This window comes from Caloenas nicobarica, chromosome 7 (genome assembly GCF_036013445.1).
Source record: "Caloenas nicobarica isolate bCalNic1 chromosome 7, bCalNic1.hap1, whole genome shotgun sequence".
Taxonomy (NCBI): Eukaryota; Metazoa; Chordata; class Aves; order Columbiformes; family Columbidae; genus Caloenas; species Caloenas nicobarica.
In genome coordinates this window covers 32,632,797-32,921,154 of record NC_088251.1, presented here as the reverse complement: position 1 = coordinate 32,921,154, position 288,358 = coordinate 32,632,797, and the positions used below count along the sequence as shown (strand labels likewise).

Genomic DNA, 288,358 nt, shown 5'->3' with positions numbered 1-288,358 from the left:
AATCTCATTTAAGATGCTGGCCATGCAATGGGAGCTCAGCTGCCAGGAGGAATTAAGTAGCCTGTTGGATAAAGTCTGGTCTTCTCACAGGTAGCTGCGTTTGGATATTGGCGTTAAAAGGAAGGATGGGAAAGCCATCCCTACCTTTGTCTGTACAAAAGTGCCCTGTGCCTTGCTTTCAGCCCATTGCTGCAGCGAGAGGTGGGCCTACGTTTGCAAGGGATGGTTGCTCCTACACTACTACTTGGAGTAACTGCCTCTGGAGGACACAGCTGCTCTGGAGTGCTGGGCTGGGGCTGAGACAGTCTTTAGGGTACAGGAACTGCCAGGACTCTGCTCCTTTCTGTGGGCTGCCATCCCAGAGCACCTGGTACTGTGGATGCGCGATGGAGCTCTTCTTCAGGCTCACAGCGATGCAGGTGCTGAACAGCTGGCGGAGTTTTCACCGTGCCCCTGAAATCTGCCCTCCAGCGCAAGTGTGCCCATCCTCCCAGGTAATTTTGGATATCTTGACTAGTTTCATCCAAATTTGACAGGTGGTTGGAAATAGCTTTTTGAGCAAATTCAATGAAATTACATATGTGGAGGTAGGGAAGAACATGCAGATAGGCCCAGGAGAGGAGAGGCTGTGGAGGAAGGCACGTGAGAGACAGATGTCATGACGTCCCAGATACAGGGAAACATCAGCCATGGCTTGTGCCTTCTTCATACCCAGGAGTCCAGCCTTTGGACACAGATGAATAAGGAACCTGGCTGCAGCAGTCTGCTGCTCCTGGACCTATTTGTTTAATTGTCACATATTTCCTAGGAGAATTATGAGCACCTCTGTTCCACCAGCTACTTGAAAAACATTCCCCCGATTCCCCCCAAAAAAGTTGTTTTCTTCAAAGGTGAAGTAATTTGTTTTTCAGATGCCTTCTGAAGAGCTTTTTAGATGCCAAGTACTAACAATTTCAGATCAGCAAAGTCTTTAGTTTTTCTTTTAAATTGGAAGCGGTGACAAAAGTTACCTGGATGTGTTTTTGATGAGTGGTAGTGATAAAGCAGGGAAGGATGGAGCTGTGTGGAGCGTTACTCTCCTGTGCATTAGTTAAGCATCGTAATTACTACAGTTTAGTCTGGACAATTATCTCTTTTATAACACCAGCCTTATGGCTGCTGCCTGGGGGTGGAAATAATCTTCCTCTCTGCTGGGAAACAGCCCGTTCAGATGTAGTGATGGGATATTCAGACTCCTAATTTGTAAGAAATCGTACCAAGAGAAAAACCTCATCAAAGTGACCACTGTCAGTCATGGCACATGCAACTGCTCTTTCTAAGTGATTCACTTAGGCCAGATTTAAATGACAGATGAGGGAAGACTTGTCTGCTACAATAAAGTGATGCTCTGTAGGAGCTGGTGCTGATGGTGGCAGTGGCCGGGCAGGAGAGGCCCATGCTGTAGGCTCACTGGCTCCATCGAGGCTGCTGGCAGCCAACAGTAATTATAGCACTGTTTTCTTTGACACTTCAGTGTGTTACTGCCATTTTTCCCCGGTTTAAGTTTGTGATTATGGGAAACAAATGCACCTAGTAAAAAAGACCACAAACATCATAATTGTATACAACTTAATATGTTCTTCACAAGTAATCCTAGAGGATTTTGAGAGCTGTCCCTTTAGGAGTGTTCAGCTCATTTGCGACTGGAAATGATGGAAGAGTGTTATCAAGTGAGTCCTTTCTTATCCCATTCCACAGAAAGGAATATCAGTTTCTGATTTTCACCCTCCATGGCCTCTTCAGGCTGTCTACTTGAGAACCAGGTGCCCAAGCCACAAATCATTTTCACACCTTGGAAGCCAAGATGCCCGGTTTAAAACCATACCGATTCTTATTGACTCTGTTCTCTAAGTCATGATACCTAATCTCACTGAGAAAGAGAGTGCACAATATGCAAAGCGGTGGCTCAGATGCTATGCAGGATCTCTGGGTGGTATAAATCACTGCAAATTCAAGAAATGCAACAGAGCACTGTCCGTTTACAGTCACTGAAGATCTGCCTTGCACTACTAGCAATTGAGTCTCTTTGGGGCAAAAGAGAACAGGGAGAGGCTTCCGAAAGGCAAGATTGTCTTGTGCCATGTCATTATCAGCTCTTCCTAGCCAGCAATGAGAAGTTAAAGACTCTGAATGCAAATACAGACTGCAGGGAAAATGAGAGGACAAGAGTTTCCAAAGGATTCCTGCATCTTTGGGTAAGGACCTCAGCAGAGGTGGCTCTGAATGGAAACCGTTGTGGCAGGTGCACCATAGTGCTTTTCATGAAGAAGTGAGGACTTCTGTAACAGGGAAAGGCCTCTGAAAGTGGTAATGTTTTCCTTTCTGCTCTCTTTACTATTCAATCTCTGGATAGCATGTGCAGATAAAATGGGGTAGAAATATTTCTCCATGACTTTCTGGCTGCTTAGCAGAGGAGCAGTGGCAGGGTGATAGGATAAAGACTGCTGAGAAGGGGTGTTGTAGATGCCCATGACTCATGCTCTTTACCTGACAGCACCTCTGAGACTTGCAGATACAAAAGGGAGTACTAAGGAGCTTCATGCTTTCATTCTCTGACTCAGGTCTGGAAAAGCTTTGCATGTTGCTTTTCTGGCATTTATCGCCTCCTGAAGGCAGTTGCATTTAGTGTGCTTTTCAACAGACCTGTGTTCCCCTAGCCACAAACCCTAGCCTGTCAGGAATGCTTGGACCTACCAAGGCAATGATCTCCCAGTGTGTGACCTGAGTTTAATATGGAGCTGTCTGGAGAGTTTTCCCTGATGGGAGCGCTTTGGGTGTACCAAGATACCAACTTCTCAGATGCGTGGCTGGGGTTCATAAGTCATCTCACATAGAGAAGCCCATAGGTGTACATGTACTCCAAGGGTATGTCTTTGTGGTGGACTCTGGTTGTGATCAGTGAACTCATGATAAATCATAAATTCCTCTCCTAGAGACAAAGCCTCAGTGGTGCTGAATACCAGCAATTCCCATTAGCTTCAATGGCAGCTGCAGGTGCTGAGTGTCCTGGTTGTATCTGCAAGACTCCGAAATAAAGTTGCCACACTGCTCTAAATCCAGTTTAACAGCAGGAACAAATATTCAGTAAAAACAAACCTTTAATAAAACTTTGTTTATCTTAACTACAAATTTTACCATCCCCTTAAGGTTGTTTAGCTAGGCCAGCTGCTTCACATACCCTCTGTGACTCTTCTGGGTCCCTGAGCAGCTGCCTTCCTTCCCAAGCTCAGTTTTAAATGTAAAGCAAGGCTCAGGCCTTGCCTCCCAACAGCCAGGAAGTGTGTTTAGAAAAGCAGTGCCACTGTAGCTGCTTCTGCTCCTCTTGTTTACGCTTTTCCTGGCTGATACGCTTCAGCTCCAGTGTATGTTACTTGTGAGTTGTTCTAGAGCAGCTCCAAAGCTGTGCCAGGGAGTTTTCCCAGTTTACGGCACCAGCTGTACAAAGAGGTGTTTAACAGCCTGCTTGACTGTGCATTTAGGTGTTGCCATTGATTGCTGAAGTGGCACATACACTTACAAGTAAGACGTGCTTTAAAAATGTCTTGCTTAGTCAGGACTGGAGCCCTTAATCTGCTCTGCGTGCTGCAGTTCACCAGGAATGCTGGATTTGGTTCAGCAGGAGCAAACTCCAGAGTGCTGAAGAGGTGAATGAAAGAGAGAAATTACTGGAAGACTTTGCAGATGAGATCTGATTGCCTCGCTGAAAGTGGGGATTCTTTAGGGATGGGATCTGCGAGAAATCCCTGGCATGATGCTAGTTACATAGAATTGCTATTAAGAGGGAATTATTTTTAGAAGGGAAGCTGACATATTGTACAAGTGTCAAATGATAATGATACGGTAGTTGGTATATGTAATGTGCATTTGCAGCCTGGATTGTTAGGCAGTTCTATGGTTACTAGAAATTTCAGGTACACCATTATTGCAACTTTTAGTGTGGGAAAAATACTCAGTAATACTTAAGTAAATGAATTGGAACAGGAATTACAAATTCAAAAGAAATGTCTGATTTGCTTTATTTCTAGGGACTACACGTGCTGAAAGAGCTTGGTCTGGTTCACGACAGCCAGATGTAAAAATGCTGCCTCCAGCTAACTTCAGCCCCTGCAAACCGCCTCCCGTGAGCACCTTTCCTCCCTGCTGCCCATCTCCTACCAGACCCCTGATCTCTGCCTGGCTGGTGAGTGGCTGCTCATCCTTTCACCTTTACGGACCTTTACCTCTAAGTGCCCACCCCCTCTGTAGCTGAGGCCAATGCCTCCAAGTCTATCTAAACCCATAGCAGTGTTTGCCCGGTGTATACCCATACTGGTGTGGCACGGTTGCATTCTTTGCGTGACTGTACAGAAAGGAGTGTCTGAGTATTTGTGGATCTGGAAAAGACCATTTTTGTGGGTGCACAACTCGTATGTGCGGCATGAGTGAGAACAGTTATGCAGTTTTATAGACTGAGAACAGTATGCTGGGAAGCTCCGTGGTGCCTGTGATATTTTGGCTGAGCTGTTTTGGTCTAGGACTGAGTTTGTCTGAATCGCAGGGATAGCCATTTTGGACAATGCCTTGCTGTAATGTCCTGGAGCTGACTGTAGCAATGGGATAAAAGAACGGATTGTGAGAAGCAAAGGAAATACTGGACTTCAGTGCTTCTAGGAATAATAAAATATCTGTTCTGCAACATGTTTACCAATGCATACAGAAACAAATAATCTGTGGGGCTGTTTAGTGTGTTTCCAAGCTTTCATTAGGATGTTAAAGGTAAAATCTTGGCCATCTTGAAGACAGTGGGAAACTGCCTTTGCCTATCTTGGGTCAGGATTTCTCCCTTAGATCTGTGCCTGCTGTACTCGGCAAATCACCAGAAACCCCACTGCAGCTAACCTGGGAAAGCAGAGAGGACCAAGCACTGGAGCTGTACTTTCTAAACAAATTGGAGTGTCCCCAGGCAGCACTCGGGGGTGGATGTTGTACCTGCCACCCTCAGTCCTCTCCATGCTGAGGGTCTCCTGAGCTAAGAGGTGAGAAGAGCCAACAGGGAACACGGCTGCTTGAAAACAGGGCTCAGAGGTGGCCGGGGAACTCACAACAGAGCTGGGAAGAGACCTCCTTGGTCTGACCACCGCTGACTGTGTAGCTGTCTGCATGTGTAAGGCGTTTAGATAGTATCCCAAGTAAGTAAATTTACATTGCGTTAAATGCATCCCAGAAGAAAGCAACTTCTGCTCCAAAATCCTGACAAACAAACGAACTGAAAAAAAGCCTCTCCATTGCGCAGAAATCTCGCTTATTAATATGCGCTAGTGCATGGGAATTCTCCAAGTTTAAGTGACAAATGTTTAGGGCTGGAGTGTGTGAAATGGTGCCATACCTCATCTCTGAGCAGTGCAAACCCAGACCAGTTTGACCACAGGCACCTCTCCTCTGGTGCCTTACTTCTGAGTAGATAGATTATAACAACTATTCCTACTATAGTATTGCTTTTCCTCTTTTGACCTCTGAACACTTGAAAAAGAGGATACTGCCTCAGCTCAATCCTGGGCTGGGAATTCTTGTGCCAAATTTCAGCCTAAGAGCAGTTGCAGCAACCCAACTTATAAATCTTTCAAAGATCTTAAAACGATACTACTGATCTCCAAATGATAGCCTCTTAGATATTACTAATGAAACTTTCTGGAAGTTGTGCAAACCAGGAGGGAGCAATTAATCCTTGGAGTAACCCCATTTACTCTAGCAGTTTGGCCCTGAGGGAGCAGGAGCAGTTGATGTCTGACAGCAGCCCCAAATGTCAGTATTCCTCCCCTTGTGCATTTGCCTGCTTGCTGTGGAAGATTTCATGCCATTATAAGCTGTTTATGTACAGCCTGATCAAAGTGCTTAATGACAGGGTTAATTTCTACATATAATGAGGAAGTCAAGACAGGAGACAGGTACTGTGTAATCGAATTTTTCATTTTGGAATTTGTTTCTCCTCATGTAGGGCTTAGCTTTGATTTTTATTACCATTAATGTCTGCATTTACTGTTCTTTCTAGTCTGTGAGATGAGCTAAACCTACTGCAGAAATAGCGAAGGCACTGAATTGTTCCAACGGCTTCCATGGAAGCATGATGATAAAGTAAAAAGAGTCTATAACTTCTCTACAACAAGACCTCAGAATATAGTTTGGTTTGGGGGACAGTTCTTAATAAAATTGAACTGCTTAAATAGTCTACCAAGACATCTAATCCTCTTTTTATGACTTGGTATGTGCACAGGCATGGATGCCTAGGTAGGTGTGTACCTAGCCAGAGAAAGAGACAAAGATCGTGTTAAAATCTGGAAATATTACAGTTTAAGAAGTGTATGTCTTTGACAAGACTTTGCAGACATGAATGAATCCCCACAGCATCCCTTTGAAAGAGCTGATGGTGGAAAGAGGCTGACGGTCCTTATTTCTCCAAAGATGGAAATGAGACATGGAGCGTTAGATCTGCGTTTGCCCTGCTTATTTTGGTTTTCATTTTTAGGTGCGCTCAGCACCTAAAATGTTTCTGGACATTCAAAAATCTAGGGGTACAGAAGTGATGGAGGCCTCAGAAAACACAGCTCTCACTGAGGTAGCCAGCTTCAGGAATCGAGCTGGAAGTGGAGATGAAATTACAGCTGGGCATATCCAGCTCACCCTGCGTCCACTGTGTTTCTCTTTTTCTAGCCCTCTGTAAACTTTAGGAAAACAGGGATGTAAAAGTTCATGTGATGCTAAATTCTGTGAACTCCTGTTAGCCAGATTTCCATATAGCTGAGGTAGAAATCTCTCTTTGTGAGGAAAGTGTGCACCTCTATAAGCACCATTGTGCAAGCTGTAGTTTGCAAATACGGTGGGAGGCTTTGCTCATGCTAATTTGGGCTCAGTCATGCACCTTCTTTTCCTCTTTTACATGCAAATAGCAGCTGTGTCAGTCTCTGGGATGCCTGCTTGTTCCTTTAACGGAGAGATTCCAGTTCATACCTTCTACCACTGCATTTGTGCGTGGGCAGAGGTATAGCACAGTGGTACAGTTGCTGACAAGGAAAGAGCTGTGATAGAGGTTGGAACAAGGTATTTTCTCCTCTGTCTTCAGTGTTCACCTCTGCTTTATGGTTGTGGCTACCTTAACCGAGCCACTACGTTACTGTGGCCTCTTGCTCTTCTGAAAGGCCATCCCTGTGCTTGTGTCACAGAAGTCAATGCAAAATGAAATCAGATAAAGTAATTTCAATGGCACCTTGGATGCCACTGAACTTACTGAAGAAAGTCGGCAGTAGTGCCATGGGGCCGTGCAATGTGTTGTACAACAAGGACCTGTTTAAAGGGGTGTTTGATTTAGGGTGTAAGGATCTCCAGGAATTTGAAGTGCAAGGTTTTCCAGGAAGGTCAGCTCAAAGAAATATGATGTCCCTGTGAAGTTCTTGAGTCCATAGGAGGCTTGTCACAAGGGTTTTCGGAAGGTGACACCTCACCTTTCAGAAAGCCCTGGCTGGTGTTCATCTGTTCTCCCCCGAAAAGGCTGCCTTAATGCCAGTGCCACAGCGGGATTCGATGTACGTCTGCTTCTCGGTGTGCCCATGGACATCCTTGGAGGCTGTAATGTAATAACTGTGAAATAGCTGTGCTTCAGCTCCCCTCTGACCCACTTTATAATCTTCTGGAATGCATCCCATCTGTCTGGGTGCAAGTGACGGGGAGTGGGGTAAGGGGAAGATATGTGTGTACGTGCTTTAATCGTACTGATGGAGTGAAAATGATGCCATCTTCCTCTAGGAAATGCCCTTAAACACTTCCCTACCCTCTCCACTAGTCTGTGGGGAAACAAGGCTGTGACCTGTAGAGTTTCCATTGACTTGGGATTTGACCACGCTAAATTAAGTGGATGACGTTGTGATGCCGTCCTGGCCCCAGTAACGGCAGTGGATTTTCATATTGATTTTGAAGGTATTTTAGGATTTCAGCTCTAGAAATCAGTTGCAAACCCCATGATGAAATAATCTAGTTATTCCCTGTCAAACAGAGGCTCCTCAGCAACATAGATATTATAGAACATGCTTTTCAAATGGAAATTTATCCTGTTGCAAAGGAACACCTTGAGCTATTGACCCTGCAAAGTAATACATGCATATAATAAAGTTATTGCCTGTCTATTTAAAACTTCCTTGTAACAATGTGGGTGGATCTGGTTATGCCATTCTCCACCATAACAACAATTTATCCAGAGCAATTTGTTGCCTGGCCCAAATTTTGCAAAAATATCTGGTCTTTAAAACCTTTGAGAAAGTGGGGATATTTGCACCTGACATGTCTACAAGTAACTTAGATCGGGTTATTGATCAGTCCTGTATATGTTGTTTTCCAGTGGGAGGATGAGACAGAGAGGCCAATCCATTACTGCAGCTCTCTACTACTGCAAAGCAATAGTGCTAATGATACAGGCTTTCAATAGCTGATTTATATTATCCTGCAGTCAATAAAACCTCATGATTTTGTCACTGTATTGTTTAAAGCAATGCTCCCAAATGCTGGCACGCCCCAAATCTGACCCTCTGTACCACAGCCGCTGTGTTACAAGCAGGGGAAAGCTTTACAGAGCCCCACCAGTCCCCCATAGTGTGGTCTGGGCAAGCTCTTTGCTTGCTGGGCGGCGGGTCCTGTGAGCCCCGAGCTGGTACGGGGCTGGTTCCAGTGAGTGGTCCCAGTTCAGACTGGTCCACCAGCTGCTCCCCTGCCCCGTGCCACTCGGGGTGGGGAGGATGAAGGAGTTACAGTCCTGTCTCTGGGCAAATATTGCACTTAAAATGTCAGTGACTGACTGCTAATTTGGGGGTGACTAATGAGAAATCTGTGTCAGTGGCTATAAATGAAAGGCAGTGAATGGATCCTGTCTGACCCGCAGGGATGACAAGTGTCTTGTTGGACTTGCACACACCTTGTTTTCATGCAAACATTTCGTGTGGATTTGTAACATGCGATAGCTGCCAAGCATCTTTTACGCAGTCACAGTCTAGTGACTGAAGGATCCACTAATTAAGAAGCCCCTAATTAGGCTTTTAAATGATAAACTGTAATAGCTCTAGTGCAGCTGTTGTAAACTATAGAGTAAATTATACCCAGTTGGAAGAGGCTTTAATTACGTATTTATATAACAGACTTTAAGGACTTCAAAAGCTAAAAGAACTTTTAGTATCCGCAATTAAAAAAACAAAAGAGTAACAATAGAGCTCTTAAACCAATGAAAGCAAGGAAATTCAAAGTTAATCTGAAAAGCTGTGCTCTACTTTCTTTTATGCTCATGGCATTCTAATTTTTGGGGAGTCGTTTTTGTTCTTTTTGTTTTCTTAATGGATCAGATAAAGAATTATTGTCAACCAGGAGTTTATGTCTCCTGCTCTCGATTTACTAGCTTTTATAGGTCCATGTACATTGTTAATGATACTTCGGCAAACTTTCTGTGGTTTCATTTTTGCAGAAATCCTAGCAAGAGGGCCCTTATCAGCCGGCTTTTCTCCTTGCATCCTGATTTACCGAATGCTTAATTGTATAATACATATGCCTTTGTGAAGTCAACAGGAGCTCAAAAATTGGTTGTATTGGGCCGTTGGAGACCACGTTCAGGCCAAATCTAGCCTGCACATTGTTGGTGCAGTTTTGACAGCCATTCACAATACTGTGCTTACCAAGTGGAGAAAATATTTGGATCTATTTGGAGATTGCACTCTGGGCTTCTTTTTCACAGGGCTTAGTCCTGCTCCACTGAAATCAAAGCGAGTTTAGCCCTTGCTCACATCTGGGGCTGGACCAGACTCCAGTCTGCCTGCCCTTTAGACACCAGCACTGCTCCTCTGCCCCAGCTCTGCCTGGCAGCGGCAACCCCACCGGCTCTGTCCCCAAACTTGGATCTGCACTCAGGCTCCCCATGTACCCAGCCCTGCCTGCTGCACTTCCTTGCCACCGATGCACTGCACTGAACAGATGCCTCTTTACAGGGAAAAGGAAAGATGTCTCTGATGTGCTCTCCGTTGCCCGGTGGCTTTGCTCATCTGTTGCCAGTTCTTTTCGCTTCTTAGATTACTCAGGGTTGTGCCTTTTGTGCCTGCGTGCTGCCACCACATCGAGGATACAGACGCTGGGCTGCGATGTGCAGAGTGCTCAGCTCCCTTAGCTGCTCTTCGGGACCGGCCTTCACGGCTGTAGGACGTAGCAGCCCATGGCAGCCAAACAAGGGAGCACTTTTTGTTTATTCCAGCCACATCCAAGTATTTTTATCTGGAAATGTCACAGCAAGGGAAATAAGGAATACAGTTCTCATAGTTAATTTTTATGGCTGATTAATTAGCCCAAAGAGTATTAAATTGTGCTAATGTAGTTTGCCTCTTCGATGCTGTCTTTTGACTTCAATGGAACTAAATACGTGCTTAAAGTTAACTACATGCCTAAGTGCTGTGGTGAATCAGGGCCTAGGGCATTAATTAGAAGTTGGCTCAGATTTACTTTCAAGGCTTCCCCCCCTCTTTTTTTTTAACTCTTCAGTGCTCAGCAGTTTAATTGGTATGCAGATGTTCCCCTTTATTGCTGGCAGAGGCCTCTGTCACTGTTCTGAAGGTACTCAGACATCAAGGCTGGTACAGGGGGCAGGAAGAAACCCCCCCTGAAGGCTTTCAGGCTTTGTGGGCAATAATGATGTATGAGACAGGGATTTCTTTGGAACCTGAAGAGAACATGACAGACAGAATAATATGGGAGGAAAACATTGTCTTCACAATTGAGACTGATGGTCTCATCTTGTCTCCTTGTTATTGTTACCAACCAAGACTGAGATGAGCTTTCTTATGAAGAACTTCATTTTGTGGCAGGTTCTATATGTTGGACACACTGCACTCAGTGGTAGCCTTCCATCCAAGGTACAGATATTGACAGGCTCTGAGGAACCCTTTGGGGTGGTGTTTTAGCTTAAAACCTAAAATTCCTTCCAGCATTGAGATGCATTTTGCCAAGAATGACAGTTGCAATTTGATAATCTTTTACCACTTTGCCTGTCTATCTCAAACAGCTAGCTGGAGGGGAGAAAACCAGAGTTGTTGGGCACAGGAGTGTCAGCTTCATGAATCAGCTTTTCTCACACTTCATTAATTTCACTTTCCAGCGGTTAGTGTAAGAGACAATTGATTTGTACGGATCTGTGGAGGATGGAGCAAAGCTGGAACTAAAGGAGGAGTGAAAGTTGACAGTAATGCAATAGCTCTAATTGACAGATACCAAAGGCACTATTTAAAGCAACTTTTCTTCTGCTGTTTAGGTTAAAAATGGCCCTCAATTTGTCCTCCAATTGCCATGTTCAAAAAGAAGGGTTTTCATGTATATTCATTTCAAATGGATTAGCTGAAATATCAAGTGCTCATTTTCTATACTTACATTTTCAAGTTAGATGATTCAAAATGCTGTTCTGCGAGGTACAGGAAGATGGGTGTTTCTTAACTCCTCCAGAGTAAAAGCTGTCTTTCAGGGGATGCTTTGCACATGTGAGGTTTGTGTTAGTAGTTTTTGGCACCCACGGTTTCATCAGAAATGCATTTCAGCTAATGGGAGGCAGAAAGACTAATACACAGGCTGCATGTTGTAGGTGCAAAAATGCAAATAGAAATTACACCCACCATGGAAAGGACTAGGAAAATGTACCTTCCTGGATGTGAGCAGAGCAGGTTAGGAAACATCATCTTCCTTTTACAATTGGCTGTTACTCTTTACATTTCTGGAGAACTGGGATCTTGCTGTTAATCTTACAAAAATAGATGCTGTGGTGAAGCCTCAGGCATGAATAAAATTGGATGTTAATCTTAAAGCAGATTTTTTTTACAGCTATGCACTCAGAGCCAGTGAATCCAAAATGATTTTGGAAACCCTGTGTTTGTTGCTTATTTAGATCAAAATGCCGTGGGGAAAGAGGTCAGTGGCGCAGGTATGTATTGTAACATTTGGGACTCCTTAAAGTTGAGTAGATAAGCACAGCAAACATTAAACATCTCTGGCTTGACAGAAATAATAGGCAAAGCTGAAAAAAGCCTGCTGACAAGAGGAGTGGGTGTTGGTGGGTGACTTGCTGCAGTTTTAGAGCTGTTAAGTGTAGGTTTTTTAGCATTTTCATTATTTAAAAGTGGAGTGGTAGTTTCTTCACTCCCTCTGAAAAGTTACTAATTTACTCTGAAATACAGGGTAACCCACAATGATTTAACAGATTTGTAATGTGCTTTAGAGTGATTTCAAGTAACAGATGCCCTCCTTCTCTCCAAGCTTCCCACTGTCTCAGCTCTGCCCTCACTGCTTTCTCTGTGTGCATCTGCACCAAAATGCAAAGCGGGGGCTGCCCCACGTGTGGCTTTCATCTGTCTGGCTCCAGTGTCAGCAGGCTGGGTGGCCTTGACCACAGGTGGTCATGCAGGTTTTCGTTATCCCCAGTGTCCAGGAACAGAGGCTGAGTTAGCCACATTTGGATGTTGGGATCATAGAGCATGGAGTCATTCAAAAGCGGCTGCTTTGCAGGTACGTCTTCAGAAAAACCCTGACAGGCAGAGGCTGCCTTTTGCCTACTGCGTGGAAAGTGCCCCATGGAGCACGCCCAAAAACTGTGATTGAGGTCCCCAGGACGCCCCTGGAATACAGGCAATGTTAAATAATCTGCAGTCGTCTGTGTCTGATTCAGAGAAGGCAGCCGAGGTGTTTTCCCCGCGGACTGTCCGACACGACAAGCAGCCTGCGGGGATGGGAGGTGATCAGGGGATTGTCACCAGTTCTCAACCCAAACAGGTCTCAGCTATCTCCTGCTCCAGCCCATTTGTGCCTCCACGTTGCTGTGCTGAATAACCATGTCTACGGCAGGATGCTTAAGCTGGAAGTCCTTTGGATGAATGATATTTAAATTTGATGGAGCCTTGCTGAGGAGGAGCCGGCCTTGCATGTGCTCAGAGAGGTGGTTTGTGGTGAGGAATTGGGACCTGGGGCTGAAGCCACAACTTCCAGGACGAAACCATAGACTTCACACAATGGCCATGGCCTGCCCATTTGCCTTCTCAGCTGAAGGTCTGTCTCACCACACATCTGCTGTTGTCTGCTCTTGTCATTGCTGTTTGAGGGAAGAATCTATTTTGTTCAATAGAGCTGTCTGTCTTAGTTTAATTTTATTAGCTGCTGCTGATGATTTGTTATTCAGTGCATCCATGAGTTTGTTTAGTATCAATAACAAAGGGTAGAAATACTTGCATAGAAGGCTAGGTGGAAATGCTGAGGTTCTGGAGGACTCCAGGGGTTCTTTTGCTCTTCGTTTCCGTGTTCTAGGAGGCCAGGACAACACTTATCCATTCATAACAGAAACTACTCAAGCTGCATGGGCCTGAAAGGACACTGCAAGTTTCTATTGCTCTTCTGGTGTGTGACTGGTATAGATCACGTCTTCTAGCAAACTTGAAGGAGGAAAGCTTTTGTTACAAGGAGAGACAGTGAGTTTGTGCACCCAACCTCTATTTGGAAGAATATTTTTTCGTGAAACCTTTCTTATTCTGGAAGCTTGAGCCAACTGTTTTTGATCTGGGATCTTACAGAGTGGGTAAGCAGGGCTGTATGAGGCACATTAGGTGTCACCCTTGGGATCCACACACATAATGCTCCTTGACTGGAACTGGGGAAGAGCCAGTTCGTTCACTTTCATTTTCTGTCATGGAGAAAAATGAATGCTGTTCTACAGAAGCTATAATTTCTTCCTTTCTTCCCAAATAGATGATGACTAAAGAAGGCCTGAATTGAGTACACATATTCTTATATTTACTTGAAATGAATGTAGCACATAACTCTTATTTTAGCACCAATCTGGAACACTACCGTGAACAGATTTACAATGTCTGTCTGTTCATTACCTTGGCATTCTGGCATTTATGCTCATTCTTTCACCAATATTTGGAAGTTTAATGAAGCCTAATGTCTGAAAGGTGAGTAGGTAAAAGGTAGATACAGACCTATTCCTTTTGTGTGCTACATAATCTTCTTTTAGTTCTTAAATATGGTTTTATTCTTCTGATTCTAAGGGTCTCGGCACTGATTTTTCTTCTGGTCTGTGTGTCATCAGCAGGAGTTATTAGCTGTGTTCTAGTTGCATGGTCCTTTGTTGCTGGATTGAAAAGATCTACTAACTTCAACCGTGTGTTTTTAGACTAGAGGCTTATAGAAAACCTTAGCTCTGTTTCTACAAGAGCAGTTTTAATCTGGAAGACATTGAGAGAAACCAATAAAGTACTTCCTTGATGTGATTTTTGGAGTTACTCTGTGGAACTGAATTGCATGTTTTCAGGTATTGGACAAAAGGGCACTTGAAAGCCTAAAGAAGGTTAAGTGTAGATGATAATGAAAATATTGTTGGTATTTATAGGTTGGCCAATAATGTCAGTATATTAAAGTGATGTGAAATATCTCATTTCCTGGACAGTGCCTTACTGTATATAGTTTACTGTAATAACATGATCCTTGGTATACATTGATGATAAGTTTATCTTTTTATAAAGTTTATTAGTAATCAAATTGCCTTGAAATGCCTTATGAAAAGTATGTTTCTTACAGAACACTTACAGTTGCTACCTGCCTAGTGTTATCTCTGTTATAGTAACCAAAACAAAGAAAACACATTTGGAAAAACATGTGCCAAGCAGAGAGGTTCGTGAGGGGTTTTTTTGTTAGACTTGCTGGAAACATTCATCAACAGTTGGAGATGTGGTCTTTCAACTATATTTCTTTCACACGGATCATATGCAAATTGCAAGATTCTTCAAGCATAAAGTCATATGCCAGGAGTATGATGTTAGTGTTTCTTTCAATAATAGTAATAATAATAATAATAATAATAATTTTGGAACAAGCACCTTGTCTGGTGAATTACCTTCCTTGTCATTCATCACTGTGTACCATCTTTATAGAACTGCAGTAACTGGAAGGAAGGAAGGAAGGAAAATACTGGAAAGTGTTTCTGTAATTGGAGCTGGGTTTGGCAGAGAGTTTTGCCTTCCTGGAAAAAAAATGCTGATTTTGGTTATTCACTTTGCCATCCCCTTTTTGTGCTGTTGTATATTAAAATAAAAGAATAAAAGTGAGCACTAGATGGGCTGTGAATTCCCTTTGGACCAGACTTTGGGAATCTCTGCTCTGACACACTTTTTGGTGTTACTTTTTCGTGGAGGACTTTATTCACAAAATGTCAGAACATATTCTTCCAATAAGATTTTGCATAATTTGATAAATGTTTGGATAAATTTCATGCCATTTTATCAAAGCAGACATAGTAGTTCTTTCTTGAGAAACTGAGCTTAAATGAAATGCTCATTTATGTTGGTGGGATAATAATTAAGACTACAGATCCAAATCAGTGGTTTGTTATTCTGTTGCAGGAGTAGGCTGAATCAAAGCCTCTGTCAACAAGTAGAGCTGAAATACTGAATTAACATACCAAATAACACATCAGGAGTACAGCCTTCTCTTTGGGATAGTGCTGAGATGTACCTTGCTCATAGAAGCTCTGGAAACGTTGTGGGACTTGGACAAACCCAGCACATCCTCGGGCTGCAGGGATGCTGCTGCTCTGAGCACTGCACACTCCGGGTGTGTTCTTGGCTGATGGAAATCTGCCCAGCTTGGGGGGAGCTTTGTGGTATGGGAGACAGTCACAGCTGCTCAGTTAGGATGGCTTAGCACTTGTGGGGCAAGATTCAACCTCTGTTCTCTTTTGCACCTGTGAAACTGGTATAATATTAATTAGACTGTCATCGGGTTTCATTAGTGAAGCCACATAAAAAGAGGATTGGCTCTTTAGTGATGCTAAAACGTGGTATATTGTTTATATTAAGTGGGTGAGCAGAGATCAGTAACCATGAAGACACTGCTTTTCCAGAAATACGAAATATTTACGTAAAATATCTAGGTAAAATCTGAACATAAATTTGATTACCGCCTGCTAAAATGATGATCTCTTCCCTTCTAAACAGGTTTGATTCTCGTCTTGATGAGACCCCTGCACCCTCACCTACCTTCCTCCCCAGGCCGCTGTGGTGAATGGATCTGACCACTGAGCAAATCTGACCCACTGCATTCCTTTTTTTTCTGGGCAGCTGAATGAAAACCGTGTGTCTTTTGAAGAACAGTGACTGAAAGAAATATTGATGACTGCCAGGGCATCTACAGAAAAAGGATAAGAAAATTACTACAACAGGGAAGACAAAAGGGCTTTGTTAACTCTTTCTTGTAGGTTGTATATATTAATAGTAACAACTAAAGTTTTGTATTTTTTCAGAGAAACACACAAGGCTTTGAATTGCTTTGTTTTAATTGCAGCTAACTGAATGAATTAAGTGGAAAATCGCACACAGTACTTTGATTGTCTAACTCTCTGTATGTGAGGCTTTGGGAACAGCTTGTTATTATAAAAGAACAGCACTAACAAGAAATCAGCTAACAAATAATTGCTAGGCTGAGGGGCAGTTTGGGCAAAGCTGATGTTTATTTATAAATTATTAAATAAAAGCACATAATCTGTGGATCATCTCTCACTGCCTCCACACTTCATATATTACTCATCTTCCTAAATTTCATATTCCTCAGGACATTGCTTCTTATATTATAACCAGTGCAGGCATCAAAACCACCCACATCCAGGAAAGCCTGTTCCTTTGTTACAATGGTATTTTTCGTTATGGGACTCATGTGAGAACATGAGCTTTCAGTTCAAGGACAGAACTCTTGAACAGACTTTTAAAGGTTGTTTTATGTGCTTGAAATACACAGGAGCACCTGGGAGTCTGTTCAGGTAGCCTAAACTCTGACCAGTGTTTCCTACTGACTAGTACCTTCGGAAATTTACAGTCATACAATACCCTAATCAGAAAGACTTAAGAGCAATTTAGACATTAAATTTAGCAGAGTTCTCAAAAACATTGTTTATATAATTCTCATCAGTTTTGGTAAGAATGAGGTCACCTCTGATTGTCCCTTATGGTTCTCTCTGCACATTTGGTGCCTTAGTACCTTGGGAAACAGCCACTTTGCAAGACACAGAGAGGAGGTAGGTGGTGGTTAAACTCACCAAGAAGGTGGAAGGTACTTCATCCTCAGTGTTTTTTGCTACCAAATATCTATTCCAGCTCTCCTGGGGGATGGAGCTGCCATTCTTTCCTTCAGCATAGATTTGTGGGCTTTTTTCTATGGAGAGCAGAGAGAACTCCTGTCGTTGGCCCAGCTCTTCACAGCTGTACACCTTTTCCTCTCATTTCTAGGCAAGAGCCAATAAAGTGAAATTATTAGGGGTTAACACCCTGAGCCTTTCTAGCTGTGTGGGAAGAGCATTCTCCTCTCCACCTTTCCCTTGGCAGCTGAGGAGATGATTTCTGGGGCCAGGCACAGCCCAGTTCCTTGCCTTGCTGCTGTTCTCCAGGGGCAGCAGCAGGTGCTGGTGGATGTGGCACCCACAGTCAGGTACGAAAGGCAACCAGTAATAGTCTCTATTTCAGAGGACCCAGTTTCTAACCAGGTGCCCTGATGCGTAAGATACGTGTCCTACAGACCTAGAGGCCCTCGGTGTTCTACAGGAGGGTCTGGGGATGGAAAGTGCCATCACCTGGGCAGCTGGCAGTGCTGGACACATCTTTGGACTCACTGTGCTGCTATATAGAAATGACGTCCATGCTGGACAAACAAATCACAGTATTAAACCACTTAAACAGTGTTTATGCAACTTTAAAATGGTAGAGGCTTTTATGACATCATTTGCAGGCTTGTTAAAAATTCTGTGTCCACACTGAAGTGATGTGAAGATTATGTCGCTACCTACCTGGCTGAAGTGAAACTATGTTGTGTAGAAGGTGCTCAAGAGGTTCAACTGGGCAGAGTTTAGCTTTGCACAGCTCTTGCCAAGGGTTGCTTGGTCAGTGTTTTTTGAAGTCCAAAAATATTTTCCCCCAAATAACCTGGTTTGCTACAAGAGAACACAGCTGCATTGATGAAAGGTCTTGGCTTTTACAGTAAATCTGGTTTGTATAGTTTCCTCTCTATATGTGTGTTGCCTGCATAGTTACCAACAGTCATAATGAAAAACAGTTTTGTTACATGAGCTTTCAACAGTAGTTTTCAGTAATTTAGAAAATATTGGAGCTACTTCTAACAAAGGAAAAAATCAAAACAAAGGAGATTTGAAAATGTTGATATACTTGGGGAAAGAAATCTTAATTTTTAACCCTGTTGTATTATTCTCTCTCTGATGCTAAAACCCATATAAAGCGCTATTGATTTCAGCCAGATCAACAGGAGACAGCTTGGGGCTTCCAGCCGGTGTTGGGGGGGTAAATCTCAGCTGTGTTACCGTGCAGCCTTTGGCTGCGTTTCTTGGGACAGCCCAATTCGATGCTCTGTGAACCACAACAGCTGTCCTCGCCGCGAGAAGTAACTCACCTTCGCTGCACCTCTTTTTCCAGCACGATGTGGGAAAGTTGCTGCATTAAATTCTCCTCAATCATGAGACCTGATGTATTGGAGGCACTCAAACTATACAGCCTTTCAAACCCCTGTGAGTTCACAGTATTTAAAGATAAGAGCACAGTATTGCCAAGAAATGTGGCTTGTTGAGGCCCACGAATAGCTTTATCAAAAGAAAGAATCATATTTTTGCCTGTTGTGGATATCATATTTTTGCCTGCTGCTCAAAGCAGGCTAAAGTTAAAGATAGATATAGCGTCTGGTTCAGATCACGACATGAGGAAAGATTCAGGTTAATTAGTATTTATTCTTAGTTTATAATTATTCTTTTTTGGCTTGAGCTAACAGGCAGGAGTTGGAGCCCCACAAAGTTGCTTCTCCTGGGACAAGAGATGAATGAGGCGGTCTCGGTGACGAAAACGTATTTAGGCATGGGAATGTCACTAAGGAGGTCTGGCTCGGCACAGGCGGAGCAGATCGGGTGTCGGCGGGGACCGAGCAGTCCCAGGTGCCACGGAGAAGGGTTAGTGTCCCAGGTCCCTCCCTGACCAGGTGCCCTCGCACCTCCACGCCCGCATGACCCCCGTCTACCGCCTGTCCCCCTTTCCGGGTGTTCGTGGCCGCGGGGAGCGGTTGCCCAAGCACGGGCCGGCAGCTGGCGGCCCCCAGCCCGCGGGGAGGGCGGCTTTGCAGAGCCCTCCGAGGCTGTCAGTTCCCCTTTCCTGACGCTGCTCACCGCCGTGCCGCGCGGGTCTGCCAGCAACGCCACCGCAGCCGGAGCGCGGCCATTTGTCTGAAATGCCTGGTCTTCGCCGGAGGGGTCCCCGCTGCTGCTGCAGCCAGGAGGGAGCACCTGGCTCTGGACCAGACCTCCACGTTTTCGCAGCTCCCATTTTTCACACTTTTCCCCCACCCCGTCAGTGTTCAGTCAGAGTCGAGCTGTTCCTAGCAGGATCTCCTGCGTATTTGGGCAGAGCACCCTTTTTCCAGTAGCCGCAGGGCCTGTTTTATTCCCTCTGACACTCGCAGAGAAGCTGATTTCTATTTTTGGGGGGAATTTTGTGGCTTTTAGATGCCTGGTTCCAGTTGCCTCCCATGGTGGGCGGGGCCTGGGCCTCCCGCCCCGCAGCCATAGGGCAGCACCTCTCCCTCTCTGTGCCATGATTGGCTGGGTGCTCCCAGCAGGCGGGGCTGTGTGTATAAAATGGCCGCGGGGAGGCCCCTGAGGAGATGGTGGGTGGCAGGAGATGGAGGTGGGCCTGGCCCGGGCTTCTCCTCAGGGCTCACAGCAGGGTGTGGGTGCAGCCACGGCGGGGTAGCCTTCGCCTTGAGGGCACGGCTGGAGGCCACGCAGTGTATGTGGGTTTATGACTGTCCCTGCTTTTCTAGAAATACTTGCTTTAAACTCTCAACAAAATCCAGGTTCTGTTCTCTTAATGTGCTTTGGGCCGTCCTCTTCCCGTGCCTGCCCTGTAGAGGGGCTGAGTAGGGACCTTGATGAGGAGATGCTAGGTTGAGTAGAGCTAAAATAGCACTAACTGTGGTTTTTTTGAATGCAGGGGGGTGGGAAAGGACTCCCAAACTTGCACATAAGCAAACCAGACAGTAATTCTGCTTCTGGAGAGGCTACTGAGGAGCGAGCTCCAGCCTCGGTGTTGTGGTGATGGGTCTTGCAAAACTCTGGCATCGCCAGCTTCTCAATGGGAGCCTTGGTGGACAAGGCTCGTTGCTTTTAGCATGTGAAAATTCTAAGTTTAAACCAAATCATGTATAGCAAACACTAAGACCACCCATTTCAGGGATTCTTGTGCCATTATAAAGAAACTACTGAAAAAAGGAAAGCAGGAATATGCTTTGTAGCTCACTTAATCATGGAAGTTTAATGATGTTCTGCTGTGCTGGTGATAAAGGCCTATTACCAAGGCTAAATCCTAATTAGATCAGGTGTTTGCCATGTCATTGTAGTCTTGAGAGTCAGCTGTTTTAGCAGTGCAACAAAACATTTGGGACAAGCAGCCCAGTTCTTTGAGAATTTGCTTGTGTAGATCCTCTATCGACTTTGGCCACAACTTACTGTCAGCATGGCATCCTTATACTGCTCTTAAGTGGGGACAGATGGGCTTAGAGGTTATTAAGCTGATTTAATTTGCTTTGTTTCCCTTTTTCCTGCTCCCTTTCCCTGGTCTTTAATTAAATGACTGTGTGTTCAATAAATGCTACAAACCTCCTCTGTCTTTTGTTTACCCCCAGAAAGAAGACAACAGCACTCCTACCTGTTGCCTGTGTGATGGAAATGTGAGGACAACTGTGAATCTGCAGCCAACCCCAAGCCATATGGCAGCTACAGGTAAGTTCAGAAATTAAGCTGTTACTATGGAAAGCACAAAGCTTGGAAGCAGTCTGCAGTTGCTCCTTGTGTTGACTACCTGAAAATAGATTCAGGTTTATGCTGTGCCCAGACACAGTCTTTTCCACAGGCTAAGTGTTCTGCAGGTTCACTGGACAGAACCGATTTTGTGTTTTGGAGATGTGATAAGGCTGGATGGGAAGGTATGGTAGATGGTCTTACGTGGATTTGCCACCCTGGACAGTATTTGAGTTGGATTACAGTTGTGAGATGCAAGAGTTGAAAGAAGTTTTCAGTGTGTCTTCCCTTTCTTTATGCCTTGTGCAGGTGGGACTTGAAGTCTAGGGGCTTGGATTATTAATTTCTGCTCTTTGGTGTTCCAAAGTGATGGTGGTCCTCCTCCAGTCTTTGCACTGAGTTGGAAAGCTCTGAGTGAGCCCTGTTCCAGGGCTGAACATGAGTTTAGTTGTCAGTGTTCAAATTGTTATAGCTGGTTTTCAGAGTGAGCCTTTCTTTTAATATGATTTTTGTGCTTCTGTGCTTCTCTGAGCTGTTGTCTCAGGCTTTCTACAGATTCAGGAAGACTATACTGAATGTTGGTGAGTTCATACTAAAGAGGATGTGGTTGAGTTCACATTTTGAAATAGCTTTTCCACCACAAGGATTAGTATCTACTGCCTTTCTTTTAACTGATGGCTTTGATTCTGTGGTATAAATTTGTGTCTGTGTCTCTGGAATATATTTGTAAATGTATTTGTTATAATATATTTGCCAAAGTTATATATTGAGTAATTCTTCTGTTTCCAGCATGTCTCAAATGATCACATACAGAATGTAATTAAAAATGAATATGCTATGGTAATTGCATGTTTCTATCAGCTTTTTAACACCTTACTAGGAAATACTTTTTCCTGTGTTATTACGTCTTTGATTTAAATTTGTAATTGACATGAGGAAAGTAAGCATATGCACTGAGGGAACTGACTAAAACTATTCATCATTATGAAGCATTTTCACACTACAGGCCATTACAAAAATAAAAAAATCCAGTGGCACAGGAAGCCTGTGGTTTTCAAGTATTTGGTATGTGTGGAAGGGAAAGGTTATAAAAGAGGCTTGTGGGAAACAAGTGAGGGGAAAAAAGAGGCTGACTTTTTTGCATGGTTTATTGACTAGTTGACAAGTCAGACCATATATATTTCTCTGTCTTCCCATGGCTAGCCAGGATCAAGCGAAGGATGTCTTGGAAAGGGAAGGGACATGTCTTGGATTCCCAAACATGGTGGATATCCAGTTGGTGATTATCCTACACTCAGTCCTGTAGAGAGCTAAATCTTTGGTTTAGTTTCCCATACAGAGAAATGGAACACAACTGAAGCAGAGATTGACACTGGGATTGCTAGCGTGTTTCACAAAGTCCATGAGCTTCAGCAACGCTCTATACAAACACAGCACAAGTGCCAAAGTGCTCATATTTCTTGAGGTAATGCTTCACAGTGCTGTGTTAATTTCTGAACTTGTGTAATTAGCAAGAGTAAAAAGTACTTGGAAAGAACATATTTTTTTCTCAAAGGTTTTCTGCTGATGGTTTTGGTTGAATCTACCTTACTGTACAGGCATGTGTTTGTTGTGCACTCTGTGTAAGGGGAGCACTCCCTAATCATAAGTTACTGAGCCCTGGGGAGCACCACTTGTAACTGGCCACCAACTGGATTTGACTCCATCCACCACAACTCTTTGGACTGGGCCATCTAGCCAGGTTTTTGCCCAGCAAAGTTTATGCCCATCCAAGCCATGAGCAGCCAGTTTCTCCAGGAGAATGCTGTGGGAAACTGTGTCAAAGGCTTTACTGAAGTCTAAGTACACAATATCCACAGCCTTTCCCTCATCTACTAACTGGGTTAGCTTGTCATAGAAGGAGATCAGGCTGGTCAAGCAGGATCTGCCTTTCATAAACCCATGCTGACCGGGCCTGATCGCTTGGTTGTTGTGTGCCTGGTGTGTGACGGCACTCAGGATGATCTGCTCCATAACCTTTCCCAGCACCAAGGTCAGATTGACAGGCCTGTAATACTTAGGAAATGCATGTAACTTTTACCTGTTTATGGGTTCTGCAGCATTTGTAAGATGACCTTTTCCCACTGCACTGAATGCTTTCTTGTTTTGCATTAATGATGCACACAGTATTGGGTTGTATATATTACTTTACACCAGAAATCAGTTTTATTTCATAAAAGTCGTTGTTTGTAGAGAAAATTTGCAGATTAATGCAACTTAGGCAGATGTGTGACAGAGCAGTAGAATAAGTAAATGCCTTGAAATGTTTCCCTTTCTTTCTATAGCCTTCCTTTTATCTCTGGCTACTAAAATTAGGCTGTCTGCATAGATAACCTGTTTCCCTGTTCGAATTCCAAGTGTGTTCAGAAAACTGCTGAGCTGGATGCATTCAGGAGGGTGGACACAGTGCTGATGTCTTTGCAACCTGAGACAGAATGAAAACCAGTTTTGGACTAGTATGCTCAGTGTTTTGAGGAGGCTCTTGTAGTATGAGGAGTGGGCAGATGCTGGAGCAGGCATGTAGCCTAAGTAATACTCTATGGATCTTCATATAGGTGAGGCATATAGGGTAGGTTGGTGCTACAAGCAGCAGTCCCCTTCAGCACCGTGGAGCCTGCTCTGTTTGGAAGGAGGAAGAAGAGAGGAGATGGAGCATCTGCCATTTACACCCAGGCTTTCCTGTCTTCAGGGGACCAGCAGAGCAGCCCATTGCAATCTGGCATTGCCAGTGCAACATCCTAGAGAAGCAGGTGGGTGTTTCATTTGAAACACGTTACTTTTTCTTTTCAAAGAACCCTCCCCAGGCCTCCTGGATCATATGCTTCTGTCCTCACCGAGGAACTGCAGAAATGCCTAACCATGCAATCGCCCTTTCTCTCTCCATGTTCTTGGGAGAATGATGGACAAACAGTTCCAGTAAAGCTGCTCATGTGCTTAGCTAGTCAGACTCTATCTGTCCAGACATCACTGTGAGATCAAAGAGCCAAATCCACACTGCAATGCTCCTGGGTCTCCTGTGTTTCTCCCTGTGGACCTTTCAGCCTGTAAAACATCCCTGGAAGAGCCCTGCTTTTCCACTTGGAGGCTGTGGTGTACAGAATGGAAAACTATCCAAGCGTTAGAATAGTCGTTCTGTAGACTTTCACAGAGCTGCGAATCCCTCTCCACAAGTCAAGTCACTCTCCCAATTCTTCTCTCTCTCTCCCAATGTAGAACTATTTGCTTCAGTAGATCCCTGACTGCATTGTCTGTGTGACCCCTACTGTAATACCATCCAAACTGTTCAAGATCCTCCATTAATTTTCCTTATGCTATTGACAACGCTTAGAGAAGTGATACTTACACAGGAAACATTAAAGCAACCGAAGAGCAACTGGGGCTGTAGACCACACTGAAGGAGCATTGCCACTGCTGTCCTGGGTCCCCAGATGGGATGTTCTAAAGGCTGCAGCTGCTTTGCCATCTTACCTTGACTCTCCAAACAAGGGTGGAGAGGAAGGGAGAAGAGAAAGATGTTTCCGCAGTGATTGCGACATGCCGTGATATGCAGATTCCCTCTCCCTGCCCTGTGACAAGCATGGTGTAGGCCACAAAGTGCTGCAATCCTTATCGGGGCTTTTTGGGCCGTCTTTTAAAAGAATTCGACCTTTGCTGGCATGTCTTCCTCCCTCACTGGAGTGAGGACTGACTAATTAGCAATGGTTCAGTGGCAGATGCTATTGTGAAAATGGTTTGACGGTGATCTAACTGGGAATAAAGTCCTCTTAAAGATCCAGGGAAATATTTTCTAACCTCTCTGTGGTACGGGTTCTGTTGGCTAGTGCATGAAGCCAGCCTACACAGTCCGCAAAGGATGAACTGTGTTGCTTGCAAATGGCTGCTCCTCTTCTGAGATGATACCCATGGGCCTTATAGTTGTGTCCTGTGCTTGTACTCACTGGTGTATTAAAAACAATAATAGCACTGACTGTTTGGTATACCTAGTAACATTTTTTAATAGTAGAATAAAATGCCAGGGTTGGTGGTAGTTACCTGCGTGACTCCTCCAAACACAGTTAGCATGCAATCAACATTGGTTATTTTCTTCTCAGTTTGAAATCACATTAACATTAGTCATGTAAGAGGCTATACTGTTTTGAAATAAATATTTATCAACATATCCTATTGTGGTTTATTTTTAGTCTGCTGATGTGTTTGACTAGTATCTCATATGACCATGACATTTGTAAACAGAGCAGGGAGGGTGTGTCACTGCCCTTTAGGTTGGTATTTTCCCAGTAATCGTTACCAGATCATGATATTCACGTGTCAGACCCCCAACTCCAACAGTGCAGACAGGAGACCTACAGCTTGATTTCTTGTGGTTACTAGCTTTTCCAGTTACTTTAAATTTGGTTTTCAGAGGAATGATTCAGGTGTGTAAATGCCATTTGAGGTGCCCATGCACGTGGTGCCTGAACTTCAGCTATTGCTGCAGAGGGGTGGTTGCCTCCCAAATGTCCTCTGCCACAGTCTCAGACCTATGCAGGCATTGCAGATGCCCAGAGGTGGCTAAATTGTGTTGGACAAGTTGTCCAGGCAACTGACTCTCATCCCAGATTAGCTGTTTCCCATGGGTGTCACCAGGGAGATACCTTCAGCACGAAACCATCTGGTGACACCTTGCAAGGAGATCCTTGTGCCTCCCACTGAGCAGGCACAGGCTTAGTCCTCTGAGCTACTCCTGAACTACTGCATTGCTTACGGCAAGCTTGGCGATTTGGGCAGCCTACAGGGAGAGATGTACATCCTTCTCCTCCTGGATACTGTTTGGGAAGATTTCCTCACACGTTTGAGAAAATATGGTGGTCTTGCCAGCAGAGGATAGGGAAAAGCCTGAAAACTTTATGTTAAAACTGCCATGCTTTCAGGTGCAACGAATTTGGCTTTTTCTACAAAATTGAAATTTATAGATGTAAGTCAACTGTATCCATCGTTCTGAGGCTCATAGAGCTATCATGCAGGAGATCAGTGAGAAGTTCAGAGGTGCGTGGGCTGCAGCTTGGCTAGCGGTGGTGGGCTGTGGGAGGTCGCTGTGAGACCCAAGAAAGCCATTTGGTCTCTTACATCTCTCATTTCTGATGATGAACTGAAGAGAGAGAAAGTGTCTCTCACATTTATTGTGGTACTTTCTCAGTGCCGTACTGTTTTTCTCCACTGTAATTTCCGCAGCTGTCACAAGAGTGGAACGGGCTTCGAGATGGTGGGGATGTCTCTGTCTGAGATGATGTTTGGGAACTAGCTGGCAGATTTCATGCCCCAGACAAGAGGCTGAGTCCACCAGTGGGGACAACATCCGTGCGGTCATTGCACAGCAACGGTGGGGCATGTCCTACGTGTGGGACTGCTGCCTCCTGCTTGTCCCACTGCTCACAGGTGCTGTGCCTGGCAGGTCCTTCCTTCCAGGCTGTGGAGGGATGTAAAACTGAGGGCCCGCTCCTGTGAATGGCCAGGCTGCCCAGGAAACAAGTTTAACTGACCATGGATGGTATTTTCAGGGCAAATTGAGGGGATCTGTCCCTGCTCATCAGTATTTCCATCCCACCACAGATTGCTGCGCACCTCCTCAGCTTGTCTGAGCGCTCATGGGGGCCACCAGGCTGTGCTGCGTCAGAGTGCTTTCTGTGCCTTGCCTAGCCTAGTTGATTGTGGCAAAAGCCCGCTCAACCACTGCTACAGGGAGATTTGAGTTCCCAAATCCCTTTGGCTGCTTCAAAAAATCATAAACTGCAAAAGCAAAAAAAAAAATCTGGTGGATGGAATTACGAGTTATGCAGTTAAGAATAAAATAATGAAGAAATGCAGGAAATAGAGAGTCAACCAGCTTGTTGCCTAGGAGAGGAGGATTTATGGGATGCTGGAGTTCCTGCTGCCTTAGGAAATGCTGTGATGACAGGCCAGCAAAGGCAAGAGAGAGCACATCACTGTCACATTGATGGCGTGGTGCAGACCTCAGCTGGGATGAGTGGGTGGCATCTATCGCCTTTGCTTGTCAAACTCCTGGCCACCAAATAACGAGTTGCTTGTTAAAACCCTTCAAAATACTTTACAGGGCATGCATTTGCCTGTGTTAATTTAATTTTTTTTAAAGCAGCGGTGCTCAGGCAGTGTCTGTTGTCTCAGGAACAAGTGTCTCCAGCCTCAGTGAAACTGGCGGGCTGTGCAGAGGCACCTGTGCTGGTGGGGAGGTCAGTGATTACTGGGCAGCCCAGTTTCCCTTGCTTCACAGGGCATCCTGACTGACTTTCCGTGCAAACCCGGCCGAGCCGATGGCAGAGTATGGCAGGAGGGTCCTCACTCTGCTCCCCACCTTTGGTTTTATCCTGAGGAATGGAGACTTCAAAATGCATAAAGTCACTGCTTTCCATCAGTGCTGCAAAACTAAAGACAAATGCTAATTGCTGAAGCCTCTCTCAATATGAATGGGCAGACATCAGCTCCTGAAAAATGCACTTGCTATTTTAGTTAAAAATAAACAAATCAATTCTTGGGCTTTTGAGCATTTAAGCTTCCTTAAGTAAGCAATAGATTTTTCAGAAGAAAAAAAATTTTACTAGGAAGCAATCCAGTAAGTCCCATTAAGCAGGAACACTAGGACACCCAGATGCAAATTTTAGTTCTGCCAGCATTTGCCAAGACATTCCTAGAAAATTCAGTTAAATACTTTATAAGACAAGAATTATGTTTGTCTGTTCACAGTGTACTTTTCTGATAAACCCAGGGTGATGACAGGTTTGTTACAGAAGGAATAAAATTCATCTTGCAGATGGGGTAATGCGATAACTAATTAGGTACAATGTTTTTGTAGTGTTTTTGACGCAGCGCAAAGGCAGGTGCTATCAGTTCACTGGTTGTCTGAAATCCCTGATGGGAGCAGCGTGTCTTGAAAGAATCAATTGCTGAAATGATCTTGTAGCTCATTTGCATTGAGTGAAAGGATGGTGCTGTCCTCATGTTCTTAATATTTTTATCTGTCCTCACTGAACTGAGAGTGCTGATGGAGGCACTGGCTGATAAGGACTCCTGCTTAGAGTTGGTTACTACGGGGGCTTCTCCTCCCTGCCAGGATAAACTGGATGCTGGAAGGAAAGAATAGGGAAGGTCCCAAACAGGTGTTTCTTTTAAAACAAACAAAAAATACCCACTGAAGGGTTGTGGTTTTTTTTTTCAGTTTGTGGCACTGAGACAGCCTCAGCGTTTGTTTCATGGAAACCTCTGCAGTTGATCAAGACAGGCAATGAGTAAGATCGTGCTCTGCTCATGAAAGCACCTTCTTCCAGAGACTGCTGCTTGCTCCTGATCTGCTGCTAATTAGTCTCCGCCCTGTGATACTGAGTCATTATATTCTTTGCCCTTTTCCACGGCTGCTTTGGTGTGGAAACTGAGACAAATATTGCTCCCCTGCTGGAAATCATAATCATGTCATCAATTTCATCAGTACCTGTAAGCCCAGGCAAGAAGGGAATATATTTTTTGGCCAGTGATCACTCACGGGAATGTTTTGAAGTTCAGCCATGCTACATGTTATAGTGATGCACTGCATATAGCATCTGGCTAGTTTCTGCAATGTCACAAATTATTTTATTTTTCAAAACAGCAAAGCTATTAAGCAGCCTTTAAAGCTACTCTCAGGAAAAGGTGGAGGAGGGATTCCACACTTGAGGCTCTTCAGTGCTTCTCTCTGTGTTAGTGCTTGCCCACAGCTTGAACAAGATGTATTGCCTCCAGCCCTGACTTCCCAGTTCATTACAGGATTGTGCAGGACGTTGCCCTACAGCTTTCCTATATCCCCTTGTTCCATGCATCGCTGGATTAAATGCCTCCTGCCTGATGTGGCAAGTTCTGTTTTGCTTTGTTTTCTTGGTGGAGGAAGAAGGGAGCAGGTTGCCAGGGTCACCAGCGTCTTTCCCGGTATGACCGACTTCCCTGATTTGGCAGGCATTACTAGCACTGGGCTGTTCTTGAGAACGTGCCCTTCTGCTGAACCGCACTCAGCCGAGGCTGGTTCAGGCTTGGTGCTGTGACTCAGATGAGCTGGATACAGACCTTCAGGACTTACGGAAACAATTAAATTAAGATGACCGAGTTGGAAAGTTGCTTAGTGGGCTGCACAGTGGGTTACTGTAGCAGATGTGTGTGATCATCCCGTTACTCCTTAACCCCTCAAGTGGGACAAGAGCCTCCCAGCAGTGTCTGCTCTGATGGGTGGCTGCAAATGCCCAGGCAGCAAGAGCAAAACTGAAGTGGGTCATTAAAAACTTAAAAACCATTAAAACAGTTGGACACAAGTTCCCCGAGAATCCATGTCTCCTGCTGTATTGTTCACCCCACTGTTATCTCTGAATCCCCAGTGTCTGCTGTTTCCCTTTCTTTCCCAGTACTTTGGGCCTGGGTGGCATCTTACCTTTCCAAGAGGGATTCTCAACTGAAAGGTATAATTTGCCTGGATGGCCAGCGTGTGCCTCTGGGTTGGCAGCTGTGGTGAAGTCAGGAATCAAAAACCCCAAATAATGGCTGAGCCTTTCTGCCTGGGCGGTGCAGGGAGTGTGAGGATGCTCTCCTAGGGGGCTGGGAGGAGGCTTCTGAGCACTGCCACAACAGCAAATTCCTGCTTTTTTTTCTTTGCTGGGTTCCTGTTGGAATTTAGATGGCTGTGCCACACTGGTGGAAATCATTCCACCCATTACACACATATTGCACTGATGAGACTGATGGTGACTGTCTGAAAAGACCACATAGATGGTGACAAGTGTCAGTGATAGAGGGATAAGATGATCATAATAAAATGATTTTTCTGTGGCACAGCAATTTTAAGAGTTGAAGTAGCCCAAGCATCTGATAGCACCCTGAAGAATGGAGGCTTTTTCTGTTCTTTCTCCATGTTTGTCTCTTAATAAGCATCTGTTACAATAAAAACAAAGATCCAGGAAGAGAGTAAGAGAAGAACCATCTGCACTCAGGTGAAATGTTAAAATAAAGGCAGCTTTTTTTTGAACACGCTTGGTGAAATGGTTCTATGGTAACACTGAGAATCCCAAAAGAGACAATTCCTCACCACTGAATATTTTTTCCTTTTGCATCAAGCCTTGGTAAAACTCGAATAGTCTCTGACCTTACAGTACTAGTTTACAGTATCAGTAGTTTCCTGCCATGACTCAGTGGCTGGAACAGTAATATCTGACAGTCGTTTTTTTTCCTTTCTCTTTCCAGATCTCTTTTGAAGATTCTTAGAGTGGGCAGGGAGAGATGAGTGACAGATATAGTCCTGGTTCTTGCCCTTCCTCTTGCCCCCGCCCCCCCTTTTTTTTTTTTAGAGGGAAAAAAAAAAGAAGCCTACTCCTGCTTTTTTTGTTCCTTTCAGTCCTCTTATCCATCCAACTTCCCTTTCACACATGTCCTTGACCAAATCTGACTTTCCTTTTCATTCCTGCTGGTGGTGTCTAGGCCTGCTGATAATGCCTGGGAAATACTGAGCTCATTCTCTCCCTGGCTTTTTCCCCTCACCAGTACTTTTCTACTCTCCAGATCAAACCTCTTTACATCCTCCCTTCCTCTGCAGTTATCTTGCTGAGCCTGCACTGCTATAATAAACTCTGCTACCAGCAGAAATTGACTAAGTTTTGTATAGTCTGGGCTGGAAATGCTGTATGGTTAAGGCTGGAGTAAAAGTTGGCTGTAAGATTGAGGGCAACCTGGTCTTGAAGGCACTGCTTCATCTTTGGGTCATCCATAGCTGGGATAATGAGGGATAATGGAATAAGGCAAAGGCGAATGCCACTTGTGTGGAAATGGTCCTAATTCTGCCCTATGGCCTTGCTGTCACAAGGTCCCCCTGCCCCGAGGCTAAGAAGCAGGAATTGATGTTTATTCCTGTCAGTTGTCACCAAGGCCTGAGATCTTCCCAGGAGCCTAGAGTGAAACCCTCCTGCTTCTGCACCCTCCAGCCTAGAGGTGGCTGAGCCACAGGGTTAGGCCAACTAGGAGCAAGGAACATGTTTCACTACATTCACAGATGTAGCCCTTTGCCCTCCTTGCATAAAGTGTAAAAACCTACATGTAGTCCTGACTATGCCTTCTTGACCCTACTTAGCCTTTCGGTCCGGACAACAGAGCAAAAGGCCCTTCTCACCAAAGTTAAGAAAAATATTTCAGAGTCTCCATGTACCAGTACCAATTTAGCTCTCCCAGATTTTCCAACACGGTGTAGCAATCCTGGCTTTGCAGCTTCTCTTCTGGAGATCTCTAGTCCTGCACTTCTGAACAGCACCCTGGGAGCTTGTTTCAGACCACAGTTAAGAAGTCCTTTGAATTTTCAAGTGGTGGCCCTGAGCCAATCTTCTAGATTGGCAAAATTATTTCATAATTTGAGTTCTGTACTTTTCTGCTGAACTTAACCCTTGTGTAGGCTGTGGATTGGGAGCCCATTTTTACTGGAAAATTTAGCTTCTCGGGTCTTGGAGTAATAATCATGGCTTTGCTGCATGTATTCAGGAGATGTGAATTTGGCAGGCTGACAACAGGTAGGAGTCAATTTCAGGCCAAAATTAAGTGAGAAGTGTTTTAGTCTACCAAAGGCCATCTTCAGGTTCGTATGATCCTTTCAACTTCTGTCTAACCCGAGCAGGTCCACAGGCTGAGAAAGTATCTGTACTCAGTAGAAGCCACTGGTACGTGGAATTGACTTGTTTGTCCAAGGTTACCTCTTCAGGGCATGCAAAGCTTAGGAACAATTTCAGATCTGCAGCTTGTCTGTAACCCACTACAGGGAACCTGAGTAGATGAGGAGTATAGCTGAGGCCAAAATGAAGCACAGGGTGTTTGAATCTGTTGTACTGATAACTGTCAAGTTGATCGTGTCTGTTTCAGCCTCTGTTTCTGGGAACCTTAATACTAATGTAGGCAATGAAGTAGAAATATGTTTCAGGCCAAAAATTTGAGGGAAAGTCTACAGACGCCAGTCTCCCACTTTTCCAGTGGGACATACAAAATTTGGCAATGGTCCTGGTTCTCCTCAACAAAACTCTAGCTCTATCCCTCATCTGTTATCAGCCTAGGAATGTGTCTTGGGCTGGAAAATCAGAAGATGAGTGAGACCGAAGGCACCCAGGCTCTCCTCAGGGGATCTTCAGCACTGTTCAATGCTTTTAGTCCTGCAGCTTCTGTTACGGGGAAAGAAATTAACCTAGATTTTTGAAACAGTTATAAACCTGACCCTGCTCTAGACACCGTACCAGCAATATGTTTCAGGCCAAAGTTACTTGGAAGCCATCACAATGTTTGTTTAGGCTATGGTCTGAAGATGTTTGTTAGAAAAATTTAGAAAGAACTATTGCAGGTTACTGAGATCAGCCCTTGGTTCAGCTATGCAATATTTGCTAATAGGAGGTACAGTCTTGTCTCTGAGACCTACATTCAGGCAAAGCCCTAGTTGCAAAGTAGACAACAGAGCAGAATAAAAAATGCTTTTCATAAAAAATGTTAAGGAGTAATGTTAGTGTATGGGGACCAGACTTCTCTTTAACTTGCAGGACCTTATAAAATCAACTTTTTAGCTATACTCAAGGAAACCTTTGAGTAATTATTTGGTTGAGAGAGGAGGAATGCTTTTGAGAACTATATGAAGTAAAAGCTAGTTGAATTTGCTTTTACGTGAAACAGAAGAGACCAGCCCAATAGAAAAAGCAAATCTTTCATAAAATCTGTAACATGGCTTAGAAATCTCCACTTTCGTGGAGTCTTCCTTGTCTCTGCATGGATGTCCTTGTCAATAGGAGCACCATTTGGGACCCATGTCCCTGACCTGTTGTGGCAGGAGGTGGGGTGTACTGCTGGTGGAGCTGCCTTCTCTGCATCCTCTTGGCTGCAGGGAGAGGCTTTGGGCAGGCAGAGCTGGCAGACAGCTTTCCAGTTATGGGAGAGCACATTAAGCAAAAGAAGAATTTTTTTTTTTTAAGCTGCTTTCAGTGTCTCCAGACTAGATGTAAACAAATGGTGAACTGCCGCGCTTTGAAAATTGCGTTTTTGTCGTCCTTTCCTATACATCTTGGATGTTTACTTAACTCTTTTTTTACAATATGTGCAATTTCCTATGAGAATTTAGCCCTTCAAAGCCCTGCAAGACGTTTGTGTATGTAACTATTTTTTAAAAAAGCAAAGCTGCTTCTCTGACTTCCACTTTCCCACCCCTGGCTGTTTTCACAAGAGCCTTCCTCTCCACCCAAACACACCTTGACTTCGGGCACGTTTCGGGCCGGAAGCAGGCGCGATGCTGCCCAGCGTGCGTCCCGGCGTTCACCCCTCGGCAGGTGCGGCCAGCGGTTCCGCCGGGGCCGCGCTGCCCGCCTGCCCGCCCGGGAGCCCCGCGCCCGGCGCTGCCCGAGCCGCCGGCGCCCTCTCTCGGCTCCGCGCCGACCCCGGCAGCCTTGGTGACCTGGCGGATCCCTAAATATTAAGAGATCTAGTGTGCTAGAAGCAATAGAAACCACCTGAAATTTTAGGTCTCAGTTAAGCTGGTCTGGACAACAGGCCACTGCTGGGAGGTAGGTAGTGGGATTTCCCTTGCAAACGCTTTGCTTGACGGCTCCTTTTCTCCAGTTACTTCCTCAGAACCAAGTTCTGTCAGGGAAGGTCGTTAACTTCAGGCATTGGAACAGGCTGCCCAGGGAAGTGGTGGAGTCACCATCCTTGCAGGTGTTTAAAAGGCATTTAGACGAGGTTCTTAGGGACATGGTTTAGTGCTAGAATTAGGTTAGGTTTCGGTTGGACTTGATCCTGAGGGTCTCTTCTAACTGAAATGATTCTATGATTCTAGTAAGGAGACAACTTATCAACACCCTGAAGGATGTCAGATTCATGTAAAGATAGACCAGTTGAGGGAGAGCCCTAGAGAGCTCTCAGGAGACATCAGATACTGAAAGTCAGCAGACCAGGTCTGGCTGATTAATAACAATAACCAGTGATCTAAATTCTCTACTGCAAAGCACTCTTCTATCTAGCCTGAAATTTTGGGTTTGCTAATTTTTTAAGTAGCATGTGGTTGGGAGTATTATTCATGCTAATTTCAGGAAATCTTTTCCTCATGCTGCTATCTCCAAATTTAATGTCGAATACCAGAATTTGCATGTGCAATCTGTTATGGTCCTGAAGATTATAAGAAGGTGAAACCAAATCCTGCGGTCTCAGCAGTATTTTGTGATAAAAGTAACAGGCCTTTACTTTGTCAAATGCTATCTTGATCATATTAGGCCAAAGCACTGAGGAATTTCAAAGCAGAAGTCAGACATCCCCTTTGGATCTTATTGCAGAGGTATCTGTGCATTTCTATAGCTCTGTGCTGCGGTTACCTGCCTGTCTCACATTTTTTCATGCCTTCTGGTCATCTGGAGTCACAGCCCCATAAGCTGTTCCGAGGAGGATTCTCACAATGTGTTGGGTGCTTGCGCTTGACACTGTACTTACCGTGCTCCAAAAACACTGATCTTGTGAACAGACCATTAGTCTGGCAGCACATAAAGGTAACTCACAGGCACAAAAGGAGGCTTATTAGTGGGTGCTACATCAGCCATGAAACCAGAGAAAAGTACTGCGGTAACGTGCCCTGCTCCAGCATCTCTGTCTGAGCCGAGTGTGGCACTGCTGGGTGAGCAGGGCTGAGGAAAGGACAGAGATCCTGAGCGGCAAGTGATACAGCCAGCAGCCCTGACCTGGGTACAGTCTGGTCTCGTTTGCCGGTATTGTGATGAATTTCAGTATTTGTGGAAGCTTTCAGTCAGCACATGGCTTTTCAAGAGAAGGTGCGGAGGGTTTTGCCCTGTGTAGAACAGCTGTTGCCAGCCTTGCCAGGGGCACGATGCAGGGCTGGGGGGCATTACCTGAGGCACAGGGGCAAGCTCCTGCCTTGCTCTGAGGGAAAGCTCCACAAGCACCTGGGATTTGGTTTATTTTGTCAGCACGCTTTCAGGTTAAAGTGTGAAGTTTTGTCGTAATTGACAATATTTTATGCTTTTATACCGTGCTTTTTATTACAGCTAAGATGGAAGTGAACAGTAAAATCTTCCCCTTTGCTCATTTCTTCTCTTTAATACAGCACATATATTTCTGCTATAGTTGTTGCTATAGATCCCGTGTTCATCCCACTATTCCTGTGCCAGTAAGGGACTGTAAAATTGGTTTAAGAAATCACCTGAGAATTTCTGTAGCGTGGCCCAAGTTCACAGATATCCAGACTGAACTTACTGCCCAGTAAGATCGTCCCATGTCACAGTGGGCTTTTGCTATTGTAGGGGTCCTCTGAGCTTTGCTGAAGCCAGAGCAAGTCGAGCAGCTTTCCGGTGGCCACAGAGTCTGAGATCTCATACTGAAATTCTTCCTCTTACCTGGTTGCATTGAGATGTGAGGGCTAGTGAGAAAGACACCGTGTCTGCAGGACCAAGTGGGAACCATAAACCATGCAGAAGCTTTGCCCCATTATCCCAATGATCTTTTGGTTTTAAGCAGCTTAAATAGCAAGTAAAACCTCTTTCTTCTGCCTGAGAACTGAAGTGCTTAAGCAAAGGACTGTCTCGCATGGAGAATGGAGGTGTTTGTTCTCCGAGTGTTTCCATGCTCCAAAAAGGTATATGAATTGCTGTGAACCAGCTCTTTACTGGGGCATATTAATTTCCTAAATTATTTCCTTGGCTTTTGGGCAAATTTTTGGACTTTGTTTTTGCTGCATGTCCTTCAGTCTATTGTCCTGTCTGCTGGCAGGAGGTAGAAATAATTTTGGAGAAAACACCTTTGCAGTTTTTTTTTTCTTCCATTTCCTACAGAAAAGACTGACAGGGCCAGGAGGTTTCGAGTCCCTAACCTGTTGGTCTTCAGAAGATTTCTCTCTGCGTATGTGTTCTGGAGGCCCTGTTTCTCAGCCATCCGAGAAAGCAGAGGATGGAGGTGGTGGAAGGTGGATTTTTAGCGCAGAGTTTGCTGCACAGACCAATATATCAAAATACAACCCAGTACAGTTTGTCAGGGTTTGGTGTGTCACCTAGTAACAGACTTTGCAATTGGATCTCTCTTGCTCCCACATGTTAAAAAATCCTCCCGACCTTGGAAGGGCTCTGCTGCTGTTGCCTCCCTCAGAATTGCTGCTCTGGGTGGCAGGCACTGAGGGTTTCGTGTTGAGCCCAGTAACACCAGTATTTCAAAGCCGTGGAAATCTGGGGCACGTGTCCTTCCCAAATGGCTGCATTTGGCATCTTCTCCTCCAGCGTCTGTCAGGGATGTGGTACCTGTTTCTAGTGACCTATCCTCCAGTGGGAACGCTCACAAGCTGTGAAGCATAGTAAATTTTGCTTCAGAAACTCTAGTCGCTTTGGGTTGATGGTGGCTTAACATCTGAGCAGCAACCTAAATATTTATATATGTGTTTACACACAGCAAGTCGCCTCGATAGTGGTAAATCACCCCAGTTAATGAATTTTCAATGTGGCTTTAGGTAGCCGTTGTTTTTCTAAACAAATGGTTTTGCTGTGCATGTTTCTCCACAAGGGATGGTTTGAGCAAAGTGCTGCTGACAGTTGTGAGCAAGTAGCGGTGCCACTTCAGATGTTTTGTGTCCCTTTGATGTCATGCGCTTTGTGGCAACACAGCATAGTGGTTGTTAATGAGAAAGCGGGGTGCGCTGGCTCCTGTCATTCCCGCGTGAGAGCTGCCGGCGCTTGCATGTGTCTTTAATTCTGTGTACGAGCACCCTGCTGAATCAGTGGGCAGCTTCAGTGAAACTCTTTCGAGTGATTTGTTTTATATAGCAGCGAACAAGCAGCCTGGCTCAGCACAGCTTCAGAGAATGACATTTTTAATATTTTGATTGACTCGATACAAAAAGGGATGAGACTCCGGCAGTTTCTGTGGTAGGTGTTACCAGTGATTAATGTCTCTTACTTTAAATCCAAACCTCTCAGCTCTTTTCATACATTTTTTGCTAGCAACAGCAGATCCTGTGCCAGTCTCCTAGGTCTGAATTTCTTGAGGTGCAGACACTATTGCCAAATTTGGTTTCTTGGCAATTTTGGGCTTAGGAGTTCAGCTCTGACTATGCATTCAGATCCCTGAGTATTCTGCCTGGAAGTTGTTGATCTGTTGAGCTGATTTATAGAATGTGTTATTCTGCTTGCCTGTGGCATTTTTACTGTATGGAAAACATTTTGTGCTTATTATCACTTGCCACATGCATTTAATCTATTTTTGGTAATTCTTCAGGGCCCATCACCATGGTATCCTAGCACCAGTGAACATAATGCCGATATCCACTCAGTATGAACTGCTGATGCACAACTCCTTCTAATATTAACACAGATTTGCTATGTTACTTATTTTTCATTTTCCAAATACAAGGCATTTGTGCTTTAAAGAAGAAAACAAGGCTTAAAGCTAAGACCACGTGTGCTGTGGATGGAACCATTTCTAAATGGCCGAATGGAATTAATGAACCCAGGGAATGAGACCTGCCTGTAGTAACGCTGGCTACGTGTTATTTTGTTGGTGATACACTTGAGATTATGTGTTTTTTTAAAAAAACTCGAGTGACACAAAGTGGCCCAAAGTGCCGTGGGTAGCTCTGTTTTGTGGCACTATCTAAATATTTTTTTGCTATGTGCTGGATAGTCTTGAGTCTGTAGAGAATGTAACAGTTGCTGATGTGATGAGGGGCAGTGGTGTAACACACAGGAGGAGATGGTTGGTAGACTTGATGCATAGCAGTGGATGTACACCAGTGTGCTTGGTGCACACCAATCAATGGCAGAATAGCAGTTCAGGAATTTCTAATTTTGTCTGAGCTCATACTGTAGGAAAATGAAGTGCTTAACAGACAAAAGTGATGAGTGTGAAGAAGATAATGCTGTAAGAGGTTGTGATTCAGCTCTGCTTCTTTCAACATAACACAGAAGTTTTCTAAGGTAAATGTCTTTGTGCTAGATAATAACATGCGCATGTAACATGTTCAGTATTTTTCTTATTACCGACACTTACCTCTTGCTAAATCATTGTGCAAATGATTCTGAATTAAATGCTTCACAAATATGAATGAAAACAAGGTGGTATTTATTCCCTTGGCAAGTACAAACTCAGGGTGTATTTAAAAAACATCAAAGAATGCTGTGTGGGAAAAACATAAACACCTTTGGATCAAAACCAAACCTGTAACCTTGTGCTGCTGCAAAAAGCTGTGGTGGGAGCTCTCTGGCACCCGCTGGCAGGTGTGCAGGGAGAAGGCAGCTCTGCCAGGTGAGCGGCACGTCCTGGTGAATCTGAGCTGTGTTCTGTTCCTTGTGCGCCTGTCCCACCAAAAGTGAATGGGTGGCTTAATATTTTAAGGCCAAAATCCACAAAAGTCCCAAATGACTTGTGCGCCAACGAAACATCATTCTAAAACCAAGCCTGCTGTTCCTCCTCTAACACCAGCAGATCACCCCTTGCACTTTTTGTGGGCACCTTTGTACTATGTCCCTGTGTCAATGTTAAGGCAAGTGACATTTTATTTACGTGTAGAGCTCTGCGGTGCAGTGGCTTTTTAAAAGTAATACATGCGTGTTTTCATTATGCCTGGAAAATATTTATAGGAGGATGGTTAATCTCTTGGCGGAGGTTACTTTTCAAAGTTTCTACTTTAGCCATAGGTGTCCAGTCTCTGCTAATTGCCCACATTCACAGGGAGGGGGTGGGTATATCTGAGATGTCTCAGGGCTGGACAAGTCATGCTCTGTGTTTCCAGCTACTGCATGTCACTCCATGATTAGCAGGTTCTTACAGGAGATAAGCTGTTGTGATTGAAAATCAAAACAAAACGAGAAACTTCAGCATTCAGTATCTAGGATGGATTTAGATGACAATGAACTGTAAAAAGTAGCTGCTGACCATGCAGGCAAGTACCACCTTTGCCAGTAAAGGCACTATTTCCTTTCCTTAGTTTTAAATTATGCCCTTGATCTATATAATATTATCCTAATGAGACTAAAAGAAAGTTTAGCCTTTCCAGCATGTGCTGGAACTGTTGTTTGCAGAGTTCCAGTTGACTCTGTAATGTCTCTGAGTATTACAGTCCAGAGTGACGTGGCTCACCAGCAGTCAGGAAAGATCATTTCTGTGTAGTCGTGGAGCTGGGAGGACCTCGAAAAGCTCTTTGTCAAAAGCAGGATCAGAATTATCTCCAATTTCTGAAGGATGCTTGCCTATCGTTCCTGGATGCTAGAAGCCTTACAGCTTTCCGATGGCAAGCTGTAGCTTTTCTTTACACCCTTCACCATGAAGAGGGTTTAGCTCATGTCTGAACTGTATCTTCCCAGCTGTGCAATAAACTCATCACGTCCTACTCTCTTCTGTACACTATGCACATTAGAAGGTAGTCTTCCTTTCATCCAAGCCACAGGCTTTTTTTATCCCCAAACTCCTTTCATGAGTTTCCCAGTGTTCATTTCTTTAGATGAAATAATCCTGTCTTCTTCCCTGTCTTCAACATTGGTACTGTTTTCTGGTGTTTTAATTGTTCTTCTTCTTCATGGGATTCTTTTCAGTCATTCCCATATTTTGTCAGGTGCGATGCCCAGCCATCGAAACAGGCGTGGAGAAGACAGGACCTGGGGGCAGGGCTGTGTGCACTGGACAGGCAACTTCATGAGCATTGAAGGCTTCTAGCTCAGTCTGTTCATGTCCATGCTGTGTTCGACCTTCTGCAATACTGTGGCGCAACTGACTCCTGGTCTCCCCTGTGACCCATCCTTCTCTGCAAAGCTGCTGCCTGGACATAGTTGTGAAGCTGATTATTCCTGCCTGGCAGAAGCATCTTTCAGTTTTCCCTGTTGAATTGTCCCCCCGCTTCCCTGAACATTTCTGCAAGCAGTCAAAAAAATTAAGTTCAAACCTACCCTCCAAGATACTGACGGTCCCATCCGTCTTGCCTCCCAGTTCGTGGCGCCTTGAAAGACCATGGTCTCATTTCTTCCACCTGTTCGTATTTTTCTGTCCTTAATGCAAAGCCTGAACGGGAAGCTACAGCCTTAAACTATTTGCTTATGACATTGTCAATGTAAAGTAATATTGATCTGGCTACCATTTATTTTGGCGAGTAATGGCTGGAAATGGTCAGGACTCAGCAGTCTCCCACTTGCCGCATCCAAAAGCTCAAATCTCATGAGCAGCAGGACCTGAACAGTCTAGCACTGGCATGTAAAATCCCAGTATCAATAGTAAAACACCAGACTAATCTACCAAGTGACAAATCAGTTGTCCTTTTCACTAATACTGAAACTAGGTGTGTGTTTTGATTCAAAAAGGCAATCTAGTTTGAATCTGAAACCAGCTTTCACTTGGCAGATGTGTCATGCACTGACATTTATTCTTTTCAATCTATTACATGAAATTAATTTTTAAAAGAAATTGTATTAATCACAGGCTTGCTTTTCCCTCTCTCCCTTGCTCCTGCCGGGCTCAGGGAAAGCCTGCCACGTAGTGCATGCGAGGAATTCACGCTGAACACACAAGTGGGGCTGGAAGGACCTGGTCCAGCGCTCCTGGTCTGTGACACACCGTACATTGCTGACCCACTGCTGTGGGTTTCACACAGTGTCCGCTGGAGTTTGGTGGCAAATAATTCATTGGGAGCAGCTGCAGCTCCAATAAACGCTGGCGGTGACTCAGGCTCCCAAGCGCTCATGATAGTATTTTTCCCTGGCTAAATGAGTGCTTTTTCTGGCTTTTGTGGTTTTGCATTTTGCTTTTTTAGTACTGCTTTGCTGGGGCACTTACTGCTTGCCATTCTGGCAATGTTTTGGTAAGATGTATGTTGTTTTGAGAGAAGATTTTTATTTCTGGGTAATACCGAGCAGTGGTCTGGTGCCTTGTAAAGACTCAGGAGGACATTCTGGAAAACGTAAGGTGACTCCAGCAGGTGTGACCTGTGTGTTACACAGCTCTCTTGCTCATTGCTGTTTTACTAGCTGTGCCGGTCTGCTGGTAACCTCTCAAACAATGTCCTCGAAGGGGAATAACAGTTTACAATGAGCTTCTGTTAGCTGGTGGAGCGCACTGAGCTGTGATCGTGGTCTCTCCTTCTGCCATTTGCAAGCTAGCATCTTTTTCTGAGCAATGCCTGTATTTTATCCTCGTGTTCCAGCTCTCCACATTCTTCCGTTTTCTGTCTTCTTCATTGAGAGTCCAGAAAAAATAACCTCTAATCATTTATTCTGTAACTATATAACTGGAAATGTAAGTGTAAAGGGAAATGTAAAGTCTCTTCCTGTTGCTTATTAGTCAATATAATACATTTTCTAGTCTCAGAGAGATTACAGTAATATTTTATGCCACTTTTTTCTAACCTGCTTTCTCAATTATCAAGTCCCTTGGAGGAAAACTTTTCAATTCAGTCATCAGAACAGTCAGAGTTGCTTTATGTGCTGTTCCCATTTTCATTACTCAAGTCTGTATCAGGAAGGGCAAAGAATAACCCTTGTATGAGTGTCTATTCTCAGCCCATCAAGGAACACAGCAAAATTTAGGCTGCCCAATTGCTGGCTCAGCCAAAGTCCAGGGCTCTTGTACTGTTCAACTCTGCATATTTTTTCAGATTGTGTTTCAGGCTTTCTCTGCATGAGAGTTTAGATCTAAATGTTGCTTAGAAAGTTTGTGAGAGGAGGGAAAGATCTTACAATAAGGCCAAGGAGACTAGAGCATGTCTTCACTGTTGTGGTCCAATCATTCTTTCCGTTAGTCTCAAGGATTATAAATTAATGACTCCACTATTTTTTCATTTTCTCTCACTGAAGCATTGGTTAAGCCCCTAAACCTCATGAGTCTGTAAATATGAAAGGACTTGGCATTTGATGCCTTCTGTCATACCAGTGGGGTTGCTGGTTTCTGTTTTCCTCTTAAAGTTTCTGTTCCTAAAACACCTTGCTGTATACTCCCTGTGCCAGGATTACTTCAAGGTGACAGCAATCCTTTCCGTGTCAGCCCAGGATGCTCTCATGCCAAGGGAATTCGTGACAATATTTTCCTAGCTTTGCACAGCTAGAGTAGTAGAGGAGGGAGAGATCACGGGTAGATACGGCAGCAGAGCACACTATGATTTTGAACCCTTGTTTTACTCTCTTCTGACACTCCCTGGGATATCTATAATGTGAAAATAGAAAACCATTGCATTCAACCCGCTGCACAGAAGAGAGGTGTTTCCTCCTGGTAAGGGAAACTTTCAGATGACAGAGACTGCAAAGCACACCTTTTAAAAGAATTCAATTGGGTACCAATTAGCCATAATGAAATAGGTTTAGCGTGGATGTTTTCATATGGAAGTGAGCGTTAGCTGCTGCAATGTGCAGCGTGGATGGCAGGATCCTGCTTCACAGGGCTTCATCATGAGAGGGTCAGAGGTGTAATTGTTTGCAGCTGTTCCAGACTTGTTTCCACTGTCAGTGTAAATAGTGGGGAGGAGTGCACTGGCCGGCTAGACTTTGGGCTGACCTAGACAGCTTCTGGAAACTCAGGATGTGCCATTCCTAAAAGGCTCTTAGTTTTTCCCATCCCACCCTGATTGAAAACATTCCTCATTCAGCCAAAGTGTGAAGGAGAGAGCAAGAGGGCCAGTTCAGCTCCCGCTGAGAGCAGTGACCCATCTCAGCCAGGGCAGGAGCTGGCTGACAGCGGGTGACAGCAGCCTGCTCATCAAATCAACCTGATTCTGCCATTTAGAAATACAGGATAGTGTCCACTGTTGTGTGTACCACCCTGCACCCCCCAATTTTCTTTGAAGTTCTGGAGTCAGATTCTGTTCTGGTGCTGGTATAGGGGCCTGCCAATTTGCCAACAGTTTCCTTTGCACCATCTGAAGAGCTGGTTCATTGCACAAGCCTGTAATTTTATTTATTTATTTATTTTAAAAAGTCTCTTAGGCAAAGCACTCTATCCACTCCATGGTGAGCACACGTAGGTTATGGGAGCAATAGCCTTTGATTCATTCAAACAGTATTGTAGCTTATTTCCTGTGTAAAGAAAACAAATAAACAAAACCAACCAAACAAAACATTTTAAGAAAGGAACAAAGAATGAAAAGGGTTTTGTTGTAAGGAAAATAGTTTGAAATGAGCCTGGCCATGGCAGCGTCTACCAGGCTGGTGTTTGTTTATTGGAATAGTCACATTTTAGCCACAAATGGGTGACAGAGGAAAAGCCACAATTGATGTAGTTGATTATTTGTGAGGCCGATCACTGGACTTGTTAAGTTCCTGTTATTTTTATAAATTGGTAAATTCTAGCCTTATATGTGTAAACAAGACAGGTTTGTGTTTGACAGGCTGTCTGAAAAGTCACTCATCCAGAGGGAAAACAAACGGGTGAGCCCTTGAGACAGGTTACTGAGAGCAGTGAGATCACCATGGTCACCTCCATTGATTTCAGTGGATCTTTCTAAATCTGTTTGAGCCATTGGATGTCAAGGTTTTAAAAACCTGCCATCCTGGAAATGTCTCCAGGAACCTCTTGGGCACTGTTTCTCACCTAGTTGCTGTGGCTGGGACAGCGGGTCCCAGCTCTGGCAGCCACTTCAGGTGCAGCCTGGGGATATCAGCTGTTAGGAAGCCCTGGGGCTGTGAGCCAGACCTGCTGCTGGGTACAGTCAGCCTGATGCTTCAAGTCGTGGTGACTTTGCCAGCCCTGCCCCTTATTCTAAGGGCTGAACTTGACCTCTAGAGATCATAGTGTGCTTCTGCAAGAGTTAAAATCCATGAGAAATGGCTTTACAGAGCTATTGAACAGTGTGTATTATCCACATTAATACATTACGGCCATAGGACCCAACCTCGGTGAAAAGCGACCTGGTGCATGACAGCTTTTAAACCTGATTTCTGTTCTCTCTGCTGCACTGTACAACAGGCATGAGCGATTATCTATGAACACACCTGCCAGTTAACACCTCTGATATTATTATCCCACTGTGCTAATGAGGAAGCGAATGTAAGGTTTTGTAGCTCGTTTTCACCATGTGCAAGCTTTTATTTTTGTGATGGGAACTCCATTTGAACAATGTGCTTCTGCGCATGCTGCTGCCCCAATGCTTGCAGCTGGCAACTGCTTTGATTCGGGCACAGGCAAATTAGCACTTCTCTTTCTTTGTGAGTTCCTCCTCTCCATTTATTGCCAGTTTATGTGGAAATATGTTCAGTTGGCTGTACTCAGAGTTTTCAATGAAAAGGTAAATTTGTTTCCCGTATTTAAATTATGACTTTGAGGTACGAAAGATCTTGCTGTTTGCTGTGAGGTATTGAATAAGCTTGCTAGCATTTGGGGATGGAGGGAAGCAAGAAATGTTTGTGAGTCTTGTTGCAAGTCAGAGGAGCTTGGCAACACACTCCTACATGGGGAAGGAATTCTTCCCCGCTCATTGCCAGGGTAGCCCTTAAACAAATAAATAAGATGACCAGTCAGGCTCAAAACTTGTTCTCCACCCTGGTGTGGAATCTGCTGGATTTTGAAACTCCTGGTAGGATGATTTGCTGTTAGCCTTTCTTCCCTTTCTGGTCACTGGTGGAAGATCTGTGTCGGGCAGAAACCTCTTAGGCTGATGGTTGGGGTGCAGCTGTAATCCTGGAGAAAGAGGATCATACCTGTTCCTCTGAGGGCAGCCAATGTGAGAGCTTCCAAGCCAGGTAGGAGAGGAGGAGAGGGACAGGCAGGGAACCTCTGTGTTGTACCAGCCTGGGCTGTTGCTGGCATGTAACATAAGGTGGTCTGAAGCCTTCACGCAGTCATGGTGGTTCTCAGCAACTCCATGTGAGTTATCACAAGGCTGTTCAAGATGAAGCAGGTGTGCTCCAGCTGTTCGTCTGTTCCAGCTGTTCATCTTGCTTCAGAAGGGTTTTATAGGGGGTGCTAGTCCAGACCCAGAGCTCCTGCCACCAATGCATGGAGCTGGGCAAGACCGAGGAGCCAAAAACCAAAGGAAAACACTCCAGAAAATCTTAAGAAACACTGGTGCTGTGCAGCACGATCTCACATACTCCTCCAGCCTTTTCTATCACGCCTGGCAGCCCAAACACAAGGAGCAAGCTGATGTTTCTCTGCCTTTTTGTCAGGTGGACATGAATTTCTACTGCTTGGGACAGGTCCACTTATCCCATAGCAGGTGTGTATGATGCAGCCGAGATATTTTTGTTTGTTTTCCACCCTGTGTTTGGGTGTGATTTCAGGGATGTTTGCAAGCACATAAGCGGTGCAAAACGATGTGAATTGCTTGTTCCATTACCAGAATCACAGCATAGATCCTCTTTCTAGTATAATTTAAAACTGAAAATAATTTATATATTGTCCCCCAAAATGGAAGACGTTCCTAGAATCTGAATAGAATATTAGAAAATAAACATATGCATGTATACATGCATGCATTAAAAAAAGCTTTTGCCTCAAAATGTTGAGCCAAAAAGAAAATTGATTTAGCATCTTAAAGTTTCATTATCTCTTGGGTAGAGATGATTTTTTTTCACAATTCTGTGTCATTGGGTAATCAAATTTCATTTTAAGACCACCCTACAGCTTTTTAAAGTTGTAAAATAGAAATTATTGAAATACGCTGGCTTTTCCAAATAAGTATTCTCTGTCAGGATAAAGTAAAAATAAAGGTAACAAAAAAAAGTATATTGGGTTGCTTCTTAATGTGGTCTCTGCTACAACTGACATCCAAACATCTTAGCAATGTTAACCATAAAGAGTTTTAGTGATTTAGTTGCACTCCAAAAATTTTAGATTTTTTTTTTTTTAAACAGTTTTGGTAAAAGACTGTCTTGACATATTAGCAAGAAAGAAAAGGTTACACAGTCAGGTAAGAATTCATTCCTTGATTATTCATTGCTTCGTTCATATTTTTCATAGAAACAGATGAAACTTAAATTCCAGAGCATGATGCTAATGAAAGTGATAGTCTAGTCACAAAAGTTTGGTTTTTTTTTTTCTTCCCTGACTCTGTCTCTTTTTCCAATCGATGTTTATTTGTATTGCTGTCTGAATTGGTTTTGGACACTGACCTTACAATGTTTCCCTAACTTGAGACCTCATGAAATGAAATATGGTTTCCTTAGACCCATGATGGAAACCAATTAGATGGGACCGGTTATTTAGATCACGTTGTGCAACAAAACTGAGGGGAAAAGTCTTTGGCCCAGGTCCAGGCCAGCTGTGGCTGGTCGGATGTAGCTGACTCAGAGGATATCAGACAGTCCGTGCTGGAAGACGCTGAGCACGGTGACGAGGTGGTTTGGAAAAGGCTCCCAGCTTGTTTTTGAGTGGGCAGGGAGAGGAAAAAGAGTGCAAAGCCACGGCACATAGTTCAAAATAACCTTCGTGATAGGGGACCCGCAGGGTGAAATACATAATTATAATGCTGCATGGTAATAGCCTGTGTGTGAGCTGCGCCGGCCAAAGCTTTGAGGGGTCCCGTGTCAGGAGCTGGGCTGTAGAAGCGGCTGTGATTGCTGGAGGCCGCAGTCTGTCGCTCTTCCATCTGGAGCTGCCTGAAGCCGTCCCTAAAAATAGATGCCTGCCTGTGAGTCACAAATTACCAGTCTGAAAAGAAATTAGATTAGTAGACCTCAGCCTTGAGTATGCTAGGAGCCTTCCCCCAGATGTGTTTTGGGGAGGGGGAGCCTGTCCCAGCCACGCACGGGTACCCGCGGGCTTGGCAATGCTGTGTCCTGCGGTCGGTGGTGGCTGGCAGCTGCTGGGTGCCCTGTTTTCTCACAGGTGGGTTCTTCTGTGTGATCGTCACATTGCGTACAAGCTTAATGCCAAAACAGCAAAGTCTGGAGGAGCAGCCAATTCCCCCTTGAGGTCGCTGCCGGCGTACCATCGGCACTCTGCGTCGCTCCATCCCTGCCCAATGGACATGGTAATGGGGATTCGGTGGGAAAATCCTTATAGATGGCTATTGGCATAAACTGTCTACATTCTCCCTTCTCTCCCGTCTTAAGGAGGTGCTTTGGCTGAGAGTTAAAGTGTTTCTTTACTTAGAAAATGGATCTCTTAAAGAAATTCACCTACATCACACCATGGCTTTTTGGCAGAGAACGACACTCCATTTGGGATGCTGGATTTATTGAACTGTTAGGCACAAATAGTATTTGCTCCTAATTTGTTCCACCTCTGTTAAAAAGGACAGTGGAAGGGTTGAGTGGCTTGCTTCTCTCTCAGGAGTGCGATCTGTTCCATGCGGAGCCCCTCTGTTGGCCTTGGCAGGAGCAGTGACTGGAAAGGGGAGGTCTTGGTGCTGGAGTAACTACACTATTTGCTTGGAAAAAGTGTGAAAAATATTTAGCCTGAGCCTCAGAGTTGTGGAAAGAAGCCTGACAGTTTGTTTAGGAAACGGAGTGCTTTCTAAGAACAAACAGAAAACTTTCTACCCCCTTCTCTTCAGATAAATAAAAATATTGGTGACAGTGTTTTTCAGCCTCCCTGCTGGTGTAGTTACTATGAATTCTGCTTGTCCCGTCCTCTGTCTTGCTCGGGGTTGTGTCTTAGCACCTTAGATTGATTTTGTTTGTTTGCTCGTTTCTTTTGTTTGTTTGTAAGACATTCATATTCAGGTATTTATTTTCAAATCTATTGGCACATTTCTGAAATTAGTGTATTCAGAAACAGTTTGTTTAGTTTGGGTACCACAATACATTTGTTTTCCCACCAGTATATCGAGGGTCTAGATAAATACATGATGGATTTGCAAGAATGCAATTCTGTTTCCAGAAGTTGCTCTAAGGATCTTCTGTTTGCCTGCATATGCAAAGCAACGCCATAGCTGGAATTCATATTGAAGGAAATATCCAGCGGCAATAATCTGTTTCACCTCTGCTGCCTCATTTACCATTCTCATTAATAGTGGTTACATATCCGTGGTTCAGTTTTGCAGTTTTCCACATATGTTAAGCATGCAATTTCCTGTTGTATCCTAGCTGGCAAAAATAGAACTGACATTTTTCACACAACTTGGTTTTTATTTGTTAATATCCGTATAAAAAAAACTGGATTTACTGACAGAAAGTTTCAGAAGGACACCCCGCTTCTCCAAACCTGAAGGCTGTAGAAATTTGAAGTGCTGAGGAAAGAGACCGATGTTCCTCTCCTGTGCAGCGACACCTCCGGCACTGTCAATAGAGCTCTGCTGATTGCAGGGTGCTCATTGCCAGCTCGGGCAGATAGCAAGAAGCAGGGCACACCCTCACTTCACCAAGTTCACCCTGGGCAGCACCTCAGAAATGGCCGTGAATACTTTTATCTGAGTAGATCCCCTCCAACCGTCCCACCTTGCAGAAACAAGTTCGCCTCTGGACCTCCGAGGTCATTCTTGCGGATTTTGAAAGAGGATGTGGGAAGCACAGCAATGTTTTTGTCTACTAGACCCTAAGAAGGGGTGTTTCGGGACTTCTAAAAGTCCAGATGCTGTTTTTGAGAGCTGCGAGAGGAGGGAATGAAATTGGGAATGGACAGCAGCTCATGTAGGACTCCCTCGCAAGGGAAAGCGGGACAGGATGGAGAAGGGAGGGACGAGGGACAGCTGAAGCTGCTTCTCACCCTAGTCACAGCACGGCCTTTCTGCCTGCGCCTGGGCTGAGGTTTGGTGTTGCAAGGAAAAATTCCAGACGCATTACTCATTTATGTTAGAGTCTGTTGACCTGATACTGTAAGCTGGGAAAACAGACTTTGAAACAAAGGGGCCAGACATGAGTGAACAGAATGGTAATGACTTTACAGTAAATTGTGCCGTTCTGAAGAGGTTAATAATATGCTCGTATTTTACTGAATGTATTAAAACTCTTAGTTAAATATTGTATGTTACTGGAAGGGAAATAAAATTTTATTTAAGTGGAGCATTTTAATTTTATCACATTTCCTTTGATTTCCTTGAAGTCTCCAAAATTGATTTTACAGGATTTTCAAAGTGGATAGTGTATTTATAGTTTTGCTAGGTTTGCTGCTGAAAACAAAGAAAGCAAGGCTTCAAGATTAACATGGTTAAGAACCAAGCCCTGCCAAAACTTACACATGTGCAATTGAAAGCCTGCAAGTATTCTCTGTGCACTAATTCAAACTACTCACGCGTAAAGTTAAGAGCTTAATTGCATGTAGGTATTGTTTCCTCAAAATTAAGTAATTTGGTTTCTGAGGCTGTGAAGACCTGGTGTTGTGCAGCTCCCATGACCCTTGAAATAAGAAAGCATTGTGAAGACTGCACAAAATGACTTCTTTTGTTAAAATATTACTGAGATGAATGCTCCCCTCCCTGGTCTGATCAATATAATCTGAACGTTACATCATTTCATCTAAAAGAGCTGCAGGTTTATATACTTTTTCTGTGCAGAGCCATATGAAATGAAAACTAATGAGGTTCAAAAGGTTTCTGAACATTTTTTTAAAGTTTCATTTCAGTTTCCCATCTGGAAACTGCCAGAATTGAGGGGGGAAGGGCTCCTTATTTTTCCATAAGATCGTCTTGAGATCTTTTGTTGCTGCGAATTGGCCCTCACCAACCCCCAGAGGGTCTATTCCCAGATGTTTTCCCACCTGCCTTTCGGGACAGACCCCCAGATGTTTTCCCACCCGTGGTCCCTGCCATCGGCACGGGTGAGCACGGGGTGTGAATCCCATCTCGTGGATGGGGCTGAGCGTGGCTGGGTTGGAGCAACAGGATTTTTGGCAGCAGCGGGCAGCGCGTGTCCCTGGCTCCACGCTTGGCTGTCTCAACCTGCCAGTGCCGTTCACCTTCCTTCCCCGGGCTCCAAGTGTCATTGCTATAGATGTGCCCTCCACCCTGCTTGTCATTTGGGTTCATATCCTTTGTAAAACCTCAGTGTGGAGTTGTTTCCTCCAACTCCAGCAGTTTTTTCAGCTGAGCCGACATTTATCTCCTTCCGTTGAAGTGATTTTCACCTGCAAATGGTTTGAGTCCAGTTAGAGATGACCGCCTTTCCTGAGTGATATTATCACCTGTTCTTTAATTCTCATGCATCCTCTCCTGATGAAAAGCATTTTCTTGGACACCTCGTCAGGCTGATGTCCATTCCCTGTTTATGTGACAGGAGTTCTCCGATGACAGGGTTTTCCCATTTCGGACTAAATTAATTACTCCTTTTAACATCTGCTGGCTCCCTGGAGCAGTTAACTTTTAATAACTCTCCCCACTTTCTGTAGGATGGCTGTTTGTGTGCCACAGCCTTGACTCCTGGGAGCCTTTTTTCTTTCAGTTGTGACATCCAGGACTCTCAGACCATTTAAATGGAGGGTGCTTGTGACAGCCCTGACTTCAGCCAAGATCCTTTTCAGTGTATATTTTAAAGGACGATTTTTCATTTTGGGGTAGCTGGTTTTGGCCCCCCAAACTTGAGCTATCTTAAAATTGTTTTGCGTTTTGGAGTTTGGCAGGAGATCATCCTTCAGGGATCCTGGGATTATCCCAGGCCAGAAAAAGCCCTTTCAGTTCTTGAAGCAAACAAAATATTTTCCCTTCCCGCTGCGTACGGATTTCTATGCAGACAGAGGGTGCTGAGGCAGGAGGAGGTGGGGAGGTGACCGAGGTGCAGGGGGATGGTCAGAGTGACACAGGATTTTTCCCAGCCCACCTGTGGCAGTGGGAAGTGCTCTGTTTGCTGCCTTTCTCTGCGCCAAAGAGGAGGGGGAAAGGCCGTTGTTGAAAAACGCATCTCCTCATAGGTACTAGTTAACTCATTTAAATGTCACTTAGCAGACATGTAGACACAGCCCTGCTGTTTAAAACATTCTATCTGCTTATAATCACTGCGGAGGGAGTAAAGGCAGCTGTAATGAGCTTGTGGGATCAATAATTACTCTTAAGAGTCTGTTTCTGCCTGGTTTTAAACACCAGCAAATACAGAGAAATACCCATGTGAGAGAGCTAAATCTTGGCTGCCCACTTTGCCAATGCCGGTGCTGTAGAGAGCCAGAGTAGCAGCTGCCTTGTGAGACGGGATCAGGGTGCGTGTGGCTGTGGCTATGGGTAAGGCAACATACAAACCATCCCAAAATACACCCCTCCTACTCCCTCGGGGGGCAGCAGCAGTACCAGCCAGGCTATGGGGCTCTGAGCCACACAACCTCTTTCCTGAAGCAGCGAAATTCATTTTCCTTGACTTTACATACCCTCCCAGCTCCAGTCAAAAATTGTCCTCTTGAAGCTGGTATATCTGTGAGAGCTGACGGCTGTGACAGCACTCACAGGTGGCCAACCTCCTCCTTTCACTCTGCTCCGGAGAAGTGAGCCTGGCTTATCCGTCCTCTGCGAAGGTCTGCCCCAGGTACACTCGGACATCTTTCCCCCTCCTCCCCATTAAAGCTCATGTCTTATTCTTCTGACGAATTTCTGAGTTGTTGAAATCATCTGCATTTATGGGATATGGCTCCTGCTTTTGACATACGTCTTAGCTCCTTGCTGTCAAATTCACACGTTCCACCAATAAATAACACAGAATAAATAATGTAACTGATAAGCAGGCTGAACAACATTCACTCCAGTGCCGATGCTGGGGGAGCTGAACTGATGCTGCTCCTTGGCCTCCTGCAGCACCCGCTTAATGACTCACTGCTTCCTGGATGCCAACTGGGTTTATATTCACCTTTATTGTATTAATAACTAGACAGTAGTTGCTTGTTTTCTGTGAGCCACCTCTGTGTCAGAGATTTTGTTAAAACCTGACAAATGACTGCTTTTCCACCACAGAAGTCTTCAGATTTACTATCTGTGCTCAGCAACTGCTCAGGCTAAAAAAGAACGATCACTGAAGTAATAGGTCCTAAACACAGAGTTGGTATTTGCTACACAAGTGAAAACTGCAAACAAGAGCCACAGGTGACTCACTAAAGCACTTTGGTGTGATGTGTTTCCAGAGGCTCAGCAGTCAGCAGAGTACTGTAGATGGCTCAATATATGACTGGAAAGGAAAATAAATTAAGCAGCAGGAAAGCCAAGGAGAGGCTTGAAGCAAGATGCTGATACAATTACAGCAGAAATGAAACTCAAGCACTCTCTGAAGAGCTGAGTAACATGTATGGTAGAACTGTTAATGTACCTGGACACAATACCTTTAAAAGCAAAATCCTGTTCATTTCCTCTGGTAGGTTTGTTTCATACTGAACAGGACATGCAGCTGGAACACAATATTTAAGGCAATGCAAGATGTGCTGGCGAGCAGCCAGCAGCCGCCTTTCCTCCTGACTGGCCCGGCGCTGGGGACGGGGAGCTGGTGGCTGGCAGGGCGCTGTGTCCCACCTCACCGCTGCGGGCAGGGGGTCCCCAGGAGGTGTGGTGGCCCCCACCCTGCTTGAGAGCAGCCTGAGCCCCCCAGGCTGGGTGAAGGGCCAGCGGGCCGGTGATGCACCCCTGCACCAGAGCAGCTGTAGGTTGGGACCATGTGGCACATCTGAGTAGTGATTTGGGGAGCAGACATGTTGCTCCCTGGCTTTTCCCTTTGTTGGGCAAAACCTCTCTGCAGCTCCTGAGAGAAACATTAGCTTTTCTTTTTCTTCTCACCTGGTTTCCTCATGGGTTACCATCCCCTTCTCTTGCCCACGGCTCCCCTTTGGGCTGGGTTGCATTTGGCCCCGTGATGCTGTCTGTGTCCCTGTCCTCTGCAGCAGACCTGGTGGTGGTTTCTCCCAGGTCTGGGTGCTGTGCTGCTCTGGGGAGACTTGGGCATCAGCAGAGCAGAAGGATAGTGTGGATCCTTGGGCACCGCTTTCCTCAAGTGTCTCGTATAACAGACCTGGTTTTCCAAGCTGCAGTGTCGCCAGCAGAGCCCTGTCCGTCATTGGGCCATGGTTTCACAAGCTGCAGTTTTACAGTGCAATCATGTTTTAGCACATCATTGCTTTATCTTGTAGTAACAAATCAGGTTGGAAAACTGAGCCCAAATGATAAAATACCTAATAAAGAAAAGCGAGAAATCAGATTCCAATACATATTGGGCTTTATTAACTTAAGGAGCAGCAGTATTAAAGCATCTCTTCTCACTGCTGGTATTTTTTTTTCCAATGAAAGCTGGAAAGGCAGACCACTGGTGCTATTAGAAGCAGGTATTCCAGTCACTGGGGAGAGATAAGGCAAAAAAGCCAGCTGAGCTGTGGACTGTCTGTGTCTGTCCTGAGCTGTGGCTGCAGACAGCAGTGACACAGGAGGAGGTACGTGCCTTCACACGAGGCTGTCGTGCGTGACAGATGTACACCATCAACAGAGGGACAACTGAGTAACAGTAGTATTTTCCAGTGAGGTTGTTTCAGAGAAGTACAAGTAGTTGTACTGATAAAATATTTCCTGGTTATTTTATTCTCGATGCAAACTGTCTTCTCTAGAAGTTGTCGCTCTGAAATTTGATCCTCCATGAGCACCAGTGACTTTTCTTTGTCTTATTTGCTCTAAATAGCATTGTTCTGAGGAGGGGGCTGCTGCTTCTCTAGGAAATTGCATACTTATGTACGGAGTTCTTTTTTGTTTTGAAGGGTAGGCAAATATGAGCATTCATTTTCAATCTTCTGGTTTTATTTTTAGGCATAGGACATTAATGAGACAAAAATGTATGAAAGCACTCTTCGTCTTAAACGATATGCAATGTACTGATATGAAATAATACAATGAAGGAAAACAAATAATTGCAAATAGCTATTCTAATTGGTTCTACGTACATTTGAATATGAGTGGGAATTAAGTGGGAATTTTTAAAGGATGATACTGGTGCTTTCTGATGGTAGGTTTATATTTGTCCATAATGACTTGTTTGTATATTTGGCAAAGCCACATCTAATAGGCCTATGAGTCAGTCCCCTTGGTAGACCTCTGACATTCTTCTTGAAAGCGGGCACACCAGGGACTCTCCGGTGACAGGTTTTCTTAGAAAACAGGCTCCAAAAGGCTAACTTCTTGAAGCAGAAAAAAGTCTCGGGTTAAAATAAAAGGTTCTTCTTGCGTCCTTGGAGGGCAATCCTCATTTTCGAGCCCCGTGCCTCCTGTGTCACAGCCTCTGGCCCACCCCCGTGTGTCCCCAGGCAAGCCACCATCTCTCCATCACCACCCAGGCTGGCTCCAGGGTGCTGCCCACTCTTCCCGGGGGTCATGCCGAGCCCCCTGGCTGTTGCGGTCATCTCCGTCCCCTTTCACGCTCTCTCTCCAAATTGAGGGTGCTCTGAGCTCTCCGAGAAGGGATGACTCCTCTCTCCTCCCTGGAGGCTCCATCGGACTCCAAGTGCAATAGCGAGAGCAAAGCAAATGGGCAGCTCCCCTCCGCGCAGGTGCAGCAGGCTGGGATACGCTGTGCACATGCAGACAGCAAACACATCAAGCAGAGCTGAGCCACCAAACTGGTTATGTGGATTGCTCCCTCTTTTACAGAATTAGTTTGCATTTTTGAAGCTCAATTTTTGGGCCACCCCAAAGAAAGGGCATGGAAAAGAGATGGGACTGAAGATGACATCGTGGTATTGCCTTGGGCAGTTGTGTTGGCTTCACAGCCAGAGATAGTGGCATTTGTATTGCGGAGTAACTACAAATTGCTGTCAATCTAGTCTAGAAACTTGAAACTTCTTGGTAATATCCAGCTGCACAGGGTTGTTTCTTTGCAAGTTTATTTACTTTTGTTTTCTAGTCAGAAGTGTGAGGAAGCGCCTTGTGGAAGGCAACAGGAGCAGCTCTCGATCTGCTGGTACTGGCTGAAATGCCCAGACAGCACAATCACGTTTCTATTTTTTCTCTAAATAATTGAAAGGGGAAAAAAACGTAACATCTTTGTCTGTAAAGACTTTGTTTATATTAAGGAAAGTTTACACAGCTTGTAGAGAATTAATTTGTAGGAAATTAAACCTCTGTATCTTCTCCATCTTATATACATGGTCACCACCTCATTCCAAATGACACAACCTCTTGGGTTGGGACTTAGGGTTATCAGCAAGATTTCAGGTTTCAGAAAGAAATGCTCTTAGTCTTAGAGAAAAATGAACAGAAAGAAGAAATGTAAAATCTTGCTTTATAGCCTTTTCAGGGGCGCTAGGCTCAGTTAACATCCTGATCTAAATCTGAGAGATCCTGGGAGGACGCGATTAGTCCGGTTGCCCTACTCTTTATGTCGTGGGACGCAATTTATGTTGGTGCCACCAGGTGTGGATGAGACTCTGTGTTTTGCTGGCCTTGCTCTGGCAGAGGACACGGCAGCAACGCGAGGTGTGTGAGGGCTGCCGGGGCCTGAGCGTGGTACACAGACACTGCAGGGATGCTCAGCTCCGCGGGGCAGCAGCGGGGAGGCATGGCCGATTCCTGGGCATGGGAACCAGGAGAGCTGTCAGAGTCGCAGGAGAGCAGCATCAAAGTGACGACCCAGGCTCTGAATCCCTCTTCCCAGGAAAAAAACCAAGCTTTCCGGTCAAAGCTGAATGGGAAGCTTACAGTGTTTAGAGTCACTTTAAGAATGTAAAAAAGACAGACTCCTGAATGAACTTCTTATATCCTCTGATCCTCTGCACATCCTGCTCCCGTGGGCAGTGGGAATGACAAAAGCCTGAACTATGCTTGTAATATTTTTAGCCCAGGCTGCAACAAGAGGTGCTGGACATATTATGGGAGAGCACGTTTCCACGGACCTTCAAAAACATTTGTTTTAATCCGTAAGGCTTAGGTAGGAGTCAGCTGCCATCTGAGTCTCTGATGCTGGTGTTTGTCCATCAGTCAGCTGAAACAGGTACGCTTGTGCTTGTGAAAGGCACTTGTCATCAATGAACACGATACTTAAACAAAAACTACACCCAAGGGCACTTGAAATCTTTGACCAGTGAAGATGTTTTGGTGAATGTGGAATCCTTCTCGAGGGACAGAGGAGGAGTGAATGAATCCAAGGGTTCTGGTTTCGGCAGCAGCTGTGTGCGGTCGGTCAGGAGTGGTTCTGCACAGCTTTGGGGAGCTGCTGGGCTGAGACGCTGCAAGACCTTGGTGCCCCATGCTGCTGGCGTTTTGGACTGAGGGTGACCAGCTTGCCGGTAGTCTCCAGCCCTCCCTCTGTGGTGCCACGTGAAACCAACAGTTGGTAGAAACCTTCTTCACATCCAAAAGTAAAACCCTGGTCGGGTTCATCTGAGAAACAGGAAGGAAGCAAAAGTGTCATTTGGGTGTTTTCAGTAGATTTCCCTTGCCTTCCCTGGGGAGTTCAAGTGCTCCCGTGGCCTTCCTTGTTTAGCCTGGCACAGCTTGAAGTTTTCCATTGGACTGTCACCAGGCACTCACGGTAGCATCCACACTCCCCCACGCAGATCCCCAAGTTGTGAAAGTCTCTTAAAACCAAAATGAGAGCAACAATAAATAAATAGTGTGATCCAGGACTCCTTGAGAGACGAGAATGCAGCCTTAGTAATAATTAAGGGTCAAAACATCAAGGAAACACCAGACAGGAAATAATGGGGGCGGTGGGATGGGACGGGACGGGACGGGATGGGACGCAGCAGGGGCTGGATTTGAGTGGGGACACTGAAGTGGCAGCCACGTTGTCAGCTGATGGCTGAAAGAGCTGATGGCTCTCATGGCATGGCCTCTGAGTGGTGGGGCCCTTACGCCAAGAGAAGTCCCTGTTGTGCTGCCGAGCTGGCCAACAGGGCACCCCAAAAGCAGGGCCAAGCGGCACAGGCAGACCCCTGTGGAGACTTGCTCTGCTGCTGACCATGCTGGGGGTCTGCCACAGATGAGCACTAAACACACTGCATTTTTATGAAGAGGAAAAAAAGATTTATTTTCAAGATGGATCATGATGTCTTTTCCCGTTTCCCTTTTCCCTTTTCCCTTTTCCCTTTTCCCTTTTTTTTCTCTCTGTGTCTCCTTCTCTTTCTCTCTCTGTGTCTCCTTCTCTTTCTCTCTCTGTCTCTCTCTTTAAATAAAGACCAGTGCATGGAGGGAGGGACCTCTGCCACACAAAATCGATATCAATTACTACGCTGTAAAAGACGAGGCCACGCATACGTGCTGTGGCAATAACCAAACCGAATCCCCTTTGTGCAGGGAGTACTTAGCTCTTTCATAGCATTTGTGGCTGTAGTGGTAGTTGAGCTATTATAGGAACAATTGATGAGACTAGCTGACGTCAATACTTGAAAAGAACTTCAGCTGTTTTAGAAGCAAAAATAAAAACGGATGTCTGTTAAAAAAAATAATTTAAGGTAATCAGAAAGCCATATAATGAGAGCACATAATTGGTTCTTCTCTCTCATTTAGCATAGCGGTTTGTCTGTATTCGATTTCCTCACATGGTTTGGTTATTGCTTTTGGTTATTACTATCTGTATCTAATGACAAGTAAACTTATGTTCTTTTTTTTGTCATTGCTTTCAAAATGGCCTCGTGTCATTTTGCATTTAAGGGCAAAATACACATGTATCTGGCTGGGCAAAGTCCTAGATAGGTTTTGCCGTCACAGATCGCAACTTCATTCAGGATTCAGGCTGGTTGGCTTTGGTGAGCAGCTGTGTGCGAGCGGAAGGAAAGACGCAGGATTTCGCCTGGGAGATAAAGCTCTTGTACCACACTGGCAGTTCGGTGCTCCAGGGTTAGTGGTTTTCTGTCGAGGTCAGGTTGTGATTCAGCATTTTAGAGGGAGCTCCAGAGCCTCTCCTGCTTCTCCAGCAAGGCAGGCTGACCTTTCTGTTGTCCCATGGCATTCGGCAGGAGAAGCTTTCTTTTACAGTCTCCCTTTGCCAGAGCGCTTTCCCTCCCAGCCCCTCTGCCCCAGCATTAGCTGCTTGTGTTATCGGAGTTTGCCCCCCAGATGATCTGTTAGTTGGGTCTCTGTCCAGGATATATTAATTTGAAAAAGAGGATCATCAAGTTTAACAGCTTTCCTTTCCTGTGCCAGCTGCTGTAATTTTTCCTGGGGATTTTCGCTCAATACTGAGACAAAAGCATACAGAGAAGGCAAGAAAGTCCCTCGTTTAAAATGGGCTCTGTTCAAGGAATGCTCCCCCTCCCCAAGCAACGGCTGAGTACTCGGATGTGTGGAAAGGGCCAGCTGAAATGTGTATGTCTGAGTACCATATTTTGCTGAATGTTTACTCTTATGAGATTTCTGATGAGATTACTAGATGACCTCTTAAAGCCCTTTCCCACCCAATTATTTATGATTCTGGGTTGCTCTAAGTTCTCATAATGGCTCCTTTATGACTCCTTACATAGTTTACTTGCTATTGAAGTTAAATGAATTGCTTAGTAAATTCCAGGATGCCCCTTTTTATAACTCAGTTGAGTGCTGTATTTTGTAGCTCTGAAATCCTCTGGCACCTCATCTGTTCTCCATGAACTTTCAAAAATCACTGCTCAAGGTATCGCACTTCCCTCTATTAGCTCTGTTAGCAATCTCGGATGCTTGTCGTTCAGTTCTGTGGGTATATAAATACTTTCCCAGGAATTCTTTTCATGTTCCCCTTTGATTTACTCATGGCTCAATCAAATCATTGATAGAATTCAAGCCTCAAAGTTCTCTTCCTCCCCCTCCAGTCTTTGATTACAAAAAGGCAGCAGTAATTGCTGAAGAGACCTCAGTTTCTCAATGGAGGAAAAATGCTCTTGGTCAAGGTGGTCAGCTGAGACCCAGAAAGACTAATTCCTGCTGTACATTGAACGGCTTTTCTGTTCATGATTGTGAACAACATGTTGGTCAGAGAGCATGCAAATTATCCTTCTATGAAGGAAAGCTGTTGGTGAACTACAAACAAATATTTGATCTGGATACGAAGACCATCGTTGCTTGAAGAGCTGACTGCTCTGGCCACATCTCATTTAGTCATTTTCCTTCAAAATTTAGGTTCCAGCAGCTCAGTAGCAGATCAGACAGGGAATAACAACGTGGGATTAGACAAATTAATGTAATAATTGGAAGAATACTAATAAAATGCCTGTAATACATTTAATGATCCACTGATTTCAAATACCCTGAATCCCCTTGACAAGAACACTGATCGTGACATATATCTGATAAAATCTTGAGGGAACTAGGCTTAATAAGAAATATGTAGGCAAAAGCTCCTTGAAAGTGTGAACAATCTTCAGTAATTTGGACAAAACTGTAAGAAAATAAATGAAATAATTATTCAGATTAGTTTTACATTACATTAGTTCCCATATGCCGCCAGCTAACCTGTAGTTGAATCTAGAGGAACGCTAATCACCATTATATAAAAGTACATTTAACCAGATTGAGAAACAGGTTTAGCAGCAATTAAAATATTAGATTAAAAAAATAAAACCAATAGCTCCTGGTTATCAGGGGCACATCTGTTGAGGGAATCTCGTATTTCTGGCTACGTGCTGATCTCAAAATACTCCGGACTGCAGCAGAGGCTGTTTGGTTGACTCTGCTCAATATCCGTTGTGCACGTTTGAAGTCAGAAAAAACTTCCAAGTGATCTAGAGGAGAAGGGCACTGAGGTCTTGATTCTACGCACATGCATATGTTTACACCCATGAATTAGAGTGGGAACATTCATGTGCAGAAAGCTTAGCATATGTGTTAATCTTTGCAGGACTGACATGCCCAGTCCTGATACAGATCCTTGATGGAGCTTGTTCTCCTGCCAAGTGTTTATCCTGAGCTCCAAATGGGCCAGTCCTCCCTCTCGGTAGGGTGTGAGCTTCCCCCACAGCAAGATCTGTCTACAGAGAGATTTCCCGCAGCAGCTCCAAAAATACGTCCTTTGGAGAACGCTTTTTCCCACCTTCTGCAAGTCTCAACCCATGTGACATTCAAACTTTTTTCTTCTGTCACATCCCTCCTTCGTAGGAGAGAACAACACTGGCTGCTTTTTCTCTTTCAGGCGTCTCCAGAGACTTGCTCTTTCTATTTCGGTAGCTTTTTGGAATAGTTAATCTCTGCCTATGGATATCAGGCGTAGAGGAGTTCGTTGTCATCCCTCTGTACTTGCAGACCTTGAATTTTGCTCTCAAAGTGGCAAGAGTGGAGAAGGACTTCTATAGAAATAAATAGCACTTATTTAACCAAATAATATTTCAGCTTCTGAACTCCAACAGTTACAAGTGACAAGAACTAGACTATCAGATTTCACCAAATGCGGGCAGTATTTTGATGTGTGGGTGTCTGTTGAAAAATAGACCACAATCTTTAGAAGAGCCCATTGTGTGGTATTTCTGAATAGTCCAAGTCCAAAACACCTTTGAGCTCCGCTCTTGTAGATCACAGCTCTGTATCCTCCCTAACGTGTCCCTTCTGTTTGAATCATGTTGCAAGAAATCCTATCTAGTAACAATATTTTGCTGAGATCTTCAGTAAAGCACTTGTCATCTTCCCTCCTTCTTCCTCCCCCACAGTTTCATTTGTTTTCACACTTGCAAATGTCCCTTCTACAGCTGATCACTTACCTCCTGTTATATAAAAATAATGGAAATGTAGCTGGTACACTTGCCTGAGAGGGACTGCGGATGCTTAAACATAACCATTGCACCCAAAGACCATACTGAATGAGTTATGCACAACTTCACCAACTGGTGTTTACAGATGAAATATTTTCTGTGCATGTGAACCACAACAAACTTCCCATTGCCTATGTAAACAAAATCCTGTACAACAGAAACCGGAGACTATCCATATTCATGAAAGTAATTGAAGATTTTTTTCAGTTAGCCATTTAAATGGTATTTAGTACAGAAACTGAGTTGAAATGCAGGCACAAGGAAATTAAACAGGGTAGTAGTAGAGATTCTTCAATGTCCTGTATCTTATGTCATTTGTATTCCTAGAAGTATCACAATTTTCTAAGCTTCCTAAAAGTGTGAAGTGTATCTCTGTTTCCCACATACATTACTCCACAGACGTAAGTCATCTGTTAAAATAGGCTCTGTAATAGTCTGAGAAATGCCTCTGTATCTCACATGTTTGGTTTGGCATTTGTGCTCCAGGCAGATGCACGGGAGGAGGGGTGACGGGGGTGTCCAAGGGGCCTGTGACACTTGGGGACAAGTAGGGAAAATCAAGACATTTGTGAGGAGAAAGTCCGCTCTTCCAGTACTCTCATCTCTTAGAAAGGCAAGTGGATCGACAAATCTGGGTGATAGGAGTAGACATACTTATGTGCGTGTATGGGCATACAGAGAACTCCAGCCGCACGACCTTTGCTCTGGCACCCCCACAAGCTTCTCTGCCCTTTGGTTAAGCAGCTGAGCAGCATGATTACTTTCACAGTGACTAGAAGCAGGCCCAGGACACACAAAATTGCAACCCTGTCCCCTGGGGGCCACTGGTCCAAACCAAAGAGACGTCCCAGTGCTGGGATAAGGATGCGCAGAAGCACGTCTCTGAGAGCTTTGTTAACAGCTAAAGCCAAACTCCTCCCCAGGGCATGGCAGCAAAGTGGGGATGCCAGGGGGTGCCTGGGGAGCATGCTGCCCAAAACCGGGTATGTGGCTCCTGCCCAGGATCTTGCCCTTGGGGATGTAGGCAATGGTACAGGTAACAGGTCAATGTCACATAGGGATCAAAGAGGAATAATGCTCAGAGTATTGTGTTTTTAATTCAGTCATCCTGTGATTTTTCCATTGAGTAAAATAGCATGTGTCGGATATTCAGTCCTTTACCACTTAGAGGATCTTCCTAGCACATTGGAAACTTCAAAAGATGATGTCTGACCCCCAGACTGGAGCCTGTTACTATTGCAGTGGTTGTAGCTGGACCTGGATTTCCAAGAAATGGATAAGCTGTGAGCTGGAGGCACCAGCTATTGCTGCCAGGAATGGCTCCCTGTAGCTGTACCAGGGGGAGAGCAGCTGGCGCTGTTACCTCCCGATGCGTCGTGCTGTAAGTGAGGCAGTAACCAGCCCTGAGCTTGCTCTGCCCATCAGTTCAGGAAACTTCTAAAAAAAATAAAATCAGTTCTGGTTTGATTCTCTACCTCCACAGACCTAATGAAGCCGTGTATGGAAAGGGCAGTGTTCCTATGTAATTCAGTGAAAAATACCCACAGGTTAAATAACAGGATGCGCTTTGCATGTGTGTTTTCAAAAAAATCCCCTCCCAACAATGGCAGTAGGGACTGTGAAATAAGGTAATAGCTGTGTTTTTCTGTTCCTAGATGGCCTTTAGCTGATTGGCCCTTGAGTGTGCACGGAGAGCAAGGTGCACTCTTTTACCTTTTTCTTTACATTTCGTCCAACTGTGCTTTGTAAGAAGATAGTTACCAGCATCAGTAGGAGTTGGAAGCAGCAGGGAATGGCATAGTTCAGCGTGCTTCTGCTTCAAGAGGGTGCTGTTGAGTCACCGCTTAGCAATCCAGAGGCTCACTGCATCACCAATATTTAACATGTCCAATTACTGCAATCTTTGTATTTTATTATAGGGTATTATTCATTGGTAATGTACCTGAAATCAGAGGGACAACAAAGAAAGCAGTGAAGAGCTCTGTAGCTCTCATTTTTCCTGATGAAAGTGGTTTTCTGTGCATGACAGATTGTACACCTGATAGAAATGGTAACAAACAAAATCCAGATCTGTTGCCTGCAGTAAATCTTTGTCAATAGCCCACATACACCAAGGCACAAATCTTCTTCGTGAAGAGCCCTTGGCGTTAAGAAGCAATTCCTGCAATAATGTTTATTTTTGCCCTGTGATAATCCCACACTCTGACTTATGTAGACGTTCCACACATGAAATTATCTGAAATTGAACAAACGTCTGTGCAAAGTAAACATTCAAAATGTACAGAAAGAGAAAAAATTTAGGAAGTGTCCTTCAGTGTGCAGCAGCCAGCCCTGAAAATAACGAAACAGGGCTTGTAAAACATACCTCAAGTTAATAGTTTCTCAGTTGTAGGCTTCATAGCAGCACAGGCTCTTCTTTTTGAAGGGGCTAAAGAGGAGTCAATTCTCCTTGTGCACCCTCTTATGCAACTTACGCCATTGCATAAGTGCCACCACAAGCTGCACTTGTTCAGCTATTTTACAAGTGGGCCATATTTGCAGAGCGTGCTCGTAAGAAGGTGGCAGTGAGACAATTTCATTCAGCTGTTCATCTCAATGCAGCCACAAGCCCTGCTTTGCTGCACTGGCCAGCCCTTTTTTTGGTGAATGCAGAAAGCAAAATTGACCAGGGAAGTGGGCTGTGGGTTTTTTTTTAACTTTGTGTTCATTTTGGTTACTTTACTCTTCACTTTTTGTCAGCCGTTTTCTTTTTCTTCTCCATGTCTTTCCCCTTGCCCTCCTCACAGCTGCAGGTGACAGAGTGCTGGAGGGAGACGCGCGCTCCGCCGCGGTCCCTTCTTTATACCTTTCCTCATCTATTTCTTTATCCTTGTAGTTTTAGTTAATAATGATATACGTGAGTATAACGCAGTCACGTCAAATGCAAGTGTGCAATTGAGATGGCCACGGGTCCAGCCTGCAATAAGGCTCTCAGTGCCTCTGGAGCAGACGTGCAGGGAGGAAATTGCTGCAGCAGCTTCTGGGAGGTACTCGGCTTTCCCCTGTCTAGGAGTTGACCCACAATGTGCAAAAGCAGTTTCCAAAGTGTCCATGGCTGAAAATATAACCTCAGTTTGGCAGCTCTTGGTAGTCGAAATTCACTTGGCCAAGTTTATCCAAGTTTCTTGGTGGTTCACGTGCTGCTGGCAGAAGAGGAGTTGGGGCCACGTCAGCATGAGACTGATACGAAGCTGGTCCTGCAGTGATCATGGCAGTGCCTTGAGACTCGAGGCATCGCTCCTCCAGGCACACATGGCTCTTTTGATGCTCAATTCTCAGCAACAATTAAGTGAAGAGGGGATGAAATTAAATACCTTGCAGAAGGATTCCTGTGAAATGTTTGGCCAGTGTTTTTGAGAAAGGGCATCATGTGAGTGGGAAGCATTTGTAAGGCACTGGAGATTTTTTTTTTTTTTGCACTACTTGTGGTCTCAGCATCCTCAGTAGGTGTTACTGTGAGTGTTGTGCCAGAGTAGCATGTGAGCACTAGTAGAAAGAGACGTGCATCTTACATCTTGTTCAAAATTGGCTTCTCGTCTTCTACTAGCTTGGCATGAATACACAGACCTGCTAATTTCACTGTAAATACTCAGATACACTAAAACAACCAACCAAGACAGCCATGAACCCATTTAAAGAGCTTAGATATAAAGTGTTTTATGGCAAAGGCTTCAAATGCTCACACCCAGTTGTCCATCAGCCTAGGCAGAGGGTCACTGAGATGTTCCACGTGACTATGAAGAGTAGAAAATATTATAGCATAAATAAAGGCAGTTAAATAAACCTGGATGTCTGAGGAGAGAAAGCCTCTTAAGACTATGTGGGTGCCTTTTTGGTATACTAACCTGTATCCAGGATCCCCAGGGATGTTATATACTTGTGAGATATGAGCAGAGAAATTCAATACTTCGTGTGCAGCTACAAAGTAAAAGTGCCATCTGGACAAAAAGCAAATACATTAAATACCTGACAGATCTGGGAGCCAAGGAGAAATATCCCACTTCACCATTAACCATGTGAGCTGCATTTCAGCAGGATTTATACCAAATCATCCAGCACCAAGGGGGATGAAAGCCAGGCAGACTTGTTTCGGAGGTAGGCACAGTCTCCGACACAGAATACTTTGAGGGAAAGTGGACCATTTTTGCACAAGGCAAGAAAATACTTGGATTTGGGGATGACATTAAGAATTGAGTGCTTTACTGGAGATGTGAGCATTGCCAGGGAGCTGCTGGGCAGTGGCCTCTCCTGCCACTCGATGGTAGGACACGTGTGACGTGGAGTGAAAATCAAAGCTGCCTTTTAGTCATCTTTCCTTTAGCCTTTTTTCTAAGTATCAGGTGCATTATCAGTGCAGTACTGAAGTGTGCAAGGTTTGTGCTGTGGTGATGGTTTGGAAGTTACCGATGAAGTTGTTTCTGCACACGCAAGGCACTGACTCAGCCCATTCACAGTAAAATGCTCCAAGATGAAACAAAGTATTTGTGAAATTTGGGAGGAAAAAGTGCCTCGTGCCCCCCTCCCCCCATCTTTCATCTATCACTGTTTTTAAACCATATGAATGAGTTGTAATGCCAGTCGTTTCAGCAACACAGATGTTTGCAATAAGCGTGCAGTTGGGAAGTGTAAAGTAAAGATGAATGTATCATTATTATGCGTAAGTAAACTTTTGTGGCCCATTTGTCAGATCAAGCTGAATTGCGTCTTGTCTTTCCAGATTACAAATGGCTTGCATTAAAGCAACAGCTTTTTAAGAAGGCTGGGAAAATGTCCTACTCTGACTGCTCATTGTAAATACTTTAGCACAGAAACTTTGCCCAGGCTCTTCTCTCTCAGCTTTGGAAAGAAAAGCTTAGGTAAAAGTGCTATTATTTCCAGTCTGAGACTCTGTTCTGTGAGAGGCTGCCAGATCCTTTCCTATCAAGGAGAGGTCCTAGCAGCTATCAACTACTGCATCTATGACAAGATGCTCAAGTGATCTATAGATGTGTTCCTCCATTTGTTTTTAAGTTGCTCTTAAACACATTTTCTTTGGAGCAATGTTTCAGCCAAACAAGACAGGAAGGTAGATTTTTTTTTTTTTTCTTTTAAACTGGTGAACATTTTTAAAAGCGAGCTATGCTTCAGTGTTTTTTGGCACACGGAATCCATCTTAATGTGGAGTACATGACAAAAAGTGCCATGCTTTCTATAAAGATCTTAAGGAGAATGACTGAGCCCCAGTACCACACTGTAAATTAACTATTGTCCTTTGTCAGCATCGAGTGTGCCCCATCACGTCAAGTAACCGCAGTTGGCATCCTGTCTATGAGCATGGCCCCATTCATTCCATCCACCCAGCAGTGAATAATTCATATAGCAAGTTTTACCCTGGGCAAAATACACTGACATCAAGAGTCACTAAACTATAGTCATTCATGGAACAAAATAGTTATTCATGCTTTCAATGTGAACCATGAAATCTTGCCAGTTAAATTTAAGAATGAATCGAATTAATTCATTTAACATCATCCGAGCTCACAATAACGTTGTTGCATACTTGCTGTGCTTTGCTTTACTTTCCTTCTTTTTTCCCAAACTGTTTATACCTGGAAACTGAAATGCTGTGCCAAGCAGGTTTTAGTAAGCCCTGTAAAGGAGAGACCTCAGGAAAGAAGATAATTCCTAAGTCATGATGTGGCGCCATCAGTTTACAGAGTTTCCTGCGTTACACATCATCAGTTAATAAATGGTAACGTGGTTATCAGTGGCATTTAATGCAGCTAAGCGAGCCGTGATTGCTCCTGAACACCTGTACCTGCCTCCCGCTGTGCACCAGGCTGGTGGAGAGGGACAGTTGAAATGGGAAAGGGGTTACATGAAAAGTCCTGTTACGATCGGCTCAGGCTTCCTATTTGTTGTTTCCTTGCAAGAAGGAAAATGGCTCTTGTGTGCCGGAGGTGGCTCTGTGTGGCAGTCACCACAGAACCCCATTAGAAGGGACGGTGGAGCCCTCGCAGGTGCCCCCGGTGCTGGCGGCCTCTGGCAGGGGGCTGTCACAAAGGCCCGGGGAGGGGTTTGTGGGTGTTCTCTCAAAATGCTGTCACTTACAGGAAAACAATGGTTCCGTTGGAGGTTTATCGCAAGACGGTAAACAGGGGAAGTGAGTTTTCATCTGCCACGACCAAAAGGGCTGATGGATGGGTGGTGGTGGTGCGGTCCCGCTTAGTCATGTGGCGAGGAGATTGCATTGTTAAACCTCCACGTGCGGTGGCTCTGTCCTTTCAAAGCCTGGTGACACCGAGAGGCGGGATGGGAGTGGCACCTAATTAGGAGGTGTTAATAATTTACTCTTTTGTGAGTGACGGATGTGCTAGCAATATTTGCACTGTAGGCTCTCTTCCCTTGCAGCGTAACCACTTTAACCTGTTGTGTGCTGGTCATTTCAGGGGTAATGGGTGTCCATGGCCTAGCAAAAGGAGCATCTTCTGGTTGAGAAGGGGTTGACATCTGTTCTTTGGCTCTGTGGCTGACAGTCTTTTCTCCCCAGCCTGAAGTAGTCCCTGTGAACATGTGCATCCCCTGGCTGTTTCAGCCAGTCTTCAACAGCTGTTTTGTTTATACTACACAAGGTCTCCCTCACGTTTTCTATTTCATTGCTTAGTTTTCTTCCCAAATATGTTTAAGTTGCTTTGTTTGGAAAAAAGCAAGGGAAGGATGCAACCAAAAAGTGTGGTTTACCCCACGCTGGCTGCCAGTGAAGCTGTGTAGAGATGCATCTGAGGCAGGTTGGATCCCTTGCTGCCACCACCCACCATGCCCTATGATCACTGTCAAGCCTAAAATTTGGTCTGAAGTCCTGAGCGTCTTCCAAGCTGACAAGTCCTCTTCAGAGACGATTTCCTTATGGTTTGGTGCAAAATAATTAGCTGAAAAGTATTTACCACATCCTCCTGGAAAAATAGATCATATTCCAAAACACCTGCTTCCCTCTTAGAAATCACAGCTTCTGATCTGTGTAACATAACACCGACAAATCCAGGTTGCTGCTTTTATTGTGATGAGGGTTGTATGTGCAGTGTTGTTTCAGCCTCTGCTCGAAGCCTATTCCCTGTGCGTGGTGGGGAGAGGGTCGGGTTTGGTGCTGAGCACCACGTAGCAGGTCATGCACACACAGGACGCTGCTCCTATAGGCTGCAGTGGCTTCACTGCCTCAGCATGGTACAGCAAAATTGTGCAAAATGAGCCTGGATCAGCGTTTGATCCGCTAGACAGGTTGTCTCACCTTTTGAGAAGTGTGCTCTCAACTGTATGAGCCCTTGTGCCTCGATGTGAGCTACAGCCACATTTACCGCAAGAATTTAATTGTGCGGGTCCAGGTTATCTAATGAGCGTGACTAATCCCTCGCTGTTTACTTTGGATCGCAGTTCACCCGGAAAAGCTCCCCCAGGGGCTGGAGGGAGCCAGGGGATGTGCGTGCCTGGGTCTGAGCTTCCCCATGTTCCCTCCTGCCTCTCGTCCCCCATGGCCAGTGCCTGTCCTCGCAAGGTGACCGTCCTTTGGTGCCACCTCCCTGACGTGATTCAGGCTGAGGAGCTCTCTGGGGGCTTCCCCAGCTCTAGTGGAGACAGCAGCTTCTCACCGGGCACTCACCAAATTTTAATGTGCACAGCCCCCTGGCTACCCATGAAACAAAACAGAAAACAACTCCCTTTCCTCCAGCTGCAAGGGCGGTTATGTTCCTCTATGGGAAGTTCTGAGGGAAGCGCAGTTTTGCGTGGGTTATCCGAGGACATGGGCTGTGCACGGTCTTCTTCTCAGGTACTTTTTTTAAGGATGAGGGGTACGCGAGGTGTGGATTATTATTATTATTTTTTTTTTTAAAAACTATATAAATTTCTTCGGGGGGGGGGGCGCTAATTTGCATTTTAGTAAACTGGCTTTCTGGCCCAGTTTCCTTGAAATTGCTGTGGTGTCCCTCCAAAAAATCATGCTGGTAGAGAGAAGAGCCCTTGCCCTCTCCCATGGCAGGCTCTGCTTCACCCCGTGGGACGCAGAGGCTGAGGGGCTGGCAAAGAAAGGGCCACCTGTGGCACTAGCCACTATATATCTTAGATATCTTATATCTTAATCTTCTGGCAGTTTCAGGACCAAATAATTTATTTCTGATTGTTGGTGACTTTTTTAACGTGGCAGAAGAAGGCACGAGGGAAGTCAGTGAATAAACATTAAAGCTAGACAAAACCAGGCTCAGAAGAAGGTGCACATTTTTCATAGTGGGCATAGTTAACCATCAGAGCAACTTGTGTAGGGATTCAGTGGGTTTTCCATCACTCAAAGGATTTAAATTGAGCCTGCATGTAATATAATATGCCTTAAGCAGAACTTGCAGACTTGATTCAGGGTTGCCTCGGTGAGATTTTTTTTGTCTGTTTTGTCCAGCTGGACAGAGCAGATGGTCAGAAAAGCTATGAAAATAACTCCCCCTAAGAGATCTGTGCTTAAATCAGCAAACAAACAAACCCCTTGAAAATTATATCCACACATACAAATGGATGACAATTACAGGTCCTTAGCAAGACTGGAAAAGGAAATGTTCATATCTGCTGTAACTGACTGGTTTTGGTACTCCAGACACAGGGTAATTTGCAGGAGAGCATGGTAAACTAATAGTTCTGAGGAAGAAAGGGTTAAGATGTGGCACTTTTTTGAGTGGGGGATGACCCTCCTCTCCCCCAACAGCCACCATCTCAAGGCACCAGCCCTCCCGGAGAATGTCAATGAACAGTTGGAGCTCTTCATTAGAGAGAGCCTAATTAGACGTTTATTATTTATGTGATTTTACATTAATGGCCTGGCAACAAGATTTATTTCTCAACTTATTTGTTTCACAATGTGGTTTCTTCAGCAATCAATTGATATTTGGTTAGCTTAATAACTATCTTGTTAAAATTAAATTAAATGCTACTCTGATTTAACTGTATTAAAATAAATGTTGTCATTGTTAATGAAATGCAAATAACTATTTAAATTGTGGCAGTGCTTCACTGAGTTGCCACTTTTGGGTAGAAGGATGTTGAAGAACGCGTGGGTGAGGTGGGGGGTGGCAGGAGGTGCCGAGAGTTGGGACCCCCAGCCAGAACCAGGGAGGTGAACGGGAGCTTTGCTACGTCTCCGGCAGGTCCTGGTCAAGAACTGCAACAGTGTACGAAAGCAAACTTTCGCTGTTTCAGCAGGAAATCTGTCTAACTTTCACTAGGCTAGAAATGAAACTGAGCCTGGCTATGAGCATCTAAGAGCAGAGGTGAGTCCTCTGTGGCTGAATAGATGTTTTACAGACAATGAGTTAAAATGAGGGATCCTCTTTCCTGGCTATGTGGGATAAAGCCTGACAGAAAGATGGGCCCTGTGCCTATTCGTGTCCCAGCACTGTGGGGTCCCAGGCACAGAGGCCTGAGCCCCCACCTCAGCAGAAGCAGACGCAGGCAGGGATGGTGAGGTGACTCCTCTGCAGGTTCCTGCTGTGCAGAAGCCTCTCCCTCCCACCTCCCCATCGCATCCCATTCCTCTGCCAGAGGAACAGCAAGCAGACGAGGAAAAAGTCTTCAGTGAGTTTGGGCTGGAAATAAGCATTCACGAGCAGGCAAGCAGCTCATTTGCTGTAAACTTCTGCTGCTCCTTAGGTCCGAGGAGGATTCCTTGGGTGCAGGTGGTGGGTTACAAAACACCAGCAAACTCGGCATCTTCAGCACATCAGGCAGGGGTAAGGGAGGGCTGTGGATCTCTCCACCTCTGTAGATGGACACAACAATGTCCATACAAAGGCGAAATGCGTTACCAAAGCTTTCTGCTGATGTGGATGCCTACATGAAATTGTGGAGACAACAGCTGGAGTCATCAGGAAGAAAAGTCCTGACGTGTTGCCAAAGCTTTATGCTGAAACTACGTGACCTAAAACGCGTGGCATGTAGGGTTGATGCAGCTTCCTTTGTAGCCAGCACTGATACCCCCTGTGCAATTCCTTGTTTTTGAGGTGCAAGTACTGCGAGAACAGTTGTGTGTATGCAGTGGGAGCTATGCCCACAGAGAAATCCTTGAAACGGCTCGTGGCAAAAGGATCAGGCACGGGGTGAGTTCCCTGTCCTTCTCTCCAAAACCATAAGCACATCCAGGTGTTTAATATTCACACAAGCTGTTAACCACCAGTGGGGCAGCAAAGAACAAACTTCTAACAGAAACCGTGCTGCAGCTTGTAACACTTGTATTTTTGCCTGTGCGTATTACCAGTTATTGACAAAAGCGCGAGGAGCACACGTGCAGGCTGCAGCGAGAAGTTATTCAAGATGAAGTACAGTCCTGGGTCTGCATTCCCTCCATGGTCCAGACACGGGCATTTCATCACGGACGTGGTGGGGGTTTTTTGGTTTTTTTGGGGGGGCATTTCCAGATATAGTGATGCAACAGCTCTGAGCGTGGGTGATATAATAAGATGAGGAATCAGAAAAAAAAGGGAGTGAACTTCATCTCACCGTGAAATGTCTAAAGATTTAAACTTGGTGTGGTTTTTAATAGAGTTAGATGAGCAACATATGCTTTGTGCTATATTTATGTTCCAGCACTTGATGCTCCATGTGATTTTCCAGCAGTTTTCATTTACTGAATTTCCTGCTCAGATTTTTAGTGAAAAGCAAGGAAGATTATGAAACATCCCCTTTTTAATTCTAATTTAATTGCATACAATTAGCTAAATACATCATTTGCTACAACTTCAGTTAATACATTGTTAAATATTATTTTTACAATAGTGTGCCAAATGACATGTTAATAGTATTTTGTGTCATTAGTACTAGATTACAAAAATATTTGCATACTGCTTATTAGGATGTGATATGATGTGTTTCCGCATTGGTTGACTATGTAGGTGACTAAGGATTATGAAATAGTTCTCAACCTGGATCCTGGATTTTAAAACTTCCAGATTTGTTTATCTTTAAAAAGAAGTAAAATCAACTTCCTGACACTGTTTTTGTGGCATTGTTTTCTAGAATAAGTGCATTCAGCCTTATTCCTGGTCAGATTCGCTTTTGTAGTTACCCTTAGCCTGCCCCAATTCCCTGAAGTTTGGTTTCTTTATTCTTCTCTGTTTCTTAGTCTGCTGAGAATGATGAGGAAAAATTCATCCTGCCTTGAGGATGAGGGACCGGAGTGAATGACCTCTGTGGGGTCTTTCCAACCCTATTTTCCTTTGATCCTGTGCAGTCTGGAGCTGTCTTACATCCAGCCAGCTTGCTGTGGAGTCGGAGCAAACCAGTGTCCACGCTTGGCTGCAGCTTCTGTCCTGAGGAAAAAAAAAACAACAGTGCAGCTCCAGCTGTCTCTCGCTGTTTTTCTGACTGTCGTGCTGGTGGGACAGGGGCACGCAGGGCTCCTGGGCTGCAATTGCAGAAAAACTGAAGGTGTTGCCTGACACTGCGCGGCACAGAGAGCCAGCAGCAGCCTGTGCCGAGGTGTGCAGGAAACGTCAGGGTAACGCGAGAGGGACTTGAGGTGCCAGATTTCATCCTGGGTTCAAACTTTGTCTCTCCTAACCCTAGGGACAGCTCGCTCCAGGGCTTTGGTCAGGCCTCAAAAGTGATGACAGGAAGCATTTGCAAACTTGAAATGACATTTGGCTTTCCAGGGCCACCCAGTATTTGGGCTGGCCTTCCAGGGCTACAAGTGCTTCCAGGTGTTTGGGGCAGAGCCACGTGTAAAAACATCGTTTTCAAGAGCAATAGGCTCTGCCACTTGTACTGTCTGCAACACGGAAGCAACAATAAACAGGAAACCTTAGGGATGAGGGTCAGACAGAAATATAGGTTCTAGTGACTAACTGGAAACATTGAAGTTTAGTGATTAATTTGGAAAAGCAAAAGTGAGGTGTTACTTTAGTTGTCATGCCAAGTTCTGGGCTGGCTGGCCTGGAGGCTGGAGCTCCTAGGTGTGCTGAGCAGATATGGCAGCTGCAGCGAAGCAGCAGCATTCCATATTTATGTGATAATCTGAATTTTGTGATTTGCTTTGAAAAGAAATACAAGTAGCTGCAACTCAAAAAATGCACAAGCTCTGCCCCAGAGCTGCCTTTGCTCTTCTCGGGGATCACCTCTGGCAAAAGGAGAGTTTAATCTGGGTTTTCCTGGAGTTCTTGGGCTGGATACCTGTATCTGTACTGGTGGTAACCCCAGGCAGGCTGTGAGACTGCAAAGTCTGTTTGACAGCTATGAGGTGTAATGATGAGCTCATGGAGAAAGAATGGTTGCTTTGGCTTTTATTGTGTCCTTCTGGATTTTTGTTCAAAAGTAAAATTCCAGGATGCTGGTGGAGCATTTCTTTATTTCTTTCCTTCTTTCCTTCTCTTAGCATCTTGAGACAAAAGTGTTTAACAACAGACCTTAATAGAGTGGAAAGTAAGTAACAGCAAAGAGCAATCAGCGAGAGGTGAAGTGAACACGAACTAGCTTCCGCAGCCTTTGACAGCTCATCTGGTGGGAATAATGAGTAATTTACGTAGCATTCCCCACTTCAGATTATCGAGTGGCTAGACTGAAGCTGGGAAACACTCCAGCTCCAAATCAGATACAGCAAAGGGGATATTTGTAGTCCTTTGTGTATTCCTTTATTGTGTTCGTTTTTATTAATTTCCTGATACTGAAAGTATTCGGGGTGGGGAAGACAAGGTTTCACATCCCACACTCTGTCCTTGTGGTAGTCGCTCAGGGTGCCGGGGCCAGCACGTCTGTGGGGCTGCGCTGGCGGCCTCGGGTGGGATCCCCACGTGGGGTGCTCTGCCCAGCCCTGCTGCGTAATCCCTCACGTCCTGGAGTCCACTGCTCATCGGGGAGAAGGGACTGGAGAAAGAAAGTATTTAGGTTTGGTTTACCAGTAGGGAAGGGTGCCTGTGAAGTACCACCAAATCACTTGCTGGTCTACAAGCAAGTCAGTTTGCCGCCTCTTGTCCATTGGACACGCAGCTGGTTCTGGTTTGTCCCAAAAACTGGGCTAGCAGTGGACCTATTCCTCCTCAGCAGGGAGCATGGCGAGAGTGTAACTGCAGCCCCTTTCTCTGCAGTCTCAGCCCGTCCAGCAGCTCCTCGCCAGCGGTGTGTCTGGCAAACAGCCCGACTTTGTAACCTGGTGGCCATACGTTCAGTCCCGGTCTCACCCATACAGTCAGCATGGCATCCTAGGGAAGGATGAAGGTCAGAGAAGTGCTTGGGCAGGGGAAAGGCTTCTCCAGGCTTGTCCAGGGCATGCTGGAGATGAGTTCTCACTTTGGGGCAGTTCAAGGAAAGGCGACTGAAAAAAACCAAAAAAACCCACAAACAACCCAGAAAGATGCTGAGGGAGAGAGTGGTCCAGAAGACTGGAGATGTTGAGCTCGTCAGCTGCTGCCTCTGAGCTGGTGGTCCCAGCCCCATCCTTGCTCCCGGCACAGTTTCTCTGTTTAACAGAGACACTTACATCGGGCAAGATCATGCTTTGTTGGGTGGAACGTACCAGGGGAGCTGGGGTGACCTGCTCCGACACCCAGGAGTCCATCCTGCCTGCCCCCCTCACCTGGCTGGGTTTGGTGGGGCGAAGCGGTGGGACGGGTGTCCTCCTCGCACCTCGGCTTCTTCAGAGTGTGTGAAGAAGAGGGCTCTGCTGATGGAGAGCAGGCCGGCTCAGGGGGCGCTGTGCAGCGCTTACAGCTGCTGCGAGATTTTGGGTTGGTTTTATTTGGTAACATTTGTAATTACTCCACTAATTGTGAGTGTCCTTTTGTGTATTTGCCTGAAGAGAAATGATACATAGTAGACCGGGAGACATCTCCTGTTCTGTAAAAACAAACAAAAAGAATGAACAAAATACAAATAAACCCCAAAAAGGCCTTTTTCTACCGCACCTATTCTACTATAAGGAGTTAGGAGAGCTTTTGTTAGAGGGGGGAAAAGGAATTTCAGCTTGCAATATATTTTGCCTGTTTTGCTGCTAATGAAATTACATGCTAGCCATAACACTTAAGGGCATATTACTTTACAGATTGCAAATAACCTTTTTGGGTAACTATTCAACAAGTGTAAATGTGTCCTAATTACATTTATTCACAGCAGCTAAGATTATTGGAAGTAACGTTACTTTTCCATTGGAAATCTTTATAGCCGATTTAACATTTCCATTTATTTCCAAACACATATGTCCTCAAAAAAAAATACTCCAACAATTTCTCTGAGCATGATGCTCTCCAACTGCAATTCTCTTACACCATTGCATCCATCTTTTGTTGACAACATTGCTTACTTTGGTTTTATACCAGCGTGGCTAGAAATAGAACTAGGTCTTCTTCCTCCAGTTGACATTATTTGGTGTTAATCCTCTTTGGCAGAGGCAGCAGCCAGCTCGCTGCCAGCTGTTGGCAGGTCGCTGCAAAGTGCTGGTGTTGATGTCAGTTTTAGAAGTTGAAAATGCACACGGTGTTTAATGGAGAAGTATCATAAATTTCTTTAAAATGAGTGAGAACACGTAAAGTTTAAGGCAGCTGTTAGGATGGGTCCTCTGTACTCCCTTGAGTATTTGGTAGCTGCTGAGAGAGGAAACTGAAAATGAATCATCTATTTTTTTTCCATTCTTATGCCAATGTACTGTATTAGCACCTCAGTATCTCGGTTTGTCTGTAAAATGGACAAATCGCTCACCGGGACACTCCACCACAGAGCAGTGAGGCTTATCTAATACCCTACAATAGCAATGTTATAATTGTAGCCACCTCCATCAAAAGGATGGAAAGTGCTCGAAGGAGTAATCGTTATTCTAATTTTATAAGTGGGGAAAACAAGGCAGAGAACCACGATGAGCTGTCAGAGGGGGTGAGGGGCAGGAGCTGGGCTTCCCAACACCCCCCGCTTCTCCCTCGGGGCATCAGGTACAAGCTCAGGGCAAGGCAGGAGACTTCACATACATCTTGAGATACTACGGGTTTGTACGTAGAGTACAGCCTTAGGATATTGGCTTCCGTGTGTGCAGGGGAAGCTCCTGCAGAGCCTTCTCAGGAGGTGAGATAAACCTTATTCTCCTTACAAGATCAGGGCTGGTTCATCTGTTGTCATAAGAAGAGAAATATCCATAGTTCTTCCTTCTAAAATTTGATATTAAGAATTTCATAATGCAGTTTCTTATGTACTCTTCCTTGACTTGTTCTTGTATTGATAAAAATCTACATTTTTCTCTCCTTTTAAGCAAAAGGCTAGTATTTCTTTCCATCCCACACAAACTAAACCTAAAATACCTGCAGTTAGCTTAAACACCACTAACAAAACCTCAATGTTTTGCAAAGAGTTGGAGGCAAGATGATGTAAAGTGACTCATGGTTTATATACAAGTATATGAAAGCAAAACTAGCCTTTGGATATCTATGGATAATTCTTTCTGTCCCATAAAAGACTGGTAGTTCATACTGTTTTTCGTATTTTAGTCACTGGGATTTTGTACCGATTATAGTATTTATTTAAAATAACAAGCTATGTGAGTCTGTCCAATTCCCAAGAACCCCATTGCCATCGTTCATTGCGAGCTACGATTAGTGACAGGATTACATTGTTAATGTCTGCAGGTATTCTGAATATTAGACCTGTGTCTTGTGTGCAGTTCTCCCTTCTGGGAGATGTCTGCTTGTATTCCCTCACCTCAGATCTTTACCAACCAGAAATTATACACTTGTAAATCAGGCATGTTATTCTCTTACCATGAATCAATGGCTTTGCCCTCAGTCCTGTTTTTGTGTGTTATTAAAAGTTTTTCTACATACAGCACGACTGCTGTTGCTGATTAAAAGTTTGCGTTAGATTTTCAGTTGAATCCTTGGTACAAGGGCAAAGGTTAAGTTTGCTGACAGCTTGTGGCTCCAGGTTATGTATCTTTTAAGCTGGAGGTGAGAGAGCAGGACATTATGATGGGTCTTAGTATCCATCTAGAAAAGGATCGAGTGACGGACTAGATTTTGATTTCCAGAAGACTGAATCTTATTTGCTAGAACAAGCTAGTGTTGGCTTAGACCATGTTCAGGTGCTCGGTTGAATTTTCAGCCAACTCATGACGTAGATCTACTGTTCTGATTCATCTGTAACATCCCTGGAATGTAACTTAATTTTCCCATTAGCCTGTACTTTCATTAAAAAAAAAAAAAATCATGTACTTAAACAGTGGGTACAGCCAAACTTTCTATCTCCAGTTTCAAATTCTACAAGGAGAAGCCAGCAATAGCCAGATTTGTTGTGGCTGCTGGAAAATGTAGAACAGCCCGTACAACCACACAACGGTCACAAGGGCTTGTTAAACAGAAGGACTTGTGGTCCTAGAGATTTGGTAGGTTAATTCAGATTGGAAATGCTTTGGGATTTTATCTATAAGATGCCATATGCCCTAGCATGGAGTGGTTACCTTTCTCCTTAATGCAGTCTTCAGACATTTGTGCACTGCCCCATACGTAGCTGCACAGTGTGATGAGTAGGACAGTCTCTCGGTGGAGCCCTGTAATACGGATTTTGGAGTATGGTAGCAAGGAGAGCGGCATTCAGTGCACTCGTAGTACAGTAATCGAAGGACAGGGTCGGGCTGTGTCTGTCACCGATATTTACTTCCATGGGAAACCAAACTGCAGATAATCTGAACAGAACACTTGCAGAAGATTTTAGTCCCTGTATTGCTGCAAGAAGAACAAGACAGCCTGAGTTAAAGTGGAAAGAAGCCCTCATTCTGAGCCCCATAACAACATGTTTTTCATGTCTTTCTTTTCAGTTTGACCAAAGTGAAACCAATCTGCCTCAAATTTCATAGTGAAGATTTTGTGCCAAGATTATATATAAAGTGGGTCAGCTATTCAGAGCTGGTAATTTATGTGAATACAGGATTTGTACCAACTTGTTGTTATCTGAAATGAGTAATGTTTCATAAAAACAAATTTCTGCTTGTGGATCGCTCTGAGAGCGGCAAACACGGCGTCTGTACCAGCGTGTCGCTCTCTGATGCCGCTCGTGGGTGAGCAGTCACTCCAGCCACGCAGGCCTGTCCCCCTCCTTGGGCACGGGTGGCCGCGGTGCAGAAAGGCAGGGCAGCCCCTGAAAACACTCCAGGAAAGAGCGGCTGTAATTTCTGGAGTGAAGGAGGAACTATGCCAGCTGGATTAATACATTTCTAGAACATCTGATGTTGTTTGGGAAAAAAAAACCCTAACCTTTTAAATATATATTTGCATCCGTAAAGCCCCTTGAAGCTTTCTCGGGGCAAGAAGCAGCTGAGCATCAGGCTCGTGTGCATGGTGAACTGATCAGTGTGATAATGATGGCTGCAACTGGTACATTGATCTACCTTTAATACATCACCTAGGTGAGAGTTGCCATAGCTTGGGTCATCTAGCACACCCCTGGCATTGGTTTGGACCTGAGCAGGAGCCCACCAGGCAGGAGACCGCAGGGAATGTCTCCCTGCCACAGTTCCCACCCACGTGTGGTCCGTCCTTTCTGCCTCACCCTTCGCCCATGTCTTTCCGCCCCTGTGGAGGGGTCCCCTGTGGCCCCCGTTTTAGCAGTACCCTTGCCAGCTGGGGGGTCTTCAGCAGACTCCAATACACGGGCCGTGGCAGAGCATCAAGAAGCAGATGGGTGCACGCCAAAGCAAAGGGCCATTTGGCGTGTGGTCATTAGCTGTTGCCAAATGCATTAGCCCTCTTACGTCATGCAGAAAGTCATCATTTTATAACAGAAAATTGCCATTTTGTTCCAAGCAGACTTGATTTCTATAATAAGAACAAAACCCGTTGATTAGGGTTAGTAAGAGGTTAGTAAGGTGCTGCGCGTCACCAGCCTGACCAGCACCTCAACCTTCGGCCGCTGTTCCAGAAAACTCTGCTTTTTGTCAGTGGACCGTGGTGGACATTGTACAGATTTGGCTCTGTCAGGAAAAAGAAATTTTATTCATTTATGTTTGGTTTGTGTGATTTTGGGATTGGCTCAGCTACCGATACTATTGCTAGCATCTTGTTGCAAGTGACTACGGGTAGCATGCCATTTGTTGTTCTCTTCGTTCACTATCTCTGGTTAACTAAATGACACTTTCACATAATTTGGTAAAGTCCTGTGGTTAATGTGTCACTGAGGCTGAGGTCAGGCAGAGTGGACTGTCTCTGGGAACAGTACAGTGTGTTTCAGTGCAACATGCACAAGTCCCGAGGGGAACGTGAATGTTGAGGCAAGTGTGAGCTGCTCAGATGTCGTGGGACAGGGGCTGAGAACATGCTGCACCAATTCATTATCAGCCATCACCACCTACTGGCAAAAAGGCTCCGTCTGGATTCTTCTGCCAATTTATGTGTCTCTTTCAAGGCTTTTTTTTTTTTCCTTAGAAACCGGAATATCAGATAGGGTACACATTTGCTAAGCTGATTCTGGGCTCACACTGGCTTTTGTGACAGCGTGAAATTTCCTTCCGTGCAGGGAACCGCTTCTGCTTCGTGCAAACTGACACCTGAACTGACTCGTATGTGTTGCCTCCTTGACAGCTCTGCTGCGTACAGATAAAATGGAGCTGGTTTAGCTTCAGTCCAGGAGGCGAACAGACCTCTTACACCACCCAGATTCACACCCCAATCCTGAAATCCAAGGAGATGGGGATCCGTGATGTAGGTTTTCATCTACATACAACAAAAGGAATAGAAGCCCCTGTCCCTAAAATAAAAATTAATCTGGTTCTTATAAGCCCTTTAATGGTGTACCCTAGAAAACAGGGGTGGGAATAGTATACAGGATTGAGGTGGGACAGGCACCTCCCTTTCCGTGTTAACAAAACTGAGAAGTTACTGAAGCCCGCTGGAAAGGTAGATGGGAATAGAAACTATATTGCCGTCCTGGCCCCTTTTTTAGCAGGTGCAGCGTTAATCTGTTTCAACTGCATCAGTTGCATCTTCCTTTTCATTCTCCCTGCCCACGCTTCTGGAAGCTTAAACTTCTGCCTGTCCCCTGGCAAATGTTCCTCCTGGTTCACTTGGACCCAGGTTTTTGCTTTCTGCGTGTTGCCCCCAGTGGCGCCCCCTTGGAGGGGAGTCTGCCGGTGAAATCCAGATAACATCTGGTAACATTTTCTTCACATAGAGAAAGACTCTACAATAAAACTTATTCCTGACAGTTCAGTATGCTCACTGTGGCAATTAAATCAACTGATAAAGGAGTTACGGCTCCTTGATGAGAGTTGTGATTATGCTTTTAATTTCATGATATGCTAATGGATGAAATGTTCGATGCTCTTAAGAGGACGTCAGCGGGATGTTTGCTGGCAGAACGGGCTCCCTCTGCCCTTTCTCTGAACTAATCAGCTCCCAGCACTGCTGAAATAGTTCCTCTGCTTCCAGGGGACCGGAGAAGGGCAGAAGGAGCTTGTACACGCTCACAAACTGCCCTTTGAGACGGTCCCTCAGTGCCTGTAAACTCTGTTTTCAAAGCTCCTGTATGCGATAGAGTTTTTCAACTTATCCTCATGCCTTCCGTTACCCCAAATCTTTTGTAGGGCTGGTGGGGAGCCCAGGCAGGCTTGGGAACTGTGCAGCCATGCTGGCAGCCGCAGGCGTGCCGAGGAACCAGAGAGCCGTGGCTCTTGGCGCAGAAATGGGTTCAGTTCCTATAAATCCAAATTGCTTTGGCTGCCATCACCAGGCTTTGGGTGATGCCTGATCCGTCCCGTGGAACCCTAGGCTAATCCCCACGAACGGGCTGCCCGGGGGTGGCCCTGGCACAGCTTGGCGTGAGCACCACGGCAGACACTGGTGACATGAAAAACTGGTGACTTTCACGTGCTCCTCCTAAACAGGTGCTTGCTCAAAGCTTCAGAGGGTGGGATAATTAAACCGTGTCATTTTTGGGAGGTCACCTCTATGCCATGACCCTCAGCGCAGTTGGTAGGCCAAGCAGTCTGACACAGAAATAACTAATGGCTCAGTGGTGGGCGAGTTTCTTAGCATAAGCGTCATGGATTTGGGATGATGCCGGTCCATGATAAAGCATTTCAGTTTTTCTGGCTGTTTTTTCTTCCCTGTAAGAAAACATGAAAAAAATCTGAGCCTATTTTCTGAAAAGGGGCTTCAGATTAATATGTTCTGTGATGCTGAAAGTGATTTTCAGTGGAAGGTGTATATACAGTTCCCTGACTGGCACAGTAGTTTTCTTTTGACAAGTTCAGGTTTGGGATTATATACAACAGCGATATGTAATCTTAGTGAAGAGTAAAATCAGAATAAAACCTTTTTTTGGGCATTTTCTTGACCCTCTCCTAGTGTGCACACCAGAGCTGTAGTTTGCATGTATGCGTGTTGTTCAAATACCCAACACTCAACCTTCACTCTCTTACAAAAAAAACGCCCAGCAGTGCTGACTGGTGAGTGATCAGAAATCCCCTGAGGAGCAGAGGTCTGCGATGCCTGCCCAAGCTGTACTTCAGTGAAGGGCAATTACCATATGTATAATATTCCTGTCAAAATACATCTGAAGCGTAGGATGCTTGGCCAAGGCTGCCCTCATTCTCCAGCTGAGGGGCGATGGGCTGCAGATGTCTTCTCAGAAACACACACACCTTCGACCTTTCCTTGTTGGTCCATCATCTCTTTGCAAACAGGCATGAGAAGCATGACTGGCGACAGGCAGGCCTGGCACCGAGCGGTGAGAAGCCTGCGGAACACGTGGGATGCTGTGCTAGGAGCAAAAGAAGGAAGGTTCAGATTGGATATTAGGGAAAATTTATTCACGGAAAGGGTTGTGAAGCAGTGGGACAGGCTGCCCAGGGAAGTGACTGAGCCATCATCCCTGGAGGTGTCTAAAAGGCACGCAGACGAGGTTCTTAGGGACATGGTTTAGTGCCAGAGTTAGGTTATGGTTGGACTCGATCTTGAGGGTCTCTTCCATCCAAAATGATTCTATGAAAACAGTAATTAGCCTTCAAAAGCATGTGTCTACAGTGTGATTTAAGGACGGAATGTGTCAGGCCATATATATGCTGACGTGCTGTATGTTAAAGCCTCTTGGGAAGAGCGGGCAGCAACATGTCCCCCATCCTTTCACTGCCGCCTTACACGTAACTCCGGTGTCCCCTCATCTTGCACCAGTGCACAATAAATCCCTCTGAGCTGTCACGTTTAATCTTTGAAAGTGACTTCTCAGTCAAGTGGAGGATTCTTCCTTCTCTTTTTGTGTCTTGGCTCAGAAGAGCCTCTTCCTCTTTCATAACATTATCACAAACCCAAAATCTGCTGTATCTATTTTTTCCACCATTTTATGAAAAATTCAAGCCAACTTTTACCTGCCTGCAGTATGTAATGCTAGGACAGAGACAGCGAGGGGGGAAAGGCTTGTCGAGCCAGTGACTGCATTTAACCCATGTTGCTTGTTTCTCCCTCTCCTTGGAGAAATGTACAAATGAAAATTCAAGAGACCAGAATAAAAAAAGCATGGCTAGAGAGAAGGTGGCATTAGCAATAAAATGGGAAAGGACATTTTGTTCGTGTCATAACAGGATCTATTTTTAAGAGCTTGTTGTATGTTTCATGTCATAAAATCACTTCTGGGATTATTTTTTCTAAAAAAAATATTTAATAAATAAAATGCCCATGCCTACTGCAGAGAGCACTAAAATAGTCCACTCTAACCACTTCAGACAGGATGTATGGAAACAATCAGCATTAGTCTGAGGCAAGAACAAATAGAGGCAATGATCTGGTGACGCAGAATAAAGAGAGAAGAGCGGGATTTTGCTCAAGTAGATTGAAAGAGCTGGTGGCATTGGAACATTGGAAGGATTATTAGGGATGATAGCAGTGGCAATTTGTTTGACCTAGTAACGGCTCTAATTGATGGCCGTCCCTTTGAATATGAATATTGCATTGAATATTTCCAGTAACTCTCCTGGAAACAAAACAAATGTGTTCAGGTCTCCTCTGGGCAGGGGGAGACGATTTTTACTGCTGAGGCAGAGGGGGAGTCGGATGCCATCAAGTGCTTTAAAAACATGCTCTCTTTTCAACTGGCAGGAGCATCTCGAAATGATTGTGGTTTTTCTATGTACAGCTCTAATTAAAGGTCTTGTTTCAATTAGTCTCTTGTTTTCCTGGCCTCTAATGTTACATGTCAGCCAGAACATTTTGTTTTAAGCAAAAGCTCACCTGGAAGGGTCCAGCTGGTATACATACTGCTCTGAGATGTTTTTAGTTACAGGCAAGGTACGATTTTAAAAATGTGTATGGGAATGAGACATCCAGGTCCTACTGAATTTCACTTTGGTGCGAGCATACAACCCACCTAGATGTCTTCAAAGCACCTCAAAGGGCAAAACTTGGTAACTGTGCTTCAAATTCATTGATGAGTGGTCAACTTTGTCAGAACGCTTTCAGATTTTAAAAAATGTTTTAAAACTGACATTTTCTCTCCTCCCAGAGCTCCCCCAAGCTAACAGCGGTGACGGTCAGGCTCGTGCGCGTACAGATCCTTCTCAAGCGTTCCACCTTTGTTAATGGGACATGAAGTATAGACATGATCCACACTTGCAGCATCAATTTCTGCTGATGGCCAGACATTAACTTCAAAAATGAGCTAGTAGATTGTGTAACCATGATTGGGAAGGAGCCTTTTTTTCCTGACAAACATTATTCAGACTCTCAGGTGTCAGAGGGACCTCATCTCCATGTCCGGTCTTCTACAGCATCTTTCCCATGGGTTATCATCTGGACAGGAACCTGGTCCCCCCAGGGGAAGACCTCTCTTTCCAATGTAACTAGGGAGATACTTGATGAAATGATGATCCAACATTCCCCTACATTCCCCAGGAGCCCCTCTGCCCTTAATTTCCTTTTTCTGACCCTTCCCTCCACTCTTCCACCTCTGCTTCGGGCAGGTTATCTGACCATGTGGGTGATCTCAGGAATTATTTTCAAGCATCATCGAATAGGAGAGGGACAGGTGACGTGCAAGCTCTGTGGGCAAATGCTGTAGCTGTCGTTCAGGTTAATTTGTAATGCTTTGAAAGATCACAGTCAAACTTCACTGACGCGGTGTTTTATCTGAGGAATAAACACAAGCCCAAGCAGGGGCTGCTGTTTCTTTTTCCTCTGTTGTTGGGGAGGCTTTTGTATTATAAGACACATTGTGTTTTCAGAGAGTTAAATGACACAGTAACTGAGAAATATATCTTTATTATTAGAATGTTTATATTCTAAAATCTTTTATCTGGGGTTACAGTACAATCCAATTTCTTTCTAATTAACTAACCTGGCATTTGTTCAGGAAGCAACTCTAACTTAGGATTTGAAAAGTCAGGGAACATGCAACTTCTTTTACTCTCTTTTCCTCCCCCAAAAGAACAATTTATAGTCAAGATTTTGGTGTGATAATAAAATAAACATCTCATTTGTGAGCTAGTAGTTGCACTTAACTTTGGTGATTAACAGTAGATAGGCATTTAAAAATAAAAATATTCTTTCAGTGTCAAGTGGATAAAGGAACAGATTAATATATTTTACTTTACTGTATTTCTAAAGTTCACTTTTATTATCTTCAAAAAGGGTAATTTTGGGGGGTTTGTAAAAGGATATGGGAAGCAATAGAAGAAACCAAAGGATGTTTCTATATTGTGGCTTGCCTAAGAAAGTTGTCGTAACATACGATCTGACCCAAACCCATGCAACACAATTAATAACTCCTTTTCACCACACACAGTGCCCAGCGTAAGGCCAAGTGGGGCCTCGTGAGGCGGTTAAACAAATATTAAAACGTCATTACAACCTAAATACCTGAATTGGTTTTACACTGTGACTTTCTACTGAAACAGTGTCGAGAAAATTTAAACATACATCGGATTGTTTCATATACACTATTTAAAATAAAAGTGAGGAATAACACTCTCTTCTATCTGCTACTTTCTGGGAGCTCTGTACACTGACAAATGTATGACATCTGTAGTTAGCTGATCCTAGCTGACGGATCGGTCATCTTCTGCTTTAAAAATATTGGAACTCAGGGGCTTATTGCAGCAGTAATCATAGTGATACACTGTCTGTTAATACTCATTTCTGCTTACAGTCATAGTTATAAAAGATGAAAAACATTTTTCACAAATCTTTGTACACGTACTGTAAAAATCACCTTCCACAAAAACAATTTACATCTGCTATGAGCATTTAAAAAATAAATTACACGGACTTGTCTCACCTATCCTTTCTTTTTCTTGAGAAAACAAATCTCATCAGTAACAACAACAGGATGTTCATATCTGTAAACATGGCATGAGGATTCATGTTACCAAAATACTGTACACAAAAAAAAAATCATCTCGATAAATACTCTGATAAATAAGGATCCTTTTAATTGGCACAAACCAGTGTAAACACGCGCATTCCAGTCCTGCAATCTTCTCCAATTTCCTTGCTCTTGGGCTTTTACTTCAAATTCAGGGATCTCTCAGCCCCGTAAAGATTTATCGGAGATAAAAATGTGAAGGGTTTCAGATGTGACCGTAGCCGTTTAAGGCCTCTCATGTCTAAAACCACGCAGAGGCACCGATGTGGTGCCACGCGATGGAACACGTCGCTGTGGCCTCTCCCTTGCTGCACCACGGCTGGTGACAACATGCTGCTGGAACTTCTCCTGCTCCACGCGGTCCGTGCTGCTCAGGGCTGCGCTCCCCGCTGCTGGGCTCCTCGCTCAGTGACACCACAGGCTGGTGCTTGTGGAAAAGTCATAAAGCTTACGGAATTCGAAAGCTGTGCCTCACACACCGGTGCAGCCCAAACATGTCCCAGCAGACGACATGGCTGCTGAAAGGATCGAGTGGTTTAATGTATGTAATAAAATCTGGAAATGTGCCCAACTGGGCTTATGTCAGAAAATCCAGACTAGCAATCTACTGCTGTGAACAGCCTTCAGGTAACTCAAGTACATCTTTTGCATCCAAGTATGTCTGTGCAGGTAACAGTTATCATTGATCTTATTTCTACCTAAGCTGAAAGATTGAGTATTTTGGTGCCGATTAAATGGATTCTTCTGAAGTTCAGCAACAGCACAGATGGAAGATAAATTATCAGGCCACATGCTGCCACTAAAATAATTAAACGTACAGCCACAGTACTGCCCAGCAAGGTAACTGCAGTCATTTAAAATAAGCTTAAATAAATAAATAAATAGGAAAAAACCTCCATGTAAACTGAACGTCACTTCTCTTAAAGCGCCCAAAGAGGGAATGGCGTTACTTAATAATATAAATCTTCTATACTGTATATATTTCTATATATTATATCTGATATGTTTTGGCATGGCCAGATGGATAGGAAAAAGTAGAATGACTAATTTAATTCAATATTATTTCTGTTGAAGCCAAGCTCCTGCATTACTGTATATTGCCAACGATTTCTATAGCGGTTTGGCCTTTTTACCCATCTTGGATTTTGCGCTCACTTTCCTGGCAGAGCAAACTGGTTCACCTTTCTTTTGTGCTCTCCATATTTCTCTTGGGCAATCAACAGGTTCATAGAAGCACTTCACGGGCTGCAAGCTGGTTTTTTCATCCTTTGCCTTTTTCAACAAGATTCTTCCTTTTTGAAAGGAATGAGGCTTTGTGTCAGGGATGTTATATGAAGCGTGTTGACTTCCTCGGCTCCTGAAATTAATAACAGTGGTTTTTATAACTGTTATTCTATCTTGCAGAGTGAAGGTCCCCAAAATTTCCCAAACCCATACATTTTTGAAGACAGAAATAGCCTTGTTTTACAGGACCAGGCTGAAAGTTAAAAACAGAGCTGCAAGACGAATTATATTTCTCAATACTCAAAAGCATCCCTCACTATAACAACCCCTAATGTGTTATTGGTGGACTCTTCATGCATGTTCATCTACACTTTCATTCAGACAGCATTCTGCTGATTTTGGAGTGCTGAGACCTATCTGAGGTCTATGCTCTCATAACTTGGTGATCTACAGGGATCTGAAAGATGCGTATGTTCATGGCAACCTTCTGCAAAGAATGAACATCCCATGGGCTTTGGAGGACCACACAGCACGAGTAACAGTAGAAAGCAGGTGCAGGAACTGTAGGAACTTCTTGGTGGGATCTCAGCACTGCCACTAACAGCCCGTAGCTCAGGAAACTCCCCGCCCTGCCTTCATGCTGGCCACCCATCTAGGGAAACTTTAGCTTTGCTGTTAAGCCGTGATTTGAAACAGGAGAAGAGGAAAGGGGAACACAGAAATTGTTGGGGAGAAGGGTACGGAAGCTTAAATGCCAAAGTAAGCTGAATTCTTTGTTCAGCAGCTGAATTCTTTGTTCAGTTCCAGTGTATGATCGCTTCTTGGGCACTGTTACCATCCACTACTTTGTTGTTGTTAAAAGATGTAGTGCTCTGTTTTTCTCAGATGTTGTTAGGGTGAAAAGTTACATCACTTATTCTCAAAGAACATGCAGGTGATGTCAGTCGCTCCTCTGCCGCACTGAGTTATGCTATTACAACCAGAATTGAACGAGTTTAGGGTACAGAAGGTGGACGCCTGTCCGTAATCTGCAGTCAGGGTAAGAGGGCATGTAAGACAAATGAAGAGGCAGGTCATGCACATGAAATGTAATGATGCCAGCTCTAGATGTGGGCAGTGTTTTTTCATTGAAAGCAGCAGCTCCTTGATACATGTGACTGAGAGTTTGAACTTCTACTCAAACATATTCCTAATCTCCCTCATTATGGAGAAAGCTAATGTGACTAAATGCACTCCATTGGCACAGGCACTTAAAAGCAATCCTATTCTTGCTGCATTTCACAAATATCACATATATTTCAAGACAGGTCTCATGATTTCAGGAGACCTAATTCTTAGTTTCTCCACAATGGGAGCCGGCATTTAAAGTTGATTACGCACAGATGCGCAGGCAAGTCTCCTTGCCTTTGAGAAACAGCTGGTGAGCATCAGCAAAGCTCTGCTGTGCCCTCAGGGGGGCATTTCTTGAAAACAGCCAGGAGAAACTGGAGAGAAGGAACTGGGAAGCAAGGTGGAGGCCTTGGAGCAAGAGGGGTTGCAAGACCAGCCATTGATCCCAAACAATGTAAACCATCGGAGGCTCCAAACCCTCTGAGATCATTCGGAATTTTCTGGATGGGTGGTAACACTTCGCATTTTTTTTAGCTGGTACAGATCATTAAAACCTCGTTTTATGTATCTGTCTGAGTTAAAGCTCATAAAAACAGCCGGTGTGGTGAGTGCAAATGCTGGGTTCATCCACAGAATAGGGAAAGTAAAACTTTCCTACCCCTCTGAGCATACTCTCCTCTATCCTCTCTGCTTCATAAGACAAGTTGGGATATTATTAATCTGGTTAACTCCAAATAAAGGCTACTACTAAATTCTAGTTTCGACAGTGTCTTTTCAAAGGAGAAGAATATCAGTAGTTAAACAGAAACCTCTAAACAATTTCATATATGCCTTTGAACTCCCACTATTTGTCAGCAGTTAATGGGTTTTACCAAACTACGTTATATTTAGACCAAAGACTTTTCAGTGGAAGGACTCATCTCACTGAGTCATTGAATTCACTGGCTGTATTTTAATACTATCTTCCTTGATTCCAATCATATTAAGACATCTAGAAGCCTGAAAAGTATATATGTAGTCAACTCAAAGCCTTCTTTTGGACAATCAAGTTTCTTCCAGAATCTCAGGTCAGTAGGGAAAAACAAAACAAAACAACAACAAAAAAAGCCCACACCAAAACAAAAACCCAACAAACTACAAAAGCTATAAAAATAAAAAATAGAAAAAACAAGGCTAAAGCCCCATGCTAATTATTAATGCAAACACTGCTTATCAGCAAAAGGATACTTGGTCAGTTGCTTGCTAGGACTAAAATTTATGAAAACCGAAACCATCACGAAGAGCAAAAAGCTCCAGACCCTGCCCCAACCCACTAGGCTATACATTGCATTTTTAGTTTATTTTCCAGCCCATCCACCCGTTCATGTTCTCTCAGTCTTCCAGTAATTCTTGAACCCACTGGACAAACAAACAAATCTGGCAGGGACGCAGAAGTCCCAGGCCTGCGGTGACGTACCAGGTTTCATGGCAATAGGAAGACCCAAATTTGTGTCCCCACTGAGAAAGGCCAGCCTGAGGGAGGATGCGCAGCCTGGCCGTCACTTGGCCAAGCAGCGCACGTGCTGCCACGAACCAGGCGCTGGGACTCACGACCAAGTCGCAAAGCCACGGGAAGCCAGCCCCAATGAGTTCTGCTGCCCCAGGACAGCTGCTGGGGTAACCTGAGGTGCTGGCAGTGCTCGTGCTTTGTTGGGGCACTTGTTTGCTTACACGTGATTTTTAAGTCGACAGTGTTACTGTCAGTTAGGAAGTGACAACTGTCTCTACCCTACCTACAGAATGTTAAAGATATTTGCAGCTGAAACTTGGCCTGTGTTTGCTGAACAGATTCAACTACTGTAGCTTTGCACAAGGCTGTTATAGTCAGCAGGAAGGAGTCATTAATTTAGCAGATTTTTTTCTTTAAAGAATATCTGATTTTAGCTTCGATTTAGCAGAAATCTGTTTTTCCTCTACTACATGACATAAATATAGATTATACTGAGGTACAGAACCTGATTCAAACCCAACCTGATTCAGGCTTTTGAATAAGGTGAAATGCAAAAGCAGAAATGTAAGCATGTCAAGTTAGTATATTTAAGTAAGAGAAAAATAAAAATATATACATACAGGCATCTGGGTTTCTTATTTAATGAAATGTCTGTAAACTGCAAAGGAAACAGAAACAGGTTATTAACATTACTATTACATTATCAAGTAATTAAAGTACAGGGATAAAATATATTCAGTCTTCAAAATCATATTTCCATTCTCACCTGCTATTAAAACTATAACAATATTCAAGACAGAAAGCGAAAAAAAAACTTTTAAAGAATATATACTTTTAAAGAATATATACTTTTAAAGAATATATACCAATACTACTCAATATATTCATCAATGACTTGGATGAGGGAATTGAGTGTACTATCAGCAAGTTTGCTGATGACACCAAGCTGGGAGGAGTGGCTGACACGCCAGAGGGCTGTGCTGCCATCCAGCGAGATCTGGACAGGCTAGAGAGTTGGGCGGAGAAAAATTTAATGAAATATAACAAGGGAAAATGTAGAGTCTTACATCTGGGCAGGAACAACCCCAGGTTCCAGTATAGGTTGGGGAATGACCTATTAGAGAGCAGTGTAGGGGAAAGGGACCTGGGGGTCCTGGTGGACAGCAGGATGACCATGAGCCAGCATTGTGCCCTTGTGGCCAAGAAGGCCAATGGCATCCTGGGGTGTATAAGAAGCGGGGTGGTTAGTAGGTCGAGAGAGGTTCTCCTTCCCCTCTACTCTGCCCTGGTGAGACCTCATCTGGAATATTGTGTCCAGTTCTGGGCCCCTCAGTTCAAGAAGGACAGGGAACTGCTGGAGAGAGTCCAGCGCAGGGCCACAAAGATGATGAAGGGAGTGGAGCATCTCCCTTACGAGGAAAGGCTGAGGGAGCTGGGGCTCTTTAGCTTGGAGGAGACTGAGGGGTGACCCCATTAATGTTTATAAATATATAAAGGGTGGGTGTCACAAGGATGGAGCCAGGCTCTTCTTGGTGACAACCAACAGTAAGACAAGGGGTAATGGGTTCAAGCTGGAACACAAGAGGTTCCACTTAAATTTGAGAAGAAACTTCTTCTCAGTCAGGGTGACGGAACACTGGAACAGGCTGCCCAAGGGGGTTGTGGATTCTCCTTCTCTGGAGACATTCAAACCCGCCTGGACACCTTCCTGTGTAACCTCACCTAGGTGTTCCTGCCCTGGCAGGGGGATTGGACTAGATGATCTTTCGAGGTCCCTTCCAATCCCTAACATTCTGTGATTCTGTGATATTACTCCTCCAACTCTTTACATCTGTTTTTAAAATTCGTAACATGTGAGTTGCTAGTGATTGGATTTCTCCCCATTATTTTTATCCTAACTGTAATCAAAGTAAATTGCTAAAGAAGTGTGGGCTGAGCAGAGATCTTCCACATTAGATTAAACAGTATGGATACAATGAGAAGTAATTATTCTGTTCAAGATAATTAATAAGGGACAGTGCCTGAATAAGCTGTATTAAATTAACTTTCTCTCAAGCCTTTAATTCTGCAGTGATACATTTCCTCCACACCAATGGCTCGGAAACTCCTGTGACGAGCCCTTGGCCCTGCTCCCAGCAGCACTGAAGGGCAGAGGGTGAGAACTCAAGTGTTTCTCTCCCTTCCCAGCCCAAATCCTGAGCCCTGCTAGGGACAATGTAGCCTCAGTGCCAGCACAACTTTGCAAGACTTCATTTTTTTACAACAGTTTGGTTCACTGTGTGGAAACACGTTGTCTAGTCCTTCTTTTAGTGGGGGTCAGGAAAGGAGGTGTTTCATGCCAGGTCAGCCTAAATCGGTTTGCGTACTAAATCAGTGCTTTGTACTCATCTCCCATCAGTAATACGAGCACTAAGCCTTTGAATATCATTTAATGAAGTCACTGAGCCAAGCAAGTCCGATCTGGCATCTGAAAATGATTATGTTCTCGTAAATGTTCCCTCTGTCCCTGGTATTGTCCGCACTTTGCAGATGGATTTTTGCCCAGCCTAACTTTGCTTGTCATCTGTCTTGGATGGAGTCTGGAGCCATCTCCTGGTGTGCTTTTCTGTAATTACCTCCTGAAGGTCAGGCTGGCCAATACTTGGATGGATGACTTTGGAGGAATGCTGAAGTCACTCAGAAAGCAGGGCAGCTGCCTCAAAAATTAGTGCTTTCCCCAAAGAAGCCTGCTGAGCCAGGGATCCCAGTAACACATCAAGAGCAGGTGAGATGATTTAATACTGAGGCCCATCTCTACAGTCCCCCTCAGTGTTCTCACAGACACTGAGATATCCTGCGCTAGATTTCAGCACATCTACATTTATTCAGGTCTTGCCTGAAGTTCTTTGTCTTCCCAGTGTCTATTGGAACGTTTGTTTTCCACTGTTACGTACCTGTTCAGTGCTGGGCATAACCCAACACCTTTCCTCTCACCTCCCAGGACGAGCAGGTACTTAGCGCAGGCAGTACAGGGTACTCATTTAAACTGACATGTTCTTTGGAAGTCGTGCGGCTAAAAATTGCTATATGAATGTAATGCATTGCATGGAAAATACTGAGTTTAAGTATTAATAATGAGAGTTTTCAAATAAATTATGTATTTTAAAAAACAACGTTCAGATAGCTTTGGTTTCTAATCTGTGAGGGACAAGCCTGTGGGAATCCATTTTTTTTTCTAAGTCCCGTGATAGGTAACTACAGAGAGCAACTCGACTTGCCAGCAGGCTCAGTATGTCCTCTATAGGGATCCACATCTTTCCTGAAAATCTTTACAGACCTCCAAAAAACTGCCAGGTCACTAAGTGACATAAAGCAAAGTGTTTCTTGCAAAGGTAACAGCAACAATAGCCAAAGCCGGGGAAAAAAGTTCAATATCTGCCAAATATTTCTTTATTCTCTGCTCTCCCTTTCCCATCTTTGCCTATTGCTGCCCTTACACTCTCTGCTCCTTTCACTCATGTGAAGTGGCAGTTTAAAACATAAATAAAACAAGCTTGAAGAAACATTTTACAAATCCAAATGTGTCTGAAGTAGCAATGAGCCTGTCCCAGTGAGCCCACCCGTATTCAAACTCCAGCACTTTCCCTCTGGTGGCGGGTGACAATGAAGGGAAGGACTTTGCTGGCTTACCACGTGCTCGCTGACGTCGATGTGGTTGCAAACCATCTGCTGATTTTGGTAATATTCTAGCTGCCTTTCTGCCAGGTCCACGCGCTGCAGCAGGTTCTCGATGAAGTGCTGGAGCCTGGCTTTTCCCCGCACTTCTTTTTCCGCTGCTTCTTCCAGGAAGTGGTTGAAAGTCACAACTTCTCTGCAGGATGGAAACATTGCAAAGAGGCCACATTTAAATAATAGGAAGGGCTCTGGTCTCACCACTGTCAAAAAATTACTGTTTTTCGCAGAGATAGCCCATGGTGGCTAATTACTGTCCTTCACCTCTATTAAAAGATTTCAACCTTTTCGTGGACACAGGAAGATCTGGAACCCTGAATGCTGAACTTAAGTTTATGGGCAGTGAGTTTGGGTTTTTTGGTCACGTTATTATGTCTCTTGGAAATAGTCCTTAGTGTCCACAGCGTAGAAATGCCACTGAGCATCACCTCTCGAGGTACCTAGAGACAACTTATAGCCAGTTTATCTTTTTTTTTTTTTTACTTAGCCATGTGAATATCAGCCCTGAAACATTAAGGAAAGTGGATGAAGCCCCAAATTCATCTTCCTAGTTCATCATAATCTTACAATGGTAGTTTGATGTTGCTACTGGAGTGGTTCGTAACTTAAAAGAGCTACTGTGGCCATAAAAATTTTGGCTGCAATCCTGCAAGTACGCCAAAGTGCAGCGTTATGATCTGGAGCTAGTGGGAGCGTGGGAGATTAATAGATAATCTACAGATTACAGACTAAGGAGTGTGTGCGTGGGAAGAGCAAGTTTTGGGTCAGGAGTTTAGAAATGTTTCTTGTCTGGTAATACGATTGGAAAAAACAGATAGTACTGCTGATTGTGAAAGGTCCCAGCTCTGCACTGAGACATCGCTCATTTTAAGTGCTCTGCATACTATCAGTTTGCTATGGGTAATCAGGCCACCGCTTGGACCTTTGATATCAGGAGTTTCTGGGTGGGAGAAGTTTGATTACAGAGTGAAGCACGTATTATGAAAAATAGCAAATCTGCGCATGTAGGACTTCCCCAGTTGATAAACACCTGGATGAACAGTTCTTGCTCTGCCAATGAAACCATGTTAATTTTTGCTTTGTACAAACCGGAGGGGTGGGAGTTGGGGGAACCAGTGCTTGGCAAATGAAAAGGGCATGATTGCTTGGTGGAAATACATTGCCCGAGGAAAAAGTGTTTTAAGCAGAAACTAGGAAAGAGTTTGTAGCAGTAAGAGCGTTTCGAGGCTTAGCTTGTTTATAACACATCCAAAGTTTCTCTGCATGTCCTTGTTTTAACTCGGTATAGTTGTAGCTAACTGGTTTCACAGTCTAGGTGTTGTAACAGTGAGCTGGTTTGTGTTAAGAAGAGTTAGGCACAAGCGGTCAGCTATGGCCATTTACCACTTGGGATTCAGGCTGGGTTTGCCTGCCTCAAACCACAGCAGAGCTCAGCAATAGGCTGTTTGCACGGCTGACCTGACAGCAGGAACGAGGTAAAAACAAGCACGTATTGTCTGGATGAAGAACATCAATTATTATTAATCTATATTATCTTAATCTGATTTAAGAAACAGAGAGGTACCTTGTTTGTTAAGATCAGCTAATCCATTCCATTTCAAGGCTCTGTACAGTTTCTGTGACTATTAGCTTGCCCAGAGAGACCGAGTAATAAAAAGCCTGAAGAATGCTTAGGAAGAAGCCAATCCAAACTCATTAAGGACAATTTTAGGGCTTCATTCTCACCATGCTTACAGCATTGTAACTTCTTTGATTTCATTATGCCAATCCGTGGCTGTGTTGGGGTAGCAGCCACCCCAAGCCTTGGCGCTCCGGCAGGCTCCCCTTGGACAGTGGGCTGGGAGCTCAGCAGGACAGCAGCTCAGCAGGACAGCAGCTCAGCAGCTCAGCTTCCAGTCCCTCACCCTTTGTGTGAGGAAGGCAAGCTGTGGTGGCCCGCCAGGCCGCTGGCTGTGCTGCAGGAACACTGGGGCAGAGCAGGAGCTGCTGGACTGGGTCACCATGATGAGGGACCTTCCGAGGCCACTGTCGTTGTGCATCCTGCTGCAGTGGAGGCCACAAGCGTTGAGGACTTGGCATTTGATTTTACAAGGGTGGTAGTTTCATGCATGTTGACGTTTGTAATTGTGTCAGCAAAGGCAATTCAGAAGCATTCATTAATCACCTGCTCCGTGGCATGAATAAATGACCCATACATTTTCCTTTCCTACAAGTATCTCCTTAGTGAGCTGTGCTATGGGGGGCAGAGGGAAGCAGTGTTTTTTTCTGGAAGACTTTGGTCACTATCAGGAGGAGAACAGAAACAGTGTCAATAAATTCCCTAGTATTTTCCTTGCTTTCTAGACTACTCAAGGTAACTTCGCATCCTACCTGCTTTCATTTGTAGGAATTGTTATTAGCAGCAGAGGTAGCACTTCCATAATTTTTTCTCTGTTTGTTTACCTGCCTCTGTAGAGCCTATGAACTTGCCTTTAATAACTTTTATCTAAAACTTTTCCTTTCAGCTGAAATGGTACCAGCATTCTGCAAATTCCCTTTATAAAGTCAGGAGCCAGAATATACCCACCCACTAGGTCTCGGTCACACACCTTGTCCTGATAAGCAGCCCTCCTGTTAGTTCAGCAACTTTATTTGTTTCCACTTCATTCTCATCTCTCCGAAGAACATCACCAAGCCCTGAGTTGTGACGGCTAGTAAGTGTCTCTACTTGCTCCACCACCTCTTCCTCAGAGAGCTTGCTCTGTGCCCTGGCTGTGCCTTGGTTACCTGAAGGGAGTTCCCAGAAGAATTTTTACCCTCCTCGCCATGAACGATAGGGAAATGGTTCAAAGAACTTGTGTGGCTTCCTGCAGCCGCTGTTTATCTGTTTAATTGCCTTTCTTGTCTCTGGTAGTTTGTCCAGACTTTTTCTTAGCCATACTGATGACCTTCTCCCTTCAATTCTATTTCTAGATTAGCCGTGATGACTTTTTGCTTATATTCTTCATTTTACTTTCAGTTTATATCTCCATGCCTCTGCCAATTTTAGGGAGATTATATGATATTGATGTCTATGTTTTACTCTCTGCTTTTAAGCTTGTGGAGAGATGGATGTTCACAGAGGTCAGATGCTGCTCTTCACAAAGTCAGGGAGAAGCTGAGCCTGTGAATATTGTGGGGCCCAGTTGGCAGAGGCATAAACCACTGTGGGCCTGCTGGGCTCTGTGTCTTGACAGAACAGCCTCGTCAGCAGCGCTCACCTGAAACAGGAGCCATTTGTTAAAGCCTGGCTCAGACCCGAAGCGTTGCCCTTTCTAATGAGAGGTCTCTGCTACCCTGTGCAGACTACTCTACATCTGGAGCTATACTAAGCAAAGGTTTTATAGAGTTAATAACTGCCCTTGTAACTCCTCTTCTCTGAGCATCACCTGTTTGCCACTGCTCTCTGCTCCTCCGTTTGCTCTCTGCCTGTCAGCCTGCAGACCCTGCCCTCTGCTCAGCTGCACCCTGGCACTTGCTGTAGCGCCATGAGCTCCTGATCCGGCTCCTAAATCTTCTGAGCAGCGTAGATGATGCTCAGTGCAGCTCAGATCTCTGTAACTTTCCGTAATGGAGAGCGGCGTGATCTCATCTGTTTGCTCACAGTTTACTATATTAAGTTAACCTGTTATAGTTAACCAGAATTAACTATTAATAGTTCGGTGTTTTGCATTCCAACTGCAGCCTAGCTGCCCTCATAGAAAAACTGCAGATAGCCTGCCTCGAAACTTTTCCTGAGTTCTTCTTATGGAGGCTGTTGTCATGAAACAGCATGAGTTGTGGTAAATAAAGTTATAAATCATAGACCGACTAGGTGACATTTATTCTTCTGCCTTCGCCACTAGATTATACAGCACTTCTTGCAGGACTAGTGAGCTGCAGTTCGTGTTTACCAGAGCAGTTGCTGGCACGTGGACCCTGCAGATGCCCTTAGTGCTGGTGTGGCTTTCAGCAGGTAGGCATGTGATCCACAGAGGCTGGGACAGCTCCAGCTCCGCAACAACTGACAGGAAGGACTAATGATTTCTTGCATTGTGACCAAGCCCTCCTACAGATGCACAATACTGGTCCCAGGACTATTTACAGCAACTTTGACACCTGCAGCTGCTCTGTAGGTGGAGACAAGCATGAGGCTCTACGCAGATTCTGCACCCAAGTATCAAATGCCTTTACAGAATTGCACTTGGAATAACTCTGCCTGAGACTGATAGAAAACCAAATACTTAGTGTTATTTTACCTGAAGATACGAAAGTTCCTACTACCGTAATTACAGTGATTTACTTGTGAAAATTTCACAAGTGATTTACTTGTTGAAAATATTTAAAATATGTACGTTCGTTAAGTATGAACACCACTGACCTCATCCATCATCCCACTGGTGTTATTGCCTGAAGGCTGCTATTTGTTATTCATTAGGCTGTGGTTTCACATTCCTATACCACTGTCAGCATATTCGATTTAAGAGGTTCACACCTCCTCCCTTCAGAAAGTTACTGTCCTACTAGCTGCAGCCATTCAGCGGGCTGTGCTCTAGATCTGAGCCCTGAACTTAATGGGGTGACACTATGAAGATCAAATGCTTTATTTCACAGAGCCATTCTGTGGGATAGTCATGCTACACTGGAACCAGTGCAACTCGGGAGGGAGTAATCTCCTGAGTGGGAAGATAAAAGGAAATGGGCAAGAGGGAGTGGGACCACCTGAAAATGAGGGTGGAAGAACAGTATGTAGTTGTGGTCGTATTCTTAGAGCACAATCAAAACTGGTTTGTTGTATAACTGTAATATGCATTTTAAGGAAAGCTGTTGTTTTAAAGCAAAAATTGCAGTGATCTCTAACAAGCCAACTCTTAACCTCATTGTCGAGATGTTCTTTGCACAGATAGTTCCATTACCTGCAAATTTAAGGTGAAGGCAGTGCCAAGAATAACTGCTCCCCACCACAGCTATTCTGAAGTAGCCCTCGCACTGCAGGGTATACCAGAACAGAGACATGACTAAACAGTCTCAAAACAAATTCATTAAATTGGTTGAAGAAATTACTGTCAGAGATATGGCAACTTGCTACAGTAATGCTCACAAAGTGAAATTGTTTAAGTCTCTGCTGAAGGTAGCTTCCAGCTGACAACTGTAACTTCAAATGCTTTCCCTGTTCAGACTGACCGAAAAACCATCTCCACCAGAAACAAGCCTGTTGGTGTCCTCTAGAAGTTCATAGCTGATTTTAAATGGTTTTCTTGATATCTTATTCAATGCAGTCTTATTCCCTTCGGGCAGGCTTCTGTGTTATCTTTAAGATCACAGTACTCACTCTGAGTTGCATTCTCCTTCATCAAACATTGAATAATCCCTTTTGGGCCATATTTTCTAATTAAATAATTCATTTGCTCAGCAGCTCTGCTGAAAGCTTGACCCTGTAGCCATCAGTCATCAAAACTGCCCAGGGCCCAAGTGAGGCAAGCTGGTGAACTGGGACCCGTCTTTGGTAGCTGCACCTGCTTCTCTACAACATCCAGTTTCCATTTTTTCCCCAAGTAATAAGAAAAAGCTTTGGCCTTTTGTCTTTCTAAATATGAGAATAAATGACCCAAGAGTGACTTCTGTAACACTTTCCTGTGCTTAGAGTAAGACTACTTCGACTATGTATTAGTATCATTACTGTGGTACCTCCACCTGTCTTGCCCCTCACCAGATCTCATCTCCGTGAGGGCACCGCGCTAGTGTAACAGCATGTACCTGTGGGCATGTTAGCACAGCCATTTTGGTAAGGGAGCAGGAATAAAATTTAACTAAAGAGAAATCTTTGCCTTATCACTGCCTTTGTTGGACTGCTATAGGTTTTATTTAAAACAAACAAAAAAAATCAACTGGCAAGTCTAAAGAAGTAACCCTGCTGACCCTACAAACTCTTTGTGCCTGCTGGTTGCCTAAACCAACACAGAATAAGGGAGTAAACAGTGAAACCTCCTTGTGCTGTCATTTGAAATTAGTGCTTTAATTAGCAACGACAATGTAACTCTGAGAAGAATTTACTCGCTATGGAGTTGTGAAGTCCACAGCCTTGCTGCTTGCTTTGGAGAACACACAAGAGAAACCAGCGTCTGACAACGTGGCCACTTGGTAGATCGCAGTTTTTATGTCTCTATTTCACGTGCTTGGTCCAAGCAGACGCTCAGGACATCCAGGGGCTTTTGCAGGTAGAACAGGGAAGCAGGAATGCAATTCCATCAAGTTGAAGTGACCTCAGGTCTCCTGCCTTTGCTACGCTGGACAGAAAGATGTGAGGCCTAGAAGAACTACATCTCCTCCTTCCAGAAACCCAGGTGCTTAAACAAAGAATTTAGATCTCTCCTCCCTAAGTCTTCTCGGAGGTTCCTAAACAAATTATTCTTGCTAATGCACATTTTTCCTTTCCTTTAGCTTTCCTATTTGCCTGCACAATTAGATCCAAAATCAGAACCATTATCCAAAGTGCAATTGTCCTGTTTTGTTTTTGTTTGGGTTTTTTTGTTTGTTTTTTCTGTCAACTTCTTGTACACCCTTCTGTAAAAGAAACTTGTTAAATACCAACTTCCTCTTTTTTCCATAGCAAATTTATAGGTCAGGAGTGATGGTTAAACCTGCAAATACATCCTCTTCCATATTTCTTTAATTCTTTCATTCTTACATGTAGATGCAGGTCTAGCCTAATAGCCCAGACAGGTCCCTGGATTATATGGCCACATTTTGTAAAGATGAAAATAAACTGACTATAAATTCAGTATTACGGAGCTTTTTGATCTCTGATAGTGAATGTCCATTCATGTAAGAAACTGACAGAGTAGGTGTATACAGAGTTCACTCCAGTATGGGCCCAGTATAAAAACCTGTACCTTCTTTATCAGAACATCGTTAGTTTTCAAAAATTACTTGAAGGAATGCCCATAAAAGTAGTCAGCTTCTCTACAGAGCCTCCAAATAATATTTTTTGTAACCTTATCTAAGACTTGGACCAGAATTTTCTTCCTCTTTCAGAGAGTTTGTTGCTTTGGAGTTTTGTTGTATTTGGAATTGTGTGTGGTTGTTTGGGTTTTTTGTTTGTTTGTTTTAACCCTCAGACTGATCTCCAGTAGTCATACCTCAGTCCCTTTGACATCTAGAAATGCGTATTTATTATAAACTCTTTCTTGTTTTTCCCATGCACCCCATTCCATGATCTCTGGTAGAGGGCGAAACCATTCAAAGACCAAAGAAAGACTGGTTTCTTTTACTTTCTTAGAAATAGGATGATAATTAGATGTTTTCTTTTTCTGAGGAACAAGTGTTCAGCTACAGTTGCTCAATATCAATGCTTTGGGAAAGCTATCCATATTCACAAGACTGCTTATGGAAAAGAAAAAAATCCAAAGAAACTGATGAAAGCATTTATTTCTGAAGGTCAGCAAGTATCAAAGCAGTCCCCAAGGGCTGCCTTTGATTTTCCACAATCTGCAGTGAGAACTCCTGCTTCTGCAATTTCCATTAAGCAGTCTTGCTTGGCTTTCTAATCATCTGGACTTCTTCCAGAAATCAAAGCCAAAGTTGAGATCCTCCTTTTTGAAGGAGAAAAGGCTTTTCAGCACACCAAATGAAGTTTGTGAACATACAAAGGAGTGAATATGTAGACAGGTCTCAGAATTTACCAACAGCCCATGAGAAAACCAGACAAGTGATGCTTTTGTTACCAGAGTCATGAACATCTATTCTTCTCCCCTCTGCCATCCAGGGCCTCCCTGCTACTGGCACAAAGTAAGTGTCCCAGGCACTTTTAGACATTCAAATCCAAAAAGCTGCCCTTAGAAGTACTAGCCCTACTTTTGCTAAGCATTGTTTATACCTACGTTTCTTCTCAATTTGCTAATCATACAATGACCTTTTAATAGGGAAGCCGTACAGTGCATTTTTCTATGGCACTATTCCTTGTTATCCCCAAGATGGGGAACGCGGGAACCATCCGAACAAGAAAAAAAATTATGTATTTTCAGTGTTTCTAAGCGGACTTTATTTTTACACCCTATCTACCCTTCCGGCCTCCTCAGAGGAACTTAATAGTGTCTGCTGAGAGACAACGCTCTGGGGCCAGGCACGGGCACATGCAAGAACATACAATGACTCTCCTCTCTTCCCCTCGGTACTTTGGGCTGATATTCTTTCATCCCACCCACTAGAAAGCATTAGGCTCATTTACCTTTAGAAATTAACACACCATTGCGTAGTATCTATTCACTCATTCCTATTGCTGCTTTTGCTTCCAAGGTTTTTCTGTCTTCTCTATTGAAAGCTGAAGCAAGCTGGTGCTAATCCTACAAGAGCAATACCCTGGGTACTCAGGTGAAGTCTCTTGTGCAACCGCCTCTTCTCATTAGTGTCTCTTACCAGTCAAATAACCTTCAGTTTTCCCTGTAACACCGACTTAAGAGCTGCCTCCTCAACTGCTCATGCATTCACCCTCCTCCTTTAGAGATGGCTAGAATTATAACAGCAGTCTTCTGAGCTCCTGCCCCTTTCCCAAGCCTGGCAATGTCCTAGTGCGAAGGACAGTAATTCCCCACTTTTCCTCTCCTTCTGTGTTCAGTCTTTTCTCGGAGCCGCAGCCTGCCAAGGGGGCAAGCGACCTCTTCCTCAAAAACTGCAACTTTTGCTGCCTTGTTCTTTTCACAGATCAGTTTCCTTTGCAATTCTCCCCATCTTATACCCATTCTTTCTACCCGGATAACTCTATTCCCCCCTTCCTCTTTTTCCATGAGCTCTTTTCTTCTGCTGCACTGCAGAACTCCGGTTTTGCCCAACTGAATGGTTTCTGCTTTCTCCCGACAGTCACGTTTTTCCTGTGGATCTCAAGGCTTGAATCTTAGAAGCGCATTCTGTGTTTAGTTTGGGGTAAGATTCATACCACTTAACTTTTGATATCTGAAGTTCAGCATCTAGCCTAAGATGGCTGTTTGCCTGAGGTCCCACCCTGGTCTGTAGAGGGAGGAAGGACCTCCACAGAGCAATCCCTTTCTCGCTAAGATACTTTTCTGTAGCAGATAGGGTGAATCACACTGAGAAAGAACCCATAAGGGGAGCTTGGCTAGATGGGAATACCAAAACTGCTTCAAACTGTAAGTTATCTTCATGGCCTCCTTCCAGCATACTTTCAAATCTCAGTTCCACTATTATCTTTATCTTCATCTTGAGTCCTTCAGTTTTCTCTTCCATGAGGATCACCTGATATTTCAGAAACAAGTTCTGTTGCATATCCCTTCATGGAAGATACACACCACAGGGGCTCAAATCCCACCTTTGCTGTCCCCTTTCCTGGGAAATCTATAGCACTACTTCATTAGATAACTCCTACTGATATAGGAGCCATCATCATATTTTCTTTCCAGTACTTAGTCTACAGGAAGAAATCATGAAAGCCCTCTAAACTTCCTACACTGAACTCCTACACCACCTTTCTCATTTCTTCCAAGATCAGCGTCATGGCAACTAGCGCTTCTCTTCTTCCCTTTGTAAGCCAATGAATTGGTTTAAAGGCATTCGATTACCAAGGCTCTTTATGTGCATTCCTCTAAATAAAGTTGTGCTGCTCCAAAAAGCCTGAAAGGTTTCAGCAAGTGCTGAATAAACTAAGTAGTTCATGCATAAATAATATATCAGCTATCGCTACATATTTAATGGATGCATCACAAACATATTTTTAGATGGCCTAGGTTAGTCAGAATGGCTCTGGCATCTGCTTCCCATATAAGTGACTCCAGTTTCACAGTTCTGTGTCCATCTGAAACACCTACTTGGATATGGCCTTTTCGTCACCGTCCCCAGTACAGCTTCACCGCTGCACAGGAGACCATCCCACTCCACAGGCTGACCGTGCTGGGATGACTTCAGGAAAAAGGTGCTATTTGGTATTCTTACACACCTCCTCCAGCACTTACTCACCCATCCCTTCTTAAAACGATGGTGGATTAGAGTTGTCAGTGTAAATCAGATTACACACCAATGATAGCTTCTACTTGACCCTACCCTGTGAAACCAGGGACACAACACAGACATTTGAGAGTGTAAAAGTTGGTCACTGGGGAGCCATGCATGAAAGCCGCCTGCCTCGCTGGGGACACAGTCACACGGGCTACAACTCTAGCAATACAGTGATCACAAAGCGGTGAGCGCCAGGGCCTTTTATAACCAGCGAGTAACCGGACCGTCCCCCCCTCTTCTCCCCTCACGTCTTTCGCTCGCACAGGTGCCGGCCAGCCCGCGCAAAGCCACGGCTCTCGCCTCCCCACTCACTCCTCTTTGCGGTGAAGCTCCTCCTCGGACTCGCTGAGCCGCTGCTTCAAGGCGGCGATCATCTCCACCGCCACGTCCACCTGCCTGCTGAGCGCCCGCTCCCGCCGCTGCACCTCCTGCTTCTTCTGGGACAGCTGCACGAAAGCCGCCCGCACCTCCAGCAGCTCCGCCGTCTTCTGGGCCAGCTCTTTGGTAAGCTTGTCGATTCGCTTCTCGATTGTTTTGTCCACGGCCTCCACCATCCTGTTAAACTTTTCCCTGACGTGCGCCTCGAAGGAGGCTTTGGAGTCAGTGCCCGGGAGGCCGGGTTTGGAGATCTGCTCGCTGGGAGACTCGGCCGACACATAGTTTGCAACGTAGGAGACGGGCCGCTCGGCTTCCACGTCCAGAGCCTGCCCGCGCTTCTCGCAGGAGGCGTCGCAGAAATTCAGGTAGGAGCCTTTTTGCTGCGCGGCACCGCCGGGGCTCCCCGGGCTGCCCTGGCCGGCGGGCTCCGGCGGGGAGATGAGCTCCGCGTCTTTCAGCGGGGAGAACAGGCTGCCCCTGCCCAGGAGGCTCCTGTCCTCGAAGCTGTGGCTGTACTCCAGGTGCGCCCGCAGGGACGCCAGGCTGCGGAACCGGCTGTGGTCGCCGCATCGCGGGCAGCGGAAGGGGAGGCAGAGGCTGACGCTGCCGAGCGGCTCCTGCCAGGGCTGCCTGCCTTCCTCCCGGGCCGCCCCGTGCATTCCTCGCCGGGCCCTGCGTGGGAGAAAAGAGCCCGCGGTCACGCCCGCCCGGGGCAGCCCCGCCGGGAAACTTGGGAAACTTTCCCGGTGCTTTTTTTCAGGGGTACCGCGCCATCTCCGCCCGGCGCCCGGGCGAGGCACCCGCCCGGCACGGCCAGCCGCAGGGCCCCGGCGACGCGACGCGACGCGGCTCCGCTCGCCGCCGCCTGCCGGGCCTCTCCGGGGCGGGGCGGAGCGGGGCAGGGCCCCGGCTCGGCGCGGCCCTCCGCCGGCCGCAAGGTCGCCGCACTCACCCGGCTTGTTGCTGCTGGCGGTGCCCGGTGGCGGCGCGGCGGCGGGGGAGCCGTTTGCAGCACAGCCGTAAATCAGGCCGAGCGCGGCGCCGCCGCCGCCACACGCTCTCGCAGCCCGGCCGCCGCGGGGCGGGGCGGGGCGGGGCGGGGCTGCGCGGCGGCACCGGGGGCAAGCGGGGCCGTTCCTGCCCCGGGGAGCCGCCTCCCGCCCCGCGGGCCGGGGTGCTGCGGGCTCCGGCATTTTTATAAAAGCAGCGAGCCCTGTGCGGAGCGTGGCGGGGATGCTGAAGGATAAGGCGAAACTTTAAGCAGCAAGACAAGGCTGACACGTGCAAATAGGTATAACCTGGCCTTGGCTTCTGGTGTGTGGTTGTTTTGTTTGTTTGTTTTTAATACACTTAGGAGCTAGAAATATATGTATTTAAATATGACCCTAATTTAGCCTCAGGATTTAGGGAGGGGGATTCAGGTGGTAACAGGATTTAAATTTTGAGTACGAGGAGTGGATATTGCTGCCTATGGGCTCCCTCAGTATGGGAATGTGCTTCTAAGCTTTTATTTCTTAAATACCACAGATGTGTGTCTGTTTTAACGAATTTTTGGAGACAAGAACAAGGCTGGTTGTAGAGTAGCAGCCTTTTTGAGGTAATAGTGAAATACTGCTCTTCTAAAATCTGGTGCTTGAGGCCATAGTGGTAACATGCTGCAGATATTTTTTTATTACTGTGGGAGAAAGCACTGCGGTAAAGTTTAGTTCTCTACTAATATATCTGTTCCTTGAGTGCAATACACAGGCAGAGTCCTAAACACTGAGAAAATCCACGTGCATTGATAGATGCCTTTGATGTGCACAGGACATTCCCAGTAAATGATTCACCAGACGGCACATCAAAGGAAGTTACGCAAATTGCATTTCAGAGCTTCATCTAATCTCTGAAGTGCGTGGGCTACCATCCAGGCTGCAACGTTTTGCATGAGTTAGTTGTCCTGCATCACCTTGTCCAAATGCGGTGATTTTTCCTTCTTTTGTCATCAAGCAGCACCAAAAACCAGGAGGGAGGTCAGGAAGGAATAGTTTTGGACTGTACTTGCCTCCAAATTGGGGGATCCTGACTACTTCTTGGGAGGAAGCCAACATTGGCAGGGCCAGATGTGTGGGCATGACCCTGTTTTGGTCCCCGTTTTCTTCGCTGTTGTCCTCTGTTCTCTATTATCTCTCTCTGTTGTGCCCATTGCCCTCCTACCTTCTTCACTTCAGGAGAATGTAATTGATGCTGATGCTCAAAGACACAGACAAATGCTGTGAGGTTGACTCAGCGTGCTGGGATGCTACCTGAGGCTCCATCCACATTTAAAAGAGCTGGCACCCACTTGCCACTTCCAGCTGACTGTAACAAGAGCCCTCATGGTCTCAGGAACAGAAAAATGTGGGTGGCTTTGAAGGAGCCCATTGGTCTGCAGCCTAAGCTGTGTGGTTTTGGTCAGATCTCAAATCCAGCAACCATCTAGCCCCAGCAGTTCTTCTTTCCCGATTTCTCAGGGTTTACTTGCACTCTAAATATTTGTTTTGCTGAATTGGGATCTCTTCAGGTATCTCCTCCTGATGCTCCCATTTGGATGCGCAGTTCAGTCATTCTCTCAACATTTGGAGAAGAACAGTCTCCCTTTGATATATCAGCAAGTGTGCATTTTACAGTGGAGGATGTACATTCAAGCATTGCATGTCAGAGCTCCATCCCCTGTGATTTAAATCTGGAGTGGGTAGAATCTAACACGATCACTTACACAAAGCCCAAATTTACACAGCCAGGATGTATGACTCATCTCTGAAATTCTGCCAAGTGCTGGGGAGGCATTATCCAGTTTATTTGTGTGCATCTCTCAAGATCTCTTTAAATACTTTGCAATAAGATTTGCAGAAGGACCCAAGTTATTTAAGTGAAACCAGCATGTACCAAGCGGCCTGATGCTGCAATGAAGGAGAGAATATTCAGACTTTTTTCAGGTAGTGATCTATGTCTGCCATACTGGGTCCTGTAGTTGCTGATTTTGGGTGGAAACCGATTATCTGACCTCTTCCTATTTGAAGGGTTCCTACAAGCTTAAAAATCATATTTCAAAAGTGAAGTAAATTTTGTTTGGCTGATAATTCCACTTTACTGAAGGTGGCTAGAAAAGGGAGTTTTATAAAATCAGTTTGCTTTTCAAGAGTTGCCCTAGTTGTTCATCTTCTGGGTTTTTTTTACTCATGATAGGCAATGAAAATAGGTGTGTCAGTTTTGGCTTTACATGCAGCCACTTTCCCCTTCAGGCTCACGATGCTGACATGGGGGCGTTTTCAGGTGGTGTCGAACTGGATTCACTACAATCACTTTGGCTGCATCCGGCAGCCTCTGGTTTCCCTTTTTTGTTTACTGGCTCGCTTTAAAAGGGGGTTTCAGGAATTTTTGTCTCTCCCCCTCATGCCTGCGCTCCCCACCCAGGTCTTCATTGTGGGATCTGGCTGGTTTATAGGAGATGCGAATCTGCACAGAGTTTCTGTTGGGAAAGTTTTACTAAACTCTATAGGGGTATGTTAAGATAGATGCACACAACGGCACACCCATTACCACTGCATACAGATGGGAGTGTGAGCTTGGCTCTGGCAAGCACCACCACCATCCCCCTGTTCTGTAAAAGCTCTGCCCGAAATGGGGGTGTCTGGTCAGCTCTGTTTATGTGCGGGGAAGTGCCGTGTTTGTCTTGGTGTCTGAGCACGAACCACAAATGCACATGATAATTTGGGTTGCTGAAACTTACCTGTGTTTAATATTCATTGTCTTTTCACTCTGTTTATTGAAAGGAAGTAACAAACGAGTAGTAAAATCTAAGGAAAGACCTTGGAAACTTGAAAGAAGTATTTTATAGACTTTTACAGTAGTGGTGCATTAGACATTCATATTAGCTTTGCGTGCAGATATATTCAGGATACATCAAAGATACAATAAAGTTCATTTTATTGCCATGGGCATTCGTACCCACCTAGTAGGAAAGAGACATTCTGTGGTGCATTTCTAGCTTACTGACTGGGCTGGACTCCGCTTGCAAAGAGAGTAAATGGGAAGGAGGACAACATGACTGTACATATTGGGTTTGTGTGGTGGTTTGGTCCTGGTCAGTTGTTGCCTTCTCTTCATTGGGGGCTTACATCTGGTCACTGAAAGTCAATCTACCATCTTTGGAAATTAAAAAAAAAAATCAAGTCTGTGTTTTCAGATGAGTTTTCTTGTCACAGCAGTAAGAGGCAGCGTGCTGTGAGAGTGCTCTCGGTCCTGCAGCAGCTTAGCCTGCAGAGTTTGCAGTTGGCTTCCAGCCTTTCTGCAGACTCTTCAGACTCATTAGTGTTCCCATAGGCAACCCCCTAGCTGGAGCTGATTCCAGTTATTTAGCTTTCCCCTTCTCTACCCATACTGTTGCATGCTCTTATGGGTAAAAAAGAGAACAAAGTGTTCTTTTATAGGTTAATTTGCACTGTTTAGCCCATACCTGGTCAGAGTTGTCAGGTGTGAGATGTCTGCAGGCATATTTTCTAAGAGACAAGAGACAAATGAGGTAGGAATGAGCATCAGCAGTAGTCTGGCCTCCACTTCAGGCATCTTGATTTTTCCTCAAAGTTACTTCAGTTTGTTAGGAAGATTAAAAAAAAAATTATATATATATAACACCTCTCAACAGAGGAAAAGTTGGGGGACGAGGAACTTCCCTTTCAACTGGGCTGCTCTTTACTGTGCACATTTTGAAGGGGAAAAGTTATATGGTCTCCAAAGCTACAGCTGGCAAACTACAGATAAGCCATGCCAGGCTTGGAGCCCGTTCCTGTCTGTGTTCTTATTTTTTGCAAGTTATTTGCCTTGTTGGGGCCTCCATTGCCATGCCTGATCCTGCTGCAGGCAGAGCAGAGCAGAGGTCTCAGGGCAATTTAACTCTGTGGAGCAAGCCCTCGTGGACAGGAACTTGCTAAGTTTCCAACACCTTTTCCTCAGGGGATGAAAGTCTAAGCTCTAAGTTGTTATGTACGTAAGAATGAGGCAAAGCCTTTTAACAAAGCTGTCTCACTTCTGCTCCTTTTGAAATCTTCCACAGTGTAGCAGCACCTCTGGCAATGGCACTGGAAACTTCAGGTCTGGTACTCAGGGACAAGTAAGAGCAATTAAACGAGGTCAGAACATCACTGACAGCAGCAAGGGACAAACCTAGCACGGCTCTCCAGCTGGGACAGGATGTTTTATATGGCTGCAACAAAACAGCCTTGCTTAAGCCAGCTCTGTGCAGCAAGTCAGTTCCAGCTCAAGTATTAACTGTGGGTTTAGCTACCAGATCTGTGCACCGAAAGAAGACAGAACAGAGCAGAGAGGTGTACAGCAATTGCTGTTCCTGGAGCTTTTCTGAAATGAGGGGCAATCTGCTGCAGAAAGGGGCTCATTTGTTTTTGGAAGAAGCTTCCCCACACAAAAAGAAAGAGACTAAAATACAGCAAAAAAACCATGTCAGAGTATCTTTAAAGAAAGGTTTCTCCCTACAGCAAAGCCTTTCCCTCATTGGGACTTATTAAAATATATAAAATATAAAATAAAATATAAAAAATTTTCTCCAAAGGAAAGAAAAGTACAAAGCGTGCCATCAAAGCAGAATTTCAAGCTATTTCATTCTCATAGCGGTCTTTCTGCAACGTACACCGGATGGTAAGGGATATCACTTTTAGAAGTTCATACCACATGCCTTCCACGTTTGAGGAATTACGCGTGAAATAATCACACTGATTTCCCAGCTGAAAAAAGCACCCGAAAAGGTCATAAAAGGACTGAGAATTCCATCTATAACTAATTAGCTTGCTTCGGTGCCTAATCTTATGTGCTGGGGTTTTAAAAGTTTTTAATTTACATAAGCAGAGACATAAAAAGAACAGTGTTAAGCTGTGCTGGAAAATTCAGCCTCTGCCGTTTCCAAGCAGGTGGGAGAGCTGTCCCGAGCCCTGTGGGAAGCAATTGGGGCTGTGCTTCCCCTTCCCATGTTCTGCCCCATCCCTGACATCTGTGCTGTGGGTAGAGAATTCTCCTGTCGGGTGGGAATGTTGCATCTATTTCAAAGATGTACCCTTGCTATAGGGAACATGCTGAGGAAGAGAAAATGGCATTTCTGCAGGAGGGACAAAGTATGGCAAAACCATGTTTCACTTCTTTAATGGACAGAAGATCCACTAAGGGCCATGTGATAGCAACTCACATCAGAGTTGTCAGGTATCTGTCTTTGAATTTTAGCCTAAATCAACAAAATGTGAAAACAAAACAAGCCAACAACCAACACCGAACCAAACAGGCAAAACCTCCACCTGTTCTTACAAGGACAGAGACCAAATATCACATGGGAATGCAGAAGACAGTTCAGAGCTGTGTGTTTAATGGTATCTGAAAGTATATTGATTTTACTGAATGTTTAGGGACAATTTGCTTCCATTCCTTCATGCTCTCTCCTGTTTTCTGGCATTCATACAAGCAGTTAATTTTCTAGTTTCCATTATGTGTAAAGGTCTGAGGGATCAACCATTGCTCTCCTGGGAGAACGACTGGCAGGCTGAAGGTTCCTGCAACTGGGCAGGACACTGAATGGGGAGAATTAATGGGGCTTTCAAAGAAACTGGAGAGGGACTCACAACTAGCAGGCTTCCTATGTGATGAAGAGAAGGAGAACACAATATATGATAAAGGGGTGGACTTAAAAGGAAAGTACAGAGCATTTATTAGTTCCTAAGTCCTAGTGAGAGGAAAAATCTTGGTTCTCTCTGGTGTTTTAGCTTTGCTGGAAACACTCAGGTCAGAGTCAAGCAACAGCTAAAACCAAGCAAGAAAAGTAAGGTGGCTGCACAGCTGTTTTGAAGTCCTTTGCCTTTTCCGCAGCAGGTTGCATGTGTGAATGACAGAAATTTGTTAGACACAGAGGGCACCTGAGCACACACACCTTCAGCGTGATGGCAAAGTGTCATTTGTCCCTTGATGCAGCCCTGGTCTCATCTGAGTGGTTGTTATTGTGGGAGCGTTAGGTGCTGGCTCTCAGCAGATATGGGCCTTTATTTACATCTGCTCTTTTATGCCAAACAGCCTATGTGAAAGCAATGTGCAAAATAAGGCATGAGTTCGTTGGCCTTCAAAGGACAATTTTATTTTTATTGTTATGCTGAATTTGCGATTGCTAATTCTGCAGTACTCAGAGCAAGGTGATGGATCATCTCTAATATTTACCACTTTGAAGGCACTGTCCATGAGCATGTGAGCAGGTTCAGCTAATGGTTTTCCACACAAAGCAGCTGCTTTTCAAAAGAAGCCTCTGAAGCCAGTGACAAGTTCTTATTCACAAGGGTTAAAAAGTGTGATGAGCTGCTGAGGTCTAAAGATTTATGCAGGTAGCAAATAAACAGTGCCATGCTTTAGTCAATCTTAACAGATACTTATCCTTGGAAAAATTAAATAAGTAAAAGGCACAGTACTTGGGAAATACTGTGCTCCTGCTACTGCCACTTCTGCAATGAAAACATAAGTACACATAATTTGACAGATAAATAACAGCTGATATGGAAAAAGATTCCTGAAAACAGATGTTTTCACATACACTTCTGTCTTTCAGGTAGTAGATCTTGAAGGCTATGTGACTGGACACTTCTAGCTCCATATGAGGGTGGACAGTGGAAGAACGTGTCTTCACCAAAGGAAAAATAATAGTATTGTGACATAGTGCATTATATCTTTTTCTCAAATTTCTTGCCCTCAGGTGGCTTTCAGCTTTATGTAATTTGTAGCCTCAGATCCTCCCACAGGGAGCAGGAACACAGCCCAAACCGATCCCACCCAAACAGGGATGGGATCCCGTCTCCAGACTGACTAATTCCTATGTTAAGCTCAGGTGAGACTGAGCGACACAAAGGGCAGCTGAAGAGCAACAGCCCACTCGTGCCTTTCACAGCTCCCTCCTGGGCTGGTGTTTTAAAGATGGAAGTCGATACAGGTCTGGAAGAGACTGTATGACAAAGTAGGGGTATTTTTTAGAAATTAAGGCTGTTGTGTGAGTGTCCACACTATGAAATAAATGAAGTCAAGTCGGTCTTCATGTTAGGTAATGGCTTGCTTTTGCGTATGTTTTCCCCCACAAAATGTAATGCATGTACATGTAAGTAAGGTGACTCAGTGTTGCAGAGATTGTTGATGGATGGGGTCATGGAAAATATTCCCGAATGTGGAAAGAATAAGAGAAAGCAGAGATTTTAACTTGTTGGTTAAAACTGTGTATTGCAGGCCTTTGTGCACAAACACTGTTTGCACAAACATATTTGGGAATTATCTTAAGAAGGTGAGATCCTCTGTGTCCCAGATCAGACTGGGATAACTTCCCCTCTGGGTCTGCATTAGCTGCTTAAAGAAACTGTTATGAAAAATTTACGTGCTGTTTGTTGGGTTTTCTTTAAACAGCCTGATTACATTTTGATGACACTGTACAAACACATGGTTAGAATCAAGTGCTAGAAATAGCTTCCTAGAACTCAAATGTTTTTTTAAAATAAGCAAGTAAATACGTGCATGTGTGTAAGTCATGCGTGCGTCCAGGCAGAGCTAGTAATTTTTGTTCTTCCAGATGAAATTGTCTGTAAAAACTTGAGATGCTATTTATTGTTACCATTATTTATAATTTTAACTGCGAACAGTGACATGGAGTGTTGTCTCAGCTCATTTAACAGGCCGTGAAATGGTTATAAGTATGGTAGAAATCTCTGACAAACCAACCTCAGGTAAAATGTAGTTATTCATATTTGCTACTCAACCCCTGCTTTTTTCATAATGGTGAGTAGAAATGGGTCATCCTATTAGGCAAAAAATACTATCACTAGCAAGAAATGTTTCCATCTCCCATTGAGGAGAACATAGATATAGCCCAATGTCATCCCCTCCCTGTGCTTTGGCTTCAAGGGGAACTGGAGTAACAGGAAAAAATAGCTGGACTTGCTTTCCGCAGTGAAACCATGGTGAGCTTGAAGAAGGTAACGCTGCCCATCCCTCGACTGTGGGGCGTTTGCAGGGCACAGTGTCCTTTGCAGCAAACGTCTCTCCTGAGATCTTTCTACCTTAGGAAGAAGATATTTCAGTTTCTCTCACATGTGAATGGACAATTTTGACCCAACACTTGAGTGATTCAACAAAAAATCATCACCTGTATAAAAAGCACATACGTCATGGAGCTTATTCTCAGGAACAGCCTTATGTCCCTGAGCAGGGTCCCAGAATCAGCCGTGCCCTGGCAAATGCTTTTTTTTGCATTATGGCTCTTTTGAGGTTTCTTGGAGGCAAGTTATTTCACACTGGTATTGCACTCTGAGGAGGAAGCACCCTCTCCAGATGGTCACACAGAAAATAAAACACAGCAAAACAAACAGAAGTGGCACACATCCCCACTGTGGAGTGCTGCCTTGCCTCTGGTCACTGCTGGCAGGAGAAAAACCACCGCTGAGTTTGGATTTAGGGGGAAGTCTGGTGAAAACACAGGGACTAGGGATGCTCGGAATGGAAAATTGTCTGGCAGTTCTAAAAATGTAAATCCTTTTTTTTTTTTCCTATGGATGTATTTCTTTAAGCACTTGAGTGGTTGAACTGCTCAATAGCTTTTTGGTGACTGTTTCTGTAAGAAATAACTGCAAGTGATGTTTTCATTAAGGACCAGAGGCTCAAAACCTCTGATAGAGTCCTAACCACAAATGGTTATTATGTTGCTTTTAAAAAATGTATTGATAGTGATGATATATTATTTGGTTTTAAGTGTGTTATTTTTCTGAAATAACATTTGCCTTAATTCTCCTTGTTTTGGCACTGTCTCCTTCTTGGCCTGATCCATATGACAAATGCTTGTTTATGCAGCTGGTACCCAACTCAGGACTTGGAATAGTGCAGAAAAAAATCATAGCTTTGTGACAAGGCAGGAAGAACTACAGAGCTACAGGTGGTTATATCCCTAAGCGCAACTGGGAAAACTATGGAGACAAACTAATTGCTTACTGATGAGAAACATTTCTTAGGGCAAAGTGCGAGTTTGCAGTAAACTATGGATTCCTACCCATGCCCCTTTGAATGTCCTCCCTGAAACAGGATCAAAACAATCCAGAAAGCATGTGAAATGCAAAGAAATAGTGGGTTTTTTCACTAGTCCTATGAGACATGGGCAATTGTGCCTCAGTTATTTAGGACGACAGCTGTCACCTCAAAACGTGCCTTGGTAAGGGACAGTCGCTATTGACTTTCATAGCAATGCTGCAGTGCAGGGGAACAGCCTCAAGACCACATTGCTGTGCTGTTTTTCTCTCCCTAGATGCAGTACTTGTAGAAAATCAGAGAAAGGTAACGATGATTCTGTCTAAGCTAATTTAGGCACCCACATGTTTTAGGATGACATCTTCATTGACTGACTCCATGACTGCCTTAGAGAAGACCCTTCCTTCAGACTGCTCAGCTATGTAAAATGGAGACTTACAAACTTTTATCTTGCTTTTGCCGTGGTAGCGTTAGGCTTTAGCTCACTGTTGTTGTCCAGATGATTAATTTTCACCTTATCCAGTCAAAACTGAAGTGGAAGCACGTGACAGTAAGGTCAGTACCTATATTTAATTTGTTTTGCAGGACTACATGTTGACCCAGCTCAGTGAATGGAAAGACTTCAGCTGACCTCAGCAGGCTGAAACGAAGAAATGAGACGGAGGCTAAAAATTTTGCCTTTTAACTTAGCCCTGGCATCAGTAAGCGTTCAGGTAAACACCTTAAATTACAGAGTCTCTGCTCATTAACCAATCTGTAATGGTCATGTGTCATGGAAATCCAAGTCAGTGGCAATCCATGGTAACAGTTTGCTTTTCGGTTTAAAATTGAATAAGTAGAAGTCAATTATAAAAAGCTTTGCGAACTCTTTTCCATGTGTCCAGTACAAATCTTCATATATTTCCAGTTGGGTGAAATCTGAATGTGAATTGAGTAGATTTCTACTGGCACACTCTGATGATATTCAAGGAGTAGGTGTAGCAAGTTGTGGGAACTAAGAAATTAAGAAAAATATTGCAGTGCTGTCAAGAGTAGGTGTAGACATTTTGTACCTGCTAAACCAAAATGATGGGCCTAACATTTAAAATAATATGCTGATGTAACGCTCGAGCAGAACAGTGATTTAGATAGACAATGATCTTTCCTCTGCTATCCAGTTTCCCTAATACTAGAGGGAAGCCAAATGTTTTGCAATGCAAATAGAGTGGCAAATAAAAGGATGGTGTGAAGGTGTGATTCATCTGGAAAAAATAAAAATCCCCTAGCAACTCCAGGAGGCAGAATATAGATCCCCGATTGAATTCACCCTACCCCCTTCTGGTCTCTCCGTACTAGTGCAGCAGTTGACTGCAGGATTTTCCTTGTTTTGTAGCTTGTGCCTTGTGTTTCCTTGCCCTTCAGTGGATGTTTGTTTGGGGAAGAAAACGCAGTTACAATGCTTCCTTTTTTAATTGTTGCTGTCTACTGGGATTATTCTTAAATTAGGGAGCAGAATAGTCACTAGCCAGGTCCCAAATCTCTGGATAATACAGATGGCATACAGCCTTCTTTATTTCCAGTTAGTGTGTGTTCTGCAACAGCAGGACAGTGTAGCTGGAGTTAGGCTTGGAGTGTGGAGAGAACATCTTGCCTCATGTAACACCTGCTGATGTGCCATTTAAAGCCTCAGCCTCGTGTTCGCTTAAAGGACTAGAAGTTGGGTGAAATGTTTAATTTTTTAACGAAGCATCTGACAGATCAACTGAATTATGAAGCTTGATTTTGTAAAGAAAAAAGCTTAACCTCTCTAGGAACTGAGTGCAAAAGAGGGCCAAAGCAGAAGCAGGTGCATGAAAAGCCAGACTTTGAGTAACGTGTTTCTAATGCTCAAGAGCAGATATGCACTGAGCTTGAGAAGATGCTATTCATGTTAATTAGGGCTGAGTCCTACACATTTAACTCCCACTGATTTCTTAAGGGTTCCAATTCAAGTCAGTGTCAGTAGGAACGTGTAAGGGCTGCAGGCACGGGCTTTGTAAGTTATTAGTAGTCACATTTTGGGGCTTATTAAAATGAGGATTTGCTGAACAGACTGTACTGCAAAACCATGCTAATTATCATCTAAAATTTTGGAAAGCTGCCACAGATTCCTGGGAGCTGTCTACACCACCAGAGAAATGGCTACAGAGACGCTGATTGCCTGAAATAGATTGGGGCATAACTTGTGCTTTGGCGGTGATTTTTATTGCATCCATGTAGCCACCCCAGCTTTTGACACAACACTTTTGGTGCACACCTGAGACGGCTGTTCTCAGCAGCCTCACAGGGAGCGTCTCTGGAAAACTTGAACCAGTGGGTTTGTTCCAGCATCTAACCCGGAGTGCTGAGCTGCCTGGGATGATTCTGGTTGGAAAGTGTTTCAGTGTGTCTTTTTTACATGTTGTGTTAGTTTTCTGTGGTAGCATACTGCTTTGTGAGCTGGTGGATGAATTTTGGTAAGGCTGAACTAGAGCGATTCTTTCCTTATTTGTTTATGGTAAGGCTATCATTTCCAGCTGCTCCCATAGTTACATAAAACTCATCGAAGGGTTTCAGCCATTGATATTTGTGGAGACTGGAGCTCCTCCTCACTTACTTTGGTCAAGCCTCGATTCAACAATAATGCAGTTTAGATAACTGGAGACTTTCACTTGCTTCGTTTCAATCCCAGGAACGGTCTCTCCGTGACATGTCCCTGTTTCTAGTTTTCCTATATAACCCAGAAAATGACCTGGAGATTCTTGAGGGTCCAATCCCATCCCTGACTGATTCAGGAGAGTAGAGACCACACCTTAAGAGATACACCTTACCATGAAGCAAAAGGGCACTCTGATTTGGCATCTCTTGTGCTCCCCTATTTTGACGGGTCTCTCCTGATGTGTCTGAAATGCCGAACTCTGTAGCAGAGACAGGAGTGCAAGGCTCCTGCTGGAATGCGTGAAGTACCAGGATTACATGGAGACTTTCCTTTCCATCTCCCTCAAACTCACTCTTAGATATCTTGGCTGTCCATAGGCAGCTTGTAAGGATCATACCTTGATTAATCAAAAGCCTTTTGTCTCCCTGATGGGATTTACCCACTGGACCTAGTGCAGAAACATTTATTTTGAACAGGGAGTGTATCTAAAAATGGGAAAAAACGTAGTGTATATGAACATATAACCTAGGGTAGGGCTTCCCACTTGTGGCATGCGTCCTGCCGATGGTACGCAGTGGACTTCAGGGTGGTTTGAAGGTATTTCACAAATATCTGAATGCCTCCTTACCCTCATGAATGTGGCCCAAGACAGAGGCAGGCACTGCTGAACAGCTGCTGCTGCCTCTGCCTGGAGGTGGATATTGAACACTCTGGAGTAAGCAGAGCTTCCTGTCCTCTGCTTTCCACCCAGGAATAAATACCTTCAGTCTGGAAATTCATGATTTTCCTTGAAGGCTGGCCCCTTGGGTTTGTGCCCAGGTTACAAATGTCACGGGGCAGGCTGAGCTGCCAGGCACCTGTGTGAAATCCCGACAAAGCAATTTGCAAATTTCCCCTTCTAACTGCATTTTCTCGTATTTTTTTAAAAAGCATATGTTAGCCAGGGACTTCTGTCTCCTGCAGAAAGCTGTTAGCAACACTGTGTGTCTCGCTTGTTCCAGCACATTTTACTTCTTGCAGAAGCTGACAGCCCCAAGTGAGGAGCTGTGCCCGTGGCCATCCGATTGGAAAGATGAGAAATCGGGGATGAGGGGTGGATAGGAGCCGCTATTTTGGCTAATTTGTCGCGTCTGCTGAAGACAACCTGAGCTGCAAAAACTGGCAGCAGGGGAGAGACGGCTGCCACTCCTCTCCAGTCAGTGCAATGAATAATTAATGCACTTTCAGTTTATCACAGAATCACAGAATATTAAGGATTGGAAGGGACCTGAAAAGATCATCTAGTCCAATCCCCCTGCCGGAGCAGGAACACCCAGATGAGGTTACACAGGAAGGCATCCAGGCGGGTTTTGAATGTCTCCAGAGAAGGAGACTCCACAACCTCCCTGGGCAGCCTGTTCCAGTGTTCCGTCACCTTCACTGAGAAGTTGTTTCTTCTCATATTTAAGTGGAACCTCTTGTGTTCCAGTTTGCACCCATTACCCCTTGTCTCATCATTGGTTGTCACCGAGAAGAGCCTGGCTCCATCCCCGTGACACCCACCCTTTATATATTTATAAATATTAATGAGGTCACCCCTCAGTCTCCTCCAAGATAAAGAGCCCCAGCTCCCTCAGCCTTTCCTCATAAGGGAGATGCTCCACTCCCTTCATCATCTTTGTTGCTCTGCGCTGGACTCTCTCCAGCATTTCCCTGTCCTTCTGGAACTGAGGGGCCCAGAACTGGACACAATATTCCAGATGAGGTCTCACCAGGGCAGAGTAGAGGGGCAGGAGAACCTCTCTCGACCTACTAACCACCCCCCTTCTAATCCACCCCAGGATGCCATTGGCCTTCCTGGCCGCAAGGGCCCGGTGCTGGTATACTTTGCACAACACGCGCTACTCGCACGGCTGTTGAAATGCCATGGTATTATAGTCGGATAACGATCCTCGGCAGGACCCAACCCGTGATTCCAGCGGCGCCGGCGGTTGGTGGGCGGGGCCGCGGCGGCCGTTGCGGGGGGCGGGAGTTTTGAACGGCGGCGCCGCTGAGGAGGATGCGGCGGTGGCGCGCGCCGGGCGCCGGCGGTGAGGAGCCGGTGAGGCGCGGGCGGGCGCGGAACGAGCCGGTGCGGGACGGGGGCGGCGGGGGAAGGTGCCCGCCCGCGGCCCGGCGTTGCTCCGCCCCGGGGCAGGTGCGGACCGTTGAGAGCTCCGGAGCGGGGGCAGGGCCGCGGGGCAGCCCGCTTTACGGGCCCGGGCGGGCAGCGGCGTGTGGGAACGGCCGGGTCGCCGCCCGGCGTGACGCCGCTTTGGGGCTGAGCTCCTGCTCTCACCCCCTTCAGGCTCTCGGAGCTCTCTTTAGCCATTGATTTTCCCATTAATCAGGGCTTTTTAAACCTCGGGTCGCTTAAAAACCCGAATTGGTTGAACTCGACTGTGTCTTTAAAGCTGTTGCTGTCAATTACAATAAATACTCGTTCCTGTGTCTAGCTAGAAAAGTGTCCAAGCTAGTATCTTGATTTCACAGCCGCTGTTTTAGAAGAATCCTTGCTGCCTGACTCCTTGCTTCTTTTAAATAAATGTAGCAGACCTACGGGGTTTAGATGTAAGCCACTGTGCCAATCGATCAGCAGTGTACCCTGGAATAAGATTCTGAAAGCCTGTATTTAAGATTCCAATTAAATTAAAATTTCAATTTGTCCTGCCTTCAGCAGTACCCATATCATTTTTCTTAGTTGCTGTTGGATTTGTTCGTTTTATGATTCCATCACCTATGTACAACTAGAAATCCTTTAAAATTTTTTATATCCTAGGTATAATTAGGAGGGCAATACAAAGATTTTTTTTTTTAATTTTTTTTTTATTTTTTTTTTTTTTCTTTCTGGAAGTATTGCTTAGGCAGTTTCTGAGCAGGCAGCTGAAAAATCTCAACAGCTACTAGTGATCTTGGCTGGGTTACTCTGCTGCTGGTGGGGGAAGGATGGAGACCGCAAGGGAAACGGTGCATTAGTAGACAGCATATGGCAAAGCAGTGCTGTGTCATTCCTCCAAGTCCAGATGGTATGCTTATATTTTTAGAAGGAGTCGAAGAAAAAAAAGTGCTGACCATTTTTTTTTTTTGTAGGCATGAAGAACTTTATACATTCCAAATCAGGCTGCTAAGTTATTCCTTCAGCTGAGATTTATACGGTGTAATTATTTGAGCTGTGGCCCAACAACCATTTTAATGCTAGTCCAGAATATTTTATGCGAGCCTGGCTGAGATGTTGCATAGACAAAATCCTTTGTGTAGTTCTGAAAGTCCTGATACTGATAAATGCAGATGCCCCAAACTAGGAGAGGTTGTTTCCTCCCCATAGTTATGTACCAGGTGATGGAGCTGGAGAGGAGCTGTGTGTTGTGCTGGGTCAGTGCAGAGGCTTGTTACCCTGGGAAGTGTTGGGGGGAAGTACCACTTCACTCTTCTGAGATGAAATTCAGCTTTCTAACAGCTGATGTGTTAGTTTAGGCTCAAAGAATGAGTAATTATTTCTTAGGGACAAGTGTGGGCCTTGCTTAGCTTTTCATAGCTGTATAAACTTTGGCTTGCAATAAAAGAAGATTGATGAAAGCTATTTGCTTCTCCTTTCCTTCTAGAACAAGCGCTGAGAAAAAGCGTGGCTGGTGAGGCAGGTGCTGGGGATGCAGAGGTGCTGGGGTGCTGCTTTACGTTGCACTGCTTGGGATTGAAACGTAGGAAAGCAAAGCCATGAGGGGAAAACTGGGGTAGTCTACGGTGCTGTGCTGGGTCTCAGGCCTTTGTTTATCGACTGCAGGAAATACCAGCAGAACTTCAATGGAAAACATCTCTGATGTGGTCTTTGGGAGCTGTTCACCACTGAGCAACCCAGAAGTGCCAGAGGGCCAGTGTCACGGTGACCTGTCCATGTGCCAAACATTTCTCATGGGGTCTCAGGTTGAGAGTTACTAGTTTCTGGAGAGTCCTCTGTGCTTTAGTAGTGTCCTTCTCCGCGGTGATGTCCTATCATCATCTGTGTTCTCACCATGTGACTAAATTGTCTTAAACTCTGGCAAATTCAGTAGAACATATATTTGTCCTACTTTGCCTGATTACATGAGCCTGAGGTCTTTATCATCTTGGGGGGGAGGAACCCACCTCCTTTATTGCCTGAGGAAAATGACAAACTATGTTCGTGTAAGGGATTTTAGCAACTTGCTGGCTCTTTATGTGGGGCAGCAGAACCTTCTGCACAGCTTTAGGTCCCATTTTCGCAAGAATGAAGTTGCCGTGTGTAGCAGAAGAGGTGGGAAACAGAGCGAGAGGCTTATCCCGCTGAAGGGATCTGATGGCCTCCGGGTTTTTATTATGTTCTGGGGTAGCTGGGAATCAGCTCTGTTCAGATGCTGCATAGTAGAGTATTACAACTTGAGCATGTTGCTGTGCTGGTACTGAGTGTGGCTTATTGGCTGGATCTGTGAGCAGATGGAACAGCAGCTGAAACATTATGTGTTTTTGCATTATGGCATCAGGCCTTCAGAAAGAATCGAACCCACTCCTGCAAGGTTGGGAGGGAATGGGTCATAACTATGTAGTGAGCTTCCACTGCCTCTTGTGACTGCTCTGAAGGGTCACTTTCTCGTGGCAAAGGCAGCTAATGACAGATGAGTCCCAAGTAAAGAAGAAAACTGTCTGTGTTACCCCTTTCATGGCTTCCGAATTTCTGAGGTACTTGAGTTGCGGGGAAATCAGCTCCTTCTTGTTTCTATCCCTTTAGAGGCTTGAGGGAGAGCAGCTGCCAGTACTTTACCAGCTGAAATACTGAACTTGTCAATTCAAATTATCGTAGCGTGAGTTTCAGTCAGTTGCTTATAGATCCATTCCAAGGCACTTGTTTAGAGTTTGGATGTACTATAAAACTGAAAAGTGGCACAGTGCTTTTAATTCCAGCTGGGACACTTTCTCGGTGTTGAAAAAGCTTCACTCATCACCAACTTGCCATTTATTTGCCATGCAGCCCTACAGTACAGTGACAACACTCTGGTTTTTATGTGTCAGAAATATTTGGTTTGGTCAGGGATGGCCACATAACAAGGAAATGTGTATCAGTCACCAGTGGCATCCAACACACCTTTGGGAGACAGCAAATGGTCTATGATCCTTCACCTTCGTTATCTTCTGGCTTGCTGTGGACTGACATCTTTGAAGTGGCAAGTGAGGAACAACGCACATTTATAAATATTTGTTTTCTCTGAAAGTAGGTAGGAAAAAGGTGGCTCCCCAGAAGTTTTTGTAATACCTTAAAAAAACCCCACTCCTTCAAAAAAACTGTCAAGTATTGGGATATTCTTTTTTTGCCTCTGATGTTACCTGAATTTTATATCAACTGGAAGTGAAAAAACTCCAGTTTTTAAACCATTTTAAGATGTCCAAAGAAGTAATGAGATTGAATATCTGATTTAAAGTATTTCAGATAATTTCTAGAGTTTAGAGTTTATTTTAGTAGGGATCACTTTAAAAAAGTGAGATGTTAATTTATAAGCTTTGTTCAGTTAGGATTCTCAGTGACCATATGAGGAGACCATATGTTATTATCCTATGAATGACTCATTGAAACATACATTTTTAGTAACTTTCAGATGCTACCCTGAGTTAATGTTGCTCCGTGGTTTGGAAGTTGCATGTGTAATGGCTATAGTGAATCTGTTACATCCTGTGATTTACTCTTTTGTTCCTGAAAAGAGAACCATCATTTTGTATTTAGTAACCATCTCCTAATGGCTTCATATAATTAAAACCTAGGGTTTTATATCCCAACTGTGAAGTCAGTAGAGCTTGTTAAAAATTCAAGATATTGTTAGTTGGGTTTTTGTTTAGTCCTCCACTTGTTTTGTTTTTTTTTTTTTTGCATATCTAGGAATGCGACATCCAAGAGAAGATTAACTTTGAAATCCGCATGCGAGAAGGCATCTGCAAACTACTCGCAGTGAGCACACAAAAAGACCAACTCTTGCAAGCAGTTAAAAACTTGATGGTTTGCAATGCTCGTATACGTGCATACAGGACAGAGCTACAGAACCAAATCCAAGAGCTGACCCCGTGCAGTACCGGAGACCGGTGAGTAACAGCTCAAATTCAAATGGAGCATTTCTATGATTCATTATCAAGCAGGCTTTTGGGTAGCTGAATTCTTAGCAGCCTGTCTAGGAAAGTGAATTTAAACCCTTCCTTCTGTCTTCCCCCATTCAAATATAAGTCACTACTGCCTTAAAATATTATAAGACCATTCCAATATCTTCTTTCAATTTCAGAAAATTAAATACAAGTCATATTTTTCTAGATAGGTTTTATTATTAACATTAAACTATAATTCTGCATCTGCATATCAGGTAACATAATAGCCATATATTCTTGATTACCTTTAGCATGCAAAAAGATACCTAACCAAGTCTGAAGGAACAAAACAAAACTATCCAAGTCAGAATATACCTATTTCTACTTTTCATTCTTTCTATTGTTATTAAGGTCCCCTTAATGATGGAATCATCATGGTTAATTGGTACCCTCTGCTGGCCATTTCTGTTAACTACAACAAAGTAAGAATAAGTATGAAGAAAAATCAGTTCAGTTGAAAATATTCTCACATTATAACTCTTGAATGAGCTAAAGTATACGTGGTTTATTTCAATAATGTTATAATTTTTTGCTTAATGGAATAGATTTGAGAATCATGATGCAGAGATGCTATTGCTCTCATGCTATGTAATGAAATATTATATTGCAATTCAGCATAGAAACCTTCCGTGAACATGTGTAGCTCTAGTTAGTTTTATCTGTAGGAACAGTTCTACTTTTTTGCTTTCAGAAATGTGGTCTTACAGGAGAAATTTATTGAAGGAAAGAAATGTATTTTCTGACTATATCAACTATTATCGTGAAAGCTGATTTTGAAAACTCTCATTTATAACTTGTGGTATTCTGTAATTATTTCAGTTGTATTGGTTTTTCATACTAAGATGAAGACCTTTGTAGCAATTAATCTTTTATTTATGCTTTTAATGATGGAATAATATGAAGTATGTATAGATGCTGATTTACTCAGCTCCTGGTCTTTGATGTGAGTGAGCACAGAATGGTGACGGCTCATGTCCAGAGCAGGGCAGAGCTACTTGCAGATGTATCCGAACAGCTGCACTGTTTTCTTACAGTCATAGTCAGCTGTATTGTTTACTTGATTTGTGTCTGTCATGCAGTGCTTAGAGTTCTGTCTCAAGGGGTTTTTTGGATTGTCAGCAGAGGCCATTGGAGAGATGCATTCTATAGAGTTATTTCTCTACAATTTAGATCATATCTTTGATAGCCGATAGTACATTTGCCGTTCTTTTTCTCAGTATTTGCTCAAGACTGGAGTTCAGTTAAGGCTTAATCCAGATAAGATGATGATGGCTGAGAGAGAAAATTCTAGGGTTTTCAAGTGAGTTTTGTCTCTGTTTCTTGTTACGTGGGTCTGTAATCTGTGATCTGAAGATCTTACAACTGCCTCTGGAAGTCAGGATATTGGTAGCAGCTAGAAATTTTCATTTCACCTTATTTGGTTAGGAGTTAGCAGTGGCGGATACAAGGAGAGCACTCTATTGTTACTCATTATCTACAGATTGTTTTGATTCAATTCAAGGTTGACCTTGAGATCTACACTCTGGCTACATAGTAAACTGTCTGCCTGCATGTAAAATGACAATATTAACAATGCAACATTTTGTAAGTGGTCTTTATTATTAGAGGAGCAGGCAATTTTCTAACCAATAACAGAACTGGTAAATTATGTTGCTTACTCATTGATGTCTACAGAAGGGGAAAAGTTAGAATCATAGAATTGTTTTCGGTCAAAAAAGACCTTTAAGAACAAGTCCAACTGTTAATGTATTTGATTCTGTTAGAGCTGGAAAAGACAAGGAATATTAATCTACTTGTCTTTTAAAACTCAGGTTAAATAAGCTTTGGAGTAAAATCTTCTAGGGAATTAGGAAAATTGATCGTGTACTTTCCTTTTGGATTATCCTCAAGAATCTAATGATTCATATCTTATACCGGAGATACCAAATTTAACTTTAAAGAAAAGCTGTTGAAATGAGCTATAATATGAAAACCCTGACACTTTTTAATGTTTAAAGGGTTGCGTTTTAGAGGTCTAAATGCACAGATCTCAAACCTTGTTTTTCTTTTCTTCATTTTGGCAGGTCTTCAGAAAATGGGACTAAAGACAGGGTGGCATGCAGAGCAAAGGTTGCTATATCAGGTAAGCAGCTGGGTGGTCAGTTGTAGGAGCTAATTGGCTGGACAGTAACTTGTAATACAAATTATACAAACAAGATAGTATTTTTAAAGTGTGTATGGGTTTCAGGGGCATAAATCCTCTTGTGCTTCAAGGGCACTTGTGCTTTTAAGTCACGCACGTGCTTTTGAAGATCCTACCTAGTATTTCTATTTTGCTTTCAGGGACTCTCACAGTGGGAAACACTTTTTTCTGTTTGTCACTAAACACTGCATACATTTCAAAGCTAAATAGGTGTAAATGTGCTGATAATTCTTTTTCTCCCCACAAAGACAGTCTTTGATGCGATCATACAGAGTATTTCTAACAAACTGAGGGCAGAATTATAACTATTAATAGCATGCAAATGTTATTTAGATAATACAGATTACATTACTACAGCAAAGGTATAGTTGTATGGCTTCGATGCAAAGTAGTAACAAGAATATTTAACAGTGATTTCCAGTAGGCTGGTACACTGTTTCCTAGCCTGTTCTCAAACTTCAGCACTATGAATTTATGATTTTGTTTGCGTGTGCCAATAGAGGATGTTATGCTCAGCGTTCTCGTAGGTGTTCATTTGGGCTGTTCTGCTAGGTTTGCTAACAGATCTGTTTGTGCTCCCTGACCTGCTTCATTAAAAATAAAATAGTGTAGAAGGGCTCGCTACTTAAACTGTTTAAGTTAATTCTGCATATTTTGACATATGTTTAAGCAAGGTAACTTCTAGTAGAAGAAGAGTGAAGGGCACATGGCTCAGTAATGTTTTCTGCCAGCACAGCTGTTTGCAGAATGCGTAGCTGTCTTTCCTCCTTATGGTAGTTGTATAAAAGCATCTGTTTGCCTGTCTGTGCTGTGGTTGCACCTTTCTTTGGATATGTAGAGTTATATGCAGTGAAGACTTTAGGATCATTTAATACATTTTGTTATCTTTAGAAAATCAGAATTGTGTAAGGACTCTATTTTTAGTATGAAAATTTTGTTTAGTATATGAAACATTTAGGAATAATAGTTTCCTTTGATGGGACAAGAGAATAGAACCACTTTCTATAGTGTGCCAGTGATTCTGTCCTGTTACTAACGTAGCAGTTCTCAAACTGGAGGCTGTGATCCTCAGAAGTGTGGCATAGATTGAGGCGAAGAAGAGAAAGAGGCATCAACTACGTCCTTGCGAACTCAAGTCTGTCGGTGCTGGGATGCTGCCATGCCTCGCCCCTCTGCAGATACTCGTGTCAGGAAGCCTGGCTAGGTCCAGTTTACAGCAGGGAAGCCTAAATGTTCTTCTTGGCCTCTGCTGGGAGATTTATGCTTTCTATAGGTCACCTTTTATTAACTCTTTGTTTTCCACTGTGCGTGCCTGAGAAGCAGAGAACTGGGGCACATGAGAAGCAATTGTGGGGACAGGCTTGTTTGTGCTTGGCAAGGGCAGGAACCTCTGGGCAAGATACACAATTGGGAGACCCTGAGATGACATTAATATCTGCGTCCCTGGTTCCTCCTTGCGTTGTCCTCTGTCCCATTACCCTGTGTCTCTTTAGCACTCCAAATCAGGTCCTGCCCACTTCCACAGCTGCAGTACGTCCACATCTGTAATGTCCATTATTTGTCTTTCCCAATCCTGGTGCAGCACATGGGGCATGCTGCATTTCTTCTCTCTTGTATGCCGGCCTTCGGTGGCTTTGCAACTGGAGCTGCCCTGTGTTTTCGGGCGGCACACCTGCGTGTGCATGTGCCTGCCTTGTTGGGAATGCAGTTGTGAACAGAAGCAGCGTGAATCAGGAGATGTCGTAACTGTATTGTCTGGGAGAGGCTGGAAATGAGGAGTGAGTGGTGGTCCATGTAGTGTGACAGGGCGTGTAGTCTAAGAATTGAAGATATAGAACCGATTTTTTAGGGGAAAGTAGTCTGTCCGCTTATAAATATATTAGCATGTCAGATGGTTAGTACATGCCATAAGCTTAGACTATTAGCAAAAAAAAAGTGCGATCATGTGGCCAACACCTAAAGTTCAGGAACAGCTATGCCAGAGTTCTGAGGAATGTCCTCCTACGGAAAGCAACTGTGTGTCAGATACTGTGTGGGGAGCGCATTCCTTAATCCACAGATTTTCACACTTCTATTATTTTTACTTATTTATCTCCCGTATGTGTGGATAAATTATGTGATTTATGTTATCAATCAATTATTTTGTCAGAAGACAATACATTAAATGTTGATCAAAAAGCATAATTGTAAGTTACAGTAATTTTATAAAGCAATCATTGGCTTTAAGTCTGATTAATTGTAGTGCTTGAATGTATCCAATTTGAATCCACATGGATTTACAGCTAATGGTAACTGAAATTAAGGTGTGTGAAAATTGATCTTTGTTTTTGATAAATGGCAGCTCTTTCAATCCAAGAATGAATTGAAAACTGATTTACAAGTATCATGTTAAACTTGTTCAAGCAATTGACTATCTATATCCTGATGATTTTCTGACTAAGGCATAAATTTTTCAGCTAGCATGATATTGAAAGTGGCATACAGAAGTAATCTTTAATCTAGTACTCTAGTTGTTAACAAGACCTATTGAGCGCATTAAAATTGTCATTCAGAGTTTGTGTATGATTAAAGATGAAAAAAGGCTTTTATTGTAACTCTATTTTCACATATTTGTGTAAATTTAAGACCTTTGCCTTTTAGGGAAGTAACATTCTGTGCTTTGTCTCTGATAGAGATAAATATATATGTTTTTAAAGTTTAAGAGAGACTTCTGTAAATTTTAATGAAAATATTTCTGTTTCCTTATTTAAAAACCTTAACTATTTTTAGAAATGTTTACTATACAAATGCTTCTTTAGAAGTGAAAGGCAGTTTCACAATGCGGTGACACTGGTTTTTAGGAAGTTGTGCCAGTCTACAGCTGTATACTGGCAGTTCACAGTTGAAAACTCCTTAGTTTTCATGAACACTTAAAAATAGATGAATTTGCAAGTTTCAGAATTGAAATAGCATGTATAATAACATGTCCCGTACTATAATCAAAATTACCTTAAGTTTAAATTTTTCATTTAATATAGCTTCTGAAACAGAGTGACTATATGCAGTTTCACTTAAATCAACAAGTTTTGTGGGTAAAACCCTGTAGGAATACATTACAATCTGTTGCCAAAATACCACTACTGTTTTGCATCTCAGCATACTTTATGCCAATTTTTCTATCAGCCTCATACAAAGATCAACACTGGAGTCAGCAATGCTCCTTCACAACTTTTGAAGATTTTTATCAAAAGACAATTGAACTAGAGCTGTTCACTGCTGCCATCATGTGTCACTTAATATATTGCATATACTTTTAAACAACGCTGTGTTGTACTTAGGAAAACAACTTCGGATTTAGAAAGCCCTCACTGCATTTGTCCTTTAACAAGGGACAAATAAGAAACATTATGTCTGACTTGAGTCCTCAAAACTGGGGGAAAATGTCACTCAGTACTGTGTTGGATTGAGTGGATAAATTGGAAAATTTCTTGAAGAAAATACTCTCCTAATATTAAAATTGCAGGCATGACTTAAAATGATGGTTCTATAATTGCCTGTACTATGGTTCTGATGTAGAAGGAAATTTTTGAGTTAAAACAACATTCTAAACTCTTTTTATGCCAACGAAGAGAATTCTAACTGGGCGTGTGATGAGAAGTGGTATTTTCTCTGTCTTAAGACTTAAGTGTTTGCAGTATAAATATCCCAGTCACTTCCATTAAAACAGGAAGCTTTTCTTGCAGTTGGATGAGCAGTTTCCAGCAGAAGGCAAGCAGAGCTTCAGTTTACATCTGTGCGTAATAATGGGCTCTGAACCTCTGAGTTCTGAGAATACCTCTCAGAACTATGTTACACAGCTGCTCTGAAATGTTATTTCAGATACTTTCAAATGAGATTTAGAATATTCTTTATCCTAGAATAATTTATACAAGAAAATGACACTTCAAATTGAACTAATTGATTAATTTTCTTTTGCTATGGAAAATAAAATTGAAATAGCTATGCTGTTCATTGGGCAGAAGGTCCTGTTACTTCCCAAACATCAGGAAAAGAAACAAGAAACCTTTTGTAATTTGTTTGACCACAGATCTACAGTATTGGCTATAACTTAATTTCCCTACCTTTTTCTTGCCTTTAGATATCCGAATACCTTTAATGTGGAAAGGCTCTGATCACTTCAGCAATAAAGAAAGTAAGTAAGATGTAATGAACTACTGTGATAAGCATTTGCTTGTGCCTGTAAATTTAAACTGGATGGGGAAGTCCCTACTCATTCAACCTCTTCTTTGACCTTTCAGTAGGTCCATATTTTACTCTGTTTGTTGCGTAGTTGCTCTGATCTCGAAGCTGTTGGTTGTAGCAAGTTGAGTTAGTTCCAAGTCCTGTATTTCTGTATGTCTAAACCCCAGCCTCCAAGAAGCCCTTCTGAGGAGAAATTCCAGAGGAAGTAATGCAGAAGTATTGTTATTAAATGGATAGCTGAGAAACTTCTGATTAAACATGTTGTTCTATGTCTTGTCTACACTTGAGAGAGTATATTGGCAGCTGTTTCCAGTGAGAAATTTAAGTGAAAGTTGTCTGTTGGTGTTGAGTGGATTATTGGATAGTCTTCAAGTACATGCATTCTGCTGTGTCATGGAGATTAACCCTAAATCTGTTCCAGCTGTCACCTGGCATTGATTTCACTTTGATTTTCAATAGGGTCAGAGGGGCTAAGCGTGGCAAAATAGTCTAATCCCATATTGTACATTCATAAAATGAGACAGGGTTCGGATCAAATATTTGTGGGGTTTTTTTGCTTAAGATCAGTTTTATTAAACAAAATTGCATTTTTACTAATATTTCTGAAGTTGCTAACACAAACTACCCCTGATTATCAGAAAAGAAAAAAAGTTGACTAGAGGTGGGCATTTTTCCCCTTGAATGTTGTTGATAGTTCAGTTATAATAAAATCCTATGATAGAAAATTTCGGTTGGGAAGAATTTGAGGGCAATTCCTTAGAGGTCCGAATTACCATTTTTTCTACTTCTGTTTACTGGAAGCATTTAGTATTGTGATATGTAGTATGGCTAATAAAATATTTCTTTGTCTCTCTCCAGAATCACAGCGCTATGCAGTTTTTTGTTTGTTCAGAATGGGAGCTGAGGTTTTCGATACAGAGGTGGCTATTGTAGATAAAGCAATAACAGATATCTGTTTTGAAAATGTAACCATATTGTGAGTATAATTTAGTTCTGTTGACTGAAGTACAAATATTGCTGTTTCCTTTTGAAAGTGGATATGACTGTGAATGTATTGATTGAGATCCACTAAATTTTTCTGTGGACAAAGGCATCCGTAAAGGTCCTGTTAGTTTCTGTGGATGGTTGATCCCCTCCTCTGGAAGTTTGGTTTTTATGTACAAAATGATGCTGATTGTTGATGTGCTACTTTAACTGTACTACTTTTCATTTTTGCCATGCCGAAGCATTTTTCTTTTTATATAAAGAGATAAACTCGTACCTCAAGGACAAAATTAAATTAATACTAAAACCTTAAAGCCTTATAAAAGTGTAGGCATGAATGTTGCACCCAGTGTTTTAAGTCTTACTCTGTACAGGAGGCTACAGTCTCTTTTGGTGTTCCCCGAAGTCGCAGTTCTCTTAAAACCAGACCTTCTCTTCCACACATCATGTTCTTTTACACCTATATGAGCATGTGCTACAGCCACAGTCCTTGGAATTGAGGAATACTAGACAGGAAATTATTCACTTATCTTTAAAAGTAACCTGGAAAAGAGTAGAAAGGTGTTCTCATGTACTTTTTTGTTTCTTTATAGTTTTTAAGAGAGTCCTGAGAGGCACTTAACTTATTTTTTTTTCCTTTTCCCTGCTTTATTTTTTATATTAGAAATTTAGATTCAGTCTCCTGAGGAAGACTGACTGGAAAGCTAGAACCACTCAAAACTTTAAATCAAGCTCCTGAAAACTGTGTGATTGAGAGTGGATCTTTAAATCAGATTTTAAACTCTCCTAAACACCCGTTAAAGTTAAGAGTGGGGGGCAAAGATTTAAATCTGATTCTTCAAAGATAGGAGACTTGACCATTATTATTTTCTGTGAAATACCACAACAAAAGCAGAAAAGACTTCGCCTTGTATCTCGTGAGATAAAGAAAGACTTCTTATAAAAGCCTTTGGGCTAATTTTGTTATGAGCGTGTGTAATGACATGATTTGTATCTGAAAGGTGAGGCCAGGCTTCTGTTTTGGTGATGAAGCTTGAGAATATGAGAATCAGTAGAACTGAAAACAGAGAGCGCAGGCGGCGGACAGAAGAACACAGCAGTAGGTAGTTAAGTTGTGAATGGCAATTTTTGTTGGTTGTGAGACAGGATTTTTTCAGTAATGTGAAAGGGATGAGGTGCAACTAAGATATCTTTAAAACAGTTCGCTCTGATTTAGGACCATAGGCACGGATAGGTTTTCGACATGTGATTTTTGCATAGCAATAGAGGGCAGATTTAAGTGTGTTTGGATGTCTTGCCTATGTATTTCCATAACATTTTTTTTTTCCCCAGTTTTAACCTAAACATCAAATTTCCTGTTTACAATTGTTTATGGTTAATTATAACATCTATCCCATGACTTCAACACTAGATTACTGCTGTGTACTCCAGTCTTTAATTCCATATTAATGTATGTTTTTGCCTGAATCTGATGGCATTGCTTTTCTTGATTAGAAATATATGTTATTCAATATATATAGTAACAGTAGCATTCCTTGGCTGCATGCTCAAGTTTATTAACAAATGCTCTGAAATTTTCTCCTCCTCCCCTTCAGTGATGAAGCAAGACCAGATTTCCAGGTGAAGGTTGAAGTGTATAGTTGCTGTACAGAGGAGTCTTTATATGTAACAAACACTCCTAAGAAACTAGCAAAGAAGCTTAAAACATCCCTCAGCAAAGCTACAGGGAAGAAACTCAAAGCTGAGCTGGAGGAAGACAGCACCGAGTCCCTTTTGCCTGCTGACCTTGTCATCCAGTAAGCCCTACATATTGGTGTTCTGGTTTTATATTTTTTTAAAATAGAAATAAGCCAAATCTATTGTAAATTCTTGGAAAATTGCCAAGAAAGTGGTTATTTCTGTACTTACCCGAATGAAAAAAAATTTACATTTTAAATAGGAAATGAGAAAGTAGGTGTGAATTCCAGCGATGTCACTCAGCCCCGGGGCCTGGTTCTGATCTGAAACACATGAGTAGGCTTTATCTTTCTGCTAGACAGCTAACTGGTAAATCCACTGTTATTTGCAAACTCTAGTATTTTTAGTTTGATCTCTGGAGGAAATCAAGCATGTGTGATCAGTCTGTCTGTGTCCCTCTGTCCACCTACCTCTCCTTCTCCCCTCTCCCATTTATTCCTCCCCCACCTTATTTTTGTACCCAGCCAGTTTTGCTCATGCTTGGCAGACAGGTAGATGTGTCTGAAAGTTAAAGTTGTGTGAAATAAAGAAGTGTGGTAGATAGAAAGGAGAAACCTCCCTTGTAGCCTCTCCCCTAATGAAGCTGACCTGCTGTGCATATGGGGACCATTCTACTTGCTGGCTTTTTGGTAAATTTTTGGATTGTCAAAGGCACTTTACAGTTACAAGCTGCTTAGCAGGAATTTTCTTAATTGACTTCAGCACAGAACATTTTAAAATGACTTACTGGTTTTCAGTGTTCATATAAGTGCGTGCTGCTCCCGGTAATTTACCTGTTTCCTTTTAAAAATGATCTTAAGTCTTTCGTGCATTTTTTAATGAAGTTAACTGCCTACTAATATTTCCCAGCTACTCTAATTGCATTGGGATTTAAGCAGGCCAAGTACCTAAACTGTAAATACTAATGATATTGATTTATTTTTTTTTTTTTAAGAAAGCAGTTTTTTCAAGGAATTACTTCTTTTTCTTTCTTTTTTTGGTGGCTGAACTGTAAAGAATCAATGCCTAATTCTTTCCAGGTGTTGAGAGTAGTTTTAGTCTAGCTTCATATATCTATTTGGCTGGATTTTAAAAGGAAACATTCAAGCATACTCTATCTTTGTCAGACTGATATTACCGTATGCCGATATTACTGTTCCAATCAGAAATACACATCCAAGAGATCCAGCGTGTTGTACCTAATGACAGTGTACCTTTCAATCTGCAGCATCTCCAGCAGATGCGCTTTGCACAAGCTGCACTTGGGCGATGACACACTGTCATTAGGCACAGTTTGCTTCAGATCTAACCACTGGCTTATTCGCCGGCCGTACTCACTTGAATATAGATTGCCTGTCTTTTGAGGAAGAAGCGTCAGTAGACAACCCAAACAGCTGCCTCCTCCCTTGGGTTTTGCTTTTGGTTTCTCAATTGTAATTGTATTTTGCTTTCCTCCATCTCGAAGTTTGTTGTTTCTACTGTAAATAATTATCTCACAGTGACTGTTACTTTCTTAACAGAGTTAAATAAACAATGTGTTCAATGATGACTTTGCTAGGTGATTTAAAAAGTGTCTTGGAAAGAAATAGGTTATTATAGGCAGAAAATAAGTTGTCAATTTTGTTCTAATAGGCTCCCCTTAGGATTTATATTATTAGGACCTTGGTATGTAGCCCTTAAAAAGGGAAAGAGATTGCAAGATTACAAGAGATCTTTCAAGTATTCCCAGAGAGTTTTACCAGCCCAGCAGGAGAAATTAAACTGCACCAAAAAAGGGAACTTTCTGTATTCTATGAACACCTTTTCTCTGTAGATTTCATACAGGCCTTTTTCTATTCAGAGCACACATGGGCGAAGTTCTCCGTTTTCCAGAAACTCTGTGATCCCTCTGTGTCAAATTCTTGGCTTAGAAATTTCTCTGGTTAGTGAGGAAACTGTCAGCCCTGTAACTTCTTGCAAAAGCTTAGTGACAAAGTGCTTTGAATGGTTGCTTAGGTTGGTGAACTTCAGTTATACTGATACTCTCTCTACTCTTAATTATCCCTCTTTTCATTTCTGTACAGTCTTTTGCTGGCTTAATTTTTCTATGCTAGCTTAATTTTTTTTTCTTTTTACATTTGTTGTAGAAGGAAGATGTTTAGTGCAGTTATAGTATTGAATTCCAAAGCAATTAGGTTGCTCCTTGGATAAAACATTGGAGAGACTCCCTGAAGAGAGCACATTTATTCACTTGCAGAGCTGGCCTACACATGGACTTGTTGTTGTTGCCTTTAATGCATTGTCCTCCACTGCGCTGGGGCACAGCTTCGGTGTCCTGTGTTTGAATTGTCAAATTCATAGTGATGTTCTGTGAGAAGGACATCGTCTAATCTAACGGCCTCACTTTTACAGCTGGGTTCTTTTCAGTACCTGAAGATTATATTTGGTTTTGCCTTCTATTATTTAAGATCTGATTGAAAAGTAAGCATATTAGCTGATTTGTTGTTGTTGGGTTTTTTTTGACTCACAAATCCTCCACTCTCTGTATCTGGATGAGTGAACTAAGGTTGGGATTTCTGACATTGGGATTAATATTCAGGAACAGATTCTGGAATCTGAGATGTGTTCATTAATATGCATTGATGGAAAGGGTGATGTAGTTACACCTTCCCACGCCAGTGTCTGTGTGGCAGCTTTGGTGCCTCTGTCTCTTGATCAGTAAACAGATTTAACAACGAGCCTTTGCCACAGGCATGTTGTGGAGACAAGCTGATTTTTTTAAAAATAAAGTTATTACACAGATAAAGACTATAGATATACAAAGTACCAAATGAGATGCAGCAGGCAGATTATTCTTTGTTATACAAAGAAACTGCCATTTAAGGCAGCTAGCTAATTCTGTGAAATGTAGTCAACAATCCTGATTTGCCAGTTAAATTTGAAAAATATTTGCAGATAAAACTTTTCTAAATTACATTGCAGCTGGCTGAAAGGAATGACTGTTATATTTTTGAACGAAAATGTTACCGTGAAGCATATTTTAAAAGTGAAGTAGCTATTTTTTTTGGCAAGGTTGTTGTGGTAATTAGTCACGCTTTAGAAAAAAAGTAACTTTAAAATCAGCACAGAAGTTTTATCTCTGAGAAGAAACTGAACTTTTTGGTACTTTTTAGATAGAATGCTAATATATTGATCAACTCCATGGCGAAACATAATCAGTGGAGAATCTTTTGTTAGGGAACAGTCTAGCGGGGAATATATACACATGGCGACGAGTTTCTGTTCATGTTGCTCTCTTGAAATGTTTCATAGCAGTGTTTTTTTGCCCAGAATGTTATATTTAATTTTCTCTTTATTCCCTTGAGATAGATGTGTAACAGACCTCCCTGCTAACAAACTTGCTACTTTTTCTGTTCCTCCTCTTTGGTTAAGGTTAGGGCTAAGTAGGCATCCCTCTTTTTCCTCTGCAGAGCCATGTTCCCACTGTGCTATTAGGAAAAATAACATTTGAAAAATATTATCATAGAAAACTATTTTTTACTGATGTTAGTTTAGTAGTATCTTCTCACCTTTTACGCCACTAACCTATCTTATGAGGTGTTGAAGATATTTTAAGGATCTTTTGCTAGATCCTGTTAAGGAGAGTAGTTAGCGATATTGACGGATTTGTTTTCTTGTGAACTTTGTTTAAACTGCCATTAGCCAGGTGGAATTCTTACTGCATTGCTGGCCTGTAAATCTGTTACTCGCTCTGAAGAGTATTTGAGGGAAAAGGTTAAACATGTACCAAATTTATACTAGTTTATTCCAAGAATTGCATTCCATGTGCACTGTGCTGAATTGTAAATGTGATATTTTTTTCCCCCCCTAGGCAAAATCTAAAACAAAGATATAAGATTCTGAAACCTATAAGCACAATAAATGAGAGTCCTTTATGCTACAAAGCTGACCCTAGGATTTCTGCACAGATTTATGCATGTGAAGAATCAAGCTATCAGATACTATTAAAAATATACATATATAAACAACTGTTTCATAAAGTATAGTCTACACAGGCAAAGCAAAAGAGCAGAGCAACGTGGAGGAGCAGTATAAAGCCCTTAATTTTTAACATGTATTTTCAGATAAAGTTTGTATCAGTTGTTCTATTAACTATAGATTTTTTTGAACCTATTACCAAATGTATTTGATTTAGGCTTAGGAATAAAAGCTGGGGGGTGGCAATCTGTAGTCACCAACAGCTGCTGCCTTGCGCCTTGGCGTTCCCTTGTACCCAAATGTGTTATCTCAGGCACATCTACACTGCCTTTAATGACTGCCTGAGAAACGTAAAGCAGAAATGTCCTAAACGTGCCTTTTCTTTCACATTTAGTGGAGCAAGATACAGTTTGCTGGCATATACCACTTTGGGGCTGGAGAGTGCTGAGGACAATTTCAGGACTCACAACCTTACCATTGTAGGAAATGGTAAGTACATGTGGTACCAATTTAAGGAAATAAAAAACCAGTAACATTTTGCATTTTTCTTTCTTGTAAACTAAAGAGCTTAAAGAGATTATTTTTCTTGATACTTAATATAGAACAACTTTAATAAAATATTTAACAGCTCTAAACCAGGCATCTGTACACAGCTGAATAAACTCTAAGTTGAGTAAAATTTCAAGTCCAGATGAAAATTTAATTCTTTTGGGAGTTTATTCTGTCATTTGCATCTTGGTCTTAGGTGAGTTGTAGCTATATACAAATTATTTCCCCTTCCTCGCAGCCAAGGAAGGGCATCAGAATGAAGAACAGCTTTTTTCCTCTGCAGTCAGAAGGAAAGTAGAAAAGTAACTTCAGCAAGGTTGTTTCAGGCCCAAATTTAACCCAAGACGTAAGCACATGTGCTTGCAGTTTGCCTTGGTCGCTGTACTTCAGGTCTGGGACAGCACAAGTTGGCAGCAGTCAACCTAGATGCCAATACAGGGACTCTGATTATGCTGCAACGGAAGGTAATGCTTTAAGTAGCAGGAGCACAATTTTAGATACTCCATCCAGTATTTGCTGAAAGTAGAGCCCCTTCCATAAGCCACTCTCTAATTGTTAACTTAAGACATGGGACTTTCAACATAGCTTCTGGGAACTCTATTTTTTACTTGGGTAAACTTGACCTCAAAGAAAATTTCATTCTTTACACTTCATTAATTCCAAATAAGTAGAGATTTGAAGATTTGTGGGGCATTTGTTTCTTGAAGGGTTGGATGAATAATTCTGTGTATCTTTTATATTTGTAAGCCTTTCTTTATTAGTATTTTATTATACTTTTTCTTCAAATTCCTTTTTCTGTCATTAATTTACATAACTTCGTCTGGTGAGAAATGACATACCTGGATGTTTTTGTTCATTACAAGCATTTTTAAAACATGACCAAAGACAGAGTCATGTCAATGGAATGTTGTATTACCTGCTTCTAATTACAGAAGAGAGAGCCTATTGCACAACGGAGCTGAGTGAGGAGGGATATTGCAATTCGTTAAAAACTCCTCGGGATTCTAAATGCTCTTCCAGTGCTGAAGAAAGGAGTAGATACAAATTCTAAGCATTAATAAAACAATCTGAAATGAAGTGCTCATGTGTAAATGTAGCTGTGTGCCATGATGGGATGATGAGACGGCCAGTGTACTTATCTTTCAAAATGTTTCTAGTTGTGAAGTGAGATTTAGAGCTATATTTTATGTAAGAACAACTTGTTCTTGCAGAACAACATGTCCATTTTTACTTGAAATTCTTTTGGAAATTATTTTTTTTAATAAAAATAACTTACTGAAGACTAAAAATCAGTTTTAGCCTAATCCTACATGATGAAATATCTTTCTTTAAGCATAAAAGTTACATTAATGATCTTAACGTAAAAATGGATGTAGAAAGCTAAAATATATATTTAGGGCAAATGTTTGGAACTAAGTGTTTGTCTGTCTTTTGCCTGGGCTTTTCCCCCAGAGGAATCCTCTTTTTGGCTCCCCCTGTACGGAAATATGTGTTGCCGTTTCGTTGCTCAGCCTTCCTGCATGGCTAGGGATATGATGGCAGGATTTCTTAATCAGCAGGTAAGAAGACCTTGCTTCTGTTTACATCCTCTTCTGTTAATGGCTGTCACGGAGAGTCAATTGTTAAAACATTTGCTTTAACTCGAAGTGGTTTCTTGAGAACTCTAAGTTTTCACCTGTTCTACCTAGAGCAAGGGGAAAATTCTATCTCACAGCTGCATTTCCAAATAGTATCTTCAGCGGCTAAGTGTGAAGAAATAAATGTTTCCTTGTCATGCTTATCAATAAAGGTTTCTAGGCTGTTACATAAAGATCAAGTGTAGTCATTGTTTCAGAGCTGGTTTAGGCTGGTGCTTGATGGCAGCAGTCCTGATAATGCTGTGGGTCTCCTCCTGTCCGTGCCTCCCCTTGTGCTGGCACTGGAGTTCATATCGCAGCATGGCGAATCTGACTGGTGAACCGAGCCATATTTAAGCTCTCCCTTCAAAAATGATTCATCCGAACTCAGTTTACTTCTCTATTTTGGTTCATTGCACAACTAGGCAAACGAGAAGGTGACAGCGGAGGGCCAGAGAGGCTGGGTCATTTGTCAGGAGTGCTGAATTACAGGCTTTGGACTGGTTGCGAAACTATAATGTGTTTATGAAAGCTGTTCAGAAAGTTCATTTGAGAAAGTGGAAATTCTAGACAAATGTCTTTGCTTGACATTTGTTGAATGTACAGTATTTACGAAGTGAGGTAATCTTTTTATTTCTCTTGTTGTGTAATTACTGTAGCTAATAAACGTGGTTTCTTTCTTAGGGTAGACATCAGTTCTAGATTTCTTCCTGTGTGAGAAAGCAGATTCTGTATTGTTAGTGTCACACAGCAATAAATCTGCAAAAACTGTAAAGCACCTAAACACATTTGAAGTATTGCTAACATTTCAACAATCAGTGGCTCTGAAATGTTCTGCAACAGAAAGCCTTTGTTTTAGGAAAGAATTCAGTGTGTCTAAGTTTTGATCACACAGGGCTGGTCTTTGTATACCTTGTAATACGTTCTTAATTTGTACTTTATGTTTGGCAATTTCTGACTGTTTCTTCCCCTTAGCAAATGATAGGAAGTCTCACTAGCTGGAGGAGACTGTATTGCATACTAAGAGGTGGGAAGCTCTTTTGTTATTACTCACCAGAAGAAATTGAGGCTAAACTGGAGCCAGCATTGACAGTTTCCATCAACAAGGTAAAATAGGTTGTACAGGAGTTTTTTGTTTATTTTGGGGGAGGTTGGTTTTGTTTTAAGACATACCTACAGTCATTTGGGCTCTAAGCTGCTGGTATGTAGAATGCTTTATAGGTAGCATGTGGGTGGGATATGCTCCACTGAAATTTGCAGTTGCTGAATTTTCTAAGCAAGGACATTACATATCTTAGCTGTGGACATAAGATCCTTCTATTGCATTAGACCGGTTAACATAGAGGTAAAAAGGAAGATGTTTTTCTTTAGGAAAAGTGATAACTTGTTATATGACAGTTCCATAAGACAGTCCTTGGAAATGTATTGCTTAGAGTCCCTTAGCAATGTTCTGGTAGACTTTTGTCTCAGCAAGATGGAATTTTAACAAAAGCTTTTTTGTTGTTGTTATTTGGCCACAGTCTTAATTAGAAGGAGAGTTGGAAAATTGTTCAAAATACTTTAGTGCCTTAATATAAGCTGCTTTTCTTAATACTGGTTTTGTACAGGGCACAGTAACTTTGGAAGTTCTGTTCTCTAGGATGACATTATTGCTGTTTTTCAAACCCTGATTGGAAAGGCTGAGTTTAAAATGTAAAGTGAAAATATTACTGTTTGGCTAAAGAAACGTTAAGTATTTAATTTGACATAATATATAAGTGTTTAATTTAGGAATGTTATTGGAAGGACCTTCTAGAATGGCAAGCATTAGCGTGAACAGATGCTTTCAAAAACTGGTTTTGCTGCAGTCATCAAGAGTTAATATGACACAAGGATGAGCAGAGGAATTTAATGTTATTTGCAATTGACATAGCTGGCTTCATCTTACATAAGCGAACAGGCACATTTGGAAGCGGTGTTAAGCACCGGTTGATCTGGATGCCGGTGCTGTGCTGCCGTGAACACCCAATGCCAACTCTAATCCTGGGAGAAGCATTCTCCCTGCTCCGGTCACTTGTTCAGGCTGCTGTGCTGGGCAGGCACTGGGGCAGCTGACTGATGAGTTGGCCAAGGGAACTGATGTGGGTTAAAATGAGCTCATTTTGGGGGCAGGGGGTGGGTTGGCTTCAGCTGTGGTTCCCATTAATAAATTCTCTTGTCTAGTTCACTACATGGCTTCACAAATGCTTGTGTGGTACAAGAAAGGGGCAAGGCTGCGACTGGGAACGTGTGGGGACACAGTAACAAAGAACTGCTGCTTACAACAGCACTGTCAGCTTTTGGTGTCTTTGAAGTTTCTGGAAAATATGACTGCATTCTCACTGAGAGCAAGACTTGTGTATAAACCAAACATTTAAACTAGATATAAGAGTGTGACCCATTTGTGTTAGGTCTTCTTTTTTAATGTGCTAAGATTTAAATTTATTCCTTAATTAAAACCACCTTTCTGCTAGTGCCGTATCTTTTAACAAAGCCATTTTTTCTTCCAGTTGTTCACACATTTAGATGAAATAAATGTTTAGACTGTGGTATATATTTAAGCAGCTTTACTTGCTTACCTCTTCAGTCAATTTTAATTGCACTAGTCAGCCTTTGCCATGATTCTGTTTTCCAGCTGTTCACGATATCAGTTAAGAAATAGTAAACTTTGGGAAATTATAGAAGACCAAATCCATATTTTAAAATGTGACCGTAATATTTTGAAATGATCTATCAGGCTACCTTATATCTTTCCTTGGAGGTCTTTGTTTTGGTATATATCCTAGTTTTGTCTTTCCTTTTAAAATAAGCATATTCTACTAAGGTATTTTACTCTTCCAAGTTACCAACACAGATAAAACCTAAAATCCAGCTTATTCAGCCTTTGCTGGGAGACCGTCCATACATTTGCAGAGTATCATTAAAGCTAACATGTAGAAGGTATATAAATCTTGTATCATATACCATTTTACACAAATGTTAGTCTGCTGGAGAATATGACTGTAAATCTTTCTTCAATTTAAATTGAAACCAGAAAAAAATTACAATTTAAAGCATATTTGGGTACTTTACTACTTAAACAGTTTCTCTTGAAAAGTAGCTTAATAACGTAATGCCTGCAGGTATTTTTTTATTCTTTTGTTATGAAATTTCTCTTACCGATTAAATGAAAGCAAACTAATCATATGGGCTTTTCTCCTACATGTTGTTATAGAAACAGCAATTTCAAAATGCAAGTTGAGGTTGAACATCAACTCTGGACTTTCTAACTAAAATCTCTTCAAGTTGCATATGTGGCATCTTCATTTGTAATGTGAAGCTGATCCTTTATGTGTAATTGAAAGGTACTTTCTGAAAAGTAATGAAATCATTTGGATTTATGAGAAACTCTCTGGAAAATATTCACACTGATAACCTTATTTCCCGTTCCCTTTGAATCGAGACTTGAAGAAGCCATTAAGACCAGTAAAGTCATTACTTCAACTTCAGATGACTTCCCTGCTACTGCTGTTGAGCAAGAATGGTTCTGCAGTTCCTATTATGCAAGCGCTACTATTATTGTTCCAGCTAAATGTGATTATAACATATTATCTTGCACAACTAAATAGGAAAAGAGAAATTATATTTTCTGTAGCGAAGAAAATTTGCTGGAATCCAATTTGAACACAAAATATTCCTCATGGGCCAGTCCCTGAATTTTTTTTGAGTTTTCTTTAGTTCGAAATGAATAATAAAGGCCTTGCCTACACCTGATAGTTTAGCAAATTGGTGTATGCACCAGTGGTTCACGTTATTTGCTCAGTATTTGGAATACATATTCTATTGTCTCCTGGTCAGAGACTAAAACTTTTTTTTGTGCCATGTGTGCCTGAAGCTTGAGGAATTCGAGGATGTCACTTTGAATTAACCATACATATCTCCAGGGAACCAGGGAGCAGAGGGATATTGATAGGAGTTTTTGACCATGTCAACATTTAGGGAGCAAGCAATAAGAGAAATATTCTCTGTATGTGTCAGGGAGCTCCAGCAGTGGTGAAATGAGAGCAGCCCTGAAAACATCTATGTTCTCTGTAGTAAGGATGTTGTCCCACTGGTTGGCTTAGACAAACCTTCATACATGTGAAAATATTTTGGAAAAGAACAGATTAGTTAAGTGCCTCCAAATGTCTGGTATCTCAAATAGCATTGCTCAATTTAGTCCTCAATTGCTTGAAAGAGCTTGTGGACACGGGCAGGGGAAGCAGATCTAATACCCAGATCCCACAGGCTGGACCTGGTAACACACACGTTCAATTGAGTGGTTTGGAAACGACGCTTTATGGCTCCCTGGTGCTCCACAGAATGCTGGCTGGTCATACAATGCCGTCTCCCCTTCCTGGTTTTTAGCTGCTGCGTTGTACCAACGATAGCTAAAATGACATAGAAAGCCTAATATTGTTTTTCCATATTATATTTACACGTTGTACTTGTCGTCCAGTGGCCACAAGAATGTTACATTAATAAAAGTACACAAAGCAATGAAGATGAAAGGAAGAAATATTTGCAGCTGATGTGGTGAATTTGGTCTTGGCCATTAATGTGTTTGAAAGCCATACTTTTAAATTTAACCATATTTCCCTGCTTGCCTAAAACAGGCCCCGTGGAAATTATTAACATTACCGCAGAAACCAACACATGAACAGACTGTATTTTGTTTACAGTGTTGCGTTGTTATTTCTTAGTTTATTTTTTGCTACTAAAAACATGACAGAAGTTTGTTATATGTGATTCGGTTTGTTTAATCTTAAAATGGATACACAGAACTAGATCCTAAGTTATTCAATATTACTCTCAAGAACTGTAATTTGTTTTGATGTCTTAAAATGATCTTTATAACCAATGCTTCTCACTGTGTCAGGATTGGCTTAGCAGGAAAATGTTGCACCTCAGCAATAAAACAGTTCTCTCTCTCTCTCTTTTTTTTTATGTTTCTGTTTTATTTTTAGCTTAAAAGATGAGCTTTCCAGAGAGGTATTATCAGGCAAAGAGATTTTTTTTTATTTTGGAGGTAAAATATAGAGGAAGGTTCATATTTACGTTCCATTAAAAAAAAAAGCTATCATTTTCTCTTAGTCTTTCTCCACCTTCAAAAGAATAATCTTTTGCATATAGGATGTAAAACTGTCTTCAGCTTCCCCAGAGGAGTCATTTGAGTTCAAGATCAACTCAGTTTTTCCTATTCCAGTCCACCGGTGGTTCTGGTTTTTACAAGGGCTATAACGAAGTTGGTTCAGTTGTCTGTAAGACGGCCAAATGATGAGCATTATTATAACATGGTACCTTAAGACACTTTTGTTGTTGTGGTGGTGGGTTTTTTGTGTGTGCGTGTGGTTTTTTTCATGGTTGTTTTTTTGTTGTTTGTTTGGTTGGGTTTTTTTAATTTTCTGTTTTGTTTGTTTTGGTTTGGGGTTTTTTGGGGATTTTGTTTGTTTGGGTTTTTGTGGGGGTTTTTTTGGTAAGTGGAACTGGGCATGTAGTGTAATTCACCCAAGCTTGGTAAATTCATCAGCCCATTACTGTAATAGCATCTTGTACCACTCCTTAAATATTCAAGCATCAGATATAGATCATTGCTTGTGGATTTATCTCCTTTGAATAATACTGTAGTTGTGGGATAAAACCTGCAGCAAACATCATTAAATAAACCTGTGTGTATGGTATGCTTGAAGTTCTTACCTGTCAAATGTTAATCCATTTGATTTAATTTTTTGCTGGTATCTATGGTTACCTGAGTTAATGGGATATAGAGCACTTATGGATGAATTACTTCATCTCCTATTTTTAGACAGAAGAATTTAAATGAGCATATCCATCAGCTATGCTACAAGCAGCTGTTGGTATTTCAAATGGTTACTTCAGTAACGCATTTAAAATCTGGGGAGTGTTCTGTAGAATAATTTTTGGTTTTTTCTGAGTATCAGAACTAGGCTTATCCCCATGGGATCCCATGCATAAACTTAATTTCTGTAGGTGTATGTTTAACATCTTTAGCAGATGTTTGACATTTGGTTGAATTGTGTAAGAAGGAACAGGGCTGATGTGTCCCCGCTGTGTTTTGAGGAATGGCCTGATGCCACCTCTGCGGTCAGGGTCACTGTCCATCCAGAGGGGACACGCTGGGACACAGCCTGGCTGTGGGTGCTGGTTTGAAATTTTTTCAGTTGTGTTTTGTCCGACTTTTACTAAAATCTTTCAGTATTTTACCCATGGGAAAAAAAAAAAATTCACTCAGGAGTAAGTGCTCCTTTTATTGTGGTAATGCCATAACAAAGAAACTAGATACTATGAAAATACCACTGCATCTAGTCTAGATATTAAAAATCAATTGAACTATGTCCCTGAACAGAAGAGGAAACCTTGGCTGTAATAGTGCTGCTATGTAATCTGAGAACCTTTCTGACATTAGCTGAAGAAATTTGATAGACTTATGATATACTTCTCATGTATATTTTTAATTGTTTCTATGTAGCTCTCCCTAATAAGGGAAAACTAAAATGTCTATTTTGAAAATAAAAATAGGAATTTTTTTTTTATATTGGAGCAAAATGTTTTTCCATGCTGGAAATTTGTTCTGGCAGAACTGTATGGGTAACTGCTACAAATGCTCTTTTAAATGTAGACTAGTAAGTTTCTTTTTAAATTTCCTGTCACTATAGTATTAGCGCTGAATGTCCTGATTCACTACGATGAACATAAAATAGATACTAGTTTAGAATACATTACATAAACTGTGGCCCACAGAAGTACAGCAAGAGATTAAATAGTAGCTGTAACAATGTGGTTGTCCCCCTGAAGAGTCAGAGAAAAGGAGCTGCTCGCTGTTATTTTAGATTATTCACAAAACTCCCGTGGAGAAGAACGAGGAGTGTGAGATGAGCTGGTGAGGGCAGAGGGAGGGGAAACACAATGTATGTTCCATAATTCAGAACTAAACTGCAATGATTGTGCTCCATTCCCTTGTTTTTCATATTTTATGCCATTTTAATGATTGTATTAGAAAATATTTTTATTAGCAGTTCTTTTTATTAATTGGAAATTAATCTGGATTAGATAGAAAGCCAAACAATGTCTCCCTTACGCTGTCCTTGGCCAGAAGGTGATACCAGAGTGGAGCTGAGGCGATAACTCATTACTTGTTGTCGTTCCTAGGAAACCAGAATTCGAGCTGTGGAAAAGGACTCCAAGAGAAGAACTAATAACTTCTCCATTATCAACCTCGTGTCCGGAGAGGCTGTGGTGCAACTTTTTGCTGCTGACGGTGGGGAAGAACTTCAGAAGTGGATGGAGGCTTTCTGGCAGCACTTTTATGATCTGAGTGAGTAAGCAGGCAGTGCTGGCAGCATGCCCGCCCACTGAGGGGGGTATGTAACATCAAAGGGATCTTTGCACAGTTTGAATTGGAATTGCCTCATAAGCCTTTGTTTGCAACTATGAGAAGAAAAATGTTCTTTGGGATAATATTGGGTGGTGGTCTAAGCTGTTGGAAGGCAAATATTTGACTAAACCAAAGTCCATGTGTTCAGTCCAGGTTTTTGCAGGCAGCCAGAAGCAGATTATGTCCAGCAATCTCAAAAGAATTTGGTCTCTTTTAGCAGCGTTCTAGATAATTTTTTTGAGGACTGCTAAATTCTCACAACCTCTGCTGTAGAGTCCACCTTTGCCTGGGAAGCGACAGTGGGACGTGGTGGGGCTGCTGGGTTCACCTGGGGCCTTGGCTGGGATGCAGGTTCAGCTGGCCCTTGCAAGTGGGCATGTCTATGGGATTTCCTTGCCCTGCAGTATTACGGATGAAGTAAATTGTAATTTATTGCAATAGGATTTACTTGATTCTATTGGTAATTCTCGGATTTTGGTACCCTTTGTCACAGGGGAATATGCTCACCAAGACACACTCCAATCCAGTCACGCAAATACACGCTGCTTACTAGATCCTGGAGTAAACTGTGCCAGAGGCCTTAACAGATGATATGAATGAGATGATAAATTGATACCCCGACCCTTTCACTAACCTCTGGAACAACACTGTTCCTACAGGAGAGAAGAAACTCATTTATAGGTGTAAAACAGTGAAATGGTATTGAAGTAGTATACTGTGTTGCTTGTTTAACAGCCAATATTTATTATAAGAACTATATAGATTAATTTCCCTTCATCTTTTTCCTCTGCTTTAGTAGTTTGACTCACAGGTTTATTAGGAGTAGAGAGCAACTGTCAGTAGTTACACTGCCATTGACAAGGTATAGTTGGTTCCTGATAGTCATTTTCATCAGGTCAGAAAACAGAACCAGGTCAATTAATGAAATATCAGTGTTCAGTCAGAGGCCACACCAATAAAATCAGTGAATTGAGGCTGCAAAAACTAGGTATTGTAGTTTGTATTTCTAGTCCTTTTTAGCTCTGATTTACAATGAGAAAAGGCTCTATCAATTAAAGAAACACACTAAGCAAAAACTAGGGCATCCTCTTTAAATTAGCTGTAGAGTGGGGTAAAAGAACTACTTCTTATTCATTATAGATAGAATACCCATGGATTTTTTGAGACATTTTCCTTAGGTTCAGAAAAAATGGGTCACTTGGCATTTAAATGCCTTTTTTCTTCCCTGGTTCTAAAATTCTCTTAAAATTAATGTGCTCAGAAAACTTGGAATGATTGGTATGAACAAAGTAATTTTACTGTGCCTTGTTTTCCTTAAGGTCAAAAATCTATTAATAGAGAAAGAGGTTTCCTTGTCTGCTGAGGGATAAAAGGCAAGTTACCCTCCACTGAAGACAGAACTTTCTGTTACTATAACATTGTAACATAGTTGTAGAACATCCAGCTTGCAGTACATTGGAGGTTGTCCCCTATAACTTCATGAAACTTCCCTAACCTTAATTTTTTTTTTTTTTTTTAAATGAATTTATACTGTGTTTGGGGATTTGATGGCAAATTGTGATATTTAACCTTCATAGTATAACAGTACTGCTGGGATGCTTAAACTAAAGGTAGTATCTTATGACCTTTGTGCTAAGAATTAGAATGAGTACAGAGTTGAAAATGCAAATGTATCCTGAGCATTCCTGCTAAACAGAAGGTAAACACTTACTGTTTAGCATTACTTTGGACATAGTTTCCTAACACAGTCTAATAACTTCAATTTTTTTCAAGCTGAAGTGTTTAAGTTCCAGTCATTGTTCTATTTTCTCTCACAGGCCAGTGGAAACATTGTTGTGAAGAACTTATGAAAATTGAGATTATGTCACCACGGAAACCACCTTTGTTCCTGACAAAAGAAGCAACCTCCGTCTACCATGATATGAGTAAGTGGGATTTGTCTTTTCAAGTTGCAGAGTAACAGAAACAACATTGTCTGTATTCAGATGGCTTCTGATGTTGATGTTGAAACACTTGGTTTTTCAAGGGCAATTCAGACAATGAAAGAGCAAGATAATTGCATACCAAGGAGTTCACATTAAATCTGAATTTGTAATAGCAAAAATAACTAATACATTTTTATACCTTGAGCCAAAAAAATCTGCATTCTGGACTGTAACTAGGGAGCCCTGAACACATTCAAAAAAGCTGTCACTAGAAATAAGCATTCATTGTAAGAGTAATATAAAGCTCAGGAAATGTAAAGGTAAAATAGTCTGGACTGCAAACCAATGATGTCTTTAACTAGTTGCATTAAATTAATTTGCAGTCCTTAAAGGTATTTAAAGACTTACCTGACATAACTTACCTAATTATTTGGTGTTTGGTAATGGTGTTGAAAAATATGCTTGGAAAATCTCTCTAGCATGTATTTGAGACTTCTATTTTTACTGAGCAAAATGGTATGCAGCAGGATTATTTTAATAGTTTCATTACAGAAATAATATTTACAGACTAGAAAAAGTAGGTCACTTTGTTTTAATGGATCCGATGCAGTGTTGGCTGAGAAACTCTGTACAACTATAAATGCCTGACTGCTTGCTGCTGGAGATTGGAACTGTGAAGATGCTCAAAATGCCACGTGGGTCATTGAGTTACTATGCATCAGAGCGCTGAACAGTCGAGAGAGTCCTATTGAAGCTATGAACGCAGAGCAGAAAGGCAGTAAATCACCTATATAGAAGTTTTATGAAGGTAACGCTGTAGCATAATTCTACTGATACTCAAGCACAGCAGTGAGGAGCAGAACACAAACTCTGTTTCACTCTCAATATGCCATTTTTTTCCTGCTTATTTATAGCATTAATAGGTACAACCCTGTGTTTAAAAATGTGTTGAAAATCATTAACTTGTGGCCTGCAATAGAAAAGATATTGCTGCTAGTTTAGAGGCTAGTATTACTGCAGTATATATAGAAAACTCAATATGAGGGATAAGAAATGAGGCAAGACAGTCTTAAAGCACATAAAGAAAAATGATATATGTGTGAAGATGTCCCATTTTCTGCAGTCTGGAAGCACAAGAATATTTAGTCATAGTCTTTTTCATGGGCCTTCTGTGAAATGAAATTTTCAAAGCACTATACAACAAAATATGTTTAATATCTAATACATATAGGTTTCCCAGTAGTACATTATGTTTTATATTTTTACTTGGAAAGAAATATCAATGCCTAACCTGTTGCCTCAGTGCCAGCTGTCACGAAGACTGTTCCCTCTCGTCACCTCAGTTCTCTCTTTGAAAGCCTGTGTATTCTTTTTCATCCATTAATACTCTTAATAGTAGTCCAGACTTCATGAGACGTAGTTAATACAGTTTTGTATTCTGAATAGCAATAACGAAATAGGTAGCAGTAAAATCATTGGTAGTGTTTTAATCTGAGTTAATTGCTGTCCCTTAAAATTACAGGCATTGATTCTCCAGTGAAACATGAAGGCTTAGCTGATATCATACAAAGAAAAATAGAAGAGAGTGATGGTGAGTTCCTGCTTGGCCAGCAAAAAGAGTCTGCAGCTTCCTTATGGGCTTCACTCTTTGATGGATCTCATGAGATGGTTGTTCAGAAAAATGTGCATCTGAGCCCAAAAAGAGATACTACAAGTCCTAACGATAGCAGAGGAAAGAAAAGAAGAGCCCCACCTCCACCCTCTGACAAGGCACCGTACAGTGCAAAAGCGCAAGTGAACACAGAGCAATTGGGCAAGGAAAACTGGGTGAAGTCTGACCGTACACCTGCTGGTAGTTCTTCCTCTGATGCCAAGTTAGCTACGAGAATGCAGCAGTTGCAGACACCTGTTGCTGCTCCTTACAAAGCTGGTGCTTGTAGAAAAAGCAGCTTAGCTGGCCTTGGGAATCCCATTTCACTGCTTACCAAGACCAAGTCTGAAACCAAACCGGTACCAGCACCTAGGCAGAAATGCATCACAGAAATGCTAGACCCTAGATCGTGGTTGCAGCCGTAGACATCATAATTAGCTTAGAAGAGTCTTGGAATTTTAAGTTTCTTAGCCTTCTACTATAACTCTAGTAAAAATAGATTTTAGCCTATAGCTTGTAAGAACTGAGGCTGAAGTTCTGGTTTTTGGTTTTTTTTTCTTTTAGCCAGGGCATTACTACTAGCTGCAGTCTCGGCTGTACTCATTATCGCTAATATCTGCATAATTGCACTAGTAACAGGAGTTACCTCTACCTGAAGTAACGGTGCTACTTCTGAAAAGACCGGTTCAGTGCTTTCCCCTTGAAAAGCTGGCAGTGTTCAGGGTAACTCGGTGTCCCTGCAGCAGGGATGTCACTGTTGCCTTCTACCAGTCGCTCCGTTTAGCCCACCTGCAACTCCTCAGGCTGGTTCAAGTGGGAATTTCGCACACCTTCAGCACAGATCTTGCAAAGCTGCTTTTCTTGGGCTCCATACTTGGCTTCACCTAAAATATTCTTATCTTTCCTTTGCTGTTTGGGAACCACTGCTTTTAAGTTAATGTACTATGACAAGTTATTGTGCGCCCTGAATGGCTCTGTAACTCCGTATGAATTTCTGAAGCAGTTCTACCAATTTACTGTGGGATCTCCTAAATTCCTGCTGATGCGTACACTGTCTGAATTGACCAGGGTTGTCTGAGTGTGAGCAAGAGTGTGATCCATCACTGCAGCTTGTTTTGGACTAAGATGAGCATTTAAAAGCAGTACTGTGTGTGAACAGCTATTCAGGCTCTCATTTTCATGGTGGGTTTTTTTGGTTTGGTTGGTTGGATTTTTTTTCTGGCTAATGGGACTCTAGCAAAGTTTTTCCTTTGTGGAGCCTCTCGGCCGTTCCTGGTAGATAGCTGGTTTGTAAACACAGCAGTGTTACTGGTGAAAAAATCGGGTTTTTTGCACTACTCGTTCTTTCAAATAGCAGAGAGTAAGTACTTTAGGTGAAAATATTGAACTTTGATGTTCTTCCAGCAACATGTTCTCCATTTTTGTAAGAATCATGGGTTATTAGGGTTCCTGTGGCACCTGCCAAACATTTATTGCATACAAAAAAGATTCTATTCTCTGGATCCACAGCTTAAATATCCAACCCTTTGCTTGGTTGATGCATTTATCTCAGGTGCTGGTACTTAGCCACGAGCAAAGGTCCGCTCTAGAGCCTTGGTATTCAGACCTGTGTTGAGAGGGTCATATAGGCAACTGTTCATGAATTTAACTGTATTTTTTTTTTCTTAAACTGCAGATGGTTTTGGGAGCTTTACCATTTCTCCAGAACATTCTGTGTGCATGGTTGGTTTCTTTATCTATTTTTTTTTTCTTCTGCTAGGCTCTTGGCTGCCCAGCCGTAAAGGTATCTGCTTGATTCCCTCAGTGGTTCATTGGCTATTATTTGGGATGGGGCTTGAGGGGCGGGTTTCATTTACGTATCCTTCTGCAGGATTAGAGCCCTTCATTTCTAGAATGTTCTTGTTCATTCTTCGTTTAATCGCATTGCATTTTTTCCCCCTGAAACAACCACAATTATTCTTACAATAAATCACACTGCTACTTAAGTGGATGGTTTGTGAAAGTTTTATAAATAGGAACAGAAAAACTGAAGAATAACTACATGATTATGTAAATTGGACACAGTCGGCTAAGTGGACTGTACAACTCTGAACAAGAAATGGGAAAAATAAACAGGGGGGGAAAAAAGCATATTTTCCAAAATGCAGATGCAGTTTATTTAGCTTTAAATCTAGCTTTAAATGTTACTGTGCTCTGGAAAGAAAGAAAACCTTTTTTTCTTGGTAACCCCCTTCCATTTAGTTGTTATATTTCACAATAGATCTCATAAATATAAGGCAAGAAGGGCACCATAATGAGCATTTATTTTTAAATTCAACAGACCATTGAATTTCAACAAGCAGTTTCTCTATTCAGTGGCTTTGTTTTGAACTGAACATTTTAGGGAGGCATTTAATATTAATTTGAAGTCTTCGAGTGATGAGAATTCACTCACATCTCCTGTTGCAATAGTTAATTACCCCAGGTACATTTTTCACTTGATTTTCTATTTGCATTTCTAGCTCCACCTTAAGTTATTCTAGTCTTTTTATGCATTTGATTGCTTATATTGATCTCTGTAGTATCAGCTTTTCTAATTGCTTGTGTGTAGTTATAAATCATGATTATGTCCCTTTTAACCTTTTCTCTGATGAGATGTAGTGAATTCCTTAACTTTCTTATGGCAATGAATGTTATCCAAGACTAATTAATCTTCACGTTCTTTTCTGTACTTCTCATGTATTGAAATATTTTCAAGTGTGACATCTGAATTAGATGCCACATGATCTATCAGGACTGTACAGAGGCATAATGTGATCCTCTTATTCTAATTAATAACTCCTTCCCTTCCTTGCTCAAAAATTGTATTCTCCTTTTTTTGCGGAATCATTGCCTTGGGTGGTGACTGTTATGGCTCAAGTCCTCTTCAGAGTCTCTTTCAAGAATGTGGTACATGATCCTCTTATTATCATACCTTATTTTTTTCTTAGAAATATACACTGTATTTTGCCAACATTACAATACTGCTCATGAAGTGATCCTGATTGCTCTGTATAAGTGACCTGTCCTCATTCTTTACTACGCCAGCAGTCTGCTTGTCCTTTGGAAATTTATTGCAAGTGATTTTTTACAGTTTCTTCCAGATCATTGATTTTTAAAATGGAATGCAAGGCAAGGTTTGTGGAGAGAGGTGGTAAGTTTTTATTGCATCAGTGACATGGGTAGGGTGATGGGGAAAAGCAAACAGGCCATTGAGTTCATGTTCCTTTTTTCCCAGAGCCTTTAAAAAAATTGTATAAGATGGAAAACAACTATAGTTCTTACTGATTCCCTATTAGTACTGCATTTTGAAATGAGCTTTCTGTCTTCAACATAACATTCTATATTGATGTTACCTTATACTGATATTTTAAAGGAAGTGAGATGTTCATCTGGTTTTCAGGAGGTGATTTTGCGTCCTGACGGGTAACACCTCAGTGCGGGTGTCTTGGTATGAAAGAGTAAAATTCAACCAGTTTTTCAAGACCTATTCTCCATGAGGCTGTGTTGATTGACATTTTATATCTATCCTTAAATTAGACACATATGAGGCAGTTCACTATGTTGCTCTGCTGACTGCTAAGCAAACTAGGCCATTAATTACTCTCTGATCATCCTGCTCCAGAACCCCAGTGCTGTTCTCATGGTCCTGCGAACCATCCAGGTGGTGTTGGGACTTGTGTAACTAATTGCACATTTAGGCTCCTACAGCTGGGAAAGCTTTTGCTACTCAATGTAGTCTCTGTTATTTCAAACAACCAGTATGTAATCCCTATTATGAGGCATCAGCTGACTTCAGGTTTTAGTATTTATTGTTACTGACTTAGTCTTTTTTTTTGTTTCCTTCTGTGTTGCCATTTATTATTGTCTTTGCATCGTCTGTCAAGCAATTTGGTTTAACTGATAAAAACTGCATGTTACCAGCAAATGTTGATCATAGGTATAAAGTCCTTTGTAAGAAATACATTTGTACTCAGCTTTTGTCTACGGAGGAGAACATAAATATTAGTAATAAAAACAGAGCACAATTTTAGGAGTATAATCAGATGATATATCTGTGAGGAAAATCAATATTTTTTTTTGCTTTTTCATATAGGGATGAATTGTAATGCTTTATTACTGACATCCCTTATATCATCACAAAGACTTGTTCAAAAATTAGAACTCTTTCTTTGTAGTTGTTTTTTGTTTGTTTGTTGTTTGTTTGTTTGTTTGTTTTTTCCTCAAGTTTTCCTGACTAGAATGAGGATGAATATTCAAAACAGGATTTAAGACAGATAAATGGCTTGTACCTGGGTGCTCTGACTCATGACTCAAAATATCGATGATCAAAAACCAGAAGTCATTTGATCAGCATCCATGGGACGTATTTCACAGAGGCACAGGTGACATTGTCCATCTCAGAGTGAATGTCCCAAACCACCCAGTGCAGCGCAAGGAGGCCATGGGGGCATCTGCTGCTGCCAAACCACACGTGACGAGGTCCTTTCTGAGAAATGTATCAGGCCCGTGCTGAAAATTGTGCCTGCTTTTTTGCTGCTGGAATGAATTAATTGCTGCTTAAAAGCAGAATTAAGTAGTGGGATTGCCGTCTTGAAGCTGGGTGGAGACGACAGTCAAACCGAACTCCTCTTTTAGGAAATTCAGCTTTGAAAACAATTGCTAGTCCAGACTTGAATATAAATTCCACAGAACATGAACAGCTTGTGAAATATTGACTGAACAAAGACTTAATTTAGTAACTTTTAATATTGTACCTAACGTCTTCAGCTGTTTGCTTGGTCTTGGAATGGTAGACGGTACATTTTGTGATTTTAAAGACATTAGCTTAAAATGTTTACATTTTTACTAGTAATGTGATTTTTTTTCTATGTTAATTATATTACTAGTTATTTTATGGTAGTTTGTACATATTTTGAAATCCTGTTGTAGTATTCAGAGTTGATTTGTAATTAATGTAGATTGCCTTAATAGCAAAATGCAGATTGTGAAACATTAGACCAGAAATCTCTTTCTGCTGCTAACACTGTATTTCTGTTAAAATATACAAGTTAAATTAAAAACGTTTCTAGAGAAAAAGTGTTCTGATGTAATTTTCTTGAATCCTGGAACTACATTAAGCATTCTTTCAGTTTATAAACCATGGGTGATGGCTGCTATAAAATCAGAGAACCTCCAGGTAGCTGCCTTTCTCCTGGGCCTGCGGAACGTGTCCCTCTGGGCTCAAACTGATGTAGCTCACAGTGTTGGCCTCAGCTTTCTGAGGTGGAGAAAAGGAGAAAACACCACGTGGCAGCTGGCACTGGTTGCTCAACTGCTCATCCAGTGCAACCGACAGATCTGTGAGTGAACACCTGAAGTCAGAAACGGTGTCTGAGATGCACCTTGTTCCCACGAATGTGCCTAAACTTTTTCTTTTAGGTGCTATTGTACTTCTCTACAGTCCTGCTAAATAAATAAATAAACAAATTTTAAAAAGCGAAGCAGCTTTACCTCATTCAGTCCGCTGTGTGAGGTGACTTCCACGTGGCGCTGCTAATTCCAAGCTAACTGTGCCACTCCAGTAAAGCGTTCTTTTGGCCCAGTTGTCATAAAAGAACCGTAATAAACCTAGAGAGAATTGTTAAGACATTTTAGTTTTGGAATATTTGACTAATTAAAAAGTCCATGAAAAAAAACCAAAGGGTGACTGATAATTGCAAAGCCAGGCAATGCAGCCGAGTGATTTAACGAAAATCACACTGCAGCTAAAGCTGCTGCAATTTGCTTTAAGGGATCATATTAAAGTAAGTTATGATGATCTCTTCGTATAAGCATTGCCAAATGGTTATAGTGTAATCTTTTTATATATATATATATATATATAAAATATATTCACAGAAAATTCTGTTTGCGAGACATGAAAATAAATTAGTTTTCATGGGAAAAAAAAAGCAATCTTTCAACAGGTTTATATCAAGATATCTTTCTAAATGTTCTTTACGTACCATCCGAATGGAGAAAAAAAAAATAGTAACTGATTAAGTATCTTTTATTCTGTTAAGGCTTTTCTTCACATTCCTATAAACTTCTTCCAAAATATTAGGTTGGTGCAAAAGTAATTGTGGTTTTGGACTGTGAATTTTAAGTCATTATAACTAGACTCAAACACGTCTTTGTTAATCAAAAGAGGAACCATTACAATCAACACATTTTTGCCAACCAGAAATAAGTTTGTTTATTCCTGTAGCACAAAAAAAATTCCATGCTTCAGGATTTGACGAACTCTTGGAAAGCAAGCATTTTCTGCGTCCTGCTTGTTGTGGAAGTGTTTTCCCTGCAAAACGTTGTCGAGATGCTTGAAGAAGTTGGTGGTTGGCGAGCCATCAGGTGAATATGGCAGATGAGGCAAAACTTTGTATCTCAATTCGTTCCACTTTTGAAGCGCTGTTTCTTCATGTGCAGTCAGGTGGTGTTGTGGAGAAGAATTGGTCTCTTTCTGTTGACCTATGCCGGCTGCAGGGGTTGCAGTTTTCAGTGCATCTCATCGATTTGCTGAACAGACTTCTCAGATGGAATGGTTTCGCTGGGAATCAGAAAGCTGTAGTGCATCAGCCCAGCAGCAGACCACCGAGCAGTGACCATGACCTTTTCTGGGGGGACAGTTTGGCTTTGGGAAATGCTTTGCAGGTTCTTGGTCCAGCCACTGAGCTGGTTATTGTATAAAATCCACTTCTCATCACACGTCACAATCCGATTGAGAAGTGTTTCGTTGTTGTTGTGTACAAGAAGAGACGACACTTCAAAATGACGATTCTTTTTTCTTTTTTTTTTTTTTTAAATTTTCGGTCAGCTCATGAGCCACCCACTTATCAAGCTTTTTCACCTTTCCAATTTGCTGCCAATGCTGAATGACTGTAGAATGGTCGACGTTGAGCTCTTTGGCAATTTCTCATGTAGTTGTCAGAGGATCAGCATCGATGATTGCTCTCTATTGGTCACTGTCACCTTCCGATGACTGGCCGCTACACTTCTCATCTTCAAGGCTCTCGTCTCTTGTGAAACCTGTTGACCTATCGCTGCACTGTACATTCATTAGCAGTTCCTGGGCCAAACACGTTGTTGATTTATGCACATTGTTTCCACTGCTTTATGACCCATTTTGAACTCAAGAAAATCTCTGGAATTTGCTTTTTGCCTAACATCATTTCCATAGTCTAAAATAAATATAAACAGCAAGTAATGTCAGTAACAAATAAAGCAGAAAGCGAGAAAAGCGCATTAAAATGATGTATAACATAACCACATTTAAGAATGTGTTCCAATATCAAACAGCAAACTTCAACAATGCAAAAAAAAAACGACCCACAATTCCTTTTGCACCAGCCTAATAGTTACAAAAGAATAGAATTTATAATCTACATTGTCTCACCTCAGGTTTCTCTGATATTGTCCCAGTGTCACCTGTGTCAGAGGCGATGGGGAATACCTGCAGAAGGAAGTTGTGGAGTCACTTTTGGTACACAGCTTCTTCCCAGCCCTTGGTAATTACGGGCTCTTTTATAAGCAGATGTGGGAAACCATTTAGTCTGTTGAAGATTCACTGCACATCTGTCTGGACATGAATTCATACTAGCACTTCAAAGTTTTAAAAAAAAAAAGTGTGTGTTTTTTTTTTTTTTAAATTTACTTACACCTTTGCATCACTATTGCCTTGTAGCATTTGCAGTTTGATGATATGGCACAAGAGGGTTTTTTTTTTTCCTGAACTTTAAAATTTGTATATTTCCTTTTGCTAAGAGGGAACGAGTTAGTAATTGTCCATCACCTTCCTTTTTTTGTCACTGTTTATAGAGATGGTACCAAAACACAAATATCTTTCCATAGTTTTTTTCACTGTGAAGACAAGCAGTCCCAGTCTTCTCCATCTTTCTTTAGAGTATATTTTCCATTATCTAATTAGTGTCTATTTCAAAATCCCACATGGATTTTGATAGTATCTTTCTTGAGCTGGATGCTTGGAGCTGTGCACGCACTTCTAGCTCGGGTGTACTTTTGGTTTACAAGAGCAGAGTGTGTTCATGAGTATCGTCTCCATTTTAGCTGTTCATTTTGCCTTAGCAAAAAAACAAACAAAAATGTTTCCACTGCTCTGTGACCAGAATGGTCTGTGCTTAAATGAAGATGCACCTTAGGAAAGGAAAGAAAAGAAGATCCCAGCAGCATTATGGTGAGCTTAACGTCTGACTTAAAAATTTCTCAATAGCAAGAAAAATATTACGGAAGCGGAGCTGGCACAAGTGAGCTGCTCTGTGCACACAACATTTGTTTTTCAGATGGCAGCAGCTGCTTTACTTCCTTTGTTTTGAGTGATCGCTACTCTTGAGTCCCTCATGTCTGTACGCAGGGGTTGAGAGATTTTTAAAATAAAGAGAGAGCACTTTAACTGACCTTCTCATGATGTGGATGCGTCAGCCGGTGTCACAGGATCCACAGTCCTGAGCTGCCGGATCCTCAGCCCGTGAATTTGGGAAAACCGAGGGCCTGTGGCAGGTTTGCTTTTCCTTCTCCCGAATCCGGACTCATGGACTGAGCGCAGAGGACAAGGCTGCTCCTCTCACCGCCCCGGCTTTATCTCACAGCGTTTGACATTACCTGGGGCACACCAGCTCTTCAAACCTGGAAGAAACTTTGCACTAAGTCAGGAGAGTCTCACATTCTATGAAGTAAATGGAAAGCTTTTTATTAAGGAGAAATCCTAATAATGTTATTCCACACACAGCTCCAGGTCAAACCAGATTTACTATACCATGCCTTCAATATATCAGCTATTTTTATTATTTTAATAAGAGTTCATTTTTACATCTAATAATACATCCCATTTTACTCGTGATGACCTCATTAGAAAATTTCTTAAGTATCTGCTTGATCATTACCCTTCAGTGAAGAATGGTCTGCTCACTTGGGACTAGCTCAGGTTTATCCCAGCTCACGCAATAACCAGTTAAGCCTATAGACCAATGCACGCTTTTCCATGTATCCATTAAAATAATTGCATAATTCCTTGGCAAGTAAAGCTAGTGATTTCCAAGCATTAATGCTTAACCCACTATTTACATTTTTCATAAGGATAAACCAGAACATACCAGTTTTCTGCTACTTGTACAGTTTGCTGGAGTGATTAACACAAACTTCAGCAACAATTGTTTACTTGCCTTTTCCTACGTGTTTCCTTCAGCAGGGCAAATTCTGTCAACCATACCTGAAAAAAAAAAAGAAAAAAAAAAAGGAAAGATAGAGCCAATTATTTAGTTAGGCTCCATCTGTCTCTTATTGAAGCATTAAAGAGAGCCAAGGGGTTACTGCAGAAGCAATTATTTGAATCAGGGCACATCGTTACAAGTGTATAAATACAGTTCAGTCTTACCTCTATTAAACAAGAGCCAATGCAAGGGCTATGGCTTCTCCTCACCTACAAGCAGGGACAGGAGTGGCAGTAGTGTCCGTCACAGGTTTTGAGGCATTAGTCCTTGGCGGTGCTGGATTTTGCAAACAGTGCAACGTGTCATGGTCGTGACCTGAATACCGCCATCCGCACAGGCTCTTCTGATCTGGGATCGTGCAGGAAAGGGAAAAGAATTCCAATTCTCCCCATTTCTAGAGAGATTACACTAAATAAGATATTTTTAATGGGAGAACAGGGCAGTACTGAAAAGCTGACTGTGCTAGGAGTTTCATCTGACCCACAGAAGCTCAATTAGGATGTTTTTTGCAAACCTGCCTGATGTTACCACTGCCCCTCAGCTTTCTGGGCAACTTTTCTGGCTTTTTCTAGTGACAAAATGTTCGGAGATGATATTGTTTAGTCCTTGTACTTCACTTTTCAAGCCCCTTACAACAGAGAGTTTGGAACCTTTAAGTCCTCCTTGCCTTTCAGTGTCTCTGTAGGAATTAGTCTTATCTGGCAGGAACATATTTAATCTTGGCTGGCTTGCAAAGCACGCGAGGTGCGGCAGCTGAAAAATGGAAGCGTGGCTTTATGTTTGGCCAGCGTGTTGCAGGCTGTGACTGGTCTGCGGAGCGGAGTTTGGGGCTGTCTTGTGATACACCGAGATCCTCCCCGTGCTGTCGAAGGAGCAGCAGTTACGCCGGTGAAAGCCCTTCCCGTAACACCCCGCGGACAGAGGAGCTGAAGAGAGATCAGAAACTCCTTTCCGGTGGGAAGACCCAGGTCTTCAGTACCTGGGTCAAACTTCAGCAGCGATCCTGCGATTTTCCCTGGTGCTCTGTTCACAACGAAGCACTAAAATGTGCACAGGAGATTCAGACTCTCCTGGACATGCGACAGAGAGCGGCCGGCCGGCACTGCTGCGCACTGAGACACCCGCCTGTCCGGTCCCCAGCTCAGACACCCACAAGCCTTGCTCTGCTTTTTATCCCACACCAGTGCAATCACAGCACCTCCCTTCAGGAGAAAGTCTTAAAGTGCTTTATAATCATTAAACCTCACAATACCCCCTGGGTTAATGATTTGTATCGTGCTCAGGTTTGTTGTGGGGTTTTTTTTTTTCCCTTTTAGCAGGATCCTGACCTGATAGTCAAATTATACGTGCAAATTCTGATTTCGATAAACTAAAGCTTAGAAGAACAAACGAGTTTTCCATGGCCTCCTCTTCTGTTGTAGTCCAGCATTTCGAGGTGCGATCCTCACCAAGTGCTCCCCAGAGCTGCAGCTTTCCAAGCCAGAGCCCCTTCTGGCGCTCCCATTCATGCATTCTGTCAAACAACATCCTCTTTGATTTTTATCAAGGTCTTCTTGACTGAGAGCTTCAAAGCAATTAATTCAGTGCTCCATGATTGCAGCTGCTGAATAATTGTTTGTTAGAGTATTTTCTTTCCCAGGCAAGAGATGTAAAATAGTTGCTCCTCTCAATAAACAAGTTGTCAAATGTGATTAGTTAATGGACCTGTAATCATGCACTATCATAAAGGTAAGGATTTGGTAAGTGCTATGTGAAAATGCATATTTAAATTAAAGCTATAGGGGAAGATTTTTCCCATAGGAAATCTTGCTATCAATGCTGAAACAGACTATTTACCATTCATAATGATTAACTGTAGATCATTAATTAAAGAAAACAAGAGATTAGTCATCAAGCATTTCAAATTAAAGATGCGTTGATTATTTGAGTTACCTTTAGGTCTGGTTGGGAGATCAGGTTAGTGCCCAGGTCCCTGTGCCTGAGCCAGCCTTTCCTTGTGACTGAAGCAAAAGCCTCTTAAAATTAAGGTGAAAAATGTACTGGTATATTAAACTGCAAGAACCTAAATGTGATCTGATGTTCCTGGTCACCAGCCCTGTGACTTGTTGTCCCGTTCTTGGTCAGACGTGTGTTAAGAAGCAGAAACAGAGCACTTGGGCTCGTCAGTTAGTGGGAGAGAGGGAATGTCTCATTTTTTGGCGAGAGTGCTAAATTCGAAGCTAAATGCAGTGACAGTGAGTGTGTATTATAGCTGAAAAAGCTAATTAGCTTGTTTTCATTCCTAAATAATAAATCTACCTTTCCAACAGCCCTTTAGAAGAAACCTCAGACAATCCTGCAGTGGCATCTGTGGAAAACCAAAGGCCTGGGCAAAGGCATCTTGCAAGGTTGGGGTTTTTTCCGCCCTCACCTGGGAAATGTACATTCAACAGTATCATTTCCTAAAGACTTTTCCTTGCCAGAAAAAGAAAACATTTTTTTCCCCCCCCCTTTGGTTAAAAGCTGTTATCTATTATAGAAATTTAATTCTCCATTTGGGAATTACAAGCAGTAATACAATAATAATCATTGTTGGTTACTACACACTAATTTCAAACTATTCCAGGCAGCCGCCTTCTGCTTTCTGTGCAATCTTTTAGCATTAGGCTCCAATATAAAATGAAATTACTCTAAACCGTCTGTCAAATTTGACTATTCTTTTAAAAGGACATAGCTGTTACTTACATCATATAATAGCAACAGGAGTAATTTAATTACTAGTCAGGTATGAAAAATAAGACTTCAGCTTGCAACGTTCAGGTAATTAAGCACCTACCTGCTATAAAAAAGAAAATAATCGGGGCCCGCGTGAGGGACGATGGCACTGGATTTCTGCAAGACTTGGGTTTGATGCACCTTCCTGGATGCTTTTCAAAAGGTGAGCGTTTGACCGGGACTGCAGGCTTCCAGGTATGTGTAAATACACTTCTTTGCTAAGAAGATTCCCCTTTGCTAACCCCAGATCATAACACTGAGGCAGCTGGCTTTAAAAAGGCCATGGAATATTATTTATATCGACGTTTTGGCTGTTCAATCCAGTAGGTCACACTGGAGAGGCTTTGCTTTTCTCCTCCAAGGCTTTGTCGTAACGAACCTTGAGATTTGTGAACACGGTGTTTTCAGACACAGCCCCGCAAATTACATCGCTCACAAAGAGCACCCGTGTTTCCTTGAAGGCTCACATGTGCTGGAGCAAGTGGCTGCGCCCCTTCTTTCCCCACACGTTTCTGGAGAGCCGTCCTCCTCCTCGTTAGTATGCAGCTGGTGCGGTGCGCGGGGTCTGCCAAGCAGAGCTTTTTAATTCTCCCTCACTGGAGAGAGGAAACTTCTGAACAAGAGAATGATTAATGGGGGGGGGAGGGGGGAAAGCAAACAAAATTTTAGAAGGAATAATAAAAACCCTCATCAAAAGTGAAACGATCAAGATTTACGAGGGTTCTATGAATTCCTCACATCCGTTCAAAGCAGGATGGCGTAAGTTGCAGCACACCGCGCTCGGCACGGCTATTAATGAGAAGAGCCGTGTTTACGCTTTCATTTACACCGCCTTCGTGCCCGCGGGCTCCGAGCGTGAGGCCTGCTCACACACGTAAGGAGAAAACGCAAAGCCAGGCCTGAGTAACTCAGGACCAGCTGGAGGGTTTTGGCTGCGGAAGGCGGGTGCTGCTGGCATGGGGGCGACCGGGGAGGGGGACACGTAGTAGGCGACTACAGTGAAACCTGGTTTCTTCAGGACTCCATGAAGCGTGGTATTTGGATAAATCCAGGTTTCCCTGGGAAGGCTAACTAGCTCACATCCAGCAGTGTTCACCGTAGCCCTGGAGAGATTTGTCAGGCGCTTTTCTCCTGCCATCCCCTTCACAGCTTTGGTGGAAGTCAAGGAAACGTTGCTGATGAGGTTTCTCACCACGGCTGTGGACATGCAGTCTTCCCATGCTCCTGCAGCAGAAAGCGCCAGCCAAACTGCACTAAAGGTGCCTCCAAGATGCTTGAAATTTGAAATCGTTGGAGCACATATACTTCAGCAGGTCTTTTTTTTTTTTCTGTTGTGAATCCAGCAGAGAAGTGCCTGGCTCAGCTGTGACACGTTTGCAATGAATTGTCTTCATACGAAATACTGAACTGGAATAATATCCCTTCACTCCCCATGACAGCAGTAGTAGATGCTTGAGCACTTTTCTTCGAATAGCTTGGCTTTGCTCTGCACCCCTCATACTCCCCTTCAACATCCAGCTCCATCACTACGGGTTTGTTAACAGCAGGCTCACTTGGGTTCCAGCCAGCAGAAGTCATAGAATCATCTTGGTTGGGAGAGACCCTCAAGGTCATCGAGTCCAACCATTAACCTAACACGGTCACTAAGAACCTCGTCAGGTCGTTATAAAGCACAACTCTTACACGATTATCTTTGTAGGCAGCACGAGCTGACATTTGTTCAGGGTGGATCACAGAAGCTCTCCCACATGATGTGTTGCAGAACAACTGATAGAAGCGTTGGGGACAATAGCCACAGATGGGCAGATGTGACACCCGAGCGCAGAGACGTCTCGGCCCGGGCAGACAGAGGTGACACCTGAACTCTTCCGAAGAGGTTTTGCAGCATGGTTGCTCCTCAGTGCCATGATCCTAAGCCCAGACTGCAAACCTTTCTGGACAGATTTGGAAGCCAGATCAAAATGCTGCAGATTAGTACGACCTACACCGGAGAGTTTAAGAAGTGCCCATACCAGTACACAGAGTGAATGCAGAGGCCGTGAACAGGAGAGGCAGAGAAACAGAGACTGCATCCCTACGTAATCCGGACAAAAATAATTCCATTTTTTTTTCACTATTTAAGCTTCATTCTGAGTATTAAATGTAAGGTAAAAGAGCCATACAATACAATGCAATAGGAGGTGGTCTAAACCAAACTGGGCTCCTAGGAACAGAGATACTCAACATTTACTTATGGAAATTAATACCTCCGTTCTAGCTGAAGCGGCAGGTCAGGAAGCTTCTAGCGAGCTTTGGCAAGGCTGGGGACACACCAGAGAGTTCCGGCCAGCAGGGCTGGCTGTGGCAGAGCACCCGTCTGCTCCCTGCCCTGGGACCAAGGCCTTCACAGACAACGCTAAAACAGCTGCTTAGAACAACTGTGGGAAGAGAAATACACTTTCAACATGAGGCAACTGAGCCCAGGCTTCTAGGAGCCCCTCTAGGCACTAAAAATACTTCGAAGATTCCGAAAAAAACCCTGGGAATGACAGGATTTAGGAAACTTTGATGAAAACAGACACTAATGGTCTATGAAATGCTTTGCTCACCACAAAGCAGATACTAATGCTACAGAGTCTACAGTTGGAAATCTGGAGTCATTGTATATTAATAATCTAAAATTAAAGCCCAAATGCTCTGCGTTGCACAAAGCTGGTATAAACCCATCCACCCCTCACACTCCTGCAAGCCCCCCAAGCCCCTGCTACAGATGGGTTATAGGGGCAGGATCGGTGCTGCCGAACACCGGGCACCAGAGCGAGATCCCAGGTTCCAGCAGGTCCCTGCCGGGACACCGGTGTTGGGTTTGCAAGGGCAGGACCGGGCTCTGCTGACGGCCCCGCACGGAACTCGCCTCTCCCCAGCCCTCCCGCCTCCTCTCCTGCTTTTCCCCAACCCTAACCCTGCTAAAACTGTACTGGAAGATCAGGAAAAATAGAGCTGAATTATCCATTTCTGGATAATAATCACCACAAGAAACCAGCACCGGCTCCTTGTGGAAAGCCACTCCAGTGCAAAAATGCCAGTGGTCCTCCTAAGCGCATTGCCCTCACAGCAAACGCTGAATCTTTGGCATTTCGGAGGGTAACAGAAATTTGCCTTTTCACCTTTTTTTTTTTTTTTTTTTTTTGAATGGTCTCACTTCTTTGCTTATGGACATTTAGAAAATGGTCTGTCCCTCACACCCAGCTGGCATGAGCCAAGGACGGCAGCCCCTGCCACCCCGGCGGGGACTCGGTCTCGAAGACGTGCGGCAGCCACACTGAGCACACACACGTGCTCCCTCTCTCTATTAGTGTTGTATATAAATCAATATTTTCTACTCCTTATTGACTGTTTTCTCCATCAGAAATTCAAGACCCATCTAGCCACAGTTCCTCGGAAGCCACGGGTGGCTGGAGGGAATCCAGGCAGGACGGCGTCAGTGCCCGAGCAGCTACAGGAGAAAGCAAATACATTGCAGCGCTTGGGCATCCACATTTTGCAAGCTTGAACCCCTGTGGACACGCTGCTTACGCAGTCGAGGCGCGTTTCTCTGTGTGCCCATGCGTGTCGATTTGTCCGTCCGTTTCTTCCGAATAAATTTCGAGACTAACACCAACCAAATAACCTACTAAACAATCCTGACCACCAGGGATGGAGGAGCAAGCAGTCTCTGAGGTAATTACATATTTCATTATATATTTATATATCTATTTATATATTTATTATATAAAAATTTATATAAATATATAATATATATAATATTATACATTTATATAATGAAAGTATCTACATCTCCATATAAATATATATTTAATATATTTCATTATGTATTTTTATAATTATCTATTTCATCATGCCCACAGGCATTATGAAACACTGCGAGTGGCTGGAGAGGTGAGACAGCTGGTACCCGCATCCTGTGGAGGAGCTGAAGTGCAGGACCGACTCACACAGATGCTGAGGAACCCCCATGGGAAGAGCCATGGGAGGGTGGGTGCGGAACCAGCTCCCTACCAGGGGACACCCCTCGGCGAGCGGTGTCCCCAGCCCGTGCAACGCGCTCTGCCCGCTGCCGCCTTTGCTCCTGTGGTCAAACCGCTGATACCCAGTTCAGTGGTGAGACAAAAAAAAAAAAATCTCTCTCTGCTAGAAATTCACCATCTCACTGTTTCAGGTGAGCACTGAGAAAAACATCCACTTCATGTCCTCCAAGGAAGTTACCCAGCTAAAACAGAGACCATCAGCCTAGATATTTGCAGTCCTAGCAGAAAGCAATCCTCTGCTCTCCTTCATTAATTTTTAGGGGAGGGGAAGCAGACAGAGACGATGACAGAGGGAATGAGGTGTCAGTTTGGCTGGAGCCATTTCACATTCACTTTCTCCTGCATCACAAGAAATCACCAGTGACACAGATTATTTTTGTTCCTCTTTGTAGGTCACCTTTAATAGAAATGTTAATAACGCTCGCTATCTGTATATCTGAAATCTTATATGGTAGCTGTGTAATTCACTGTCTTTATCAGCCTTCTTTAATGTATAATTTAATGCTTGTATAACTATTTTGTTTGGGTATGACTCTCAGAATTACGACTGAAAAAAATCTGTATGCTAGTTAACTACTTTTTACGGAAAGTATTTCTTTCATGTTATTTTAAAACCATGGAGCTGAGGGAAGTATTTTACGGACCAAAGAACCGCACAGGGTAGTTAATTTCTGTTTGAGCTGGTTTCTCTGCTATTTTAAAGGGTGCCATCAGGATCATTGCTATTTCTCTTGGTTGGGAGCCAGCTGACTCTTCTGCAGTTGCGACACATCCTTAAGCTGCTATTAAAGCCGGGGAAAATAGTAAATACAGGAGCTGGGTGCTGCATCACCCCACGCCGATGGGCGGAAAGAAGGAAGGAGGGTTTACCTGCTGTCCCAGGCACCCCAGGGCAGCCACTGCTGGAAATTAGGCACCGGGGATGCTGCATCCTTCTCCTGATGGGCAGAAACTATTTCACCGTGGGAATATGGGGAAAAAATGATGAGGACAACTCACACACCCGCGGCCAGCGGGCCGTGTCCCAGCCGTCCTGTCCATCGCGTGTGGGGCGGCCGAGCCGCCGCAGCCCCAGGAAAGACGTTTTCTTCCCACAGGCAGCAAACGGGTCTTTGTCACACGTGCGCCGGGGACTCCATGATGCATGTGGGCCCTCGCCATGTGCCGTGGCTCGGAGAAAGAGCTCTCCGCTGTAAAAGCAGTAATTGGGTGGTTAGCCGAGCCCTAGGCAAGCTCAAGTTATGCACTAAATATTCCGCCTTTTGTTTCATAATGAATTATTTTGTGTATCTAAGCAAAGGGGGTTTTCTTTTTGGTCTTTTCTCTGCAGTTTGTTCCTAGCCTACTCGTGGGTGTGTGATGAAATCCTTGCCTTTTGCTTATGAGGTCAAGTGCTTTAATCAGGAGCAAAAAACTTGTGTGCTTTAGTCCTAAATTCTCTGAGCGGCTGCCAAATATAATTAGAAACAAATGGCTTTATTCCTCATTTGAGAGCTCCACAGACATTGGGGGGGTTGAAGGGAGAGAGCTTGCTTTGCCTGGTTGCTTTTTGGGGAGCTTGCAAACAAAAACATTGCCAGAAAACCCCGAGGAAGCTCTGTGGGAGAAGGCGAGTGCCTTGCGCTCTCTGCAGAGGCCAGAGGGTTTGAGGGGTGGTGCGGGACACAGTGCATGGGAGGACGAGCATCCTCCCCACCTCTCTGGTGCCTCCCAGGACGAGGGGGGCGTTTGCCACATGCACGAGCTCTTGGAGGTCACAAACCACCTGTTTCAACAAACAGCTTTGGTGCCAAAATGGCTGAAGAGCATCACTTACCGGCTGGTTCAAGGTGTGAAGTTTTGCAGTGTTGCATCACAGCCTGGCATCACCTCAAGGCATGGCATTGCCTCATGGCAGCACCTCACAGCATGGCACCGTCTGTGGTATCATCACCTCACAGCATGGCACCGTCTTGTGGCATCACCTCACAGCATGGCACCGTCTGTGGTATCATCACCTCACAGCATGGCATCGTCTGTGGTATCACCTCACAGCATGGCACCGTCTGTGGTATCATCACCTCACAGCATGGCACCGTCTGTGGTATCACCTCACAGCATGGCACCGTCTGTGGTATCACCTCACAGCATGGCACCGTCTGTGGTATCACCTCACAGCATGGCATCGTCTGTGGTATCACCTCACAGCATGGCATCGTCTGTGGTATCATCACCTCACAGCATGGCATCGTCTGTGGTATCACCTCACAGCATGGCATCGTCTGTGGTATCACCTCACAGCATGGCACCGTCTGTGGTATCATCACCTCACAGCATGGCATCGTCTGTGGTATCATCACCTCACAGCATGGCATCGTCTGTGGTATCACCTCACAGCATGGCACCGTCTGTGGTATCATCACCTCACAGCATGGCATCGTCTGTGGTATCATCACCTCACAGCATGGCATCGTCTGTGGTATCACCTCACAGCATGGCACCGTCTTGTGGCATCACCTCACAGCATGGCATCGTCTGTGGTATCACCTCCTGGCACAGCATCGCCTCAAGGTATCATCACCTCATGGCATGACATCGCCTCACGGCACTGCCCCATGGCACGGCATCGCGGCATGACATTGTCTCATGGCAACACCTCACAGCACGGCGTCACCTCACGGCGTGGCCTGACAGCACGGCGCTGTCTCATGGCATCACCTCACAGCGTGGCAACACCTCGCGGCGTGACCTCACCTTGCGGCGTCACGTCACCTCGCAGCGTCACCTCGCGGCGTGACCTCACCTCGCGGCGTCACGTCACCTCGCAGCGTCACCTCGCGGCATGGTGGTACCTCGTGGCTTGGCCTGCGGCTGAAGAGGGGTGCTGGGGGAAGAGAGGGAGCCCACCACCACCACCACCACCACCACCAGCCCCTGCAGCCACGTCAGTGCTCTGGGCACCAGGACTGCCTCATACACCGGAAGGCGATTTTTTTTTCCTTTTTTGAGTAAATTTCAGAGCAAACTGGATAAAACTTGCAAGTCCTGTGGTTTTTCCCTCGCTTTCTCCCTCTCTCCATGGGCTGGGCACCCTCAGCCACCTCCTTTTCCGGGAGAGCAGACTCTGGGGACCAGGACTTTCGGGTCTCCTGAACGCGGGATTTGTACCTGAGCCGTTGGTTTTCAGCAGCCACAAAAATCCTTCTGAATCTGTCTAAGGCAGTTCTGAACAGCTTTGTCCCCAGCCCGACAGCCCTTGCGGGACCGGTGCTGAGGGGAAGGAGGGTTCAGTCCCCAATGCCCCAACCCAGGGACGGGGACGTCCCGTCCCAGGCTTCACCCGTGACACCGGGGGCTCATTCCCCAGGTGAGACACTAGATGGAGCATCTCACATCGCAAATACTTTGTTTTTAATCACGTAAGGGATAAACGGAAAAGCTAAATGAAAACACAGATTAAGCTGTATCCAGCAGCCCTCGTGTCCCTGTCCGCTCTCTGGACACGCGCCGCCTCAAAAGCAGGCGCCCGTGCAGGGGGCAGCGGGGACACCGCCTGGGCCGCGACCACGGCTTTCTCTTGCGGAAACACAAACCTGCGGTACGCACAGGTCCAGGCGCACACGGGGGAGACGGGATGCTTTGGTGGCCACTCCTTTTGCTTTCCTCTGGGCCACCCACCCTCCCAGGTGCCTCTTCAGCTGGGGAGGCAACACACGCCGATAGCAAAGATACAGGACCCAGTTTTCTTGCTCTGGGAAGAGCCGAAGGTGTCTGATATTCCTAGAAAGCCTGTGGGCGAGCGCTGTGTTTCCCAGAGCAATTATGGTGCCAGCGAGGTTTACAGGTGATGGCTGTGCGTGATCTGCTCCTCCCAGCACCAGCAACTTTCCTAAGAACATTCCTGAAAGCTTGTGGAGCAGAGGCACCGCCGGTGCAGCAGAGGAAGCTGAGGAGGTGTCTGCGTTCCTCCGCAAGCCCCTGGGGGGATGTTAGCGCAGCCTCCCCTGCTCCAGCGCTTGCACACGCATGGGGGTGCGCCAACACCAACACGCAAGGGACCCCGACAAACGCAGCCAGGCCAAGGCGGAATGCTGCAACCCCTCAGTGCCACTCACAGCCCAGGCTCATGTGAGTGCCAGAAGCTCCAGTGTGCTGCTCCTGGGGGGCTCTTCCTCCTGGCACACGCTGCGGCGTGGGTATGGCAGCCCAACAGGCACGCAGCAGGAACACGCGGCGTTGGCTTACGTTAATCCACAGGCTCGGAGGGGCTAAAGAAAGCAAGGAAGCAAGCGCGGTGCTGAAAACCCAGTTGCGTTGGCCACCTCTGCAGCTACTGCAAAGGCCAGCATCCACGTGTCCGCATTCCCCTCACTCCCTTCAGGCGTTCACCACTAGGCAATACTTTCAATATACGAAGAATAAAATACTCAGCCTGACAAAGACAGAAGTGGATGGGGGAAGAGGTTTGCTAGAGGCTCCCATCTTCTCCCATAGCTTCACAGCTGGTGTGGGGACAGCACATGTGGCGTGATTATTTACTGGTTCTCACAATACAAGAATAGACAACAAGCATCAAAGGAAAATTATCGGGCAGCAGGTTAAACCAGAGGAAGGTTTATTCCGTCTGCCCATTCACAGTGCATACTGAAACCACAGAATCAAGGAATAGTTTAGGTTGCCTTCTCAGAGGGCCACCAAGTTTAAGGGTACAAATTAATTTTACTTGGTGGCTGTTTACTGTCATCAGCAACATTACCAGGTAGCATCTGATTCCAAAACCCTACTCATGGTCTGGGAAGAACGGAGGGCAACTTTCAGATCCCAGCTCGAGTCTGGAGTACTGGTGGAAAAAAATCTTGCTCTGAGATGCGAATGGAGCAAATCTGCCACTGGAGCTACTGGCTAAGCATGGATGTTTATCCACCAAAAGCTATTCCTACAGCCTGCCTGACCATGCTTTAATGCGAGCATACTGCAAAAATAGAGGGGCACTGACTGAAGATCTTGTCTCTTCCTCCTTTAGGAAATTGCAGACTTCCATTTCTTTAATCTAATCATTTGCAGGAGGAGATATTTTCTCTAGAAAAGCCAATATAAGAGAGCTGAAAGGTCAGATGGGATAATATGTAATCCATTGCGATAAGGGCTGTTTACAGAATTATTAATCAAACACAAAAGGGAACAGATAGTAACATTTTTTATTAAATATTACAGTGGATCAAAAAGTACAAAATATCTTTTGCCTGCTATGTGATTGGGAAACTATTGGCACATAATACAGTATCAAAAGCATTAATAAGTACAATTTGGAAAACATACAAAAATTGAGTGTTTATAGTTGGCTCAGCTTTATTTCTGGTAGTGTTTAAACTAACACAAAGGTTACTCAATAACCTTTTAAATGGGAAACTATATAATATTACTGGGCCATTTTTATATATACAAATCATCACCTTACAGAGCATATAGGCTACATAACTTGAATCACAAAAAGTATACAATATTTACAACAAAAGAAAGTTAAAAAAGTATAAACAGCTAGTAGATTATGCTGCCATTATTAGAACATATTTAAAACTGTGGGGCTGGGGGGGGAGGGGGGGAGGAGGAAGAGAACGAGCGAAATCTCAACCACGTGTACAGCAAACACCGCAGGACGCGCTCACGGCAGCGCTGCCAACGCCGCCACCTCACACCAGCGCAAGACGTCCTGTCGCTCATTAAAATCACGGCAATTATGAAAACCGGAGCAGATGCCACCTCACTGACCACCGCAAAGGCAGGGAGTTGAAGGGGGGAACAGCCAGGGGACCCCAGCCCTGCGCCCCCCGAATGGGGCCGAACTCGCCTCCTGCACCAGCTCCGGGGGCTGCCGAGCGACTTCTCTGCGGCGGGGACGAACCGCTTCCCCGGCGCGACGCCGCGGCAGGTCCCGGTGCCACCCCGCCGGCAGCCGCCGCTGACCTGCTGCGGAACGCCAGCGCCTTCCTGCCCAGCCGTGCTGGGCTTAATGGGGCTCAGACCCTACTGCCCCCGCGCCTTGCAAAGCCCGGCTCAGCGCGCGCCTGGGGGCTACACGCGAGCTGTTTGCTGCCGGGCCTTCTCCTTTGAATCTCACAACCTTTAGCATCCCTAATGAATCCTAGACATAGCGCGTTTGAATTGCAACATTTCTTGGAACCGGCTCCTGGTAAACAGATTTATGACTCCATTGCCAATTAGATTCCACAGTTTCCTTTACAAACCTACCAATAACAATGGTTTGATTGCACAAAGAAAGGCTTGTGCAATTTCATTCAATAATAAGGCTCCTTGAACTCAAACAATGCAAACAAAGCCCCATTTAAGACATTAAAAAAAAAAAAAAAAAGACTTTTCAGCCAATGGAGAATTCAATAGTCTTTTGAAAGATTTCCAAGAATTCTGTTAATAGTTTTTAAACAAATAATGCACTGCTTCTGTTGGGGGTTTATACTACCATTTCTTCTCCTTCGCCCTGATGTTTTGCCCAGGATATTACAAGCTTGCCCAGCCAGCAGCGGCCAGTCTCCCCAGCCCCACGCTGCCCCAGCACGGCTCCACAAAGGCTGCGCCAAACCCCAACGGGACGTAACCAAAAGGGAAATCAGACACTTCGCGTCAACAAACGCACGACTGCGGGACACACAACTTAAGCGCAACATGAAAGAGAAGCGTTTGCTTCGCCAAACACACAACAAGCCTCTGTTTGTGTTTGCTGTAGATTTTTATAGTCTCTCCCTTTCCCCCCCCTGCCCTCTTCCCCCGCATCCCCAAACCCCTGATTCTCACGTGATTCAGATCTAGTGCAACTTTACTAGAGGTGACCTCCACACTGCGCCTCTGCCGTCCTGCTTCCTCTACGGTTTGTTGAGCAGCAGGATGCTCTGCACCGGCACATCCATGTTCTAAGTTCTACTAGTCTGTTTATCGATCAATTAAATATCGTTTTACCACAGGAATATAAAGTATTTAATTGAAGAAGCTGGATCTTTAACAGCAGACGAGTATATTATTCCGGTTTCCACCTTTGGATATTAAGTATGATACATTATATATTGTATTTGGCTTCATATCATGGGAAAATTTAATGACATGCCTAGCATGCAAAGTGTTTCTTAGTAGTTTCTATTTTTCTTCTCGTATTGATTACACTGTCTTTGAACAGAAACTGAGATGGTTTGAATCACAACCAATTTTCACATTATAAAAAGCCTCCAAGTCACACTTCGCTTTATCAATGTTTATGCTCAGCTGCATGTTGGTGACGTCCTTCAAAGTGAATATACATCCATATAGGGAAGCCTCTCCATGCCCGGGCTGTGAAAAGGATGCCCAGGGAGAGGCCAAGATCCCCGCAGGGGTGTGAAAGGACCGTCCTGACCACCGCACGCAACCCCCGGCCCATCCTACCGAGCCCGGTCGCTCGCCTGGCCCCGGCCCCACGAGCCTCTTGTTCACACCAACACTGGCGCCTGTCCTAATTTCCCAAATTCCCGACATTCTCGCAAACCCCAAAATGCGTTTTCTGGACTCCTTTGTCATCCAGCAGCTTGTGCCAGGGAGGCGTTGTTTTCTAGACCGTCTCTCTGGTAGGCAGGAGGGTTTCACAGCCTCGGTAAGGTAAGTACAACGCTCGACAAATTCACGGACCACAATACAGGAAAGCAAAGCTTGTCAGGAGGGGAGAAGCGGCGAAGGAGCCATCGCAACAATGGGAGAGGGGAGAGAGGTGCTCAGCACCTCGCAGGGGCCGACTGTGGGGAAAGGAACCTTGTTTGCACCCTCGCACCATAACATCACCTACAGTATGTTTATAACCATTAAGATTAATCTGAACCAGTTGCTTCAGTTTGTAAACAGTGAATGTTACCACAAAAACAAAACAAAAACGCTGCTCAGAAGTAAAAAGAAACCGGAAAAATTACAAACACATTAAAAAAAAAAAAAAATTAGGACAGCCACAGCCTTTAAAAAAAGTTGCAGGTAAAATGATACTGTTTAATTTAAAAAAAAAAAAAAAAAAAAAAAAAAGAAACCCCAAACAAAAAAAGCATAAAGAGCACAGAATATACTGGACAAACAAAACTATATAAATTATTGTGACCAAATGTGACACTGGCAGTTTACGAAGTGGATATGTACAGTCAAATTAAACAGTGTTTACCCTTCTGTTCTAATAGTGTTAAAATGAAAAATCTATTGCCGTTTTACTATACATTGCATTGATTGAATCTTTAAAAGTCAAGAAAAGTTACCCAAAAAAGCACATCCACTGATTGTACGGATTTTCGGCCTGCTTCTCCTTTCCAGGTTCATCTCGAGTCCTTGACTCGTGGGCAACAAGGCGCAGCCTCTGTCCACGGCTCAGAGAAAGGCAAAAAGGTGAATCCCTCACCTGGGATTTCAGTGAGCTCAGGACAGGGCCTGCACTTCCACGGCTCCCTTTGAACATTCGCTCTTACCATATAAAAGTCCTTTCAGAAAACACATATGCAAAATCCAATGATTTTTTTCCTTTTTATTTCCTTTTTTCTTTTTTTTTTTTTTTGTTTGTTTGTTTTGTTTTTGTTTGGTTTTCTTTTATGCAAGGGCAGAGATAAGGGGTGAGGGGGCTGATGTGGGAGCCAGAATTAAAGAAGCAGTCCTGTCTCCATCAAACTCTCAAGCGCTCTTCTAGGTGGGATACAACTGCATCCTGGTTGACAAAAACACAGATCACTAAATCTGCGTGACAGCGTCACGGGGGGAGGAATGTCGCCAACTTAACGTTTCTCCTCAGACCTTTTTTTTTTTTTGTGAGCCAGGGGGTTTTACAGTTTTGTGCTGGGATGTACAGAGGACAGCTGGGAAGGTGGGAACGCGGCTTGAGGGTTTATAGCAGCTAAAGGATAAATGCTGTTATGCAAAAGGTCACCATAGGAACTTCCTACAGGTGTTGCTGCAGCCAAGTGTCTGTACAGTTGCTGGGAGCTCGCAGGGGACGTGAGGAACTGTCTCTGCACCATGAAGGAGTGAAGAGCCAAAGGCTGCATTAGTGGGGAGAGCACGGTCTGATTTTTCAAGTACTGCAGGGGATGAGAATACCCGGGCGGGAGGCGATTGTTCAGCCCCGTGCACAGGCTTCCCGGGTACAAGCCTGGGAAGATGGGGGCTGAAAGGGGGAATTTGTGGCTTTCCAGCATGCTGCTGGAATGGTGGCCGTGCACCGGCTTGCTGCCGTCCCCCTCCGGGTCAGGAACCTTGTCTTTCGCCGGGGTCTCCTTTGATAAGTGCAGAGGAGAGACAGCTCGGATCTTTTTTTCAGAAATGACTTTGTCCAAATCCTCCAGGCTCCGTTTCAAAGGCCGGGCAGCCCCCACGTTTTGAGGGCTCGTTCTGCGGCTGATGATAGGATGTACCATCCCCTCCATCTTCCTCAGATTCTCCAGTCTCTGGGCCTGCTGCTTCCCAGACCTGTGGAGCAACTCACTGTGTTTTTTGGGGGCTGTCATGGCCATGGGGGACACGCGGCAAGCTTTGGGGTTACAGTCTAGGCTCACCGCCTGGCTGCTCACAGCCTGGAACGGGGAGATACCTTTGCCTTCTTGCTGGGCCATGGAGGAATGAGAGAGGCTGGAGCCCGGAGCCTTTGCAGTCTGTTTGTGTACGCTCTTTGGAAGACTCAAATCTGTTGGCTGATCATCTGAAGAGGCCTCCACTGCTGCCTTTTTTTCTTGCTGATGCAAAGATGGGCGATAATTTAAATTTAGTTTTTCTTGGTGTTTGTGTTGAGTAAAAGTAGAAATATTTTCAGACTCTCTGAACATGTCCCGGGGGAGGTACTTTGATGTCTCTTCATTATTAAGGTGGTGTTCTGTGTGCCTATAAAGGCTGTGCAGATGAGGTGATGAATAAAAATCTGCCAAGAAAGTGGGCACATGGGAGTGCTGCAGTGCCCTTTTCTCACTCATTTTGTCTTTGCAGTCCTGGATATCCGTCTTCGGGATGTACGACTCGGCAAGAGAACTGAGGTGATGCTTCGAAAAATCACAGCGCTGAGGATCCGGTTTACTTAGCATGTCGTGTTTAAAAACATCATTAATCGATTTCCTTTCTTCCTTGGTTTTAAAACTCTGTACATGTTGTATGACTGAGGGCCTATTAATTGCTACAGGATCAGAATTAGGGGCATGGGAACCTTGCGATATGCTCAAGGACAGTTCATCTCGGCCGTTCAGTTTCTTTTTGCTGATCAAAGGTGGCGGTGAACCGTAAGGATAGCTACAGGACAGGGCTGCCCCACTGACCTGCGACAGCAACTTCTTCTTTGCCAGGGGTGACATGATGCCTGGATTACCCTTTGAGTAGAGCAGCGGCGTGTAACCAAAAGTGGAGTCATCGTTCATGGACCCGGGCAGCTCCTTCTCCTTGAACATGTCAAAGTTCTGGACCACCAGTACTTTGGGCGTTTGCTTCAGTGCGTTGTGGATGTCTTCGTTTCCCAGCTGGTCCACTTTCACCGTGCAGTTTGCGATGTAATCGGCCATCCCTGGCAATTTGTCATCTTCCGCGTCACTCTGAGTGGGCAGCTGGACCGGGAAAGCCGTGAAGGGCATTTCTGGAGGTTCGCTTTCTAAGCTGTCAGCAAAAGCTTTGTGTAGTCTTTGCTCAGGCTTTGTATCTTCCAGGGCATCTGCTGCGGGGTGTAATCGTTTTGTGACAGTGGCATCCAGCATGGTGTCTTCTTCTGGGGGCACAGATATGCTTGAGAAAGAGGACGAGTGCTGAACCTCCTCCTTGGCTTTCTCACTGTTCGTGCTGTTTTCTGTCAGGTCTGTCTTTTCCAGCGGCGCTGGCCGGGCTGTCTCTGGTAAAAGAGGTGGAGGGCCTTGCATGGGTTGTTTCATCTCTCCTGTTGTAGGATGTTCAGGGAAATTTTTCTGGTCTGCTGCTTCTTGATCCTTCTCTTGTTCGGATGAAACCTAATAAAATGATTCAACAGACAGTAATAAGAATGTGGTACATTCGGGCAGACTGTTCACAAGATCATACACAGGTCACTGTTGGCTACTTTTAGAGAAGTACTTGTCAATCACCTTGCTGGAATGTGAAGGCTGTAACGCCAGGTACCAGACTCAAAAAAAGAAACGTACCTCCTGGAAATGTTAAGAAATAGCCCATCCCTGCCAGGGTCACAATAAGGCATTTCAAAACAGCAGATGTTTGTAACCTGATGAGAGGCACTGGTGGCTTGACTGGATAGCTAAACGTTGAGGTTATACTGCTTAAAAATTAATTAGGCAAATGCAGGAGAGCAGATTTCATAACATAAACGATAAGGCTAAAGAAATTTATCCCACTAGCCCAACTTCACCCACAAAAATGACAGGATTCTCGTGTTCTTTCTTACATAAAGTCTCTCCAGCATAGCTATCTTAAAATTCAGTGATCACAGAGGATATCATTCACACCCAGTTCTGCATTAAAGTGTGAAAATGATAGAAATGGCATACTAGGAATCCCTATTGTAGGCAGCAAATCACTGCCACAGCTTAACTAGGACACACATTTTTTTATTAATGGATTAAAATGAAGTTGTCAACATTCAGTAAGTGTGTGTGCCTGCTATTACAAACATGGCTTTTATACGTTATCGTCAATGGGACTGCAGCTCTTTCTGCTCCTCTGTTAATAAAGCTTGTGTGCACAATTCACACCATTCATCCCATTATGTAGCCGGCTGAACTGTGACCCACAGAGGTCACCAGAGCGTCCCATCTGCGACCCAGCTGACTGACAGCCCTTTTCAAAACTGCTGTCACTCTCCTCTGACACGTCGTGCTAGAAGACAGTCATAAAACGGCAGCATTGTGCGAGTCCTTCATTATTATTGTTTTCTTTCTTTCTTCGTTGTAAAGATAAGACGCATCAAGAAAGTTATTATCTAAATGCTGCTTTATGGTCTGTCACAGGAGCGGGGGATTGGCGAAGGTCCTAACGAATCTAACCCTCTCAGATTTATTTCTTCACAGCTGCTTTTAAATATTCCTGTCTGTTTGGTTGGCCTATTAGTTACAGTGTCTGTTAGTCATCCTAACTTCTTTTTAAACTCATAGCTGCCTTTTGCAGCCAAATACCATCATTAGGTCCTTTATAAAGTACCATCGCTAGTCTCTGGAGCTTATAAAATTACAGGAAAATACCAGACAGATGAGCAAAGCAAGTAGGACAAAAAAAGAGAGAAATCATATTTAATAACTGTACATTCTGCTCTTTGTTTCTGTTAAGCAACATTTTGATTGAAGTTTCAGCTATTGTGAGGAAATGTGCAGTCTAAGGCTAATAGCATTTTCTCTGGTATCTCGTTACATTGCCAATGTCATTGTGATGGCAGGAAAACACCGCTAAGAGCACAAAAGCAAACGCAACCCTAATAAATTAAAGTTATATTCTCTCCCTGCACACTTCTTGGGGTGTATGAGTCGAACATGCAATTGAGAGGACCGCACATTTATAACTTGGTTAGGCTGTAACAGCTGGACGTCTCCTTTCTGCGTGCCCCGTGAGGGCCGTGTCCCGGGCACGGAGCCCTCCCCGTGGCGGAGCGTGGGGAGCTCCGCACCCACCCGGGGTGAAGCGCCCACCCCGCGGGCCCCTTCGCTGCTCGGGCTTCGTGTCACCGCCGACCTGGGTGGTGACCTGCGCGAAGGCTGAGGCCCTTCATCGCCCACCCCGTTAAACAGGGCAGGACACGTCCTCCACTCCAGTCAGGGAGGAGACGTTAATTCTGCTATAAAAGGTACCATTTTACAATAGCAAACTGCTGTAATTGTACATTTTTAGTGTCTCATCTCGGCTCCCTACATTTCCGATAGGCGCAGCTTAAGAACTCTTCCTGCAAACCACACAAAAATAACTGCAGTTTAAGCAGCAGGAAGTTTGAGATACGGAACAACAAAAGCAAGGAAATTCAAAGTTAAGGCTGACGCTCGGTTGCCGATGTGTTGTGCTTAGCGGTGGCGGTACGGACAGCGTGCAAAGTATCTTGCTGATCCAAGGCTCAATAAATAACCAGGCACGAAGGAATGAGATGGAAAGGGAGCGAAAGCCTTCACCTGGCATCTCCTTGCTTTGGGCAATTTGTGTTGCAACCTTCCAGTGACTGAAGCGGGTTTGTCTGCACTCTCCTCTCTAGGTATTTTTCATCCGAAGTGGCAGGGTTTTCCCCCAATAAGGTTCCCTCCTTTAAAATTACTGTGTGAAAAGAATTAAAAAAACCCTCCCCTCTCTGTGGAGTGCTCTTCTATTAGATATTAAATGTACTGTTGAGCGAGGCAATTTAAAACACAAATTCTGGTTTGGATGGGAGATGAAATTGTCCTTTTAAGCAGAACTTAAAGAGGTAGTGGGACATGAAAATCAAGATTTTCTGTTCTCAAAACCAGGTGCACAAAGTCTGAGAGGCATCAGTGTTCACTGCCCTGCATTGCTTTGTTTAAACGATAAGGAGGAGGGCTGTTGGTAACTGACTCAACACCAATTTCCAAATGGGACTTACAGAATCATAGGATCATTTTGGTTGGAAAAGACCTTTTAAGATCATCAAGTCCAACCATTAACCCAACACCACCAAATCAGCAATGAAATCAAGGGAGCAGCCGTAGTCTGCCGGGCACATCATGTGTTTCGACATTCTTTAAATACTTACTTTCACTGCAATGCCTTGAAGGCCGCTGTGATCTGGCAGACCGAGACAGGAAAAGCAATGCGGTGTGTCGGGTTGTGTGCGAGGAGCTTCGCCGCCTCCTTCGCACAGGGCACAGGAGAGCGTGGGTGGGAGGCGCCAAAGTCCTTCAGTACCACCGGAGCAAAAACTCCATTGATTTTATACCACTTAACGACACGTGAAACTTATTTGCACACAAATACGAATTCTACTGATCTGTCTTACCCCAGGCTGTGAACATAAAATCTGTTCCACTAGGGCTGTCCCATGACTGCAGGTACCGTGATTCTGCACGGAAAGCAGGGCCTGCCCAGGGGAAGCTGGTCTCAGGGCTTGAAAGGTGTTTCCCTCAAAATCTGACCCTTCTAATCCAAAGAGGAATTTAGTATAACACAATAAAAATCCTAGGGAGTGATCTGGTTTTTGACACGCATCTGTGAGCATGGAAGGGCTGATCCAGAGGTTACTATTACAAAAATCAGCTGCGTCCAACAGTTACCACAGTATTATCAACAGCATTAGAGGTTCCCGCACCCTACACTTAGATTAGGAAATAACTGTGGTAGTTGTGTGGTTTCCTTTTGGCAGCTGCTGATCTTTTAGTGGTGACCACTGTGTAATACAATGAGCAGAAATGGTACTTGTTAGATCCAGTGCTTGGTTTGCTGCCATCGCTGCTCTGCAACGTGGAGCTAACCGGCTGTGCTTGCAGCCCAGCAAAATCCCACCACAGACAGCACCACAACAACTGAATTTCCATTGCCGAGCAAACTCAAAGGCCGACTGGTTAGAATTCTCCAGTTTAAATTACGTATTTTATCATTGAATTTCACATGATTAAAGCTGTACATTTTTAATTGAAAAGTTGAAAAGCAGGAAAGAAACCAACCTCAGATGCATCTTGGGGTTTCTGTGCATTATCTTTTTCTTTCTTGCTCTTTTGGTTTTCATTTTTGATGCGTTTTGTTCCAGACACTTTTGTTTTCGCTTCGCCCTCCTGGGAACTGTTATCCTGTTTTCGAGGTTTCACTGGAGGCAGTGGCTTATCTTCCTCTCCTTTAATAAATCTTTCATACGGCAGGATTAATCTAGGGGATTAAGGAACAAATAATTGATCAGGTTTTGCCATTCTAGCAAAGAATAAAAAGTATCTACTATGAGCAGTTTACTTAATAAATCTATTTTCTTCCATGCCATAAAAGCAGCAGTGTAAACTCTACATCTACAAATCCAAGTATGATAAATCAATTTATTTGGCGAGATTATCATGTGGCATAAATTCAGTGGAGTTGGAGTGGATCAATTGTCAGTAACGCTGCAGTGGTTTATGCGGCTACACCGATTTGTACCAGATGAGGATATGAGCCACCGCATTGCAGACCGATTAAAAAAAAAAAAATTAAAAAAATCCACCATTTATTTTTATTTTCCCTCCCTACACACAGCAAAACCCCAGGAAAACACCCACAAAGCCAGAGCCAACTCGACAGCAGCTACATCATCAGCGCAACGGGACAGGGACACGAACCCGCTCCCGCCTTCGCCACCCAGCCTTTGCTAAGGAAGGAGGAAAAGAGCTAAAAGCCAAGGAATTTTTCACGGTGGAACCATCCTCCATGAAATCACTTCGAAAAAAAGCAAGGAAGAAACACAAACAAAAAATATCCTCCCTCAAAAGCATCAAACACACCGAGTTTTAATCTATCTGTTTTCCCTTTGCAATTCTTGATCTGAAAGGAAAAATAACGGATATAATTAAAAGGGATGGATTGCATTACAGTCTCAGTTTCAACTTCAGTGATTAAAGTTTTTATAATGTAGTTGGTATGATTAATGACTTACTGTGGGATTAATACAAGACTCTGACTTTAAAAATATGAACTTTAATACAGCAAACATAATTTGTTTAGAAAAAAAAAAGACAAGTTGACTCTATGAAGAAAATGTACTTTGCTTATAAACAACATAAATCTGTTCAAATACCAGGAATCCTTAATTATCTTTAATCTAAGACTCCAAGGCAGAAACCTCTTTGGTTCAGATATTCGTTTGTTATCCTAGAATCAGTTTCTAAGCATGCAATTTTGATTTACATACTAGATGTTCAAACACGGTTTGGGCTTAAGAGAGCAGAAATGAGATTGCTCGTGATCATAATATTTTACATTTTAATAAAATACAACATAAATTATGTTAAAATATAAACCTAATTTATGCTATATTAGAAACAAAATTCATTAACTGAGCATGCTCTGACATGGTATGTGCAAAGAGGCGTGAATAATACTTTCTAGCCCTGAATTTGGCAGGGCTCCAGTAATGAAGCTAAGCAGAGCCCACAGGGAATATTCATCTTCAGATCCCATTACAAACTGAGTTTAAACATGTTACAGCTGCTAAAACTGGAAACTGCTCCCTCTATGCAAACTTAGCAAAATAATACATAGTTGCCAAATACCTGCTTCCCACTGTAATATTACAGTTAATGTTTATATAATAAAAAGCATAACTAAGCAGAATAAGAAAAAAATAATCCTGTTCATACTTGAGACTGCTACATTTCATTCGCAAAGCGCAAATATTGGTGAAAACGCTCAGTTCCTGCCTGCGCTGCACAAAGCGCTTTGGACTTCACTAGAGGCAAGGTTGGGTTTCACACAGGGCAACGGCGAGGCCGCTCCGCCATGTGTTAAATATTTAAAAATCCCTTTTAATAAAAACACATTTTATTACAATAATTGTTAGCACTGCAAGGGGAGTGTTTGAGTTTTGTTTTGTTTCCACGGGAACGCGTCGCCAGTTAAAAAAAATTTGACGTATTCCATCCGCAAAGGTTTCGGACGCCGTCCCGCACCCCGCGGGAGCCGGGGACGGCCCCAGCCCCAGAGCGGGGTCTCTCCCGGGAAGATGCCACCCGGTTGCCCCCCGGCCACGGCCAGGAGCGGGGCTGGGGACAGGAGCAGGGCTGGGGCCGGCACCATTAATCACGCTGGCGTGTTCTGCGCCGAGCCTTGTAGGGTAACGCGGGACGCAAACTCCTCCTCCTCCTCCCGCACCTCACCAGGACTCATTAGGCTTCGGCGCTAATTACTAACCGTGGCTTAAATTTCCTTTTCTGATCTTAAGGGTTCATGTGGGAGTAACAAGGTTTTCATTTTAGTTATTTTTCACTGAGCTCAGCAGTTGGCAGGCCGACAGCAGTAAAAATACATTTCACAGAGCCGGTCAAAGGCTCGGAGCCAGCGGCAGGAAATCTGGAATTAAATGTTTCGTGTATCGGGGAGGCGGAATGACTAAGGTAAAACTGAACCAAAACACAAGCATGGCTTGTTCTAGGATTTTCCCCTCCTCGTTTGAAAGGAGGGCCGGCGGCTGCTGTTGCCCACCGCCGCCGAGGTGGCTTTTGGGGGCAGCTGGGGAACCCGGGGAGCAGCGCCGAGCCCAGCGGTGCCAACGATTGCTGCTTCACGTAGAGATTTCCGTCGGTTGCAATTTTCACTGAATGTTTTTTCAGTTATCCTGTCATGGTACAGCACAATTACCCACAGGATATGATCTTATCATTTGATTATTAGAAGTTTTTATAGCGCAGGAGTAATAAAGCGCATACAGCTCTCGGAACATGTAAGCAGCCGCCTCGCATACCATGAAAGCAGCCGGCTCAGCCAATTTAAGGTCAATATTGCCCAACACAGGAAGAATGCGATCTGCTCTCAGCCAAATACTTTAGCAGAATGTGACATGTCTGAAACCAACAAAAGATTTTTTTTTTTGGAGGGGGTCAAATATTTGCAGCGCAGGTAAGATTTAATCAATCTTTGCGCAAGGACAGGTAAAGATGACATCCAAAAATGAGAGCCGGGTCCCTCGAATGTACAGCACTTTGGAAACAACAGTCACGTTCTCGGTTGCTTTGAAGTGTGGCTGTATTTCGCGGCAGGGGGCAAGTATCAAAGTATTCATAAAAAAGGAAAAGGGAGGGAATATTTTGTGGTCGAAAGAATATTTACTTGTAAAGCCTGCGAGAAGACCAAATAAAAGGGTCTTTATCATGATCAAGATTCCAATATTAAGATTAAGAAAATGTATTATTTATAAGTCAATTAACATAAATAGAATATGTAAGCACTAGTGTATTAAAAAAAAAATCTTTCCACAGGCAGCAGATTTTTAGCAGCATGAGAGGTTTTTTTTTTCCCCTGGAATAATACAAAAATAACATTTTCCAGCCAAGAGCAGAAACAGTAGGGGAGTCTTTGCTATCACAGGGCTTCTTATTAAATTCAGTCACTGTGAAAAGCCAGTCTTTTTTTTCTCTTTTTTTTAAAATAAAGACAACTTAAAATCAATACAAGTTAGATTAACAAATCAGTACTATACTAATCCTGATTTATTACAATCGGCAATATTAAGTTTAATCACGTATAAACTGCTACTCAAAAAAAGATTTTGCTTTACTAAGTCCTGAATTAAATAATGGTGCAGAGTGTACTGAGTTTTTAGATCTGCATCATCTGATATTATGAAAAATTCAATGTACTTCTCTGCAGCAGATGTCAGAGGTCAGCAAATCTATTACAGTAATGTAAGTAATCTGGCTTTCTGCCAACCTTTTTTTAAAAAACACTGAAGCAGATAATTTTATATTTACAAATTCTAAAATCCTCCAGGGACTGAATCTCTTTCCCAACAAAAAGCAGAAACTTCACATTAGAGGAATGTATTTCACAGTATATCAAACATGTCTTCATCATTAGCATTTCATAAAAAGAAAAAAAAGCCCTTAATCTTTATTAGTCAACATTTTTTTTTTCCCAGCTACAGAACTAACAATACAAGATTCTCGTCTGAGCCAGTAACCACTACATTTTCATGTATTGATTATGCAAAATGAATGACTTTTTTGGCCCGACTCTGCTTCAGAGGACATGAGAGCACATCTATTTATAGACATGATAAAAAAAGCAGTTACAATAATGCAAAGGATCTGACCAGCCCAGAAAGAGGAAGGAAATTAAATGTTAAGGCTGCCAGTTTCCTCTTTAATTCTCCCCACTGTGTACGCATATGACAGGGCTCTCGGGCCGGGGAGGAACCATATGCCCAGGACACACAGGGTGAAGGAGGCACTTCAGCACAACCCCCACGATATTTTTTTATATCACTCGTTTCAGTGTTTATTTTTGTTTTCTTTCTTGCAGAATAAAATACTCCATCACGTCTCCCATTGACATCATCTTGCTTTCTCAAGTGCTCCAAGCCCAACAGAACAGGGCACAATGGAACCTCTCAGACACAAGAATAATCTAGGAAGGATTTAAAATACCGAAGCCCATTCCTTGGGAGATGCTGCCCCATTCCCATGCTTGGCCAGAAGGTTAAGGAGGGTGATTGCAATGGAAATAGAAAAAGATTTAAATCTGCCCCACCAAGTGAATACAGCAACTGGTTAACCCATGGAACTCACTGCCAATGGATATCTTGGGGCCAAGGGATTAGTGAGATTACGCAAGGATTAGATGCTAATGTAAATCATGAGAACATTAAGCTCTTACAGTTTCAAAAACACTGAAAAGGGACAGGCAATAAATCTCTTTACTGGTAGGAATTTGGAAAACCCTTCCCTCCTGGGCACATTATGCCCCAGTGGCTCCTGCTCCTCCCTCTGAAGGCAGCACCGGAGCTGGGGGACGAAATGACCGCTCTGCCCGGTTCCACAGGACAACACCTGGTTTAGTGGGTCCTCCCAGCAGCTGCAGAGCTGCCCGCACCCCCTGCAGCCAGAGGTGGCTCCAGCAACAGCCCCCGCAGCGCAAAGGGGCCCCTATCAATAACCCCGGTGAAAGAAACCCGATTCTTGTTCCCTAAAAACTCGGTGGCAAAACATTCTCTTGTTTTAAAGGACCAGCAGGAATGCCCAAGCTCTGATGCCAAGAGAAATCTTCTCTTTTTCACCTTGATGCTCTTCAAAAGTGATAAATCTTGGAGCAATGGTGCCAGAGAAAGCACAGGAGACAAGTCACCTTCAAGAGCCATGAGCTGGTGGGGATGGCCGGGAGCAGGAGGCAGCTCTCCTGGGCACCAGTGAAAAACTCCCAGCAGAGAAGAGGGGAGAGGAATAACCCGAACTCTAAGGTTTCAGCCTGTTTTCCAAAATGGGAATATATGATGCGTTGAGGAAAAATCAAGCAGTGTTGTTCCTCAAGCCAAATTTCCCTGGACCACATTGTATAATCCAGGACTTACGAAAGCCTCGTGTGCTTTTATGCAAAACACAATAGCAATGGGATTATTTGCATTTGTCTGAAGTACAAAACTGGCATGTATTTTATCAGCAAAGACAAAATATGTTTGAGTTCAATTTTCCTTCCAAGGAACTTTCCTTCCTTAAAGAAATGGCTCTTTCATCCTTCCATCAACAACTTTCCTCTCAGCCCACTGGGAGTGCTGGTGGGTAATGAGAATGGCTCACTGCTGAAAGGTGGGAACTGCCTCGCTCTAAGAGAATTCAAAGACACTTTGTTTTAAGTAAACTGGAAATTAGTGACATTACAAGCACAGCTGTTGATAGAGCTGCACAGTCTGGAGAGGGAAGCTCAGCCACTCTTGATCCAATGGCTCAGCAGGAGACGGTGAACAACCCCAGTCTCTCACCTTTGGTGCAGATTTACTGCATGGGAAAGATTCAAAGGAGGTGTGACAGGGACAGAGCAGCTTCCCCAGGTCACTCTACAATAATCACTGCAAGCCTCTGTTTTGGCCACAGTCACCATTTCTGCATCTAAAGGCAGACATGCGTTTTGCTTGGTAGGTCCATACGGTCCCTGCAATGCCGGGTCCCTGCGCTTAGGACAGCCTCGCAGATGCCATTTGGCACTGCCTGTGGTGTGCAGGTTTCCTGGAGGGACTCCGAAATCCCGCCAACCCTCTCTGGGAGCTCTGAGCCACATCTCCACTGCACACCGCTGAACAAAGCAGGGGTATCCCCTGCCGTGTTTGCAAAGTCCTGCAGTAGAATACACAGTGTAGATTCCCAGCGGACCTGGGGAATCTGAGGGGAAAGATCTTACTTTCCAGCCCTGGTGCTTGGGTGACAACCCACCCGGGAGCACTGGGGAGGACACGGGATCCCCCAGTTCCACTGGGACAAACTCCCAGGCGGAAGGAAGGATGTACTGGGAAGAAAACAACTCCCTGCAAGCAGAGAGGTATTTGTCTCCAGGCACGGGAAGGCTGGGCCTGACTGTCCCACGTTCTTGCACCCAAGGACTCCTGCTGACTCCAGTGCTGGCCAGTAAGTCTCCGAGGCTGTAAGCCCAGTCCTGAAGAAATTTTGAAAAAAATTGCGTGTTCTCACATGTTTTGAATGGACAGCTAAGGATCTGTTTTAATGGTAAACAATTACATTCCTCTGTCATCTGATACCTTTTAAATTTTGGGGAGGGGGGAGGCTTTCTGAATTTTCAATAGTTCCTTTGTTAAAGCATCTGTTACTCACGTAATTGAAAAGATGTTTGTTCAGTGGTATGCTTGAGAGTACAGTTATTTAATCTTAATGATAAAGCCCTGAGGGCAGAAATTCATAAGTAAAAACCTCTTGTTATTTATCAAAAAGAAAAAAAAAAAAAAAAACACACACAAAAAACCCCCAAAACCCAGGGAAAGAGAGAGAGGACTGAGACACCTCATCTATCTTGAGGCTTAAATTTGTGCTTGATGGAAAACTATTGAGACAATTTGCAACTTGTGAAGTTTTCTGGGAGTCTGGGACTAGATGAATTGCGAGGTGGTAGGAAAGTGGGGTGAAGACAAAAATAAAACAACCAAGTTAGTACAACAAGAAAAAACTGCTGCTTGGCAAGTTTTTTTGGGTCAGACAAAGCGCTAGCTGTAGTTTACAGCATGACATAACACTTGATTAATTTTTGCCTGAAGATGTTTTCACACTTAACAGCCTAAATCAAAATCTTCTATTAATTACAATGTGTATGAAAAGATAACCATAAGCATTTTCATGTAGATGCTACACTAGCCTCCTATTTTTTGGTCTCTGTGGCTGCAATTTCCCACAAAACTCCACAGAAACGCTTACACATTACCCAAGTTATCCAAATGCTTTAACAAAACCAAACAGCATTTGCATGGAACGCAGGGCACTCTTGCATATTGAATTACTGCACAATATCCTTAGGGTAGAGAGACTTTACGGCTGTTAAAGGGACTTATCCTGACCCACCTCGTGTTTCTGATAATATGTAATATTTATGTGAGCAATTCAGATAGAAAAATGGCAGAATGGGCTCTGAACTGTATCTCCTGGGGTTTAGTCCCCTGGGAAAGGTCTGATGTGCAGGGTCCTCTGCAAGTGCCCGGAGTCCACGCTCCCAGCCAGAATAAGCCCCTCCATGGGTCCGTGTCCCCAGCGCGGGCACAGCCACCCCGCTGGACCGGCAAGAACCCATCATCTCACCTCCCTGCTCCTCATCACGTCCCAGGTGGTTGTGGCTCTGCAGAACACTTTCCCACTCAGCTGCCTCAATCTGATGAGAGCATGAAGCCTAATAAATCCCCCTCCAGCTGAGTTTGACCCGGACAGTCTGGTTTTAAAGGCACTGGTGACTCGTGTGGGTCATGGTACAAGCTACGCTGCCAAAGAGCAGGGCACGGCCTGTGGGAGCCTCTGGGTCCATCCTTGCTGGAGACCCCAAGGGAACCAGGCTCCCCACGGCACCCAACAAGGTCAGAAGAGCTACTCCTTGACGTGACCATCCAGCTGCCTGCCAGGAGACCCTGCTCATATTTTTAGTTTTGTTCAATGCATTTTATTGGGAACTTTATATACCTTGCAAAATAGCAGGGTTTGGTGTGGGGGTTTTTTTTGTTTGTTTTTTGAGGGGTCATGGGGGTGTAATACTTATGAAAAATCCCTAACAACGTCACCACCGCTGCAGAAACACAGCCTATCGTTCACGTCGGAAAATTAAAGCTGCCGATCATGTGTTTTGTGTAAAAGCGAAAGAAACCTCAAACCCTGCACGTGAAAACCACATCTGCATTATGAGGGGAAGGCAGCCTGGAGAAGAGTGCTTTGCAGAAAAAATAGCCGTTTCTGAGGGTTTCTTGATAAGAGAGAGAGATGTAGGGTACTGACAAGGGCTGTTAAGAGTTTCACAGGAAAGTTTGAGGCTGAATCAGCCAATGCCAACCACACACGCCTCTTGCTTTCTGTGATCATGCAAGGTAAGGGCATTAGAGGAGCACGAACGAAGAAAGTAATGACCAAAACAACAACAACACGTAAGCTCTGTATGGTTCGAGACGTGCACAAAGCAACAGCCCCGCGATGGGAAAACATTAATGCTTTTTATATTGGTAATCATCTGTAACATGAGCAATTAAGTACAGTACTAATGGACTATAGCCAAGAGCCTGGTACTAATATTAAAAACTGACAGAGATGAATAGGTTTGGAAGGAAAACTAGGCTGACAAAGACATTTTTATGAAGTGCTTGGGCCTATTTGGAATAACCCAATCAGAGGCAGGTTCAGACCAGCCGTGCCTACAGTGACAATAACGCATTCATTGGCATTATACAACGCCTGCTATGCTTTAAATAAAAACATCCATTGCTTCTACTCAGCAACCTGCACTTTCATTATTATATTCATTAATAAAACAAAAGTTGTCTAACTAATATACAAATAACACTTACTGAAACACTGGCAACCTCGCCTCGTTTTAAAATTAAACCAGTTAGGAAACACAAACCGTACCACATGAAAAATGAATCCGTTGCTAATGCACACAAAATCTTTCTTCCCCTCTTACCAGGGACACAAAGCAAACACCGCACCAACCAAAGTGCTCTGCCCACCTACAGCCACCACCACAACCCCTGCTCCACACACGGGGGTGTGGGGGGGGTGCAAAGCATCCCTACGGCCTTTACATCTGACTGTCTTCCAGCTTTTGCCATCCTCGGTACCGCGGGTCTGCAGCAACATGTTGGCTTTCTAGAGGTTATAAGGACCTTTAAGACAAAAGCAACAGTTCTTCATGGGATTTGCTAGACAGAGTAGCAATAATGTCCTCTCTATTTTTTTTTTTTGTGCAAAACTCCACCTTGCAGAGGGGAACTTGGAGTGGGCAGGAGGGTGGGATGCAGTACCTGAATGGGACACACGTGCCATTCCACTCCTCAGCATCCTAAGGACGTCACTGAAAGGCTGCTGCCACCTAAGCACCCTCGCTGTGCTAAAGCCGGTGCAAACAGCTAGTAGCTTCTCAGTCCTCTTGGGCAAAAGTTAGGTAGCACAACACGGATGCCCTTGAGATCTTAGTTTTGGAGACAAACGGCAAGGACAAGGCAAATACAGCAGCAGGATCAGTGAAGTCAGGGAACTGCCTGTTCTGCCTCCAGTAAGCAAGGAAAGGCCAGTGGGATTCAGAAAGGAAAAGCCATGAGGTTTGTTCAGCATTTACCTCCCAGCTTAATTTAATTTCCAGTTTAGCTTTACAGCTCACCTTCAAGTTAGAAAATGTATGTGTGTCCTGAATCATGAATACGTATTCCTGCACTGCAGTTCTAGTTTTAGATTAAATGTCATCTGAGCACTTTGGCTATAAACGAGCATTACATTTACAGGTGCTGTAGTTAGAATTACCAGCTGAAACAAACCATGACAATTTCATTTACTTTTTTCCAAGTCTGAGGCTTAATATAGCTTTCCTGCAGTGGAAAATAAACTGTCTTAACACTAGAAATCTAGAGATTGGATCAGTCACTGAAGTTTTTTGTCTGCGTGTTTTGATTTTTCAGAGCAGGGCTAACCTAAAAATCCTACAAGACTTTTTCTCCAAATGCCATCTTTTGACAGCCTGTCAGAGACCTGGAAAATAGATGCCGCCTCATATCAGACCTAACTCAGAACTACACAATAGACTGGCACCCAAGAACTCAGATTTCAGCTCTTTGGTGTGCTAAGACCAATCCAACCATAAACTAAAAGACTTTTTCCCCAGACTGGCTCAAGGCAAGCAAAACTACTTTTGGGTAGCCTGGAAAGGCTTTTCAGTCTTGAAAGCATCACGACTCTGCTCAGGTTTTTTACTGAGCACAATGGGCTTTGTGGCACTTTGTAGCACACCCCCGAGTAACTGCTGAGTAAGTCACACGGATGAGTCTCTATGCATCGAAGAGGAGTGCAGTTCAAGGACTTTGCATGTAAAAAAAAAATGAACCACTAGTACGAAAGCAGAAGAGAGAGACAGGGGTTCATGGAGTACTTATGAATACCTCATTTATTTTTCCACAACTACAAGAGACGCTCTCTGGGTGACTCCAGGATTCCAACACGGAGCCAGCCACGCTCGCTCCCTGCGCGACCTAAACCCACAGAGACCCAGCTCTCATGTGTGCCTGGGTCTCCTCAGTCAAATAAACAACATCTCACGAAGCACATCTGGCAAGGGAAGGCCCAGACTGCCAGTCTGACACCCACCAGCTGGCTGGGGGGCAAGAGGAAGCCCCGAGCCTCCCAGGGCTGTGACGATGGAGGGGAAGAGCCGAACACCCACAATCTGACGAGTCAATTAAAACAATCTATAAGATCCGTCCGCGACGGAAAGGCAGGGAAAAGCTTTGGTCTGACGCACACAGCAACTCACTCTATTTGCTCTGCCACTTGGCTCGATCTCCAGAGAGCTTCTAACTCCAACTTTTATAGTGGCATTGCGTGCAACTTCTTTGTGCACTCAAGTCCTCCTGTAAATGAGGGTGACCAATCTCCCCCTCCATGAGGAGGGCAGCTTCTCCCTTGGAGCAGCCAACATGCCAGGCACATAAGAAGGTGAAAACCTGCCCCCTGAGCACGGGTCTGCTGTGCCGCCCCGTGCACAGGCAGTACAATCCCTGCCTGCCCCCAGCAAAGTAACTTCTTTATGGCCAGGAACAAGAGACTGGGCTTTCCTTATCTGAGCCTGAAAATGCAGAGCTTTTATTAACATTTGCTTGTCTAAGGAGAAAAAAAAAGAAAAAAAAAAGAAAAAAGAGAGTTGTTTCTAAACCAAACCAAAACAACACTGTAGCTCCAGTATTTTATTCAATGCGTGCTGGCTTCACAAGCCCTGGAAGTTATTATCTACATGGCAAGAATAAGAAATCAACAGTTCTGACCAGCAACAATGGCTGCAGAGAAAGAGTGTTTGGCAGCGGCTGGCAGGCAGGGAGGAGGGAAGAGGCACAATGAGGAAGAGGAATGCAACGCTCTGCACGACCTACAACAGTAACAGCACCCTGCATTGTGGGCCGCCCCATTATTTTGATCACAACCACAATTTGCTTAATTGGTATTCCTAAAAAACGACAGAAGACAAGTGTTTGCATCAATTAGCTGTCGTTTCTTATTTTCCCTTGAGTATGTTTTGCTCAATTTTTCAGCTTCTTTAACCGGAAAGCTGTTGTAAAAATTAAGATATGTACCAAAGAAAAATCAGATGCTTGTTTTATTTATTTAGTCACTGGAGACAAACACTCTACTTTAAATGACAATAGATTATCCGACTAAACTGTTGGGGGAATATTTACTATATCTTTAAGAAGCCTCCCTCTCTCTCTTTCTCTAATTCTTTATAAAACACTTTGAAGGCTCTCCAAATTAATTTTTTCATTATTAAACAAGCATTTCAGATTTGTTATCTTACCTTTCATAATGTCTGCGAGTACATGTAGCAGCACTTGTGCTTCCAGGGTTACCACCTAATTCATCATAAATATGTTTCCATTGTCGACGGGCTGTTATCTGTAAAAATGGCAATGGAAAATTTAATCTTGCATCTTTACAGATTCTACAGCATTTGAGTTCACAACAACAAATGCATGTGAGGCACTTTCAGAACAGCATGTACTACAAGCACTATAAAAGCCCCTACAGAATCTATAGAGTACACAGAGCTCTGGGTGTCTTTTTTTTTTTTTTTTGGTAAGTTAACACTATGTATTTTGTTTCCCTCTAAAATGGAGTGATCTGACTAATTCATTATCAAGTCACAAGCAATACAGCCTCACAAAAGAAAATCTCAATCAATACAGGGTCATTAACCATCAGAAGTTATGCAGACAAATCCCACGGTGAATTATGAAAATGGAGCTAAAACCATACTCAGCACGAATAATGATTACATAGTTATTTTAACTGAATTAGAGAAAATAAATCCGCTGCGAAACCCAAATCCACCACAGAATTCTGTAAATCCACAAAAGCATAGTCCGTAACTCTATATGTTACAAGCTGTTTATTTTTACCCATTTATGTCAGTAAAATATACAGATCAAATAGTAATGAAATCTTAACACGCTCCAATGTTAATATTTGAGCTATGTACTTTATTGGACCACGTTGATGAAAATAAACATCTTGTAACATATTGAGTTGCATACCATGGTTCTGTTTTTTTGTACAGAAATTAGGATTATACAGAGTAACAGATGGAAGACCTGGCAAAAGAATTGTTTCTGAATTGTTTCATTATTTTATATATTCTGCTATATTTAAAACAGGAAGAAAAACAGGAATAGGACAAGCACAACAGATCACCCTCTGTTGCCCGCAGCTCATAAAGAAAACCAGTGGAAAATTGTGGGGTCAATTTGGGGAGAATTTTATCATTTTCTGTGGAATGCTGTGGATTTTAATACATTCAGCCCCGGAGGCTTCTTTGGAGTTACCCACAGAGCAGTCAATGGCGTTTGCTGAGGAGCTAAAGGCAGCAATCAGAAGAAAACAAATATTACAACTTGCAATCTGAGGTCTGTAATTTTAATCTAAAGAAGAGGAGATAGGTACTGTCATTAAATATTACGGGGTGAGAGGTGTTTCTTTTTCACTCAATAGAAAAGGAAAATCCTTCCTTTGCAGAAATTATTATCCAAAGCCAAAAGAATGGATTGAGACTTATCATTTGATAATATTATATTTTTTTCAAGTGTATTTTGTTTGTACAGTTCTCCTTAGAAAACATCAACACCTCCAACTCACTGTTAGTACCTGTACATAGTTTGCACCTATAGATACTTAAAAAAAAAAAAGGGGGGAGTATTTTATCCTAAAACTTATTTAAAGCAAAATGTACTGACTGCATTGACTAATTTTATTTTCTGTCTTCTGTAACCAACCCAAAGACCACAAGAGGCACAAGAGAGAGGCTGCAATTCAGGGATAAATTCTGCACAAACAAATTATTTAAATACAAATACAGAGCAAACACTCATCTGAGGAGAAGGTTAATTACGAGGAGAAGGTCTGTTTTGTTTAAGTTCTTATGCTGTCTCTTCCCCAGGCTACCCAACACTTCTTCAAGCCCTTTAGTAGTAATAATAGGTAGAACTGGAGTCCAAATAAGCCATAAAGAACACCACCTCCCAAGAATACGAACAAATGCTCCTTCTGCAACCTGAAAGTTCAAAAAAGGGCTGGACCAAGTACCCTGCTGTGGAGGAGCGGGAACCTGCCTCTGCTCCCGGGAACCTTCAAGCCCAGGTCTCATTAACCACGAGCTAAGACAAGAGCTGATACTCAAGCTGGAATATCAGTTAACGCGATCATCTGCAAGGGGAAAAGGCAATCTCTTTGAAACCACTGGAGCAGTTTTGGTGTCTCTGTCTTCTAGGCTGCTTTGAATAACAGTATTTACACAAACATTTGCCCAGCTTTATCCAATTCTGCCTCTGCAATGGACCAGAACTCCTTGGCAATTAGCAGAGCTGTGCCCTCCCACATACAGAGCTAAGTTTAAATCTGACATTCCCTGAAACAACTGTTATTCTAACAAAGCCTGGGGTTGAGTCTCCTCCTGCTCTGGAAAGTTTAGTTTTTTATGCTTAATAAACTTCAAAGGACTAAAGTAACAGATAAAGTACAACCTTAAACAATCTGAATAAAATGCTGCACTGTGGAAGCTCCCCAGTAATCATGCCGAGCAGCACTGCTCAAGCGGGACGCTCACGCTGGCCACATCCAACTCAAGGACAGCTTTCTACTCTCATACAAGTTCCCCCCGGCCACCTCAGGGATGATGAACTTCCCAAGGAGCCAGGAAAGGGCAGTGCTTGGCAATGCTCTGCTTATGGTTGCTGATCCTACCAAAAATGCTTGCCCTGGCTGCTTTCACACAGCAATTTTAAGTCTGAAATGGCTCATATGTGCTCCCAGTTAGTAAGACATTCACGACCAGGGCACATGAGGAACAGAAAGACGGATAATGGTAAATTATTTTAGCTGCCTGGGCATGGAATTTCCCACAAACATTAAGGAGCAAAGCACTGATTTTTTTAAGGGCATGGAGCTATAGTGGCATAAGGCAACTAAGACCCTTCAAAAGCTTTAACAAATGTCCTGAACACTTTCATTTCACACTTTTGATTAATTCAGTTTCAGTTTCCTGATATAAGTTGACCTGCCATAGTACCAAACATAGAGAAGGCAAGGAACCTTTGCTGCTTTGGTTCTCTGATTTGTTTTTCCTTATTAATACCAGTATATACATCCCTCACAGTGCCTGCCACATTTTTGTAAGTGCAGGATGCTCCAGGCTCACCCATTAATCAAGGCATTTGCACAGGCCCATCTCATCTCTGACAGTCTCCCATTCCAATCCTGGCTTTACCTTTAAAGTAGTCTTCTGGTTTGCAGAGCCCTCCCACAATTTGCTCCCTTCAACCTAGAGCTTCACGGTCCTAGAGCTGGGCCCACTGGAAGCCAGAAGCTTTGAAAACCTCTGTGACATTTTTCCCAATCAGCAGAATTTGGAGTTAAGCAAGAGACTGGTCTGGCCAGGGACCTGAGAGCAGATCTGACCTGGTTCCTACGAGCACAGTATTAGGCAGTGACTGGTACTCAAGAACAGCCAAATAAAAGCAATTATCTTATCTATTAAAGTAGAGGACTGTTTATACACATGCTTTTAATGGTGTCTTCTGCTTTGAGAAATCTTAAGGACTCCAGCACTGCAATCTCAGCTCCCTTCCTCATGAAAAGGCTTCTTGCTTATCTCCTGCTGCAAATCTAATGGGAGATTTTCTGGTGATGGTATGTGACAGTCACAACACTCTTCAAAACAGAGCTCTGGGTATTAGCTTTGTATGAAACAAACCCAGGTAGCTTTGCATTCCACTGGCATATCAGTTTCCTTGGGCCTGCCCAGATGCAGGACTGCTGTACGCATCAATCACTAATTTTTAAAAACCAAAGCACTTTATTGTTGCTTCCAGGAGGCAGCAGCTAAATGGGATCCCACCGACCTTCGGCAAAATTTAAGCTGCTACACACCAAAGGTTAAGCTCCACCTAATTTTCTTTTTACCCTCCTTATCTTTCTAAGCCATCTCCAGGTAGAGTCCATTCAACACCACAGCCCTCTGCAAACATGTCAAGGCACTCCTTTTGTGTTGGTTCAAAAGGAGAAATGCCACTTCATGACTTGCCAAGAACAACTGTTTAGGTAAGTCCTGGAAGCTTCCCATCTACAAACATCTGCACCTTTTACTCACCTGACCTAGGGTGACTGAGAAAATTCCAGGCAATGGCTGTTAAATGCCACTGCAGCTGAGCTCCCTAGAAGGTGACATTGTTTTGTATTTCATCCAGAGACTTGAGGACATTTTAAATCATTCATACTGTGAAGGTCTGCTATAGAGAGTGCTTTCCAATGCACTCTCCTAGTATTAGTAACAAAGATGCTCATTTCATGTATCTTTGTTTAAGAGAAACATGATCCCACCAATTTCAAAGAAACAGCTTCACCTGTTAAGGACTTAAACCAATTTGTACAGGTTGCTGTTTTTATTAAGCCTGTATTATGTCCAACAAGAAGTACATGGGAGTGTGGTACTACACAGTTACAGATGACAACTAACTAAGAATTAGTAATCAAACAGATAGCGGACAGATAAGAAATGACCCTCACAAGTACTTTAACTGGAGAGCCCTTAAGTATGACATATCACACACAATCATGACTTGACACTACTAGACATGCAGTATATATATCCCATATGTACAGGTAATACTGTCTGTCAGGCCCCACTGGGTCCATTCCATGGATATACATGATAATAAAGTCAGACAGATTTCTCTGCATCTCAAATCCGATCCTTGTTTTCATTCACTTTTAGATCCTTGACTGACAGGACTGGACTCAGAGGTCTTGCACTGTTCTGCGAATCTGGGGGCAACCTGGAAAACACCGTACATAATCTCTGCTTGTTTCTCAGATACGTTTTTAAAGCCTCATTGAAACATCTATACAGGGACCAGGTGGATAGGGCAGGGGATTAAACTGAAAATGAGCTGACTATCATGGTTCTGCCAAACAGAAAGATGTAAAGTTTGCAACTGCTTTAACTGTGAAGGTGTCTACACTTGGTAGTAAAAAACTAGTCATCTGACCACTCTAAGTTCCCATATGTGATTTTAACCAATCTTTTGTTTCCTGTTTATAAAACGGCTCTCATATGCTGAAGCCAGATATCTACTTTAAATATTATTTTCTTTACAATACTTCCAAGTGAAAAGACCCATTTCTATCTCAATGCACAAACCAGAGACTTGTGAAATTTTAAAATAAGTTAAAAATGTTAAAGCCCTTATAACAGACAAATGACTCATTCAAGTCTGATGGAAGGGTCCATACAGATAAACGTCTGTTTATCAAGGTAGATTTGAGAATGCCTTTGCTCTGCACATGACATCATCAATAGATATTGGCACTGGATGTGTGAGTGGCAGATTCTGGTTGTTACTGAATTACAGCACTCACTCACAATTTCTACATCTAAGCAGACCTGCCTAAGATTCTGGAACTGACATCGAGGTCCATGTCACCCCAGTCATCCACGGCCTTGCTGAAAAATGAAACAAGAATAAAACGCAAAAGCCCTTCAGCAATGCTTACCATGATAAAATATATACAAAAATTGCAGGCTGGCAAACTCAAGGAATATCAATTGGCCATAAAATAATAAAAATTGGGGTGTGCACAGGTCAAAGTATTGCAGCAGCTACCAGTTTCACATTCAGGGAATGTAAAGCAAAGAGAGGTCCATATTGAGGACGAGACCGTTAACAGAAGAGAATGAGGTCAGGAAACCTCATGCTCCTCCTACGACCTAAACTGCATCACAATGCTCCTCATAACTTCAGCTCTTCTGCAGAGAGCGCAGACACTGCTCATGTCATATGAACCGATCAGGCCCATCACTTCAGCCAGGGTCACTCTCAACCAAAGCTGGGCTCCAGGTATGTCACAGGCTGCAAGCTACACTGGCCTTGCTGTTTACTGACCCGTAAGCTGTTGCCTGGTTTCTTCTCTATGAAGAACAGGCAACTCTGGTACATTTTCATCAACGGTGACAAAAGCCCCTAAACAGAGAACATCTGTCACTGAGAAAAGGACAGGAGCTTTGAGATAAAGGTGGACCGATGCTACTCTGGATGACATTCTCACAGACGTGATCCTTCCCCTCTGCTCCTCTCACGTTTCTGCTCCCGTTGGTAGACCTGGCTCTCTGATCACCAAGGCACAGTCCTATTCCTGCTCTGCCCCAGGCACAGAGGTTCATCCAGCATCACTAAAGCCATCCCTTTCCCTCTCATTCTGGCACTGAAACTCAGCTCTCTCAGGTCAGCCACCGCTCTGGCATCCCTGCTTCTACACTCAGTCGCTTCGAGCAGATCTGAACCACTGTGAAAATCAGCCGACTCCCTGAGCACTCCGAACACACCGCTCTCCTTTCAGTCTCCCTCCTGGCCTTCCCTTGTGCTCTGGATCAAGTTTAAGATTTCAGCCCTCATTTTCATCGCACTTTACAACTCACGGCAATTACTGTTGGCTCATAATTGCTGTAACGATCCATCTATGGTAGTTATTCATTCATACATACCCATGAGCACACCTACACACACCCCTGTACGTAAGCATGGTATGTGCTGATTAATGAAAGATAGAGGAACAATAAAAGCCAAATCAAGCATATATTTTTGTTCAGAAAGTCAGATTTCGTGTTTCACAAAATCCCAGCCACACCCATGCTAACCAACCAGGCTGCTGAGTTGCAGAACAATATGCTGCATTGTATGGAAGGAAAACAGTGAGTTTGGTATTTTGGTTCAAACGACTTTCAGTTTCTTGATAGTGCATTTCTTCTTGTCATTTCTCTACAGCACAGATATGTCCCAGATTACTTCGTAAACAAAGCAAAAATAATTTCTTTCATCCAACTGTGGCAGGAACTGAACAACTTAATCTGATCATTGTGTGCAAAGAAAATATTTCCAATGACGACATCTTCCTATGTCAATTGGTTTTTATTACATATGTCATCTCGATGTGCCGTATTAATGCAGCTCTTTCTTCTCATTTCAAGATTTTAATCTAAGTTTGTTGCTCTAATATTTTATTGGTTCAAAATACATGCTGTAAAATCCATGGCCATCAAATTTTCCTGTGAGCTAAAAATAAACTGCTCTTGTCAGATACAGTTAGCTGATAAAAAGTGTCAGAGACTTCTCTGAATTGCTTTGATAACTTCCTGTTTATGTGGTACTGACCCTTGTCTAATAAAGATCTTTTACACTTGGAATAAGAGAAGATACTGCAGCATACTATTCCTTAATGGACAATGCTGATTACTTTTGAAAGCCTTTAATACATTTCCCATATTAGACATGAACAGATGTCAGGGATGCTGCCAAGTGAAATTTCTTTTATGCAATCTTGGCTTGTTGTACAATAATAGCCCTTTCTCAACATGGGAAAAAATTACAGACCCAACTAATTTCCTTGACAGGGAAGAGTTACATATGTTTTCCACTTGTAGTTTTTACGGCAAGTTTGCAATTTTGCCAAACCTGGAACTAATTGGGACCATTTCCAAGAATGGTCCAATAAACTCACAATGTGTACAGCTAGCCTAAAATGCAGCAAATGATTGTTTGCTTTTACTTTTTTTTTTTCTAACAGGGAAAAGTTAGATCGCACAATTATTTCATTTAAGTTACTTAAACACTTACTGTTTCATATCCTCCCAGTTTTTGAGCAGCTTGAAACATAGTCCAAAGGTTAACTGTTAGAGGGACAATAAGTATTTAGATAAGCATTTCATTAACCAACATATTTCAAAGAAATGTAAATTAAACAGTTTTTAAATAAGAAAAATAGAGAAAAAAAGCTCACAGCCCCTCAAAAAGCTCCTGTGAAACATTTTCCAAATAAGTATTTACATAATCTGAAGAGTAAATATTAACCCATACTCTCTATATATTTTTAATTACATAAAAGAGAAAACACTTAGATTCCTTAACAGGACTGGAAAAATACACTGAGACAAAGGTAATAGGCTCATTTGACTTTGCTGATAAGAGGCAATGTGTAATGACTGTTGCATGTTTCCATAACTTTGATAATAAAAATTACTTATTGGGAAGAATGTTGCTTTTAATTATTTGTTTAATACTGATTTCATTAGGAAGCAAGCATGAGCCACACACTGGCTCTCAGAGAAAGCCGATCGATTAAACAACAATATCCACTATTTACTGCAGCTCTGATAATGGCCTCCGTAATCAATAAACAATACGCTGCATTCTAACGGGTCCTGTGTGAATGAACCCAGAGGGAGCACAAATGAGAATTACCATAATAATTATGGCATGGGTGGTTGTGTCTTGCCCACAGCTGTGGGGTCAGAGGAACAACTCAGTTCCAAAGATGTGTTGGGAGATGCTTGTTTCTTCCTGCAGAACTTCTCTCATGTGCTTCTCACCCTGGCCCACAGTCCCATGGGGCCACTGCTTGCTGCTGGTGTCTCACTTTTATTTTATTATTTTTTTATTTTTATTGCCGGAAGAAAAAATGATGTCTTAGTTCTACAAAAGGTGTATGCACTATTCCACCAAACAACAGTGATTCCCCTTAGACGTACTACCAGTACTTCAGGCCATACTCGGCGATAAGGCCATGGACCACAGAGGACGGGATCTCTTCCTCCGCGGGGGATGCTCTGTTGTAGTGTTCGTACTCCCGCTTCCCACCAACCTATTTATATCGGCAATGTTTGCACGAGTCTTGCTGGACAAATACAGAGCCCCGTCCTGCAAACATTTCTGTTCTTCTCAGCGTACTTACTCTTGGCATTTCAGTATTTGCCGGATCAGGCCCCTAATTTATAATGAATGTCAGGGAACTTTCAGTGTATTTCAGCTAAATGTTAGCAGAGGGCCCTAACCCCAGTGGGAAATTTTAGAAATAATACTTTAGCTTGTCTTTGAAGCCCACCTTGTCCTCATGCTTGAGGGAATGCAGAATACAACAGAGGGGGGAAAAAAAAAAAATCCTCTCTTCGACACAAAACGTTCTGAAAGCCTCATTGAACCTTGTACTGTTTCAAAGCTATCAAGAGCTTTGCTTAGGCCTTGATTTAATCTGAATCAATGCATAATGCAACGAAGCTGTTCATAGTACATTAATTTTACTTCCATTTCAAGCAGCCAGTTTTCAGACAAACACTGTAATCATTCGGAGTTATATAAGTTTATAATGGCTGCTGGAGGCCTGTTGCAATCAGTGCCAATTGCTATTAGGTATGTAAATTGTTATGTAAAACATACAGGTTTGACATTCTTCATCAAACTAACACATGGTTTTAATCTGGGAGATAAATTAGAGTAAATAATATTTCAATGCATAGAGTTTTCCCTTTAAGGAAATAAAGTATCCTTCAATCTATAGATAAGAAGGAAAAGTACCCCCATTTACAGCTTTTGTTGGTAACAGAAATATCTACATTGCGCTGCAATATTTATGTAAAATTTAGTTACAACTGTATCTTCCCCACAAACAATTGCTTTACAGATTGTGGCATTACAAACTGTACATGCCAAAGCAATTCTAAACATTGCATTCTGCATTAAATAGATAGAGTCTGGTTTTATATTCTCCACAGTCAGTAATTTATTATCTATAAACACATTTTGGGGGTTAAAAATACGATCCCTTTTGTGCCTTTCTTGACCATTTTTAAATGTCTTCCTTTAATATTTGTCCTTTCATAAAGAACATCTGGGCACAATAAAGATACGTCATATTATTAACTCAGAAGAAAGGCATTACAGACACTGCAGATTTACAAAACAGAAAACTAGAGAGTTTTCAACATGCCTATTTCTAGTCATAATCAGTGGATTTAAACCTATAAATATCTGGCAGCAACTACCCCAGAAGGGAGAGATGCAAATCTAGGCATAAGACAGCGAAATGCCTGGACTGCAAAAATGTGTAGATATAAACGCGGTCCCCCCATCCGTAAGGCTTTAAAATAGACTTCGTGTGCAAATGCTTTCTCCAGAGAAGCCAAACCATTCTAAAATGCCAACAAGAAAGTGAGAAAAAGGATACTTACTCTGCTTAAAACCTAAATATGGTATTCGTTCAATTGGTGTTTTCCTTTCTTTCATATATTTATAAAGAGCCACAAGGAAAGCCTGCTCATCAGCTCTGCATTCTTCACCTACGGCAATCTTTGATTTATCCTCACTTGAGCCTTTTTTACAGTTGCTGTTGTTACTCTTGGGTTTGGGCAAAGCTGACTTAGCCTCACATTTTACCTGGGAAAAGAAAAGATGTCATATCAGATCTGGGTAACCTTTAATTTTCACTTAAGGAATAAAAACCCTCTCCTAAGCAGAACGGATTGTTGAAAAAAAAATGGAGGCCAAACCATGCAACTGTGTTTGAGGGGAAACAAAGGAAGCTATTTATAGAGCTAAATGTCTTGTTCTGAATCTTAGTCACAACATTTTTAAATAGCCACATCTTTAAATCATTATAACCCATTGGTAATGTTCTCCAGATCTGCATTTTTATGACTATACATTGCTATGTCACAGACAGCTCCCATCTCTCACATACACTTGCCATTAGCAAGTCTAATAATAACCTTCGTTCCGGGATTGACACCGAGCGTTGTCAACTCCCGTAGACAACCCTTGGAGCTGAGGGTGCTCAGCCCCTTCCAGGAACGCTCGAGCAGCCAGCTCTGAAATGACACATTTTTCTCTCCTTCGGCCCACCAAAATAGATGCAAACCTTGGCAAGCCTTACCCAGGCTGATCGGAGGCTCTGCTGTAGCACGGACTTAAGCGGGGCTGAGCATCTGCTTAAAGTTAAGCGCAGCCCCTAGTATTTAGCAGAAGGAAGCGGCTGGTAGGCGGAACCTTTCCTGACAGACGCCGGCAGCCCCAGCGCACGCGACTCCCAGAGCTCCGGGTGTCCCACCAGCCGCCCCGGCAGACCCGTGCCAGTCAGGACGTCAACAGATTGGAACCGCTTTACCTCTCATCAGTATTCAAACGTGGGGAAAAATGTCCAGTGAGAGTGGCTTAATCCTGCGGTCCTCCTGAAGATAATCCTCTCATTGAATCGAGCAAATTACAACTCTGGCATTCACATAATTTATGTATACAAAAAACAAATAGCAGCACCTTGCAAACTGACGTTTAAAAGCCCTCCATGATCAAGACAGGATCGATACATCTCCAGTGAAATACTGGAAGTCCTCTAATACAGAGCAGTGGAGATAGTTACACATATTTTGGGTTCGCACTGTCCCTCCAATGCTTCCGAGTGCTGCTCCATGCCCCATCCAAGACATGCCTTTTGTGCTCCCAGGGGGAGCAGGGAAAGTGCAAGAGCCAGAATTTGGTATTTTAGGAGGACAGCAGAGGAGAGCAGGGTATCTCGCTGAACAGGAAGGCAGGAGCTCACAGCCAATAAGTCATTGACTCTCGTTCACTCTCCCCACTTCCAAACCAGGTGCTTCCTGGGTACTTGTTGACATTTTGGAAGTGCTATGAAGAGCATTACGTAAATGCCTGTAAACAAACATCTCATTGGAAAGACTATGATATGTTTATTTTATCTCAATAAAGCTACCCTGTGTTCAGGCTCAGGGAAAGCAAAATCTTTTATACTCCTCCATGGCATTAACTTTGCAGAAAGCACTGACTTAAGGTTAGCTGCCTCCATAGTTTTCCACAGATGCTGGACAAAGCAACACTAGCTCCTAACCAGAGGGGAGAAGTGGCCATGATTTTCCAAGGTAATGGATGCTGCTGAAAAATCTTCCTGGTGGACACTGCATGGTACAGGCTCGCTCCTCCGAGGCAACGCCACAGGGACTGGGAAATGGATTTCCTGTGGGATTTTCCTTGACCACTTGCTGCTAAGTTTGTCTGCTGCACTGCTCGATATTCTCCGTTTGCGTGGTTTGAAGAGGTATTGTCTTCCTATGGCACAAGACACCATGCTTTGCCTTTTAGCAATAGATGTGCTTGTTCATTAAACTTCTGTAAAGATTCTGGGTTTCATCCAAAACTCAATGGAGCTAATGGGATTTTTTTTCCTATTAAATGAACTTTGGATTTCCTCATCCACTTTTCAGTTCAGAACTGTAATCCCTTGACTTTTTTACTTTGGCTCGTCGCAAAATTATTTAACAGCTTCCACTTAATAAAGTTTAGATTACATTGTCACAGTTTTCAATGCTATACCAAAGACTGGGTTAGCACTCCCACTATGAACCCATCTTCAATAAATTTAGGATTCTTAATTTGAGCTGCAAATTTGTCGCAAGCCAAAACTTGGAAGAAGTTCACTGGACCTGGGAACAATTCTTCTGTTTGTCGCCCACGTGCTAAGTCAATCAATCAATCATCTTTTTAATGGATTTTCCTTTTTCAAACTAGACAATTCAGAACAATATTTGCAAAGACAGCCTGGGCATGGATGCTAAACGACATCAAAGCTCACTACAATGCAAGCGAACTAACGGCAAGGGATGCTACTCCCAAGGAGACAAAAGGAAACAGAGAAAATGACATTAAAAAGCCACCAGGAGTGAAAAACAACATGTTAACACACAACCTCCTTCTCTCCAGGGTACAGCAAAGTGAGGTAAAAGCACCTGTGGAACTCAAAGGTGTCAAAATGCAATGGATGGACTCCAAGCAATGTCAAGTTCAACGAAGCTTTGATGAAGGCTGCAATGCTTCATCTGCTCAGGGTTCAAGGATGGAACCTCCCCACTGTCTGACAGGAGATACGGATGAATGCCATGATCAATGATTAATGAGAACCAAAAGGGCCAAATGCCATTCTGGGTAACATCGGTGTAAATCCAGCATAAACATATAAAAGTCAGTGACAGCAATGCTGGATTTGCACCAGGCACCACAAACCACCTTTCCCTCTCAAAACAAGATTTTGAATCCTCCTAGAGGGCAAGGACTGGAGGAAGGTCCTGAACACAGAGTTTTGCTTGGCTCTGCTCTCTTTTCTGGTCGGCTCATGAAGCCTGAACGACTCTATTACAGAGGAAGAGTTCGATTTCTGAAGGAGGAGTTAAAGCTCTTTCATTGTAGCCTCAGTGTGCGGCCTCCAAAAGGAAATAGGGCTATGGCCCCGACAGGCAACCCAGCGCCGCAGCATGGATAAGCTGGGGGTGTTCTGAGATGGGCTCTGGGAACATCTGACCACCTCCTACTGTGTGTTCCATCAGAGGGGTATGATCCAGGACCAAATGGCCGGTGAACACTCGTGGGTACCCCCGTGCGTCTGTCTTCTCCTGCCAGAGGTCACACACAACACAGACCACCACAGACCTGCATTTTGGAGTTTCCGTCAGATAACGGCTGGGGCGCTCAGAATAAATCTCTAGGTCTGAAGAGCACGCCGGGCCACCCGTGGCCACAGGAAAAGCATATCCTGGTAACTTTTAAACTAATTTCCCAGATCTTGCTGTACAAATGAAGTGAGAGATTTCCTTTGGCATTTGCACTAGGAGATGTAATGAGTAGATTCATTTGGGGACAATTTCCGTGTTTAACAAGTTAATCCTTTCAGATCTTCAAAACGGTCGGATCAGCCAGTTCTAAAAAGCCCTACAGTGCACTTCCACACACTTCACATGGGAACACTCTTCGGGAGCTCGAAGCAGGTACGACGAGTCTCGTGCTGGAGCCTACAAGTCCCAAAAGCGGGTCCAGCACTGATGACATGTGAAGTATGAAAGCTTCTAGAGTCCTGGCAGTGCTTGGAGAGGAAGAGCTTGATATATGTCTCTCCAGAAGAGCTGATCCTGCCTCAGTAGGCCTCGTATTCTTGTGATTTTAACATTCCCAGCCTGGGAGGGAACCCCCCTGGGATCTTCCCCAGGAGGTACTAAAATGGATGCAGTGACCAGCAAGGACATCAAAAGCAAGAAACGGTTCACAAACGACCCACTTCCCCTGGCAGCACCTGCAGGTCCAGGACAACATCGTCTGTCATGCTATCGCTCTATTTTTAAGCCAACTACACTGGAATTTATTCAGAGTTGCTCCTACCCAACCAAACGCTCTTCTGTGTCAGGTTAACAGTAAAAGCCCACAAAACGATCTGCTCATGGTTCAAGGTAAACAAACCTAACGAGAACTAAGTTGTAAGAAGGTACAAAGCTTTCTAGTCACTGGCAGCTCGGAACATGAAATTCAGCAAGTCATTACAACCACGTGGCTTCCATTGGTCTCGACAGGCTCAAACCCTCAGTCTTCAGAATGCCACTTCTGCCATTTTCCAACCCAAAGCGTACAGCCACTGTGTCTCCATCAGAGCCGTCACCCTGCCTCCCAAGAACGGAGGCTGCTGTCAGACACCAGGTGCCATGATCTGAGGATGAAAGCAGCAGAACTTCTGGTCAAAAGGGATTTTAGCTGGAACAGGAATACGACCAGGACAGCTGCCAAAATGTTTCAGCATCTGACAGAAGTGGATTTGTCCTGTTTACACTAGCAGCGTTCAACCCTGCTCTCCATGGAGCCGTTGTCAGCATTAATTGGAGATGGAGTACGGACAGAGGAGAAAAACTGATCGTGAAGCCCGACATGGAGCCTGAGATGGTGACTTAACGTCCCAACTGTTCCCAACAATGAGAAGACCATAGGTGGATCTCCATTCTCCCCTTCCCCAAATACTCTTTCCTTCCTTCCCCAGAAGGGTCTGTATAAAGTGCAATACTTCTGCTGCAGAGGGTTTCTGATTCACTGTCCTCCTCTTATTAAAGTATATCCACAGCCCTGAGATGCAGATTGATGTGAAGAGCCATGGTGAAGTCAGCGTGACTACATGCAAGGACATTATATCATGAGCATGTCTATTATTTATAATGAAATTAAGCTGGCCAAGATAATTAATGCTATTAATATCTGCACAATGATGAGCACAGTATGACTAGATAAATAGGTGGAATTACTTCTTATCTGAAATATCCTCCCATTTGACTAGTAGGGTGAACCCAAATATAAACAGAGAGGATAAACAATTTGGTATGAAGTGTAACTGTTGTTTTTAATTATCTAATACCTATATATCAGGTGCTGAAGAGGCAGAACTACTCGTGCTACAGTCCTGGATGCTCTGACAACACGGTCCATGCAGCAGCTTGCTGGTAATATTCTAACATGAAAAACGGGTTGGGGGAAGGGGGAACTGAGGCAAATTGAGACATTTTCACACCACAGATTTTGCACGTTCTTCCACAGAGCAAAAACATTCAAGCAAACTCTATAGTGTCTGGCAGGACCCTGCAACTCAACACACCAGGCTCCATCGCCTTCAACCATGCCTGTCTAACACGATAGTACAGACTCCAACCGAGCACAATAGGGCACAGAAAGAAGAGAAACAGTGACTTAAGGGCAGAGCTTCATCATGAACTTCAGCCTCTTTAATCGTCATCAACAGAAGGCACAATTTTAACCGAACTCCTAGGGAGGAGGAGGAGGTGGAATTTAATTTGCCTTCCTCTGAGAAACTGAGAGCAGAACACTTCCACTTGACCTCTTTAACCTCCTAATCTCCCAGGACATTCACTGCCTACAACAATACCAATGCAAACAGATCTATAGATCCACTGTATTTCCTAAAGAGATGGTCACAACAATGGAAGTATTTTTTCAGATACACATCCATCTAATTTATTGAAACAATGGATTCAGGAGGAGTTGGCCTAAAAATTCAGTCTATGCAAACCTGTTTAGCTCAAAAGTATCACAGTGACAAAGTTCTGCCTCAGATAAAAATCTACAAGTATTGCTCTAAGTAATTTTCCGTCTTCACGTCTTACAGTTTCAAATTAAATCACCCTGAAAGAAGCCATTTGTGCCGCCCTTTTTTTTTAAAGAGAAAACCAAATTCCTATTTAAAACCACACAGACAACATAGAAAATAGGATATAAATTACACTACAGAAACTCAATTTTAAAATATTTTAAGGAAAATATACAAACCCATAAATATCTAAAAGATTAAGTCTATAAACACAAATCAATGATCCAATTTTTACTTGCAGTATGGGCTAAGCACTGCAGCACATACAGACGACTCTGTAAAAGCAAGCACTATTCAACAAGCCCTGGAACATGCAGCTCAGCACTAAGAATTAAAGAAACAGCCCAGATTTTGTTTTAATTTTGTACTGAATTTCTGCCTTTGTATCTTTTTTTTTTTTTCCAATTTAAAAAAAGTCAATATCTTAACATCGAGGTGATGTCGTTTGTGTGTGCTTCTTAGAAACCATTACTGAGGCGGCTCTTGTTTCATAGTCTGTTTATCTTCAAACTTATATTTAGAAGTACATTGTAACAGGGTGAGCTGCTCCCAGGTTTATTTTTAATTCAAAGATACTGTCACAAACTATGTTTGTGTGTCACAGAATGTGAAAACTAACACTAGATGCCAAGAAAGCTTAAGCACTACCAGTTACCAACAAGCTGATAGCATTAGGTTGTTAGGTGATTATAGTTGCTGGTAACTTTGAACACAGCCACAATTCAAAGTGAAGAACAAAACTAGTGAAAAAATTACATTTATCTCCTCAAGAAAATAAGTTACATTCTAAATTTGAAACAGCATGCTGGGAAACAAAGGCAGGGCTGTACCTAAAAAAGGAGAGTGTACTGAAAAGAGTATTATTAAGTGATTTACCTTGGCAACAGCTTTGCTTTCAGAATTATTGTTGGAATCCTTAATGCCATTTAATGAATCTCTTCTCTGTGGGCAAGGCTTCTTTTTGCGCGGTCTGCCTTTAAGATTTGGCGCTGAAAATTAATGGAGAACAATTTGAGCACATTGTCTTATACTGGCTTCTTAACAGCTGAAAGCACAATAAATAATTCCACTACAATCAATCACAGAAATGTACAAATCTGTCTACAGTAAATGCTTATTACGAGACTCCCATCCTCCATGGGTTACATCTTGACACACTATACGTTTCTATAGAATATTCGCCCAAGGCTAATCTATTCTACTTTCGCATAACTAATTAATAAAAAGTCAAACACTGGTCTCTGAAGGACTCAGAGAGAAAGCACAAATATTCCTCCATGGTACAAAAAAGAACAAAATAGAATATTAATAGGTAACTTTGCATTAATCAGCCTGCTGCATTTATTATTTCTAATCTTCAAGTAAGAGTACTAACTACTATTTCCAACTTTGGGAAACATCTGGTTTTGGAAATGTTCTGAAATATTGAAATCCTTACAGCTCCACGAACTGTTTATATATCCTGTCATTCTTGTCAAAGTTCTTCTAAAAGAGTTAAAAAAAAAAAAAATTACCCTCGAGTCCTGAAATGGATCAAAAAACCCCTTAACAACTAGCTCTGGAAGTTGACAAGTACTGAAATAAGTGATTGATTGTTTCATAAGGGTTACATACCACACATATAAATTAACATGAATCACTTTCAGTTTTGTCCAATTCTTAAGATAAAACAGCTCTGAAATAACACAGTGACTAAATACTAACCGTGCTGAGCCATACGTAGAATGGGATATGGATCATCATAAAAAACATCAGACTCATCTTTCAATAGTGGTTTTACAACATAACTTATGATCACATATAGAAATAATAAATGAAGCAGATGTTTGCTCATTATTACGTGTCCTGCCTGCTTTCAGATTTAAAAATCAGCCTCCGACTACTATGGCAACATTTAAAATGATAAACAATTATTAACTGATGACTGTACCGAAGAAGATAATTTCCTTTAAACCTTTAATTTCTAGGTAACCATTGTCTTCATTACTTAAAGGGATGATTAGAACAATGTCAGAAATCTAAACACCACAAACCTCTTGAGTGCCTTCTAATTGTTTCTAATCTTATATTTGTCACACAGTAAGCCAGTGGTTTCAGGACATTTTACATTTTAATTAGTTTGCAAACACAATAAAGGGTGCTAATTTGATTTTATAGTTTGAGTAACAGTGTCATATTTAGTATCTTCAGAGAAAAAGAAAAGCCATGGGTTTAAAACCAAAAGTCCAAAAGACACATCCTTTTTCTTCCCCCAGCACTGGCACACAGTAAATATATATATATCTTCATGTGCGTACGTGTGTAAGTCTATAATTGTGTCTACATAAAAATATGTTTATCTCCCTATAGAAATATCTCCATCTATCTCCAGTGAAGCACATTCTGCTTATTGAAAAGTACTGCAGAAAGCAATTCTCAAATTGTCATCTGAGGCTAACATGCAAAATCAAACAAAGAGAGAAAGAAATTATTACCCATTCCAGTCGACAAACATCTGCCTGATTTATATCTGTACTCATGAATGCGACAGCATGTGACTGCACACTACGTCGCTGGAAGTCTCGACTTGGTGTGGATGTCAGTCTTACACAAAATGAACACTGAGAGTATTTGCTCCGTGCTTACAACTCCCCTCCCCCCGCCGTTCCATTACTCATCTGAAGAGAGACGAGCGGCTCGGCGGGAGCGTGGGACGAGCTCCCAGGATCCGGCTGCCAGCCCTGGTCCCGGTTATAGACCCCGCTCGACCCGCCGCCTTTGATGCCTTCCCAGTGCTTACTGGTTCGTGCACGCCTCTGCGATGGGACGGACAGGTCCTTGACCACCGTTAGCCCCGCCAGTTGCACCTTCTTTAAAAAGGCACTGAAGAAAATAGAAGTGTTCCCTCAATGTACTACGCCAGCATTAAAACATCAGCCTTCGGATAAATGGGTCCCTGACCTGGTCCGAGAAATGGCCTGAGAGAGATGTGGTTCAGCTGGGACCAAATACACTTGCATGTGAATTGCTTTTTCTTTTCTTTTCTTTTTAATAAACAAACTAGTTCAAGTCTCAATGTTTTCCAAACATACTTGTTATCCTGGGTTTTGGCACTGTGCTTTGTATCACACTATAAAGCGCTCCTCATGTTTTGCTAAAAGCTTTAAATGCAAGAAGGCATTTGTTCCTGAATTCCAGGTATATTGAGCTTGCATATAAACGCTGTTTGACTTGGAGCCTTCCATGGCCGTGCTGGCACTAACCCACCACGAAACGGGGTATTTGCATTCTGCCCGTGGCTCGGGAGCCACAGCGGGAAGGTCTCTCCGCAGCACACACGGGGACCGTCCCGCACCCAGCACCGCGCGACTTTACAGCACTTCAAGCCGTTCCAGATCAGACGCACAATTAACAAGAAAGCAGCAATCGGAATTAATACCAGCGGAGAAGGTCCCTGCCTCTGGTATCTGCTCCGTAAGAGAAAACATTTGAAATAGTTCCAGTCACACTTGAAACAAAGCCATTAACACTTGCTCCCTAAATCGTTACAAATAAATGCATTATTTGAAGATTATTTATACTTCAGCCATATCCATTTTGTTCTCTTGAGCTAGGAAATATGACTAGGACCAAAGGAATAATTTACGAGTCTCATACTTGTTCTAACTCTTTCCATCTTTTGTTTCATTTGTGACATATTCATGAGCGCACTGCAGATTTTTTGCATTTGTTATTCATAATTATTTTTAAAGCAATTTTACACACATGTTGTGGACTAGTCCCAGTCAGTTTTCCTGATGACATTGAATGTTCAATATGCACTGGGCAGCTAAGTGAATATCCCGTGTTTTTTTGTGCTTTCTGGTGGAAAAGGACTTCCGGCATGACCACCTGAGAATACCTGAAACAACTCAACTTCTTCATGTTTGTGCATATGGCTTTCAAATACATTTTGTCAAAGCGTTTGTGGCAGCTAGACCTGATAACTTGTACATTCCCAGAAGGTGAGAACATAAGCAAAGCAAATTAAAGAAAAAACTGAATAAATAAGTACAGAAAAAAGTTTGTATTTGTTTGCCACCTCTTTGGTCTAAGTGCCTGAAACAGGCATATGAGAGATAGGACATGCTACCAGTTTAAATACTTGCTTTCCCATGTCTTCGACAATGTTTGCTTTTGTCATTTCTTTTCCCCCTTCCTTCCTTTCTTTTTCCATCCTGATATTATCTGAAAGAGGGAAAACTCAGCTACTGGTATGTCCACTGGGAGCCTTGGTGGGCTGCTGGGAACTTTTTTGCCTCTACTTGGGTGTGACTCAAAGGATGGATATTAGCACAGCATAGGTGCCCTGTGCACTCAAGGTCTGGGATGCAAAGCAGAACATCCCCACTCCTGCAATCCACAGGTGACAACACCCTGGGAGAGCAGAGCTGCTGCTGCTGCTCAATGCGGGGACGGACGGAAGGGCTGTAAGCAGAGAGGTACACCCGGTACAACAGAAATGACCCAAACCTCCGAGTTCAGACCTCTGGAAGCAAAAGGGCGACCATCCACTTGAAGCCCGCACACACCTGTGCCTTGCTGACTCGAGAAGCCTCTTCTTGAGATTACAGCTCATCGCAAGTTTGCTAGTCATCACAAAGGGCAAGGTCATTTCGAAAACAGCAATGCACAAGAAATTGTCTTCCCTGCAAAATCTGCCAGTGCAATAACAATCTAGAGCCCAGCAGGGAAAGCCACCTCGCCTGCTGAACCCAGGCACATGTTTCAGGTACGACCAGGTAGAAGACAAGCCGTTCCAGAAAGCACACAATATGAGCCAACACTCCTCGTGTTTTGAGAGCTGGGGGAGCATGAGGGCTCCCCACCTTGGGCTGGTTATCTTTGCCATAAACGTCACCATTGTGCCTGCTACCTATACCCATCAAAAGGAGTTCAGAAGGACATTTCGGCACTCCTCGGATGCCAGTTTTACACCAGCATGCTGCTTCTTTGTTTCCCTCAGAGCCCACCAACCTGGCTGGCCCCGCAATGCACCCACCACTGCCCGCACTGCTGAGTCTGTAACGTGGGGCTCCACGAGGAATCAAGCAAGAATCCAAGATGAACGAAGATCTAATTCAAGTGCAAGCATTTGTAACTGTAAAGAACAAAAGGTGTGATTATTAAGTAGGATGCATGTGGTGTGGACTTTGTTTTTCAGCTGACTACTACTTGGTGGTAGAAGTGCTCCTGATTAAGTGAAAGCGTGTGAAATGGATATGTCACAAGTATCAGTTACACAAGCCATGATGACAACCATATCTTAACAACTCTTCCCATTCTGGAACACGTCTTATTGCCATCTCGATTGTGAATTCTCAGGCAAAAGAAAATTATTTATAGGAATCTGAACAGAGACAGGAATGTTTTCTTCTCCTCCATGTTTGAAAGGGTCCCTGGGTGTTGTCTGGAAACAGGTAATCACCGCAAATCACACACAGATTGCTGCTTGCCATGTGACATGAGGGATCAGCATTTCTCAGAGGACCACGAAAGGCTAACTTGGGACTGAGCGGGACACAAGAAGACTGGGAAGGAGAAAAGACAAGAGGGAACAGCTTGTGCCTGTGCCACTGGAGTGAGAGAGGGAGATGGGGAGCCCAAGATCTCCTTTGGAATCACACAACTTTCCCTGGCTACAGCCATGCTGAGCTCCTTCCCAATACCCCTTGGTCTGTCTACAAGCACCTTCAGGAGAGCAAAAGGAAGAGCACACAGCCATGGTCTTCATAAGCAGCAAGTGAAAGGGAAGGTGAGGTGCAGAAGCTGCCACTGCCACCTCCTCTGTGCAAATCCTCACTTACATGCACATCTGCCTTTAAAAAAACCAAAAGCACTTAGTCCCTGATGTAACGGAAGTGCCCTCAGTAATGGGAGATTAAGATTTAAACACTTTTCTTCCTCCTATATGAAAACTTGTACCTTGCCTACTTCCCCCCAAACCGAGGTTAAGCTCTGCAGTGCCAAAACACCAGCAATGTCCTGCATGTTTTTATTACAAATCCTCACACCTGAGAGGTTAAATGCAAACCCTGTGTTTTGCATGGCACAGCGAGTTAGATTGTCTGTATATGTAGACTGGCAAATCCTTGCTGACTGAAATGTACCGTAGGAAGAAGGTAACCTGGTGATCCCAAAGCCTGTTCTTGTGAGCTATGGGTCCACCATAATCAAACAAGCAGAATCCAGAGGCACCTGCAGCAGAGAATTAAAGACCAGGTATTGGAGATAAGCTCAGTAGTGGGCTCTGACCCATAAAGCAAGACAGCCCCACAGAAAAGAGAAGAGCTCAGGGTTAATGCTGCTCACACTAGCCAGATGTTTCCTCGAAGCCAGAAGTCCTCTCTGTTCATGAAGCCATGAAACAGCATCATTGCTCAAAAATTACATCTTCCCCTCCAGCACTCTGATCAGCCTGTGCAACCATCAGGATATTGCAGGTGATCAGTAGACGACTATGCTGCCCACCCACTCAGAAAATTCACAAGGCTGTGGTCACTGCTCTCCTGCCACTACCACCCTCAGCTGCTCGACTTCCAGGGACACTCTCTGCTCAGCAGGACACGGGAAAACAGGAGCATCCCCAAGCCTCGCTGCCTAGTATAACTCCCAGCTCTGGGTTAAACCCAAGTATGACAGGTTTTATGCAGGGGAAAGAGAAGCCCCCAAGAATGGGAGCTGCTGAGGTCAGCCGTGATTAAACACTACATATGGTGGAAAAGTGTAGGCTGCCACAAGCAGACAGAACCTCCACCAGCCACCTTCTTTACCCCAGGAAGGGGAAACGATTGCTGGACTTACCATCTCCCTGTTATCAAGTCATCCTCGCTTGAGCCATGTCCATGCTGAGAATGCAATGTACTATGTACACACAGCCACCCCCAGACGCACAAATAAGAGACAATGGCTGTTTTGGGGGTACCTGACTTTAGCAGGTTAGTTACAGTAGAATTATCTCTTTCATAGGAGTCTGATTATCATTGGAAGTCCAATGAGTTCAACCCTCCCCACAGCGCTGTTCTCTAGATACACATATTTTGGCTGATATAAAAGATGTGTTGTTATAGGAAGGGTGTTAAAAAAATAGTGGCCTTCACACAGCTGAGGTCAAGCTATGTTGGCACTTTGTCAAAATCAGTGGTGTAGCCAAGAGTTTTTAATGAGCCTGGAATGCATTACCTCATTTGTCATACCTGGATCACTTACTCATGCTGAGTCCAAAATAACCTTGGACCTTGCTGGCTGCTCAACAAACCATGTAAGTAAACAGTACTGTACTCATGCCTAAAACATGTACCTTTTTCTTGCTCACTCAACATTACTTATTCTAGAGAACATCTAAGCAATTGTAATGCCCACGATCAAAGTTCTTGCCCTTCCCAGGCTTCTCTGATCTACATAGCTATTTCCTGATATTACTTTTGATTCTGGCTTGCGGGTACTCCAGTTTCTCAGAAACACTTCAAAAGTCCGGGGGACGGGGGGAGCGGGAAGAAAAAAGGAAAAGGAAGGATGGCCATTGCCATATTTCGCTCAGGAACGTGCTGGGATAGCTGCTCAGCATTGCTAATGCACTTAGAACTTACACTGCCAACCAGATTCTGGCTGCCTGCTGTTTTTGTGACCATGTTTCTATCCTGTGCAAGGATGAAGGAAAAGGAAGGAACAACAGCATTTTTGCCAACTGCAACAGTATGACAGCACAAAAAACTCAACTGAGCTTGTAAAAATGTCCAGGACCACTGGCAAAGAAGGGCCAGTGGAAGATCTGGGTCTACATTTAGGGTGGGCTTACAAAGTCAGGTGAGCTCTAAACCTGAGAGGTGGGAATTCACCAGAGGGAGGTAATCACAAAGCCGGGATTAAGGTGGAGCACTGGAAGATGCAAGAAGTTAATCAACAGGGATGTACCGTGGTGCTGGGTTCAGAAGAGAAGTGTGCTTGCATGAGGCAAGCTGCAGCACACCTGCTAAATGCATCAACAGTCCCTCCTCACTGTAGGACACCTTGCAGAACATCTCCTCACAGAATCCTCTTGCTCCGTGCCAGACCATCATACGTCTTCCAGTTTTCACACACATACACAAAAGCTGTGACATCAGAATGCTTGGCCCGAAGTTGCACAACCATCAGTAGATACAAAACAGACTAGGAGACTTTCCCTCTTAGGCAGGTGGAAGCAGTAGAATGTGTCAAATCACAGATCACCACGAGTCAGGGGCCAAACACAAGCTGGACGTGGCATACGGAGATGCCCAACCAAAGTCAAGGTGAGAAGAATGGTCCCAGATCTCCAGGAAATCCAGAACCAACCATGCCTGCTGGCAGGTGGCAAATAGCTGGTTGCTGGGGACACCCCTAAAGCAGCCTGGCAAAAGTTAGCTCTTGGCTGAAAAACATGCTTACGTGTTGCACCTTTTAAAATGTAATGAATAGAAAGTTAACAGTTTTAATGGTTTTAACACTTACCCCTCTAGGGGGCTTCTGGCATTCTGCAATATCTGATAGTTAAGAAAAGCATACTGCTATATTTAAGCACAATCCCAAAAACTGTTCAAAGGTTAGTTAATCTCACATACTGTTCTGGAGTCCCAGCTGCTCCCTTGATTTCCTCATCACCTCCATCTCTTTGTTTTCTCTCCTTCACCTCATTCCCTTTTCCGCATCCTGAGTTCAGTATCTTACATTTCATTTATTTTCCTTTCACTCCTCAAAGTTTATTTAAAGGCATCTGCCTCACGGGAACAGAGTCCAAGGAGGGCCTGTGGCATTTATCACCTAGGCACACTGAGCAGAGCTGGTAAACAGAAGCAAATTGCGACCAACCTGGTACTGCATCAAAGGGCCAGAAACTCTACAGGATCCTAAGTACACCTTTGGAAGTCAGGGATGAGCACCTACCAACGAGAGCTCTTACACGGCCTCTCCGCAACACACACACACTTGCTTACTCAGGCTGCAGAGAAAACAATTCCAATATTAAAACTATTTTAATAAACACTTGCTTATTTCTTTCTTTATAACTGAACATGCCAGGCCTGACCTGGAAACTCCAGAGTGCAGCAGCAAACAACCTTGCAGGGAACACTGAGGATCCACGCTGCTTTCTAGCCCACAAGGAGAAAGAGCAGACTTGTGTAGCCATTTCTGAAAGTTTTGTTTTGGAAATGAGATATCCCATGCTCCATGTGGGGAAAATCAATTTGCTACCTCTCTAAAGAAAACATTCCTCATTTGGAAATAAGTGAAACAGACACTTCCTTGTGTGGATTAATGTGGAGACATATGACTTGCTGCAGACTGTTGTTTTGACCCCCCTCCTGACCAGACAATCTCTGAAAAAAGCAAAAAGGTGGTATTTTTCATGGATTACAGTTCAGACTAGCGTTGCTTTTAATAGAAAAGTTACAGGCATTGCAAATACCAGGTTGGCCAATTATGCCAAAAATTGAATGTTTTTCGTTTCCATGGAAGATGGGACAAGCCTCAGGATGAGGCTTGGAGTTTTGTTTTCTTCATTTCAGCATGGTTGGAAGCTAAGACTTTTGCTTGATCTGGGCTTCTTTATGTCCTGCTGACTAATATGGGTTTAAAAAAAAAATGGAAAAAGTTTGAGGTTGTTTGTTTGTTTGTTTTTAGACAGAATCTATTCATATGTTAGAAATTACAAAGTGTGGTAAATTGAAAAGGGAAGCTGAAGACTTCAGAGAAAAATCTATGCCTGACAAATACGGACATTCAAGGAGACCTTAGAGCAAATTAAAATAATAATAATAAAAAAATCCAGTGTAGGCCTATCACTGCTTACAGATGACAGGATTGTTATTAATAATTCAAAAGAAGCAGAGGTGTTTGGTAAATATTTGTTCCGTTTTTGTGAAGAAGCCAGATGATATGCTTGCAAAAGAATATAATTAAAGCCAGTCAATTGACTTGGTTTTACACAAACCAGACCTTAAAACAACAAAAAAGAAAAACAAAGCACTTTATTTTATAACTTGAAACTACAAGCTTGGTTAGAGAAACTAGCTGCACACGGGGAACTTACCTGCATTTCTTTAAGACAGCTGATTTAATACTAGATAACACTTTGATTAAAAAACAGCACTACATAATTTTGTTCAAGCATATATTAAATGGATTAAGAACTGGCTAAATGATAGAGTTAAAAGCAGGCATCAGTGGGGAATTTCTATTAAATGAAAATATTTCTGGTGGGATTCCACAGGGGTTGCTCTTAGCCTTGCTAGCATTCAACATTTTTGTCAGTGAAATAAATATAAGGTCCCCGACAGTAACATTCACACTGACACAAGGACTGGCACAATGCTAACACTGAGTCATACAAACAACTAATCAGAGGGAAAAAACAGACCACGCAAGCTCTTCAGTAAGGCTCCAGCACGAAACCTGCAAGCAAGGACTCCAGGTCCCACTGGCCAAGCCAAGGGTGGGACTTCACGGGCCACCCCCCCACTGGAAATTAAATATGCCCTGGCAGGAAGACACTGCGGCCAAAGAGAGGTCTGTCTTCAAGAGAGAGGTCTGAACAATTCAAGCTGTGCTGAGTTTGAGCAAAAATGACTTCACCAGGCAACAACGAGTGGTGCTCAGAAGCGAGGAGGCACAACCAGGCATGCCTAGGCACTGCAGCCCACAGACGCGATCAAAGGCCCGTATCCAAAGGCACATATATGACCAGCTTTCAGAAGACCCTTTGGGAAGAGCCTGAGCCAGACACAAGCCGGTGTGCATGGTGCAGGAGGAAACGTACGCAATTTGAGGGTCTCTGTCAGCCACGGCGAGGGTCGGGCCCGGGCGGGAGGCGGCCGCAGCAGCCTGGCTGGCTGCACGGAGCCGGCGTCCAGCTGTCTGGCTGCGGTCCTGGCTCAAACAGCTGTTTCCCTTCTCCTTCAGAAAAAAGGTGGTGAACTGGATGAAAGCATTTGCCGGTAATTTTGGCCGATGAGCCACTACTTGGGGTTCATACCAGATTAGATGACTCAGTGGTTCTTCTGGTGAGAAACTGCTTGAGTATAGGGTCAAATACAGCAAAGTACTGTGCTGTGCAGGACATGGCACACGGGGAGCTGTAGCCTTGATTCAGCAAAGTACATGCCTGACTTGTAAAGACCTGAAGCATGCAAAGACCTCTGATGACCTCACTGGGGCTATTCACATTTTGAGGCTGAGCCTGTGTTAAGCGTCAAACACGACCAAGTCAGCATGACTCCCTCTGTCACTAACGGGAAAGAAGCATTCAAGCTCCGAACAAAGAAATCGGCATATCTCATCATGAAACACCTTGTGCTTGGGCAGCATCACAGGATCAGACGTGGGTTCCTCAAGTTTCCCTTTCCCTCAGAAATCTGCAGTTGATCTCCAGCCTCCAAGCCCTCTGCCCCCAAAGGTCACTGCCGGGAAGCTGCGCCTGGCAGACAGGGGCTTCACTTTCTGTAGGAGGGTCACAGCCATACTCAAGAAGTGCATGTCTGACTTCTCAGAATTGTCTGGGTTTAAAAAAAAAAAAAAAAAAAAAAAAAAAAAAAAGAAGAAAAAAGGCAAAGACAGGAAGGAATGAGCGGGCACACACGGATTATGTAATAGCCAAGACAAAAGCAGTGCAAACACGGCAGCGGGAAGCGAAAATGCACAGCAAACCCACACGAGTCAGCCTATCCCACCGAAAACTCTGCAGAACACCATCCAAGGTAGACTTCCCATTAGAGGGCTTTAGAAAACAACAGGCAAACTTGAACACACAGCAAATCTTAAGGCGGCATTCCTAGCAATATTTCCTTTTCTTTCCAGTAGAAGTCAGCATTTGTGAAATTGCTGTCTAGCAGAGTCAGCAGGGCCCAATGGAGACGTGACCTACATACCTCAGAAATACAATAGATACGTAGCCAGTCTTATCCACACAGATTTACAGATGAGATAGGCTAATTGACTGGTAAGGGATGGACACTGTGCATGAATCTAAACAGGCAGAAATTCATGCAAGAAGCATAAACCGGACAGTTTCCTGAGACCTCGCTTGTTGTAATGACAACAGCAGGTAGGAAGCTATGATCATCCAGTTATGTACAACGTGAAAACAGCAAATATATTATTTAAATCTCTTGAATTTCTGATTTGTAACTGATTATGTAAGATTTTTTTTTTTTAGTGTAAGAATATTATAATTTCCTTTCATTTTTTTTTTCTTCGCACTTGATCATTGCACTGCAAAGTAATCAAAATCTGTTAGGCATAATCAACCTGCATGAAGATACTACTAAAGTGACATGCAGAAACTAGAGTGAGCTCCCGCCTTGATGCCTACATCCAGCTGCCACCACCATGAGGACTACACAGAGATTTAGGTGGAGACAGGAGCGGCAGCCTGAGCCCCCATCACTTCTCTGGGTCACCACCAAATTCCCCAGCAGGGAACGCTGCTGTAAAGAGGTTCAGGAATAACTCTGCTTTGGCAAAAAGCTCAGGACAAAGCCCTGGCACCCCTGGGGTACACCTGACACGGGGCTTTGATGCCGGGGTGTGGAGGTGACGCTGCTTCGCGTTGCTGAGCAGAGGAGGGATCTGCACGTTTTCACCAGTAAAACACAGCGATGGTAACTCCAATAACTTTGCCACGTTGTGTACGAGCAGAAAGGGAACCTGCAAAACTGCCAAAGCACCCGAAGAATGACATTTTTAAAGTCCTGATGGTAAGATCATGGTGCCCAGCTTTAAACAAATAAAAATCCCGTGAACCCAGTGTGGTCGTCCCAAACATCAACACAAACAGAACTGAGCACAGCTCTGTGATATAGCCCCTGTAAATCTCCAGCACTCGGAAAAATCCAAATAAAACCGAGCTGTACTCATTAATTTATCTGAGCAGGCCAGGGTTTAAACTAAACACCAAGTCAGTTGTGCAATATTCTTTCGTAGTCAATACCGGCTCTTAGGAAATTATCTGAGTGAATTAAGCGGAGGGACTATTAAAAAATTTACACACTTCCTTGTGTTTCAGATGTCTAATTATAGCCGTGTTTGTCTCTCCCCACAGAACTGTTGTATACCACATGGTATGCATATTTCAGCATCCAGCATTATTAACTCATGACCGACTGTCAGTTGATCATTATCTAACACACGGGGTCTGCGAAAAAAGCCTTATTTGGGCAAAAGCAGGCTTCTGACCTGCTCCCGCTGTATTTTCCCCCAGAAGAAACTTCAGCTGGATTATTATTTGCTGTCAATGGAAACTCAGAGGTTACATATGTGAAATCTGCAGACAGGAAAATAAATCCTTACCGAGTTTAAACACTTGGCTGATATTAAAACCATCTCCAGCTTGGTTAAAGAAAACTCTCAGTTGCCCTCTAGTGTTACCCGGCTGCCATGCCAGGCAGCCCACTCGCCGCAGCCAAGGTCACAAAATTTAACCTGATTTCATGCAATGAGATTTACTGTATGTGTAATATTTCGTATAAAAGGGCGATGGGGGTGCTTTTCCCTCCTGGAAATTTCAGTGCTTGGGCCCCTGGAAGCCCAGAGCTTGCACGATGTTTACCGCTGTAACTGCGGCGCATGACACATGGGTTTTATGAGCGAGAACCTCTGAAATCGCTCTGCGTGCTGCACTCCATAAAGTTCATTCATAACTAAAAATAGACTAATGTACAAACTGATTTAGCATTATACTGAAGCTAAGGAACATAGGGAGACTGCAGAATTCCCTAATATGGAAGAGAAGCTGAGTTTTCAAAAGCAGCAGTTTATTTGTTTCTGAAAATGGACAACATATGTAAAAGATTTAATATACAGAACCAGGTGTATATATAGCATAGATCTCCATACGTGCCCATTTTCGTTCTATATAAAGACTTTATACAGCCTGAAACTATAAATTCAATAATAGATTACTAAATTAAGTCTGCACAATCACTTCATAAAAAAAAACCATTTCAATTTAAAATACAGCTGTAGGGGTTTGGACAATTTCCTGCATAATAGAGGCCCATCCCTGAAATGTAAATAACACTGGTATTAAAACAAGTCAATCAGGCACATCAGGAAAAAAACAAAACAGGTACATGAAAACATAAATGCATTTTCCAGCCTATCCTAAGTAAGGATGCCAAACCTTTATTTTATTTGAATGCTGCTTTGATAAATCACTACTGCTTCAGCTGTCCTGGTTTTTCCTAAGAGAAATCCGGGGCCGATTAAGTCTTAACATTGTGAATACAACAAAACATCAGGATTTTGCAATAAGAATTATTCACTTCTTTCCTGTGTACCGTCAGCATTCTTAAAATACTGCTACTATAAAATTAAACAGCGTGCTCTTCAGAAACACATGACGTTGCCTGCTCTGGTTTTTCAACTGCAATTGTGCAATTTTAAAATTCTCTTCTTTCTCAATGCCTTTTCCCCAAACAAATACCTTTGATACTTACAAGATTACAAAAAACAAATTAGACTTTTTTTTTCCCCCTAAACTTACAGGGCACCTGTAATATTATTGACTGATTACACAGTAAAAATGACAAACATTACTTTATTTGGTATATATCCTAAGCTAATTGTAAGGCTTTCTCTTCTTAATTTGACAAGACTGAAATATCACAAGAAGTACATATGGCAACTCAGAAAATATAATCAGGGAAAAGGCAAAATGAACATTTGAAAAGACAAATGATTCGATTTGCATAAGCAGATATCTGTAAGGCTCTGCCTTTCTCCACCGCCTCAATAGCACCTCCCGGTTGCTCCTGCTCTCACAGCATAGCTCACAAGCACAATAATTGCCTTTTCTAACCCAAAACGTTGCCCCTGTTGCCATCAGGAGGCTTTAGCCAGCAGCACCCAGCGATGCTGGGACATGTGAAGAGGAGACACAGTGCAGCCAGGCAAGGAAGCAGCAGCGAGGTGCCAGGACTCCCTGCCCAGGGACCCTGCCCCAGCAGCTCCAGCGTCCCAAAATACCGAAATGGCCACTGAAATTATAAAGGGGGTACTGCAGTCCTATTTGATGTGGCTTGCTCATGTCAGACTATTTGTTCCACGCTCCCAGTGACCGACCCCTGGCTCTCGAGCAGCCAGGAGCATGTAGGGTTTCCAAGCCTGGCTCACAAGCCCAGCAGCAGGGAGCAAGGGCTGGGGAACAACTTTAATACTGACCTGTAGAAGGCCATGGCAATGGGGATGCAACTGGCTGCTGAGCCCAGCATTATCCAGTTGTGCCGGGGCCCAGCTGCTCCCCTAGCAAGCCACTGTCCCCTTGCCTGCAGACCAGTCTCTTGGGCAGGGCCTTTCTTCGGTTCTGCACAATACCTGATGCTGTGCTCTGGGGGATTAGGTTGCTAGAAGACTGTGGGATGTTCAGAAAGCTCAAAAAACACCATTTCTCTGCCTCATGAAATACACAGCAAGAATTTTATTTACTAATCCCAGTCAGTTCCCTCCTTCTGACAGCATCTGGAAGGGTTTTCACACTGTACGGGAATCCTCATCCCCATTTCCAATAAAGGGATTGCTCCACTCCCAGATTCACCCGCTCTGCTGCCGTCAGATCTAGGTTTTTCCTAGAAGCCTTCCCACCAGCCGTGACCTGACACTGTGCTGTTTAGGAAATCTGACAATGTGACTTGAGTGGCCAAACCTTCTGTATATCTAATTTTAAACAAATAAAAATAACAAGACAACAAATCAGCACCTCTCCTGGATTTCCAAGTACACTATTAAGTAGACTTGGACTTCGGCTAAGGTGAATATGAAGATTCATTTTCCCAAAAGATAAATATTGACTGAGGAAAAGCAAAGGTCAAATTGGTCAATATTTACTCAAGAAACTCTAAATCTTGATGCAGTGTAACAGACACTCTGAATGTCTTCATCAGCTGCCTCTGGAGATCTTTTCATGATGACTAAGGATTTCAAAAGTATAATCTTGTCCCCTCTGAAATTTATATTTAAAAAAAAGAAACTCATGCGCACCTATGGCAAGTAGGAAGCTTTCCATGCCTATGGCCTCAGCAAAAGGGGATGTGTTGGTTTGCAAATGCTGTCTGCACAGTCTGCATGCCAAAGCTCAGCAGCCCTGACCTCCGAAGATGTGCACAATAAAAACTTTCTGACTCATCACATGACAGTATTTCAGACTAACATGAACAGGAATTTCTTCTCTGGTAAGGATTAATGCACTCCCTTCTCCCTCCATCTCAAATATCTGTAAATTAAGGCTGAAATTTTATCTCAGGCTTCTGTTTCACATAAGGAATTACTTTGAGACAATGTCAATCAAGAGCTTTAGGGGAGTTATAGTCCTATTATTTACTGTGGCAAGTATATTAGTCCTATTATTTATCTAAGGTTTCAAGCTTACTGCCTGACTTCTGCTGGTCTTCTACCATGCTATTTTTGTTTGAAGCCACAGCCCTACAGACTCTTCTTTCCACAGAACAGCACTGTTGAAAACAAAAATTCCAGGAAATGCATAAAGGCTGATTTTTCTCAAGATGCATGAGGAAGGAAGACACACAAATCCTTTGGAGTTTCAATGTTGTCATTCCCTGAACTCCCCCCAGCACCTTCACATGGTCACTCAACGACCACAAAGGTCCCAAGCCTCCCACTCTGTTCATTCAAACAGTCCAGCATGGCGAGTAAACTCCTATTTCTAACCTTTGTCTCCACTGAACAGTCAAACATAGCACAGATTTGTTGCAATCACCATGGAGATCAGCTGGTTTCAAATTAGGCACAAACTGTTTGTTTCCTTTGCTATTTTTATTGAGTTTTGAGCCTATTATGCTCCTCCCACTCTGCCCTTTCCTTCTCTTTACTGGCAAATGAGAAAAATCTTCCTTTCTTGGGAAGTCAAACCCTGGCCACAGCCACTCCTGAACTCAGCGGGGGGCGGCAGTGATGCCCCCTTCTCAATTGCCTTCCCTCGCTGGTTGGCAACCTAAGAGCCTGCACGAGGTCAGACTCAGCAGATGACACAGAACGTGCAAATGAAGCCCCTGTTAGCTGCGACAAAAACGCGAGACTTGCTCTACGTTAGGACTACTAGGGATGGAAAAATTAATTTGCTCTCTGTAAGAGGGAATAACAGGTAGGCTTTGGCCTCACATCTACAACGGCATGGATGAGCCACCACGGGCTGCCACCAGAAAAATGGCATTATCCTGGTGTAACAAAGAGGGACCAGGATGGGGACATGGCTGGGACCGTGCGGACAAGGGGGCAAAAGGCGAGTGCCTGGCACGGGTTACTGAGGAACAGAAGCACTGGAGCAATGGGCAGTGGGGGAAGCCAGACCTCTGGGCTGTTTAGGTTACACACAGAAAGTAAATAAATCCAGCACCACAAATGCAGGTGCAAGCGTCACTCTTCCACCGGGCAACACCTGGGCTACTGCAGCCAGTGGCTACTGAGCACCCTCTCGCCGCGGAAAGGCTGTCCTGCACCTCCCAAAGCACGGAGCGGTTCTTATTTGACTCCCAAAGACGCGAAGTCTCTAACAGAAGTTCCTTTGGAGGCACAGAAAGAGACACAAGGACCGATAGATAGTGCTGAATGTAGGTTTCCCACAGCCCAAGTCAATGGGCTCCCTGTGCCAAAAATGCAGCAGGCTGGGATCTGACAGTCCCAAAGGGGCATATGCCAAAGGCAAGCCTTTCCCACAGCTCTGTGACAGGTACAGCTTCCCTCAAAACAGCACCAAGTCTCCACTAAAACATCCCTCTGCTTCTGGAATCATACACAATCCATAATGTGGACTTAAGTTCAAATTCAAAGACCAATTAAAAAAAAAAAAAAAAAATCAATGAAATGCTTTTATGAAACAGGAGATTGATCTGCAGCTTAAAACTTCCAGTAATGTAATATTTTAGAACTTTAATAAATAATGCTTTTATCTTGATTGCAAAATAACACCCTGCCATGAAAACACAGAGCAGAGGTAGGAAACTGTTCAACAAGAATTAAAATGTCACACTTTGCACAGAACGCAGCATTACAATTATTGGTGAAACACATTTTTCAGACTTGTTAACACAAAATTAACAATTACATACATCACTTAATTCTATAAGTGCATATCTCTCGAAGTACCCATTAGCTAACCATGCCTAGTTCAGTTTTAATATACATGCAGGCTTTGCAGCACAGAGGGGATGTAACTATGCGAGTGCTGGCACAGTAAACCCTGAAATGGCAAGTGCTATTAAATTGAGATGCAATCACGTTGAAAGGGAAACATTAACAAACAGCAGACAATTGAGAAGAAAATACAGGGCGCTTGTGTTCTAATACATGTGCTTCAAAACCTTATATAACTATTCATTGTCTAGTTCATCTGGCCAGGGGCCCAGTTTGCTCTATGCTATGCTATACTAATTTTATAATAATAAACTGTTACACAAGCTTTATGCAGTCATGCATATGAAGAGGTTGTGGAAGACATTACATTTGATTATCTTTCTAGCAAAGACACCATCTTGAAACGAAACATAGCCTGGTACAAGTATATGAGTTAAAAAAAAATAAAAAGAAAACAAATGTGAGTATATCATTAAAAAAAAAAAAAAAGAAATCCTTTCAAAAAGGCTCTTTTTCTCCTCTGCATATCACCTTCACATTATGCACGACAGATGAATACCACTAATCCCATAATACAATGCAAGAATCTGCATGTTCCTGGACTATGTTCATTTGAAGACAATCAGTGATTTTTGGAAATGCATGCCTTTTTTTTTTTTAAATATACCTTCTTTTTGTAAAAACAAGGCAAAATGGTTTACAAAGCCAAAAGGAATGTGTAGAATAGCTGGGGTTTAAAAACCCTTTATATTATTTGTTGCTTTAGCATGAACTAACATGAACCACTGAGATGCTTCAGTTAAGATTTATCTGTACCACAAACATTTGTAGGATAGTTGGAAAACAAGGGGACAAGAGACAGGGCACAAAAGCATATACAGTACAAACCAGATGCGATCCAGAAAAGTCATTTCATATTCCGCATTTGTCTATGGAATTGTCTGAGAATTTTCTGCTGAACATTATTTCCAGGTTTATCGCAGCAGTTCAAAACTGGCTATATTTAGTCCCTGACCAGTGCCAGAAAGCACTACCAGACTATAGGATCATGGCATATTTTAAGTTTGATATGTCATCAGCCATCAAGGCCAGAAATAAATGCCTTTTATAATCAGAAAGAGTAAAAGCCTCAGACCTCCAAGATACATAAGGGATTTTTTTCAGCTCTAAGTCACCAGATATCAACCTTAAAAATCACATTATTCTGATTACCGTTGTGCCTCTGTTACTTCCCAACCACCCCCTACATATTTTGATTTCACTGTTTTAACATCTAATCTAAAAATCCCCCCACTAAAGCTAGTGGACCAATGTTTTATGTGGGGCCCCTGAGGCACTTCCACATGCAAATACCACCACCACATACCAAAAGCAAAGAGTCGGCAGTCAAGTGGCACTGAAGTCAATGGGTGTAGGAGCAAACCCCAAAAAGCTTTAGTGCCAGATTCTGATCTAAATCACATCACTGTCAATCCAAAGTAATTGACTCCTGTGGATTTCCATGAGTGGAAAGGAGATCATAATCTTGCTCTCAACCTTTACCTTTGAAGTGGAGATGGTCATAAATCCGATTTTTCTATCCAACAGGAAAATGCCAGAATGTCATAATTTTCTTTAAATCAGGGCAGGCAGTCAAAAAATTTCTGAGCAACGCTAATAGGCAACTATCAGGCTCTTTAATTTTAACATATCTAATGAAAATAAACCAACTGAAAATACTTCTAGAGACCAAAACCCCAGGGCCCCGTGCTCCTGCGTCCCACCACATCGAGCACCAAGCGATGGCACAACCACTGGGGAGACCACGGAGCAGCACCAGAGCTCATCCAGAGACAGGGACAGGCACAGGACATGGCCACACCAGCATCGCCGTGACTGAGATGTCCCCAAGAGTATGTCAACCCAGCGTGATAAGGTTGTTTCCCACCCTAGACCAAGCATTTCATGTCAGCCGTTCTGATGGAAACCCAAAAAAAAGGAAAAAAAGACCATAGTGGCTGCAGGCTGTTACTGGAGAAAAGATTTCCATTTCATTCCAATGGCATCTTCCAGTGCTAAAAAAGGCATCAAAGACTTGACTCAGAAAAGTGCAAAAGCCTCCTGTGAGGTAAAAGTTACGCCAGAATTAAAATGCAAAATGAGAAGTGGGAACGAGGTGGCAATGCAAGAGACAATGCAAGGGGTTTGCCTGGTACTTAGACCCATGCCCAAAAACCTCCACCAAAGGCAGTGGGAACTTCACCCCTTCTCTAGCTGCAGGTGGAATCCAACACAAGGCAGCAAAACTTTCCTCAGCAAACAAGGAACGTTTTGTTGACTTTCCGTAATTTAACCATTGTTACATTGTTTTGGTCTAGGCTTCTGAAACTAACAAAGCGCAAGTGACTGCAACCTCCTGCAACTGCTTCTGGCTGCACAACTCACCCCATCTCTGCATCTGATTGACGTGCAAGGCTTTGGCATTGTCCGATTTTCATGGCTATTCATGCTCGGGTCCCAACAGTCAGCGCAGCCCTGGCGCCTTCTCCAGCTCACCTGAAATGGGAGCTGATGCTTCTGCTCATTCATCTCGGCTGCCTTTGCTCTCCCGAATATTTCTGATGGTTGCTAGGCAACTATTGTTGAATAGATGCATGAGGCGTTAATTGTCTGAGCACTTTAAAGGAGGAAAATTCTTTAAAACTGAGGACATTGCCACACCAAAAATAGGATATTTCCTTTATGAAGGGCAACACTCGTGGCTGGTAACGTTGATGGCTGCAGTATGTCAGAGACGAGATGAGTCACAGAGATTACTCACATGCAGCGCAACACAAAAGCAGCGTCTTAGGAGACCTGACTTTATAATAAAGTTTTATTTTAAACTAAGTGCTTCAGTTCTAGTTTTTTCTTCTAACTGCTGTCATTGGGATATCACGGTCCATATTTTCTTGAAATTAATGGCGTTGGGTCCAGCTGCTGCTGCTACAGTGCTAGAACTTACCGAGTGTATCAGTTCACTACCCTCTAAACCCAAAATGGCACTGGCAAGTACTCCTCTTCGCTACACTTCAAAGAGATACTGTAGTCTCACTGCTGATCCTAAGCGCTCTCTGCTCCTTACCCGTAAATGTGGATTTCATTTTATAGGGTCTTTTTTCCACAATACATTCCAATGTCATGATCAAGCTCTAAAGACAGTAAACACAGACTTCCATGAATTGACTTAAAACTTCTAAACTAAACAACTGCAAGGACTTGCAGCTAGGTAATTTTGGGGTTTTTTTTTTGTTTGTTTGTTTTATAACAAACCCATCTCTACCGTAACTAAACATTCATAATGTAGACGTATTCATCTTAATTATAGACTGCCTTTCAAAACAGCCAACACCAGAAAAACTCTGAAGAATCATCACTTTTTTGGCAAATCAGTCGAATTATTATGGTTCATTGCAAAACCAGGATGCTATAAAAGAATCAGGGCAACCATACTGCTAATTTTGAACGTGGTATTCTGATCTAAGAGCTTCTAAAGACCCCAGGAATAACCTTTTCCTTGTTTTTCAGACTTGTGCTCTACCTTTGTGAAAGTAGGTAATGGGACACAGGCTCATCTCAGGAAAATTCAGCTGAGGTTTGTAAGACTTCTAAGATGAAGTGACTGACTTAATCAACGAAGTGAGAAGTAGAATCATCAACACCTACTTAAAGTAAACATGCCACCCCACAGCAAAGAGGTATTTTTATTGGGAGTTTAACTTCTACTATAGTTGCAAATCCGGAGCAAAACACAGGAGGTGATGACAGAGCTGGAAGGCTACACACTGCCCCTCTGTTGAAGCAGCAGCAGCATCGGCAAATGTCATCCACGGCAGCAGGATGATCACCATTAGTCTTTTCACATATTCTCTCACTCTTTCTGTGGGCTGAAACGGCTGATTTCAAATAAATTCCTCCTCTTCTATTACTCACTTGTTGCTAACACCTACTTTTTAATTAACGTGCTCTTTAAAGCTATTACGCAAAAAAGTAAGGTGACTGGAGACGTCTGTGAAGGACCCATCAGAGAAGACTCATGAAGTTGGTACAGTAAGTCTGTAGATCTTGCAGCGTGTAGCTGCACATTCAAATGAGATGCAACTGAGTTACATTCTCCATACTTCAACTGAGGAGACAGCCCTTTGTAGACATTACTGAAGTGGCCTAAAATGGACCAGATCTAGTTTTCCCTGAGCAGATGTCCCCAACGGAGCAAGGGACTGATGAGCCCCCCAGAGACCAGAGCAGAGGAGCTCCGAAACACGCAACTGCTCGCAGTGGATCGAGACTGGTAAGGAGAACAAAGAGGACAAGAGGTCTCAACAGCCATGAAGATGGACCAGTGAAGACACCAGCATTTAGCTCCTAAAGCACCAGCTTCCTCCGTAACCCTGTACCTCAGCCCCCAGTCCCAGCAGATGCAAAATGCCACCTTGTCTACTTAAGAGCTTAAGCGAATCTTAGGAAGGTTCGTTGTACTGTATAATGGACAAAAGATCCAACACAGTCAAGCCTTTACTAGCCCAGATGCTACAAATTACTTTATTAATAAAGTAACAGATTTTAAGGCCAGAAGGAATTCATAGAATGTTAGCGCCCTGTTTACTTTCTGCAAAGACTGCCTATACAACGTCAGAGTGACCACTGGATGAAGACAGTATTTCTTCCTTGAGTAAGGATCGTGGCTTTTGGAAAGCAGTCCTGATTTAAAAGATTCAAGTAATAAAGAATCTAAGTTACTCCTAGCAAAGTTGTTCCCATGCTTAATTACCCCTCACTGGTAGATGATTGTGCCTTGGTTTCAGCATTAATTTATCTGCTTCCACTTTGAAGCACGGGGTCCTGCTATGTGTCTGTCTGCCAAATTAGAGAGGCCTCTACCGACACAGGTCTCCTCACGGGGGTACTAAAAGACTGTGATCAAGTCCCTTCTTAGTCTTCTCCTCCATGCACTAAATGGATTGCTATTCTTTAGTCTTTCACTTGAAGGCAAGATTTCCACGCTACCAACTGGGTTGTGGGTCCTTCTTTAACCCTGTCCAGTATTTCAATCCAGTGTGCAAAGCACAGGCATCAGAATTGGGCACAAAGCTGAAAGAGGGGAAAAAATCTCTCTAATAAACTCTTCCTGCTCTTCCATGTTCCTTTGCAGCCCATAGTTCAGGATAATACATTTGAGTATTAGTAGTGCAGTTATCCCATGAAATTGCATCACCTTTTTTTGCAGAGCGCCATCATCATTTGACTGACTTACCAAAAATGTTAGCTCTTAGGGGGTTTGATAATGATTTCCTCTAGCGTCATATGCAGCAGCAGTAACACCTCTCTATTTCTTCTCACTATTCCCCTGCTTATTCATCTAAGAACCAGGTTTGCTCTCCTACTCCTGTCAGTCGGTTATCTATCATTACCCTCAAGTAATTTATGGCATTTAGACCAACACAGCAGCCCCGAAGTACAAGGAAATGCTTGTCTGATCACTAAAAGACCAAGATACAGCTACATCTAGTACCATGGCCCAAACTTCAGCTGAAATGTAAACTGCTTCACTGGCCTTTAGCTCATAATGGACAATAAATCAATTAAAAAACATTATAAAGTTCGAATTGCCAATAATAAATCTACAAAAAAAAATTTTTTTAAAATTTTTAAATTTGCCTTCATATTCAGTACTTATGCATAGAAACAAGGTCCTGCAAAGAAACTATCAGCATGCACTGGCTACCACTGGGAGGATAGATGCTCGTACCTTAACACAGTAGTACCTTCTCCAGGGGACACAAGCAAAAAAGGATTGCCGAGGTCTCTTTAGATGTTTGCGTAAATTATAAAGTAATTCACATATTGTCCGTGATTTATGGCCTATGAAGATGCCAAGAGGTAATGAAAACTTACTCAAACAGCACTGGGAAAAGTCCTTCCTCTGGATCACCCTGAATGCCTTCCTTGATTTCAGAGAGAGAAAACTATAGCAAGAATTTTAATGCCCTATTTTGCCTCTTTTGCAATTTGCCTGAAAAACAAATTCATAAAACCCCAGCCACGTCAAATTTAAATTCTGCAGAAGTCTCACCCACCAGTAATTACTACTGCAGTGTTTAAAATTTTAAAAGAAAACAAACCCAAACCCGAACAAAACACCGTTTTTCAATTATTTTTCTTCCTCTGATTTCTCTCCACATTGCATCATCTCCCAATTACTGTGATTTTGCTGAGTATGCCAGTTTCTTAAAGACACAGCTATAAAATGTATGGACTAATTGTTGAGCAGAACTGAAGAGCTATTAAAACTGCAATAGTACAGCACTTCCAATGGTAGTCTATTATTTCTACATGATTGGTTTTGTACAGTCCAACTCATGCAGTGAAACTCTTAGATAAATTAACTCCTTCGTTTTGACATAAACATCAAAGTGAGAATTAAAGGAGAACGAACATTATTTTCTGCTGCTATTTTAGACATCTGTTCATAACACCCATGCATGTTCCTGGAAAGTTACAAATTATTTAAATTGAGAAAGCCATTTGCTGTTTTACCAAGGCTGTAATACATAAAATCTAGCTCCAGAATTATCTCATTTTCCCATTTCATGTTTCCCTGTCATCTACATGGTGGAGCATGTTTACAGAACTTTATAATATACAATTCAGTCATTTCTAAACAGCACTATAAGAGTAAGTCTGAAATGTACACATTTTAAAGATTACATAGTGAACACCAAACCCTTTCCCAGCTGTTTTGAATTTTGAATTTCCCAATAAATGAATAACATACTAAAAAAGCAAACAAGACCTGACATTATTTAGTCTAAGTTTCTAAAATGGCATAACATCTGTAGCTAAAAACAATTTTCAATAACTATATTTAACTAGAGCAGTATTCTATTATTCATAGCTCATTTTCCTTACAGTCTAGGGGACATAATGTGGTGTTCAAACATTTCAAACATTTCTTTTAATTGTTTAGTCCTTCCAACAGCCAAACTGCAGCAAAAAGGGGAAATCTTCACTCATATCTTTTATATATATTCATGTGACCAACCCATGATCTCAGTTAAGTGCCACAACTGTTCATTAACACACATCACAGCCCCCCAGTCAGCACTGGGAGCTTTGAAACCGTGCCAGAAGCAGGGGCTCAACAAATGGCACTTTGACCTTTTCACTGCTAACTTCAATCTTTATTAAAATCTCTAAGACGTCAGCTCGCTCTCCCTCTTTTACCATCTTTTATCTGCACCCCAAATACCTAATATTCATTCATTAAACAGAAAAGTTTGCTACATTCTTACGTAACTATAGATTCCCCTTTCACTGGCAATCGGCTTGTGAAATGCCTTTGATTAAAAAAGAGAACGAAACGCTCCCTCCCCGCGCCAAGCAACTCTAAATTCAGATTGCTCACTCATTTCCAGGGAAATCAAGCATGTACCTTAATATTAAAAAAATCCTGCAGCATCCAGGCAAGTTTAGCTCCATTTTACGTTCCTCTTATTAAATTCCAACTTAGCAACAGACAAAATGCTCACCCTGCTCTTTGCTTGCTTTCTTAATTTCATGTTTGTAACTTCACATCTTCAGCCTGAGCATTTGTAGGGGGATAGAGACCGATTTTTTTGCCCAGCGGGGTTTCTATTCCCTACAATAGAATCACCAAAACCAGTAGTCCCATAGAGTAAAATGTAACTAGAGACAAATAGAGGCTTTGATCACTGTTATGGTGCTCAAACATAGATAGAGGGGGAGAGAAATTATGCCTTTTTTTTTTTTGCCTAGCAGTAATTAACTAATTACACATTAAGAAAAAAAAAAAATCAGAAAAAGTTCACATGAGTCATTTATGTGTTTTCATTCTTTGTAAACTTTCTGGCACACCCTATATGCTTCATTTCTTGCTTTAAATAAGTAAGTACTGGAAAATATGCACAATATTTGGAACCGAGGGGAATGACATATTAATTCAAAGTTTGCTTTGTGTCAGTTTGCGTTTTCCAGATTTGAAATGAAACTTCAAGGAAACCTAAAAACTCGCCTGCAACCTTTAATTTATACCCTCTCTCACCCCACGGATTACCTAGAAGGTATAAGCTACTCATTTAAGCGGCCCAGGGAAGTATCATCATGAGGTGGCTTAGTTGCCTGGGATACTCCTATCAGCCTGAGCAGTGGGGAACCTGGGAAGCCTGAGCTCCAAAAGGGGAAAACTAAACAAAGTAATGAGTAACAGTTACAGCTCCTTAAAACGTGCACATTAACCTCGGTATTGGGAAACTACTTGCTTTTTTGAAGCAGCACCCTCTGATTGAAATAATGACAAATATTTTGGAAATTCCATCCGAAGCCAAAATGAAATTACTCAAGTGCACTCCGGGAGAACGAAGCTTTTTAGTACGCTTTCAAATGAACTCAGGTAAATTTACAAATGGCCTATACCTAAAAGACCATTAAGTAAAATTACATTTGTTTTTATTGAAAGACGGCCTCAAGTGCTGACATGTAATATATGACATGTGATACATAATAATACTCTTAAACCAGTTCTGACATAATATCTCCCAAGGCATAATAACCACAAATGACTGCTTTAGTTAAGAACTAGCCAGGAGCAAAATAGATCCATGTAAAAGTAGCTTTAACCATAAATACCTCAACAATATTTTATGTCACTTTGTAAAAAAGTTAAAGGACTCCCATAATAATTAACAACAAAAACTTCATGTTCTTTACTATTGTATGGTGGTTGTGAAAGGTTATTTCATAGTCCCGCAGCTGCCAATGCCGTAAATTATGCAGGCACCAAGAAGCATTAAGGAGAAATAATAGCAATTTAAACTAAGGCTGACGTAATTCATGATAAACAGTCATTGGAAAATATTACAATGTTGTCCTTTTTTTTTTTTTTTTTTTTTTTTTTAAGTGGGTTTAATCAGAAGAATGTGACCATATTCTGACATAAACCACTTCTCTTTTCCATTGTACGGGTGCGGGAACAGGGGCCCTTCCCTGGCTGCAAAGGTCTCCCCAGCTCCCGGCACCTCGGGGACGCTGCTTGTGAGGCTTGGGGTGTGGGGGACCAAAAGCTCTCCCGAGACAAAGCCCAAGAGTTTGGGCAGTCCTGGTGCTCCAAGGGAGGCATCGACACCAGGGGAACAGTCAAACAAGGATGCTGTAATGAAGACATATTGCAAACAAAAAGGATGGCTCCAGAAATGAAAACATGAATGAGGGACATGGCTCTCACACTCACGATGAACACATCTCACCTTACTTTTCACTATAATGATAAGAAGTGATTTTGACAGCTGAATCATAAAACTAGCCACGGAGTGGAAATCTTATATAGGAAGAATTAGTCATTTATACCTACGATCATTTAGTGAACGGACACCAATAAAACAGATGCGTGTGTAATAGATAACAAACCCCATGTGATAAGTTACATTTATCAGGCTGAGAAGAACAGCTCACTTGCTGGGGTTACCTTTGTTTGCTGGAACCACACGTTAATTCTTCGCCAAACTCTGGCTAAGAAAACGTGTAAACCCCACAATGCCATCACATAATCACTCTTCAATCAAGCATTAAAAAGGAGAAGTTAAAGGCGCCAGACGGGATGTGGACACACCCAGGCCCTGGGCTCACGGGAGGGCATCTCACCCCCCATCCCGTGCCAGCCCCAAAAGCTGGGGCTGTCCCAGCACGCAGCCCACACCGGCCACCCCACAGCTCCCAGCCCTGATGCTCCCTGGAGCAGCCGGGCCACGGCCACGTAGGAGCACCATGGGACAGTGGCATCGTGCGACCAGCGCCAGCCCCTCTCCCCCGGACCCACCCCCAAGGGCACCCGAAAATGGAAGGAGCCACATGGATTCCCCAAGTGGCCTGGGCATGGGAGCTGCGCTCGCAACTCGCATGAAACACACAACTCGCATAAAACCAGCGCTCTCCAGAAATGAGTTTTGATTATAAAGAGAAAAATAATCTATCTTAATATTTATCCTGGTTACAGCTATGGTTGCTAGTGAAAGTGTACCAAAAAAAAAAAAAAAAAAAGTAGAAGCTAACAGCATTTGCTTCTATTGAAGTTCTTGCAGACAGGAAGGTATTTTATCTTACTTTACCACACATTACTTATGTTCACTTAACAGCTTGCTGTTAACATTGAGTGAGATTCTGCCTTTGGTTAACTGGTGAAAATCTTGAGTAACAGCCACTGAAGTGGATCGAGTTATTTTGGATTTACGCCACTACGTGAGACAGAATGTGAACCCTTATCGGGGCCTTTTTGCTTTGAGTATACAAATATTTTATGCATTTCAATGAGTGACAGAATGCAAAACTTGCAAATATTTATTTTTAGATGTATGGGGAAAAAGCAATTAGAGCTAAAAATGTTAAGAATGAAGAAATCACTTAACAGAAGCGATTATGTTGGGCACATAAACAGCTCTGCCTTCAGACATTTTATTCAAATGCTGCAGAGCACACTAGAAAATATCAATTGTTTAAAAAAACTGCAAGTATTTTTTCACAACTGAAAAAAATCAATCATTATAAACAACATCTGGGGATCATTAATATCTTACTCTACAGTTGAATTAACAAAAAAAAGAAAGAAGTCTGACCAGAATCCAGAACATTGCCAGATTTGCTTTTTCTAGCTAAAAGCTTATGTTTACAGAGGTGGGGTGGGAGGGAAAAGGAAATGTACATTTATCTATATCATATATAGCACTATTATGCATTAATCGCTACTTCCCCTCCAGCTATGTCCTGTTTTTGTTTTGAGAGAGTTAAAATTTGAAATATTTAGCTAAGCCACCCTGCCCAGGACCTTGGAAAATATTTGCATATTTTTCAGACTGTAGGAGATGCCACCATAAAGCTCCATCAGGATCCCAGTATCCATGCTAATAAAAAGCCTCCATACTCTTCCCGTTGCATTTCTAAACACTCTACACGTTCTAGCCTTAGCAGAGGAGCACCAACACCGATTCCACCCTAACATCACATTGGCGTTAAAACAAAGAAACCCGAAGCATCTATCTTGAAACTTTGGGGTTTTCTGAATTTTACTGCTATAAATTATCCTGCAGGTAGCTAAAACAGTCAATATCAATAATGCTGATATGTCAGCTGAAACACATTAAAAAACCCCACTCTTTCAGGCCTAAGTACATTTTTTGTACCAGAGCTGGTTCAAAAAGAAAAGCCAACTTTGACTCACGCGAAGTCACCAACAGGAAAACTGTATTTCATTTAGACTGGAAACATTCTTTCTTCTTTTTTTTTTTTTTTTTTGAAGTCTCTCACCCTGCCAAGGTTTTGTTTTGTTTTTCCCCTAAACAATTGATTTTATCTATGAGTCACGAACTTTAGTAAAACTGAGATGCGCAATGAAAGCAGAGACCAAATTTCACCTATAACCAGGAGTAACAGTACCACTCTACACCCTGACGTCAACCGCTTTCATCCAACACATTTTTTCCGGCACATGACCTATCCCTAAAAAGCCCCTTCTTCTTCACAGCGCTGTCCTGCCGCGACAGGGAGAGCAGGTAGGTCCTTCTGAAATTGTGGGCTCGGAGGTCGGTAACTCATCCCTCACTCCTCACTCCCCAGCCAGCCCTGGAACCCAGAGCATCCGCTTTCTCCATTGTGTTATAGGGACATCCCAGTTGGTGAAGGTTTTGGTTTTTGTTTTGTTCTTAATGTAGATGATTTTTCCCTGTGCAAGCAATATATTGTGTTAAGTTTTACTGGAGGGGAAAGGGAGAGAAGGGAAGTGAGGACTGCAATGCCCTTTACACACACACACATATATAATTTTTTTTCAATGAGCAGTTTCCGTTTGCATTGCTCGTGTTATGGTAAAACGAAGCAGTTTCCTTTTTCAGAGAAAAAAATGATATTAATACCACAGCAGGATATAGTTCTCTTTCTTTGTATGAAATGTTTTATAAAAAATTAGCCTTTACATGCAAAAATTAAACTTTTAACCTTCTTTTGGGGGTGAACAAGTGTTTACAGTACCCCAGGGACCAAACAGCTTGTTTAATGGCATATTGGACCCAGCATGCTCTAAAACTAATCCAGAATTATTTAAGATTTACCAAATAGATTAAAAAAAAACAAACAACCCACGAGAAGAAATAATGTATTCAGTTTTCTCTCTTACTTTTGTTTATACAAAAAGCAACCCCATGCTCACAAAATGAAAAAGAGCCTTCTGGTTCATCTTTAGCAGGCAGAATTTATAATATTTATCTAAGCTAGGCACCATGATAAATCCTTCTGTGCAAGATCTTCACCTAGGAAAGCTGATGGAGCTGTAGGAACCCACCACCACCCAAGCACCTGACCCTCCTGGTTCTCAGCTGTGTGTCTGTTCCCACCACCTTTTCAGTCCCTAAGCTGGGAGAAGGTGGAGGTCATGCTGACAGACACATCTACGGGCTCCCGTGCTGTAGGCGCCCATCTGCACTTGGCATTGCAGCCCACAACACCACCGCAAAAGGATCCACACTCAACAATGCACCGTGGGAGTCACTCGAGGCAGTGGAGCAGGAACGAGTCCAGTATAAGGTTGAGGCACCTCCTTGGGACAAGCAAACACAGAGGCCGTGTGCTGCTCCAGCAACAGCTGCTCACCCATTTCTGCCCAGTGACCTCAGATACACCTTCTGGACACCACACAGGTAGCCTGGCCTCCAGCTACATCTCCTCAGTTCATAATGAGAACTGTTAGGATCCTGATTTTTTCATTTCTTCTCTCTTGCAGCATATCTGACCACACAGCAAATGCCCGTAAATGACATGCATTTACAAAAGTTATCAAAAAGCAGTAACCCCAGAGGCTGACAAATGAAAAAGATTTTGAAAAATGCCTTTACCAATGATCTTGAGTTGAAGAGAAATGAATTGTTCAGCTGGCACATGTTTTTATTTTAAGGGAGCAGGGGAATGAGGAAATAGTGGGGTTTGTTTGTTTGTTTGTTTTTCTCCCCACATGCCAATTTATAGGAGCAGGTAGATGAAGGAACGCGTAGGTGAACTCTACTCTGTGCTGAGAACTCGAAGGAGGTCATGAAGAGAACTGACCCCGTTTGCTGACCCTGCTGTGTCCAGCTGGTCCCTGCCTTGGCCCGGCAGGCACAGCCCAGGGGCTGCTGCAGGGACCCTGTTGGTGCTGCCGCCCGGGGCCCGGCCGAGGTCTCCCTGTGGCCCCCAGCCAGTGTCACCTGCTGGTGACAAGCCTGCACGGGCTGGTGGCCCTGCCAGGTCGGGCTCAAGCCTTTGTGCTTCAGTTCAATCTTGGACAACTCCACTCCAGCCTCCTATGTGGGTTCAAAATTTCAGATTTCTTGTTCCTAGCTGTTCGTCCCAGCATTTCACTGTCCACCCAGGCTGTTTTGTGTTGGTGAGGACCTCTAATTGCTCTTGAGGAGAGAAAGAGGTACACAGTCTGACTGTGGTCATACCCATGACCTTTGGCTATCAAGACATCCAAGCACGGCTTGTGTCTTCTGCTTTCTCAACAGAAGCATGCTTTGGAGACTATTTGCATTCTGGAGGGGAACCCTTCAAGGCAGTTAGATTAACTAATCAGTAGTTATATCAACAAGCACAGGAGCAGGAGGCTTCTCACTCACAGCAGTCTTCCCTCGGCAAATGGAGAGCGAGCCTTTCCCTGGCAGGCTGCAAAGAAATACACGCAAATGTTTGAGCCTTCCAGCTGTGGAGCCGATTCCTCAGCAGCCCGCTTCTCCAGCGGCCGCCTTCACAGGACCTCGTGGCACACGGAACCCAGTTAGAGGAGAACCAAGAAAGGGCTCTGCAAGAACAGTCCTGCCCAGACCACCTGGGCACACCAAAAAAACCCCCTGCATTATTTATTGTCAAAAAAACTTTAATTTTTTTGTCCGGGTTTTGTTTAAAACAATTTCACATTTCCTGCTTTATTTATTCTTGTTTTCCGCCATTCTGTAGGGTTTAACAAGGGGGGAGTATGAGGAGTCAGAGCTGAAAAAGATTTTTTTTGTTAAAAATGTATAATAAGAGTAGAGAGAATACTTCCTGGAAAAACATTTCTTTCTATTAAAATTGCCTAACAAGGACAACAGCTTACACGCTGCAGTGAATGGGGCTCTTTGTAAAGGTATTTCTGGTGTCTCACTTGTGACATGCTGGATCTGTCGCACAGTACTCCAACGCTCAGAGAACATGTAACACCTTCCTCAACAGCAACGCTTCTGAAAAAGACCTGGCATCCGTATCAGAAGCCAGCGCTTCCCACATAAAGACATTAGTAGACTGTATTTCCCAAATTTTGTACTCGCTTTAGAGTTTGGAGAATTTCAGGTGAGAAGCAAATATGCATTCCTATCTTGCTCCTTCTGCACACTTCTTTCATTTGCAAGGTAAGCAATAGCCAACCTCTTCAAATTAAATGTGTCTGGATCTCCTTATAGACACCTTTTAAGAATTTTAGCCACATTTCTGTAATCTGGTCTCCCCTCAGATTTGACTGATAAATACCAGCGCCTTAAAGTAATCCATTTATCTACTGTACCACCCTGCCTCTGTTTAGCTTTAGCAGTCATCACTTTCCACATGTGACATCCATCTACATGATATCAATGTAAACTGTTTGGATAACAAAGTGTTGTACATTTTATTGTCCTGCCAGCAAAGAAAAGGATAAAATAGCACTTTGCCTGTTGCCTGCAACAAAGGTAGTACAATTGACACCATACATTTTGCAATACAGGAACAGAACCATACCTTGGCCAGTTTTTTCTTCCTAACACAGCAGGGCTTGCAAATCTTACCACATCATTATTTTCATAAGAAACACTTTTAAAGAGTAGTAATTTTTTTGCTTGTTTTTATAGGCATTTTTAAAAAAATCTGTTTCCAAAAACCAAACTAAATTTTAAATTCATATTATTAATTTCTATGGCTAAGATTTCTGTGGCTCTGGTTTGATAATGAGATAATTGCCTCACAAAGGTCAAGAGAATGGCATAGTTAGCTTTCAGAGACTGAACAAAGCACTTGCTATGGTTCACTACGCATAGTTTCTGCATCACTCCACATCTCTTTGATTCATCTATTACTAATATTCCATGATACACTTACATTATGGATCCAACTATTTCAACAAACCTGTAATCAAGGAATGACCCTGAATAAAATACTCCACAGAAAGCAGATGGTAGGCTCATCAAATGCCTTCAAGCCTAAAATAACCTTTCCCATACAAAAAGGATAGTTAAAACTGAACTTCATATTCCAAGCTGGAGCGCAGAGTAAACAAAAAACAACACGATACTACTGTGTTATTGGACTAAACTTCCAGGGCATTTCATTCATTTTTTCACCACCTCCACCCCCTAAGAGCAACAAGCGCTTTTATTCATAGTTCATTCAAAGCCTGTAATGTTTTGTGTGAGCGTGAGCAGACTTGACAGTTTGGGCCTGATCCTGCAAAAGCCTGACATCACAAAATTACAGCTACCCACAGCAGTAACGTGCTCCAGCGACGGCACATCACGAGGCCGGATCTCTCCTGCCTGTCGGGAGCGGATGGGCGCAGCAGCCGAGGGGCAGTCCTGCACCACCTCGCAAAAGGCCCCAACGCCGCCGGTTGGGTTGGCGCTTCTCTGCCAACACAAGGCCTGGCCTGAGCGCCAAGCTCAAAGCCAGCGCGCTGGAGCTGCGAAAAAGGAGGAGATGACTCTCCCGTCGCAGGCATCGCCAAACCCCTGCCCTCTCACTGCTATTGCTGTACGTTAAATGCATAATCAGAAGTTCTCTCTCTAAGAGACCACAGGAGCTTCCTCGCGGAGACGCGGGGATCTCACACCACAAAGGCTCCGCAAGCAGACTGCTGGCGTCAGCCGCAGCGCTCATCCGTCTGGTGATACGGGTAATAGAACTTAATTCTCACAGCACAGCTACACTGCTACAGAAATTACACTGGACCCACTAACTGGAGTTACTCTGGGTGTGTACACAACATGTATTCTGCCACACACTCAGCAGCACACCCGCTGCCCTTGGGTTGATCTGACACACACCAAGAAAAGTGTGAAATCACCTGGCAGCTATCAGGAGTCAAACCTTGCAGCCCTCTCTCCCAGCTGTAAGGGGCTGCACACTCCTCTGGAGCTGCAGAGTATTCTCCGCATCCTTTGAATTAAGAGGCCACCTCCCAGAAGTGCCTCTGCACTTGTAAAATGAAGGTCGTAACAGTGGCAAAGGCCCCACTGAAGAAGCCCATATTCTGAAAGGCCAGAAGCACACCAGCTACAGCTGACATTCGCTCAGGGCCCTGGGAGCGTATGCACAGCTGATGAGTGCTCTGCAATGGGACATGCAGGGAGTTTCTCCTGTTTTGCATTTTTCAGCATATTGCACCCACAAGGACTTATAAAACCCCATGCTTTGTAAAGCTTCTGGAAAGACATGCGATATAGGCGAATGGTTAAGGTAGATAAATTTCAAACCCATACAAGGGATCCTTTCACTTATACTGGGTAACTGTGCTACACACTCTACCCATGTAGCATTATCTTTGATTGTGATAAACTCAAGTTGCAATACCAAGACCACTAGTGGCTAGAAGCCTTCAGTCTCACAGAGGAAAGGCCGTATTTGGTACTTAACATTTCAAACATAAATAGCATAGGCTCACTTCAAAGGAACCTCATCTCGCCCTTGGAAATCAGCGGACACTTAAAAACAAGAAAAATGTCTTTACTTGTGAGAAAAAGAAAATAGCTGTAATGTGACTTACCAAACTCATCACATATACTTTCATTTTCTATTAGAGTTGGGTGATCAAATGTGTCCCGACAGTAGAAGATTTGGGGATTCTTGCTTGTTACTGCGATGCCTCCCAGGGCTAAAACAAACTGGTCTGTTAGTATTGAAGAAGGCTTGTCCTGAATACGCTTTAACATGGAACGATATCGACAGTACTGTGGGTAGCTGAGAATTAGCAGGTTTGAATCTTCATCATCCTCACCTGGAAGAAGAGAAAAAAAAAATACTCTTAGTATGTCAGGAAAATACAAAACAAGAGCTGTATCTCAAGCATCTCAGAAAACTCACAGCTCACACATTCAGTCTTTTCTCAAGACCTGTGTTTTATAACACAGTGTTTTTTGAAAGAAAGGTTAAAAATAGAAATTTTTTAAAAGTTTATTAAAACAGCTTATTTTCTGTCTTTCTGTTCAGTTCTCCCAGCTTACCCACAAAGACTCTACCTGGATAAGCAAGAAAACATCCCTTTCCAGAAGCTGGCCAACAGCCTGAACCAAAGTGCTCTCCACACTTTGCCAACTTGGCTGCTTCAATAGAAACATTAACCGTCATTTTTACTCAGCTCCCTATACAGCCTTACTGAACTCGTGTTTACACCAGCTAACGTCTTTTAAAAATAATAATATACAAACCCCAGAGCACACAGCTATTCATTCTCCTTCTGAGTATCTGATACTGGCAAGTCCCAAGGGGCCCCTGGGCAGGGAGGTGGGTTGGTCTGACCTGGCCATTAGTGCTGAGCTGCCCCACAGGTGGAAATAACTTTCCTCACATTAACTGCAAATGCAGCAGGACTCAATAAAACACCTGCAGAGTACAACGAGCAAATGAATTTTCAAACAGCTCATACTGACAAAATGTGGGCTCAAAATATAAAGCAATCTGGAGCTCAGACCTTTCTATTCCCCCAGGTTTTAGATGATATTAGGCATAAAGGCGACAGATTTTGAAATATCACAATCAAGTTTCATCATATGATAACCAGCAGGAAATCTAACAGCAAAAAACCCCCACAAACCAACCAGATATGCAAACATGAGAAATTATTCATTTGCAGGTATGCAGCCAGTACTTAACAGCACTAATTTTTATGCTCATTTATCTCCTCGGGTGGGGTAACTGAACGTGGCTTTCCATGCATGCCAATGAAGACAAAGCAAGAGCATTCACTCTTACGTTTTCTGCTCTACTCTGATTACTGAATAGCTCAGCTATTTCTTTTGTCAGAGACAAAAGGTCTACTATTTAATCCCATTACCAATACTGATATCATCTTTCTTACTCTTAAAATAAAAATCATTTCAGATATTGAAAGAAATGTCAGATCAGTTCTCCCCAACTAAACACGATGGCACAACTCATCTTGATTCGCATGAGGCAATGGAAATGTTGACACATAGAAGGCTACATTTTAAGAAGCCTCTAGAAGCAGATATATCACCTAGAATGTCATCACTGAAGACGAATGCAGTGCTGCAAAAAAAAAAAAAAAAAAATCAACCCGGCAGACGGACTTGGGAAGTGCTAGTGTTACAGGCACAGCTCCTGAAAGCCAGCGCTTCTCAAAACTCAGAACTTTCCCCACTAGCCTGACGTAGGCGGAGAAATCAAACAATTTGTGTAAAAAAGTAAGAGTAATACATTTTGGTAAGCAGCATTGACATTTCTAAGAAAATACAATTTATGGCCCTAAACCCTCTTTTGGTCGATAAGGATGTGGTCACGCTTTTCTCTGTTTACAACAAGTATCCCACACACAACAGCATGACTGAGCTCCTTGGCTCTCTCATCTTTATTAGGAAACTAAAAATCAGATCAGAAAAACTGTTCTAGGAATTAACAAGCACATGATCCATCCTTTAGCTCCTTCGAGAGTTTCATATACGCCTGACCGACAGTTATTACTACTTTATACCTTTGTGTAGATAGTGGAGAGCTGAATCTGTTGATCTGACAGCACTTTTCTTATGCCAGGATGTGGTCAGCTTTTTAAACAGGGTGTATATAAATGTATGTCCCATGTGCCTTTGTAGTAAACCATTAGTTTCTAGACAGATGTGCTGTAAGTCACCGCACAGAATTATACAAACTTTCTACCCTTGACAACTGACAACTTAACTCAAAACCCTGGCATAAATTAAAATAAAGTCATTTTTTACAAGATCATTCTTATACACGCTTGTGCAACTCCAGTGAGTACTTTATGATGCATTTGTTTCCTCTCCTTATTCACTTCAGGTTCAATAGATAAATCTAAGAATGAACAAAGGCTGCATAAACTGAAGATTTGTTTAGTGAAAGACAAACAGAGTGTTCCAGGAACAAAGACTTTTTTTCTCAACCACGCCCACATGAGAAAAGAGAAATCAAAGTAGACCAATCCCTAATAAAATGCAAGCCCAAAGAACTATTTTATTTCTTCTAGCAAAATCTAACACGTGACATTTAATGGTGGGTTTAGTGTATATTGCTGAGTATTCTTCATAACTATGATCGGCAAGTGTTTACTCTTAGGAGGAGCAGAGATCAAAATGTGGATCACATGTCATTAAAGTCAAGAAAACAACATAATTTCTAAAAACATTTAACTGAGATGCTGTATTTCTGAATCTCATTTTAGCTTCAAGGGAGGGAACGTGGTAAAAGACAATACCTACAGTAGGCTGCTTGTAAGGCTCAGTTGAAATCACGCTAATCCCATGCTTATGTCATAATTGTGTGTTTTAATAACCACCTCCAATGTCAATTTCTTGTTTATTTATATATTTCAAGAAAACAGAGAAACTGTAATTAGGAGGCCAGGTTCCACCCTTGTTTTCTGAGCAGTGCCTATATATGCATCGATGTAATCCAACAGTTCCCTTTGTGAGGGGTAAAGAGCTGGGATTTGGCACAGCCTGGCATTTATGTTGGATTACATGTTCTTCAAGTTGTCTTTGTAAGTAAGAGACGCATGAAATGCCAAACACAATGAATCTATGCAAGAACTGACTTTTCAAATCAGCACAACCATTTTTAATATGTAACGCAAGACAATTAAAAGCCCCAAAAGGAAAAAAAAAAAAAAAAAAGCCTGCTAAAAGCACGAATTCCTAACAAATCCATCTAGAGCCAGAACTATTTACAGAGAGAACAGACAAATGCAAAACTGTAACTCGTTTTTTGTTTGCTTGTTTCGGAAACATCAGCCCATAATGTTATTGCTAACCGCCATAATCTACTCTCAACATCAGTAAGCTTTTTTTTTTTTTCTTTAAAAAGACCTTCACACCAGGATTTTATAGAGCTTGATGGAAAAACTATGCATGTTCCTTCCTGTACCTAATTACCTCAACTGCAAAAGCTGCCAAGTATTTTGCCCTTTAGTTCTTTTAATCGTATTAGTGCAAATGCATTTGGATGCCAACAGAAACAAACATTTAAAGATTTTTTGCTTAAAAGATTCCAAATATGTACGAGGCTGGTGCTAGGAAAGCACACTCTACTTCTTCCCAGAAAGCACAGAGTTATTTCTGTGGAAGAAATATGAATTTGTGCCTCTTGTAAGACTAAATGTCTAGTTTCGACCCAATTTAAGTAAAATAATGTCAATATGAACCGCTCTCACAATGATTTATGCTACCTTCTGTTACTTTATTACATTAGACATTCCTTTCTCTAAGCTTTATACTTTTCGCCGTGCTCCTAGCAACCACATAAAGGCTGAGCACCAACTTTACGCGCCTGGCACCCTTCCAGGCTCGACTGTTATTGATAATTATATTGAAGTTTCAATTTAATTGCTGCTCTGTTGTGACAGAGAATATTTTTTGTAATTAGGCATTTCCCATTTTCTGTCCATTCATTTTTTGTATTACTGAAAATGATTTTTCTTTTCCCCCAGAAAACATAAGCAGAACAATGATACAGATAAGGGTACGTACATCTGTTACTATCATTGCCAACACAGTAATGTGAAGGGAAGAAAAAAAAAAATTAAAGGAAAAAAATTCTGAGTATAATTTCTCAGAAGGTAATTTTCTTTTCAGTTTAAGTGCTCTTATTCTTCTTGCAGTTACTCAATGATTTCCTGTTCTAATTACAAGACATTATACAGAAAGTCATTTTTAAAAAGGAAATGTACTAGAGCAGGAAGCTAAACAGCATCACTTGCTTGGTATGGTTTGAAATTCCAAACTTCTGCATCTCCTTTATCAATTCTCTGTTCTACCTTTATGCAATACATTCTACCACAAATCTCCCATCTCATCCAAGGCAGGTAACACAAATGTACACATCAAAGAAGAAAACACACTGGCAGTTAAACTGCGGGCAGAAAAGAAAAAAAAAATATCATTTTTTCCTCTTCACTGTAGCTGGTAAATTGGAGCCAAGCCAAGCCTAAGAGTGGAAAATATTAAAAAGTAGGAAAAAAAAAATAAAGAAAGGAGAAAGCTTGATTAAAAAGCGAGAGAAGAGATATTCAGTTCTGAATCTAAATGAGTAAGCCACAAACTATTTCATAAAAACATACTGTGACGTAAATTACACATCAGTATTGCACTGTTGTGGTTATTTTGAGAAATGGCTTGTACTGTAAGTCAGCTGGTAAAACCCCACCCTTAATGATTTTGTAATTCTCCATACAGCAATCAACTGGAGCAGTCATGAAATTGCCAAGAAGGAAAACAGACAGAGCTGTAGAGAGTTTGTAATAAAAAGATAATGTACTTTTAACATAACAGAAGTAGAAGATTGGTTTTATTAACTAAAAAAACTACTTAAAAGGTCCCAGGCTTGCCATTTGTTTTGATAAATGTTAACACAGATCTTCATAAGATAAGCAATGGAAGCATCAGGGGAAGCAGATAAAATGGGACAACGCTTTGGTGTGTGGGTAGCAAATTGAGCAAGGGAGTTATTTGGAATATAGAGCCAAAATGAAGGCAGTTGCAGGGCTCTGTCCGTCAGGCTCCGCTCCCGCACGGTGCCCTTGCTCCTCTGCCTTCTCTCATTGCCCTCAGCTACTAAGGGGGTCTCCCAGAGGATACACAGATCATATTTAGTTTATCATCGCTTGTATGCGAGGCTTTGACCATATCATCGATGCGTGGCAGACACAGAGGTAATGGAAGACGCATCCGGATGTCTGGAGGGACCAGGAATGGCGAGGCTTGGCCATGCTGAATGAACACGGCTGTGAATTCCAGGGTGGGATGTCTCTCAATTATTGCGGGGCAGTGTTCGGGTGTCACTGCCTTCCCAAGCCACTCCACAACCCACTGCAGCACACATGATGGGGCTCTTTTCACCTACTAATGCAGATTTAGTCTACAACATTTGTGCAGATCCCTCCGTAGTCCGAGAGATCTCCTTCCAGACCACTGTTTTGTAAGACACGGATCAGCTCACTCTCTGGAGCTACTACTCCCTCATCAATGAGAACCGGCCTTAGTCTAGAGGCTTAACTTGCAGATCAAATTGAGGGAAATGAATTCAACCTATGTGACAAAGTAGTCTGCCCGATGCTAAAGCGACAGTCCAAATGCATACTAAAAAATCCTCTCCCAGCTGATACACTTGCCAACCAGATAAAAAAAGTTGATCTCATCTGTGACAATGGACTTCGGCTTTTCCGGCTCTTAGGACAGGATCCTTGCCTTGTTCTGCTCCTTTGGCAAGGCCCTTCTGCAGTACAGGCACGAGAACACAGGTGTAGACGATACAGAGATGTGTGTATCTGACCCTTCAAAACCAACAACTGCAGGTCAGACAGGCTCTGCACATCTCAAAGCTGCCTGTTCTAAGAACAGCCCAAAGGGAGATGGCACAGCCTTCCAGCAGATAGAAACGAACTACTCAATTACCTAAAAAAACCTGAACCTCTCGGAAAGTCCAAAAGCAACAGAAGCAGTGGCACAATGAAAGAGTAACCAGGAAGAGGAAGAAGAAATTGGGTCTTTATGACCTTTAAGAGGAATCATGCAATGGGAACACCTTCTCGTATCACCATCCAGTCATAACCTGCCAAACACCCCCAAATCATTGCCCAGGTAACTGCAGCTGGCCAAGCAGCAATGACAGTCATCACATACATCTCTGGGTACTCCTATGAGAGAAAGGATGGCTCTCCCAATGAAATAACCTTCATTGGAGAATGTCGTCTGGCTTCTTGCTTGACTACTTCTTGCATTGATTCCTTTGTGCAGAGACAAGGCTAAGAACTCCGGTAGGAATCCACGTAAGAATCCTTTGCACCAGGCTGCTGTGATCTCGGAGCAACAGCTGAGCAGCTCAGGTACCTGCATCACTGTCACGGAACCACTTCTGCATGTTCTAGCACACCAATCCACTCTCCAGTTATCGGCAAAGACTTAACAAACACGGCTCTTCCAATCCACTCTGCCTTCTCATTCCCATGGTCTTTGTTCGCTCTAGTAATGCCACTTGGTGTGCCTTGGCTGGCTAATTAATCACAAGACCTAAAAACATTGATCTAAGAATCATGTTTCTCTCACAGATAAATGCAAATACAGCAACGGTTTAGCCCCATTAGGGCTAAAAAAATCTGAAAACCTGTGTTTTGGGGTTTAAATAAATTTGGTTAAATTACTGACACAACAGAGATACCACTTTGTTGGTAGGACCTGTGCTACTCATCCTTGCTTTGAGAACCCCCTCTATTTGAATGCTAATGCAATCAAGAACAAAGGCAACATGTTGCAGGATACCGAACACAGTGATTACATTTATGTTTACCAGATAATGATGATGTTAACAAGTTGCCTGTAATTCTTAGGTGGACATTTGCCTGCCTGATTTTGCTTTTAAGTTGATCAAAAGGCAAAAGCCATTCCTGCCAATATACAGAATAAAACATGCGGCGTGTATTGGATATTTCTTCCCTTGTAAGGAGGAGACAGAGCTAATTCTCAGAATTTTGTGCCACTTCCCCAGCCCTCTGTTTTCTGTCACAGCGCCAGCAGAGCATCAGCCTTTCGAAGAATTCCCAAGATTAGTTTAACATTTGAAAGAAAGAGCACACTTGCAAATCTACCTGATATTGAAACTGCTGTTCAACCCAACAGCAATACAGCCATTAAAAAAAAAAAAAGGACAGCACCATCTAATACGTACTTAAAGCACGTGGCTGAAGAACATTTTACAGTTGCTGATTTGGATCTGAGTTTTTCTAGTCCTATTTAACAGGGACAAAACCAAGTATGTTGATTGACAACTGACAATATGTCCATACAATCAAATCTTCCATAATATTTATCTTGTTAAATCACTTTGAATTTGAATCATAAATCCAATTTTTCAAGAAGACGAAAGAAATTGAATACTGAAAAAGTTTCCAACCAGGCATTCAACATCCTTTTTCAGACCCTAATCCAATATGCAGCTCCTCGTAACTGCAGCTCCTGCCCTGCGCTCCCAGGATCCTCCTGCGCCTTAGGAAGCAGGTTTATGAGGTGTTTCTAGACTCGGAAGAAGAGTGACTGACAATCGTCATTTCCAGCTTTTATATAACCCTTCCATCCACAGGCCTCAAACTGCTTTATGGAGACGAGTAAAAGTTATTATTGCCATTACACAGAGAGAGAAACTGAGACAGAGGGAGCTTAAAGGATTTATTCTATGGCATCAAGCAACTTAGAGAGCAATGGAGAGAGCGAACAGGCCAAGCAGAAATCTTTGTCAGGGAGATTTCTGGGTACGTGGGAGCTCGAGAACAGCGAGCTGACGCTGGGCTATGAAGTTGTCTCCTTGCCTCCCAAAACCTCCTTCTCTCCTTACCCCTCAGGTCACAGGTATGGGCCAGCAAACATCCAAACAGCCATAGATGGCTACAGAAAACCACTGTGACAGAAAAGGTTTTTTAACTGCCCTATTAGCTTTCCTTCTAAAGCAGATGGAGACAGGGGGAAGGGGGAGATTGATTGTTGAAGGGAGCACATGCTGCCTGTCCTCTTGAATGTTCTGGGTCATGTGGACCATTCAGGTTGAATGTGCATCAGCTTTAAAACAAGTATTTATCCTGGTTGTCGTGGTTACTGATAAGCAGCTTCAATTCTGCTGATAACAAAAAGAAGAAAGAATTAAAGAGGGGGGGGGGCCCTGAAAATATAATTTGGTAATATGACAAAGCCAAGAAGAGGAATTAAATCACATTAAACAAGCCAATTGTACTGTAAATGGCTCTGCCTCTGTATTTGGTTTGAAATCATCTAAGGCTCTAACATGGCAGCTGCTTCAGTTTTAACAAACAAACAGTAAAAATCCCTTTTAATAATGAAAGGAAATAATGATATACTTTGCTTTAGTCAAATTCAAACATAATTTAATTTTTCCTGAGGTGAGATTTGCACAGGGAACAATCAGATAATAAGTGTTATCATTCTCATAGACAAAACTGAACCAGCACTTTGCAATTCAAAGTGCTATTTAATGCACCGTTTTCAGCAATCTCTGAACACTATCCAACATACCACTGAACTACGCTTCAGTACTTACACATAAAGCCTGATCCTGCAAGTACTTGAGCAGGGAAGTTACGCTACAACACAAGTACGTCCACTGCTGCTGTGGCTGAAGTTACACATTCCCTAAAGCGCCTTTATGAGGGGAGTCACATCCAGTAACTTTTCCTGCAACACCTTCTCATCACCTTTATCATTATTACTATGATTATGTGTTTTGGTGTCCCTTTCTTCTGAAGTGCAGCACCGCACAGAGAAAATACTGGAGAATGAAAAACTCACAGAGAAACACACAACTAGAGCCACCGGCAAGAGAGGAGCACACATCTCTACCATGATGACAATTAACCACTGGAAAAATGAGCTCAAGGATGTAACAGGTTCCCTGTTCCAGTGCTCGAAACTTATTTTTTCTTTTTTCCTGAAGATATTCTCTGGTCCGATGAGTTTTAAACTTGTGGTCTGTCATTTGCCCTCTGTGCTGAAGAGGTCCACAACAAATCCATACTTGCCTGGGAAAATTTTATGGCATGAAAAACTGGGGGGGGGGGGGGAAAAAAAAAAAAAAAAGAGGAAAGCCACTGAGAGTTAAACTGAGTTACTGGGCTTAATATCAGAGTAACTGGGTCTCCTGTCATCTCCTCTCTCTTTCACCTCCGCACACCATTCAAACACAAATGAGAGAAGCACATGCAGCCTGACTTACCAGGGACTGTTACACCACCTCTTCCCCACGGCAGCATCAACCACCTTCATTTTCCATTGCCCCCAAAAGTATGAGTCAAAAGCCTTATCTGGGTGTTTCACACGGGGCCCTTTCACTATCATTCTGAAAATTCGGAGGAACTGCACCCTCCTCGAAATAGCAACGGCAGAAGCTGCTGGTCCCAGATCTCTGAACAAGGGGTGGAGGGTGGAAACGGTCCAGTGATTTAAACAGTCGAGCTCCGCTTTTGACATTTATGCCCTCTTTGAAACCCTTAATGAAGCAACAACCCCGTTAATTCTTGCAGGGTATTTAGTACACATAAAACCTGCATTATCTACTATTTACAATTTACTACACACAAGCAGTATCTGGCTCCGCACAAAAATAACAAGCTCACTGTAACCCTCCGCTCCCTAACCATACTGCTGATTTCTTTGACACATGGAGAAGTGAGAATAATTACATTTTACTGAGTGCATCTCAATACACCGATTTAAGTAAGATTTCCAAAGCTGCAAAAATATGCTTTTCGATTTCGTTTGTTTCTAGCAATTCACCCCGAATACGGTTAGTAAAACCTTCAGAAATCATCATCAATATGGACAAAAATTGTACCCTTCTCATGTGGGCATTTGACAGGGGGATAATAGGGTCTAGAAACACCACAGTCAGACGTTTCTTTTCTATTTAATGTTTCCTTCTGTGCCAAACATAATATAACAGACAAGTGTTAGAGAGACATGCAGGGGGGAGCCTGAATAGAGAGAGAGCTTTAAAAGAGGTCCTTAATAGAGAAGCTGTATGCTTAGTCTTCAACAACATTCAATGGCAATTTATTTGCAGCCATTTCCTCAGGTAACCTTTCACACGGGAGCAGGTAAGATAGAGCACAAGACAATTTGTCAACTGCCAGATATGAACAAAAGAAACCATTTTTAATAAGCTTCAGTGGCCCCTTGCATTTGTTTTGCAACATGTTAATAACTTTTTTGGAAGCCAATCAAAGACAAGAAGAGAAAAAGAAGTCAAGCTGGGAAATAAAAACCACAGTTAAAGAATTTTACAGATAAACTTGTGTTATCATCTGCAGTGTAATAATGCTTAAATCGAGGGGCAGCACAGAATCAGAATTAGCACGATGCCATTCCTTTAAAAAAAAATAAATGGCAGTTACAAAAATGTTAGCGCCATGTATTTTTTTCCAAGAATTTGTTGTTGTTTATCTCATCCTGATGCAGTACAGACCTGTTCCCCAACACAACGTTACTCTGGTTCCTCTCCTTCCCAGGGACGAGGTGAAATTCAATACAAGGACTATCACGAGGAACGGCCAAACTCCAGGCCCCCGACCCAACGCCCCCACACCCCGCTCCCCCAGCTACTCAGGGAGCCTCACCTCCTCACTGAACCCCTCATGTTGCACCAAATAACCCCCAAATTGTTGCTCTGAAAAACAACCCAAACGTAGCTTCAACAGCTGTTACAGGTATATGACTAAGTCAGCGGTTATTCATTTAATCCAATTCTGCATCACAGCAAAGCAGACTCAAGCTGAAGAGGAGTAATAGGAAGAAGATGTAAAGGAAAAGGGAACCAATGTACTCCCCCTTCTAGGACATGAGGACCGAAACCAGAGTGATGTGCAGGACGAGATGAACAAACCAACTGTGCAATGCCAGAGCCTTCCTGTGTGACCAGGGTCATAGCATTGGGTTTTTCTGCGGCACAGCTTCATTTCTGTGGAAATGGAATCAGTCGCAGGTGTGTGAGAGCTTGTGGGACAGTTGCTCCTGATCCCTTCCCCTTTCTGCAGGCACAAGAGGAGGTGCAGAGAGTCTCCCCATATCTGTGCCAGAAAGGTTTCTGCAGGACAAAGGTGCAATCATTGGGCCAAAGGCTCATAAAAGCCCTCAGCCCCATTTCTAAGGGAAGTGTGTTTTGGTGCTGAAGAAAAGTCAGAGCACCCAAACAGAGAGGCATGAAAATCCCAGCAACATACGCTGAAAAATCTGATGAAGTGTTAAGCAATTTCATTAATGTTATTAAAACACAGAAAATTCCCTTGGAAAATTTCACACAGGCTTTCCGTCTTATTGCACATTACTCATGGCTTGAGAGACACAAGAGGAGAAAATGGAGAGAAAAAAAGCTTCTCTCAAGTCAACTTGGACCGAGTCCTAGTCTCACTGGTAGAAAGACCAGGCTTGTGGGCTTCAGTGAGAATAGGGCTGGGTCCTTTGAACTCGATTATTATGGCATCTGCAAGAGAAGTACAAAAGTATATGGTGAGAGAAGATGCGCCAGAGAACAAAAGGAGCTGCCGGTCAACCCTCATGGTTATGATGATGAAAAGGCTCCCAGAATTCAGCAGACACACATCTGTGGAGTTTAGTATCCTGTCCCCAAAATTAGATTTTGCCTCCTAAGGACTTCGCAGAGGAGTCTGTTATCCGGTGAAGAGAAAGAATACAGGCATTTGCTCTTCAAGGAAGAGGAATGGCCTTTTGAATAAGAAAGGGCTCCCTGCGATGGGAACCTACCAGCCCAGCCCCAAGCTCCTCCTGAGAACTAATACAGGATCTTCTCTTCCTCTTCTGCAGAACCAGGAAACCATCGCTGCAGAAGAAGAGAAGTTGTGCTACCTGAATGATCTGAAAAGGCCGCAGGTGGAGGCAGGGTGAGAAAGGATTTCAGGGCAAGTTATGCCTATGAGCTGAGGAGAACAAGCAAGTATCCTCCCACTCTTTTCTCTCGTCAAACTCTCTTTGCAAGTTTTCAGCGAGAGCGTCAGTCTCCAGTGAATCTGCCCAGGAAGGGCCGGCAGAGCCCTGCCAAACTTCCAGAAACACCAGGCAGCTTTTGCTTGGCTCCTGATGGGCTTCGGTCCGGCACCCAGCAGAGAGGACGGCTCCCAAACAGAAAACAATCCTAACATACTATCTACTAGTCTGGAGCACACTCTAATAATAGATAGCACTGTCTATTTCAAAGCACTTAATGGACGCTAATTAGTCCTCAGGGCATTTCTATGAGGCAGGTAGATAGATAGGTATTATTTTCCCTGTTTTACATATGAAATAACCTCATCGGAGATGTTCTGACTTGCTTAAGGCCACCGAATGAGTCAGTGAGCTCAGCTCTCAGCAGGTCCTGGCTCCCATGCCTGTGCTCAGACCTCTCAGTCACACCTTTTTCACTAGTGCAAAATCTTCATTTCAAACGTGGAGGGAGAGAGGAAAAGATGATCAAGGAGGGGTGATAACACTGGAAAAAAATACTCTCTGGGAAAGGAGGTTCCAGAAGAACGACAAAACAGAGCCTTGTATCTGCTGAATGCTAGATACCAAATCTAGGACAACGAGAGAGATGAAAAACGCGCTCTGATACAAAATTCTAAGAGTTTCTGTTATATATTCTTGTCAAGCACGCACAGCTATTTATTGTGATTTGTAACCACTGCTAATGCCAGTTAAATAGTTTTAGACTCCTAATTTCTAGCATGACCACGAGTGTTAAAGAATGTGCGAGGGCAGCAGTCCTGGATGCACAGAATATATATGCTTAGGACGTACCTGTAAGTTACATGCCCGCACCCACAAAGTTACACCGAGGCGGTATTCCACACTAGAGACTATAGATACCACACTGCCGTGGCAGGCAGGAACAGACAAGTGATGGATTCTTTATCTCTCTGGGAAAGAGCAGAGAAGGGTTTCAGCCACCACTCGCGAACGGCGACGGCCCAGCAGCGAGTGGCCCAGGGTGCTGTGGGGACCACTCCTGCTCCAGAGGGTGCTGAGGGCACCAACACACGCAGGGTCCACGTGGAGACGAGAGAATAACAGCACTGACCATACAAGCCCCACTTTTCTTATTCCAGACACCCTCGGTGCGTTTCTGACTCTCAACTACGCAATTAAGTGAACCAGGCTCTTTGAAAAAGTGAATGCAGTGTGCCAGTCCGCTAGAACGTTCACTAATTGTTTGTGCTAAAAATAATCTTTATTTTTGTTTCTACGGGATTCAAGGACCAATACCCAGCAACTACAGGCTACACAAAACATTCCTCATTTTTCAGAGGGAAAAAGATTATTTATGCAATACATTATCAATCTCAAATGGTGATGCTTAAGTACAAGTTTGATGAGCTATATGCAGCATAATACAGCTGCTTTGCATTTGGATTCCTTTATTTATAGACCACGGCAAATTAATAACTCAAAAATGTTGTTTCAGGCAAAGTAATGGACACACAATAAAACTATTCATTTCCTCAAAGGTCACTCTAGGAGAAGCATACATTGTTTAAAAGTCTACCAGCAATGCTATTGTTCCCAAGAAAAGCGAAAATATATAAAGAGCAGTTAGTGCCTATATCTGCATCGGAGACCCCAGGCTAATTTAAAGTGCAATCTTAAGGCAATCAATCATACTCTGAAATTACTTCATTTTCCAAACTGTTTACACTTTTTAAGTTACAAATCCACTTTCTGCTATTTCAACTCGAGATTTACAGCTCCAGATTGAGCCTGCCCTGGCTTGCTGCCAAACCCAAGTCATGAGGGAGCTAATGATCTGAGCAGATCGGGGGCTTCTAATGGAGAAAAGCGCATGCACATTTCCAGCATGTCTGCAAGTAATCACGGCACGATGACTGTAAATGAGGCGGCCTCACATTTATTTTAGGAGAAATATCTTAAAGCTCCACTTTTGATCTGGCCCAACAACAACACTAAAAACCAAAAATTTAAAAAAAAAAAAAAAAAAAAATCCTTTTTCAAAGGTACTCCCAAGATTATTCCAAATGATTCTAAATGAAACTGCCAGGCAAACAATATGTTAAAGAATAGTACAATAGCTAATTTCCTTTAATGTTTCTATCTCAACCAGATCATATCCTTATCATGGCAAGCTGGAACATTAAACTCTCTAGTTCATGGAATCAAAACACAAGAGTGCTTCATATTACATTATAGAAAAATGAGCCATTCCCTACAAACAAGGTCAGATTTCTGGAATGCCAAAGGTCTACATTTAAGCAGAGCTGGGAGGAGGGGAGGCTTTGCCCGCTCTGCTCTCTCAAAAGCAGTGGGAAACTAGACCAGCAATTTAAATTTGTTTTAATAGCCAAAATGGTAGACGAATAGCGAGAAGTCTCTTGGGAGATGGTACTCAAATTAAGTATGATCTTTATTGTTTCATTACAGTGGCATAGCCAAATAATGACTTTGTGTTACTATACAAATAATGCCGGATCCTCATTTTCTAGCGGAAATAATTGCTCTATCATTTTCTGCTTACCATCAACCTACAGCCCCCTCCCCATGGCAGCAATGGGTTGTGGTAAGTTTGGGGCTAGACTGAGAAAAGTTTCAGATTTTCTCCTGTTTTTAAAGGCCATGCCAAGGAGGCATATTCTGACCCAGAAGTGGCTCTAAGAATCAAGCTATAAATATTCTTGCATTGTACTTCATGAAATTCAATCTATTGTGATGGATATTTCTGTTATAACATTATTACATGCCTAAACTCAATTGTATAATTGGATAGGGCCAGAAACAATAAGCTGGCATTGCTTTGTTACAGCATACTACAGCTTTAAAATACCTGTAATCATAAATCAACGTTATGATTTAAAGTTCTGTCACGAAGCAGAGCAGGAAAAGAAAAAATAAACTAGCTGGTAAAGAATCTCATTTTACTTTCTAGAGACTGAAAGTTTTTACCAGCTTTGAGTCTCACCACCGCTACAACTGGGAGAGTCCTTCCTAGGTTGCCTGGAAAGGCACCTCCTCCAGAAAGATTTTGCTTCCTTACAGCTTTCCAATGCAACCGGCAGAGCTGCACCAAGGAATCCCGCAACTCCAGAGTACGACGGATGCGTCTGCATCGCAGCCATTGACACCAGGGTAACAGGGAGCCAAGGCTGGAAGGGACAAAGGGACCCGAGCCCCTGCAGCTGCCCGAACGTGCCCTGCAGAGCTTGTGCCCTGCAAACGAGAACACCGGAGCATGCTTTGGGATGGACAGACGGACTGCACCGTGTCACCGTAAGAGGCAGAAGCGCTGAAGGTGGCTGAGGCATTTCTTCTCTCCCCTCATCTACGGTTATGCAACCGTTCTCCACATCTCATCTCCACTGACCTTCCAGCCATGCGGAGCTTCGTGCTTACTGGAGGCACTGGGCTACAGCATGACTGAAGTTAATAATAAAACACGGATTCCTCCTATGGTTTCACTGAAAACAACAACATTGCATTCAGAGGGACAGAGATCTCCAAGAACCTTCTTGCTCTGTTTTTTTGGCTTCTATTACAGTTCTTAAAAAAATCTCTTTTTCTCTCTACTTTGTATTTTAATACTTTGGATACTTATGTAAAAAATGTTAAGTCTTTCATAAAGATACTCTTTTGGCCAAGTGCTTTATGGGTATCAGAGCTCAGCAACACACAGCTGTGTATAAACACACACACACACACATATATATATATATACACTTGCAGTTTCATCATGGATAACTACATGTATATACATGCACAATAAAGGATACAATTACTGTAACATCATTAAAACCCTTACTTTCTCAAATTCTCAACTTTTATTCTCACACACTCTGACACCATAAAATGGAGAAGTAGCTGAAAATAGGTGAGACTTGAATTTCCACACTCAAAAAATAAGGAAGAAAACCCCCTTCTCTTTCAATATATCTAACCACAAACAGATCTGAGGGGGGAGAGGCAAGTCAAGTCAAGCTCAGCAAAAAATTCCAAGTGTAACCACGTATAAATAAAAAGAGGTGATATAAATAGGTGATGTGAACAATTCTCGAGAACAAAATAGCATTTGATATCATCAGGGTTGGTGTCACAGGGTGGCTATTAACCAGCATAAACATTCATGTTCAGTCCCACTGAGTCACCCAGAAAAGCTGGCTCTCAAATAATGAGGCTGATGGAGCCTGAGATCCAGTCCTCCTTTTCCTTACTCCAACTTGGAACTGTTGCACAATTACGATACAGAACGTCAGGATACGATAAACAGAACTGAAAAAGGGAAAGAAAACAATTTTTTCCCCTACAAGTCAGGTTCAGTGCTTTTGCCTATTAAAGTAACCAAACATGTTTCTCTCTGAAATCAAAGCCAAAAGGCAGCTTGCCAGGCACAGTTAACAGATAAATCTATGTTCCCGAAGGGTGGGCTTTTTTGTTTTGGGGGGTTTCTGCCTGACAACAATCTTGCGGTGAGCAAACAGAACACCCACCGCACATCTTGTCAATCTACTCGCATGAAAAAGGGAAGGAAACATGAATACTTTTGAAGATCTAGGCACTGTTCGGAAAAACCTCATGTTCTAACCTCCCTGTCAAAGGTCATGGTTTTCATAACTCCGAAGTCTGCAGCTATTGTAAAGCCCACTACATATAACGAGTAATTGCAGTTAATTTATCACTAAGGTCATTGTATACTAGCTGGGAGTTTGTAAACAAGAATGAATCACAGGTTTCATTTCTGTGTCCCTTTCAAACTGGAAGACCTAACAGTTTCCTGCTCCAACACACAAAATAGTATTGCTTCTATAAACCTCTTTGGGTCTCCTTGCCAGCAGTTTCCATTTAATTAAACTGACAGCAAAACAGGGCCCTTGCTAATGTGATCCAGACCAGTTTGCCTTCAATGTAAATTCTCGGGCATGAAATTACATCTGAAACAGACACAATAATCCCTCTATATCTTAGTCATGAGTTTAATCTACACTAAAATAACATTTTCTTTGTCTATATTGAAGTCTGTTTTAGAACTCAGTGATCTTTTCTTCTTTTCCCACTTGAAGCTCAGGGAATTATTCAACTTCCATTCACCTTAGAGTCAATTCAGAATTTTCTTCTTTCTGTAATTTAAACATTCATTGTTGGTTTCTAGGTCACAGGTAGCAAAATGATCTCGCATGTGAGAAACCAGATTCAGGATCTACTTCAAACTTCCACTTTCTGGAAACGGAATAGGCTGGTAGCACTATAAAACTAGTTCACCACTGCTTAAAGCCATCTAACTTGCCTGAGCTAGCAGCCTGATCTTCCACACAGATCCTCAGGTCAACCAGCTGTAAAGAGGAAAACTGGTGAGATTTGTAGGTACCTTCAACAAAATGAAGGTGGGCTTGTTTGTTTGTTTAATGACCCCTAACATTTCACGCCAGTGTAGTCATTCTCCTCAGTACGCAACTGATGCACTAATTCCTGCAGTGCCCGTGAAGACCAGAATATGCAAACAAATAGTTAACTTATTGCACAGCAACCACTGTGTTCATAGCACCTCAATAAACTGCAGGGTGCATTTACGCCCTATGTGAGACGAGAACTTCAGAGAGACGCAAAGCATTTTGTTCCTGGCCCCCAGGCTCCTGCACAAGCATCAGGACAAGCTTGGGGGCACCGCAGCTCCCCTGCAATTCAAGCCTGTGATATTAGAGGGCTTTGAAAAATAGGGAGGGATGGTACCTAGAGAGTAAAATCTGAAAAAGTCACAATTAGTAGGGGAAGGGCAAATAACTGATCTTTTCTTACTCGAGCCACTGTGTGCCACTGGGAGGCACCTTGTCAGCCACATTGAGCTCAGAGCATTCCTTACACCACCTGCGCCCCTCAGGACGTTGTGGGACTGGGCCCAAGGACTTCTGTTTCCTGAGAGCTTGTGCTCCAGCTGGAGATACTACGACCATAAGAAACATAAGTGACAAAGCCACAGTAAAGACAAGAGAAAACCGAATCACAGACTATTTTCCAAGTTTCTACTTGCCCGACCAAACATTTGCAAAACCTTAGTTACATGTCCAACTAAAAATACCTGCTGCCTAAGAAATCCTACATGATTTTAAGTAAGAAATTTGCCACATGCCCAGTGAGGTACAAGCAATGCTTTTACACAAACGCAATCAAAACATTTTCAGAACCTGGACAATAACATTTCCAAGCACTGTTGTCACAATCTTCCTCTTCAAATAATAACTTTAATTGCATTGTTTTCCTAAAAAGTAGAAAGTGAAGTGCTTACTTAAGAAAACCACCCATGCATTAAGCAGCCCGACATTCCTGGGAAAAAAAGAAAATTTAATTTGTGCAACAGAAGACAATGGTCAATCATTAGCACAATCAGAAATCATTACAGGTCCTTCTGGCAACTGCTGCTGCACTGTTCATGAGGGTCTCTTGTTCTGGAAGCAACACTCAACAAGTATGTTCCCAGTAAAAGGTCCATAAATCTTTTCTTACTGTTATATTGACTTTGTCTACAAGCTGATGAGGGAAAAACGGTTTAATACAGAATAGCAGCCTTTCTTCTACTCTGCCCATTAAGATTCAGCTGCCTGTGCTACTCCAAGCGTACAGAGATGGCAAAGAGCTACAGCTTTGTGCAAGCACCCTACACGACTGGCCAAAGACGAGGGTATGACTTTTCATATTAACTTGTACGGATTTGTCAGTATATTCGATCAGTTAAAAGTCTCTCAACAAGTTAGCAAAATTACCAACAGTTTCTGCTGCAGAGGGTGAAAAATGCTCCTATTCCATTTCTGCAAATGTGCTGGGCTCATGTTATCAAACACATGAATTCCTGTCCACGCTCTCTCCTGCACACCCTGCCATCAAAATAGCAGGGACAAAATTGGCCTCATTTCCTGTAAATTTCATATAGACCTGAATGTTCTCAAGTATGTTGTCAGGGAATATGTTTTAAGGCTGCTATGCTCACATCTGATCTCCTACTCCATGCTTTTAAGATATTAAATAGGCTTTACCCAATAAATCACATGTTTTGTGCCCTGGAATCACATGGTATCTGAAATCACCAAAGGCTAAATCCTGGTTTATTCACATTCATTATATGCAAGTCAGAGGGCCCAGGTCTAAAAAACAAAGTGAGCAACAACCTTCCCTGCAGGGAAGGCTAACAAAAAGCCCAAACCACACCCACCAAAAAAAAAGTGGCAAGAGAGAGCAGCAGCCCTTATTGCTGTCTCCAGCAATCCACCTGACCCGTCCTCCGAAATACCAGGAGCCTCCCCCCCCCGAAAACTACAGCATCTAACCTTTGATGGTTTACAATAGCACAAAGAAAACATAAAACACATTCAAGAAACATTGTGGGAAATGCGCCAGCATTTTAAGGAACGTTCCCTTTGGACATGAAGCCTTTTTTAGCCAAACCACTATGATTTTGTTTTAGTGACTCATACAAATGGATTCTGGATTAAGGTTTAAAAATGGGATATTTTCTCTTCTGCTCCCAGGTTCACCTCAAGACATGTGAATGAAAAAATAGCAGTAAGAATATTAGGCTGGACTTACATTCACCAACAGACACTAAATAGGGATCTACTAAATTTGTAAAGCTTAGTTGAAGCTTCAAATATATAATTCTAAAAATGCAATTCCTTCTGAAGTCGGGCTGGGCAAGGAACATAAAACTATAAAAAGATACTTTGTCCCTAAAGATTGCAAGAAGCTAATCATTAGCCACCCGTTTATAGCGTTTAGCTTTTTATTACATTATTCTGATATTTTTTTCCTTTGCAGGGACCTACTCCTTATTTCTACCATATGGGTAACAAAAATGATCCACTGCCGCTAGGCGAAGTGTTTTTAAAGACAAAGACATTTGCCAGATTAAAAACAAACATACAAACAAAGTGTACATAAATTTGTGTTTGACTACTGTTGGGCGTCTGGAATGGCACACATTTTCTTTGGAAAATTTTTCTTTCAGTTTTTTATACAAACGACAGTAAAATATGTACCCAGCAGCAAACTGAGAGAACTAAATTTAAAACGCACTTTCAGACCACTCTTTCATTTTGCTTCTTTTCAACTTTCCTTTTCCAAGGCAAGAGGGGAGGAGGGAGCTTGTACCGATGTTTTGAAGTACTGTTAGTTCTTTTGCCTTTTAACAGAAATATGTAAACAAGGTGTATGACTGTAGGGTAATGTTCTACTCAAAAAGCATTCAAGAGCCAGAGTGAAGCTATTTAAAGAATGGAGTATTCAATTCCTGAGGCCAGATGCTAGTATAAATACGAAACTATGTTCACACTGCAGATTAAATTATTTTTAGTTTCTGCATTTGAACTGCCAAAATTATTTGGGTTGGTGTTTTTTCTTTTTTCTTTTTTTTTTTTTTTTTTAACTGCACCACAGAACTTACGGGGCCACACTATTATGTATCTGAACAGAGGATTAAAACCACAAGTGTAAAAGGACTTTTTCAGCTATTTTCTCTGTGCAACAAAACTAGAAGTGTATAGTGACAAACACTGTCACAACTAAGGGTCATTGAGGGAGTAAGGAAACGAAAAATAAAGATGAAGCTGAAACATTTGAGATTCTTGAAACAGATTTTTATAGTACCTTATCACTTAATTTTCAACCCACAAAGCTTTTAATCTGGAAATACTTAATGTGAACAAAAAGTGAAGACTCTGGTTTTAAAATACTTAAAGAGAAAAAACATGCATTAAGACTACATTACACACTGTCTGCGAGGATTTTTATGAGAGCTCACACAACTATTGACAAGAATATAAAGTTAAAATCACCAGTAATTAACTAAAAACAAATAATCAACAATCCCATGACCTTGCCATAGCGAAAAAAGTGCACAAATCCAAGAGAGAAAGACAATGAAATAAACTGGGGGTGACAGAAGCAAATCCAGGCTCAGTGACTGGCTGGGCGAGGACCTATCACTGACACATGCTCCACCTAAAGTCACCTAGGAGGCTGACAAGGACCCCCCTTGATGAAAACCATTTCACTGTTGGTATTTTTTTGGTCTTGTAATTATCTTCTCTTTGCTCCATCAGCTGTCAAAGACAGAAGGTCCAGGATGTATCTCAAGGACATGAATCATCTGCTGATGTCAGGGCGCTAGTCTACCAAGACACAAAGAGTCAAACAGGAACCACATGGGGGGAAGTCAACCAAACCATAGACCCTTCCCACTACAAATACCACGAATGCCCAGGAAGGGCTGCGCGTACAGCCAGGAGCGTCAATCTGTGAGAAGGGTGAGCAGAACGACTGCAGCTTGGTCAGCGGAGGGACTTCCTGCAACACTAGGGAATGTAGAATTACTGAGCAGACTTGCTCTGCACCGCGCTGAACATGCATATTTTGCCAATGAGTTACAAGAAGGAGGACGCCAGTCACCCCGTACAGCTGGCTGGGGACAGGGGCACAATGCTCGGAGGAGAATGGGTCCCGCAGCACCAAGGCTGTAACCCAGCTCATATTGAGATGCTTGAACCAACACTAAGTACCTGCTGAGACTCTTGTCACTGCCCCAATGCAGGAAAGCAGGGGACACCAGGCTTAATTACAAACAGGTGACACGGGACATGGTGAAAGCTGTACATGCTCTTGAATATCATGTCAGGTTCAGCCCCAGTTCCTAATTAACTGTTCTTATCAGGCACGGATCTGGTATCACAACAGCAAAGCCTCCTTTTGGTGGACAGGCTGACAATCCCGGCCTTCCCTGGGTATTTACAACGCGCTTTTAAAATGCATTAGCCTGCACTTTAAAGAAACCTGGGACCAGAACATCTGGGCTTGGGTTGTTTTGTTTCTCAGTAATAAAAAGTGAAAAAAAAAGATGCAGCTGTGGATAAAATGTTCAGGAACACAGCAGCTACCTTGTCATCTTCTACCTATTTTCCATTCACTAGCCTTGTTCACAGGAGATGAGGGAACTTGGAGGAGGATGAGAGGGAACGTTTCCCACTTTTTTCTTAAATTAGATTTTCAATTTGTTATTAGATCCTGGAATCGTACAACATGTGAGGATCTATTCTGCTCATGACACACACGCATAACTCCCCTTGGCACTAATGGGAATGACAAACGTGTTGTGAGAGGAGAATTGCCCCCTAAAACTGCAGGAGTGTGAACAAGGTTGTAAATATATCTCAAGGTTCTGGTAACATTAGAAACCAGCCTAGCATCTTTCTCATGGTTTATTATGATATCACCAAATCCGCTCTATGTATTTATAGCCTTGTAATTCACAATTATTCTGGGTCCGTAAATGTTTTTGGCATCTGAATGTAGAACTGATACTATTATTTCACATATTATAGTACTGTCCATGAATGCTAAATTTATTCCAGCAGAGACTCCTGGAGTTCATTCATCAGATATTTTATGCTACTGTTCTTTTAATGATTCGTTTATCCTTAGTAATATTTGTATTCTGAAGTGTGGCGTCTCCAGCCAACAGCACAATGCTCTGCTGAATTATCTTTTTCTTTCGCAGCATAACAAAGTAGAGCACAGTCAAATTGAAGATGGCCTTTAGTACATTGTCAGAACAATACTGCTTACCAAGCATATCCAGACACATTTCTCAAACCACACGTAATGCTCTGGCTGCCAACATGCTCATAAAGTCATTAACTGGCATCTTTAAATGAGGGTGTGATACATATATTTAAGTGTTTAGGAAAATCAAATGTGTGCTCTTCTAGAAGCTTATTTTGAATTTCAGCTTTTACATATATCAATTATGCAGCAATGTGCACATGTGAAAATTCACCTTGATTTTTCACAGGCTGCTAAAATACACTCCTGCTAAAATAATACACATTATCTATCACTAACAAAAGCTTCTTTATGGTGTTGACTATTTGTACTTCACAATGTAACAGAGCAAGAGAGACCAAGCTGAAGGTTTACAGTGCTGAGGATTCATTTTTACATGCAAATTACTATTAGCAGGAAAATTAAGGAGGAACTTATTTTACATGGTGCAGATTTTACTAAATGAATAAAGGTTATGCCACAATGCTCTCCAATAAAAAACCTACCAGGTAAGTTACAATTCATGCTGTTACGTTTTTTAAATACACACTTTCTCTGTCACCCACTCCTACAAACTGCACTCTAATTTATACATGTACTAGGTTCAGCCCTTCCCTTCCCAAACACCCTCATCCACCAATGGTCTCATCACGCAAGGATCACCAAGCCAGCAAAGACACGCATGAACCAAATTAACCAAAAGAGATTAAGCAGTCAGAATATTGATACCGAGAGCGTTAAAACGCAGTTTAACAGTGGCAAGGATGCCAGAACCACAGTCTTCTCCTGTGCGCCATACAGCCCCTCTTGGTGCTCACAAAGGTGACCCACAACGCTGTGGGAGATGCCTGGGAAGGCAGGTTGGCCACTGCCCACTCAGCCGCTGGAGCCAAGCCCCTTCCCACACTCTGGTCCAACACCTTCCTTCTCTTTCTAGCCAGCCCACCGCCCACCTTCCCTTGCCTGCCCAAGCAAAGCTCCACCTCGGCCAGCAAAGGGTCCATCAGCTCCTATTGCTACGGTCCCCATAAATGCTAACATGGCATTACAGCCCCACACAGCTTGGGGGGATAGCCTGGCTTTTGCTCCTGTGTACCTCTGTCCTAGCAAACAATTTTGTGGAAAGTGGAAAAGGAGGAGAAAAAGCAAGTCTTCTCCTTCAATTCCAGATGCACAAAGGATGCTTCCTCTGACAGACTTTCACGGCACGAGATGGGTCATGTGTAAGAAGATAAATATAGTATCTCAAACAAGCACCAGCCTTGCTGCAACACAGCAGTCAGAACCTAAGATATTTAGGAAGACAGACAATGACAGGCCAGGCACGTCACTGTGTGCCTGTAAACAAAAGGCAAGTCATCTTTCTGGGCACGGGAGTAACGAAGAGCAACTTGGAAAAGCAACTTGGAAGGGAGGTGGTGAGTAAGTTGGGTCTGGCTTGGGTCCTTCCCCCTCTTCCCCAAAGGGAATTGACACCCACATCAGGCCATGGTGTCAACAGCACCCACAGAAGAGCCCGAGCATCTCAGCACAGCAGCACAGGTCACAAGCCAGAACGATTCATGAGCTGGTAGGAAGACAGCTTCAACTCGATTAACAGAGCGCTCGGAGTCAAAGACGACCATGAGACTCCAAGTCCTGGGCTCCGGCAGCGCGCAATTACAGCACAGGAAAGTAGCCGGGCAGGAGAGAGAAGGTCCTCAGGGCTTGCCCTACAACGTTATATAGGTGCTTGGTTTACAGATCTTGGTACTCAGCCAATTTTTGGCTGGCTGCGTGGAAAGGATACGATGCAGGAAAAAGGCGTCGATGATCTATGAGGGACCAGCAGCTCTAACCAGCAGGCACGGCGCACGAGGAGATCGCAGATCACCTCCCTCCATAGCGCTGGGCAAGGGAAGCACAGGGACACAAAACAATAGACGTCCCAATCTGGGTCCCCCTGGGACCCAGAAACAATATGGGCAGGGACGGAAACTAGAGGGAAGGCTGGGGAGGAAAACGGCACCCTCTAAACCCAATAGTTAAAAAAAGATAAAAAGAAAAAAAAAAAAGAAAAAAAAAAAGGCAGACATTGAGATAAAGTCAGATTCAGAGCGCAGCAGCGCTGCACCAGGAGGCACACGTTTCCAGTTACTGGAACGAAACCTCATGGTCAGTAAGAATTAAATGCAAGATCCAACAGTGACTAGAAGGGAAAAAATCCTGGAGAGCAGACACATGTGGGTTATTACACAGCCTGGCAAGGTCAATCTCGGTGCTAAAAACAGACAAAAATAAAAAAAGCCGTCAAACATTTTTAAAGAGACACTGTCCCACACTGGCTGCTTTGACACTGTCTGTGAATGGTCCTTATTTTTTATCTACTTATTTTGTAATTATGTAGGCTACTCCTGTTCCAACCAGAGGCTGCAACAAAACTCTTATTGATGGTGCAAACTGCTGCAACTTGGGCTTTAGGAGAATGTGGGGCAGTTCCCTCTAGCTTCACAAGGCAGTAAAATTTAACTCTTCCTCCCCTCTTGTTTTGCAGCAGTGATTCCTTCCCTGACGTTTCCGAATAGACCAGAACTGCAATTGCAAATGGCTGTGTTCTACACCAACGACAAAGTGCCCTGTCATACCAATACATAATTGAAAATGCTGACACAGTGACAACTGCTATCAGCACAATTCTGATAATCCCGTTAGCTTGCTCCTCCTGCAAGAACCGGTGGGGGTGGGGAAACAGGCACTGTGCTTTTGGGGCTACGTAGAAAGAAGTTACGGGGGATTTTGTTTACATTTCTTGGCAGATCTTCTGCATTTCAAAGAACAAAATACCCACCTCCTCAATTCCCGGGGCAATGCTACCACCCCCTTTTAAAAGAGCTCAAAGGCAGGTCAAACTTTGAGAAGAAATCCAAATTTTATCTCATTGATAAGGTACACTTGAAGTCTGAGATGTGTGGTGTTAAAACTCCTTTCAAGAGCTACAAATAGATGAGGCTCAACACAATCCAGTGGCGAATAAAAGGCTTCTATTGCCAGTGCTGCATATTAGAATGTTTTAGTCACCCGCATAGGCTTCCTCTGTAATGAAGTAGGCTGTCCTCCGAAAAAAGGAAGAAATTAACAGCACTTAAATCATCACAGCATTGCTTGGGCAAACACGTGGCTTCAGGAAGGACCAGGTGGCTACAGACAAACGTCCTGAGGACCCAACCAACCTCCCCCCAGGGTGGCTGGGGAACGGGCAGAGGAGAGCAGTGGCTCAAGAGAGACGGGCAACCAAGGAAGGGAGCCCCAAAGTGCTACTGGAGATAGTGTCACCTCCAGGAGAAAATACGTCATTATCACAGATTATTGGGAGTACACTGCACTTAACAACAGCATCACCTTTCAGCACTTAGAAAGTAGCCAGCAACTGAAGCCAACAAGCATTAGTTATCTCAAACCAATTGGTTTACAAACAATAAAAATAAATATTTATCTTTCCCCCTTCACACCAGACCAAAATTGTCTGTCTGCTCAGCACCTCGGGTTACCTCCGATCCCAAACACGTTAACACTAAAGGTGAGCGGTAATTAAACCGAGAGAAGACGTACAACCAAAGGAAGCCTTCCTGCTCCACAGCCGCTCTGAACAGCAACCCCAACAGCGTTCCTCCACAGCCTTCCCCTTCTGCGCCGGCATGTGCTGGGAGCTGCACGAGCACAGAAGACACGGCCAGGCCACAGCCCTTTTCCCCAAGGGAGCCGTCCTCCTCCCACCAGGCTCCATGCAGCACAACAGACAAGTCAGGTAATAGCCTCATCTGTGGCAGAAGAGCTGTATCAACTGGGCTGGCTAAAATGAGCTAGAGAGGTCACTCTGACCCACAAGACAAAAAACAACATACAGTGCACAAGGGCAGAGAAGAGAAGATGGGATAATGGGACACTTACAGGAGCTTTATCAAGATCAAAATGGCATTCAGCTAGGGCAATGGGGACAGGGAGGCACAAGGAAGAGGCAAAAAGTGCAGCCAAACAGGGAAGAAGAGAAGGGGAAGAGAGTTCGAGGCATGGCTTAGGCATAAAATATCCAAAGCAGCTGTACTCTGAATAGCTAACAATTAGTTGGTCAGAAAATTATTGCATCAAGTTAAGCCAGGAGAGACTGACCTCAGCAGCACGCAACAAACAATGAAAAAGGAGATTCGGCATCAGTTCAGAAGTCACCACAAGCGCCTGAGCACACTACAGCTGCAGATCATCAGTTTCAATAATATTATAGCTTGACTACATTATGACTTGATAATCTTCACCTGGAGAAGTCATGCCTGCTGCAAGGCCACTGGTAAGTGAAATCAGAAGGGCTGTGGCACAGCCTAGTGCCTGATGAGGAGCCCAGATCTCTCAGATGAAGCTGTGCAAATTATGAGACTGGTAAAGAAGAGAAGGAAAGGAGAGGGTGAGCCAGTCCTGCAGCAGCCAGCCCCTGCTGGCAAGCTCCACCGGAGGGTTCAAACGAGCGAAGCAGGAGACAACTGCTGGAAAACCACCTATGGACTGCGAAAGGGTGACCGCTAAAATATAAACCTCAGCTAGAAGTAGTACTTGATTTTATCGGATTTCACAGAGAACGGATATCTAGATTACACCCTCCCAAACATACGACTGTGGGGAATGACACAGGACAGGACTGACTGCTAAATTTTCTTTGGGTTCCCCCTCCCTGGACCCAAACAAACAAGCAACAACTGCAGCAAAAACCCTTCAGTGAGCACCAGAACGTGCTCATCCCAATGACTAACGCTGCCCATGCAGGAACGGGAGTGCCCACCACGTGGCAACCTCAACCACCCATTCTGGTGTGATGAAGACTCCTGAAGGATGGACAAAAGGCAATGACGGTTTGGGGACCAAACCCAGAGCTCTCTCATTACAGACCCATGAGCCCGAGGGATGCAGATGGCCAGGACAGTGGTGGTTCCCACTCCCCGGCGCAGGGACAGGGGCCGTTTGTTCCTCACCAAAACCTGGGCAGCACCGCAGCCCAGCCTAACCCAAACCAACAGAGCCAGCGAGCACTGAATTCAGTCATTTTCCCCTCAGTCCCTTCTCTCAATTTCAGCTCTGACTCCTCTATCTTTTATTTCTTTTTCTAAAGACACATTTAGAGATGAAACCATTCATAACTGCCTATCCACAGACAGTTTGTGGCAGCGTAATTGACAATGAGTCTGCTGCAAAAATGAAAATGCTGTTTTAATAACCTTGGCCTAAAATACATTCTGTTGTATGCCTCAAAGGGTTTCAATAAAAAGTCAACCTGTAGAGACATATTTTCTTGGCTTAAACAACAATCCAAAGCATATAAATGTAGTCCAACTATAATGACATATTTATAGGCCAATAAAGCTTACACTGCAGCTTTCATACTTCACTTAAAGGAAGTCTGTAAGAAGCAGTGTTATATAAAATAATTTGAATTTTTTCAAACTATAGCCTAAGGAATACAAATATGCAACTTTGCTATATTTAACCAATAGTATGTACGTTGCTTAGTTGCTAAAAATTTTGTAAAATGAAATAATTCCTCTTTTAGTGACTTGCCACTGGTTTACCAAATATGGGTACACAAGTCCATTTTTTACAAAGAAATATCCCCTAAATAATTCTAAACACAAAAATAAATAACTAGCGGCCTTAGTAGTGAATGATTTAATCAGACCAATTCTTCTGGAAAAACAGGTTCTCATGTTCATTATGAATAATGCATTCCTGAGCAACTCTATTTTTATATGCTGCATTGTTGTTCTTTATTTTTCTCAACATTTGAAAGAAATATTCAGAAAGCTATAAATAGGCTTAAGACATAAACTGCTAGCATTCAATATTGACGTATTTGTAGAAAGGGACAGAATGTATAACATAAATACCTCAACAAGCAGAAAGAAATAATTCTTAAAAATCATTTTTCAGGCTGAAATCTTGAAGCTCACAAAAAAATGCCATTGCTAGATCTTTTATTTAATACAGTCCTAAGGAAAAGTTCTGCATAATTCACTATTGGTAAAAACAATGGCATTTTACAGAAAAAAACAAACCAAAAAAACCTAGTTTCTGCAGAAAAGAATGGCAAAGAGAAAAGAAAAAGAGGAAAGGAAAAAAGAGACAATAGGGGAAAAAAAGAGAACAAAAGAGGAAAAGAAAAAAGAGAGAACAAAAAAGGAGACAGAAATACCAAATTTGAATTAGGCTCAACTTTGAATTATAGTTGCACGGTTTCTCTGGGTTGTGGATTAACCAGGAGTCGCCTCGGTTTTGGCTGAGCGAGTGCCACAGAGCGTATGGTCCAGGGAAAACGCTGCTCGCACGAGGCCCCACTTTGCCCGGTTACTGTGTGAAGCTGCCCTGCTCCCAGCAGCAACGTGTTTAACTAAGGATGCTTGCGCAGTGCCACTTCTGTGGTTCTGTATCTGCCATGTTTTCATTTTATCCGGGCTGTTTCACTGTCCACCATTTCTGGATCGTGTATGAAAACTGATTTTGTTTCTTCTGTAGAGTTTTTTTGAGCTCTTTGGTAGGGATATAATTTCGTATTACCTTCTACAGCTTGGCTCAAAAAACATCTAACAGGAAAAATTTCACAACCTACTCACTTTTATGGGATCTTTCTGTAATGGAAACAGGCCATTTCATAAGAAAAAAGGGGTCCGGGAGATCACCTTGTTTATCTAGGCCTTTTCAAACACGTGGTTCAGCAGCTTCCCCAGCTACAGCCAGGGTCAAATGTGGGCATCACCACAGATTCATGCACGGCCCGCTGGACCAGCACAAGAAGGGATTTGTTCCCTTCAGATCCAAGCTCTGTACAAAGCGATCTGCCCCATCACAGCCACCCACCCTGCCCCATGGGCCAGCCCTCCATGGAACATCCCCATGGGCGCAGCACTGAGCACCTGATCAGAAGGGGAACGGTGCTGCGGAGGTGGGAAAGGGTGGATGTGCGGGAGATCACCTCTCCATTTGGGCTCATTAGCCTTGGCTAATAGAGCTGTGCTGATCTTCTCACCTGAGAGACCTTTGTGTGACCACATGGTGCTCCCTCACAGTTTACAACCCTATTTTAAGAGAAAAACTACCTCACCCCATTGTGCTGGAGACCTACTGCAGAAGTTATTGCTAGTAAATCTTTGATTGCCGCAGCTGAGCGTTGCTCTGTTGGCAAGATGCTGAGTATTGGAAAAGGTCTGTGGGCACACGTCGCAACAGGCGCTAAACCTGCCATTTTGACAGCAGAGAAGATAACACCACCAGCAGCTCAAATCTCTATGCCTTGGACACCGCACATTACGCTACTGCCTTTGCCTACAGGTAGGGAGATGGCAATCCTCAAAGTGCAACGTCAACCTTGACCAGCCTCTCAGAATGAGAAGAATAAATGTTCCTCACCCAGTGGGTGTCAAACCTCCATCCCATAGTTAAGCCAAACACCAGAGCTCATGGGTTGCCTGCAGGACACACCAAATAGGGCTGCTTCACAAGCAATGAAGATCACCGTTCTGAGTTCTTCTCAGATCTGGGAAGCAAAATATGCTTAAATTCTTGGGTGTCTCAAATAGTAAAAAAAAAAAAAAAAAAATCTTCATACTAGATTTAAGAAATGTCTTTGATTGCCTTTCATAGGCTGGATCGGTTGTCTGTATCAATATGCCTACTCAGCTAACTCAGCTATAGGTCTTCCTGAACCTTTGGTTTCACTCCTGCCAACCAGTCATGATGAAGAAAAAAGTAATCATCAAACACTAGTAAAAATACCCCTTTCTACTGAAAAAAAGAGACCAAACAATAAAGCCAAAGCCACCAACCAAAAATGAGCAACATCAGAATGTGGGTTATCAAAATTACACCATATAGTTTGCATTCCATAAACGTTTTCACTATAACCCCTACTTTCAAAGGCTTACCATGCAACTATAAGCTTTGGGCTTAAAGATAATTTTCTTTGGCTCCTAGGGTAGATAATTGCAATTTTGTAACTTACCACAAGGGTTGGTTTGTTTGTTAAAAACAAAAACAAGAAAACATTAACACACAAAAGTTCTGTCTGAAAAACATTAAGATTCTTCTGACACAACAAACAAATGCAAATAAATGTAGTGCGTAACGAAGATGCCAGGGCAATAGCAGAGAAAATTATGGCATGTAATTATGAACCAGAAAAAAAACCCAACACACACAGAAAAGCAATGGAAAATAGAAAGAATTGCACAGGTTATTTTTTTTCCCAGGGATGGAATGAAAAATATCTCAACTTCCAACTGTACTTTAATCTTCCAACCTACATATCTCATGGTGAAATCTGAGATTGACAAAATCACTTCACCATTCGATAAGATCAGAAGAACGAGATGCAGAAGATAAATCCTCCAAGACAGATCTTCAGCTTAGTGTAACTTGGCTTCGATGCCAATACAGTCGTGCTGTTATAAAACTGAGCTTGGTGCTGCATCTCCTGTTCACGTAGGTACAAAAGCATTTCCTCGTGTACATCAGCCTTAGCTTTTAATTTCTTACCTTTTCATGCACTATGGCCTAAAGTTGATACTCTTCAAACTTGGAACATTTGTTAAAAGCTTGGTAAAACAGAGAAACGTCCCTGGGATGCGCTTCAAAGCACCGTCTCTGACAGCTATTACACATCCAAGGTCCTAATACCACAAACAGGCACGTTTACTAACAGAAGACTCATCTCCCCTGGACCTTGGACCCCCACCACGGATTTTAGAGGTGAGAGTATCTGTGCACCAAAGCAGCCCCAGAGCCACAAGCCTGCCTGCAACCATCCAAAGTAGCGGAGCTACTGTTTCCCTCCCTAAAAACGGACAGGGAAAGAAAACACAGGTCTATCTGGAGAGAACAGCAGGGCGCTCACAGGGCGCTGACACTGTATAGTAACATAAAGCTCACAAGGAAACCCTATAGAAGGCTATGGAAGTGCCATCTCCCTACCAAACGAGACACAAAGACGACTGCACAGAGACAGGACAAGCCCCAGAAGCAGGGGACAATCCTGTGCTCCCGGAACATGGGACATGAGAAGTGAGAGGCTTCCGCTCTCCCCTGCCTCTTGGAGGAGGCCTCGGGAAGATGCATCAAGGCTCCTCTCCCCATGCACAGCTCTGACCTGATCCCCCAGCCTGCAGAGCCCCAGGGAGAGCCCTTGACAATTACTTGTGCGCACATCTTCAAGGGTTGAGCCTGAGTGCTCAGGGACATGTCTACGGAGCAGACAGGTATCACAGCGTTACCCCACGCTAAGCTGGAAGGAACTGCGATGAGCTCAGCACCAGCACCACCACCCATCCTGCTCTGGCAGCTCATCACCACACCTCTGCCCCAAGCACAGACATACCTTGGGAGTCGGCGACAGCTCGGCAGGATCAGGCTCATCCGCCTCCAAAAGTTGCTCCCCCATAAGTCCCCCTGCCCCAGCAGAAAGTAAGGGATACTCACCAAGGTCAGCCTTCTCCTTCAGAATGTCTTTGAAGTTCAAGCCGCTGTTGAGCGTGGATTGTCTGTATCTCGTCAAAGCCTCCTTCTGCCCGTTCTTCCCCACATCCATCGGTTTGACCGGCTCAGCCCGGAAACCACACTTCCACTTGGAGAAATCGGACTGCGCCCATTTTGCCAAGTCCTCGAGCTTCACTGTAACTTTCTCTGAAACTGCAATAACTTCATCCTGCAAGAAGCCGTAAAATGAGAAGACGACACATCACGCAGGGCTCCACGATGACTGCTAAACCCGCAAACGCCACCCTCCCGTAGACTACTAGAAAAGCCTATCTTGCTGTTAGCAGATTAATTTTTCTGTAATGCAGAATAGCTAGTACTTAATTTATTCCTCCTGCCACCTAAGTGGAAATATTAGTTGTTTACTTGAAGCAAATACACAAGATCTAAAGACAATTTGTAGGATGGGGGCAATGATCCTAAAAGGCATTTGAAATGCAGGTTGCCAAATCACATTCTGCACAACCCAAAGCCTTGAGGGAAAGTTTGTTTTTTAGGTGCAATTAGCTGCAAATGTAAAAATTCATGGCTGGATGACTAATGGTTATAGCTAGTCCTGAAATAAATGGACTAAGTAAATCTCAGATTCTTGGAACTCTGACTCACCAGAAAATTCCTGTGTTTATGGTACATTTTCCCTTGGCTTATACACAAATATTGAATTTAACTTTTGTCCTAAAAATTAAATAAAACTGTGATGTAATCCCAAAAGAAATACTACATAAATGTTATGTGCTTCCCACCAAAAGAAACTTGCACATTCTCATGTTTCTTAAAACCTTTTTCGAGATCAGAACTGTAATTTTTTTCCGTTCTTAAACATACATTCTAAGAAAAGCACTTAAACTTAGTTTAGCCTCCAGAACATATACTCGAATTAAACAGCTCTAATTGCTGAATTTTACCCTTCCAGGAAACAATCAACTCCTCTCAGTCATGATGAATAAGCAGAATGTTTTATAGCTGACTGCAGCAAGCAAGGGCTCAAGAAAGCCTCAAAAAAATAAACAAACAAACATACACACATAACCAGCAAGATACATTCAAGATTTTTTAGTTAAAAAGGCAGAAATAATTTATGTTGTAATGAGAGCTGGCTGCACACCACACCTTGCACACTGCACATTTCTAGCACTAAATAAGGTTACAGGTTCTTGAAATAAATAAACCAGAATCCAATTTTTCCCTCAAATAAACACAAGTATTTGCAAAGGGGACAGGAATTCTTTGAGTTATTAAACAAAGAGAAAAGCACAATTGATTCTCTCTGTGTTTTTTTTTTTTTTCCACTGGACAAATTCCTCAGGAAATAAAATACTGCTCAATAGGAAAGGAAAAAAAAAGCAAGCTTTATTGTGATAAGCTACACACAATACAAAACCTGAAGTATCTCTGGTGGTAAAAAAAGCAGATCTGATATTCCACTCTCCCTTATATAACACAAAATAATTTTATAAGCAGGCACCTTCATTACATTTAGTGCAATAACAAATATTTGGTCAGAAATGAACTGCATGTTTATGTGCTAAACAAGCTTGTAAAAAAATATTTTCCTTTATCATTGCACAGCATAAGAGCTTCCTCCGAACAACAAACAATAACAGTGATGTTTTAAATCTCTGTTTATGACAAACGTCAATACTCTGTAAACAAGCGTTGGGTACTACAAAGTACAATTTCAATGGATGGTTTCACCCAATTTCATTACACCATCCACTTGAAATAAAAAAGCTGTAGTTGCTATGCATTTTATAGCTATTACATGGTGATTATTAAATGTCAGGATGGAAAAAAAAATAAAACATATATAAAAATATCAGCCTGCCTGCACAGCCTCAGCAATTTCTGGATGAAGTCCTCTTTTAGGATGTTGAATACCATCACCAGCTACTACACAATTTCTAATATTCAACACTAGAGAAATCTATTTAGCAGCAGTTTAAAAAAACCCAAACTGACTTGGAGATCAGACGTGGTTTTGGTTAAAATATTATTTTCCAAATAGCTCTCATGATCAAATGATTATGATTTCAATTACTAGTTTCTTCATATCCTTTCCAAGAACTGGTATGACTAATTTTGGCTGGTATACAAAGTAAGCTGAGCAGACAATTTATTAACCAAAAGAAAAGTACAATCACTATTACATCATCAATGAATAAACTTGTTTTCGAGAATACAACCTTCGCACACACGCACATGATGTGTACACAGAAAAAAAAAAAAAAAAGGGAAAAAAAAAAGGCAAACCTATTGTAACAAGGGTGAAGCAATGCCCATCTCGTGCCCACTGTAACTGCAGCTCCATGGCCACCAACCCCCCCAAAATCCAGAGCTGTTCCTAACACCAGAGACACCGCTGCGGGGTTTCGGGGTCGCCCCGAAGGAAGCAGGGCTGAGGCCTGGTCTGGCCTGCAGAGGCAATGGCCGCAGGATGTGCCCCTCGTGAGGGTGGCTGGAGCCACCTCTCCAGCACCCAGCCATCCTTCCACACCAGCTCTGGCCTCATGTCCTCCCCTTGTGCCACAGGTGATCACCACGGCGGCACCAGGAAAACACGGACGAGTTCACTTCTAGCCAGAAAACAGAAAAATTACCCTGTATATACCTCAGCGCCTGCCTTAGGTTGACCTACCTTACACACAGTGGGACTGGGTAGACCTGCTTCTCTCAACACTCATTTTTTGAGCTCTTGTTTATTTTCGGCTCAATTCAGAGACAACCAGCCACCCCAACTCCCCCTACACCACAGCGGTCACAGGTCGGACCACGGTCCTCCTCTGAACGCCACTGCCAACGCCAATCTCACCAAAGAGGGACTGCATCTCCAGAGACATTTTCACAGAATCACACAATGTTAGGGATTGGAAGGGACCTCGAAAGATCATCTAGTCCAATCCCCCTGCCGGAGCAGGAACACCCAGATGAGGTTACACAGGAAGACGTCCAGGCGGGTTTTGAATGTCTCCAGAGAAGGAGAATCCACAACCCCCCTGGGCAGCCTGTTCCAGTGTTCCGTCACCCTCACTGAGAAGAAGTTTCTTCTCACATTTAAGTGAAACTTCCTGTGTTCCAGTTTATACTCATTGCCCCTTGTCTCATCATTGGTTGTCACAGAGAAGAGCCTGGCTCCATCCTCATGACACTCACCCTTTATATATTTATAAACATTGATGAAGTCACCCCTCAGTCTCCTCTTCTCCAAGCTAAAGAGCCCCAGCTCCCTCAGCCTTTCCTCATAAGGGAGATGCTCCACTCCCTTCAGCATCTTTGTGGCCCTGCGCTGGACTCTCTCCAGCAGTTCCCTGTCCTTCTGGAACTGAGGGGCCCAGAACTGGACACAATATTCCAGATGAGGTCTCACCAAGGCAGAGTAGAGGGGAAGGAGAACCTCTCTCGACCTACTAACCACCCCGCTTCTAATACACCCCAGGATGCCATTGGCCTTCTTGGCCACAAGGGCCCAGTGCTGGCTCATGGTCATCCTGCTGTCCACCAGGACCCCCAGGTCCCTTTCCCCTACACTGCTCTCTAATAGGTCATTCCCCAACCTATACTGGAACCTGGGGTTGTTCCTGCCCAGATGCAACACTCTGCACTTGCCCTTGTTATATTTCATTAAATTTTTCCCCGCCCAACTCTCCAGGTCTCGCTGGATGGCAGCACAGCCCTCTGGCATGTCAGCCACTCCTCCCAGCTTGGTGTCATCAGCAAACTTGCTGACAGTGCGCTCTGTTCCCTCATCCAAGTCGTTGATGAATATATTGAACAGTACAGGTCCCAGTACTATTGAGGGACTCCACTAGATACAGGCCTCCAACTAGACTGTCCCATTGACCACAACTCTCTGGCTTCTTTCCTTCAGCCAGTTCACAGTCCACCTAACTACACAATCATTCAGAACATACTTCCTCAGCTTAGCTGCGAGGATGCTGTGGGAGACTGTGTCAAATGCTTTACTGAAATCAATTTTCACCCTGCTGCCTCATTGTACAAACACTGTCACCCAGCGAAATATGGCAGGTAGCTTCAGCCCCTTTTTTCTGAGCAGCCTGAGCCACGTGCAGCTTCTAGAGAAGCTGTCTTCCTGAAATCTTGGCATTTTGCTGACACAGGAGGTCATCTGCCCCAACGCCACCCAAACAGAGGTCATCCAATGATTTCATCAGCTCTGGGATCTCGATGCACCTTGCCAAGCTTTCGCACATTTTTAAGCAACCTTTCCAAGCGCTCAGACCCAAGCTATGAGTTGTGGGTTGGTATTTTTTTTTCTTTGGAGCAGCAGGTGACAAAAGGGTCATCTTCTGTTAAGCAAAAATGCCTCACAGCCCTGTGTCACAACAAAAGTTGCTTCAGGACCTATAGGGCTCTGCCAGCCGCAGGAGCCCCTGTAGCCATCCTATATCAACTGCTGCGCACCTACTGCAAGAGCCCTTCTAGAGAAACCCTTTCAATGAGATGATGAAGGAATACAGATGCTGAATAAATAAAACCCAGGTACACAGTGACACATGACTAACAAACCTTTAGAAGATTAAAGAAATTTGCTGTATAACCTTCATGTCATTCATAATTATATCTCTGCGTAAACATGAAAAACCACCTGCATCGCGTACAGTGCATCTATGTATCTATACAAAAAACAACTTATGGTGTCTTAGCTATGCTCTGAAGTGATATGTTTAAGAGGTCTCCATTGCATGGCTAAGTCTTTAATTGCAGTTTTTTCTCGCTACAGCAAGATGAGGTTTGCAGGAGGCAACAGCCAGCACTGCTCAGGAATGAGATTTATCTCAGATGGGCCTCTCTGGATGCTGACTGACCAATGGCAATGCTTTTCCCAGCCACAAAGTTGTCTAAATCTCAAAATAAGCACTGACTATAAAGAGACACTTTTTCTTCTCTTTCAGTAAAAGCAGGTATCTAGTCGGCCTATAATTTTAGCACCTCTTACAAGACTCCTGAGCAAAGTACGATACTTTTACCTATCAAGTGGCGAATGGGGAGATGTTTCAAAAAAGATGGTGATACAAAACCTTCTCAATCTTTTTGTTTGTTTGTTTTTTTAAAGAGCACATCGGATCTGCATTTTCAGAGAAGTCATCCAGGGAGAAGGGGGACAGTATCTTCTCGAGAGCCGTTATGCTTAAATATTATGTCACTGTTGTCTAAGCAACCATCACAGCCTCCTGAAAGCACAGAATGCTATATTGCCTGACTCAGCAGATGGCTGAAATACTTACATTCAGGGAAAGAGGTCAGGCAGTTATAATAGTTTAAAGCAGATAATTATTTTTTAGAAGAAATATTAACTCTTACAAGGCAGGGAGTCACAGGGCAGCACAGGGAGGTCGTACATCTTGATTGCACACCCGCATACGGTACGTCACAACTCCTCACTCATTGCCAATAACTAGGAAAGATTTATATTTAAAAGACGCCAAGGCAGCCTTAAAAGAATTACGGCGACTGAGATATCTCAAAATTTTGACATGCTGAGACTGTTTTCACTCCAGTGCTTCCAGAGGTCATTTAAGGAATTCTGGAGGGCACGAGTGAGTCAAACACCTGCTTGGCTGTCTCCTAACATCAAATAAGTGGCCTAGAGAGAAACAGGAGATGTACTGTAAAAACTCTTGCCAATAATTACACGAGATACTGCATGTCATTTATCTGATCAGTACAATTTGCATTAGAAAACATCTTCAAGCCTTTTTACTGAAACCTTTAGCATGGCAGATAGTTGGGGATGCATATTTTACAACCCAGTACATTGCTGATGAAAACACATTCATCCATGGGAGCAAAAAATACAGTGCGACTCTTATGGACTGCATTCACCGAGGATAATAGAACTGCATATTTCACTTCGGCGTAAAGGCCTCTGTTATTGTGGCATTTTTTTACATCCCATATATTTTTTAACTTTTTCGCGATTTAGGTAAAAAGGACCTTCCTGTACCTTACGCAACAATGCAGTTCCTACCCCGGGAATCTGGTTCTCCACTCTAGATCCCTTGGAGGGGCAGAAGATTGTGTTGTGGAGGTGGAAAAAGGAAGAAGGGGGCTTATTTCCAATAAGCACCGCTCCTGTAGCAATGTATTTATCTGGGTGTTTGAGGAAAGTACCGTCACCCTTACTTGACAGTACAGTCAAACCAAAAAGCTCTGTTAGCAGAGTCTACAGTCCAGAGCTCTTCTCTGCCATACAGACACTACCAGGGCTTTGGGACAGCAGTGAAAACCAGGTCATCTCCATTCAGCCCTAACCCACTTGCCAAATGTCAGTGAGGAATCTGAAGCCAGATCTCCAGACTCACGTCCTACTAGCAGTACTTCACCCCAGCTTTGCTCCAGGGACCATATTCAGCCCCGAACGGGCAGAGAACATTTGTACAGGGCTGCTTTGCTCTCAGAGACTTTCTCCAGAGTAAGAAGGTCCCGTCTCCCTACCACCTGCTGTGGACTGCGGGCACATGTGGGGCTTCTTAAGACCGTGGGGTCACAGCCTAGCTAAAAACCTGTGGCTGTGCCATACCAAAGGTCTGGCTCTGGGAAGTGCCCTCTTCAGCCTCCTGACAAGGCACACGAAGGACTCTCATGCCATCCAGTCCCTTATTGCACGTTGCTCTTCCAGCACAACCTTTTTCAGCAGGTTGCAGACCTGAGGAGCCGGGGCACAGCTCTGTCAGGCAGGCACCGCTGCTCCTGTTCTGCATGTGGGACCACCGAGTGATGGGGACGCCTTACAAGAGGCTCCAGCGCCTGACACAGGCAGGGGCTGCTTTCTTTTCCCCTTTCCCTGCCCCGAGTGCCTATTTTGGTGCCATCTGCTCACGCATCCCTTAGCCCAGGACAGACAGATGTGTCCCAAAGGATGCCTGGAGCGGAACCGCCCGCGGGGCTCTGGGCCTGCAATGCTCCCTGGAGATGCCAGCGTGTGGGGACCATCGCTCCCCACCCATGAACGTACAGGGAGAGCCTTGAGAACGGAAACACGCACAGCCCGGGGATTTACCTGGCACATGGGAGAATTTTAAAGAGGCCAAGGCAGAACCTTTCATCTGTTAATCCTTCACTAATTACTTTAAAGGGCTATAATGATCTTGTTAAATTCAGGTGACAGGTATTTCCCAAGCCTAGGCACAGCCGCACGTAGCTGTCTGAAACTCGCACTGACGGAGAGCACTATGTCCCAACGTGTTCATCCCATCTGCTGGGGTCCAAAACCCAACAGACAAGACCAAGATAAAGGACACAGGTATGGTATGTCCTATGGTGAATACCATATCCTATGGTATTCACTTTCCCTGGTATCAGCAAGCAGCTTTTTCCACATGACCCAGTAGTTCCAAAGCGAGACAAGTGAAATGTCCTGGGGCAGGGCAGCACCGCGTTTCTGTAGGATGCTTTGTGGGATACTGGTACATCTGGGCCAGAAGTAGGGTGGAGACGGAGCACACAGACGACGGCTGTGAGCAGCCAGACTTGACATTTCTACTGCGTGCCTCCTCCTTCATTTCTGGGGTGGTTTGTTCTCCCTCCTCCCACTCCCAAGCAGAGGTTCAAATTGAATTTATATCTGTCATTGCAGATAGAAGTTCTGACCAAAGAGAAAATAGGCTTCAGTCAAAATGTTTTCCCGTCAGATAGCTCACAGATCCCGAAGAGCTGTTTTAGTTTAGGCAAGCTGACAAGCAATTCATTCCTAATTTTGCCTACTACAGTTACAGTATGAAAAGCTTTCCTCGTAGATTACATAATTATATTTTTCTTAACAAGGAGTACATTGCACTAGCAGGTTTAAATTATGCAAGCTTATTCTTTTGTCTTTTGTTATATTGTGTTCTATTGTGCTGGTAAAACAATATGTGCTTTAATTAGCAAATATCTGTAAATAATTTACTTGCTTTTCATACAGCAGAACAATGGAGCCAATTTTCACATACATCCACTGAGCATGTCTAGGGGGTTTCTTGCCAGAACCTTCCATTGTTCCGTATCTGTATCAATCTGCCCATCATTAGCAGCTAACGTTCAACAACTCAGGAAGACATTAAAGTTTTTGCCCCGGGACCAGCCCCAAGCCTCCCAAAGCGGAGGCTACGCTTTGCAAAGAAAGATTAAAATATCCAGAAAATGAAAACAAACTCTTTTATTATCTATAACCCTGGCACCTTCGCACAGAAACATGGACACTTGCCAAGCATTAAGGTCATTGGATTAATGCCATAAAATGCCGATGTTCATCTGACCTTCTGACTGCATTTTAGCTACAAAATAAAAAGCTCAACTTGATACGACACTATGAATCACGCAAACGTCTAGGCTCTGCAGGGTTAGCGCTGGGTGTGAACCCACACTGCACACACACTAACACACACACACACAAAGAAAAAAGCTCTTAAATCAAGAGTGGATGACTGTTCGGAGACTTAAGGCATTGTTATTTTGAATGCGAATGAAAGGGCCAGAACAAGCATTGCAAGAATATTTCAATTATGTATTTCCCAGAACTACATCTCTGAGCAACTAATGCAAATATTGCTCCCATAGCAATAGAACTTCTTCCCGAATAAAAGCATATAAGAGCTTGAATCAGAACATACTTTCTATATCATTCGCATATTGTTTGAATATTATTAAAAATGCAAAATCTATGTATGTGTTACTCTCCTGAGCAATACAGTAATTATGATTAAGGGACAAGCAGCACAAAAAGAGCCAATTTATCTTACTTGTGCTTAGGAATACTATTGTGTAACTAAGCAACTAAAGACAAAATATAGTCTAATTAATTCACTCCTATGCTTATTTAAAAGACACAATTAGAACATTTTTATTTTCCAGCCTGCACAGTATCTCAACATGCTTGAGGGTGTACCATGTGAGGCCTATTATTCTCCAAAGACAAGAGTTTAATGTTTAGTGCCACTGATCAAACTGGGGACAGCAACTCGGGAGAGCAGTGGGTGTATTTTACAGTCTGAATGCACTGGGAAGCCGGGGGGGGGGAAGGGGGTTAAAAAAAAAAAAAAAAGGGAATCTGTCTTAAGTGACTAGATATGCCAGATTGCTGGCTAATGGCTAGCAACATGTGGCTTCTGTGAGTAATATCATTGCCCTCTCTTTCCTTTGCCAGCATATGCTACTGGTGGCGAGAGAGATAAAAACATACAGAGTGGATATGCAATTACCAAAACCATGATATTTAATGACAAATGCCATTTCTCTTACACTGCTATTACAGTGTGCCTGATTTCCAAAGCTGAATTAATTTGAGCAAGTGTACATCGGAGATTGATGCTATTAGCATGATTTTTAAAGCACCCTTTAATAATCATAATCTGCATGTTTGAAACTTGTTGTCATTACCAGTGTTGACAGATACGAGCATAAGGCGCACACCGTGGAGACGTTCTCATTTCAAATCAGAATGTACAGATTCCTACGTCTCTCTCTCTCAAAAAAAATCTATTACTGTGCAAAGGGAGTAGCACATTTTTCAAGGTGGATGGCAATAAAGCACCAGCGGTGTAAGACGCCATGCTCGGGCCAGCCTGCTCTAGTTTTACATGCTGAGGTAGGACCTCCACACATGGAGAGCCCCTAGGAAACAGGTCAGGCTTCTGAGGTATGCTGTGAGCATCTGTCCCAAAATGAAGAGAGAACAAACCCGCTGCCTCCCTTAACTTTCTGGAAGAATCTCCTCTGCCATTATGAAAGACATACATTTATGGAGTGACTTTCCCCCCCTGCCTCAATTAGTCTGAAAATGCAAAATACTGCTAGGGAAACAATTACAGGAAACTAGCTGTCTCCTCTCCTCTGTATGAGCAACGCTTACTCATGTAAATTGCTTGCATGAGTAAGGATTATTTGCAAGGCGAAAAGCATTGCATCAGATCCCCAGTTCGGGAGAAGAGATGAAATCAACACGAGTTCGTAGTAAACTCAGCTGCTGCTGAATGAACCAAAGGCAGACAGATTCCCACCGACAGGCTGGCCTCGGTGGAGCCAGCATTCACTGTGACACAGGGCAGTGCAGGGAACGTCACACCATGCAAAATAAATCAGTTGCTTGTTTGGGTTTTTTTAGGAATTGTACGCATCACATCAAATACCATCCCTGGATTTAACAAGAACCGGCTTTGATATATATATATTTTAAGCCCAGTCTAATTAATGCCAACACCTTTAAGAACATGAAAATACAAGGCACTAACAAGCATTTTGCTCTAGAACTGCTTCTGCAAAGGTCAGTCAGGCCACAGCCCCATGCTGCCCCTTGGAGCAGAAGAGTAAATGAGCTGGAGGAGGATTCAGCCAGGACCCCATGGGCTGCAGGGCTCAGGGGCTGAGCCCATCTTGTGCCCCCTGAGCACTGCGGGTCCAGGGCACTGTACCAGGGGACCGACCGGCTGCCGGCACCTACTTCTCACAGACGGGCACTGGAAAAGCTGAGGGGCTGCTTCCCACATGTGCCCCATGAAACTGTTTCAAGTACAAGCGTGTGCTCTTACAGCTGGCCCCGAGCATCCTCCTCCAAACCCTGCACGAGGCACCTGCCACCACAGAGGTCTTCCCATCCTGTGCGGGAGGTGGCACGGGGGACCATGCCAGCCTAAAAGCAGCCACGAAAACCAGGTCAAGGTGGCAACTCCGTCCAGTAAAACAGATGCTTTCTCTGTTTCGGTGGTGACCCCTCGCCACCCAGGAACAGCAGCCAGCCACGTCTTCCCCACTGGAGGGAAGGGAAGAAGGCTGCTCCCACTCTCCCACCAGCACTGCACCTGCTGCAGCATTTGGGCATAACAGTGAGGTTGGGCAGCACAACTGCACCCCTGTGTTTTAAAAGCAGCAACAAAGTTTTCAGTGAAGTAGAGCAAAACTCTTCTAGCTCACCTAACAGTGTCCTCTAAGACAGCATCACTCTCACAAAAACATCTCTGCCGCTCCTGCACATCAAGACCACTGTTCCAAACCTGATGCCAGACCTGGCCCCACCTCTCCATCGCATGGGATGCAATAAACATCAGAAGCCAGGAGTGCTCATACCTGCGGCGTGCGACTGACCCCATCCCATGTTTGCCGTCCACTGAGATTGCGGTTAAGGGGATGCTGAGCCTTCGGCGGAGGGAGGGGACCCTCAGTGGAATCACACCTGGGCTTGAACCCTTCGCTGGGTCTGGGCCGCGGCGTATGGAAACATCCAGTTTTAGCAGCCATCAGGGTTATATTTAAGTCTGGATGATGAATTCAGCTAGCTATAAAAAGACTTATATTTACACTTATCACTGATTAGCTCAAACATTTGGCAATCAGATAAAATACGCCATCAGAAATTTCTGAGTAACAGAAGCAATACATACCTCCTCACTTCTCCTCCCCCCTCGCAGCCACTAGCTGAATATTGTCATAGTGTCAATGCTGCTATTACACAAAACAGGCAGCGAGCTGCTCCTATTAATCATGCTGCTAGCGCGGGTAGCTGCTAGCGACTATACCTAAATCTCCGGTGGGCTCGATCACTAGCCTGCGATTCAACCACTCGCTCCCATCACCAACAATTTTATTGACAGCTGGCACTCCGGCACCCTTTGTGCCGGACACCGCGGATTTGCAATACACACTGAAGCACCAACTCACTTCATCCCCGCTCCCTGAATGAAAGACAAGGTATTTTACCCCCTCAGCAGTCCCACACCACTCTAGGGACAGATAGCCATGTCATTTACGTAAGGAACTGCGACCGCGGGGCAGCTGGGTGAAACAGCCACCCCTGCGCGCCCATGAAGCCGGTTACCCCCAGTCAGCGCTTCACAAAGCGCCAGCCAGCACCGAGCCTTTTGTCTCTCGGCTGCCTGCGCATCCCCGAGCACAATTCAAATTGTTCCAAACTATTAAAAATCAATAATAAAAAAATCATTCCGATGTCTATAAACAAGTTAATGGAGTAAGTGAAAACAAAGTACATTTCTTAATGGGAGTGTTATGTTGCCCTCTCTAGGCCCTGGCTCTCAGTGCCGGTTTCTGTAGGCTCCCTGCCAGAGAAGTATCACTCAGAGCTGTTGCTGTTGCTGCTGCTGCTACTCTGCTAATGAATGACTAACTTAGGCCAGAGGGGAAATGACATCACCGGGGTGTAAAACACAACTGCATTAGGAAACTTTTTACCTGCTTTACATTTGTCATAATTATTCTGCACAATACAACCAGCATTTGCATAATTTCAAGGCGTGCCATTATCTTAATTGAAAATTGTTTTCATATGGTTGAATAATGCAGAATGACATCAGTTAAAGCTCCAATGAAATGCACAAGTATAATCACACGGCTAATTACTAGCGGTGTTTGCATGTAAAAATAAATAAAATTGTGCATATTATTAGTAAGGTACATGCAGCTGAGAACTCTAGTACCGGAGCAGCGTTTTACTCGTAATGGTAGGATTAATTTTCTCTGATGTTCCTACCACAGTAACATGAGCTGATCATTAAGGCGTATTAAAATGATTTGTGTCCCTTTCCCCACCCCCCTTCCCTTCCAAATATCTTTCATTTTACACACACACACAAGACACACACAGGCACAGTTTTAAATAGTCACCACGGGCAATTTCAGAGCATCCATTGCTCACTGTCATCTCCCTGATTCTTCGGAAAAGGCTCCCTTATCTCAGTGGCACGCACAGAAAATTAAAGTGAAGAGGTGGCAGCGAGCGAAGGCGGCTCTGAAACGCGTTTTGACTGCGTACGTATGTATATGGGTACACGGCTACATCGGCACCTATAGCCACGCGTGCCTCTGAAAACAGCTCCTGCGGACAGCCGCCCCTCCTTGTACCTATATCCCCACCCCGGTATCTCCAACAGAAGTTCCCCCAAAACATCTCGTCTCCCCCCGCCCGGTTTCCAGCCCCTCTCGGGGACCCTCCCCATCCCCGCAGCCCTTTCTGGGTACCTCATCCTTCCCCCTCCCCAGATCACGGACCGTGCCGAAGCAATAAATTTGAAAAGCAAATAACGGGAGGGAGCGGGGATGGGGGCGGGGGAAGCGGCCCGGCGCGGGGAGCGGGGGCGCAACCTGCGCGGCCCCATCCCGGGCGGCGCGGGGCGGGCGCGGAGCCGCCGCGGGGCTGCGCGGCCGCCGGCGGGGGGTGCCGGCGCGCAGCGTGTTTGCGCCGGCCGCGCGGCGGCTCCGAAATACGCCCAGGCATATCTGCAAGTTATTTGAATGTATTATTCCCGTACCTGTCATTTATCACTTTATTCAACACGTCCCTGCCAGCTCAATAGCTTTTGATCTCCCTCAGCCTCCATTTCGTAATTTCCGCCCTCCTAAACATATCGAATACTACAAAAAAGCCCCGAACAATATCGAAATCTCCCCCCAACATTTTTTCCCCTCTTTTCTGTTTGTTTTGGGTTTTTTGTTTGTTAACGAAGCCGGAGAAGGGCAGGGCGAGCCCCGCACGCACTCCGCTGCCCGCCGGGCCGGGGGCGCCCCGCACCCTGACCCCCCCCCGCCAGCTCCCGCCCGCACAAGTTCCCGGGCAGCGCGCACCGGAGCGTCCCGACGGCGCGGCCCCTCCGCGCTGCCCCGCCACGCACCGCGGGGAGGGGGACGCGGGTGGGGGGTGCGGGGGGGTAGCCGAGCCCGGGCATGCAGGTGGGGACGGGCGCGAGGGGGGGGGGCCGGCGCTGCGTTTACCACCTCGCCATGGTCACTGGTCCTGCCCTGGGGGGTGTCCTCGGGGAGAAAATAAAGTTTGGCGCTGGAGAGAAGTTGCCGGCTGGTGCGCTCCTCCCAGAGCAGCTGCAGCTCCGCGATGCAGGCGGGCTCCTCCGCGCGGCACCGCACGAAGAAGAAGTCGCCGAGGGAGAGGACCCGCGCCCGGCCGCCGCCGCGGCGCTGGAAGCGGAACGCCCTGTAGAAGACGTAGGGGCCGTGCGAGCCGCACGGGGCGCCGACCCACTGCGGGGAACAACAACACGGCAGCGGCATCAGCGCCGGCTCCGCGCCGCGCCGCGCAGCGCCGCGCAGGAGGAGGGAGGGCGGGCGGAGGGAGGGAAGGAGGGCAGGGCGGGAGGGCGGTGGGGAGGGGAGGGGGCGCGCAGAGGCGCGGAGGCTCCGCGGCGGCGGGGCGGGGCGGCGTGGGGCGGCGCGGTACCTGCAGTGCGCTGCGCTCCATCGCGGCTCCGGCGTGATTGAACTCAACATTCTCCCAAACTTGTTGGCGTGAATGGAGCCCGGCAGGTCCTGGCAGGGCAAAGCCGGCCCCGCCGCCCGCCGCCCCCCGCCGCCGCCGCCCCCGCGCAGCCCCGCCGCCGCCACCGGCCCCCGCCCCGCAGCGCACGGCGACTCCCCCCCCCGCCGCCCGCCCCCCGCTCCGCCGCCCCGCCGGCGCCCCGCCGCGCCCCGCCGCCGCCGCCGCCCGATGCCGGCCGGCCCCCAGACGCCCGCCCCGGCCCGCTAAAAATGCCGCGGGGCGGCGGCGAGTCCCCGGGGGGCGGCGTGGGGGCGGCGGGCCGGCGACGAGGGCCCTCGCGGCGCCCGGCGATTTTTGGGGGGCCGAAAGGGCGTGCGGGCGCGCTGCGGATCTGACAGGACCTGCCTGTATATGTCTAATATAAAGACCATTTCCTGCGGCGCGAGGGGCGCTGCTCGTCCCCGCGCGCGCCCGGCGGGGCTGCCGCGTTCCCACCGCCGGGCCCTGCGGAGCGGAGCGGGGAGCGGGGGCTGCCCGGCCGCCCCCTCCCTCCCTCCCGGCAGGCCCGGCCGGGCGCCCTGGCGGCCCTTGGAGGGCGGGCGGCTCGTCCTTAATTTATTTATCGTTTTTCTCCGGGAAAGGAAGAAAGTGGGTTATCGATTATATAAACACATCAATATTCATGCGCCGCTGCGCTGCGCGGAGAGACGCGGCTCGGCGAGAAAAAACAACGAAACCGGGGAGGGGGCGCGGGGAGGCGCGTCCCGCGGTGGCGGCGATGGGAGCGCTACCTCCGCGCCCGCGGAGCGCGCAGCGGGACGTGCCGACACTGCTGATCCGCCGGACGCTGCCGGAGCCGCTGCCGCGGAGAGGCGCGGGCAGGGCGGCTACGCGCCCTGCGGACCAGGGAGGCCTCTCACCTGCGCCCCGCCCGACACCCCCACGGCGGTACACGCGTCGGGGACAGCCTCCGCGACCCCGCGCTAACGCGGGCAGCTTTGGGCGCCGCCGCGGAGCCGCAGCGAGGGAGGGGGGTGAGCTCCGCGGGGCAAGGGGCCGCGTCGGAGGGCCTCTCCCGGCACCGCACCCGCGCAAGGGCCGCCCGCAGCGCCGGGCGCGGAAAGTTTCTATCGGGGCCCCATGAGCCGCAGCCCCGCAGGTAGATGTTGCTGCGGCCGGCGGCGGAGCGCGGCCCTCCGCTCCCGCGGAGCCCCCACCCACCCCCGGGCAGTGACGGGCCGGTCACTTCGGTGGGGTTCTGTCCCTTCCACCCTCATTCCTAGGTGCTGCCTCGCTGCGCGCCAGCGC

The 288,358-nt window shown here is 43.5% G+C and overlaps 3 protein-coding genes across 9 annotated transcripts; 1 reads left to right on the top strand and 2 right to left on the bottom strand.

Moving 5' to 3' along the window:
- Positions 1-83,741: 83,741 nt before the first annotated feature.
- ZNF365 (zinc finger protein 365) lies at positions 83,742-103,732 on the bottom strand. 3 transcript variants are annotated; one of them, XM_065639027.1, is made up of 5 exons: positions 103,669-103,732; positions 102,651-103,388; positions 92,295-92,475; positions 89,246-89,283; positions 83,742-86,159 (listed from the first exon to the last, which is right to left on the bottom strand). In XM_065639027.1, exons 2-5 carry the CDS (start codon positions 103,373-103,375, stop codon positions 85,913-85,915), a joined length of 1,191 nt encoding a protein of 396 aa, XP_065495099.1. In that variant the 5' UTR covers positions 103,376-103,388; positions 103,669-103,732; the 3' UTR covers positions 83,742-85,912. The 3 variants fall into 3 exon arrangements, with proteins under 3 accessions (XP_065495099.1, XP_065495100.1, XP_065495101.1); XM_065639028.1 differs by lacking the exon at positions 103,669-103,732 and having other exon boundaries at positions 83,742-85,320; positions 85,984-86,159; positions 102,651-103,584; XM_065639029.1 differs by lacking the exon at positions 103,669-103,732 and having other exon boundaries at positions 83,742-85,317; positions 85,984-86,159; positions 102,651-103,584.
- A 145-nt stretch (positions 103,733-103,877) lies between these two features.
- RTKN2 (rhotekin 2) lies at positions 103,878-151,537 on the top strand. 2 transcript variants are annotated; one of them, XM_065639025.1, is made up of 13 exons: positions 103,878-104,007; positions 113,358-113,485; positions 121,328-121,527; positions 123,648-123,706; positions 127,884-127,937; positions 128,846-128,963; positions 130,567-130,767; positions 135,039-135,133; positions 136,646-136,752; positions 137,785-137,916; positions 144,016-144,181; positions 146,059-146,166; positions 147,689-151,537. In XM_065639025.1, exons 2-13 carry the CDS (start codon positions 113,426-113,428, stop codon positions 148,240-148,242), a joined length of 1,854 nt encoding a protein of 617 aa, XP_065495097.1. In that variant the 5' UTR covers positions 103,878-104,007; positions 113,358-113,425; the 3' UTR covers positions 148,243-151,537. The 2 variants fall into 2 exon arrangements, with proteins under 2 accessions (XP_065495097.1, XP_065495098.1); XM_065639026.1 differs by lacking the exon at positions 137,785-137,916.
- A 20,401-nt stretch (positions 151,538-171,938) lies between these two features.
- Positions 171,939-287,055, bottom strand: ARID5B (AT-rich interaction domain 5B). 4 transcript variants are annotated; one of them, XM_065638822.1, is made up of 10 exons: positions 287,012-287,055; positions 286,555-286,815; positions 272,782-273,007; positions 240,741-240,971; positions 206,678-206,790; positions 200,058-200,262; positions 197,671-197,723; positions 190,308-190,405; positions 178,493-178,691; positions 171,939-174,859 (listed from the first exon to the last, which is right to left on the bottom strand). In XM_065638822.1, the coding sequence occupies exons 1-10, from the start codon at positions 287,030-287,032 to the stop codon at positions 172,709-172,711; spliced, it is 3,558 nt and encodes a 1,185-aa protein (XP_065494894.1). In that variant the 5' UTR covers positions 287,033-287,055; the 3' UTR covers positions 171,939-172,708. The 4 variants fall into 4 exon arrangements, with proteins under 4 accessions (XP_065494894.1, XP_065494893.1, XP_065494895.1 ...); XM_065638821.1 differs by lacking the exon at positions 287,012-287,055 and having other exon boundaries at positions 286,555-286,845; XM_065638823.1 differs by lacking the exons at positions 272,782-273,007; positions 286,555-286,815; positions 287,012-287,055 and adding an exon at positions 258,995-259,027.
- Positions 287,056-288,358: the final 1,303 nt, after the last annotated feature.

Bases quoted from the DNA above. Each gene is read 5' to 3' on its own strand.
- RTKN2 (XM_065639025.1), top strand. From the start codon at position 113,426: ATGAGACGGAGGCTAAAAATTTTGCCTTTTAACTTAGCCCTGGCATCA. The intron at 127,938-128,845 runs GTAAGTAAGATG...GTCTCTCTCCAG, and splicing joins TCACTTCAGCAATAAAGAAA to AATCACAGCGCTATGCAGTT. The intron at 137,917-144,015 runs GTAAAATAGGTT...TGTCGTTCCTAG, and splicing joins TGACAGTTTCCATCAACAAG to GAAACCAGAATTCGAGCTGT.
- ARID5B (XM_065638821.1), bottom strand. From the start codon at position 286,845: ATGCCGCTGCCGTGTTGTTGTTCCCCGCAGTGGGTCGGCGCCCCGTGC. The intron at 178,692-190,307 runs GTAAGATAACAA...TTAATCCCCTAG, and splicing joins ACTCGCAGACATTATGAAAG to ATTAATCCTGCCGTATGAAA. The intron at 174,860-178,492 runs GTTGGTTTCTTT...TCATTTTATTAG, and splicing joins AACCCCAAGATGCATCTGAG to GTTTCATCCGAACAAGAGAA.
- ZNF365 (XM_065639027.1), bottom strand. From the start codon at position 103,375: ATGCACGGGGCGGCCCGGGAGGAAGGCAGGCAGCCCTGGCAGGAGCCG. The intron at 92,476-102,650 runs GTGAGTGGGGAG...TCCATCCTGCAG, and splicing joins GAGCTTCACCGCAAAGAGGA to AGAAGTTGTGACTTTCAACC. The intron at 89,284-92,294 runs GTAAGCCAGCAA...TTTCCTTTGCAG, and splicing joins TCGACGTCAGCGAGCACGTG to TTTACAGACATTTCATTAAA.